The sequence below is a fragment of the Cydia fagiglandana genome, chromosome Z, assembly GCF_963556715.1.
Source record: "Cydia fagiglandana chromosome Z, ilCydFagi1.1, whole genome shotgun sequence".
Taxonomy (NCBI): Eukaryota; Metazoa; Arthropoda; class Insecta; order Lepidoptera; family Tortricidae; genus Cydia; species Cydia fagiglandana.
In genome coordinates, this window is record NC_085959.1 from 9,797,178 (window position 1) to 10,003,459 (window position 206,282).

General features: G+C 37.8%; 3 protein-coding genes across 12 annotated transcripts; 1 reads left to right on the forward strand and 2 right to left on the reverse strand.

Moving 5' to 3' along the window:
* Positions 1–256: 256 nt before the first annotated feature.
* LOC134679449 (syntaxin-7) lies at positions 257–19,256 on the reverse strand. Its single transcript, XM_063538362.1, has 8 exons — positions 19,123–19,256; positions 18,916–19,026; positions 14,955–15,024; positions 14,354–14,504; positions 12,971–13,070; positions 11,800–12,089; positions 7,123–7,278; positions 257–5,386 (listed from the first exon to the last, which is right to left on the reverse strand). The coding sequence occupies exons 2-8, from the start codon at positions 19,019–19,021 to the stop codon at positions 5,300–5,302; spliced, it is 960 nt and encodes a 319-aa protein (XP_063394432.1). The 5' UTR covers positions 19,022–19,026; positions 19,123–19,256; the 3' UTR covers positions 257–5,299.
* An 899-nt stretch (positions 19,257–20,155) lies between these two features.
* On the forward strand, positions 20,156–50,937 carry LOC134678307 (PAN2-PAN3 deadenylation complex subunit PAN3). 7 transcript variants are annotated; one of them, XM_063536805.1, is made up of 17 exons: positions 20,156–20,504; positions 20,748–20,846; positions 21,085–21,204; positions 21,289–21,375; positions 21,888–22,079; positions 23,102–23,186; positions 24,687–24,806; positions 36,596–36,694; positions 37,039–37,275; positions 38,610–38,758; positions 39,067–39,188; positions 39,696–39,798; positions 40,509–40,645; positions 41,464–41,542; positions 43,342–43,457; positions 44,966–45,128; positions 46,106–50,937. In XM_063536805.1, exons 2-17 carry the CDS (start codon positions 20,772–20,774, stop codon positions 46,226–46,228), a joined length of 2,007 nt encoding a protein of 668 aa, XP_063392875.1. In that variant the 5' UTR covers positions 20,156–20,504; positions 20,748–20,771; the 3' UTR covers positions 46,229–50,937. The 7 variants fall into 7 exon arrangements, with proteins under 7 accessions (XP_063392875.1, XP_063392878.1, XP_063392876.1 ...); XM_063536806.1 differs by lacking the exon at positions 20,156–20,504 and adding an exon at positions 20,523–20,644; XM_063536808.1 differs by lacking the exon at positions 21,085–21,204 and having other exon boundaries at positions 20,158–20,504.
* A 20,554-nt stretch (positions 50,938–71,491) lies between these two features.
* Positions 71,492–188,728, reverse strand: LOC134678318 (protein NDRG3). Of its 4 annotated transcripts, XM_063536841.1 has the most exons (10): positions 183,206–183,388; positions 174,591–174,668; positions 144,856–145,049; positions 122,287–122,404; positions 88,910–89,051; positions 87,095–87,241; positions 80,682–80,927; positions 80,140–80,224; positions 76,635–76,721; positions 74,609–74,749 (listed from the first exon to the last, which is right to left on the reverse strand). In XM_063536841.1, the coding sequence occupies exons 1-9, from the start codon at positions 183,385–183,387 to the stop codon at positions 76,651–76,653; spliced, it is 1,263 nt and encodes a 420-aa protein (XP_063392911.1). In that variant the 5' UTR covers position 183,388; the 3' UTR covers positions 74,609–74,749; positions 76,635–76,650. The 4 variants fall into 4 exon arrangements, with proteins under 4 accessions (XP_063392913.1, XP_063392910.1, XP_063392912.1 ...); XM_063536843.1 differs by lacking the exons at positions 76,635–76,721; positions 183,206–183,388 and adding an exon at positions 184,144–184,322 and having other exon boundaries at positions 71,492–74,749; XM_063536840.1 differs by lacking the exon at positions 76,635–76,721 and having other exon boundaries at positions 71,492–74,749.
* Between the last annotated feature and the right edge of the window lie 17,554 nt (positions 188,729–206,282).

Consider the following 206,282-nt stretch of genomic DNA (forward strand, 5'->3'; position numbering starts at 1 on the left):
CACTGCGTATGCTATAAAATCGCTGCAGACTTTTCTTGGTCTAACTATATATTTTCCTATATAGTACCTAGTACTTACGAATACAGTGAAAGTAAAGAAACACTGTTAAAAGTTGAGAATAAGAAGATACTTACGAGTAAATTTCTTTGTTTCTGTTTTTGTCTTTGTTTTTTAGAAATACCTACATTGTTATAATTACCTGTGTGTTTAGTGTTATGTACATAGATAGGTACATGCATAAAATAAAAATTCTGAATCAGTATTCGACGTATATGCATATATTTAAGTAGATGACATAAACAAAACATGGCCAACTACTTCAATTCAATTTCTATAAATCAGTACAATACAGTTCCAAATAATAATCTTAAGAAGTGAAAATAAAGTATAATTTATTAGCTCAACCTCTCGTAAAACTGGGTACATGTACTAATTATGAATTAAAAATGTACAAGTACCCAGACTGACTTCTCAAGCTATTTCATTGCCCGTTTTAACAGTCCTGAAGTTGTCTTCGTTTTTATTAAGCAGCTGATATTCTTACTGCCGAGTGTACATAATAATAAATATAGTACCTATATACTTTAGACCGAAGGGAAAATCAAGTATATAGGTAATATTACCTTTATTCCTTAAGATGTTAAAGAGTTTCTATATACCTTAGACCGAAAGGAAAACCATATTTATAATAATTAATGTAATTTTTGTGACTTTCCACGGCAAATGGTACCTTATGGCGGTTGGCGCTTACGTCGCATAGCGCCGCAATAATATTGGAGTGGCGTTAATAATAGCGTAAGCGCCAACCGCCATAAGGTACATTTACCCGTGGGACGTCACATTTAATGTATTGGTTAGAAAAATGCTGAAAATAATACGATAAAAGGTATTAATAGGTACTTAGTGAAGTACATTCGGCAGTTATTACTATATTTTAGAACTAGTAGTAGAATAAGTACCGTTAAAACTGACAACTTTGCCCTTTCCTCATTTTCTAACCCACTGCGTATCACACTTCAGAATATTAAAAAAAGGCTAAAAATTAAATGGTGATATATTCTAAATCCCTACTTAATTGAGTACAAACGATACAAAATAACTAGGTCACCCAGTCAGGACGTAATGTTATATGAAGAAATGTCTCAATTTTGAAATTTGTGTTTTAGTTCATGTAAACGTTTTTCTAAACTTACTATTATAAGCGCGAATATGCGATGCCACAAGAGTAAGGACGCTAAGCACAAATAATTTCGTACATTGACACGCCATTTCCTATCTCTATCGCACAAGCATAACTAAAATTATATTGCTTTATTGCCGCTTGCGAAATTTTTCGTTCTTATCGTCCTTACTTTAGAACGTTTAAGTGTTTCGCTGCTTTGGCTCAATTAGACGGCTCGCGAACTCGCATACGATTTTAGTTACATTGCGGACCATTGAGGTTACATCAATTCAGTCGACCGATCAAATAACGCAATGTAATGAAACTCGCATGCGAGTTCTCGCACCATCTAATTCCAGAGGTTTTAAAAGTCGTCCCTGTTTGTCACACAGTGCGCGAACCTGGAACTGTCGCGTAGTCTACTACATCCGTGCAAATCGTCAAATCCATGCAAAAATAGAAACACCATTGGTACAAATTCTATACTCGCGTCTTTAGCGATCATTACCGCAACAAGTATTACTTACTTAATGTAGTTTTAATGATTGAAGGTCTTGCAGATAGCGGGGATTGACACCACATTCAATAGATTACTTTAAAAGTCTACCGAAGCGAATTAGAATGGGCCGTTTCTTAGCTTTACATTTTGACATTGTCCCATCGTAGTAGTACAATATACCTTACAAATTAATATGTGATTAACATATATTAAACTAAATAATTAATACAGACACCTTTAGTCCATAAATGTAATTTAGGACCAAATTAAAATAAAATATCAACGCAAACTATAATACAATGACGCATATACAAACTAAGTTATTTTTACATCATTTTATAACATATCCAAGCTTTATTACCATACTATTGTCGATGTAAGATGTATGGAGATATACAGAGCAGTCGACGAAAAGGCGATCTTATATACTAATTGTATTTTATTGCCTGCGTGTTAACTATTATCAATATTTGACCGTAAATTTTTTAGTACAGAAAACATGGTAGGTCAGATGATTTTATTTCTTAAAATAATATGAAATATATGTATGACACGTAATTATAATACAATTTCGAAATAACAGCATAACAGTTCTTAACATATTTTTAATAAAGTAATAAATTGTAAACATATATTTAAGTTACATAATTTTCCTGATTTTACAAATCGTAAAAGACATTTAACAATATAAATATGAAAATAATTAATATTACTGATGCACACACTTATAACGCACTTGTTGTATGTATTCATATTTGACACATTTCGTATATTTAAAGCTCTATAATCTAACATCATATTGCGATACGATATGCGAATTCATAATGAATCCAAGACTTGTTGAAGTCTGCTGCCAGTCTCTTTGTCTATTCTAAAGGACATTGGGCAGATTTATATGTGACTTTCCACGGCAAAAGGTACCTTATGGCGGCTGGCGCTTACATACGTCGCATAGTGCCGCAATAATATTGGAGTAGCGTTAATAATAGCGTAAGCGCCAACCGCCATAAGGTACCTTTACCCGTAGGACGTCACATATGATCGTACGCTATTATTTAATATGAAGTACATATATCTGATTATTGCCTCTGGTCTGTTTTAGTGGCAAATTACACGGTAAGTGCTTATTAACTTAAAACTCTAATTTACTGACCTTTATTAATCTATGCGTAAAAATAAAAGGCTCGCAAATAAAATCATTGTAAGTTTTTTTTACATGTACTGTAGTACAGTGAAACCTGGATAAGTGAGATCTCAAGGGGCGAGCAAATTTGTCTCACTTAAAGAGGTTTTCCACTTACCCAGGCTCCCAGTTAGCCAGGTACAAATAAATTTCTGTCTCATTTACAGAGGGTTCCATTAATAGAGGTGAGAATAGAGTATATTTCAGTTATAGAGGTGGTTAATAGGGTATTTAGTAATTATGTTTAAAAATAAATAAGGTAAAATAATCCTTGTCCCTAAATATTTTTTTAGTCTGTTTAAATATTTCTTTGAATTAATTTTGAATGATTCTCCAAAGGATAGATATTTCAAAATTAAATTAAATTTGAATTTCAATGCGTATTAGAAATTTAATAAATGAAAATTTATTTTTTCGTGTTACTTATCAAAATTTCAGCTTTCGTTTCGATAGTTTTAACTACTTACATAAATTAACTAAATCAAACTTGAAGTTGTTTAGACACAATTAGGCAAATGCGGAATTTGTGGATTGACTAAGAGTTAGTAAGAATACGGAAATTGTTCAATGAAGTCCAAGTTAGAGAGGTCATAGATTGACGTTATCTCAGATACAGAAGTCAATTCCCTATAAAATTCCAAAAAACAATTAGGAAAATGTAATCTTATAAATATAGTCTCAGTAAAAGAGGTAAAATACACTCTCTGTCTCAGTTATAGAGGTAAATGTGACTATAAAATCACAATAACGAATCCCAGTTATAGAGGTTCGTTTTTTCTCAGTAACAGAGGTAATTCAGTGCTAAAGTGTCGGGACCGCACCATGAGTCCCAGCTATAGAGGTTTCTCACTTATCCAGGTCCCACTTAACCAGGTTTCACTGTATTTAGTACGTTATACAAAGAGCATATATTTGCTTCTATTTTTGTATTGTTAATGATTTAAACTCAATAATATATCATTACCTATTTTACAACAATTACCGCAATATTATAATCATGTATGTCGTGTAGAAAAAGGGATCTTATTGTAAGCTCAAAAGGGCACTTTTTATAAAATACAAAACACTTAGGATATTTATCCGGAATGCTTAATGCGATTCTATCGCAGCCATCTTAACAATAAAATACTCAAGGAGATCCACGACATAGCTGTAAAATAATAATAACATTGTAACCCCTTGACCGTTAAAGACGCGTGCGGCTACACCCCAATATCATTCAAACTAGGTTACATAGGATAGGCTAGGTAGGCGTGGCGTCAAAGAGTTAAAAGTAGTAGAATTCTAAGCAACCGTAGCTACGGTTACTGTTGTTTTTTTACATTACAGTAAAATAAATAAATTAGTAGTAGTATATGCAGTGTTTTTGATATAAATAAAAAAACCGGGCAAGTGCGAGTCGGACTCGCGCACGAAGGGTTCCGTACCATAATGTAAAAAAAGGCAAAAAACGGGCACCCATCCAAGTACTGACCCCGCCCGACGTTCCTTAACTTCGGTCAAAAATCACGTTTGTTGTATGGGAGCCCCACTTAAAAATATTTATTTTATTCTGTTTTTAGTATTTGTTGTTATAGCGGCAACAGAAATACATCATCTGTGAAAATTTCAACTGTCTAGCTATCACGGTTCGTCAGATTCAGCCTGGTGACAGACGGACGGACGGACGGACGGACGGACAGCAGAGTCATAGTAATAGGGTCCCGTTTTACCCTTTGGGTACGGAACCCCAAAAAAGCACTTAGTTCATCTTACCCCATGAAGTTTTGCTGGGTAATAATTGAAATGCGTTGTAAATCGTAAGGCATAAGGATAAACAGCCTTATCTAGATGTAATAAATCTAAGCAAATTAAAACATAATACGTTAATATACGGTTTTAACTTTTGTATATTTTACTGATAGAAGTTACAGGATAACATTGGGATAACATTGAAAATCGTCGAGTAGATGACGACAATACCACCGTCAAGTGGGGATTGACCATGGTATAATAATATACTCCGCCTGGTACTCTCTTCCTGTCTTTTCTAGGTCACCTGACTGACACAAGCCTACGTCATCGTGCTGCAGCGCTATATGATAATATGCGATAGCGCTATATATAGCGGCCATGTTATTGTGACGTAGGCTTGTGTTGTGTCACTCTGGGAAGAGAAGACCATGTTTTATTAGACTACGGGATTGACCAATGTGCGACGGGGCACAACTAAATTGCAGTTGGAACAATGTTGCCGGCATTAAAAATATTCCACGTGATTCGGAATTACGGAGATTTTTTTCGTCTTACCCCTATTTTGAACTTATCCCAACACAGCTAGCATTAACTAAAACAGATGCTGCATGATCGTAGACAATGCTCTTTTGAAATAGAGAATGCGTTTTTAAAGAATATTACCACGATAATATAATCTTCCTATTTAAATCATTAACAATATTGGGTTATTAAAAGGACGTTAACGGTTAAATACAATTATTAGAATAATTGAGACGATCACTATGAGGATAATTGCGATATATACTTTCTTCTTTCGCAGCTTATTCTGAAAATAAAAACGTAAAGAATTATTAATATAAAGGTAATGAATACTGACACTAATATTTACCCGGGAATCTAAAAAAAAATGATTGATTTGCATTATCGAGTTTAAATGAGTCATCTATCTGTCTAAGGTAATTTGATAGAAGTCAATACACATATCACCGGTATTCTCGTAGATAAAATTAACTTAATATTAATGAGATAAAATTTTGCTTTTAAAATCCACTTTTTTGAAAGAAGAGACCTGAAACACTCCAATCGAATCCGGTCGACGCTAACGTTTAAAACATCGAGAGTGAATTAGAAATGTGATGCCACCTGAATATTGTGAAGAATGCAAAGTCACGCTGCAAAGTGCGGCAATGATTTAATCACAGATGTTACCTTGTAGTTGGAGGCCTGTCGGAGCTCCGCCGTGGCGGCCTCGACGTTGTGAGCGGTGTATTCGATGCTGGACTCGATGGAGTCCACAACTTGACCTTGGGATATGTGTCACAGATGCTACCTTGTAGTTGGAGGCCTGTCGGAGCTCCGCCGTGGCGGCCTCGACGTTGTGAGCGGTGTATTCGATGCTGGAGTCGATGGAGTCCACAACTTGACCTTGAAATATGTGTCACAGATGCTACCTTGTAGTTGGAGGCCTGTCGGAGCTCCGCCGTGGCGGCCTCGACGTTGTGAGTGGTGTATTCGACGCGGGACTCGATGGAGTCCACATATTGACCTTGAGATATGTGTCACAGATGTTACCTTGTAGTTGGAGGCCTGTCGGAGCTCCACCGTGGCGGACTCGACGTTGTGAGCGGTGTATTCGATGCTGGACTAGATGGAGTCCACAACTTGACCTTGGGATATGTGTCACAGGGGTCTCTATTGTTTCCCAAATAGTTTTAAGTCATAATATATTGTTTGTCCGAATTTTCGTTAGTCATAATTGGTTTTTCTCAGAAACGCGTAACTTTTCAGGATTGTCATAAAACAAACCTAACCTAACCTAACCTATCTACAGCATAACCTTACGAAAATCCTGAAAAGTTAACGGTTTCAGTTTTATGACTAACGATAATATGACAAACAATACATTATGACTTAAAACTTTATGGGAAACAAAGGGACCCCGTGTCACAGATTCTACCTTGTAGTTAGAGGCCTGTTGGAGCTCCGCCGTGGCGGCCTCGACGTTGTGAGTGGTGTATTCGACGCGGGACTCGATGGAGTCCACAAACTGACCTTGAGATATGTGTCACAGATGTTACCTTGTAGTTGGAGGCCTGTCGGAGCTCCACCGTGGCGGCCTCGACGTTATGAGCGGTGTATTCGATGCTGGACTCGATGGAGTCCACAACTTGACCTTGGGATACGTGTCACAGATGCTACCTTGTAGTTGGAGGCCTGTCGGAGCTCCGCCGTGGCGGCCTCGACGTTATGAGCGGTGTATTCGATGCTGGACTCGATGGAGTCCACAACTTGACCTTGGGATATGTGTCACAGATGCTACCTTGTAGTTGGAGGCCTGTCGGAGCTCCGCCGTGGCAGCCTCGACGTTGTGAGTGGTGTATTCGACGCAGGACTCGATGGAGTCCACAAATTGACCTTGAGATATGTGTCACAGATGTTACCTTGTAGTTGGAGGCCTGTCGGAGCTCCGCCGTGGCGGCCTCGACGTTGTGAGCGGTGTATTCGATGCTGGAGTCGATGGAGTCCACAACTTGACCTTGAAATATGTGTCACAGATGTTACCTTGTAGTTGGAGGCCTGTCGGAGCTCCGCCGTGGCGGCCTCGACGTTGTGAGCGGTGTATTCGACGCTGGACTCGATGGAGTCCACAACTTGGCCTTGGTCGTGGATCATGGTGCCCAGTTCCTTGAATATTTGGTTCACGTCTAGAATGTCACTCTGAAAACAGAAATTGTGACTTGATAAGTCATTGTTAATAGAAACGGGTCAAAAAATATATGTGGCTTTCCACAGAAGGGTCCTTATGCTTCAAGTGCACTAAGGTCGCTTTTATCGGAAATTCCAACGGAAATTCTGATAGAAACCCACATATGCTGTTTAGAAATCAAGGCTAAACTTTTTTGTATATCCCGGATCCCGGATACTAAAATGACGGGTGTATTACTAAATAAGTATATTTACATCGTTCAATAAGTATAATTTTAATACTGGTATGTACTGAAATAGGCCGTTGGATGGATCAGGGTAGTATATTTGTCAATAGGAATTTCATTTTAATATTCGGTTCTTAGCCGAGCCTAACACTAACTTTCTAATGTATCCTGTTTTGTTAACTTCATAACAATATCTACATGGAGCTCTAAAAGAGAATTTATTGGAAAATATAGGCTCCAATCAGTTGAAGCCCCAATTTTCGTATGCCTTACGTTGTATGAGGCTACAGACAAAACATCGTCCAGACTGAGCATAGTCGGATACGGTAATTTTACTCCATGTTCGAGTCGAAAGTGTCTTTGTGTAACATCCGTGTCTTTGAATGGACCAATTTCGCTTCGCTCACCTCGACCCCCGCATTTTTGGCATCATCGGTTGCATGAAATAATTGCTCTAAGCTCAGTCTAGAAGATTCCTAGTCTATGTATGAGGGTGAACTCATACAACGAACAATTTTCAAGCTTTAGAAAGAAAATTTTCAATGTATATTTTGTCCTTTTTCTTTAAAAAAAAGACGAAGATTAATACCTAGGTAGATGTATGGTAACACGATTTACAGTACATTAGGGACTACTTTACCGCACTAGTGCGATTATTAGCACAGTACGCAACAATGTAGACATGCGCGAAACAGTGCTTCGAAAAGTGATGCTATATCACATCACTTTTCCGAACACGTAATGGTACACTGAGATATCACATCACTCATCACTCGAAACATGCCCCGAACGTGAAACAGCGCTCGGGCGCGCGCGAGACGGCCACATTACAGCTATCTCTTACAGCGCATACAGCACTCTAGTGATTCTAGGGCGTCTCGGATCCGTATCGGCGATCGATCTATTTATTACGCGTTGCGTTTTGTCACCTTTATGTGAAAGATTTTTTGTTAGTTCTTATAAATTATAAAATAATGTAATTATGTAATATGTATGTAAGTTTCGGAGGTAGATAATTGCCTATGGAGCTTCCCGATATGGCGAGTATTCTATAACAATGCGTACATTTTGCTCGCTTTGGTTCTGTCTCCGTAAAGTGGTTCGTTTATAGCCATTTTTTTTAAATAGGTCAATCAAGTTAAAGTCACCAATAGTCCGTAAAAAAGCGATTGCTCACCAGCACTAATACATTATCAGAATATTGCCATAACGAAACTATTATTTACACTTTTCACAATTTAATTTAACTATATTTGTAATTTAGTTCAATTAGTCTTTATAAACAACTTGAATTTCTACAGTCAGTCTCGATATGCACTAATTCACAATTAAATTAAAGGATAAACAAGTATTAACTCGTACTTAGTTTGCCGCGAACCGCGAAAGTCAAGCAAACTATCAAACATTTCACAACAATAATAATAAACGGTTTTCGTCAAATTCAAAATCGCAAATAAATTACTCCATTTGACCGCGTCCTTCTTGTATTATAAGAAAACATTTTAAGCTCTACGCGGACGCATTAGAGTTTTAAATCTATTGCAGAAAATCATATTCGTAAAACTATTAGTGAGTGACAACTTAAACCGCGGCGATCGGCCGTGCGGACCTATCCGAATGGTTCCGAAGATAGCCGAAAACATCGCAGAGCGAGAGCGAGCGAGCACTGAGTGCGAGTGCGAGCGAGATAACAAAGCAATGATGGCATGGCATGGCGAACAAACATGACACTATCACAAGTGACATTACACATTACGCGCTCCGTGCGTAGACTTGAACTGACCGTTCATATCGGCGAGTCAATGTATTTGGAATTGAATCCATTTCGCGCGCTTCGGCCGGTCGTTGGCGCTCGCGCGCTCGGTGCAGCTCGCGTGATGCGTGATGTTTGAAGTACTGGTTGATTTCGCGGAGAGATACGTAATGCCATATTACGTGTTCGAGAGATATCTCATTTGTGATATTACGAGCATTACTTACACATGTCTACAACAATGACAAAAATTTAAAGGACCATATGTACTGTAAAACATTGTACGATACATGTGCGAATAGGTAATTAGCAACTCGTGTCGAATTTATCGCCACTCGTTGCGAATTTCCTATTTATCGCACTTTTTATCGTAATGTACTATTTTATCATTCATTTGCAGAGTCTGTGCGGAAAGAGAAGAGTCGTGGAGCCTTTAAAATCGCCATGTTTACAAGAATCACGTAGTATTGTAAAAAATGTCTATAACTGTGTTTATGTACATTTGTACAAAGCTCAATTATTTCAATCCGATCTCTATTGATTTACTAACGCTCGTATAGTAATTAAATCACATGCGATAATTGTTTATCGTTGTACGGCCATTATTCCAAATCGGTCTCAGCTCTTATCGCCTTACCCTTGATACCAAATATGTTTTCATTTTTGGCCTTTACAATGTTAGTCATTCAATTAAATCTGTAATCCGATCTACTCTGTAGTACTGTTAAAATGAAACGGTGTGCGAATATAGAACATGACATATCGTTGATAAAAGTGCGGCGTTACCAGGTTTGACAAAATCCGCAAAGTGCACGTGCGAGGCAGCCTGGGCGTGACATCGCCGAGAACATGCAGGAGAGTAGGCTGCGATGGTATGGCCACGTATGAAGGATACCACCAGACTACGTCGGAAAGGACGATGTGTCAAAATTGCCCCAAAACCAACAGAGTTGAGAGTTAGGTCATTAGATAGGTCTTTCTCTGTAATTCATTTCGTTCTAATGGGCACCAAGCCGAATTCCATTGCAGAACTGAGATACAGGTATTTTAGTCAAAATGTCGTCACCCTTATTACCTAGGCAATAGAGTCCACCGCCGGGCGAGCGCGGCAAATCATTCAGTGTGCTCGCCCGGCGGTGCGCGAACATCTACCCTGCAGCAATTATTTTACTTACTTGGTTCCTAATGCCTAGGTAATAAGGGTGACGACATTTTGGCTAAAATGCCAATATCTCAGTTCTGCAATGGAATTCCGCTTGGTGCCCATAGAACGAAATGAAGTACAGAAAAATACCTATCTAATGATCTAACTCTCAACTCTGTTGGTTTTGGGGCAAGGCTCCATACAAAGTTGCCCATGGTCCTTTACCACTACGACTTTCCATCCCCGGTAAAAGAGGCAGAGGTAAACCGAAAACAAGATGGAAGGACGTTGTGCTAAAAGATATGATTGAGTGCAGTGTCCGAGAACGACGTCGAGGATAGGCCGAAGTGGAAGCGAAAGACGGATAGCTGACTAAGCTGACCCATCACCATGTGGGATATATAGCTCGGAAGAGAGACATATCGTTGATAAAAATAATAAATCTATCCTAAAATAAATGTATGTATACCTATCCGTTATCCGACAAATCCATATTATTATTGAGGGTAGATTTCTCCTTTATATAGTTAAAAGAAGTTAAAGTTTAATCTCTTTTAGACATAACTCGTAGAAAAAAAGTCATATGTACTTAAGTTAGTGTGAGGGAGATAAGCAGCAAGTGATATCAAATGGGGATAGCAACTGTCATTATTTATATAGATGGCGCCAGCACAGGTATACCCTGCTTCTGGTGCTAAGAGAATTGGCTTAAGGTAGGATTGACTGAGGAATACTCCTGCCGGCGCGTGTCTGCGCGTGGATTACAGTATACGACTTTAGTCTACACTGTATAAGACAAAGAGAGCGTATATGGGAGAAGTGGAAGTGGGTGTTGGAAGGGGTAGACCTCGGCGGACTTTCTCTGATCAGATCGGGGAAATCCTGAAGAAAGGCCAGGTCAAGAGCACCCTAAACCGGCGAGCGTGTATGAGGAAGGTTATGAATGTGAAGGAAGCGAAAGAGGTATGTCAGGATCGTAACAAGTGGAAATCCGTGGTCTCTGCCTACCCCTCCGGGAAATAGGCGTGATTATATGTATGTATGTATGTATGTATGTATGTATAAGGCTATAAGCGCACCTCAAGCTGCCTGATGTCCCGCTCGCGCTCCTCCAGCTGTTGCAGGTCCTGCTCGGTCTGCATCGTCATCTGCTCCTGCCGGCGCGTGTTCTTGTCGTCCATCTCCACCAGGTGGTTGCTGCGCCCTGGATACAGTATGCTGGAGTCTACACTATATAAGCGCACCTCAAGCTGCCTGATGTCCCGCTCGCGCTCCTCCAGCTGTTGCAGGTCCTGCTCGGTCTGCATCGTCATCTGCTCCTGCCGGCGCGTGTTCTTGTCGTCCATCTCCACCAGGTGGTTGCTGCGCCCTGGATACAGTATGCTGGAGTCTACACTATATAAGCGCACCTCAAGCTGCCTGATGTCCCGCTCGCGCTCCTCCAGCTGTTGCAGGTCCTGCTCGGTCTGCATCGTCATCTGCTCCTGCCGGCGCGTGTTCTTGTCGTCCATCTCCACCAGGTGGTTGCTGCGCCCTGGATACAGTATGCTGGAGTCTACACTATATAAGCGCACCTCAAGCTGCCTGATGTCCCGCTCGCGCTCCTCCAGCTGTTGCAGGTCCTGGTCGGTCTGCATCGTCATCTGCTCCTGCCGGCGCGTGTTCTTGTCGTCCATCTCCACCAGGTCGTTGCTGCGCCCTGGATTACAATAGGCGCACTTTAGAATCTACAGTATATGAAACCTCCGTGGTATCTTTGACTGGCAGGCAGCCCATATGTGGTAGAATAATTCAACCTATGTCAATACCGTAGAACCAGCCAACTATTTTACAAAAACTCCCAACAGGGGTCCAAAACTAAAAGGGTGACAATTTTTACAATGTGGGACGGAGGCAGAACATTTGTATTAATGGATGAAAATACACATATGAACATTGGTATTGAGATTTAGTAAATAATAATGTGTTGCACTTGTGGATCGTAGTTGCACTAACTGGAATACTGTTGGATAGTTTTATAGTAATTGCGATTTTGTCTGTGAAATATTGCGATTATGTATATTGTTGGTATACAATATTTTTGAAATGAAAACTTCTTTAGCGGCGCTGGCCACTTTTTGAGGTGAGGAAAAAATGATAAACTCGAGACAGCGATCACGTGACCGTAACGTTTAGATGGCCACTAATTTAGATAACATTTAAATCAATAAAGAAAAACTCAATGACATTACATGAAAAAGGTTCTGATCTTGTACGGGTTGAAATACGAGGATCACACAGTTACATTCTAACTTTATATCACTCAAATATAATTCAATAAAGCTACATCTTGATGAAACCGCTAATAAAGTGAACTCTAGTACTGGTGAATAAAACTCAAAATATCATGACATGACCAAATATTATATATTTAGATGCATGGTCTGCAAGGTAACTTTTTTGAAACTTTGAGGTCTTGTATTTTTTTATTATTCTCATATATTGTGATAAATTGCTCATTTTCTATCTATTAGATTTAGTTATACAATTCAACATGAGTCAACAACCCTTTTGAAAGTGACCATGTCTTCAGGTACTCACCGGACATGCCAAACGGATCCCCGATGTTGATAGTGGCGCTCTGGGCCTTCACTTTTCGCACATCCTCTTTCGTCTTCGCGGCGGCTGATTTTTGTGTCGCCTACAAATAATTTAATAACCAATAAACAACACTATTTTATAGTGCACACCCTTCTTAAAATATTTCAACAATAAATTAATAAACATGGCAGATGCTGGAATATCCACTGGTCTTGTAAAGGAAAATTGTAACTAATATTGACATGATAAGGAAAAAAATATCATTAGCTATATATCAATAATTTATCCCTAACAGTTACGTACTATATTTGGTCAAATGTTAGGTCAGACTAATGTGATACTGTCAATTCAGAACCTTATTCAAAGTTAACATTAAAATGGTGTAAAATTTAAGAGTTGACATTAAATGAAGTGTCCCCTATAAATAACGACAATATTTTTTAAACTAACTCAACTATTATTTTCATATTGCAGTAGCACAACACAGCATGACGTAACTCTCCATAACTCCTGTTACAAACCGAGAATTATTCCGTTACAGGCGCGCAATGCGATTTATCCACATTTGGTGTGGTTTAGCTTTAAATGGTGATTTCCGAAAACGTTCTCAGCGTCTCCGCGTTGATAAGGAAGTGGGTCGAAACTGGGTAGCTCCATACACGACCATGGACGTGTATGGAGCTACCCACGAACCTGGAAGGCGTTGAGTGTGGCCGTGTACTCGTTGCTGAGCCGCTCCCTGGCCAGCTGGCCCGCGGGTTGCTCACCAGGGCCACGATCATGGACGTGTATGGAGCTACCCACGAACCTGGAAGGCGTTGAGTGTGGCCGTGTACTCGTTGCTGAGCCGCTCCCTGGCCAGCTGGCCCGCGGGTTGCTCACCAGGGCCACGACCATGGACGTGTATGGAGCTACCCACGAACCTGGAAGGCGTTGAGTGTGGCCGTGTACTCGTTGCTGAGCCGCTCCCTGGCCAGCTGGCCCGCGGGTTGCTCACCAGGGCCACGATCATGGACGTGTATGGAGCTACCCACGAACCTGGAAGGCGTTGAGTGTGGCCGTGTACTCGTTGCTGAGCCGCTCCCTGGCCAGCTGGCCCGCGGGTTGCTCACCAGGGCCACGATCATGGACGTGTATGGAGCTACCCACGAACCTGGAAGGCGTTGAGTGTGGCCGTGTACTCGTTGCTGAGCCGCTCCCTGGCCAGCTGGCCCGCGGGTTGCTCACCAGGGCCACGATCATGGACGTGTATGGAGCTACCCACGAACCTGGAAGGCGTTGAGTGTGGCCGTGTACTCGTTGCTGAGCCGCTCCCTGGCCAGCTGGCCCGCGGGTTGCTCACCAGGGCCACGATCATGGACGTGTATGGAGCTACCCACGAACCTGGAAGGCGTTGAGTGTGGCCATGTACTCGTCGCTGAGCCGCTCCCTGGTCAGCTTGCCCGCTGGTTGCTCCACCGGCATCTTCATCAGGTCCATGATCATCGAGGACGTGTCTTTGGCCATCTTTTGGGTGTAATTCTGGATCTGACGCCTAGGACGCACGTAAAGTGAAATATTAAATTGGGAAACTTTTACTATACAATCGTGTATGCACTCTTCACTTTAATTTTTTAATCAAGGTCTGTGTGGTCTGTGTTGTCAGGTGACAACGAAAAATATATAATAAAAATAAAAAATTCAATATGACTCTGGACTTGTGGTAGTAATTTGTGACTTTTGATTGCCATCTGACGATAGTAACATGTCTATTTTAAGCTAAATTTCACCATATTTGTAGCGGCCAGTAACCTTTTGTCTGAATCAATAATTATTTGAAGCATGTGAACAGAACAACTGGCTCAACTGGACTCGGCTGGAAAGAGCTGGAAGTAGCCGCTCAAAATCGTGACAGATGGAGGATTCTTCTGCGAGCCCTATGTCCCTAATGAGGGATAACAGGAATGTATCATCATCATCAAACAGAACAGCTTTAAAAACTTACAGTTGATTGCGCAGCTCCTGGGAGTCTTGAGGAGTCTGCAGCTGGTTGACCATCTTTGACATTGAGGACACTGTAGGAAAACATTACTGATAATTTCGTTGCAGTTATTTATGAAAGCAGGTTCAGGGACTGTTACAAACAAAATTGTACCTTATATCTTTAAAATAAGGTATAATGTGTATTAAATCATATTTATATAGGTTTTGTGTGTATGTTAATATAGAATTTATAGCATATGTTTAATGATTCCTAGCCCGCTATTGTAAAGAAACACACTTTACTTCATGTAAGATGATAGATAAAAATATGTGCTTGAAATTAATTCCTTTATAGTATACATTGTAGAAGCACATTAATTGAATTATTAAACATAATGTTACTTAACTCGCATCAGCACATATTACTGAAGTATTACACAAAATATACAATTGTAGTAATTAATTTATAAAAGTGCATATTTTTCTGCACATTATAAATTGTGATGCATTTTATAATGTATTGGTATTCTAAAAGACGATTTGTATATTGTGATGGTAGGAAAAACAAAATGTCATTAAGTAAGAAATTCTACATGGTTAGCGACAAAAGTAACGCAAACAAGCGGTACAATTCATTTGTACACTGTCCTATTTTTTAAATACCCTTTTTATCCATATTTCTATGGCGAAATCTTGCTGTTTGTCTGTAGCCTTCTCATGGCTAAAATGCTGAACCAATTTTAATGAGATTGAAAGTAGAAAGCTAAAGATATTTTTGGAAATGTACCTTTTAAGGAGAGTGAGTGCAAACAACACAATACATTTTGAATACCATGCGTGCGAACTTTACGAATTCGTTAGACAACTTTAAGGAAACATATTAATTCTGTGTCCCTAGTGAAAAAAGGTACATGTCTCGGGCAGCGCGGTTGTAAAAGGGTATAAGTTCCAAGTAACACCTATGCCCTTTTACTCCTAAGTTGCGTGAGACTTATACCCTTTTTCACTGGGGCCACAGAATTACACTTTATATTGACATTCAAATTCGCAAGAGCAGCAAGAGAAAAGCATTTTAATTGTTCAGTCTTTGTCACATCAATAATGTATTGTGAATACTCTTTGCAATTAGCCATACTGTTATTCAAAAATGTTAATAGCCTTTAGGTAATTATATAGTATTGAGAAATTAAAACACCTATAAATAACCAGGTATGGTTGACCTTGTTATGATGTGCTAAGACATGTCAGACTTGTTTTTATGTTTAAATGTTGAATTAGCAGACTCTTGGATGGCTACCATAAAAAAACTAGATTTGGCGAATCTATGTTTATCTATTTCTTTTGCAATAGTGATCAGATGTGGTTACAGAAACCAATATTCATTGTAGGTCTCCAGAACCCTTAAGACTCATAAGGCCGACCATATAAAAACTTGCCAGGCGAATTTGAAATCTATTCTAAGTGTGGTTGAATTCTAATTACGTTTGTACAGTCGCCATCAGATATATCGGAGCAGCCAAGGTGTTCACAAATATCTGAACACGCCTCTATTGTCAAGGCGTTAGAGTGCGCGTTCAGATATTGTGAACACCTTGGCCGCTCCGATATATCTGATGGCGACTGTAGTAGTCTAATTAGTAATTGGAAGGACCGTGACTACCGTGAGCCTTACGAGCAAAGAAGAGCAATGAATAATGGTTGCCATATATCATCACGCTCTGCGATTGTTGCGCCGTTTAGGGTCCTAGCTAAATTGGTTGTTCAATACTTACGCTATAGAATTTCCAATTTAGCAAGAATCCTAAATGGCATAACAATCCCGTGTGGTGACTGTACATGGGGCTACAAAGGACTCACATTATTTGCAATCTCGCAACAAGCAGCGCAGTCAAACCAAACTAACTTTGCACAGACTTTTCAGTGACCGAGTGTGGAAGTGCCACCACAAACATGACGTTACAACAGCAGCATAGCCACACTTTGTCACGCGAAAGAGAGTCTTTCTACTCTATTGACCAATTGAGTAGTATTTAATTAAGTAGGTACTGATTAAAACATGTGCACCTTTTTTATTATATCCGTAAGATATCATCTCTAATATAAACAGCAATTAAGATACAAGTGCATTGCAATAAATATTACGATTATGATGAGAGAAATATGCCTATGACTATATAATTAGATGAGCCTATCAAATTTGCTTAAATTCCATGCATGATAATAAGATTCGCGTTTTGTTCTAATTTGTTTTTGTTTAGTTGTTTTTTTCGTGTTCGGATTAAATTGAACATATGTACGTGGTTCATTACGATTTATGATAAGCAATACATAATTAGCTCCCACCCAATTAAAACTAATCTCCAATCTATAACATTTGAAATGTAATTTTTAATGACTGTTATTTGTTCATATGTTCAGATTGCAGTTCCGTATATTTCTTAACATCCTAACAACTATAGTAGTATGTATTTTAATGCTATATTCCCACATAGACATGCTCAAAATCAAGTCTTATACCTATAATAAACTTTGTCTTTTTACATGTATGAAGCATAAATATACAGGATGACTTCAAATTGGTAATTAGGAAATTAGCAATAATTAAATACAGCTAAATTTAACAATGGAGTGACTGTAGCATACTATTGCGCATTAACTGAGCCACAATCAAGTGTTATGTATTACCAATTTGAAGTTATCCTGTAGAGCTGTGGCAGCTTAATTCCATTTCTGACCGCAGCTGCACTACTGGTACTGAATGCATCGGTGTTATTGTCAATTTCCATAGTAAAATGAACAGTAATGCAGCTGTTGTTAGAAATGGACTGTGACCTTTATCCTCTAGCCGCCCTGAGCCCTAGAGGCCAAAAAATAGGTTGTCCATTACATTCTAATTTGAATCAAATCAAACTTGCATTTATCTTGGCAAGTTTTGTTGTCTGCGCAGCTAGCAGTTATCCTCTAGCCGCCCAGACGTCAAACTTTGCCAAGCAAAATTAAATTTTATTTTGTCAACACAAAGTTGAAATTAGAATGGAACAGGAGACCTTTTTTTAGGTCTCTGGGCGGCTAGAGGTTATAGAAGGGTAAGATAGGCTTCATGATTTATGTTTATTTCTAAGAGAAATAACGCTAAGAATACACTTATAAGGTATCATCCTATTGACAACATGAAGCCTAGCTGCTAACAATGTACCAGCAAGGAGTAATGTAATTAATACTACTACTTAATGGCACAGCAAACCAAAATGAGTCTTGGCCTCTGGCACAATGTAATGAATAACACATGGGTTTGATTATATTTTCACAGAGAGTTTAAATTCAGACTTTCTTCTTGGGATACCGCCAATTGGCTTATATGGGCATAATTAAACAGTAGACTACTGTACTAAGCATAACTTTGCAATCTCATTCACGGTATGATAAAGTTAAACTATTGATTCATATTTCATAATCAGTTACTGCCCTTATGCTTGTTGTGGTAATAGAAATGGTTTCAGCCCCAAGAGTGGGACTTTGATATAATTATTATTGTAGTAATCTTTGGATGAAGCTTACTAAAAGTATTTAACATGTTTTGGCTGAAATGATTATGGAGTTGATAGACACAACTCATATCATATTGTATGTGTAGTATCTTTTCCAAAGATTTATGATAAGACTAAAGTTGAGTAATATTACAGTACTAAATAATGTATATATGTTTTTCAGGCTTAGCTATTACGCTTGGCTAGAGACAACCCTAAGGTTTACATTTCAATAGGCATCTTTTTCCAAGAACCTTGAACCAGCCTTGTTATTATCTGTAATGGATCAAGGTTACAGTAAATTTCAAGTCATACAGGATTGCTTTGAAATTGTGATGCATTGTTATGAATTCATGAAGCAATCGGCATATGAGTCAAAACAAAGACATATCGCTATCTTTAGCTACGTGGTAGATAATACAAACAAACGATAAAGGCTTGGAAAGTGATACGTACCATTTTGTGATATTTTCTTTATATTACTGGCTATCGTCGACGACAACTGCTGGAAGCTCTCGCCCCTGTCTTCGTAGGTCACGCCGCCTTGATATGAAGCATCCATCCTACCTGCAGCAAACTTAATTTAATAACGAAATGGAACTACGCCGCTTATTGACGCGTATTAATCCTGCAAGGATCACTGTGCGATATGGAATATATCACCAAACTTACTGATTTTAATGAGATGTGATAATCCAATGACGTATACAACACAAATCACAACTTTACTAATTGATAAATTAAAATTAATTATCACGCACTGACACGACCAATCCTTTTTTCGACAAGGAGAACCAATAACAGAGAAATGTACAAAATAAATGTCGGAAACGTTCAAAACATTCCCAACATACCGTACAAAATATTTTTTTAAGCAATTTTACTACGAAAACTGTGATATCCTATAAATCAAAGTTTTACAATATAAAAATAGCTTATTTGCATTTATATTGCTATACGTAAATTTAGTTCTTGTATTAAATTTACGCGTCGTTTTAGACAAATTTCGATATATAATAAGATATCCGAACTAAACCTGTATCTGTCAAACTAGTTTTTTTTTTAATCTATTTTAGTGTTACCCTCTTAATTTTGTGGCACGGCTACAAAGCTCTTGCGTCATGCGTAAGTCTCGCGCAAAGAGTAGTATAATATTGGTCTCGCGCAAGTCTTGCGTCTACGTCTAATACATATGATTTGGGTCTCCGGTTAACGATGTATGTTCCGATGAAGGTGATTTTCTTGCTGTACATACATTGCATACGCGGAAAACAAAATTTTTGTAAAAACTGATGCTGATCGCCGGCTTAGTCAGCTATAATTTATTACCTTAATAAACTCATGAATCTCATCATTTAACTTGCCACTCTGTCTTCCCATTAAATAAAAGCTTGTATTGAAATGAAAATAAAGTGGGCAAGATAGCTTGTAATCAGAATAAACAGAAAATATAAGCTCAGTTAAAATAGTTGCTTTTTTCACGCAGTTAGAATTTTATTATTAAAAAAAGTGTACAATGTATACTCCACAATTTTTATTATTCTCATCAAATTCTCGTCAATTCTCTTGATCCTAGTGAGTATTATATTCATTGATTCTCATGCTCAAACAGTTAATGATTTAAACTTCGCGCTACACTGGAATGTTGACAAAAAAATCGGTTACTTGTCTGTGGTACAGTGCGATCTACATTCTACACATACACAAATATCTCTTTGTGTATGTATGCATTTCACCTCACTCAACTTTGTGTGTAATTTGTCTTCGTGTCGCCCTTACTCCTATTTTTCATTTTGAAACCAATGTTATGTATTAAAAGTTTTGTATAAATCATGATTTAACCGAATAACGAATTTATAGAACGTTTATTTACTGTGACAATGAGCTTAGTATGTAAGATAAATTGCATATTTGCGTGAGGCTTCAGTCGTCACGGAGTTGTAGCAGGGGAAGTTTGGAGAATGTCGGGTGCCAGCTCCCAACTGTGATGTGGTCTTGTTAGAGGGTAGTTATAAGATGATGGAATACTAATCGCCTAGTGTCAGGTAAGAAACCAATCGGGAAAATACGTCAGTAGTTTTCTTTTACCCACTTGTCAATTACCTACCTTTAACTTCAGGGTTCATATCGACTCGCAGCCTGATTGCGATCTATTTCCGCTTGTTTTTGAAATTCCTATTCGCATGTAAATTTTGCCAGTTTAATCTGATGCAGTCGGCATCGAGGCGGCGGCTGCGAGGAGTATACGGACTTGGCTGTTTTTAATTTGAAGTTTTCTTTTCTCCTAGTTTGCCGCGTTGTAACCAGGCGCGATGGATCCCTCTATCTTTTTGCAATATTCTCCCCCAAATGGGCTTCCCCAGGAATCAAAACTAGCAACGTATATGGTAAGTCTAAGTCTAAAATGATATGTTTCTCATTGGATCAACAATCTATGAATAAATTGGGGGTGGAGCGAAACTTACCCATAAAAGGTTTTATTAAACAAGGGCCTTTCGTTCCATTCACTTTGAAACATTCATATTAAGGTTTCTTATCAAAGAATAAAGTTGTAGAAGCCTTCTAAACTAGTAGTCATAAAATATATAGCCTTACCATATTGCATTGATCATTATTTTGTTAAAGACCCTTCAGAATGGACCCGTTCCACAATACACAACACATTACGTACCACATCTGTCTATCTACCCCATTGTTAGAAGAGAGGAGGTTGAAGAGGCGGAGGAATTAGAGAGAGATTTACGGGTATCACATTTTCTTATATTCTGAAGAAAGTGAGGTTCCTGTGTAGGTCAATATGGACATTGATAAACTTGGCCCCGTTTTCAGAACCGTTCTACGTCAACCCCCACAAGATCCCTGAACCAGGCGATGGGCAAGCTGAGCTTGGAGTCTTCCCCTACAGCCATTAAAAAAGTAAGTATATATTAACAGTATAATTCAGGTATTTGGCAAAATAATGCCTGATGATGACATTTTTTTCGTCCAATCCATTGTTTAGTGCCAAATATTTAAATCTCTAATCATTTGTTCATACCTTACGTTTAAATGCAAGAATTGCCACATTTGCTTAACTTTTCACATTATTATAGAGAAACTTTTCCAAGCAATCCGATGCTGCTTCAAAGTTTTATTTATGCATTGCATATATTTCCTCTTGGCAGCAAGTTTTAAAGTTTTGACCTATGTATAGACCGAGCACGCTAAACATTTATTTCTTTATGATATAACAATTTATACCCGAAAGCTGGCGGGATACCGCTCTGGACCGATCAAAGTGGCGTGCTCTTGTGTTGGAGGTTAAGACTCATTTTGGGTCACCGCGCCAACCAAGTAAGGAAATAGTAAGTAAATAAGTTACCCGATATGCCACTAATAGAACACCCAACGTAATCACGACGGCAATAGACTGTCTCAAGTGACTATAGCCCTTCCCACAGGTCCTGATAGGGGAGTTCATGCCTGTGAACTATTTCACGCCATTCCTCCCTGAGTCCCCGGAGAGCTCGCCCCCCTCCACCCTGGCCAATCTCCAGGGGAACCTCCAGGGAAACCTCCAGGGAAATCTCCAGGGAAATATTCCAGGGAATATACAGCAAAATACCCAGCAAGTACATCAGGTGAGGATAAGCTGTTGATGCCTTATTCATGGTTATTGTAATGTTATCCTGTCACGTTGTCCTAGGGACGATACTGGAACACTTTGTTCTTATGGTTGGACAATCGCTGTTAAGCCTCGCAAAATATTTAACTATCTATTGGGAAATTCAACTTTGCAGCACTAGTTAAACATAGTCTTAAGCCTCGCTTAAATTTGCCATTAGAGGTAGATGAAGGTGACTCTCAAGCTCACAGCTTTGGACTTCCAATTGGCCTCAGAGGGCCTACCGCTAACCACGTTCGACGTGTTGCCTCTCTGTCGCACTTGTAAATTCGTACGTAAGTGTGAAAGGGAGGCAACACGTCGAACGTGGTTCGCGGTAGGCCCTCAGGTCTAGGCACTTAAAAGCTCTTCCCACACTTGACGCAACGCGGAATCGGCACAAACCGATAGAAAAAAGCTTTAAGGCTCCGTCACACAGGCGCGCTTTACAGGCGGCGCGTGAGCGGGGCGCGCCGCTTTTACATATAAAACGCTTACGCCCCGTCCGGCAAATGCGCTTGTGTGACGGAACGTTAATGTTCACTCAACAACAGCGAAAAAGACATTCGTTCGGCTCGGCCGACGCCTGAAGATTGAAATTAAAAACGCAAACTTATTTCCCTGTACTGAACAACTGAACATGCTGTATGCAAAATGAACTGTAATTGGGCCCCGACCATTACACTGCCTATAGGCCCCGACATGCTTAATCCGGCCCTGCGTCTGTCCGTTTTTATTGACCTTCACCAAGGAGGAGTATTGGCCGAAGGGTGTCAAGTTCCGGCGGTTCCGCGGCCGGCTCCCTGACACTGCGGGGTTGCGAATTGCATCGCAACCATAATTGTGTTTTTAGTTTTAAGATATATTTTGTAATAATATGTATGCCAGTTTTAACGTATTTCTAAGGTATCTATGGGCCAATAGTTGCCTGAAAATAAATGTTTTCATTTTATTTCATTTTCATTTCATTAGTGTAATCATTTACGCATTGTCCAACAGGAGAATGTCGGCGGCACGACGTATTTTTATTCCACAAACGACAGTATGAACTCGACCGGCGGGCTCAATGCTTCTGCACCTATGGGTAAGATTTACATTTGATGGGTCTAGACAGCCTACCGCAAGCCAAGTTCGACGTGTTGCCTCGGATGTCACACTTACGTACGAATGTACAAGTGCGACAGAGAGGCACGAACACGTCGAACGTGGTTCGTGGTACCCTTAGGTTATCAGCCCCCATTATTGACATTAACAGATAATTTAAGTATTGTATTTCTAAACACTATACTGTACCATAATGATTTATTTATTATATTTGGGGAAATAGTTAAAATTAGCGTGTTTCCTGAATATCTATTGAAGAGAACTTTAACCATAAAATAACTGATTTGCAAGACCGAAGTGATCCCATAAGTGTTCCGTGAACAAAGTTATGTACGGAACACTAAAAAATGGACAAAATGACGTTATGATGAATATTGGTGAATCAGGTGTTAATAGATCTGTTTTTATGACGCGGGTAACCCTGTGAAACTGACTATAAGTAAATACATATATGAGGTACGGATTAGTCGAGCAGGATACATTTGTAAACAGAAACTGCCTCCCCATGTAACTTGAATCATATTCGCCACGATATTGGTTTTATTCTCTATATGTCTATGTTTGGACAACGGATCATTGTGTCGCCTTATGTTAAATCTTACAAATAGTATATACAATATTTTTACATCACTTTATACAAATTGCAATAATTATTGGTCCACATCAAAGGTCGTCAGGTTTATTTACGAAATATCGTGAAATATCGTTTATTGCTTAAAAATTGAAATATATTTTTTTTTCCAATGAATACGTCCATGCTATCCATTCCTTTCAAAGCACGATTCAAAGTCACAGGCGAAAGTAGATTCAAATTCGCAGGAAATAATACTTTATCATTCGCGAGTTATTCATACTATGACCTCTAAGCAAATGTCCATGACAAAGACAAGATAGGATGCTGATATATACGTTTCGAAACTATTTGACTTTCAAAAGTACAAGGCCTATGTGCGTCAATGCAATTTTTGCGTAATGCATTCGGCCGACTGAGGAAAATGCGGTATGGGTTCACTTATCTCAGGCGGTTGGCAGGGACATTCTACGAGAAGTCGCTTAAGAAATACCACCTTGTATGGCAGCTACCTCAATCAGATACGTAAAGGTCGAGAGTATACTGCTAGCCTAGCCTCATTTTACTGATGTCATAAAATATATTTGATCTTCTGTACGCGCCATTTTCAGGTAAAAAGGTAATAGCCCTTATCAAATATTCGCGCTCATTATACATTTAAATTCCCTTGCCGGAACCAGCCGTGGCTCACTCCGCGATTTCGTCGCTTTGCAATAGGTACCACACCAATTTTGGTGGCTAGCCATAAGCCGCGCGTGGCGTTGTCGCCACCTAGCGGCCATATCAGTCCTGATCGTAACAGACGCGTTTTGTTAGAGAGTGAGTCTTCTGTACCTAGTACTATTATTTATTCTGTGCCGGAACTCGAACCCGTGACCTCCAGTTAAAAATATTTTGTCCTTTCTATAGGCCAGCCGGAGCAATGCCTGGGCGTGGTGGGTCCGGGGCCGGCGGTGCCATCCCCGTACGCGACGCAGATGTATGCGGGCACACCTACACACATGGGACCCATAACGCAGACCAAGCCTGGTGAGTTGGTTTTGTCATTTAAGGGGCCCACTGATTAACAGTCCGCCGGACGGTATCGGCCTGTCAGTTGTTCGGAACTGTCAAAATTTTGTTCTGACTGACAGGCCGATACCGTCCGGCGGACTGTTAATCAGTGGGCTCCTTTATATGTATAGCTCAGCGGAAATAATGCCATTGCGTGCTGCGGCCAAAATCTCGTTTGCAGAGGAGTTAGTAGGCCTAGCACAGGAGGGGCGCGACAGTATCTCGCCCACGAGATAGACTACCCGTCTTTTTCTAACTCTATTAATTAAACAGAAACGGGTAGTATATCTCGCGGGCGAGATATTGTCGCGCCAATAATTTGCTAGCCCGGCTGATGTCTGGTCATTGCTTATCTCGTACGTAGGGTGTTGCTGTTAGCCATTTTAGAATTTCTGTGTGTTTGTTTTGATCGTTGTGTGTGTTGTATATGCTTTTAAATTGGTGTTATAGGAGCATTACCATAGTGATATACATATATGCTACAGTGAGCTACGATATAAAGCTTTCTCCTGTCATTTAGTTCTCATAAACATTCTGGTCTCATAGTCATTCTGGTTTTTAAACGAGCAATGGCAGGAATTTAGAAAGAACAGAGATCGTTTGGTATAGGTACCGAATTAAAAATCCGACATAAGTTTTTTGAAACTCTACATATAGTGGGAGATCCCCCATATAGTGGACCTTCACCAATCTGTCTGACGGATGAAACTATGAAAATATGAAAGAAAATATGTTCCAGAACATAAATAAACTAGGCGGGCCCGCGGCTCCGCTCGCGTAAATGAAATAAAGAGTTTGTCTTATGTTTAGTTAAATATCGATATTTAATATTATGTATTCAACCCTGCCAGGGTTCATAACTCTGTGATAGGGACTTCTTATTTGTAACCGTTATTTGGATAACTTAATTCGCATATTTCTCAATAATTGTCATTTGAAAAAAGGCAAGATTGTATTTTTTAAATTATTATTTATTTTTATAAGCTCATATCAGTCCAGTCAGCAAAAACGTTCATTATATTAATTTCCGCCTTAAGATGAATGTGGACGACCACCGCCCATAAATCGCCTTTCCATACAAACGTAGGTAGTCCCCATTTTCCTTTCCGGATATTAATAATACTTACTACGGTGACGCAACGACCCAAAAAGAGTCCTGGCCTCTGACACCAGATCACGCCATGTTTCTCGGTCTTGCAATAGCTCTCGCCAGTCGCTATGGCCGAGGTTGAGCAGGTGCAACGACGTCGTTTCTGCGGTACCGAGGACGTTCAATCGGGTGTCTCTCATTTCGTTGTCCAAAGTACGCTCTCTTCACGGTACGATCCTGTCCCATTCTCTCTGTGTCCGAGCCACGGAAGCTCAGCCGCTTTGGTCTCTTCAATACCCAAATATATTGCCAAATAGTTATATCGGAACACATCCTTATTTCTATGGCAACAAAGTTATATTACGATATATTTGGCTACTTTAGCCGTCACTATCTATTTCATACTGACTGTACATTTGCTTTATGAATGTGTAGTCGCCATTAGATATATATCGTAGCCACCAAGGTCGCTCAAAAATATCTGAACATGCACTTTAATTACATTATACATAATTTACATGGTTCAGATATTTGTGAATACCTCATCCGCTCCGATATATCTGATGGTGACTTTCAGCAAGAAGAAAAATCTTACCTGGTCGAGTCGTCTCGTATTACGCGAGAAAACAGTTCCCGGATTGATTATATCTCTAAAGTCATCCCTTGAACTTCACTTCATATTAACGTATCAACTTTTAATTTTTTGGGCTTTCTCGGCAGCCTGTTCCCCGGACGAATGGCAATGGTTGCTGAAGCCGTAAAAGTCAATCTGAATAACTCGAAAAGAAATTTAAAACAACGAAATGCAAATTATTAGTAATATATTAATACAAATATGATAAGTCATAAATATGACAGAAATCACTCATATACCAAGGTTGACATTGACAGCACTTTTTATTTTACTTCGAGTAAAAAAGGCCGAAATCACTGCATACCAACATAACAAACATAATTTTGGTTATTTGAAGTTCAAAACGAAATCAACCGAGAGTTTCCGAAAATGGACGATAGTCGTAAAATGAAGAATGTTATGAAAATTTCTTTTGCTTATTGTAAATTAAATACGCATCGCAAGCGATAGTTTTTATGATCTAGTTTTATTCTCATATGTAGATAATAGATTTAAACAGTTTTTTCTTAGCATACGTGCGTCGTATTCGAAATACGTGTCAAAAACTTTTTTAGAAATTTGTAAGGCGCCATCTCTCTTCTTCGCTCGTTTTTTATCCCGTTCTGGTTTTCCAATTTTATATATATGATAGGGTTGCCTAAAGAAATATGGTCAAGGCTATTTTTAATAACTTTTTGAAAAAAATTTTTTTTCGCCAAATTTCACCGATTTGTCTGAATGGAAAGTATACAACTTGTACAACATAAATCATCTAGGTTGCCTATCTTTTTCCGGTCACTATTATGTGGTTGCCGTGTTTAAAGAGGTGATTTTATATCGATATTTGCACTCATCTGTCTGACGCTTATTTTATTGCAAATACAATGGTATAGGGTTGCCTGCGAAAATCCGGTCACAGATAAGGGTTGCCAGGCTTTTAATTAAAATAAGAAGGGAAGACTTTTAGCGATAACTCATAAACGGCTGAACTCATCAAGTTTAATTTTATTTTATTTGATTGAGTTTTTTAAGCACTATTTTCATGATATTTTTCATATTTTTTGGACAGATGTTTCAAAAGTTAGAAAGAAAAATCTTTTTTTTTCTTTCTAAACGATTATTTCCGAAATGATTCACTTTATCGAGAAATGTTGTTTAAAGTCCCCTATTAATTTTGAAAGGCCTATCCAACGACACCCCTATTTATTTATGTTCTAACATATTTTCTTTCATATTTTCATAGTTTCATCCGTCAGACAGATCGGTGAAGGTCGACCATAGAAACGGGATCGTGGGATCTTAGACCAATATATACTTTGTCTGTAAAACATGAGATTTATATTACATTTCTTGTATTTTTTTTGCATTTTACAAAGTTCTCGAGTATCCACAAAACGCGATAAGAATACTAAGTCTAATCGTATACATAAGGAATCCAAAGTTCCATTCCAACATTAAATACACGGCCGGTACTAACTGATCATTCATAAATCTTATCACCATGGAATAAGGTTTATAAAACTATATGAACTATGTAAACCATAATGATATATAACCGGCATTGTGCCGTGGCCTTGCACCTGCAGTGTATACAGGTGGAGATTCCCATGCTTTGCATTATTATCTATTCAGATTAAATGCCCGTGTTAAAACTCAATGGTACTGATCGCTTTGCAATATTTTATTATGTACGAGTAGATACTCTAGGAAACATACTTTACTTGATATGTATTTTCAAAAATAGGTCCATTTAAGGCACCCGCATGATGACTAACGAAACTGTTACTGAGATTCCGCCGTCGGTCTGTCTGTCGTCAGGTTTTATCTCTGTAGGTAGACAGTTGACATTTTCACTATTTTTCTATTGCCGCTATCAAAAACCGGTCAAGTCTGAGCCCTAATGTGCTTGAAATGAAGTTACGAGGTTTGCGAGTTAAGCCGATATGTATAACCTGTGAGAGGTGGTCCATGCTCTACTTTTAATCCGTATAGATTGATTCGACAAAGATGGCGTGAATGAAACGGACTAATTTAATAACATCTAACATAGTGTGAATGACCTGCTGCCATGCCATAACAAACCACGACATTTTACGTCTTGGGGCTAATTGTAATTGTTATGAGATGTACTGTGGTCGTAAATAATTATAATGGCATTTCAAACAGTTTTGTGAAGTCGTTTTTTTTCCATCAAAGATTATTTTATCAGTAATTTTATAATTTATACTGTATAATTGGGTTACAAAGCATCCAAGGCGGAGGAATAAACACGCGATTGTAAAAAAACCGGGCAAGTGCGAGTCGGACTCGCGCACGAAGGGTTCCGTACCATAATGCAAAAAAAAAAACAAAAAAAAAAGCAAAAAAAAACGGTCACCCATCCAAGTACTGACCAGTCCCGACGTTGCTTAACTTTGGTCAAAAATCACGTTTGTTGTATGGGAGCCCCATTTAAATCTTTATTTTGTTCTGTTTTTAGTATTTATTGTTATAGCGGCAACAGAAATACATCATCTGTGAAAATTTCAACTGTCTAGCTATCACGGTTCGTGAAATACAGCCTGGTGACAGACGGACGGACGGACAGCGAAGTCTTAGTAATAGGGTCCCGTTTTACCCTTTGGGTACGGAACCCTAAAAAATACGTGCCGTTTTCATGCAGCGTTTGAAATTAACCACGTTTATAGGAGCTATTAACTAGAACGAGGGGAGTGTCATAAACAGCTGTGTGCAATATAATAGCAGTTTTAAAACTAGAGTGACTTGAGCAGTCTTGATAAATAATTTATAATAATAGGTTATAGACAGTTAAAGTTTTATCGTGGGCGGCAATATCACTAGAGCTTCAAGCAGTTCAAGCATGCAAACTAACTGAACAACATTAAGGTGAGGTATGCCCGGGGAAAATTTTCAGATTCTGTCAAATTACCCCATTTCACACACAAGCACGCGTCACGCACACTACCTCACTTTACCGGGACAGGTCAGTGACCCATCCTGTTTTTTTTAAGATGCAAATGAGAGTATTTTGAGTTTCGTCTTAACCACTAGCCTCCTTTGAGGAAGAGAAACTCTAAAAAAGTTCCATTGAAAGAAGGAAGACAAAACAATATATTTTATCTTGCTCTCCTTGTCTGTTCATGTCACATGTGACGTACTTAAATGTAAATTAACTAAATAATCGAATTCATTAGATACTCGAACTAAATAAACCGAATAAATACAGAAGTCGTCAAATGAAAAACGTTATTTAGGTACTACTCTAATCAATAGGGCTTTCGATAAGGCACAAATCAATTCAATGACAATTTCATTAAAATCATATGTGTATTCCGATGATGTTATTATTATATAACTTACCTTAGCTTAGCTTCAGTTTGTATATATTTAGTTATACTACCTAGCTACTAAGAAAAAATTGCATGCTTCTTCAAGTGAAATGTAGGGGAGAGCGGGGACAAAAGTAACTGCGGGTGGAAAGTAACTATTGCTCTGTAGGTTTATCTAATAGACAAAATACCACTCCGCTGCTATTAAGTGATAGACAGTGGTGCCCCCTTCACTCAGTCAGCGCATTCAGTCGAAACGGTCGCCACGTGCTATTAGGTTGTGTGAGAGGACGCAACGTGATTTTTCGAATCTAAAGTACGTTTTTAGACTTTTAGTTATTTGATGTTTATGTTGTATTAAAATTCATACATTTTCTGAATATTTGCATATCCCCTAGAGTGGCATTGTCTGGCTCCCAGTCTCTATGGTGGCGGGGAGCCGGGAGACGGACAGTCATAACAAGCCGTTGAATGGCGGCGCCTCAGATTTAACGGTGGCTTGAGGTTGAGTGGCGCGGCCAATTTAGAAAAATATACGTCTAGTGGCGTGGCCTCCATGGGTGGTCATCGCGAATTTGGCGTATGTTAGAAATATGACCATTTCTTTAAAAATATGCATGAATGATATTAATTATGTATCATTGAATTCAGCATAAAATGGCTTATTTGATTGTATACCAATGAATTTCATTATATTTATGTGAATTATGCTGGACTTGATCAAATCTCATAATACCAATTTTATTTTCTTTCATGTATAAAAATACGTATAATTAGGAAATAAAACAATTGATTGTAGAAAAAGCAGCCTTTATGACAAAACATTACATTTAACACGATTCACACAGTTTATTTCACTTTTTATCACTGCGTATTCCATTTGTATACCTTTGTAAGGACAATGTTTTTAGCAAATAAATTTCTGCTTTCTAAATGTTCGCGGCTCGAGAGTCGGGTTCCGTAACTCAAAAAGAAAAAACGGAACCCTTATAGGATCACTCGTGCGTCTGTCTATCCGTTTGTCACAGCCAATTTGCTCCAAAACTACTGGACCAATTAAGTTGAAATTTGGTATACATATGGAAGTCTGCTACCCAAAGACGGACATGTAATATAAACAAATGAATTTTAAGTATAGGCGGCTATTTTAAGGGGAATATGAGTAAATTAGAAAACCAAGTTTTGCAAACCATATCGTGTTACATAATAAAAGGGCTTATTTTGAGGATCTATATATTTTTTTTATAATTTTATATGAAACAGTTTAAAAGTTATTTAAGAAAATAGGCAAAAAATGACCGTCCCCCCCTCCCTCTTATCTCCGATAAAATTGGGTCTAAAATTTTGAAAAAAAATACACAACCTTCTACCTCTAGATGACAGGAAAACCTATTAGAAATCTAGAGTCCAGCGTGAGTCGGACTTAAGAAAAAAAACGCGGTTGGGCTGTTTTAGGGACACAGCCGCAATTGTTTACGTGAAACTGAAACGTGGTGCGGACAGCTAGTGCGAAGGTCGATGGCCAAGCTCTGCGTTGGGCCGAAGGCCTGAAGCATCCGAGAGAGGTGCACCTCCACGCAAGGTCGAAGCATGAGCTTTAGGAGGTTAGTGCTCAAACAGAACAAATAATTGGTTTAAGTACGAGTAGCTAAGTGAGAAGGCTGAACTGCCGTATATCGCGACCATCGAATTTCGCAAATTGCGGGGATTTTTCTTTTACACCAATGAAACCGTAGGTAATTAGAGTGACAGAGAGAAATGCCAGCAATTTGCGAACTTCGATTGCCGCGGTTATAGCCCTGTTATCTTGAATTAACAGAGATACGCCTAACAATGAAAAAAAATGTAGGCACTATGCTTAACATAATACTTGAACAAAAAAAAATGGGTAACTAACTATCCTAAGATAGCCAGCCGTGTGTGGACGAATTGAATAAATAGTTGAATGTACTTAAGAACTTCGCTTTGCTCGCTCGTTCAAAAATGTGTGCAGTACTGAACCCTTGGGACGCGAGTTCGACTCACACTTGACCGGTTTTTATTTTGATTTGATATGTCATATTATATTAAATTACAGCCCATGCACTGTGTCTTGTTACTTTTGACCCACAACGTGTTACTTTCTGCACGCCAACGGGGTCATTAGTAACAAAAGACGATTTTTTTAAAACAAAATACACAATTATAATGTTAGTCAAGACGTTAATGTACAGAACATGCACTGACGTTATATACGAGTATGACTACATTAAACTCATCAAAATAATAATGGTTAACCAGAAATTAAGGTCAAAGTACATAGTGTTACGTTTCTCCCCGCTCTACCCTACGCATCCAAAATTACTGTCCACCTATGTTCATCACTATATTTTTTGCAAATAAATATATCGTTATCTTTATCAATAAATAAAGTCCTGGCAGGGTGGAAATTTCATTTTGGCAGATTCTTTCTCTCTGCATCTGACTGTACCTACAGCTATTACGGCATTTTTTTGGTAAACTTACGGTTATATGTTCAGACTCTGAATCTCTATAGTTAATATTTAAGATATATGGACATATCGGTATCGGCATATTTAAGATATATGGTCATTGAACTACGTCCAAAGAGAGGTATGGGAATGGGAACTGATGAGAATGACATCTCGCTTTGTGTGGTAGGGCACAGCACAGCGGATGTCATTCCAGATCTAGAGCAGAGCTCAACCTTACAGAAATCTGCAGCCAAATAACACTAGCACTAGACCCTACTCATAGTGTCCTTCCTGCCGGTGAGTATGGTTGCCAGTTATCAACGAGGGGTGCGGAGTGTTAGACTCGGCAACGCGCATGGAGTTGCAGGCATCCAAAGGCTACGAAGATTGCTTATCATCAGACGGGCCGTATGCTTGTTTGTCATCGACGAGGTATAAAATTAAATATGCACAGAATATCATTGAACGAAAAACTTTGTTTTATTTTATAGTAAATTAGTATAACACTCGATACATAGGCAATCACAAACCAGGCACCGCAGTGGTTTTGGGCTGTAAGCCTCGTAGGCCAGTATGTATAATGTATATCTCGGCCTCACAAGCCGCAAAAACTCGCTGAGGCTAGACCATAGCCGTTTATTTATTCTTGATTTCATGAAGGTTTGCAGAACAGCACGTAACCGCATTATACATCTATCTTAGACGGACCTCACAGCAACAAAATAGGTGTACCACTGCACGATTTTCAAGTAGTACACGAAATATTTACATAATGTTCCGTATTAATAGGTAATATTTGAAGATCAAAAGTTCTCTAACATAAATACAAGATCACAACATTGTCATCACAGTTCATTGACGTTGACGTACAAAAGTACGTCAAATAGGTATGCAATATTAATACCAGCATAATGAAAATTAATTCCAATCAATAAGTATGAGTCTTCAAACTTTTTTCATTCTAAGCCGGGTTTCAAGGAGCAAATTACTTAAATGATATTGGAATCGTATTGTTTTAAGATAGTTTACTGCGTTTTTCAACCATTATGCCCCAACAAATCAAATCTAAGATGAGACTCGAGCTCCATGTGATGATAATTATTTACCCTGTTTTTTTAAATACTATTTGTCTACTGGTATACTTTTTCGTATATGTATATGACTTAATGTCGAAATAAATGCCAAAATCAACTGTCATTTTAATTAAATTCGCGATACGTGTGCTTTGATCCGAGCCCAGCGGGCATCTGATCAAAGAAGTTGCGTGCACGGAACCGCTGATATCATATTTTCGAACTTATTTAGTGAATGTGAAATTAAAAAAAAAAGTAATCCTGGTAGTCGTTCAAGCATACAATTGCGCGTACATAGAAGCAGTTTTCATATTTCTATCTTTTGTGCACAAATTGTTACGAATCTTTAAAGTCCGTTTTAGACCTATGTTCGTGATCGTTTTCTATCGAGCAAAAGTCAAAAACTTAGGATTCTAATCACTCCACTCACTAGAAAAAGCCCTCAAGTTTGCTAATTGAATGTATGGCAGCCGTATTGTGATCCAAAAAAGAGCTACGGCTTTTAAAAAACTCCGTTTTCTGAACTCACTGCACCTTAATTAGTACACTCTTAGAAGATCGTCTTATTGAAAAGTTTCATATTTACTGGATGATATGGGTGTAGCTTGTAGCTGTAGTTTCGGTTAAAAATAACGGGCAGGCTACTACATTAAAATAATTGTACACAATAGTGTATTTTCATTGGATTTTTTATTTTTATAAAAATTTCTTCTAGGAAGTAATCAAATCGGTTTTCATGATTATTCTTTCTTCAAAATATCACTAGAATAATAACAAGTGAAGTTCGAATATAATTGATCTAATGTTATGGATATCCCTTCATTTCAATTTTCTCATTGACTGCTATTATGTATATGAAACACCCCTCCATCTAGTCCTATGACCTACGTCAACATAATTTCCATCAACACATTTTTAACTGCACATGCACATGACACTAATGTCTACGCTTTAAATATTTGTAAGAAAATAGGTGGTTTTCACGTTTTTTCTTACATCTACTCGTATCAAGACTAAAGACCTGTCTAAGGTAAACGCTAGTGGCATGAACTAGTTTCATGTTTGCTTCGGGTATTGCTGCATACTGAATAGTGCTGCAGTGTGTCCAAGACGTGGAATAAATAATAACCTGTTAGCATTTACAAGATGGTTGTTTTACTTCGTTTGTACTATCGCGTTTGATGGTTAAATTTTCTACCAAATTTGCAATAAATACGGTTATATCCTTAATCTTATATAAAGACAAAAAAATTTGGCTGTTCCATAAAATTTGGCCGTCCATTTTCTATGGGAGGATAAATATTTTTATTTCCGATTTCGGGGTCAGTCTCATAGTAAAAGTTACTCAGTATAATCCCAAAACCTCCCTGGCAACGGGAATGCAGTTATTTTTTTATCCACCTTGTAGGGAACACCTATTGCACAAACATAATCTCTAGCCGCCCAAGGACTTGTAAAAAGGCCTCCCCTTGCACTGTATTATTAATATTATGAATATTTATTTTGACAAATCAAAATTGCATTTGTCTTGCCAAGTTTTTTTAGAGATAAGTTAAGTAAAAGTCTTTAATTAATTAATGATTGGACAATGATCAAAGCAAAGAGCGGGTTACAAACATTTAACCAACTGATTAACATTAAAATTTAAGTCGCCAGCTGCCATCACATGAAAAACGGTCTTCTATAGTTCGTTTTTTTAGCATTAGAAAAAGACTATGCGATCTTGGTGTGTCTTTTAATTGAAAAACGCTTTTTAAAAATCAGTAACTATTTTGAAAGCTAATTAATGTAAATAATCGTATATGATTCATGATTGTTACATTTCTGATGACACCTAACGACATAACAGCTCTTTAGTATCAGTACTAACATGGGCGTCGCCTGTAGCTGTGGTTTCGACCTATATGTAATAAACATTGATATTGGTTTCGATATCGGAATCATTGTGGCAGTTGGTGCTGGTTTTAATATTAGGGGAATAGAAATGGGTATCGGTACGCAGACTCATGATATTGGAATTTGTATCAACTACATACTACGTTGATATTGGAGTCTGTATTGAGATTAATATTTTTATCACAATCTCCATCTATGTCGTTAATATCGGGGGGTTCACATCGTTGGATGTCGGTATTGGTATTGGTTACGGTACTTACCCATATTGGTCGAGGTACTCGTAATGGTATGGGTGTGTATTGGGAGATCGGGATTATGGATTTTGACCGGATGTAAGGTACTGAAACTCAGATTTCATTTTGTAGGTTTGCGATCATGAACTGTCTAAGCGGAGTGGTAAACTAAATTTATGGAAGCTGGGGCCTCAAGTTCAGTGATTATGTTATAACTTAAAAAAACGATAGTTTTATTAAAATAAGGAACTATAAAAAAAAGGCAATTTGCTTGTAAGTGGCAACCTTCAATTTATTTTTTATTACATATTTGTAATTATACAAATACACTGAGAGTACATCAACTGTCCATTACTCACCTGTGACTTCTCATAAAATGTAGCCACTGAATACCTATTTACGTGGAAATACACTGCGGTTTCGATTTGAACTGTTTAGTGTTTAGCTATGGAACCCTAAAAAACAAAAATAGGGAGCGAAGCGAAGTGACTTGAACTTTTAAAGACTGCATGCATTTGCGAAAGTATTATGCGATAGATGTTATACACGCGAGTTTTGTTTAATTTATTAAGGGCCTCTTTCACAATGGCCAAGTACAGTTCTGAATAAACCTGCCACTTATCTGACGAATAAATTCATCGTTGGTGTTTCACAATATTCAAATAAGCTTAACTGGCAGAATTACGCCTATTAGTTTCATCTGGTAGTTAATTTACTGTGAATTAATTAGCTATCAAATACTTAACTCAGTATTTGTAGAACAGACTCATTTATCTTTAAAACACTATATGAGAAGACGTAAGGGGCACTGATTAACAGTCTGCCGGACGGTATCGGTTTGTCAGTTAGAACAAAATTTTGACAGTTCCGAACAACTGACAGGTCGATCGACAGGTCGCCGGCGGACTGTTAATCAGTGGGCCCCTTAAGTATAAAATGTATGTTCTACTTCGTTGAGATGTATGATGAGATTCGATGTTTAACTCTTCACGGCTAAAATTCGATTAACGTTGATCCTCCGCTTCAATTCGTATAATGCACGATTTCTTGTGTGTAGGGCTCGCGGCGACATTCTACATGCCCGAGACCATTCGCCAGGAGATCTACCAGCGGAACGAAGAGGTGTTCCTGCAAACGGACCTGCGGCAGTTCCCTGGTGAGTTATGAATTCACTCAGGTTTAAGATGTCGGGGTACGACCGCATCTCCGTAAAAAAGTATATATAATATTTCTACAAAATGTATTGTATGCCCCTTCATTTGAGTTTTTGATTCTTATGGGAAATTCCATACAATTTTATAATAGCTTCTATCTCTTGTAATACTTAAAAAAATCGAAATAAGTTTGCGCGCGAAATGAAATAAGCGGTTGCGCTGCCATGTGTCGCAAGCCGTTTTATAAGTGTAGTAGTATGATTTGAGTTTTCCCTTATGAAAACCTTAACAAATCCCGTAGTCTTGTTACATACAGTGTCCTAAACGTTCACGTCATTTCTATCAGATCTACCAGAGAATGTCGAGATGTACTCAGAGCTGACGCCAATCGAGTGCACCCCGCACTCTCTAGCGACATCGTACCGCGCCACGCACCGCCAGAGCGGCGAACACTACGCTCTGCGCCGCCTGCATTCCTACTCGAATGTGGCCACCAAGCGGCTCGAGATGTGGAAGAACATCGACCACCCGAACGTCGTGCGGCTGCATGAGTGCTTCACCACCAAGGCGTTCGGTGATCACTGTAAGTTGACGCTTTAAACTATGAATCTAGCTGTGAGTGTTGAGTGGAGAGATCTACCGTCAGAGCGGCGAACACTATGCCCTGCGCCGTCTGCATTCCTACTCGAATGTGGCCACCAAGCGGCTCGAGATGTGGAAGAACATCGACTACCCGAACGTCGTGCGGCTGCATGAGTGCTTCACCACCAAGGCGTTCGGTGACCACTGTAAGTTGACGCTTTAAAATACTAATCTACCTCTATAAGTGTTGAGTGGAAACATCTACCGTCAGAGCGGCGAACACTACGCTCTACGCCGTCTGCATTCCTACTCGAATGTGGCCACCAAGCGGCTCGAGATGTGGAAGAACATCGACCACCCGATCGTCGTGCGTCTGCATGAGTGCTTCACCACCAAGGCGTTCGGTGACCACTGTAAGTTGACGCTTTAAAATACTAATCTACCTGTGTAAGTGTTGAGTGGAGACATCTACCGTCAGAGCGGCCAACACTACGCTCTACGCCGTCTGCATTCCTACTCGAATGTGGCCACCAAGCGGCTCGAGATGTGGAAGAACATCGACCGCCCGATCGTCATGCGTCTGCATGAGTGCTTCACCACCAAGGCGTTCGGTGACCACTGTAAGTTGGACATATATGCCCCTAAAGGGCCTGTACAATGCAACCACCCGGCGATTCCTTGAATTCCTTTTGATGCGTGCCCAAAAAACCGACAACTTACGGGTTGCAGGCGATGATAAACGGAGACTGGCGGGGACTTCCAAATGTGCCCTCTACACTGTCGTCCCCGCCGTCATCGTATATCATCGCCGATAGTGTAGAGGAGCCATAATTACAACATATATTTATGTATTTTTTTCGCAAAAAATAATTTTTATTAATAAAATTACCACTGCAAAGTGTTGCTTGTTATTTTTGACATTTATCAATAAGCACATTTAGTCTATGCCCAATAGTGGCAACATCGCCATCAAAAAGGCGTTGTACACTAAGTTATGATAAAAAAATGATTTTTTTTTAACGGTCATAACTCAGAAACCAGGCCAATTCTAGAAAAGTTGATAGGAAATTTTCTTTAAATATGATCAGGAATACACTGTTAAAATCTTTCGGGTTATTCCGGCCCGCGGTGTATTTAAAATTGAATTAGAGTCGGACCAAAAAAAAGTCTGCAGCGGATTTGATAGCCCACGCAGTGCAAGTGTCATTTATACGTCATAATTTCATAGAAGTTCGACACTTAAAATAACACTTTCACTGCGTCAATTTATCAAAAATCACGGCTATCAAATCCGCTGCAGACTATTCTTGGTCTGACTATAATGTTGGTTGACAGCAATGGTGTTAGTATACGACTACCACCCGGGCTGCGTGACCGTTATGAACAAGTACCTGTCCGGCGGGAGCTCGGCCCCCGGCGAGGGCAACACCTTCCACGACCCATTCAGCTCGGACCCGGACGCGCCGCGCCCCTACACACACCAGGTACTTATGCTCTGGTTTCCTAGGATAGCGGTGCCGTCATATAGCGGCCGTCTCCATACAATATAATACGGCTAAATATGGCTGTCGTAGTTTTGATCCACTTCCCGGTTTCTGATTGATCTGAAATTTTGCATGCATGTATAAATCGGATGACAATGCAATATTATGGTACCATCGAGCAGATCTGATGATGGAGCCAGTTGGCAGATGGGGCTCGATGAGTATCAGTTGTCTGTCGTAAGAAAAGTACAGTCAGCGATAAAAGCTTGTACCAAAAATGAAATATTTGCCAAAAACTTATTTTGTAGAAAAACGCCATGCTGCGGGCAGTGGCGTGCGGCGCACTGCTCCCAGAGGCGGTGCTCTGGAGCCTGCTAGTGCAGCTGACGGCCGCTCTGCGCGCCATACACACCGCCGGGCTGGCTTGCAGGTACATGGACAACAGCTAAATTGCGAAGTGATTCTGGTATGTGGGTCTCTCTCTATACCTCTCGTGTCGAAAGTTGGTCTATTGATCTATGGACTGGCCTTACGGGCAATAAGAACGGGGCCAGTACAGCGGTGTGCCACCGCTACAACGCGATTGGTTGATGAGTTCACATCACGCGCGCGATTGGTCGCAACTCGTTGCGTTAAACTGCATGATTGGCTCGAATTCGTAAATGACACCGCTGAACTAGAACCATTCTTAGTGCCCGTAAGGCCCGTCCTTAGATATACGTCAATGTGTTGATCCCTATAATATGGAGTAGCTGTCGCGGTAAATGAAGTTGCATACATTAATTTATTTAGAAATGTAACATTTAAGCTAAATATGGTGTAATTATATGTTCAGTATGTAAAAATATGCTTTAACTAGATTAAATTTCGAACTAACTACCTCCCGAACCGTGGTATTCGGGCTGTACCTGGTGACTGGTTGACTGGCTTTTTCCAGAAACCTGGACCCGACGAAGGTGGTGATGAACGGGTGCCGAGTGCGCGTGGCCTGGTGCGGCGTGGCCGACGCGCTGCACACTAACACCAACGACGTGGGACAGGTGGGTCTACAACTTTATACATTGTAGATGTTGCCACTTTCCCGTACTAGTGCGGGAATAAGCACTTTCCGTGCCTATGTAGAAAGTTTAAAGAGCCGTATTATTATCCGTACCTACTGTTGAACTTGTACGATACACGTGCGAATAGCTAATTCGCAACTCGTGTCGATGTCGTGTTTTAATGCGCTCGGTGCGAATTATTATCCGTACAAACTTGTACGATACACTTGCGAATAGGTAACTCGCATCTCGTGTCGATGTCGTGTTTTAATTTATAACCACTCGGGGCAAATTTCCCACTTCCCGCAGTTGTATCTTACATAACTATTTTACTGTGAGGTAAAGTTAATTAGTTTTAGGAGCCGCTTCCGTTAGCGAGACGGGTATATTTGGGTCTATTAACTATTTCTTGTTGTTATTCTGTCCCATCAGCCAGGAGACAATAGTAGCATAGTTCGTTAGAAGAATTGCTGTACCATGTTCTACATACGTGTTTAGTAGATGTCCCATTATGGAAAGGCCCTGTTACCATAAATTTCAAGTTTGGTTCATTTAAATACGAAATAACTAGTATTTAAAGAGTGACCCAGGAGACCGTAACCATGGTAACTGGTGACAAGAAAAAGTTGATTTACCCATTTACCTAAAATACAGGCTGTATTTAAAACTCCGCTCCTGTTTCGTCATAACCTTGTGATATGATTGTCCAGGCGCAGCAAGAAGACCTGACGGCGCTCGGGCGGCTCGCGCTGGCGCTCGCGTGCCGCACGGTGCACTGCGACAACCTGCCCGCCTCCATGGACCTGGTCGCGCGCACCTACTCCGCCGACCTCAAGAACCTCATACTGTATGATCTGATATTTTTGCTCATCTATACCTACCTACCTACGAACATATAGTTGATATCAAACTTTATTCCACCCAGAGGTTAGTCTTTGGATCAGCTGTTTCACTCTTGGTCCTAAGGACAAAAAATGGAACTGGTTTTTAGTTGATACTTCTTTGTTCATTGTGTTCAAAATTACTAAATAGAACATGTCGAATAACTTTTATACGCGAAATATTTTTATTTTAATCTTTGTTTAATTTATATTAAATGTCAGCGTTAGTTAAGAATGTTGAAATATCCAGGCCATGCAACTCTTTGCTGCAGCGAAAACACTGGATTTTATATTCAAATTAAAGTGCAAACATCAAAATTAGCCACTTTTTGCATTAACCCTTTAACCGCCAGAGTCTGATATATAAGACATTACATATCCAGCTCATTTCGCCACAGTCTGATAAATAAGACAAAGATCTGATTTGGTTTTTACAGCACATTTATAACTCCTGTAACTATGCCAACCTTACTCTGCGTGGTACAATTACTGTCGGTGGCGACACGAGCACGCTCGATCAAAAATTGCTGGCGGTTAAAAGGTTAAAATACTGTTAACGCTATAAATTAGGAAAAAAAGAAAAATTCAATTTGACCGTTATAAAAAGACGCAATTTAGCTCAACGCTCAAGGCTGAAACCCACTCATGTTAACACTTTCGGTGCCGGGCGCCCGTGTCCAGTACAAAATGAGCACACATAGGTGTTGTTGGCAGTGAATGTGTTAAGAGTGTGGTGTCGGTCGCGTGCGCGGGTTGACGTTAACGCTGGTTGGATGTGAACTAGGTACTTGCTGTCGACGTCGCCCGCCCGCCGGTCCGTCACGGATCTCATGCCAATGATCGGCGCCAGATTCTACACACAGGTACTCTATGGATTATTAATTATTACACTCGTGGTTAGCTTTATACAATTTCTTTATTGCGATACTAAATTAACGTACGTTACGTCTTATCGGGTTTTGTAAACGCAATCATTTACAAGTACGAGTTTAACCATTTTTTTTATTTTATAGTTTTAATAAGTCTAAAGTACGAACAATCTCCCCATGATCCTTTTTTTACCTTTTAGGTATATTTTAACACACAAAGAAATTTTCTTCACGACTACATTACAATATGATATGTACATACTTTTTTAGCTTTTGCTCTATAATATTTCAACCGTAATGTGAACCAATACGCAGAAATGGCAGTAATTTATTTCATTTGTTTTACGTCCGAATAAATTACCCATGATAACGGGGTTTTTACCAAAATAATATGATTTTATAAAAACGACGCAGCTTATAAACGAGTTGAAACTAGATAACTCTACTTTAGACTAGGGTTGCCATACGTCCCGGTACGCCGGGACATGTCCTGGTTTGAAGCATGATGTCCCGGTGTCCCGGCCCATAAGCAAATTGTCCCGGTTTATAAATCATAGTTATTTAGTAGGGGGCATTGAGACAGACAGACGGCCGGACGGTCAACAAAGTGATCCTATTTGGGCTCCGTTTTTTTCCTTTTGAAGTACGAAATCCTAAAAATCTACCTACTATTATCTCGAAAAATTTCGCGCTCGCTTCGCTCGCGTTTTCATTTAGGTACCTACATTATTTGTGACAGTAAAGTTGAAATTTGGTACACATATATTATGTCAATCTATAACCCGAAGACGGACATGTAACGTAAATAAAATGAATTTTAAACATAGGGGGCACTCATTGGGGGGTAAATGAGACACTTAATAAACAAAGTTTTGCAAACTATATGGTGTTATATATCAAGTGACAGAGCTGTGGGAATCTCAAATATATTTTATTAATAATTTTAAGATTAATAGTTTAGAAGAAATTTAAGTAAATAGACAAAAAATTACCACTTCCCATCTTTATCTCCGAAACTACTAAAATAAAAAATAATACTAAATAGTTCCTTACCTATAGATGACAGAAAAACCTATTAGAAATATGCAGTCAAGCGTGCGTCGGACTTATTACTTAGTTTTTGATCGTCCCTTACGGGTCTTTTTTAAACATTTCACTCACATTTCACATCAAAATATACATTGTTGAAAATTGTGTAATATACTTGGCCGGTTTTCGTTAAATGTCCCGGTCTGAGCCCCCACACTTATGGCAACCCTACTTTAGACCAGGTTAGTGTCAATACACTGCAGCTCGTTGCTGCTCGTTATACTGCAGTACAGACGTACGGAAACGTTCGTATTTGTCATGCTACTTCAATCAACCTAGTACTTTTTGTACCGAGACTGACTGAAATCGCAAGACACGTTCGTACGTTTCCGTGAAAATAAGACGGAAAATAATTATGAACTACATCTGTAGGTACAGCCCAGTTTGTTAAGACTGATCTAATCAATCTCCAAGCCAAAGGAAAGGAAGGGGTGATAGGTGGTATAATAATATACTCCGCCTGGTACTCTTCTGACCACGTGACTGACACAAGCCTACGTCATCATGCGACAGCGCTATATAATAAATATAATACTATGCAATAGCGCTATACATATAAAGTGGCAATTTATGGCTTGGTCACTCTGGGAAGAGAAGACCATGTTTTATTAGACTATGGGGTGATATTACAATTTCACTTGGTACTAGCAAGTGTGAATGAGAAGGCAAGTTAGAGTTATAAACGTGGTAAGCTATCTGCGCAGGTGGAGGCGCTGGAGAGACGAGCGGACGCGTTCGAGGAGCAACTCGCGCGCGAGATCGACAACGGCCGGCTGCTGCGCATACTGATCAAGCTGGGCGTCGTCAACGAGCGGCCCGAGTCAGTGCCTACCCTTTTACATAACCTTTTTTTGTCGATGTGGGAATGCCGTTACGCATCGACCCCCTGGCCCCGAGGTGGGCCCATTATGGGGGGTATGTGGGACTCTCACCTCCCAGCTCTTTTCAATTGTAAAAAGAGGGGCGGAGCCGGCCCACCGGCTTTTCCCACAATATGCCGTTTGGGGAGGCGTCCTGGGATCGCGAAGATTCTACCAGGACGCACCTTTTACCTAACCTTGTTCATATAGATATACATGTAGTGTAGGCCGTAGCGATTAGGCGGCCTGTCAATCGCTCGCTTTGTTCATTCAGCTCAATTCCCTGGAGTTGGAACTGCAGTTTATTGTCCCGGCGGTATAAAACAGAAGGACATCTTTAACTTAAGTCCTTTAGTACGCTCTTTTTGTTCGTATGGCTATTTGTGTTACTTCACAGATTTACAGTTTATACGGTACAGTACTACCGCTGCTATGGTTAAGGTGGTAAAATCCTCCACTTGCAAATGGTATTTGGTTAGAAGACAGTCAAATACCGTGTGATGTACGGTCTGCCCGGCTGCTCCACACCGGCATACTGATGATTTGCACCAGTTCCATTTGTGCCACAAATACTTAAGCACAGTACTTCGCTCTCTTTTAGCATGTCTTTATCTCTAGCGAATGTATTATGCGGTGCGGGATACGTAATACATTTAAGCTAGTTTCCTCCTCCGGAGGTCGCGGGTTCAAATCCTGGCTCGTACCAATGAGTTTTTCGGAATACGAAATATCATTTGATATTTACCAGTAGCTTTTCGGTGAAGGAAAACATAGCGAGGAAACCTGCATACATCTGTGAAGAAATTCAAAGGTGTATGTGAAGTCCTCAATCTGCAATGGGCTAGCGTGGGGACTATAGCCCAAACCCTCGTGCTTGAGAGGAGGCCTGTGCGGTGGGACGTATATAGGCTAAATTATTATTATTTACATTGACAACGCCTTAAGTCTAGTACTAAATTTTTGCATCGGCGAAGCGCCAACTGTGACCGCGAGTGGTCTGTGACTTGTACGAATTGCAGCTGTTCTGTAATTATGATATATGCTACGACTTGATTTCAAGCAATACGGACCGGGCCGCGTAGCCAACATGCCAATCACTTACGCTCCGTAGCGAAAGAAACGCAACTCTCACGCAAAGAGCGTTTCATTGTTGGAGGGCAAGCGATTGTAACCTTGGCTAGGCCAGCTGATACTACTGATGGAAAACCCAACTATAATTTTTTTAAGCATTAGATATAGATGTGTGTTTTAATTGAAGAACACATTTTAAAAATAAGTTACGGGAAATATGTAACAATTATGAATCTAATACGATCATTTATATTCTTCTGCTTTCATATACGTAATAGTTGTTGATTTTTAGAAAGCGTTTTTCAATTAAAAGACATGTCAAAATCGCTTACCTTCTTTCAAGTTCTTTCTAATGCTAAAAAAACGAACTATAACTCTTCACTTGTCTGTCATCCAGACTGAACATGGACCCCGCCTGGTCGGAGACAGGGGACCGGTATATGCTGAAGCTGTTCCGCGACTACCTGTTCCACTCGGTGGGCGCGGACGGCCGGCCGTGGCTGGACTACGCGCACCTGGCGCACTCCCTCAATCAGCTGGACGGAGGCTCCTCCAACCGGGTCAGTACTTGAAACTATAACTATTGACTTGTCTATGATCCAGACTGAACATGGACCCAGCCTGGTCAGAGACCGGGTCAGTACTTGAAACTCGATACATCTCGATATATATCCAAACAGGTAACTAGTGCAAACTGAGGCAACGGACTGAGCTTACTGGAGTAATATGAGCAGACATCGTACATTTTACAGCATTTTTGGTGCAGCGGAGTGGTGTTAACGGAATTGGTATAAATAATTTCAGCCCTAATGATTAATTGAAATTATATATACCAATTCCGTTAACACCACTCTGCTGCACCAAAAATGCTGGAAAATGTACGATCATTGAATATGAGAGAGCTAAAATGAAAACATAATAAATGGGTACCTACATACATAGTACCGTCTCCTCCAGCTAAATGTCAAAGATAGACAGCTTGCAGGATTGAAATAGAATGAAAAAAGCATCCAAACATATTTTTTTAATATATTAAATGTGAATGTTTCTGTCCTACAATAATCCTCATAGACACTTCTTTAGCAACAGAATGGTCAAAGCTTGGCACAAACTCTCAGAGGACGTAGTATCGGCCCAAAGTGTCAATGAGTTTAAGAATAAACTAGATAAGCACAACGCAAACTCTACTCGACACTGAGAACTCAGTTGATGGGTCAGGCATTATCAGTTATTTCAACTGCCTGCCTGCTTCACAAATAATAATATTAATGTCACAAATAATAATATTGACGACCGGTCTGCCCTAGTGGGTAGTGACCCTGCCTATGAAGCCGATGGTCCCGGGTTCGAATCCTGGTAAGGGCATTTATTTGTATTATGATACAGATATTTGTTCCTGAGTCATGGTTGTTTTCTATGTATTTAAGTATTATATATATCGTTGTCTGAGTATCCACAACACAAGCCTTCTTGAGCTTACCGCTTAGTCAATTTGTGTTAAAATGTCCTATAATATAATATGAATGTTTGAATCCAGGTTGAGCTGATGTCCCGAGACGAGCAGAGCGTGCTGGTGGTGTCGTACGCGGAGCTGAAGCACTGCCTGGAGCAGTCGTTCGAGGAGGTGACCCAGGCCTCCAGCTCGCACCTCGCCAACTAACCGCACAGATCTCACTACACTTGGCTAACGTTAGGTGAACATTTTGTTTGGTCGACTCTTCCCGAACAAGGACTGCGACTGTTGAACTATTACCAATACACGCTAGTTCTTCCGAACTGAGTATTAACTATAATTTGTTCATTTAGGGCCACTTGCACCATTCACCGGTTAAACCTGGAGTTACCATGGTACAATTTGACACTGGGTTAACGATTTAGCCGCTTAACCCCGGGTTAGTGGGATGGTGCAAGTGGCGCTTAGATATTTAAAGGAATGTAAGCTAGCATAATCACGTGACACCGATATTATATCATTAGCTGAATGATCGAGTCGACGGGGTTGTGTTAGTTTAGATTTCTTTAAAAATCTTAACAAACAGACGTTAGTTGTTAAGGATCTCTCAGTTTTTTGAAACAAATGGGATAATTAATCTTGTTAGCGATCGATAGATTTACCCGATAGCAGGTTAAAGCTACAAGAAATTACACACGAGTGTATTAATGTAAATAACATGAAGGTGAAAAAACATCTTGTAATAACTAGCTTGCTACTTATGCAACTTTTAAATGGATTTACTTCTGAAATGTGTTACTTGATAAACTCTTTGTTAATTGGTATTTAACTATTTTGTATTGTTTACAAAAGTAGAAACACTGGCTATAGTCTGTATCTTTAGGTATTTAAATAAAAGTAAACAATAGCTTCCGGCCTCAAATGGCTCCTTAAGCCAGTTGAGGGTAGATCAAAACGTTACATGATCAAATGATGTAGGTTAAAGTCAGGTCATTCAGTGAATCCAGAATCCAGGAGGTTTTGTAATTGGTCAGTTAGCCAATAAATGTTATAACTACCCGAATATGTACAAATTGTTTGTTACTTTTATTTAAATAACTAAAGATACAGACTATAGGTACTTTACCGCGCACTGACGGCCAGTTTGTTATATAATTACTCATTAACCATTTGAATGTGTGAACTACAAGTACATTAGTTGAACGCTGCGGACACCTTATGTAGTAAGATTATGTGAATTAGTTGTTAAATACGAATCGAACTGTCGTCAAACTAGCAAATGTTGGGTTCAGTTGAGAACATTTAGAGCTACTTTTTACATAATCGCCTTGGTAATTAATATAATGTCCACGAGACATTTTATATTATCGTCATCGTGACAAGCGAATGTGGCCCATAATTGGAATTTGTTGGCAAGGCAGAATTATTTACCACGCGCTAAAATGTATATTTTACGCCGTTTTATGAGATTGACGAGAGGTAGGGTTATTAGGAGTTGATGCTTTAAAAACAGTACAAATACGGCTGTCGCTCGCGACCTTTGTGTTCACCCTGCTATATGAAATTAACATATTTTTGTAATAAAATGCCACCTCGCTGAAGCTCTGCCAATGTACAGGGATGCGAGGAGTATTTGTTTGTGCAAGTACATATTGCCTCATGTGAAACGTTCAACTATACTGGTATACAAATTATTAATGTACGCTGCAGAAACGTCGTCAGAATTGTAAAAAAATTGCAATTAAACTGAACGTGGGTGGTGGTTTTAAAGTTTTCTTCCGTATATACGAATATATGTTTTAAAGCTGGCAATGTAAAATCTCTGTTGATTGCCAAGAATATATAGCGGTCAGTGAATAATAGACAGTTTTGAACGGTTTCTGTGTCCCTCCCCATTGGCAGACGTCTTTGCGAAGGGTCTAGTAAGAAATTATAATAAATGAGCAACTAGATCATATGATCTACCCCGGATGTATAACGAAATGACAATAAAGTGTCAAACTGGACTACTAGGTTATCTTTGCCGTTACGAGCAACTCTGTCCTCGGCTGATGCATGAGGGTTTGTCCCGCCTCTCGCCGGCATTGATAACTTTGTACAAGCGATATGGTAATAGCACCAACGACACAAAAACACCAGGTGTACTCGTAGTTTTGCCACACCACGTAAGTCGGTTCGTACATAAATTATCACGATATATTGAAGAGCAATGCGAATACTGTGTACTTAATTTCTATGCAAAACGTTTCAGTTTTGATTGCTCTTGATTTTAGACTTTTATAATATCGATTTTGTCAGTTAATGAATGCCCGATGACGGCAATACTTACTGACAGTAGGCTTAGCATCGGAACGTCGCCACAGTATCTAGCCCGCGAGATAGACTAACCATCCCTCTCTTATTAATACGGGTAGAAAATAACGCATAGTCTATTTTGCGCGCGGATTACTTTCGCGGCGCTCCAGTGCTTAGAATACAGGGGTTTTTGGAGTCCTAGCCTTATTTTATTTTAGAATGGACAAAACATACAATTTGGTACACATGATACAATTGTAACAAAGCTGTCTCAGTTGGTGCTGTTACGTAAATTAGTCCAGTTAATATTTCACCCAGATTGAACAGCCGCCTGAACAAACGCAACAAACATTCCATACTAACAACCGAGCAAGAGCGACGCGTTGAGGGGAGTCAGTGTCTTCGCGTCTCGAACGTAAATGTTTACGTTGAACTGAGGTTTTGCGTGAGAAATGAGGGAAAATATAAAAGTTATCAATCGTAGTATAGAAGCGACGCTCCTTAATAATAAGTTATGTTTCAGAACATAATCATGCAATTGCGGATTTGGCAACCCTAATGGGATAAGTGTCGTTTCTATACGGTTGAATTCTTATGTCGGCTCGGGACCGGGGTTTACCACGGACGTAACAGCGGATACGGGAAATTCTGATAGTTCCAATGCGAGGTAAAGCGTGTCATCCCTGAGGTGATAGAAATTTTGCGTTTAAACTCGACCAATGCATGTAAGTATAAGTAACCTACAGTAGGTTACCCAATAAACTTTGCATAATATTTATTATAACATCATAAATAAGTAAATGCAATCATAAGAAAGGAACCTCGCTATCATTGAATCCGAAGTGTACGTCGATACCTGTGGAAACACCCGCAAGGCCCTTCTTAGGTATACTGCGAATAGCATGCTAACGTTAATGATATGCCACGTAGATCTGAATTTGTATTGTACATATTGCTTGGTTGGGCCCAAAATGAATGAACAATAATGTAATAACGAGAACCATTGAATATTTAGCTGTAAGTAACAAAATTCCTTTTTAACATCCACTGCTAGACTAATTTTCATTTCCAAGTAAGCATGGCGGATGTGTGAAACTTAAACTTTTCAAAGACAATACATGTTGAAATAGTAGCAGACGTAATTTTCCAAGGTAACAATGGTATTGACGTACGGCTTAACTCGAAAATTGTTTTATGAACATTACTAACACTAGGTACACTCTCTTACGCAATTTATGATGCACGTTATAGATCAATGTTACGTATTTACCGATGTTCCGATCCTAGTGAATAACGCTGACTGAATTTAGTTACTGTCTTTAAATTCCTTTAATATGCACACTATGCCATCCACGGTAAAAGGCCTTGGAATTGTAAAGTAGGTATGTTACAAAGGAACTAAATGATAAAATAACGTCGCCATCAAAAAGCTTTGTACTTACGATGTTCATAAATCATGATTATTGCTTAAACAGATTGTTGTCTAGATATAACAACGCGTGATTTCATACAAAGCTTTTTGTCAAGTCGACGATTAAATTGTATGTGTACTCTGGGCCCTCCTTTTCTTAGAGTCCCTCTAGAGCGACGGTTAAGGAGAATGGAGCCAAAAGAGCTCTAATGTTGATATAATAATAGCAATAAACTGTTAACTTCAAACCGTTGCCAACAGAGGTACTCTAGCTGATTTTAAAACGATATGTTTCTTGCCACGTTATTTGCGCTTGTTGCCCATCACTGTAAAATCTGTGCCCAAGTTGAAAGACACCTCTAGCACAATGTTTATAGAAGACAAGTTATAATAAACTAATTTATAAGTCGAGGAGTTGTCATCGCTATAAACGCGTCTGTGCTAGAGGGTCGAGTCGATGACGGGCTTAAGGGTGCGTTCGGTTCGCTATTAACTTGAAATATACAAATGTCGTGCATAATTATTTTCCATAGTATTTACAAGGAAACGTACGAACATGTCTTCCTATTTCAGTCAGTCTCGGTACAAAAAGTACTGAGGTTGACTGAAGTAGCAGGACAAATACGAACGTTTCCGAAAAAATACGATGGAAAACAATTATGCTCTACATCTGTAACAAAATGTGCTCAGTTGTCACCGACAAAACCGTCCGGCTAGCAACGGAAACTCACACGTATGAAAGAGAGTTGATCAACGTGCGTGTTCATCGCTGAGCCATGCCCTGTCATTGGCAGCTGAGACGACTGGCCTGAGGTGTAATTTGGTTTAGGAAAATATAGTGTTGTACATAAATGAGATGCTAGGTCTTACACGGTTACAAAAATGTTACGTCCAGTAAATGATTCAATTTATGCAAAATGAAACGTATGTATAAAATAGAGAATTAAATGTACCAATTTTCGTGAGAATATCAATATATATGTTTTGAACCTTTACTGAATACCCATACTGAATACCCATGGTCATAAGTTTCCAGCGTGTCGAACGCACCTCTGTGTATATTTTCGTACCCTACGTCCGTTACAAATTCCGATCTATGTAATGATGGCCAATGTTTCATTGTCTTGAAGTTATGAAACTTAAGAAGGAAATATTTTGAGATAATGATAAGTGTATATTTTTTTCTAACAAATAAAAAGTTTTGAAATTATATATTTGTTTATTTTCTTTGTCCCATTTTCTCTGCAAATTATACAATGAGTAAAAAAAGAAATATTGGGTCTAGGTAAAGTGTAGAATAATGATAATAAAGTACCTACTTTTTAGGGTTCCGTAGCCAAATGGCAAAAAACGGAACCCTTATAGATTCGTCATGTTTGTCCGTCTGTTCGTGTACATACACAGCCACTTTTTTCCGAAACTATAAGAACTATACTGTTGAAACGTGCTAAGTAGATGTATTCTGTGAACCGCATTAAGATTTTCACACAAAAATAGAAAAAAAACAGTAAATTATCGGGGTTCCCCATACTTAGAACTGAAACTCTAAAATTTTTTTTTTCATGAAACCCATACGTGTGGTGTATCTATGGATAGGTCTTTAAACATGATATTGAGGTTTCTAATATCATTTTTTTCTAAACTGAATAGTTTGCGCGAGAGACACTTCCAAAGTGGTAAAATGTGTGCCCCCCCTGTAACTTCTAAAATAAGAGAATGATAAAAGTAAAAAAATATGATGTACATTACCATGCAAACTTCCACCGAAAATTGGTTTGAACGAGATGTATTAAGTCGTTTTTTTTTAAATCTATATATATATATATATATATACATAAATGCAAGTGTCCTGACTGACTGATTCATCAACGCAGAGCCGAAACTACAAAAGATAGAAAGTTGAAATTTGCATACCAGATTACATTTATAAAGTGTACAAGAGATAAGAAGCAATTTTGAGAAATTCAACCCCTAAGGGGGTTAAAAAGGGGATGAAAGTTTGTATGGGGTTCCAGTTTTATTTTAAGCTAGGAATTTGAAACTTCGTAAAAAAATATTTTTAAAATACAAGTAAACTAAATTCAGCGTTTTTGAAAATTCATCCCCTAAGGTGGTGAAAAATGGGTTGAAAGTTTGTATGGATATCAAAATTTTTTTCAAACGCGGGACTTGAATCTTTGTATTTAGAGATATTATTAAAAGACAGGAAAAGTAATTTCAGCGTTTTGTAAAATTCATCCCCTAACAGGGTTAAAAAGGGGTTGAAAGTTTGAATCCACTACAAATTCTTTGAAACTTCTTAGAAAGGCGTAATAGCTGATAAAAAAAAAAGTAATTGCAACGTTTTTGGAAATTCAACCCCTAAGAGGGTTAAAAAGGGGATGACAGTTCGTCTTGGGGCGCAAATTTTATTTTAAGCTAGGAACTTGAAACTTTGCAACAAGGTATTAAATAAAAATACAAGAAAACTCATTTCGGCGTTTCTGAAAATTCATCCCCTAACGTGGTGCAAAAGGAGTTGAAAGTTTGTATGAATATCAAATTTTTTTTTTTTAGCTTTCAAGCTAGGAACTTCAAGCTTGGTAAAAGGGCATTAACATTATATTAAAAGTTTGTATTATAAAGTTTGCATCGATGAAAATTATAGGTAGGTACTCAAGATGTAAAATGTTCAAGATAAGAGTCCACGCGGACGAAGTCGCGGGCAACAGCTAGTACGTCATAAATCGTAAACCGCAATTTTATTATGTTACTTGCTGCTACGGAACCCTTCATAGGCGAGTCCAACTCGCACTTGGCCGCTTTTTAGGGTTCCGTACCCAAAGGGTAAAACGGGACCCTATTACTAAGACTTCGCGGTCCGTCCGTCCGTCCGTCTGTCACCAGGCTGTATCTCACGAACCGTGATAGCTTAGACAGTTGAAATTTTCACAGATGATGTATTTCTGTTGCCGCTATAACAACAAATACTAAAAACAGAATAAAATAAAGATTTAAATAGGGCTTCCATACAACAAACGTGATTTTTGACCAAAGTTAAGCAACGTCGGGAGTGGTCAGTACTTGGATGGGTGACCGTTTTGTTTTTGCTTCTTTTTTTGTTTTTTTTTTGCATTATGGTACGGAACCCTACGTGCGCGAGTCCAACTCGCACTTGCCCGGTTTTTTCTTGTTCGCTACCTTTACTTAAATCCAATAATAGATAATCATTAAATCATGACATTCATGACATATTTTATACCTACTTATCTATTGTTACTGAGCGGAGCTCGGAATTCCCAGAAAAGTATTTCGAGCCCCAGCCCCCGCGGAGATGGAAATAAAGCTTTGTTTCACTTGTTTGTAATGTCAGCCACATAAATTATATTAAAGTTGTAATTTTTTAATTAATTAGGTAAAACTAAAAATCTACACTTAAGGATCTTAATTTGTCACCAAAATTATCCTTACTACACATGTACCTATAGTGCGTCAAGCAAATCTTGTCAGTAGCAATGTAAAGCAAACTAAAGTAGGGCAACACTCAAATAGTAGTATTGCGCTAAGAAAAGCAGCAATGTACAATGTACATCGAACCTAAACTTTTTTTTCCGCTGAGCGCGCCCGTCAATTCAAATTGTCACTCGCGGATTCTCTATTGAAAATGTTTGAAATTGTTATTAATAGGTATGGACGGACAATTTAAAAGCGGTGTGTGATGTTAATAAAAATGATTATCTAATTTGAAGATCTCAAAATAAAATTAGAAGTGGACTATGCCGTTAATCAAGAATGTATGAATAAAATCATTGCTTGAGCAGGTAGATGTCCTACTACTGGATTTTAATATTTTATTAGATTTCTCAGTTGCCACCGTAGGCATCTTAGCTTTGATTAAGCACAATCTTATTTAATATATTGGTATTTAATGGTGACACAGCAGAAATATCTCTTGAAATAGAATCGATTCAGAATGTAAACAAAGATGATGGCTGTCATTCGCGATCCACATTCCACAGATAAAGCACAGATGACACGCGATTTTCGAATTATTCGAACACAGTGTTGCTAACCCGCGATTTTTCAAATTTGCCGCCGTTTGCTACTGACAAGATTTGCTTGACCCAGTATAGTTTCATTACCAAAATACTTGCAAATGTATCTTATATGAAATCTGACTAAATAATAATTGATTACCTACAATGATATTGATAACACAATGCTTATACAAGTGATGTAAACGTTTTTTTTTTCAAAATACCCAAATAAATTTTTTTTTAATAAATAAAAAAAATATTTAAGTATTTAAATTGTAATGAATAGGCTGTTATTTTTTATCAATCACATTCAATTCATTAGGTATCAAATTGTTGTGTTCAAAATACCCCTTTCTACGAAATAATATATAACATTACATGTAAACAGATCAAGTCAAGTACGCTGACTTGAAAGTCTTCAAACTACACACCTGTACGGTTACCATCAGTTTGTCACTGACATAAACGCCGTCGAGAACGTAATTTACTTTCTATACATCTCGCTCGCACTCGCATATTAGTGCAAACGGGATGTACAGAAAGTAAATTACGTTCTCGACGGCGTTTATATCAGTGACAAACTGATGGTAACCGTACTGTTGATCCAGCGAACTCGCACTCAAACATAACGCGGCCGGTATCTTGAAAAAGTTTATTTCAGAACTTGGAAAGAAATCTTTATACGATGTTGTTGGATATATTCTGTAAGTAAACCTAAGAACCAGCGAAATGCTATACATGGAAGTATTCTGTCTGCTCAATTATGACCCAACGCAAACTACCCCGCGATAGGCGGTACTTACAAACTGCTCGATTGGCAATCTCAGTACCACCGAGATGACAGTCAGTGACAAATGGCTAAATTGATTTATAAAAACAACGTTTTTTTGTAATTAAAAATATATTCATGTGTCGTGAAGTGGTGCAAAAGTTATTTTAGTTCATACCAAGGACAGTGGAATCACTTTTCACTTGTAGTAAACAGATAACTTCAGTAGAATTTGGAAAAAACATGATTTGTTTTCAATACTACCGTGCTAAGCTAAAACGTAACAACTGCATACGACTTTCATAACAACATACGACTTTTTAAATTGCAAGGATAATAGGGATGGTGTTATGCTAAATGAAGTAGACTATTTTATTAACTTGTGTTTGGTTTAGGTATTTTCTATATTATTATAAATGTAATTTGTATTTTCCTTTTTTATTTCATGAGATGGAGCTATAACAAAACTACCTAGTTATTTCAAATTAATAATCAAATTTGGTATTGTCATTTTACATTACTTTCCATTCAGATTCCCACAAGATGCTATTCGCAGAGAACTATGAAAAAAAGCTGTCCAATTAGAGAGACATGAAATTGAGTGGATGCCTGGCAAGATATCTAGAATATGTTCTATTCATGAGATATAACCCGTGAGATACCCGGTCTCCTATATGTAGATACATTTTTCCTATCATGCTTTCACTGAATTAATTTAACAAATACACACATTATCTGAAAATGTTGATCATTTGAATCCACCCTCTACTGTCACATATATGTAGGTTCTCTCTCCAGCCATTTCCGTCAGAAGAAAAGAGCGGCAAACATATTAACTCACATTATAGACGGGTCTAACGCGAATTATATTCAATTACCTTGATTTACCGAAGTAAATCAGTTTCGTTTCGTATAATGTGAGTTAATATGTGTTCAAAACGCGAAAGTTTAAAATATTATAAGAGCGGCAAATTTAGAAAATGTAAGCGCGCGAACGGCTATGGTCCTATACAAAATTTTAATTTTGCACCTTATTCTACTGACAAACTTGCTTGACCGGCTATATACATATAAAATATTCTGAACTGAAAGTGGGGATTTATTGTGACTCCGCCTGTTCAAATATTTTTGACCCGATTCGTGTACCCATGTAAATTTTGCAGACTTGTTTGCAAAGCCAGTCCGATTTTTAAGATCAAGTTCGCCGTACATTTACTTTGGCGTACTTGATCTTAGAAAAACGGACAGACTATACCTGAACGTGACTTCGCACTGCCATGCAGATTGATAATAAAATATACAAAATACTTATTATAGCGGAATACATTTATACAACAATGATATATTTACTTATGTTGAGTTAGTCTGTCATGTCATAACAACATTTTAACTAGTTATCTTTTAATCTGCATTAAATTATTATACGTGAATTATTTGACTGGTTCTTCACTGTATGGCATAAACCTATCCCTGTCCAAGTCATATTCTAATCAAATATGAACCGCGAACTCTCAGCGGCCAGTACGCGCGTACAGCAAGAAGGTTATTAGCGGATTAATGTCGCTGATTGGTAGTTATTGACATTATATGCATTTCATCTACACTTAGCTATGTACCATTAGTGTAATAAAGATGACTCTTATTTTGTTTACCAGCTTTGATTACAGGCTCTGTAAACGCGTCGTCTTATTTGAATGTAGGCGTAATTGTGTATGTGTGCTAATTTGGCCCGAGAATTTGAACGGTAATGTTCCTAAAGGCGGTATCCATAGTTATATATGATCGCAGCTAAGAACTATTCTTTATTATGAGTTTATAAAGGTAATACTCAACTACTCATTACTGTATTAAATAGAGCAAAACTAAACTTAGCGTCTAAAAAATCGGATATAATTAAGTTTAGGTACTTAGGAGTACTTAGTTAGAACCTGTAGTAAGTGTTCAAAAGGTAAAAAAAAAACATTCATCCCATTACGCAATATAATAAAGCAAATAATATTTGGTAGATAAAAAGTTTGTTTTTTTTAGCATTAGAAAGAACTTGAAAGAAGGTCTTGAGATGTCTTTAAATAGAAAAAACGCTTTTTAGGATTCCGTACCCAAAGGGTAAAACGGGACCCTATTACTAAGACTTCGCTGTCCCTCCGTCCGTCCGTCTGTCACCAGGCTGTATCTCACGAACCGTGATAGCTAGACAGTTGAAATTTTCACAGATGATGTATTTCTGTTGCCGCTATAACAACAAATACTAAAAACAGAATAAAATAAAGATTTAAATGGGGCTCCCATACAACAAACGTGATTTTTGACCAAAGTTAAGCAACGTCGGGAGGGGTCAGTACTTGGATGGGTGACCGTTTTCTTTTTGCTTTTTTTGTTTTTTTTTTTTTGCATTATGGTACTGTAACTAGCCGTAAGCCCTATCTATAAATATAAAACATTTAAGTAATAAAAAGCCTTAATTATGAAATTGAATTAGACTTTACTCATACTTCAATATAAATATTAAGTTAAAACGTTTGATAACAACGCCATCTGTGGGCAGTGGTGGGAATTAAGTTCATAACAAGTTATGTATTGACCGTCGGAGCGTTATCAACAAGACACCTAACGTTCAAGTAGTTGCGTAAGAAATTCATAGATGGGCTCTAAGATGTGACATCAATCAAAAATAAATCTTACGTGTGAGGCACAAGGGCTACACAGATAATGTGTCGTTACGACTTTTGGTTCTGAGGTATCAAATGTCTCAATTACAGAGCGTGTCTGAACTACTTCGTCGAACCCACAGACCAACCCCTATAGACCGAGCTTATAGGACGACTCGCGGTCACCGCACGTATGGTGTATAGGTCAAATATAAGATTGCTCGCGCGCCACTCCGATCAGTTGCGCCCAAGATTACGACCTGTTAGCAGTGTGCTCGAGTCTCAGAAAATAAATCGTAAACTATAGAATTCATTGGGAAATCATGGGATATTGCAGCATAAAATGGTGTGGCAAGTCATCTAAGACTTCTACTTACAAAACAGATGGAATAACATCCCACTGGAAAGTAAAATTCATTATTTCATTGAATAATGTTTCTTGTCCGCGGGTTCATTTTATACTGGTCACTAAGCAGAGGCGCAGTAGTCCGTCCCTTTTCGTCAACTTGAAAATGCAATGTGCTATTTATTTTATTTTATTTTATTTATTTAGAAATTTAATTCAGGCAACAAGGCCCATATTACAAATACCTTCCCCTTTCGACTAGTGATGTGACGATGATGGTTTCGTCAGTTGCGCAAACTTCGTGCTTCGTCATGCCGTATTGTACCATTTTAGACATAATATGTAGGAAATATGTTTTTAGAATCCTCTAGGCCAGCGGAGCCGCATGTTATAAGATGGACCTGATGATGAAAGACGTGCGAGGGAACTCGGTGTTGGTTTGTAATAGACATATGTTGTATGGGTTTTTTAGAATCCTCTAGGTGAGCAGTTAGGTCTCACGTCACGAGATTGACCTGATGATGAACTTCAAAGAAGTGCGAGGGAACTCGGTGTTGGTTTGTAATAGACATATGTTGTATGGGTTTTTTAGAATCCTCTAGGTGAGCAGTTAGGTCTCACGTCACGAGATTGACCTGATGATGAACTTCAAACAAGTGCGAGGGAACTCGGTGTTGGTTTGTAATAGACATATGTTGTATGGGTTTTTTAGAATCCTCTAGGTGAGCAGTTAGGTCTCATGTCACGAGATTGACCTGATGATGAACTTCAAAGAAGTGTGAGGGAACTCGGTGTTGGTTTGTGATAGACATATGTTGTATGGGTTTTTTAGAATCCTCTAGGTGAGCAGTTAGGTCTCACGTCACGAGATTGACCTGATGATGAACTTCAAACAAGTGCGAGGGAACTCGGTGTTGGTTTGTAATAGACATATGTTGTATGGGTTTTTTAGAATCCTCTAGGTGAGCAGTTAGGTCTCATGTCACGAGATTGACCTGATGATGAACTTCAAAGAAGTGTGAGGGAACTCGGTGTTGGTTTGTGATAGACATATGTTGTATGGGTTTTTTAGAATCCTCTAGGTGAGCAGTTAGGTCTCATGTCACGAGATGGACCTGGTGATGAACTTCAAAGAAGTGCGAGAGAACTCGGAGTTGATTTGTAATAGGCATATGTTATTGGTCCATTTGAATATGTTTTCAATACAATCTTCTATGACCTTAATAAAAGGGACAAAAAAAAATTATGATATTTTGGCGACACTTTTTTTCTCGTATCGAAAGAGATTGCGATTCTGAGTGGAAATAATATAAAATTTCTAAACTTTAAAATTCAAGTTCTGGGTACTTTAAACAGAAATGCCCTAATATGTTAAGTAAAATTTTCAGGTACATTGTTAAATTACTTAATGAAATATTAAATTATTAAATATAATTATTAAGTAAGTTTACTCTAAGTATACTAAATTGGTAACAATTTTACACCAATAAATTTCGGTAGCAGTACCCACTAGCTGTAATGAACATGTCCCATCCCTACGCTTACACGTATCAGCGCGCCATGTTTGAAACGACCAATCGCAACGCCGTGAGCACCCCTCCCGCACCTCACAGTTTGGTGATTTGCGTCGGGAACAAAATGGCCAATATTAGGTTTCTAGAGGCGGTGTTCTGTGGTCGAACCAAAATAATTCTTAATAGTCTGGTTTTATTTTTCATAAAATCGATTTCGACTGGCAAATCATATTACTTTTTGGCAACCGGGTTTTTTAACCTAATTAGACCCCGCTGAATCCGAATTTGCCGGTTGCTCGATCGAAATCTTGACCGGAAGTGAGATATTTGACATTAAAGGTCCCTTTTTTTAGTTTTTCGTAAATAACTCTTAATTAAACGGTGGCGCATAGCAAAAAATGTTCTATAACATAAGTAATCTGCATAAAATTGCCTACAAGAAAGATTTAGTACAACTTTTCGCTAGGATCAATATTCAAAGAGATATTAACGCGGGAAATTTAATTATAATCACTTCTAAGGTACCTTTTTTTAGTTTTTCATAAATAACTCATAAACGGTGGCCCATATCAAAAAATGTTGTTAAACGATAATAATCTACACAAAATTTTGAACAAAACAAATTCAGTACACTTTTCGCAGGGATCAATATTTAAAAAGATAATAAAGAGGGAAAGTTCTAGTATAAGGAATTCTAAGTTTCCTTGTTTTATTTATTCGTTAATAATTTGAAAAGTATGACTCATAGCAAAAAAAATCTTATACATAAATAATAAACATAAAATTTTCTACAAGAAACATGTAGAACACTTTTCGCTAGGATCAATATTTAAAAAGACAAAGCAGCGGGTAAGTTATAAATAATCAATTTTAAAATCCCTGTTTAGTTTTTTGTAAGTAACTCCTAAACGGTGTCCCGTAGCAAAATAGGTTTTTAAGAATAAATTATCTCCATAAAATTTCCTCCAAAAAATATCTGGAACACTTTTCTCTAGGATCAATATTTAAAGCGATATTATAAGAAGAAAGTTAATTACAATCAGTTCACAGGTCACTTTTTTTTAGTTTTTCGTAAATAACTCGTAAACGGTGGCCCGTTGCAAAAGAATATTATTCATAAAGATGAAACATTAAATTGTCCACAAAAAAGGTTCTGTACACTTTTTCGCTACGATCAATATTTAAAGAGGTATTAAAGGGGGTAAGTTAATTGTAATCAATTTCCAGGTCCCTATTCTAAAATCCTGTTGGGGGCGGTTCAAAAACTAAGTAATGTCCGACTCGCGCTTGAATGCATATTTCTCATAGGTTTTCCTGTTGCCTATAGGTAAAGAACTATTTTGTATGTTTTTTTTTTCAAAGTTTTAGACCCAGTAGTTTTGGAGAGCCCCCCCCCCCCCTTTATCTCCGAAACTCCGAAAACTTACAACATAGTTTTTTTTTTAATTAAAAAAACTATTTTGTAAGTTTTGTTAGAAATATGCAGTCAAGCGTGAGTCGGACCAATTACTTAGTTTATGATCCGACCCCTACGGGTAGGCATTCACTCGCGTTTCACATATAAAAAATACATTGTTGAAATTTGGGTAATGTACGGAACCCTTGCAACGCGAGTCCGACTCGCGCTTGGCCGGTTTTTTTAGCATTAGAAAGAACTTGAAAGAAGGTCTTGAGATGTCTTTAAATAGAAAAAACGCTTTTTAGGATTCCGTACCCAAAGGGTAAAACGGGACCCTATTACTAAGACTTCGCTGTCCGTCCGTCCGTCCGTCTGTCACCAGGCTGTATCTCACGAACCGTGATAGCTAGACAGTTGAAAATTTCATAGATGATGTATTTCTGTTGCGGCTATAACAACAAATACTAAAAACAGAATAAAATAAAGATTTAAATGGGGCTCCCATACAACAAACGTGATTTTTGACTAAAGTTAAGCAACGTCGGGAGTGCATGGTCAGTACTTGGATGGGTAACCGTTTCTTTTTTGCTTTTTTTTTTTGGCTTTTTTTTTTGCATTATGGTACGGAACCCTTCGTGCGCGAGTCCGACTCGCACTTCCCCGGTTTTTAAAATCAGTAACTATTACTTATGAAAGCAGAAGAATCGTATTAGATTCATAATTGTTACATATTTGCCGCAACTTATTTTTAAAATGTGGTTTTCAATTAAAATACACATCAAGATTGTTTACCTTATTTCTAATGCTAAATAAATGAACTATACCTACATTAATCAATCTGTAATGCATGTGCATTGCGCATGACGAGATTCCAGGGCGGCTACCGCAAAAACCTAAATTCGCAAATTGCGGGGATCTTTCTCTTTTACTCCAATGAAGGCGTAATTAGAGTGACAGGGAAAAATCCCCGCAATTGACGATTTTCGGTATTGGCGGTAGCCCTACACCTACAGGATTTCTCCCGCCCAGGTACCAACTAGAAAGCTAAATAAACTTTTGACCAGACCCCCATAGTCCTCCAAGGGAAACGGCCGTGGAAAAGTATTTTTTGTTTTAAATATAATTAATTACAATGATTTTTAAAAATGAGTGCTTCAGCTTCTAACGGACTTCAGGCCAATAAAAGTTAGTTTAGAATTAAGTTTATTTTTGCTTGTTTATGTTATCATATAAATTAACATGAATATTTAATAACATCCCCAATTTACTGCCATAATTTTCGTAATGTGACATGTGACCCTGAATTTTTAAATTATAGTTTTGTATTACCTAAGTACCTATACTTACATAGTTTTGTATTACCTAAGTTTTGGCGGGACCTGTTGAATTGGGACGTGAAAGTAAAACTGATCAAGGCCGGGCGGCGGAATAAATTGATGTTTTTTTACAAAACAAAGGCATGTAAAATACTCAAAGACGTTTAAAAATAGTTATTTGTTTTACAAGGGGGCAAAGTTGTTGTTTAACCGCTCGTGCTAATATTGACACTCGAGCAAGCAAAAGATTCCAAAATTGAATCACGAGCGTAGCGAGTGGTTCGTAAAATGGAATTGCGAGGGTTTCAAAGCACGAGGGTTAAACAAAATTTGCCCCCGAGTGAAACACAAAATTTTTCACCACACCAACCCGAAGCAAATGTAAAATATCAAACAAAATCAAATCCAAATGAATGTTATTAAATATTTATCATCCAAAGTCATCATTTAAAAGTCAATTCTACCAGCAAACATAAGAAAACAACTCAAAATTTGCATTTGATTACTTTGCCTCACATGTGAATAAAATGCAACTTTGCTATCAGTTTTTGAAGTGCAAAGTAAGCCTTTCCGAGCCCGTGTGGTGAAAAGACTATTATTAATTTTATATTAAAAACGTAAGTCTAAGCGCAACTAACCAGGGATTAACCGGTTAATAACATGGAGTTACCAGTACAACTTGACACTGGGTTAACGGTTTAACCGGTTAACCCCGGGTTAGCTGGATGGTGCTAGTGGCCCTCAGCGTGCAACACGGCCGTCTTGTATCAAAACAAATGCCGGCGTCTGACATTGACTTGTCAGCATCCGAGGCATTGTTTTGCACGCCGCCCACGCAAAAATATATCTTGAGCAGTTGGCATAGCGTGTATTATTGTTCGGATCGATAATGCCCGGGCCGCACGAGTCACACGACGTCACCTGCCGGGGGTGGAGAGGGAGAAGAAAGTATCTTTTTTGTTTTGTATTAGTCAATTATTAATTAGTCTCGGTATAGTCTAGTATATACGTTATCGGGAATATCGAAACTGTGTTAAATTCGCGAAATTTTAAATCTTCTTTAAGTTCTTCAAACTTGTTGACTCTAGCGAGGTTTGTCCCCGATGTAATTTGTTTTATTTTATTTTATTTCGTCGTATTTGTTGCCAGAAAGTGTGCACCTTCCACGACCAGAAAATTGGAGCAGTGACGTGACGACTGACGACCCAGGCCTCTACATCCGACATGATGAGCTCGCTAAGGTAAGGGATGACTCTCGTTCCTTACATGCTCTACCTAATACTCTAATTTGAATTCTTGAGTATCAGTCACCGATTCACAATTTACAACTATTTTTGACATCCTGACTTTGTCGGAACGCACTTTCACATGCATAAAGAATTAGAACTGTGAGTATCAACTGGTTGGGTATGTAAAGTTCGCTCAAACGTGAGTCATCCTTTACTCCTTAGTCCCAGATGCATTAGTTTAGTTTTTAAATTAAATTTTGGATTAAATACCTTCTTAAGGACCTCTGGGACGAAGGAGGCTAAATATTTTAGGTAACAAATATTTGATATATTTTTTTTGGTTTTTAAACTACCATGCTATTACCTTAAAACCACCATGTTATACCTTTAAATGCCTAAGGCTCACTTGCACCATCGCACTAACCCGGGGTTAAGCGGTTTAACCGTATCAAATTGTACTAGTAACCATGGTAACTCCAGGTTTAACCGGTTAACCCCGGGTTAGTGGAATGGTGCAAGTGGGTCTAAGTGTGTCTTAGGTATGTAAAGGTAGGTTTGAATTTTTAGGTAGGTATATTGGTGTAGGTAAATAAATACCTATATTTTGAGTTTGATGCAAAGCACCATGGAACGGACTAGACCAGGTAAGGCAGGTAAGTGCGGACGTTTCTCAAATTACACTGAAATACGCGACGCTACGCGAGTATTTGGCACTAGTTTATTTTTTTGGTGTAATATGATGTTGTACTAAAAGGTGGTAATTTCCAGGTGTTAGCTTAATTTCATTGTGTTCACCTGTAAGCTACGGTACGTGAGTTGTCCGGTACTTAGTGAAAATGCGTCGTAGAGTCAAAACGATAACGTATCATGATTTTAACTCTTTTGAAGCACTGCGTCGCTACGAAGTGCTACACCATAGCCATGCTATTATTTTGAAGTTAAGCCATGCGAAATAGATGTATCTAGTAAAGTAAGTAATAATACTCGTAATAACTATAAAACAGTCTATTATTAAAGTTAGGTAATATTTTTTTCTCAAAAATGGACGGCAAAGTCGTCTTTGCCGTCTAAAAAACAGGTCGCGAAGCGCGTAGTTTATGGTCAGTCAAAAATTAAAAAGTTAAAAACATTGCAGTCTCGATTTTGGGACTGCAATGTTGCATACAAATTCCATTATTTGTCGAGTTCCAAACTTTTTAAAAGTTGAAATGGCCATATCAAATGAAGGCACAGGTCCATCAAACAGCCAAACAGATGATTAGTACCGCGACTATTTAGTTGTCTCAAATAGGTTGGCGTATTTTCGGCAGAAAAATACACTTCTATTTTTTTATAAAAATAATAAAAAAGCGTTTTTCTGTGAAAATATATACGTAAGAACGTTGCTTTTGTAAAATATTTCTATGATATTTATATTTCTTGCACCATTTTTGAGAAAAGCACTATATATGACTCGGCTGGAAGGCTACTTGCTGGCTTCGGATTCAATTAAACGGACTCCCAAGGTCGTCCGTTTAAAACGAATCCTCAGCCTGCAAGTAGCTACTTCCGAGCCTCGACAATAATGTACTATTGATGGTGTCCATCATATGTTATTATATTATTATGTACCTATAGTACCTACCTGTTACACAGGGGCTGTCCATAAATTATGTCATCGATTTTTGACGATTTTTGACCCCCCCCTACAATCATCCAAAAATCATGCTTCAAATGACCCCATTTCCTCCTACTTCATGCTACCGTCATCCGATGTCCAGACCCCCCCCCTAATTTGAAATGACGTAATTTATGAATAGCCCCATAGTATCGTAATATTTCCAAACCCCTATACCTTAGGTGTACCTACTAATTTGATCTGCACTCTTAAGGATGACTCACGTTAGGCCGGACCTTGTCCGGGCCGGAGCTTCCGGCGCTTACTTGTCTATGACATGACAGACGATCACGTGACGCTTTCCATAGAAAACGATACTCCGGACGCTTTGGCCCGGACACGGCCCGGTCTAACGTGAGTCATCCTTTACCTTGTTTTTTCCACATTTTTTTCCCACAAATGTTGTCAAATAAAATGAAAAATAAGTAGAATACGAATTCCAGAAACCTTGAAAAGTAAAGGTAAGTATTTAGATGAAAAATAAGCACCTTTAAAAATTAAACGTAATATACCTATTCTCATACATGATACATGCGAAAGTACCTATTAAATTATGGCAGTTTGCAAGCGAGTATTGTTATTTTATTGTAGGTATGCATATACCTATATACTATATATTACCTGTATATGTCATTAGTGGTAATTAATTATAATTAACGGACTACTTGTAATATGTATTTTCCTTTTTGAAAATGTGTATATTTGAAAGTATGTACTAAAGGTGTCATCTAGTACTTCCGATACACACAGCTATCCATTATTCACTTTTTACTAAGAACAGCTCAGCGAGTGATTTTCGCATCCCCGTGAGGCAGGCTTGCGGGCCAGGCCCGCGGTAATGTACGAGTACAAACTATAATTATAGATGTAAGATCTAGAGAGGTAAGATCTAAATAAGTTATCGTATTTATTTAGCAAAATTTATGTATGCGACTGCTCGTTTAGAATGTATGTTAAAGTACTGTAGGTAGGTATATTTAAACGGTTCCTTTTGTTTCAGGATTCACGATTAAAGTTAACACCAAGCTTATAATAAACAACGCAATGAATGTAACTACGCCGGTGGAACCGCCGCTTTCGCAAACTCCGGATCTGACTCCCTACATGGATGTGCCATATCCTGAGGATGACTATCAGGATAATATGGCACACGGCTATCCACGTGTGACGCAGTATAGAGTTCCATGTTGCGCGCGCTATATGGCGTGTCCGTATGGGCCCCCACCGCCCCACCCGCCACCCCCGCCGCCGCCGCCACCACCGCCGATGTCGCCGCCGTCGCCCCCGACACCGCCTATTCCACGACCTATGCTGATATGGTACCAGTACCAGCCTGGGGAAACTCCACCTTATCCTCCTTATAGTCCTTAATAAGCCAATTAATAAAGAAATAAAGATTACGAAGTTGGCAAAAGGTTTCTCAGAACTTATTGAAGTTGTATTACTACTAATACGAACGGACGAAACCTACTTATTTATACGAAAAGGATAGAAAGAATTATAGAAACTTGTTCTCATTATGTTGGTGTTGTCTGTCTAACAATAAACCACATCGCATGCATAAAATAAATACCTAAGTATGTATCGGCACAAAACAGATAGGTACAGAAATCAACCTACATACAAAGCGCGCTCGAGCAACGCACACATAGACACTGCTCACGGACACGATATCTTGGACCAGTTGGGACCAGTGCGAGCGCGAGTGCCATCCGCTTGAGACACGCGTCTGTGAACTTTTTTGTGCAATAATGGAGAAACAAAACAAAAAGTTATTATAACTGTACAGTGGACGGTTGTTTAAATTCAACATTAAACGGTGAATTGTCGTTTTTTAAGCTACCAGTGGTTTCAGAGAGAATGCGTATGCGAATTTATTACATTGTACATAGGGCTGCCATCTCTAAATTCGCCGAACCCGGACAAAGACTTAAAACAACCCGGACATTCGGCGTAAATCGCATTTTTTCCCCGGACGTGTATTTATACGGTTTTTACCTACTTTGTACACAATAATGCCGGTAAATCATTAAATTCAATAAGGTGTTTCCTCACATAAAGTGTCCGGGTTTTTCACGGATACTTTTCGAAAACCCCCCTGGACGGCCTCCAAACTAGGACAAATCCGGGGAAACCCGGACGGATGGCAGCCCTAATTGTACATGAGAATGCGAATTTATTACACTTAAAAATATAATAATCGTGTATTTCGCCAATCTCGGAATCATCGCAAGATATTTTCTGTGGCAAATTTGTAATATAACAATGACATTATAATTAAAATTCCTATTTGAGTTATTAATGTTATTATTAATCTATATTTCCATTCTTTCCGTTTCATCCTCAACAATAAATCAAACAACTAAATACGAGATACGATATGATAGATACGAGTGCCACTACCACGATAGTTTTTTGTGCATAAGTCATAGTTCGCAACAATCGCAACCCTAGAGCGACCGCCGAGCGTAGGTATGAAAAGTAAAGTACATACATGTGATTGACTTCTGTACTTATCTATTTTGTGGTATCGGGCTCCAGCTCGCTGCGTAGCATACGGTGTGGTTGGTGCCTGAGCACTTATAAAAATTAATTTATATGAGTAGGTAAATGAAACTAAAAATACTCGAAATAAATGCGTACAAAGTCAATGTCCCGTCCCCTTGCAAACGAATTTATGTAATTATAGAAAATTCTGTCAATTACTATGGCACTAATTTGTGACGCAAACTAATGAGTTTATCTGCTCTGTGTATAGTTACGGTAAAATTGAAACGCTCCTATATATTCATATACCCACACACCACCGCCTTTTTCTGTGTCGCGTACCTACCTAATCATTCATCTTTCATACGCGATAAGGACAGTAAATAAAATAATATTTATATTTGTGATTTGTGTACTTGAAATTAAAAACATTTTTAAATGAATGTACCTACTTAATAGTAAGTATGTGTAATGTATTATTAGGTATTGTAATGTAAGTGCTTATTTTTAAATATTTTTGTTTATAGTATTTAGTTATGTACCTAGTTGTATTATAACTGTATAATAATAATAATAGCTGTTGTAATATATAATAAAGATAAGGTATTATACTTCCGCCTTTAGTGACAATTTGTAGATGATGGCACATTTGGCACGAGGATGGTAAGAGTCGTACGGAACGGCGGTTGGAGAGCGTAGGCGCGGCGCCGGTGCTGTGCCCGGATAAGTTATATCCGGATGTTCGGCACCCGGATATGACCCCAATACAATAATGTTTTGATTAGTAACAAAGAAAAAGCATATAAGTATTTTGATTAGTTTTGTTTAGAGTTGCGCTTTTCTCAAGAACGTGCGCTGTATTGTATGGGAAATGTTCTCGTTCGAAAATATTTCCCATAGGAAACGGAGAACGATCTCGAGAGCGGTGTAACTACGCGTTTGGTAATGTATTTATATTTATTAAAGGTACAGGTCTAGTGAAAAAAGTTTCTACACTGATATGGGAAAGCCTTTCTCACTAGATCTATCTATGGAACCTATCTATGGTACCTCTACTCTCCATAGATCATCAACATTTTAGATATGATATGACTCGATAAAGTGACCTTTAGGCATTAGTGTGTGCAGTGTTAGTTAACGTGCTAGGTAAAATCAAGATATAAACGTTTACCCGCTTAAATTATTAAAAAAAGCATTATTTATAAATACTAAAAAAAACATTGAATAAAGAAGAAATACCGAAGTGGAAAAATGACAGACAATAAATTCGCGACAGAATTACACACACTATATTTAAGTCCTTAACGTCACTTCAGTCAAAGCAAAGATACATTGGTTGAGTTGAGTATGATGTGTAAAATCTAAGACAAATTCGTACTTTGAATTTAACAATTAAATGAGATGGTGCTGTACAGCTACCATTTTGCGGTACTCTGATTGGCAAAAGTTGACGTTTGACAATTCAGTGACCACAAAAAGATATACAGCGCCATCTGTTTTGTTTCAAAGGAACACGTTTTTTTCTTAGACTTTACCTCTCTATACGATCAATTCTCTTTGGTCAGTCACATTGGTAGCTAGGTAAAGGTATTTATTATTTTCAGGCGATGGCATCTTCGGCACTTAATCGTCACACTGCCAAAACACACTAGCAGACTGCGCAGTACCCTTCACATGGACATATGGGCGCCGGCCACTGCCGGAAAAGCAATACTCTAGCATAATTCCAGCCGATCGACTACATAAAAAAACAAAAATACAAAAAAAAGCAAAAAAAAGAAAATACAAAAAAAAACATACATATGGGATACCACGTGATTACAGCAACAAATGCCAGTGAAAACCAACTGGTAATCACTAGATACGTAAATAATCCTAAAATAAATAATAAGTTTATCCAACGTTTGGGCCTTAAATATTTTAATTGTTTTCAGCTTCGCTTCTTACTTCACTTTCAACCTCTTAGTTATCTAGATTGCTATTGCACTATTAGATTAGTTAAGTAAAATATTATTGCTGAACATTTTTTTCATTTCAGATTCGTTTTCACTTGCACATTTTGCGCGAACGTAAATTCCTTATCTAACCTCATGATTTTTGTCACTTCTTGATCCAGAAACCTACCTCGAAATTAGCATTAAAACGTAATATAATATATAGTTTTAGCTTAAGCCTTCTTGTCGCAATAATTGTTAACTGCTATACCTCAAAATATAGATATAAGTACTAGGTATAAAAAAAAACTGCCAAAGCTTCAATTAACCTAAGAGTACAAGTCTAGTTTGTTAATAATCGAAACGCGAGTTAGTAACTAAGTAGTTGATAAAATTTGGTCGGCGCCCGTGTCCCTTGGTCTGGGGACAATGTAGTTGGATGGGTCCCGGAAAGATCTTGGCTTCAACGAAGCAATACATACTACAAATCCTTGATGAAGGAAGCTTTTGTTAACAGAATATCGCATATATGCGGTGAGCAGAACTCAATACAGGTAACTATACTAGGTTTTGTTACCTTTTATGAGTTTTATGACTGACACACTTGACACAGTAGCATTCCGAGTGTATGCCATACATATACAATCTATATACATATGTATAAAACACGGTTAATTATGTGTGTGCGTGGTATTTCACAAATTTATATGCATCTATTTCATATTTCAGTGGTCATGACGCCGGTTTTCCCGTTCGTTACGATCGAGCCATGAATATCCTATGTCCTATGTCCAAGTCTCCTTGAAAGAACAGTGAGTTGAAGTACCTAAGGGCTTCTCTAACTTGACATGTAATATTTAAAATATTGTAAATAAATTACTATGACTATCGTTCTTGCATATTCGAGCGATAAAGAAGAGATAAACAAATTTCGAATTTTAACTTCCGTAAACTCGGGTTACTTTGACCCAATGGAGGGTAACTTTGACCTACATGAAAACCTCATTTAAATGGGTCAAAATAAAAACATAATGGGGCATATTTCCATAATTATAGTGCAATAATACAACCTGGACAGAGAAGGTAAATCTCAATGGCCAAAGTTACCCTCCCGTTCTGAAGTAACCCGACTTTACGGTATTTATCAGTAGCTAGATACTTCAGTGTCATATGTAACTAGATTAAAAAAACAACAGTTATAGGTACATTTAAATAAATAAAAAACTTAATTTTCAGGTCTAATCGTCGCCTGCGTGGAAGGAAATGTTTTTTAAACTAGCAAACATGTCAGCTGAACTGCAGGTGAGGTTACTCGTAAATCTCGTAATGTTAATCACAGGTAAGATGGTTCTAAAGGTACAGATAGCGGCATGAATCTATATTACTTCACTAGTATCTAAAGCAGGTACCTATATTATACATAATATAGCTTAAAAATCAGTTGTGATCGATCGACAATCTAATCCACCTGTCCAATTTCTTTGCCCAATATGTATGTCGGCGGCCGATCGTAAGATCAGGCAGATCGTGATTTTCACGTTTCACGATATGCCTAGGAATTTCACGATATGCCTGATCGGCCGCCGACATGTATATTGCGTCGCACATTTTGCTTTAGGTAATAAGCAAGTGAGACAAAGAAATTGGACAGGTGGAATACCACCCTAACTAGGTTTTTGAGTATTCGTGCTGCTATCTTTAAGTATAAGACAGTATTTAGTAGTTACGTCTCTTTAATCGACGTATTGTGAAAGGTGAAATTATTGGGAACCCTCACCTTTTACAAAACGCATTTTAATTTAAGACTCCAATCCTTACTAACTAATTACATACTTATATGCAGTTTCGTGAAGGATAAGACATTATTTATTGTATTCTACACTAAATTAAATATATTAAGAACGGGTCACTTACGTATTTTAAGTTTAAAATCGCTGGACATGTTTCAATCCGTACCAAGTAGTAGTGTCATTAGGAGCGTGCGTTGATTGGTTGGATGTCCTGATAACACTCCTTGATACTGAGTGAAACATATTGAGCGATCGACTTAAAATACGTGAGTGTTTTGGTATTCTCTTCTGCATATTAAGCAAAATATCTATGGGTCACTAGTTGCCTGAAATAAAGATTCTTCATTTCATAATATTTGTAATCCATATGTTAAATGTACCTACTCCCATTTTATGTTGCCTGTTTTTTGTAGACTAAGTAGTACTTGGTATAATGCAATGTGTCACTACTCTATATCGTATCTCAGTATTGAACTGATGGGGAATTAGTGTTGTAAATACACATTTGTGTTTAAATTGTGTTTTATAATTCCATTCTATAAGAAAAATAAATTTGTGTTTGTAAATTCTGTTATATGTACAATATTGAACGCTTGAAATGTACTTACCTAATAAGAATTACTTATAAGCTACTCTAATTATTAACAATAAAACAGTAATCTCCTTGTAAAATCACTTTTTATTAGAACCATCATAAATTCACACAATTTATAAACACAGTTGTTGACATTTCGTTAAGAGCAAGTGGTTTAAAAATAAATCCTAATAAAAACAGCATACAATTGTGTGAGCTCCAAACAGTTAATTCGCCTTTTAGTTACCTAACAATGAGTATTAGAACTATTTGTTTAAACTATTTAAAGGATTCATAAAGGTGTACTTGTACCTACGTACTACCCGCTCTTTGTCCCAACTACCCTTCCACCCTGTATACAAACGGAGGTGGTTTGATAACAGTTACTTATAATTATGTATCTGACACGCGTATTTGCGGTGGACATAGATAGCTAACAATTAATATTTCAATAGGTAATCAATTCCATATATCCGTTTTATTGCCATGATTTTAAAGATAACTAACTAAAAAAACAACAAAAATGAAAGACAGTTATTTCCAGAGTATCATATTAAATTATTGTCAAAGCTTTACAAGCTGACGACGAATTATCTTTTTGGAGGCTATTCCACTTCGTGGTACCAATAGAGATAACCTCACGAAAGGCTGATTTCTTTAAAAGGTAATCTGCTTATTTAAAAATCTAGAAATCATAAAATTCTTTTATTATCAATTGTAATTTGTATCTCTACAAAGCACATAGTGGAGCGGGTCCCGAGTGGCGGCGCGCGCGCCCTGTTGGTTTGGTACGGGTGCCCGGAAAGTTTCCAAACAATATTGTGGAGAATTTTCGCAATATTGAAAACTTTCCTTTGGCACGTGTGTACCGGGCGGCGCGCGGCGGCACCGCGGCCCGAGCAGGTCCTAGTCAGATCCAGCTACAGATCGAGATCTAACCTAACTACGAAGAGAAACGCCCACCTTAATGCCGCACGAGACTGGCGATTAACTAACTTAAAACATCGTATAACATACCAATTGAGGAGATACAATCCAAGTATATATTATTTTAAAATAGCAAATCTGTTTGAACATTTTGTGTTAAGTTAGTTAAGCGCACCCCTGGCTCAAGCGTGGCGAAGATTCTACGCCGGACAACAACACACTTAAATACTTAACGTAATGATATCAATTGTAATGGAACAAGCAATATCCTCTATATTCAAACACTTAAATTTATACGTATTAAAAGCAGTGAGTGATTTCAATCAAATCTTAATAAAACAGACAACTAAAATATCTTACTCATAACTAATACTGATGAACTTAAACAAAGAAAATATTCCTCAGACAATTTGATCACAACACTTCGATTAATATAAAATAAACGAGTACAAAATATATTTAAAACTTGATTTACATATATATCTAGGCATCATACATAGGCAAAACAATCTTCCAAAACGCTTCCACGTTAAATAATCATTCTCGAAAATCTATCTTGGTCTTAACTTAGCACCCAGCGAGGCTCTAGCGAACCGCCGAAGTTTCCTCTCACTCTAACGACATTACAGCGAAAGAAACAACCGGTATTAATTTACACACACATGAAAAACGTGTTGACTCACGCACACAACAAGAGTTAAGACTATGTCAATGGGTTGTCCCTCTCGCCGTTATGTGATCAAACCAAATACAATTCGTTTCGAGCGGCACAAAACAATCACAAGGAGTGTAAAGTCACTTCCTACCCGAACACTACCTCATAGATGGGGTAAGTACCAGTGGCGGCGCGTCAAACATATCCATAGGCAAGCCGGGGCTACTTTGGCTTACATATTTCCTGTACAACTCTGCTCATACGTCCAAAAACAGGCAAGCCGGTGGAAATCGGCTTTTATGGGCCCGCCGCCACTGGTAAGTACCTACCTACTTATGTATAATTTATACCAGTGGGTAATAAAAATTATTATAAAAATGTACGAGATAAGTGCGCCTCGAACAAGGGTACGAAACCGGTGGGTCGCGGAGCTCTTTTACCATTGTCCCGGAATATTTACATTCCACTGTCCTCACAAGATATGTACACTTACACGATTCTTTGGTTCCGTCGTAAACTATATTATTATGTTAACAATGTTTGTGATGCTACCTAACAAACTTTATTATACCTACCCTTCGCGGTCACTGTTATTCAAATAAATTACGTACACGTGTACTTATACGAGTATACTTAGCCAAATAATGTACGTTTATTACCAATAAAATATAAATAATCATCAAAGAACAACGCTCATAATCACATTCATGCCGTAACTTAATAGTTTTAAAGCTTTTTTGTATTAAAAATAAATATGAAGCGGTTGGAAACGAATTCCGCACAACTACGCCCCTTTCCCAAGGCGCATACACTCAACACGGTATATATGTAAATATACAATTTTCTATTAACCTCTTACGGACCAATGTTACGAATATTGCTGTAGACAAACTTTTTAGACTAGGGGAGAGTATGATATACTTTAACTAAATAACTACACGCCATCTGAGAGATTAGCGTCCATTGCAAAAAAATAAAGAAACAAGGCAAAAATTACACTAGACTAGAGCACAGTTATTATTCTGTTTGTTTTGGTACATAATATAATGCCATGATTTATCAATCTAAGTATATTTTTCATATCATGATCATAATCAATCTAAGTATATTTTTCGACATTTGCGCTTTTGATTACAGTTAAACTGCATCCGCAGCACGGATGTCTAGAACAGCGTAGCTTCTTTGTGATAGGTCCATCGTAGGATTGCACTATTTGTACTTGGTCTTTAAAAATACGTTTCTTTATTTACACGTTAGCAAGTTCGATCGGGCGAATAGAGTTGGGTGTATGCGCTAAGGTCATGTTTAGGCAAAAACCACGCCGGTGCGATTAGCCGAAAAAACTTCTAATAAAAATTTGAAATAATTGTTCAGCAAAGCGTGCCATCACAGCATGGCAACACGTCAACCGCCCACGATCACCGGAGACACCGTGCATCCAGCAGATTTATCGAATGAGATTAGAACATTTTAGGTATTAAAAAGAACGTATACAAACAAAATCTACTGACTCGGTCATTCGGCCAATGAGACAATACCATAGTTTAAAAATTCCAAAGTCCAATTTATCTGAGTAAACTATGGTATTTATAATAGAGAATCGCACCTGCGTGGCATTCGGGTTAGGTGTTTAGCAAACGATGGCCTCCGAGATGGGGTTCTCGGTGATGCGGATGACGGGCGAGTGGCGGCAGGGGCGGCGGCGCTCGGCGTCCGACAGCCGGCGGAACAGCACGATCTTGGTCGGCGAGAGCGGCGCCACTGAAACCCAACGTCATTAATGCCTCGCCCACGGAAATCAGTAACCCCGGCTACACACGTTAACGATAAATCGTAGCGATTAAACTGTGCAGTCCGATTTACGCAGTTTTATCTACCGTGTGTATGACAAATCGTTACGGTAATCGACAACGATTTGTCATACACACTGTAGATAAAACTGCGCAAATCGGACTACACAGTTTAATCGCTACGATTTATAGTTACGTGTGTAGCCGGCATAAGTAATCCCGAGCGAATTTGCTCGACGCCGGCGCTTGTTACTTCGATCATCATAAATTTGTTTATCTCTCATGCATAGTGCTCAGCGCTGGAAGCGTCGGCGTGGAGCGAGTTCACTCTGAGCTTTTTTTTCTGTGGCTCTTGCGATATTTTTTTTGATGTAACACAATTCTGGTTCAGTATGTCATGTAGAAAATTTGTCAAGTTTTACTTGGTTAGATTATTTATTTGTAAAACGTTATTTAAGCATAGACCTCAGATAACGAAACAACTATTTTGTTTTGTAAAAAGCATGGTTCTTGACTTTGACTTCGTGGCTGCTATCGTTTATAATTAATTAAATAACGATTACTTCAAAATATAAAGAGAGTGCTCTCTCTTGATTGTCTTATCATGACCTCTTTATTTTAATAAGGAAACTAGCTAGCATCACCGCATCCATGTTCTACATTCTACATCCAAACCCTTGTGAATCTACATACTTGCTAACATGGAATAAATCACATATTCTACATCAAACATTAATACGGTCTTGCTAGCTAGTCAAATAAATAAAAACAGGTTTAAATAAAACACCCATATTATACATAATATTAACACGGAAATAAAGCATAAGAATCAGGACCCCTATTCGACAAGCGACGTTTGACGTATCGTGTTGATCTCCCGTTGATGTGGGAAAAATCATAAGTTCTCGAATACGTACAATGTCAAAATTTGACATTAACAATCCACAGTTAGGGTGACAAGCAAACCAAACCGAACCACCCTTAGTTTAGAGTTGAGTTTTGGTTGTACCAAATGATATTATCCACCGTTGATGGAATCAACACTCAGTATGCAATAAAATCAACTGTTGATTTGACGTGGATGCGAAATCTGACAGTTGTACTTGTCGAATTTGGCCCCAGTTGTGATCGATCGACGATCTAATCCACCTGTATTCCACCTGTCCAATTTCTTTGTACCATGTGTATGAATCTCACATTTTGCTTAGTGAGAGAGTGAGATGCACTGCAAATTGGACCATGAAATTGACATTGACAAATCAGGTTTTGAAAAGCTCCTTTATTATGTTTATAAAGAATCAATAGAAAATTGCCAACCAGAGCAGCGCTGAGCGAGGATAGGTAAATGAAGTGATTAACAAACACATCCCTCGCTACGAATCCTCGCACATCTCTGGTGGAAACGCAGCCTTAAGAGAAAAGAAAATCCCAGTGGTCATCACATCACACTTTGACCAATATTGTCCCACCTACTAGAATCTATGGGTTAACTAACCATTGGCGTTTGTTCAGTAATCAAGGAAACGTAAAATATTTACAGTTAATATAAAAAAAATAATAAAGTTGGCGTATCATACTAAAAATAACAAATGCTATATATACTATATATAAATTACATATTTATGTAACATATTAAAAGCACTACAGGGATGTAGTCAACATATATTCAACATGCGAAAACAATGATATCATTGATACCATGATGTCCATGATTTTTGAAGCATTTCATGTTATATTTGTAATTGAACGAATGTATGTTGATCTCAACTTGTGCGTGTTACGCTTCTCTAAGTACAAGGGATATCATTATTATCGCAGATTAAAGACAATAAATAAGAAAATCAGGTGTGACTTACTGTTTCTACGCAAGCTCTAGACGGTCACAGCTCCCGGCTGGGATTCTCTATGGCAGGGCGTGCTTATTTTTTGCAGTTGCACAACACCTACCGTGGTGAAAAATAAAAACAAAATAAATAGAATGAGAAATAACACGTGCTGTTGTTATGGCTAGAGAAATCTTGAATGTGTTCGATTTATTTAAGTTTTCTCGCTGCGTGTCTTATTTATTGTTATATCAACCAAAACAGTCAGTCTGCCCGATTCGAATATTGAGATACGTCAAATATTACGGCTAGATACGATATGAATTAGATAATTTCCAGATCAAAAGTGACTTTTTTTTTGAGGAAACGTCACATTTGACACTGGCATATCTAATCCATATCGTAACTAGCCGTAATATTTCGCGTATTCTAAAGTTCGAATCGGGCCGAATATGAGTATTATTTGGAGCAATACAAGCAATTCTTTAGCCACTAACACTTATGCAAGGAATGACTAGGAAAATCGAATTTAATAACATGCTTGCAATGTTTTAATCATCACTAAAATCTTATTGATGTAGATTTTTTGTGGTAAGTATACCTAAATAGATATCGTAGTCATCCTGTCACAAGGTTATGAATAATTACGTGAAATAAAGACTAAGAATAATGTTTCTAATAAAATATTGTATATGGTACTCGATGTAAAAGGGCATGCACTAGACGATAAGTTGATGGTATTTTTTTTTTTGAATAATAACATAATTGTGTTAAAAATACATTTAGACATTTACACGGTCGCCTACAGCTCACAACCAAACCTACTACTAAAGTTTTTAGTTTTTTTTAAACATTGAACTCATTTAGCTATTCACATTTCTATAGACCGCCGTAGCTTTTTATCTACAGGTTAGCGCACACAACACTAATTTTAAGTAAAGGGGGAAGCCAAGCAGTTCCAAAGCTCTCCCTCTAATACATACCGGATTAGGATGGCCGCAAAATGCAATATCCAGGCTCAAACGTAATTAAGAAAACAAAAAAAAAATGGTTCAGAACATATTTTTTAAACAAGTTATACATCCTATACGTATTGACAAGTAAGACTTTTATAAATAGCTTTGATTATATTTTACACACGAGTCAACCAAACAGTAATGAACGAAATAAACGGGTAAAATGAACATTGACAACACTAAATGATTTTTAAAAATTTAATGCTGGACGAAAGCCATAAAATTGATTATCTAACCAAACTATTATCTAACAAAATATCTGAAAATTGTTTACATTCCAAGTATGGGAATAAATTCAATAAACAACGATTAGACGATGACGCGGCCAAACAGATGCAAAAATAGTGTTGACTAGATATTTAGTAATGTAATGTAAATATGTACGTTTTGTTAAGGCATCGGTGTCGTAATGAAAGGTGGCGTTGTGTACCGGTGGTTGCATCTATCGAGCGAGGCGTGGCGTGGTATAGATAATATTATAGTCGTTCAAATGCAAAGCTAGCCGGTGCACATTCGCACTAAACAGCATGACAATGTTCAAGTTATTGTCTGTATGTCGATTATAGTGAATTACACATTAAAAGCACTAAAAGCAGTCATTTCTTTGAAAATTGTTAACCTTAGTGACTATGCTATTATTACATAACAACGAGTAAATGACTAGAATACATTCACATTTGGTACACATTTTAGTAATTATGAATTCGTCATGTTCTAAAATTACACCGAATTACAGTCGCGTGCATAGACTTTATAAATTATATAAAAATATCGCGAGGGGACATCGTATAATATAAATACATATAATTTAGAATTTGGTAGACATTAGAATAGGACGGAAATAGAGACGGAGGGTTGGAAATGAATGAATGAGTGTTGAGGGTGTTAGAATTCGTTATGCACGCGTCCGCGGTGGAGACCCTTAAAAGACCCGTCATTCAGGGCGTGGACAAAACTTTTTGGCAGTATCTGTGGCATAAGTATTTGGCAACAGAGTACGAAATTAACCTTATAAGTTTGTTTGGCATATTCTGTGTTCACAATTATTGTATATAATATTTATATTCCATTGTAAGATATTTTATCCGAATACATGTTATCATAATATTTAATAAAACATGCCATCGACTTATGTAATGGCTTAATATATAGTCAAATATGTTTATATAAATCCAAAATATTTAAATCTTTATTTAATTACTATTTCGATATTTTTTTAGTAGGTATATATCTTGAACCCAGTAGTAATCTAGGTTACGTATAAGAAGTTCCAACTACTGTGACATTGTGTAAATACAATTCAATATTTTAGTTTCTCACATTTCAAACGTCACAATAAATACTAGCACTGGTACTTATTTTGCTTTTCGATAATTAATATCAATAACTATCTATGTAATTACACATAGTGGCTAACCGTAACATTTAATGCGAATATTGTAATTTACTTATCTAAAATAAACCCTTTTGCATAGGGGGCACAATCAGTTGACTCGATAAAAATGCTTTTCTTTATCTTTACGTTACCTACCCACGACCACAGACATCTGAACTTAAAAGACGTGCTAAGTTGAACTATGACTGACAATCAAATCTATAGTTCGTTTTTTTTAGCATTAGAAATAAGGTAAACAATCTTGATGTGTCTTTTAATTGAAAAACACATTTTAAAAATAAGTTACGGCAAATATGTAACAATTATGAATCTAATACGATCATTTATATTCATCTGCTTTCATAAGTAATAGTTATTGATTTTTAAAATGCGTTTTTCAATTAAAAGACATGTCAAGATCGCTTACCTTCTTTGAAGTTCTTTCTAATGCTAAAAAAACGAACTACAGTGCAGCTGTACAAATGCTCTCGACTTTATATGTCTATTATAAAGCACCGACCAATGATATCATTTTTATGTCTCAAAAATGTAGAAAACAAGATGTGAGAGGCTCACCAAATTCATCGATTCACTTTGATGTAGGTAAATAAAATCTTTATAAATGTGTACAAGCTCCTTATTAACAACATGGTAATGAATACTCTATAGGTTTTAATTTAATTTATACCATATTCATTTTTTTTATATTGGTCGATGCTGTAAGTTCAGGGGTCCAATTTGAATTCATCTTCAAAATTTGACAGTTCAGCCGATATACCTATAGTCACCTATCACAAAAGCAGCGATAGTGTAGCCACATGGTATGCCACTTCGCCATTTGCCACTTTTTGAAGTCTAACCTGGCCCCAGATCTCTCTGGGTATAGCCATAAACAAAAGAATATAGTAGGACGCGTAAACTAGTGCAAATTATTGTAGCAGCAATGCGGTAACTAGGTCGTCAAGCGCTTACCTTTGACAACCCTTTAAAGGGCACAATACCATCCATATCTACGGAATATTTTGCACTCCTTTCCGCGATTTAATATACTCCTTTGTCTACGGTCATGACGAAGGTAATCACGCTGATTAGTGTTAGCTCGTTTGTTGTGTTGCGTTGGCGTGGTCACGTCCCGCGGATTACTTACCGTAGCCCTCGCCCTGCAGGAAGAGACGGAAGGCCTCGGAGATCTTGCCCGGCTGCTCTTCGAGAACCATGCCGCAGTCGGATATCTGAAATCAGTCGATGGATTTCTGTGACTACAATGAAATAAATATGAAGCGATTGTCTGATTATGTTTAGCGATTAAAATGTGGTATATATTTTACTGGATTCCATCTAGGATTCAGATATGATAGCATCTTTAAAAGTACTTTTTGGTTGAAGCCTAAAGGAACAACAGATATTCAATTTTTAGCAGCCTTGTCAACGTCGATAGATGCCCAAGTGTGGCATCTGCAGCGGTCATAACATACCTATATCAGGTAGATTTGTTAGGGTGTTAAACATCTCTGTATTGGCTACATGAGTTGACACAACCCCAGTAATGTTTAACAGTGGTCATATCCAGCAGTTGACGGGGTGTAGTCGCCCATTGAACATCACCATATCGTCGCCCATTGAATAGCACGGGCGCCTTGATGGTCTCGGCGTGGATAGATTGTAAGGTGCGACATATAATGGACGTACCTTCATCCAGGTGGAGTTGTTAGGGTGTAGCCGGCCATTGAACGTCACCGTGTCCTCTACATGAGGCGACAAGGCTCCCGTGATGTTCAGCACGGGCGCCTTGATGGTCTCGGCGTCGCGCGAGATGCCCAGGTCTGTGCGGCGTAGGTACGAGTCGATGAACAGCGACAGGTTGGTCGGGTTCACGTTGCGGTTGAAGTGCATGCGGTACATCTGCGTCAGGTCGTGGTTACGCTCTTCGGGGAACTGGAATTTACAAATACAAAGTTTATGGCTTTAAAGTTAAAGGTCATTATCGTGTGATCATACACGCCACAGAACGAGTAAACAGTAGTTACTAGCGTACCTACATGTATCATGGACAGAGCTCGGATAGGGTGAGCTATTTGCCTTATATATGACATAAGACATGTCAAATTATAAGGCAAATAGCTCACCCTATCCGAGCTCTGATCATGGATGAGTTATAAGAAAGAAAAAGCAATGCTTCGCAATAGCTGAACAGGTCAATTCCATAATAGTTCAGAGAATTCGGGTGCAAGATCAGTTTAATTAACCGTTACAGTCCGAGGTCTATGATATAGTTATAGTAAGGTCGTCTACATGTTTAGGCTAAATTAGTCGATATCATTGACCATGACTACTAGTCGCAGATATCGTCTGCCTCTGAGCAGTCCCTACAAAAATTATTCTTGTACTTTAAAAATGTCAAAAAACTCGCTTGTTATATATAAGTAATCATAAGTAACATTCGTCATCAATAGATAAAAAGTAATGATTTTATGCAACACGTTCGCATAGCTGTCCTTATCCACCACTCACCTTAGGGTTCACAATCATAACCACATACCTGACTTACTAATTATTAGTATTCTCAATATTCTCATACAACTAGGGAACAAACCAAATTATTTTAGCCTCTCAATGACTGCATATAGTTGAGAATTTAGGACGGGTACCGCCGTGGCCGGGTGGTCTAGTGGTCAGGACGTTAGGCGCGTAAGCTGAACACGCCGGTTCCATTTCGGCTTCGGCCACCGGAGGGCTTCCTATCTTTATTTTTTGGTGTATGATACCTTTACCAGTTTACTTAATCGGTCCATAAGTTCTAATTAATTTTATAAGTTCGATTAATTATAGCACAATTTAATGAGTATTAAGCTTTCAAATCACGGTTACATTTATTTTATAAAAAGCTTTGTATTACATTTTATCAGTCAAAACCTTTGTGACAGAACTTATGGACCGACTAAGTATAGTATTATTATGTTAAAAACACCAAGTATTCTAAAGATATGTTTTTTTTATAGTTTAATTACTCAATAAACACTGCCGCGTAATAAAAGAGAAAAATAATCGGCACTGTAAATTGTAAAATATGAATGAAAACAATAAAACACGATTTGATACAAAACATAGTAGATAGCCAAATGATTTTCTTTTTACACATACCCATTTAATCATGTGATAATAGTTCAATCGAACTTTTAAATTTAACATCGCCGAATAGTATCGCCAGCAATATCCGGCATGGGAGGCTCCAATCCGGACAGCGGCGGCGTCGGAAATGAACTAGGTATTTCACGATGAACTAGGTATTCCGCTGCAGCTTTGGTTCGCCTAAGCCAGTAAATATCCGTACCTAACTTTTATTTCACAATAATACCATTTTAATAAAAACGTTTTATACGAGTAATTAGAAAATTGAAACCTACTCGGTTAGGGCCACTTGCACCATCCCACAAACCCGGGGCTAAGCGGATAAACCGTTAACCCAGTGTCAAATTATACTGGTATCTATGGTAACCCCAGGTTTAACGGTTAACCCCGGGTTAGTGGGTAGGCCGCAAGTAGTACTGCATCTTTGGTTACGTAAAAACCTCCCGTTGGAGAGTTTATCCGTTCATGAACGTCTGAGCACAGACAGCGATCGGTAGATGTCGCTAGTAGTATTAAACTAACGTCTTAGGGTGGTATTCCATCTGTCCAATATCTTTGTCCAATGTGTATTGCATCTCATATTTTGCTTAATGAGAGAGTGAAACGCAATGACATTGGCCAGGTGGAATACCACCCTTAACCATTACCTTCGGCGCTTTTAACAAATATGTAGTAGAGAATCCCAAGTAAGATCGACCTTGTGTGTACCGGCAGGCGTGTCTCACTCCGCGATTTCGTCGCTTTACTACAGTTAGCTAAAAGTACATCCGTTCGGCCCCAATTTTGGGGTTTGCCATAAGCCGCGCGTGGCGCTGTCGCCACTTAGCGGCCATATCTGTGCTGATCGTAACAGACGCGTTTTGTTAGAGAGTGAGTCTTCTGTACTTAGTACTATTATTTATTCTGTAGTACCGGATTTAAGGCTTCGAGCCGCACTGGTACTATTAGGGACCAGAAAAAGGTAATCTACCTCGCTGTTGCATGTTGTAGGTACATGTTTAAGGCTTTCCATTGGATTTGAGCTCGTAGAGTAATCACATTGGGGTAAAAAATTTTAAAATAAATATTTACCGATGAATATTTTCATGAAAATGTTCAGACATATTTTATTTGACACAATATAATTTTCATCCGGTAACACTACGGCTCACTAGCTTCTTACTTGGGATTTCAGACTAAAATAATTTTTAAGAAAAAAAAACCGACGTCCATGGGGGCCGATGAAAGATTATTGTAGATGGTACACTATGTAGAAAAGGGGGTAAAACCACCCACTTTTCTACTAGCATTTCGCTTCTGTATAATGGCTGGGCCAACGCCGGCCACTCCAAGGGACGCAGCCATGCGGTAGAATGAGATAGCAATATCACTTGCTCCCTCTAACGCATAAATGCGTCCCTTGGAGTGGCCGGCGTTGGCCCATCGTGAAGAGGAGCCATGAGAGTCGTAGTTCTAGCCTAACCTAACCCACTCCTCAGATAGCAGTTCGGTTCTGTGCGGATCGCAGTTCGAACCTAATCAAACCCACTTTTCAAGTAGCATTTCGTTTCTGTAAGGCTCGCAGTTCTAACCTAACCTAATCCTTGTTCGGTTCTGTGAGGATCGCAGTTCAAACCTAACCTAACCCACTTAATGGCGCATGCCGTGCGGTGTACGGGGGTTTAAGCGGGAGGGGCTAGTAAGATTGGCATCATCGTACTTTATACCTACATTAATTTTATGGTAGGTAATCATAGTTGTTTATTTAGTTAAGGTATCATAGTGGTTTTCTGGGTCAAGGTCCGGGTCCGAGTCCGGGTCCGAGTCCGGGTCCGTGTCCGGGTCCGAGACAGGGTCCGAGTCCGGATCCGAGTCCGGGTCCGAGTCCGGTTCCGAGTCCGGGTCCGAATCCGGATCCGAGTCCAGGTCCGGGTCCGAACCGGATCCGGGTCCGAACCGGATCCGGGTATGAGTCCGAGTCCGGGTCCCAGTCCAAGTCAAAATCGAAATTCGTAATCACCAAACGTGTACCATTGAAGAGTCATTGAAGAGTTCTGTTCTGGTCATCATCAGCAGTTCCACTTCATCAAATGCGACAGTTTTTAATGTAAATGCTTGATTTTATGATGAAAATACAAAAAAATGTATACGTATGCCTTTAATATTTGAGGAGTTCCCTCGATTCCTTATGGATCCCATCATCAGAACTCGACCTTGACAAAAATGTGGCTTAAAAACTTAACTTGCTTAACGAACATAACGAAAAGGAAAAATCGCCAAACGTGAACTATGCGTCGTTTAAGAGTTCTGTTCTGATCATCATCAGCAGTTCCACTTCATCAAATGCAACAGTTTTTAATGAAAGTGCTTGATTTCCTGATGTAAATACAAAAATCTCTATACGCATGCCTTTAAGATTTGAGGAGTTCCCTTGATTCCTCATGGATCCCATCATCAGAACTCGAGCTTGACAAAAATGTGGCTTAAAAACTTAACTTGCTTAACAAACATAACGACGAGGACAAATCGCCAACCGTGAACTATGCGTCGTTGAAGAGTTCTGATCTGATCATCATCAGCAGTTCCACTTCATCAAATGCAACAGTTTTTAATGAAAATGCTTGATTTTCTGATGTAAATACAAAAATCTCTATACGCACGCCTTTAAGATTTGAGGAGTTCCCTTGATTCCTCATGGATCCCATCATCAGAACTCGAGCTTGACAAAAATGTGGCTTAAAAACTTAACTTGCTTAACAAACATAACGAAGAGGACAAATCGCCAACCGTGAACTATGCGTCGTTAAAGAGTTCCGTTCTGATCATCATCAGCAGTTCCACTTCATCAAATGTCACTTTTTTAGGTGTATATGCTTGATTTGTTGATAAAAACCCAAAAATCACTATATGTATGCCTTTAAGATTTGAGGAGTTCCCTCGATTCCTCATGGATCCCGTCATCAGAACTGGGTTTTGACAAAAACGGGACCAATCTGTATGCATATACATTCAATCAAAAAAAGAATTTTCAAAATCGATGTAGTAATGACGGAGATATGGAGTAACAAAAAAAAAAAAAAAAAATTAAAAAAAAAAAACATACAACCGAATTGATAACCTCCTTCTTTGAGATTTGGAAGTCGGTTAATGAAGAGGGTTCATAGAAGAAACTCGTAAAGTACTTAAGGCGAAATATACCCAGGCTGCATTGTGGCGATACCTATATCGAGCGACCGTAATTTCGGTTCCAGGCACATTAGCCTGTTTATGAAGGGATAATTTTATGATTCCATGTTTTTTTTTCTAAGGGGCCTACTGATTAACAAACAGTTCGCCGGACGGTATCGACCTGTCACTTGTTCGGAACTGTCAAAATTTTGTTCTAACTGACAGGCCGATACCGTCCGGCGGACTGTTAATCGGTGGGCCCCTTACGTCTTCTCATATAGTGAATAGATAAATTTACATATTCGCTTTGGCACACAAAATGTTATTAGGATTTTGCAATAGCTATGGCTGTTTCATAAAATGTATAACGCTTTAAAGCTAGGCAAACAAATGACAGTTAAATAAATAATTTAAAACAAAATCCAGGAGGCCATAACGTTGACAGATTAGCTTCGTTTTGAATTGAGGTTAAACCACACCGCATTGTTATATTAAATTAGCGGTTAAAAGCAATAACTTCCAGTTGGTAGGTAATAATGGAAATCTGTCAGGTCGAGCTCCCGGGGCGAGACGGGTTGCCGCCGCAAATGAGCCGAACACAAAATTGAAGATAATAAGTTTACTTTGAGTGAAGTACTCGAATTTCTTCACATAAAATCGTATTATCTTGCCCTTGATGGGTGTTGTACATGTACAGGGTTCTGTGTGTGTTTGGGCACGTAACGTGAAGGAATAAAAGTCTCGACAAGGCAGAACGTTAAAAAAATATTTCTCCTCATACATTTTAATCCTCGACCTCCATTGGTTATTCTTATACGTATTAAACGTGCATGTTTGCAATACTTAAATCGTCTAGTCTAAGTCAATAACTGACAAGTAGTAATATCCCTAAAAACCCACTGCGTCAGACATTAGTATTAAGGACAATTTTATTAAACCACTGGGAGCTTACATACGTATTAATGCGAAAAAGGATGTATAGTCATCATTAAAAGTAGCGACTGAAACAACGTATCTTCCGTGCGAGAATAATTCCCTAAAATACGTATTTACTTTTAGTTCCCGTACTAAAGAATCTGTCACAAACTAATTGTATTTACTACATACAGAGACAAAGGACATATAGGTATACATATACAGGGTGATTCCGGGGTCGTGGAGCAAGCGATCAAGGCATGATACACAAGCCCATACTGAACAACTTTTACTATGGGACCAACTCCGAAATCGCGAAAAAAAAAATTGGTAGTTTCATACATTTCGGCCGATCACATGTTGTCGTGTTCTATGGGAAGGCCAGTTTTTTTTCGCGATTTCGGATTTGGTCCCAAAGTAAAGCCAGCGATCAAGGCATAATACAGTGATCGGCCGAAATGTATGAAACTACCAATGTGATCGGCCGAAATGTATGAAACTACCAATTTTTTTTTCGCGATTTCGGAGTTGGTCCCATAGTAAAAGTTGTTCAGTATGGGCTTGTGTATCATGCCTTGATCGCTTGCTCCACGACCCCGGAATCATCCTGTATATTTGTTAAGCTATTAGAGAATAATTAAGTTATAACGAATACTTTTGACTAGCAGTCTGACCCGTCACTTCACATAGTGTAAATAGTGGTTTAGCCTCGTGTCGCCCAATGTACATAAGGATGTACACTCAGTTTCAATGGAATGTCAACCTTAATTAAAACCAAAGTAGGTAGCATTACATTTATCTCGTAAAATTTTCGAACAGTTAAAAATCAACCCAATTGAAAATTCAACAAGATTCTAACTTCCTTGGCTATCATTTTGTATTGCGTGCTGTGCCGAGGTAGCATGGTATACCTTGCCGAAGTGGTGCCACATGAGATAGTCCAGCACGTTCTGCGTCATGCCGCGGGCGCGCAGCGAGCGTGTGTTCATCTTCTGGTAGGCCCACTCGATCCAGCCCGACTGGTTGGAAGTGCAGTTGATCAGAGCCAGCGCGTCCACCTGCAACATACGTCTATAATATGCAACTAATTCCAGATAGTAAAAAATAATGCTGCATGTTCAATATCCACTCGGATGGCCACTGAAGTTACTGCTGTCAATAAAGTTCGGTGGAGAAATTGCCACCCATTATACAAGTGGTAGGTACGTAGACCCACGTTATCATCTGTCACTTTATTCGAGTAACGTTGGGCGAGATACTCATACTCATTTATTCATAAAGCCAATATATTATATAGCCCGTAGCCCAATTAGCATATCACGCGAACTCAATTTAAAACTGCGTATTCTTTCTAAGCACGATTACATAAAGAGACAGGAATTTTCGACGCAATCCACAAAGTAAACATTTTCTCTTTTCGGGAACACGAGATTTTTTATTAAAGTAAGTATGCAAAGTTTTGATACGGTTGGGAAATAATCTTATTACTGACTTTAAAAAAGCGAGTAAGTATCAAACAAAGGATGCCCTACATGCCTTTTCATTCATTCATATTTATTGAAAATAACTTTCATCGTATTGGAAACGGGATTTGCTTCGGAAAGTTTTATTAAAATATAGTTCGGTCTGCAAGTTTTCTTCATGTTTTAGCGTGTTTAGCGACTAGACTCATGAGCATTAGGAATAGGTCGGAAGAAACTCGCTGCAATAAAAAACCGGGCAAGTGCGAGTCGGACTCGCGCACGAAGGGTTCCGTACCATAATGCAAAAAAAGGCAAAAAACAACGGTCACCCATCCAAGTACTGACCCCGCCCGACGTTGTTTAACTTCGGACAAAAATCACGTTTGTTGTATGGGAGCCCCACTTAAATCTTAATTTTATTCTGTTTTTAGTAGGTATTTGTTGTTATAGCGGCAACAGAAATACATCATCTGTGAAAATTTCAACTGTCTAGCTATCACGGTTCGTGTGATACAGCCTGGTGACAGATGGACGGACGGACGGACGGACGGACAGCGAAGTCTTAGTAATAGGGTCCCGTTTTACCCTTTGGGTACGGAACCCTAAAAAATAGTTTGTGTAACAAGCAAGGCATACTTTGTATTAGGGACTCAAGCATTTTAAATAAATAAATATAAATATATAAATATTATTGGGGACATCTTACACAGATCAACCTAGTCCCAAACTAAGCAAAGCTTGTAATATGGGTGCTAGGCGACGATATACATACTTATATAGATAAATACATACTTATGTACATAGAAAACACCCATGACTCAGGAACAAATATTTGTGTTCATCACACAAATAAATGCCCTTACTGGGATTCGAACCCAGGACCATCGGCTTCGCAGGCAGGGTAACTACCCACTAGGCCAGACCGGTCGTCGTTTTAGTAGTTACTACGTACATTCCAAATCAAAATGTATAGCGGACTTTGGGAAAAATCCATACCACTCACTTATTTGTGTTAAAAACACACATAAAACGTATATTTTAGTCGTAAACATAGGCACATTTCGATCCATTGTCCTGAAATTGCCATCGTCCATTTTATGTATGACGACGTCGTTACCCTTTTTCCGAGCACTATATATATATAAACGTCATGGACGCTGCCTAGCGTGAGCCCTTATGTGGCTGGCCAGGCCGAACTTGGTCTTAAATACGCTACGAATACGGTCTCTTCCGAGCACTAATTATGTAACAAAGGAATGGTACCTTCTGCGGGTAGGCCAGAGCGAAGCGCGCGAAGATGTTGGCGCCGGCGCCGACGCCGAAACCGATGAACGACTTGATGCCGAAGTGGCCCAGTACGTAGTTGAGCTGATTGGCCAGCTCGTCCATAGTCGGGTAGATGTAGCTGGAACAAACGATACACAAGTAAAGATCAACACCTTATACAGGATGGCCCAAAAATACGTTGACAACGCCTCACTCACAAACAACAAAGGCTCGCGGGCTTACCTGTCGCGAGTTTAACATTTTTTCCCCATCTAAAGAAGTTTTCACTTCAAAAATCGACTGAATTAACATTTTGACGTGAAACGCAAGGTGAACGTTTTTACCCCATAGAGTGGCTCAAAAACCAGATGTAACGAAAAAGTGTTAAATAAATGGTTTTGATATCAGTATTTAGACGAAAGCAACCAGCGGCCCTAAGCGGCCTTTGCAATAACTTTCCACGACACGTTCAACCAATCTTATTTTTTGTTATTGTCATGTTTTTCGAAAACGGTCAATATTTCATTAAAACTGTCTATTGCAGTATTATTATTTAATTATGAAGCTATAAATTCGGTAAAGTAATTTGTAAGTAATTACCGATAGGACCGGTAGCTAGTATTCGTTCGATACATACATATTATGTAGTTATTTACACAAGCGAGTATGTCCGAAACGAGCCCGACAGCTGAAAACGTACCCGATCGACCAAGTTACATAATACTGCGGCAAATGAACTCAAACTTTATAACCAAATTATGCACGTAGCAACGATTGTCACGGCATGGTTATTATCATCGTTATTATAAACTGATATCAGCAGTAATAGGTAAGTGTGCTGGGTATAGGTAGAGGTCATTAAGGATCAAACATTTATTTACGCCGCCGTGAGGACACAATTTTCCGGTTAATGATTTTTTATGCCTTAAAGAGGCATGGCCAGGCCAGACGGCAACCTACGTAGGTAACCTATATCGAGCGAGTGTTACATAACACTGCGGTACCAACGATTCCGCTGGCTCCATTCCTTCCGACAAGAGCTATTCAAATGCAAGGTAAATACGAGTGCGAGGCGATAGTGATAGTGGACCGAGAATTTGTAAATGCAACCCCATCTTTAAAAGATTTTATATTACTTGGCTGTCATTTGTGGCTGATTTTCATTTAGTTGCAGAGTCGACCCCCATACATTTGACATTGAGATATTGCCTATAGGAGGGTAAAACAGAAAACTGTGTTACGTTCTTTCCTGTAGACATACCCAAGAGTTAAGGGCTATAAAGGTAAATTTTCTTATTTAACTCTTAGCCACGTGAAAAGGTCCTCCTTCTATTTGGAGAACTATGATAAAATCATTACTTACATGCCCATAAGCTGTTAACTATTGCCCAAAGGAGAGAAAAATGTACAGTTCGCGCGAACACACTAGTTTTCTCTCCTGTGGGCAATAAATAGTTAACAGCTTGTGGGCATGTAAGTAATGATTTTATCATAGTTCTCCAAATAAAAGGAGGACCTTTTCACGTGGATAAGGGTTAAATAAGAAAATTAACCTTTATAGCCCTTAACTCTTGTGTATGTCTACAGGAAAGAACGTAACACAGTTTTCTGTTTGACCCAGGAACATATATTATCGTACTGTTGAATTGAACTAGGTAAGGCTTAAAAAACAACACGGACCTTGAAACCTTCAATAATATTCAATAGAAATTGTTCTCGGTAGATTATTTTTAAATAAAAAGCTAGCAACATAACAGTTTTACGTTTTTCAGCTGGAACAGAACTATTATCCTTATAAGTAGAGCGGAAATATTAAATAAGAGATATTATTAACCTCTTGTCTGTGTACGATAAGGATCCTGGCTGAATCCAGTAGAATGGCGTGGCTTTTATTAAAAGTAAAAGATAGCTACGTAATTGGAGGGTGTATGAAGCAAGCATCTAAAAGGCATAAGCGCACGGATGTTTCACGATGGATACACCCCCATTTGATTGGCAGCGGGGTACAGACGGCGCCAGGCCGTCGCGACCGTGTCCTATTAATGCAGTTTATTCACCTACAAAAGATACACTTTGGGTGATGCGTACGTTTCTTGCAAGGGAGTTTTGTACAAGGTGTAATGACACAAACAAGTGGAAAAAGCTATAGCTATATAGGTACCCATAGGAGGGAAATATTTGCAAGTAAAGCGTAGTTTTGCGTCACAGAATTAGAAGACAGCTGTCGTTACTTGCCCTAAAATGTCTAAGTTGCGTCGTGTCGTCGAAAAGTGCTAATAACAACTTGCAATGTAATGCACAGTTGAACATTTAGATATGTCTCTAAATTATTATTACCTAATTAGATAATAGAACTCGAAACTACTACGTCAGCGATTTATACTTGGCAAGTGGCACATTATGGCACCATAAAACGTTAATTTAAACCTTAAATTGTCCTGTATCAAAAATCGTTCAAAGTAAAGACTGTTTTTACATTTAAATAAAACAAAGCCAACGAGCCTGAAAACAGACTACTAACATGAAAGATATTTGAATAGAAATAACTACATAGTTCAATATTTGGCAGCTTTCGCAGTCGTTAAAGTAAAACCTTTCCACATGTAGAATAATTTCTGAAAGTATGTAGAATTGTGCCCCCATTGGTGGGCATCGCCCCCGCCGGCCGATTGCCGTGGCATGCGCCGCGTGCAGTGGTCATTTGTGGCTTCGCCGCCCCGTAATGCGACCATCTGGAGGAATGCAGCGGACGTGACCTATTTTGCGACCATTGCAGAATATCATAAAATATTTATTTAATTTTAACGAAAACAGAAAAAAGTTCGTTTTTAGCGTTGTCCGCGGCCTTTTGCCATAACTCATGGGAGCCTGCGGTCTGCTTGGCAACTAATCGACTGCTATCTGACTTTTCAACCCATACGAGTATTTCATGTTCTAAAAAGTTTAAACCGAGCTCAGTTGGTGGACCAATGTGTTCATCGCTTTCAGTTCAATCATAATCAAATGTGAATGATAATTGTTATCTAGGAAAATAAACAGGATGTGTAAGATCTTGAGAACGCAGTTAATCGCAATTCGTCCTTATGCCGAAATCGTCGGAGCCCTTGGGTAAACCTTCAACTTTGACTCGCGAATTTCGGTCAGGGCTATATCGGTTATCTAAGATTTCCAACTCTGCTGCGCATATATTAAGGTTTAAGAGTGTTCGGCTACTTGCTTTTCCCACTGCACGGCCGTTGGGTACGGCTGAGTGACAGGAAAGGGGGCCCTTTCATACAGTTCAAGTCAACCGACATGAGGAAAACCTTACTTATCGCAATCATTTCTGGAACATTTCTAATGGAAATAACAGATCGCACGTACCTACTATGAATTTATTCATTCTCGATAGGGTTGTTTTCAAAGGACTAGTCTTAATTAGGATTTGTGTGTTAAGGTTTGACGTGGAACGCGAGTAAACCGTCTTTAATAAATAACCCGTAGAAAGGGGTGAATAAAAAATCAGATGTACAGTCGCCATCAGATATTTCGGAGCAGCCAAGGTGTTCACAATACCTGAACACGCACTCTAACGCCCTGACAATAGAGGCGTGTTCAGATATTTGTGAGCACCTTGGCCGCTCCGATATATCTGATGGCGACTGTATCCTAAAAAAAGTTACTAGCTAAAGTATGTAAACTTTTTTTACACTACTCGCTCAACTAAATTCACGGCTAAACCAGTTAAGCGTAAATTATTGATCAAATTGTCGTGTCCCGGCCTTAGCTTTGTTTCGTCTTCAGAAAGGACGGAGTTCGCTCGTCATTCATGTATTATATATAATAGTTGTTGCATATATATAACAACTTATATAACACAGCTACATCGAGATCCCATCCTAATTCACTTGGCACCACTGGTTGTGTTATAAGTATTTGAGGAGACAAGGGGGATCGATGGCGATGAATACGTAAAGCTGACAGCTTGCCGCGCCCGTATTTGTTCTGTAACTTACTACTGTATGCCGAGCAGTGTGGGACACCAGAATCAACATCACTTATAACTATAACTTCATGCTACATTGACACGTTCACCAGAAATTAACCGTTTTCGTGCGCCTTGACGACGCCTGAAAGTACGCGCACTTTACTGTTCATTCAGTTTAGGTTTGCAATAATTACGTCACTTGCCCTGCGTGGGCTATCAAAATCGCGGCAGACTTTACATGGTCTAACTCTACCGTATTAAAGCATAACTTTATTTCGAAAACCGATCATGTGCAAGTCGGACTCGCGTTCCAAGGGTTCCGTACATTACCCAATTTTTAATAATGTAAATGTAACTAAGTATTTTTTTTTATGTGGAACGGGAATGAAACTCACGAGTGATCCTATAAGGGTAACCAAACAACTAAACGAATTGACGGAAATATGATTCAACTGCAAACCCTGACCGCGAGTGTAGAAAAACATGTACAACACGCCCATTAGGCTAAGCCTCTAGGATGCACTCTGTTGAATCCGTAAATCGCTAGCTTTAACATTTACTAACAGCCAGTGAATTTTATGTTCGATAGGACGCTTTCAATTGGGCTCATTCGAAATAAATACGTATTAATATCAGATGACTTTTACACCTTATTTTTAGGAGTAGTATCTTTATTTTTTACCGTTTTCAGGATCTCAAACAGACTACCTCATGTTACACAGTGTATATCTACATTTAAATAGGCGCATAAATGCCAATCCGACGGCCGAAACATTATCCTTAAATCCGGCCGACCGGGGGGCTGTAAAGTCAAAAACGAATCTATATTATTATTCGATAGCGCTTTAAATTGGCATATTTATATATAATAAAATAAACCTTTCTATTGTTAAATTTCCGACGGTGTCTTTCTAAAGGTGCGGCAGATAATATTGAATACAAATCGGTTGATATATATGTTACAGATAGTTTTGATCCGAGATCAAATTGTTTCGAGATAAAGGGCGAAACCATATTCTTTATTCCCAAGAACAAAGAAAAGGGCAGATTGAGCAAATTCACATAGAGTGCGTACGTAATGCTGCGCCACAATAGTTGTGAATCCTGGTAAGGACATTTATTTGTGTGTTTATCTCAGATATTCTATGTATTTCAGTAATATGTAGATCATCGTCTAGTTCCCACAACACAAGCCTTATTGAGCTAACTCCCCAATATCCTCTCTGCTCCCCATACTTTGTCGATTTCTGTAACATTGTCCCAAAATATTTCCTATTGACTTACACGTAGTACATACGTATTATGTACTGATGGTACTTAGCATACCCAGTATCTACGTCAAAAATATAGAACTTTGAATGGTAGTGGTCGAAATGCTGATAAGATATGGCTGTTGTAAAATAATAAGAAAGAGAAAGGTAGTGTATGTAGGGTGAACGGCTCGTTATGGATCATAAATCCCATTCGTCAACATTTATTATCTCGTCCATTAGCGACCCCAATCAAAGCTGCGGGACTGTCGAATCGTGTGCGCGAATCCGGGCTAATTGGGATGAATACCACGACTTTGTCAAATTCTGATTAGTCAATATTTATGAATTACAGGGAATTGTAAGTTCTGAAGTTCGATTTGTTATGTCCGAATGTATTAAATAGGCTCAGGGACAGGAATAATCCTCAAGGTACATAAGTATAAACCGAACCCAGCAAATATTTATTATTCACATACGTATTTTTTATATATATTAAGTATATGTACAAATACAGTGAAACCTGGTTAATTGGCACCTGGATAAATGGAAAATCTCAATAATTGCAACCAAAAGTCCGGTCCCGGTCCCTTGAGACCAAAAGGCATCTATAATTGAAATTTTGGAACCTATAATTGCAATTTAGATTTTAGTGCTTTTCGTAATTTTGCCTCTGTAATCGCGTAATCACACCGCAACTTAAAACCTCTATAATTGACACTGTGCTAAAAAATCCGTTATTTTTGCTCTTGTTTTTACCTCTATTATTGAAACGAGTCTTACTTATTACCTCTGTAATTGAAATAATGTAGTTGTAAACAGCAGAAACAATATTTTAATAGCAATGATCATTTTATTTATATCTCCATCCAGAATTTAATTTATTTATTGGGTATCTATCACAGCCTGTAGTAAGTGAAATAGTTTTGATCAATAAAAAACAAAGTATGCTTTTTACATTCTAATAAAACTTTCTTCTACAATTCAAGGGATTTTTTTAAACCCCAATGATAAGAAAATAAAGTAGTAATTAATGTAGTGTAAAAGTGCAAGTATAGACAGAAGCAATATATAGACCAGAAACCCAGAACGTAAGCGTGTAAATCTACTTTAAAGGGTTACTTGCACCTCCATAAAAGAAATTTGTCAGAACGCAACCTCTATTAATGAAAACCTCTATAATTGACACAACGATTTTTTGAACCTCGTTAATTAACACGACCTGCTTAAATGAAAAACCTGGTTAATTGACAAAAACTGGCAGGTCCCTTGAGATTGCAATTATCCAGGTTCCACTGTATGTTTGTATGAAATTACAGTAACTCAATGCGACGTGAAAATAACATAGGTATAACTAGGTATTAGGTACATATATCCCAACGGCACTTTTAACATAATTTATTCATCGAATTTAAGTTGTCCTTCGCGTGACATGTTTGCAGAGCCTAGGTCTCCATTTTCAAGCACTAACTTATTTATGTTAAGTTAGCGAAACATTGAAATGAGTATTTATTTAGTTTAGCGTGACATCGGTAATTCCAATACGTTGCTTTTAAAAGTAATTAGTTGTTCAGATATCGATTGATCGTATAACTACTTCATACTAATTACTATGCATGAAGTTCCGGTACGGAGCGTAGCATGTTTTGGCAACGAATGCATAATATTGATCCAAGCTAACCCTATTCGGAACGCGACTTTATTTTCATGTTTACTATCCTTCATGAATTTAGTATGAGCGAAAAAGATAGTATAACGTATCGAAGTTTTATAATTACGGTCCTAGCAACAGTGGAGCAAACAAATGAAAACTTTGCGCAGCTTTTTATGGCTAGACAAAATTGTACAATCATTGTCACAAAAAACTCATACGACATAGGTAGGTACCTATAGTTCGTTTTTTTTAGCATTAGAAAGAACTTGCAAGAAGGTAAGCGATCTTGACATGTCTTTTAATTAAAAAACGCTTTATAAAAATATAAAACTATTACTTATGAAAGCAGAAGGATATAATTGATCGTATTAGATTCATAATTGTTACATATTTGCCGTAACTTATTTTTAAAATGTGTTTTTCAATTAAAAGACACATCAAGATTGTTTACCTAATTTCTAATGCTAAAAAAACGAAGTATACGTATATGTCACCTTTACAAATGGCAGCACGCTTAATAGAGACCGATCCCTCATTTCATTGAGCCCCTGAGCAAACACTTCTGGTTTATTCGTTGTTTACCGACAGTTCACTTCGTGGGCCATCACGAGTTATGACCCCAGTTCCATGTTCAGAAACGAAAATTCGATACGTATATCAGTGGCAATGCGTCCTTAGAACGCGATTCCCATCGGTTTGTCTGATATTCAGGCTCTTGGGCCATTTTCTTTAAACTTATGAAGAAAAGGAAGGGCAACTTAGCTATGGCTTGCCTACGAATAATCTAGACGCGCCGCCACTGACGTATATAATAAAATTATATCCTATTCTCACAAATATCGCTGTGCACTAGATAGAGCTATCCAGAATACGTAAAAGTATACTCTAGACACCATTTTCACACGTCAAAATTCATATGTTCATTGAAAATAAGGCTGTTTTATCTAAAACAGCCAAAACTAAGTTCCTCATCTACGTAACCATGGAATTTGTTTTATAAATACTTGCCTATACCTACTAAGTATACTAAATAATTCACGCATTTGCTTGCAATGCTTTTATCGTTAGTGACATATTAATTGCTAGTGTGCCTTGAATTGACACCTTGTGACTGGCAAAATCGTAATAAATGTAGTGTGTTAAATATCATTTTATGATAAATGATAAAGTAATAATTATCGTAAAATACGAGACTACTAGATTTTTTTGGTCGGTTGGTGTTCGCAGGGTTGCTAAGGAGAATTTACATAAGAAACTATTCGGAGTGTAACATTGTCTCGACGGCGAAGTACCATGAACTCCTAACTATGTTTACAAATGAATTGAAATGAGTACCTATTAATGGAAATGTTAGTTAGGAGTTCATGGTACTTCGGCGTCGATATTAAGGATGACTCACGTTAGACCGGGCCGTGTCCGACCCGGAGCTTCCGGCACATCGTTTTCTATGGAAAGCATCACGTGATCGTCTGTCATGTCATAGAAAAGTAAGCGCCGGAAGCTCCGGCCCGGACACGGCCCGGTCTAACGTGAGTCGTCCTTTACAAAGGCAAGGCAACGTTGCCAGATTTCTACCTAATTGTGGCACGTCTCTCGAAAGGTGTGGGCAAACAGCAACTATTTATGTGGCGAAGTTTCACATGCCGTGTATGGGAAAGTTAGTGAGAATAGAAGCATCCTCAAACCACTGATAATTCTGAAGTTTATAGTAGAAATTAGGGACATTTAACTTCACATTAGGTTATGTATAGGGCCGCGACTGGCTTTTTTGACTTAATAAAACAGTTTGTGTGATTTTTTTTGTGTACGTATATTACTTTATATGTATAGTTAAATCGCGTGTAGTGTTGTAAGTGCCAAAGCCTAGGTGTAAAAATTACTACCCTTTGGCTTAATCGATATCGATCTACCTCTTATTAGTAGTCGGGACAAATTCTAGGCTAGTTGAAAACCACTGGCTGGTAAAATAACTTCTTTACTTCCAGCCAGAGGGCAGACTCTCCTTAGAAACTTAATTTGCAGTTAAAAATCTAATGCTGGCCCGGTCTAATTAAGTCCAAAGACGTTTGCGGGGTACCTCACGCTTTTACGCCTTAAGGATAACTTATGCTGAAAGTAGTGTGAGTTACTAGGTGTTACCCAGTCATATTTAAAATTAACTAATTTTGATCGTGTTGTCGTCGACTTTGTCGAACATCGTCTCAGGGATGCGATATTTTGAGAATCGTTCTTCCTTTTATCAAAAATCTGAAATAGACCATTCATCTTGAACTTTTGTAACTTAGGGCTCTTTACCCTAATCCCACAAAAGCATCATATAAGTATTGTTTATGTTTACTCAATCATACATGAGTGATCAAGTTCAAGGCATCCATCCGCCACTGCTGTCAAGCGATTAGACTAATATATTCACAAGATCTGTAGGAGGTATCAGATCGGTGCTAGCGCCGTTAATATTTTGGATTATGTATCTGATGGTGGATTATATCAGTGCGCTCCGCTAACTCACACAGAGCTGGTTGATGGAACCCTTTAATAGCAAGAGCGCTTTTATCCGAAGCTGCATATTTGATAGACTACGGTATGTCACGTCTAATCTTGCTAAAATAAGCTCATACAATACAGCGACGTGCCTGGCATCCCTTTTAACAGGAAAGCTTCCGCCACTGCACTTTATAGACTGAGGAATTTACTAAATAAGTGCCTGGAAATTTCACTGAAACTGCTACTTATGGCCAATATGGCCGCGCTGCTGTCATACGATTTTTCTCGTCGAAAATATAATTTGAAGATGTATACACCTTTTGTCTCGACGAGAATTTCTCAATAGCAGGTAATAAAACGTAAGTACGCCGAGGCGTTGACGTCACGTCCCCTTCATCTAGCTCTAATTGGAGTCTGACCTAGTTCTACCGAACAATGGTAGTGTAGTGTCACATGAGTCTCTGCCCTATTCGAACTTTAAGATACGTCAATTAATAGATCTACAAACGATATGGATTAAATGTGTCAGTGTCTAAAGTGACATTTTTGTTTGAAGAAATGTCACATTTGACACTAACATATCTAATCCATATCGTTTCTAGATCTGACGTATCTTAAAGTTCGAATTGGGCCGTCTATGAATTCGTCATTGGTGTGTTTAACTTTTAGGATTTGTACGTTTAAGTTAGAATGCGGGCTTATACCATCTCGGAGTTTTGTCGTTTTGGGCGCCCACGTACGAGCACGTATAAGTACATCGTTGCAACAATATGACACTGTTTGACATAGTTGTGGATACCTACAATTCTGTATATTCTGTACACAATTTATGAAGAACACTTATGTTTTTATCTAAGTAACAAATCGCTGTATTAGGTACTTATTAATTATTTAATAGATACCTACAGGATATGAATTTATAAGTACCTTCCACTCGATTTACTATCTTAATTCGGTGTGAATTGTGTAAAATAGTTATTTTCAATGGGATGTAAATTAAACATCTGGCTTACGGAAATAGCCTGTAATTAATAATTTAATAATCTCACTGAAAAATATACCGAGAATTTAATTCTATAATTTAATGAGTTCTAAATAATCCAAGGCTAACAAAATCATTGTGGTTAGGTATAATCGTCAATCTTTAAGTTAATATCACTTTACTTACCTATAGAATTAAGGACATATGTATGTGTATTGAAAAGAACATAAATAAAAAAGAAACTTTCTCTAAAGAAAGGATAACTAAGGACCTCCATTTCAAACTCAACTTAAGCTCCTTACGTTAACTACATTTTGAACCAAACGAAATTGGTACGGAAAATGCTTTTTCTACAAAACTTGTTACTTGATAACAATTCTTTGCCATTTATTCTACTGAAGGAAACTTCGACTATGTTTTGCATATTAGATATATTACTTTAACACATCAGTTTTGTAGTGTGTTAAACTGATATTTTTTTTAAACTTGGTACACTATGCTGTACTCTAAAATTATTTTAGTTCGTTAATTTTCTTTAAGTCGAACAACACGAATGTAGACAAAGATTGTCTGGGTTCCCATTCTTATACATATCAATAAATTTTATTTTAGATGTCCTGATTCTTTCTGCCGAAGCAGCCAATTCTTTCGCTTCCAAATCTGTCATTAGCTTTCAACCAAACGGTCCTTCCTTTAGCAAAATTACAGATAATTTCGCGGGAACCCTCCGGGGGCCAGTCGTGCAGGCATATTAAAAAAGAGTAACGGAGGTGAGGCGGCATAATTCAAATGGTATTACAGCCTGAGCGTCGTTAAAAAATCAATACACGCCGTCGCCAACTTTTTACAGAATCCCGAGATTCGGTAACTTTCTTGTAATATTCGCGGGCGTTTAGGGACCTAGGATCCTGCTGCCCTTGGCTGTAGAAACATTTATTTTACGTTCCTCGGGTATATTATTGTCTTTTTGTGTAGGTAAAAGTAGTATCACAAAAGTAGTTTGGAGACGACGAATTTCACAATCCCTACTTCCCTATTAGTCTCCAGTATCCCTACTACTAATATGCAATTAATTTAATATTATAAATGCAAAAGTAACCCTATTTGTCTGTTACCTCTTCACATTAAGCCACTGAAACGATATAGATGACATTTGGTAGAGTTTGTGCGGAAAGAGAAGAGTCGTTGAAATTATGGGGCCCAATACATTCCACGGCTCTCCTCTTTTCGCACAGACTCTATGTGGAAAACAGGATAGTTTTAATCAAATCATCAACATCAGTCGAAGTTGCGCACAGAAGCTAGTAATAAAGCGGTAAATCTGTTCGCCCGACTGTTATCTATTCAAGATTAAGATAACATTTGGTAGGGAATAGTTTTAGGCCAATCGGGGAAGGAAGGGAAGGACATCGATTTTCTGACGGACGAATGATAAAGACAGACGAATGATACAGACAGACGAATGATAAAAACAGACGAATGATATTTAACGGAATCATTAGATTCGTAAATAATATTTGAATTGAATTTTTAAAATAAAACTTATTACCTACTTATTCTAAAAAAAGATTGTATCTAATACTTTTTTATATGTACATGTATAGGTATAAAATTTAGACAATTTTTGGATATAACTCACTAATGTTGTTGTAAGCTATGGAAACATCAAAATCGCGAAATAAAACCAGGAAAGAAATTTTAGATGCCAAAAGAAGAGCTAACCGAATACGTCATGAAAAAATAAAAATAGATTCGAAACTAGGTGCACTGAGAAAAGAACAACAAAAAGAAAGAGAGAGAAGCGTGTCGTATCTATAAAAGATAAAAGTACAGATTTCATTTTGACTACTACTTTATCACACGGCTACATAAATAGTAGGTTTAAAAAATATTTATCATTCTTTCTGTCTTCAAAATCGATTAAGAATTCGGCATTGAAAATCGTAGGGTACAACACTATATCTTACTTTTGACAGACGAATGAGAAATCAACCTTGAACGCGTCTCGACAAGTTTGGATTGTTTTATTTTCGTTGCTGGTTTTCAATGCTTGCCAAGTCTGGCGCGTCAAATTAAAGCCGCAATGGAAAAGTAGCATTAGACACAGAGTCGCCTGCTACTGTTTATATGAAATTAATACTGAGCATCAAAATTAATTGATTTTTAAATAATAACAGATATTTTAGGGCAAATAGTACTTACCGATGAAAGGAAATGTCTTGATTCATAGCTCCTACATTTTTGGTGGTGTTTGAACAGTTTATTATCGAGCAAGGGGCCATTTTGTTATCACATCCGAACGTCACACACGGAAAGCGGTCGAGAGCGGACTGAGCATCACGGCAAGCAAAGACGATTTATAATCGTCTTTTCGGCACGCGAGGTACATACACTTTTTCCGTCTACTCGATATAGGTCTGTGCGTCCCATGGAGTGGCCGGCGATGGCCCATCGTGTAGAGAAGCCATCACATTGGATGCAGATCCGCACGCCGCTCCGGTCGAAGCCGTCTCGCGCCGCAAGGAAGAAGGAAAGGGAAGTTTAACGGGAACAGTGGCTCGGTAGGAAAGCCGGGTACAGTGCTCACTCAACTCATTTCCAACACGAGAGAGGCGTTATTTGGGCGACTGAGCCACTGTTCGAGCTGAGCCACTGTTTCCGCCTTGGCGCTATGCTAATTAGTGTACTTTCTTTTGTGAGGTATCCAAAAAAAGCAAGTTGGGTAGCACTATGCTTATCGCGCCCTTAACTATCTTCTATACTTTCTATAGGATATGAGAGTGATAAACACATTACAAAAACGTTTTTCTCTCGTCTGGAGAAAATTAAATTGGAGTGGCCGGCGTTGGCCCATCATGTAGAGGAGCCATAACGAATTTCGTGATGTTGACTCACTGGGTTAAGTAGATATCCTTTGAGAAACATAAAAAAAACAGAAGTCGAAACTAGACTACACAAATTAAATGATAATTAATCATAGATCTTTGTTAGCGGTATGCGGGTCAATTATGAAAATTAATTTGAACATGCAGAAGTGGCAGTAGAAAAAGTTGTAAAAAGAAAGTTCGAGCAATCAAAAGCATCTGGACCGCCGCAGATTATAAAATGTTACGGGACAGGGTTGGAAATGAGGTCCAGCACGCTTCGAGAAAAATGTTTATGCGCTAAGCCAAAACCAATTATAATGTAGGTATTTCAGACCGTGAAAATTAATAGCGGTCCAAAACACAGACTACGGGAACTTTGAAATCATGATTACAAAAAGCCCATTTCATTTAAATAATTAACAATATCTCGACGCATAAGCTTTTAAAAGATTATAAGTTTAATCAGTATTTTTAAACCAAATTTTTATTTGTTGCTATAAGAGTTTGGCAAATATTGTAATCAACATATTAGGTACACCAAATTTTGCTTGGAACTGAAAGTTTTTCAACGCGGGTATGGTAACATTGGTGAAAGTGATTTAAGCGCGATACTGAAACTCGTGAATTTCAGTGGTAGGTAAACATGGACGCATCATCATCATCACCGTCATGGTAAGACTACTGAAATTAGTAAATGTTAGGCATTGCAAAAAATGTTACCGGTATGGCATATACCGTGTGACGTGAGCTTAACAACCTGCAGGTTTAAAGTGACATTCCATTTCCAACTGCAGCTGCAATACTGTTCATTTTACTATGGAAATTGACAATTACAGCGACGCGTTTCCATAGTAAAATGAACAGTATTGCAGCTGCAGTTGGAAATGGAATGTCACTCTTAAAGTGACATTCCATTTCCAACTGCAGCTAGGGTTGCCAACCGTACTATATTATATAGTATTGTACTATATTTTGGCTCTCTGTACTATATATTTTTGGAAAAATATATAGTACGCTAAAATACTATATTTTCGATTAAGAGCCAACAGGAATGGTCATTTCTCCATACAAACGGACTCGACTGTTTCCTCTGTGGGTTTTGATGCTAGAGCAATGATTTTTTCAAAACAGATTAATTTTGTCAATATCTGTGTCAGACCGTTTTGCTTTTTTTGATATTTTTGTTTTTTAAGGCGCTAGAGACCTTCAAAAATGGCCAAAATGACTCATTGACTATGCCGCAATGAGAGGAGTAGTATTCAAAACTGATATCAATGAGCCAAAAAAGCAAAACGGTCCGACACAGATAATTTCATAATCATTTAGATTTCCAAATTTGGTTACGATTAGTTAAGTTTTGGAGGAGGAAACAGTCGAGTACGAAACCTCGATTTTTGAGATTTTTATGCAGGATTTTTCGCCTTGTCCTTATCGCACTAGTTTTAGGAGCCCCTTCCGTTGGCGAGACGGGTATATTTACCTAAAATATTTAAAACTCAGCTCCTGTTTCGTCTTAAACGTAAATTACACCCATGTTTAGTATTTTATCTAAAAGTACTATATTTTATTGAAATGTACTATATTTTTGATGCCTTTTTCTGGAAAATACTATATTCCACCAAAAAAAAGTATGGAAATTGACAATGACAGCGACGCGTTTCCATAGTAAAATGAACAGTATTGCAGCTGCAGTTGGAAATGGAATGTCACTCTTATACGACAACGGTTTCACTCACTTGAATTTTTAGTCACTATTGGCGACATGTTTCGGGCCCGTCAATAGCGATTGAAAATTCAAGTGAGTGAAACCTTTGTCGTATAAACATTTTAAAATATGTCTCACGAAAGTTTAATATCGATTAACCTGCAGGTTGTTGACAAATGCTTATTGTCATGCCGGCTGTGTATAATTTAGTGTTCTTTGTGTTAAAGCCTTTAACTTAAAGGTTAAAGTAAGGTCAAATTAATACATTATATTCATTATATTTATTTATGTTGTCTGAGTACCCACAACACAAGCCTTATTGAGCTTACCGTGGGGCTTAGTCAATTTGTGTAAAAATGTCCTATAATATTTTATTTATATTATAACGCATGTGGAAAGTTAGACACTCCTTTAACATCTCGTCGCTGTAGGTGCCACGTTGAATGCTAATTGACTTCTTTGGTTAATACTTTAACTCAAACTGTTACGATATACTGTAACAACTTCTACTAAATACTGTGTTAGAAAACACTAAAAGGTTATTTTCGATAAATGTGGCGGGCATGCTGTTCGAAATAGGTCGAAGGTGGACATATCTAGAATATAACAGATTTTGTAACAAAGTGATAAATTGACGTACCGACCCTCATACCTGTTCCTCGAGTTTTCCAGAAATCAGTAGTTTAATCACTACACCTTAAACAACAAAGTCCCCCGCCGCGTCTGTGTGTTTGTAAGTTCGCGTTAAACTCAAAAACTACTGAACGGATTTTCATGCGGTTTTCACCAATCAATAGAGTGATTCTTGAGGAAGGTTTAAGTGTATAATTTGTTAATCCATGCGAAGTCGGGGCGGGTCGCTAATTATTTATAAACGGAAAGCAACGCTTGTCTCATTTCTGTAACAACTGGAAAGTGATAACATAACTGCAGGTAATAGTAGGCCCATTGGGTTCTTTTGTTGTTTCTAATTTGCATTTAGCGTGTCTCGCGTTAAGCGAGGGGGCGAGGTGGAAGGGCTGGTAAAGGCAATATGTTGTACAGAAGTTCCAGTTTAAAAAAGAGACTGAATACCTACCATAATTCTGTATTCTTTCCATATCATTTTAACACTCTGATTTAACGGTATATTTGAAATATTTGACACGACTTTATATTTATTAAAATCAGCATTGAAAAATCTGCCTGCGATCAGTAGGTATATAGAACTAAATAAACAATATTGTGCGATATATCACCGTAGAAAGTAAGATATCTCCTTCTTTACGCAAACCCTTTAAGGATGACAGAGCTCACTTGGAAAAAAAAAAGATGAATGGCCTCATTTGTAACCCAGTCACTTACGATATATCATAGTTGCGACCGGAGTCCTAATAAAGCGTTTACCAATTCGAGATATTTCCGTTTTACTGTCACATTAGACTAAATTTTTATTCTTTTTAAGTCTTATGTCGTCGTTTATATTTAATATAATATTATAGTACTTTACTGCCTTAGGGCGGGATTAAGGACAATACGTGCCCTTGTCAAAAATTTAACGGGGCATATGTACTTAATATATGTGTTGTACAATACACGTGAGAAAAGGCAATTTACAACTCGTGTCGATTTAAAACACTCCCTTCGGTCGTATTTCAATTTATCGCCACTCGTTGCGAATCTCCTACTTTTCGCGCTTGTATCGTAATGTACTATTGCCTATCTGTTTTAGAACTCTTTGAGAAAAGAAAAATAGACTTTCTGCCCGGACTCATTTGGTGCGCTTGAAATATTGAAATGTCAATGGGCCTACCGCGGCCTGACTTGCCTTTCCCTTTTACTTCAATAAAGAATCGAACATGGTAAGCTCAGCATTGGCATTTCTTACTTATGCAGCTATCGCACTGTTGTCAGTATTCAGAATGCTGGATAGATTAACCTGTGCAAGTTACAATATGGTTGTTTGTAGCATTATTACCTGTTTGAATTGCTATTAACCTTTTGGCCGCCGGACCTAGTCCGCAAAGACGCTCACTCACACGCCAGAGCAAATTTTAAGTAAACAACTAATAAAAAGTTTAGGGATTGCAAATAGTGATATCGATATTTACAATATTATGGTAAAAATCTTTTTAATTTAGCTTTGTTCTTATCCTGTTTTAATTTCATTCCAAATTGCCAAAATTAAACATATGTTTTACACCCGAAAATGTTTAAAATATAGGGATTTAACATAAAAAACAACCACTAAACAATGTCGATTCAAGACGTGATATCGCCGCACTAGGCTGTACGAGAAGTCTTTTATACAAGACAACGGCGCCCATGGACTGCCCGCAGTGCAGACCGACAAGGACTGTTTCCGCGCGGATCAATTAATAATAGTCTCTAGGTCAACGGCGTAAGCGCTTGTCGGTACGTAAACTTTATTGGCGTAACGTTAAAGCTGCGCATCATGTGTCGATAAAGTCAATATACCGGAACTGTTTTAGTGAAAATTACACGTGGGTTGAATTTTTAATGAGTGAAGATATTATTCCGGAATTAGAATCTATCATTATAATTTCAGTTTGGTTTACATTAATATATAGGTAAACTCTTATCAAAAAAACGTTCAACGACTTGTTATAAAAAAATTACACATTAACTTCAATGTTATAACAATAAAAGTAAAGTCTGATAAACAGGTATGTCCCTGTCCCTGTACCACACTTGTGCGAAGCGGTCGCTGCGGTGTATCCCTTCCCACTAAGCTATAAAATAACATCAATTATTATTTTTATTTATCTCTTCTGCAATTAAATAGTCCACAATCTACAATGGCAAATTTACTTGTCTGACTCTACTTTATAGAGCTAAAGAAGCTACCTGAACTTTAAATATAGTTATGCCTATCTGACTCTCGTTCTACGTATTCTAGTAAGTAGTTACCTACTATTCGTTGAAAAAAATTGGCGATTAACAAGTGTTCAAATACTTAGATAAAAACATATTTCTGACTTTATATTTACTTTAAAAATTCCCATATCGAGTTAACATTCCCATCCCTAGCTGTCTTTTATACAAGACAACGGCGACGAGGAACATGAAAAATGTTGAAAATTGGAGCAATTTTTTTAAATGCCTTATTATAAAAGAAGGGATTTATATAGCGGCTTAAAAAGCAAATAAATGAAAAAACAAAGACCTTAAATATGAACACGAGTGTAAATGAAATTGCAATTGTTATTATTTTCACATTAACTCAGTGGTTGAATTTGTGTCTTGTATACAAGACGACGGCGCCAGCGTATCGTTCTATCGTTGTCTTCTATACCGGACAACGGCGGTCAAAGGGTTAAAACGAGGTCGTATAAATACGGAACTATTGTCTGGGGACAAACAATGTACCAACCAGTATTGCACCAATAATAATTTTAGTGGAAAAGCGGGTAATATTATATTACCCATACTGAGTACCATTCCCGTGTTACCTAAGCTAAACTCAGTAAGCAAGTACGAGTTACGACTAGTTATTACTCGTATACCTATTACTACTCATATAAGTTTCTCGTTAACGTGTGCCTTATATAATATATTTACTTATTTAGTAAGGTGAAAATACCACAAGAAACTACAATTTACGCTGAGAGAAAAGGATAACAAAAACACACTTAGAATTACAAAAATAAACTTAATCCGGGGACAAGGAGAGTCAACTAATAGGAACAAATTGACTTTTGCAATTTCTATTAGTTCTTGCAATTTCTATTATCTGTTTGTTGAAATTAGATTTAGAATTACTGAACTGTTTGTAGAAATAAATAAACTTTACAGAAATAGTGAAACGTCTATAATTATTACTAAACTTCATTTTTTCCCCCAGTACAGAACTGTTTTTTAATTCCTGGTTTAGTTTACTAATGATTTTTCTCTCAGTGTAGTTCTCTACGTTTTATGATACATAAAATATTACAATAAAACTAATCAAAACCTGGTTAAAACTGCAATATCGGGTCATATAATGAACGCATTGGAACGCAATAAGTCGTCAGGCTACAGGCTACCGGAATTACCGGCGGTATTGCACTCGACTGGGCCATTCTTTGCAGCTCTATTGAAAATAGCTTCATGCATATTCTGGCCACACAACTAAAAACATTATATTATTAGCAAGAAGTTATAGTATGAACATTTTCCACCTAAAACGGTTATAACTTTTTATATCTATTTAATGATTTATTTTCCAGGTGACCCTAACAATTTAACGACTTTTGTCATGGATAATGAATTAATTTAGATTTATGTTAATTTTACCTTATTTCCAATTTTGCACTACAGGTATTTTAAGCCATCGGCTTAGAAATAAGTCGGCGTCGCATAGCCAGCGGTATCTAATATCCGTGTTTATACGATCCGTGTAATGTTTGGAAAAATGTCTAAACACCTTATCTAATCTATGTATTTAATTCCTTTAAACGAGCAATTCTTGTTTTTTAGGGTTCCGTATCTCAAAAGGAAAAAACGGAACCCTTATACGATCACTCGTGCGTCTGTCTGTCCGTCCGTCTGTCACAGCCTATTTTTTCGGAAACTACTGGACTAATTAAGTTGAAATTTGGTACACATATGTAAATTAGTGACCCATGTTTTTTTTTATAATTAAAATATATATTTAAATTTTTTTTTAAAATAAGCCGAAGGTAAACAAGTAGCTGATCTGACCTTTTTGACGACCAGCTTACTTCTCTGAGGTCAATGTTTTAAGCAAATTGATCTTAATACAGCATCAACCTTGAGGGCAAAAAGTAAGGCCTACCCTCAATTTAGCTAAACTGTGGATTACTTGTGTTGCGCGTTACTTAGGAAACTCGCATTATATTTAATCCCGCTACGAGACGGCCAACAAAGCTCCCCAAGTTTTTAGATTTGTCATTCTTCTAGGGCGCGGTACACAAAGTAATAAGATATTATGTAATAAAATACACATCGCCTGGTTTATTGTTCATTTGTATTTTGATATTTTGGTAGTATATTTTTGTAGGTACTAAGAGACATCTTTTGCACATGCTCTTAAAGTTAGTCGCATATCAATCAATTTATCAGGTCAGCACGGCGCCCTACGGCCAACCAAGGTAGAGTATGCACGAGTAATATCCGAATCAACTTAATTGACTCCGGGAATTCCGGGATAGCGAGAAGGATGGCTGCTGCACCTTGATTCTGCTGCGGATGTTGTTTCGATCCATACCACAAAACAGATAGGTACAGAAGTCAATCACATGTATGTACTTCACTTCTCATACCTACGCTCGGCGGTCGCTCTAGGGTTGTTAACTATAGCTTATGCACAAAAAACTGTCGTGGTAGTGGCACTCGTATCAGCTCCTATCTAGTTGTTTGATTTATTGTTGAGGATATGGAATGGGAAAAATGGAAATATAAATTAATAATAACTAAAATATTTTAATTGTAATGTCATTGTTAAACTGGTAGTTTAAAAAACCGTTTAATGTTGGATTTAAACAATCATCTACTGAACAGTTATAATAACTTTTTTTTTGTTTCTCCATTATTGCACAAAAAAGTTCACAGACGCGTGTCGCAAGCGGATGGCACTCGCGCTCGCAGTGGTCCCAACCGGTCCGAGATATCGTGTCCGTGAGCAGTGTCTATGTGTGCGTTGTTCGAGCGCACTTTGTATGTAGATTGATTTCTGTACCTATCTGTTTTGTGTCCATACTGTTCTAACTTAGAGTTGGTCAACGGGCTCCGTAAGCCTTTCAGAGATTGCATATACTCAAGAAAATTCGACCCATTCCGCCGTGACTCGAGTGGCCGAGTGGTTGAGACATCTGCCGTGAATGCAGAGGACGCTGAAGAAGCTTTGGTTTTCCAATCAAGCGTGATTTGGGTAAGTACTTGTGATACTTATTTATATATTTAGTATTGTATTTATGTATGCTAGTATATATGTTTTATGTATGTTATTCTATAAACGTTAGTTTACATTTTTTTTAATAAACCCCGTACTTATATCCCCTAACTTTGTCTATTTGATTAAAGTTTTCCACTAATCTACTCGAAGGTTAGCTGGAAGAGATCCCTTATAGGGATAAGTTCGCCTTTGTACCTACTTCAATTACTGCATTTTGTTTGGAAACCTGTGTTGTCTACAATAAAGTAATTACTTACTACTACTACCACTACTACTACGCTGGTTCCTTTTCAACTCTGGGCACTGGACTGGGCACATTTTTCAGTTTATGGTTTTTCTAAATTTCTCATTAGCACGAGTGATACTAAAGAAAATAAAATGATATATGTAGTGGTAGGTACCGTACCTGTAATGTAGACGGTGTATCGTTATCCGCCGGCTAGACGCGGTAAAGACGCGTCTGGCTCGTTACGGCGCTTCCTTTATGGGACTGTTAAACTCGGAACTGGCCGGGATTCGTATTGTTCATGGCATTACTATTGAGAGCGCGGGCTTTTATTTATTTACTATATACTTGTGCAAGACAGGGCACGGAATCGTTTTTTTTTTAAACCCATAATAGCCCAATAGTTTTTAATATTGTATACTTACTCTTAAGTTAAGTCTTAACGTAGGACTGAATTATGTAGATATTTAGGTAACAACTTCGATTTATTAGATTGTCCCATTAAAAATGAAATAATATACCAAAGAACGAAAATGAGCGTAATACTTAATACCGACGTTTTTTGTATGAAGAAAAAAACCGGTTGGTGCAAAAGCAATGCTCAACTTACAAAAAAAAAAGAGTAAATTGGTTAATTTTAGCCGGTTAAATTAAATTGTAAACTCGTTTAGTTGACAGAAGGTATTTAAACACTACATTAACAAATCTATGTACATACGTCTCCAGAATATGCGTATGTCATTGGGCTACAAAGATGCTGGCAAAAAATATTCAAGAAACACTATTTTATAGTCTTTATTTGACTGTCTTATACTAAAATCGGCTATTAAAAAGTCCCGTTAAAGTTACTTAGTAAGAAATGCGCATTGGGTTAGTGTTGGGAGTACAGCCCAATCGTATTTGTGAAAAAGGCCCAGTAAAGGATGGCTCACGTTAGACCGTGTCCAGGCCGGAGCTTCCGGAGCATCGTTTTCTATAAGCATAAGCTATAAAGCATCACGTGATCACCTGTCATGTCATAGAAAAGTTAGCGCCGGAAGCTCCGGTCCGGTGTAGCGTGAGTCATCCTTAAAGGGACGTACCTATATAACGGTGATGATGAGCCAGTCAGGGTCACTCACTACACATATACCCATCGTCATCGTAGAACTCCTACCTACGCCGCTGTTAGTAACTGCCTTAGGAGACGACACGTATTTCGACGACGAACTTTCTTTTGAACTAGTTACAACTGCTACGACAAGCATAAGTTCCGCGGCAAGGAATAATCCAGGGATTCTAATGAATATAAGTATGTGTGTATAAGGATGTGAAAGTCAAGTGCAAAATACTAACATACTACAGGATTAGGTATTACTGTTAAAAGCATCAAACATTGTAAGTTTTCGCAAGGAAATATAACTAAAGTAAGTAAAGCTTGATAAGATGAAGCAATCTTCATCTTATCTTCACTCAATAAAGCAAGCAATCTTCTCGCAATAGAGAAGAAGAACTAGAAAGCTTGATAAAGTAAGTAAATCTCCTTTAGCCTTATGGTCAGAAGTCTGATGTGCAGCCGGTGCTATGCCATAGGCTTTGTACATATTTCTAAAAAAAAAGAATACATCAAGTTATATTTTTCCAAATATGTAAAGACAAAGTCCATCTGTTTTGGAGATGTTCATATAAGAATCGAACATGCCCACTATACAGGGTGTTTGGTACATCGTTTGCCAAATTAAAACGGCAGATAGGTTGAGTCATTTGCTATCTACTCATGCCTAGAAAAACAAAATTGGCCATGGTTTTTTTTACTACTACGCAAGTAAAAATTAGATATTTACGAAAAACTCTCATAGAAGTGAATTTGTTTTTGCACCAAATTAAAAATTCTAGGCCTGGGAAGATAGCAAATGACTCAACCTATCTGCCGTTTTAATTTAGCAAACGATGTACCAAACACCCTGTATATGCCCAGTCAGTCAAATGAGTATCCACATAGCAGTTACCCTATTCGGGCGCCAAGTCCGTACACCATGGCAGATTTGTTTCCTTAGCAAACTGGTTAGAATGGTTAGATCACACTTAGTGCTAGTAAACACTCTTCTACGTGGCAATTACAAACACTTTAATGCTCTCTCTTAAACCCGCCCCAGTTTCGCGTTAAGCTTTTAGTGTTCTAGCAATCATTTATTATTCGCTATACAATACTATCGCTGTTGTACAGTCAACAACAGAGCTATGAATACAGGCAAAGTGCCAAAAATATGTATACACGACCTTAATGTACAGGCAATACAGTACTGTATACATATTTTTGACACTTTGCCTGTATTCATAGCTCTGTTGTTGACTGTACATGTATTTATAGTTGATTTTGATAAAGTTAACTACTACTCTACTAATACTTTGCTAGTAGAGCAAATAATTCAAATCTCTCACTTGTAAAACGTAATTACGTACCTACTGTCTAATGTTCCAATACTTCAGTATTGTACGAGTAAGTACTTAAGTACCTACTCAATCAATAAACCGATTTAATGTGCCAGATGATTTGTAGCGAATTTTGTATAAAGTTTTTTTTACGTATAGAAAACGATATGCAATAGTCTATACGTAATTACAGTCAAGTGTAAAAATATGGGTGCTCTCATCTACTCAAAAATATGTCCCATAACTCTTATCAGTGGCGTAGCTAGCATGGGTGGCACCCGGTGCGGAAATTGTGGGTGTCACCCCAAAATTCAACCAAAATTGTAAAATTGTAAGAGTAATTGTATTTTTTGTTAAATAGCTCAGGATTTACTCCATCGCTTTCATTTTACGAATTTTTATAGGTGGCACTACTGATGTTTACGGTCGGGTGTTACCCCTAAATGGGTGACTGTACAATGGAATGGAAATGGTCTTTACGTTACTTATTATTTCATCAGGAGGGCTATGATGGTTATGTCACCATATCATTAATCATTTAATGCATGATATGACGACTATCTGATAAATGATATAATTCGGTAAAAAGTCGCGAGGATAACGTATAAGTGGCTAATGATAGCGTGATATGTTTTGAGGTTTATAAAAATCAATTTTAAACTCGATGACTTAAGGTGTATATTAAAGAAAAGATGGTTAAATCACATTCTACCACTTATCCACATATGTCATTGAGAGTTAAAACTTATCGATGATATGAGCTTTTGAAAAATCAATTCTAAACAAGTTTAATTAAAGCGTATTTTAATTAATAGTTCGCGAGGATAACGTATATGTGACTAATGATAGCGTGACATGTTGTGAGGTTTTGAAAAATCATATTTATACTCGATGACTTAAGGTGTATTTTAAAGAAAAGATGGTTAAACCACATTCTACCACATATCTATATGTCATTGACAGTTAAATTTATCCATAGTATGAGCTTTTGAAAAATCAATTCTAAACAAGTTTACTTAAAGCGTATTTTAATGAATAGTTGGCTAAATGACATGCCGCACACACCCTTATGCACATGTGGCATTGATAGTTAAAAATTATTGGATGGTTTAAGATTTTGAAATATAGATTCTAATTGAGTTTATATAAGGTTTTTTTTAAAGTGAATCTCTTATTCCATCGCCTCAAATTTAACCGTCTTTATCATGTCGCAAAATCTACTTTATTTCTAGTACTTAGAATTCACAGTCTTTGAAATAAGCGAATACATTATCGGACTAAAGTAGACTCGGCTACAATACTTAATTTAATTCACGATTGCTGATATTTGCTTGTAATGTCATACAAAATTTTAAGGACAGTAGTCGACCTTATTAACCTAAAATACGGTAATCTGTCAAAATCAAATAAATAATTCTGCCGTGCTTATTAAGAGCAGTAACTCATTTTGAAATCTCTTTCAATTGTAGAACATAAGTATTATACAAGTAAAAAGTATCCAATTGAATGACACTTCAAAATGAGTTAGAGTCGGACCAAGAAAAGTGTGCAGCGGATTTGATAGCCCACGCAGTGCAAGTGTTATTTATACGTCATAATTTCATAGAAGTTTGACGTTTAAAATAACACTTGCACTGCGTGGGCTATCAAATCCGCTGCAGTCTTTTCTTGGTCTGACTCTATTGCTCTTATTATAAGCACGGCCGAATTGTACAATCACACACACTGTTAACTGCACATCGGTAGACTTTATGCCTTTTGAAATAAGGTCCACCGATGTACCTACGGGATGGAAGTTTGTATGGGCAATCAATAACCGCTGAACCGATTTAAATGAAATTTGGTATGGTGATAGTTTGAGTTGTGAGGAAGGATATAGAATAGTTTTTATCCCCGAAATCATCCCTTAAGGGTGTAAACAAGGGGTGGAAATTTGTATAGGGGTTCAATAATTTCTTGAAATGGGACTTACCTTTTATCATTTAAAAGTTCGTAAGAGATCTGAAAGTTTTATCATTTAAAAGTTCGTAAGAGATAAGAATGTTTATGTATTTGTGACCAATTTTATTAGCCATACCTACCTTTAAGGGTGAAAAAGAGATGACATGGGGGTGGAAGTTTGTATGGAGAATAAATAAAAAGCAACTTTTAACTTCTCCAACTTCTTTATCTTCCTAGCCTTCTTCAACTTCTCCAACATCTTCATCTTGTTGATTTTCAACTTAAACTTCTCCAACTTATTTAACTTCTTCAACTTCAAATTCTCCAACTTTTTCAAGTTTTTCAACTTCGACTTCTCCAACTTCTTCAACTTCAACTTCTCTAACCTCTTCAACTTCAACTATTCCTACTTCTTCTCCATGGTTTTCCAGTCCAGTTCCTCTCAGGTCTCCATGGTCCAGTTCCTCTTTGGTAACTACCGTCAGCCAGTAGATGCAGTGATGTTAGAACCTAAAACAAAGAGTTGTAAGTTGGTATGTCGTTATTAAATAAGGTGACAATAATGATTTGAGGAATAGTATCTTTACTTTAAAATGTGCCGGCAATCCATCGCCATGTTGAGGCTTGAGGTCAGCGTCGAGTTTGGCACACAAATAGAGTGCCAATTCTTTGCGCACTCTATATATGTGCCGAAACTCCTCGCTGGGCATATCAAATGGGTTGCATGTAGCCCTTAATGGCCCGTCGTTGGAGTTCTCTATGCTATTTTTCTTCGATAGCAGCAGCTGCCAAGAAGAAATGATATTATTATCTTGCCATCCCTACAAATAATGTACGTATTGATAATGTTATATGTAAATTCAAATTTAATTCAAAGTTCAAATTGTATATATTATATTTAAGAAAAAAAACAGATACTTACCTACTGATATTTTAACTTCAAGAAATTGCATTTTACCACTTATATACCACAAGAGCACTTATGACTTATGAGTAAAGTGCAAAAAATATGTACATAGTTAAGCACCTGTAATTAGTCCAAAGTTAATTGATTCCATTGTGTTACCACAGTTAAGCCATTTCTATTTAAGTTAGATGCATGAAAGTGTGTTAGCGAATGCTATAGACTTATATGTGTACGATTTAAGTACAATAAAATACAAACAATACAATTTACATAGTTAATTTTCGTAACACAAATGAATCAATTAAGTTAAGACTAATCACAGCTTCTTAACTGCGCTTATCGTGACCCAGTGAGCACTACGATAAATTAATCAAAGGCTAGCCGTCAAAAATCGACTATATGTCTAATTATCCAACAATCGTAGCCATTTACCGTGTATTGTTGTCCAAGTGGACAAAACGGTATGAATGTTATAAAACTGTATAAATCTAAACAAATGGCATTTATATCATTTAACTTATCCACTTATCCACTAAGTTTAAGGTGGAAATGTAGACAAATGACATATTATCCAACGACCATGTTATGCAGTTAATCATTTAACGACTATCGCTGTCAAAAGTGGAAAAGACGACAAATCAATAAAAACTGGATAAAATGTCAGTTTTATCATCATTTATACAGCCATATCATTTATCCAGTCGACCATCATAGCCTTACAGGTTTCCGTTAAAAATGCATTTCTGACACATTTTGTTTATTCATTTAGGAATTCCATGGATAAATGACTGAATCAATTATTATACGGTATCTTTGTTATGGCTCTCGCTAATAGACTCGTTTTAATTGATTGACCGCGCTCAATTAAGATTTTGACAGGTTTTTCCGATACCTCATCGAGCGCACCGCATTTCGGGAACGAGTACTCGTTTTTTACCGACTGTCATCGACATTTTAATCAATACTCTATATTTAAGCAACTGGAATTTTTATCTTAACTAGGTCAAACTTACAAAAAAAATTCAGCCTGTTTCAGAACAATAATTTCGAGCGTAGTAGGGTATTTTACATACTTTATTTCTAATAGGTGCAGAAATATCCATTGCATGTGACCGTGATCATTCGAGATAAGTACCTAGTTATTATTTATTAATTTGTTACATGCGTAAAAATGTAGGTATGCAATGTATTTAAATGTATGTATTTATTCCAAGCAATAAAGCATTAGTGTAATATACATTGTTCGTACATTTTCCAGCATTTTTGGTGCAGCGGAGTGGTGTTAACGGAATTGGTATAATTGCAACCCTAATGATTAATTAGCGTTAATTACGTTAATATTAACCTTAATTTACCCATTTCAGTTGAAATTATCTATACCGATTCCGTTAACACCACTCTGCTGCACCAAAAATGCTGGAAAATGTACGATGTCTGGTAATATATTACACGCAGATCAATCCAAATCTAATACTTACGTAACAATACTTTGTACACATACGTATACATACGTACATATTATAGTACATATGTACAATAATATGAGTGTGTTGGGACATGCAGATCCGAGAACATAAATGAAACGCCGCACATTCCGCGTTGTAGAGATATGAATCACGGAGCAGTACCAACTGAATGTCTATTAGACTACGCCTGAATCCCGAGGAAGGGATCTGATTGATCTAATTGTTCTGTGCTACAAGGAAAATAAAACAGTGAGGTTTTCCAAGACTATATTATTTAAATTCAACGAATAAATGCAGTGAGGTGACACTTTCGACACTTTCAAATTAAAATTTGCCTGACGGTTCCGCTCAGGATGGCAGCCCTTTTCGGGCTGTCATCAGAATCAGCCAGGAATCAATCCATTAACGCAGCTGTTCGGATCATTCAAATAGTCACAGTATCGGACCCAAATACACCCAAGCATAGACTATTTCAATACTTGACATTCCATCTAACGCAGCCGTCTTAAGCGCCGGTCTGCGACAAGGTACTTAAAACGTAAAACGATTCCACGAATGTTGTTAACATAATATAGCGTATAAACACGTACGTCTACTCCTACTGTTGTTTGGATATGTTTCATCTTCATTTATCTATTACGTGACATGACAGAATGGGGTCTGAAGTCATCTGTGAAATGACGGAGATTCCCGGTAGGGGCCCAGCATGATACGCCTATTACTGGGATGGTTTAGATAGCTTTCATTATACGAATTACTGTGTGAGGAGAATATATAAAGTGTGTTGTGTCCTGTACCTACTCTCAAGGGACCGCTTTGTTTCCTATTGTAAGTGAAAGTAGATGATCTGTTTGATGATCGGCTGGTCATCTGTATTACATATTTTATTGGTTAGACCATGTTTAGACAGTTGATTTTTTGGAAAAGGTTAGATAAAGACATATTTTTATGAAAGGAAATATCGTAAGTTGTCAAGTTTAACTTGTTAGAGATAGAAAGACGGATAAAAACTAAATAAAAGCCTGTATATAAGATACTTGCGCCAGCGATCTCTTGTCAATTCATCATAACCTTTCTTTGTTATCGCGTTGTGGTAGGGAACATTTTTCCAGTCTTTTAGAAATGGGACCTGAAACCTAGATCGAGACGGAAATGAGCGCTGTTCGCTCCGAGAAACCGGCGCATTGCAGCCGGCATTGTTTGCGAAAAGAAAATATTTGCCGCTGAACAATACGTCCTTAATTGTAGTAAATAATGTTTCAAATTAAACAAATTATAATTGTCAAAGTTGACTAAGGGTACTTAAAAATGTTTTGAATTTATAGTAGTGAGTGATAAGACCATTCTTTAATTACCGTTGAGTGAAAGTGGGCAAAGTTTAGGACCCACATTCCTCGCAAAATAATCCATTTGCTGGGATAATAATGTTTCTATGTAACACAATTTATCAACTCTATTATTTGTACAATTCAAATGTTCAGAATGGATCAGCCCGTCAGTTCGGCAGTCCACGCGGGACTGAACGGATTGATAATACAATTTCATTCTCATGATGAACGAAAGTCCGCTATATAACGGCGTTGTCAAACTGTAAATTTCAATACATGTGGGCATATAATGTATCTGAATAATGTAGGTGTTTCCATATTTTAAGGCATGCAGGGTTTCTAAACAACTTTTAAGATGACGCTACAAAACGTTAACGTAATATTTACACAATTTGTATTCTTATTTTTTTAAGCGTTAGGTGATGTTAGTAGCCTGCGAGACTGTAATAACATTCAATCCCTAAACCTGGAATAGATAAAGAAAACTACCAACGTGTTATGGCTCCTCTACACGATGGGCCAACGCCGGCCATTCCAAGGGACGCATTTATGTGTTAGAGGGAGCAAGTGATATTGCTATCTCATTTTACTGCAGGGCTGCGTCCCTTGGAGTGGCCGGTGCTGGCCCATCGTGTAGAGGAGCCATTAGGTACATTGATGGAAGTTGAGTATTTATTCATCGTTTATCCATACAAGTAAAAGAGTTATGTTATGGATATCGAAAAAGAGTAAAAAGAATTGATAAAGTTAAGCTTACTTAGTAATCGGCCATTCTGAAGCTTTCTAAAGGAATTAGGTGTCGTTAAAAATTATAATAAAGACTCGGATTTTAGAGAAAGTAAATTATTTTACATAAGTACTGTTAAAATATTTTGAAAATACACAAAATAAAATAGATTGTCGTTAATATATAAACGTAAGAAAACTACACTATGAAATAGCGTGTTAGATAGCTTTTGAAAACACCATAGTTTTGTCTCATGTCGATTGTCTAAAATAATCACAAAATTATAGCTAGCCGGGCTATATTATAACAGAGCCAAAGGTACCTGGCTAAAGTTCGTCAGCTCTTTGGTAGTACCTAATACGAAAGGCATCTTAGCTCCGGAAAATGAGAACGAATCTGGGACACTTCCCGTTCGCTTAGTACGCGGGTCGAATCCCTAATGACCAAATATATCTTTGTATAATAATCATTACGGTGACATTTTTGTGGCACGTAACCTACTACTTACATACATACTTGAAGAATATTTTGGATTCAAGCGACACTTAATTTATCGTATCGTCCTAATAATGGTAAATATATATTCAGTTTGTATGTTTAAGTGGTAAGTGGAATTATATTCTTTGTCTAAAAGACTTAAAGTTCCTAAGAGATATAAAGTCAACTTAAGTCGTATCGTATTACGTGTGGATGAAACATCAAGTGAATAGTCACGTAGTAGGCAAGTACCTCTTAAAAGCGCTGAGCTAGTTTTATTGCACGATATCCTATTTAGTTGAAAGCTGTTTTAATAAAAAAATAACATAACCCAACACGTTAATCACACGTTGGGCTCCAAAGCAATAGCTGCCGGTGAACCTGACGGCCCTGGGATTGAACCCAGGGTAATGGCTCCTCTACACGATGGGCCAACGCCGGCCACTCCAAGGGACGCATTTATGCGTTAGAGGTAGACGGAGCAAATGATATTGCTATCTCATTCTACCGCATGGCTGCGTCCCTTGGAGTGGCCGGCGCTAGCCCATCGTATAGAGAAGCCATAATATAATTATGCGCGTGGGTAGAGATTGGAACAAGCGGGTCAAGGTACGATATTCTTCGTGCTTAGCGTCCTTACTTTAACCCTTAAATGCATAGTGATGCAGATAAACACATACAAATTCTATTTGTTAATGTATATTATTTAAATAGTAAAACTAATACATTTTTGAATTATTTACATATAAATTTACCCAGTATTTTAATTTATTAAAAATTACATTTGTTTAAAGTCGAACTGTCGGAAAACTTGGAAAAAACCTGGAAGTTGGTGATTTTTCATATGTGATTTTGGGCAGATTTTTCGGGGTTTGTAATTATTTTATATTTACAAACTTTATCATAGAATGTCACAAATAGTGTACCTTTCTGATGGCAGTAAGATTTTTCCTATACCCCTTACCAAAAGTTATATATTTACAAAAATATGTTTTATCCTATGCAAATTCTAACACTGATTTCGCAGTAAAAATCGATGTTATAGTTTTTTTTACACGTTTTCATAGAATCGGCAAATAATTATGTCATACAGTATATATTAATTTCGGGCAAAAAGAAAATATCATGCATTTAAGGGTTAACCTTTTCGACGCCGTGTCAAACACAAAAGCTGCCACTCGGACGCCACGTCACCGAAGTGTCAAATCTGAAATTGAACTTTATGCATATGCAGCATTTATACACGCAGGTCTGTGTTGCTCTGTGGTCTGTGACCGATTAATCCGTCTTTGGCGTTGGACCTGCGGTGCGGATATATCGGTCATTGGCGTCCAAAAGGTTAAGGAAGGATGTACGTTTATTTGTACGACGAGCAAAAACTTGTTGCCCAGGGGTAGATGTTTGGCATGTATAGGTTTACCATAGTTGGCTGTTGGTAAAGTAAATATACGGGGTTTTCTAGTAGTCTTAGGTATGGTACTAACTAGTGTACCTAGTTTAGAATATCTCCAAATTCATTTTTAGGGTTCCGTACCCAAAGGGTAAAACGGGACCTTATTACTAAGACTCCGCTGTGCGTCCGTCCGTCCGTCTGTCACCAGGCTGTATCTGTATCTGTTAGCGAACCGTGATAGCTAGACAGTCGAAATTTTCACAGATGATGTTTTTCTGTTGCCGCTATAACAACAAATACTAAAAAGTACGGAACCCTCGGTGGGCGAGTCCGACTCGCACTTGTCCGGTTTTTATTTAAAATATATGTTGATGTTGTTCCCGCTAGGTAGAAACGTAATTTAATTTTAATTTACTTAGTTTATAAGTCTAATCACATTAACCCTTTCCCGAGAAGCGCAAGCACGTCACGTGTCCTCGTAAAACTCCTTGCACCGTATTTTAACAAACGTATTACCCCGCTTTAAACTTGCTAGGTACATTCCTGAAAGAGGATTAAAGACCTTAATTAAATTATCATCCAGTGCCAGTAATCCTCACACGTGAAACATAAAAGTCGCTCGAACCCCGTAAGAACGCTTCGCTTCCATCTAAAGGTACTTAATTGAATTAAGAGTATATATGGGTAAACAGCCAGCAGTCAAGAATACTGAAGAGGTGGTCGAAGCGACATCTATTTCAGTATATAATTGGCTGTATGTCTCTACTTTTAACTAACACAAAAAAATTGTCGGAGACATGCAATGCATGTACATAAAATTAGATATGGATACATATAACATTGATTCGGTCAAATTTGTTTTTTGAAAAACAAATTATAGCTAGCATTCATGCGTGTAGTATGATACCTTTGGGTATTGTGCTTTACGCACACAAGTGTCCCATCCCCTCCCCCTGACGCAACCTCCCCTTTTAGCATGCAATATGTCCCGGTTGAGAGATTTTTTTATCGTTCACGCGCGCGACTCCTTATATCTAGCGCGACTTCAAGTATGGACTCGCGCGCGAGAACGCAACTTATGCTAGACCGCCAGTTTTGGTACCAACAAGTTAAGTTTTTAGTTTTATCGACATCTAGCATCGCGTAGCGGAATTATCAGTACTGCTACATGATAATAAATGTAGCAGTACTGATAATTCCGCTACTCGATGCTTGATGTCGACTAAGAAAATAATAGTCCTTTTTGGTACCAAAACCACTACCACCAGTTTTGACATTGACAGATACACTCGCGTCTAAGTAACTTACTTTATATGCGTCTCGCTCGTACTCGCATATTAGTGCAAGAGAGATGTAAAAAAGTAATTTACGTTGACGCGAGCGTATCTGTCAATGTCAAAACTGGTAGTAGTACTTAACTGATGTATGGAGTGAGCAATCTATGTATTTTTAGTGTTCCGTACAAAACTTTGTTTACGGAACACTTATGGGATCACTTCGGTCTTGTTTTCTCTAAGTATGTCCTGCCGGCGTATTATGGATAGCTTTATCCATCTTTAAACACGTGATAAAATAACTGTCACTTTTTAACACCGTGGGATAGAAAGTGACGGATACCGTTTTATCACGCTGTCACGTAGACAAGAACGACCATCATATCCGTGCTGGTAAAGGGTCAAATAAAGTACTCACTCTTCCGGCAAGCTGTGCGCGCCCTCCTCCTGCCCCGGCGCGTTGATGTGGTACACGCAGAAGTTCTCGAGCAGGGCGCGCATGTCCACGAAGTTGAAGAACGGCTGGAAGCAGATGTCTGCAACAAGAGACCTCGCTGTAACACCAGTTAATACAAGAAACACTACCACCAGTTTTGACATCGACAGGTACGCTCGCGTCTAAGTAACTTACTTTCTATGCATCTTGCTCGTACTCGCATATTAGTGACTGGTGGTAGCCTGGTAGCCGTAAAGTTGCACATTGTGTTGTCAAACTATTGGACTTTGGTATAGACCAACACATCAACGTTGTCGCAGTAACTGGCATGCCTCGACAGGTTGAATGTGTCTTATTCAAAGTACATATTACTTAAGTTAAAGTTGTACTGTTTTAAACTAAAAATATCTGTGTTACCTCTTCACGCTTAAACCGTTGAACCGATTTAGATGAAATTTGGTGCCTATGGATAGTTGGAAGCCGTGGGAAGGACGTAAGATAGTTTTTATCAATCATAATTAATCATCATGATTTCTGGTAGTAGACGAAGTCGCGGGCAGAATTACATACTTATATATTGGTGACACATAGAATTTAATTTAGAATGATAAGCTTAACCAATCCTTAAGTTAATAATTATTATTTTATGCTGAAACATTCTTATATAATAATCATTAATATCATTTTTATTTATTTGACATTTGAAACATTATTTTATAATAAGGTGAGCATGTTATCAGAGTTGAACTAATGCGTGGCTTGAAAGCTTAGACCGATTAGAGTATAATTATAGCTTGAAACTCCCTATTGCAGCTGCAGGGCATATAAATCTGCATTAATTAATGCATGGCCGTCATAACCGCAACTCTGCCGCTATAAGGCTTTTTACACCGTAAGTACCAGCCTGTGGTGGTTCTGATCGTTTGCGTGTGTTGATCGCTGGTGTCGTAACGCGTTAAAGTTTACCTACTTTGAAATTGTTTTGCATTTATACGGTTTAGGGCCACCCCACGCTCGCGTCTCCCGAACGTTGCCGTCTACTCTACGGCTGCTAGTTGACGCAATGTTGACGCAACTGCGCAACGTCGCCATTTTCCATACATGACTCAACACAAACAAAAAAAATCTAGTTGTATAAAAATCACTTAGTTTATACTGCTCTAATGAGTGATGCATATAGTCAGACCGTAAAAAGTCTGCAGCGATTTTGACAGCCCACGCAGTGCAAGTGTCATTTTAAACGTCAAACTTCTATGAAATTATGACGTATACATAACACTTACACTGCGTGGGCTATCAAATTCGCTGCATTGTTTGGTGCGACTATAGTAAGAACTCCAAACATTATCTTCGTAATAACTTAAGATTAAACAAAAATGATAAAAGTTGGGGAATATACTCGTAGAGCGAATGACACAGAATTGCGAGTAGACGCTAGTTAGTTAAAAAGTCCTCAGTCATCGAATACCTGCACTCGATAAAAAACTGCATTAAAGCCGTGCCTAGTACCTACCTAGGTACCTACATAAAGTTCGAGTATAACTTTTTAATCGCCTTTGAGAACTTGGCCTTAGAGCTTATTTGCAGTTGAAACTTGTACAACTTGTATTAGTCCTATGCAAAGTGAGTTACTTTCTCAGAAGTGCCTTTGATGCAGATAAAGTTAAGCACAAGAGGCAGCTCAATTGTACCCTGGATTGTTCTTCAGAATATTGAAAAAGTAATAAGGGGTCAGACAAAAACTGGGCCAAAAGTAACACTTGTAGGGAAACCTCATAATGTTACTCTTGCCCCATTTGACCTTACAATAAGTTTTAAATACACGAATTTCATTGTGAATTTAGCCGACTGCAATATCAATTACACATAGGGTACCTAAGTTTAACTATACACACGTTTAACTATATGTACACACGTATAGTTCTGTTAAACTTACTCCCCAAAGTACTTATTGTAAAAAAATAAATCACCAACAACACGTTTGGTACTCGCATTAAAGTGGAAATCCATGTATTAAAGCATTCAGGTGAAAGCAACGAAACAAATGCGAAACGAAATGTCACAGGGTTCTGCACTAATGGCACTAACAGACGACTTTACGTACGTATCTGAAAAGATGTAAGTGCAATTATGTAAACAGTAACATTCGCGAATATGTATTTGCTAAGCGAATAGCAACCTTAGACTGCTGAAGTTAACGTGATTTTTCAATTGACAATCGATTTTAATCATCTAATATTTTACCATCAGTTACTATAATTTTCACCACACCAGCTCTGAAAGGCTTACTTTGCACTTCAAAAACTGATAGCAAAGTTGCATTTTATTCACATGTGAAAGCAAAGTAATCAAATGCAAATTTACAGTTGTTTTCTTATGTTTGCTGGATGATAAATATTTAATAACAATCATTTGGATTTGATATTGTTTGATATTTTACATTTAATATTAGCTTCGGATTAGGGAATGCAAATCGGTTGTTTTCGGTTATTTTTTGTATGGAAATAATCGGTTATTAACCGAAACCGGGGTTATTTCCATACAAATAACCGATTTGCATTCCCTACTTCGGATTGGTGTGGTGAAAAATTTTGTGTTTCACTCGGGGGCAAATTTTGTTTAGCCTCGTGCTTTGAAACCCTCGCAACGCTCTAGACTCCGTTTTTCGAACCAATATAATTTTGGAATATTTCGCTTGCTCGGGTATCAATACCACGAGCGGTTAAACAACAACTTTGCCCCTTGTAAAACAAATAACTATTGTTTTACAAGGGGGCAAAGTTTCACTTAGACAGAAATTACAAACCAATATCATTAAGATCAGGTTTACGTATATAGTTCAAATGCTGCCGCAGTGTTGACAGTGGGTATTGGGTAGTGGGTTATTCGTTTAGTTTATTTCACTGACGTTAGCTTTAATAAATCGACCTATAAGTTCATAAGCTTTAATTATAGTAATTAGGCACGAGGTAAGTAATGCCATTTCCATTCAATTGCGCCGTGCCGCCCGCTTCCGTAGCTGGAGGAGAAGGCGCGAACGCGTTTCCGTCACCGGCACAAATTATGGCTTTCCTCTTAAAAGCAATATTCTGCCCCCACGTATAACACCTTGGAATTTGTTGTTCGAGAATACGGTAAACAATAGGGAGTATTACTGCAATGTTCTGCCGAATTTGTTTAACTCATACATTCTTTAAGTTCTCAGTATGACATTGATGCACCAAGGCGGTTTGCTTACAGGGGGCCTACCGCGGAACGCAAAAATCGAAATTTCTTTATCTGCCTCGTGTTAGCAAAAGTGATAGAGAAGCAGAAACCGAACTTTCGATTATCGTGTTTCACGGTAGCCATGTGATTGAGCTAGTGACGCATGATGTGTCATTGTTGATGTCAATGAGGTTTGTTTAATGTATGTGCTAATGGTGCCACCTACGCCGCTTTGCCTAATATTCCCTATTGAATGAGTTTTCAAATAGGTGTTACATGTGGCGGGGCAATAGGCACTAGGCAGTAGGTACTATATTTAAGACTGCAAGAAAAACGTTTTTTCTAACCATAACGATATCGATACTTACATTACGCCATGATTTTAGGCAGTGTTTTAATGGAAAAAAAGTCATATTTAAAGCAAGGTGTGATCACTGATCACACCTGTAGGGCTAAGATGGTCGACTCTTTACCATTTGTCACCATTCCTGTCACGTTCTAACAAATATATAAGTGCGAAAGTGACGCATGGCTTGACAAGTGATAAAAATGCGACCATGATTCCGCTACTGAACGCATCTTATTCTAGTCTTTCACTGCAACGAGTTAACATGGCGTTAAATATTATTTAATAGAGTCTGTGCGGAAAGAGAAGAGTCGTGGCAGAAACGGGAACTAACATTATAAATTTTATATGGCAATCAAACCTTTGACACCTCTCTTGTAAAAAGTAAACAAACTTCTGTCATTGTCATTGTATATTTTTATTAACAAAAACCGCAAGTTTAATGTTTAAAATATTTTCAAAACACGATAAAACCGTACATAAAACCACAAGGAAAATTATATTTAACATTGTTCGGTTTTGTCAGACTTACAAAAAGTCGCGGAACGTGTTTCCGCTATTCGCGGGTATTGATGTTGTATTTAATATTAAATAATTACCTATTTAATAAGCCCCCTAAGTAACTTGTCTCCGGTACATAATCGGTAAGTATATTCATTCAAAATATATTAATTTTCATAAATATGCAGGTCATTCATGATCTTTAAAATAACTGACAAATAGTCTTGATACTTGCCATTTTATGCATATTTATATGTAATTTCTTTTGCAGGATTGTGTAAAAGTACCTACGGTATCTCGAATAAAAGACCGCTAAGTAGGTGATATGCAAGAATTCGTAATCTACGTGCCGGATTCAAGCATATCCAGTTCAGATGAAGATAGTTCTATGAGTGTCCCTGGTTGTTCTGAAGCTAGCTCATACATAAGTGACATTGAATATTTTAATTCAGACTTCGATTACAAAGAATAAAACTTTTTCTAATAAAATATTTCTTTATTTGTAAGTTCGTTTCCTAGGTTCTGAATAAAACTTTTCTAATAAAATATTTCTTTATTTGTAGGTTCTGTTAGTTACGAAATTATATTTCATATTTAGGAGTGACTTTTCGGCGAAGTAAAATATCGTGAGATGAGAGAACCGGACATATCCCAATAAGGCCTGTACTGTGCAAATGTACACATACATTACAAGTCAAGTTTACAGTGGGTGAAATATATCCCAGATAAAATTACAGTTCTATTGCCCAATTACTACCAGATCTACCCGGTTTTAATAACTGTTGGACTGCACAGATTAGGCAGTACATAAATGAGACTCTATCTTGTTTGGTACTAAAATTACAGTTGTATTTGGCAGATTCTTAACTAGTTTTAGCAGTTTTGTCAATCGCACTGTCACTTTTTGGTATCTGAGACATAAAAACAAGTGTGTTTTAATAAGAAAACTAGTGCCTGCGCTAAATCAGAGGATTGAGTTGACGAGCCGACACCACCACCAGATTCCCTTTAGTAAGCCGTGGTAAAAAACCGGAACAAAAGGGATTCAAGTATCATGACCTTTAGTGTCGTACTATAATCACGTGACTAGTGTTGTCAGCATAGCAAAAATCATAAAATAGCACTGGCGCGCCCTCAAATCCCACGACTCTTCTCTTTCCGCACAGACTCTATTATATTTATAGCAAGAATATTTCCTAGAAACGCAAAGACAATGTCTTGTAAACTACGATATGCGCTTTACACAGTAACTAACCTGAAAAGATAAGGAAAATTTTACTTTTAGTATATTTTTTTAAGTTGTAATTTTTCCTAGAGATGAGATCGTAATAATGAATGTCATTGTCATTATTTTTTAAATCGTAGTCTTACTGAAGTTACTAATGGTGGTGAAATTCGTAATAACCCTCCATTTCATTTCTAAACCATAATTGCGCCATCCAGCGTTGGCCACTACCTAGGAGTTAACCGTTAACACAGGGTTAAATTGTACTGGTAACTCCGGGTTTAACCGGTTAGCCCCGATATAGTCCCTAACCCTGGATGGCGCAAGTGGCTCACACGTTCACTCTTACACTACATACGCGACTTCCCAAAAACATTATAAATAATATTAAACCTGATATTATCTCGCATATTAGTAACTAGCCACTTACGAACAAGGGTTTCCACAAAAGCACAATACAGAATACACATTATCATTACAATGCGGTCGTTATCTCTTGTCGCTGTAAGAAATCTAGGGCGCTAGCTCTGTTGCATGTGAATAGCTCTTTTCATCAGTTTCATGCTCGCAGATAGGACCGACGGGACAAATCTTGAATACCTTTTATGTGCGACCTAGCTTGTAAGGTGCGAACTGAGGTCTATGTCTATGGCTTATTCAAGAATGTGCCATTTTTAAAACTAGCTTCTACCCGCGATTTGGTCTGGATGCCACTTCTGCGGGCCTCAAAGTATCTCTATACCTCATCTAAATCGATTGAGTGGTATAAGCGTGAAGAGGTAACAGACAAACAGTTCCTTTCACCACAGAATAAATAATAGTACTAAGTACAGAAGACTCACTCTCTAACAAAACGCGTTTGTTACGATCAGCCGGCGTATTATGGATAGCTTTATCCATCTTTATCCACGTGATAAAATAACTGTCACTGTTTAACACCGTGGGATATAAAGTGACGGACACCGTTTTATCATGCTGTCACGTAGATAAGAACGACCATCATATCCGTACAGCACAGATATGGCCGCTAGGTGGCGACAGCGCCACGCGCAAACCCCAAAATTGGGGCCGAACGGATGTACTTTTAGCCACCTGTTAGCAAAGCGACGAAATCGCGGAGTGAGACACGGCTGCTTTCACATTTATAATATGTACTAGGTCAAGTATTCATATAACCGACGATCCATTTCTAAGAGCATTACGATGTTAACTTTATACTAATATTTATATATTCCTATTGTTGTTAGTATTAAGTCTTGAATGAGATCTAAGTATTAAATGATTTATTTATTTATACACAGACGGATGATGTGTAGTTGACTAACTTCGTCAGTGCAGAGATACAAGCTTATCCCCAAAATATTTACTTAAAAAACGGTTGCTCGCTCTAAAATAAATTTTATTTTATTGTTTATAATCATGAATAATAACTTTGCCGCCTGATGTTATTATTGAATGGGGAAGCATTTTATAATTATATTTAATCTCTTTAGCCAGCTTCAAATAAAGAGCACTCGAAAGAGGAAAATTAAACGCGCGGAACGCTGACTGAATTTTCAAATGCTTAAGAAATCTACTTCGCTTCACAATTGAAGCACTTTATCTTTACAATAATAATCGGGGATTTTCAATTAAACATTTAATATTAATGTACAGTTATATGCGGAAATAACACTAATTACAAGTACTTACAGTGGAACCTCGATAGGACGAATATCAAGGGAAACGCCGAAAAGTTCGTGATGACGAGGTTTCGTCTTATAAATACATAATGAATAAATAATATTAAATTAATTATTTATTATTTATAAGACGAAAAAATCGTCTAACGAGGTTTCGCCTTATAGAGTATTAAAATAATATAAAAGGATACTAAATAAAAGCGGTTTTGAAAAATATTGTTAGTTTTTACTTTATTTAATATGATTGGAAAACATTTTGATACTTCTAGAAAATGAAACCTTCTCAAAGCTTGCGTCTCGAGGCATTAAACCATAAAGGGTACTTATAGAAATATACGTAGCGTTTCTTATCTGTAAGAGGCTTATAGATGACTGAACCTATGGTATTCAATTTACTGCAGCTAGTGCATTATAGTTCCTGTGCTGTGGCATTACGTTGTCAAACATGCCAGGGAGGATGAAAGCTTGTGCCAATGCGCTTAGCTGTTATACCACAAAATGATGTTCATGTTACGTTTGCATAAATTGACATGTTTTCAAAAACGACCGATCTGTTTGATAATGATAATTTTGATGGTAGGTACATCATTATTAGCGACCTATTTATTAACCGACTTCCAAATCTCAAAGAAGGAGGTTATCAATTCGGTTGTAAGTTTTTTTTTTTTTTTTTTTAATGTTTGTTACTCCATATCTCCGTCATTACTAGATCGATTTTGAAAATTCTTTTTTTGATTGAATGTATATGCATACAGATTGGTCCCGTTTTTATCAAAACCCAGTTCTGATGATGGGATCCATGAGGAATCGAGGGAACTCCTCAAATCTTAAAGGCATACATATAGTGATTTTTGGGTTTTTATCAACAAATCAAGCATATACACCCAAAAAGTGACATTTGATGAAGTGGAACTGCTGATGATGATCAGAACGGAACTCTTTAACGACGCATAGTTCACGGTTGGCGATTTGTCCTCTTCGTTATGTTTGTTAAGCAAGTTAAGTTTTTAAGCCACATTTTTGTCAAGCTCGAGTTCTGATGATGGGATCCATGAGGAATCAAGGGAACTCCTCAAATCTTAAAGGCATGCGTATAGAGATTTTTGTATTTACATCAGAAAATCAAGCATTTTCATTAAAAACTGTTGCATTTGATGAAGTGGAACTGCTGATGATGATCAGAACAGAACTCTTCAACGACGCATAGTTCACGGTTGGCGATTTGTCCTCGTCGTTATGTTTGTTAAGCAAGTTTTTAAGCCACATTTTTGTCAAGCTCGAGTTCTGATGATGGGATCCATGAGGAATCAAGGGAACTCCTCAAATCTTAAAGGCATGCGTATAGAGATTTTTGTATTTACATTAGAAAATCAAGCATTTTCATTAAAAACTGTTGCATTTGATGAAGTGGAACTGCTGATGATGATCAGAACAGAACTCTTAAACGACGCATAGTTCACGTTTGGCGATTTTTCCTTTTCGTTATGTTCGTTAAGCAAGTTAAGTTTTTAAGCCACATTTTTGTCAAGCTCGAGTTCTGATGATGGGATCCATAAGGAATCGAGGGAACTCCTCAAATATTAAAGGCATACGTATAGATTTTTTTGTATTTTCATCATAAAATCAAGCATTTACATTAAAAACTGTCGCATTTGATGAAGTGGTACTGCTGATGATGACCAGAACAGAACTCTTCAATGACGCATGGTACACGTTTGGTGATCACGAATTTCGATTTTGACTTGGACTGGGACCCGGACTCGGACTCATACCCGGATCCGGTTCGGACCTGGATCCGGTTTGGACCCGGACCTGGACTCGGACCCGGATTCGGACTCGGAACCGGACTCGGACCCGGACTCGGACCCGGACTCGGACCCGGACTCGGACCCGGACTCGGACCCGGACTCGGACCCGGACCTTGATCCAGAAAACCACTATGATACCTTAACTAAATAAACAACTATGATTACCTACCATAAAATTAATGTAGGTATAAAGTACGATGATGCCAATCTTACTAGCCCCTCCCGCTTAAACCCCCGTACACCGCACGGCATGCGCCATTAAGTGGGTTAGGTTAGGTTGGAACTGCGATCCTCACAGAACCGAACAAGGATTAGGTTAGGTTAGAACTGCGAGCCTTACAGAAACGAAATGCTACTTGAAAAGTGGGTTTGATTAGGTTCGAACTGCGATCCGCACAGAACCGAACTGCTATCTGAGGAGTGGGTTAGGTTAGGCTAGAACTACGACCCTCATGGCTCCTCTTCACGATGGGCCAACGCCGGCCACTCCAAGGGACGCATTTATGCGTTAGAGGGAGCAAGTGATATTGCTATCTCATTCTACCGCATGGCTGCGTCCCTTGGAGTGGCCGGCGTTGGCCCATCCTGTAGAGGAGCCATTATACAGAAGCGAAATGCTAGTAGAAAAGTGGGTGGTTTTACCTCCTTTTCTAGATAGTGTACCATCTACAGTAATCTTTCATCGGCCCCCATGGAAGTCGGTTTTTTTTTCTTAAAAATTATATTAGAACGATGAAGAAAAGTATTCTTCTGATTTCATTAAATCAACACAATTTAAGCACATCCTGCTGACTGTAGCTATATAAATAATTGGTCCGTTACTAAAGCGGAATTTAGATTTAACAAAATATTGATAGTCTCTGACATATTATGATAATCTGAATGCCTCTTTAACGATAGATTTTTGCACATTTACCTACTACTTTGCTAGCCCTGGGTTATGCATATGCACACCTAAGGCGTAGCTCTTGAGACACTCGACGTAGCACTCGTAGCTCTCCGGCTAACCAAGCGCGAGTGAGCGACATTCAACGAGGACAATCATAACACGAAATACATACTTCCTTAGAGGTACATTTTTAGTTCTGCTATTTTTCGTGTCTATTGTTTAGTTACAAATCTATTCCTCAATCATTTGATTTATTATCATAGTATATCCAAAATCGATTGATTTCTGGACTAGCTACACATTTCTTATGTTTCACTACGTTTCTACAAATTGCCGCCCAGCAATGATGGGCCTCATTCGTTATATATGCCGTGTCCGTGTAGTATGAAAATATGGACGCATGCAAGTTGATACTCTTGCCACGGCGTGCAGTCAATCATCAATCATCGCTCTTACCTCTTTGAACATTGGCAACTTTATGTTTTCACGCTCACGTTACAAGTAATTTATGCGCAACCACGGCGTAGCTGTGGAGGCACGTGGCGTAGTCATCGTAGCACTCCGGGCAATCCAGAGCGAATGGCAATCAGCCGGGACAATTGTAGCATAAAACAAATACACTATTATGCTCCTAATATGTATGCTGTGATGGTCATAAGATATAAGTGTGTAAATATTATACGGGATCGAGACAGCTGTCCACGCCATGTTAGACGGTAGACGGTCCGTTGGTTTTGGTTGATATAACCAGCCGTCCAGTCACAACCAGTCGTTCGTCAGACTACATGTTGTATGCGGGCGCACAGAATTGATAAACTTTCCCGCTTTAAATATATTTTTTTACATTACATTTTTGGAGATAATTTTTGCTACTTATGGGTTTCGTATTCAATATTTTTATTGATTTTTTAAAGGTTGAATTGTCCCAATAGAAATAAATTAATCACAAATTCACCAAGTTGGTTTAGATTGCATGAGTAAAATAAAATACAAAAAAATAACAATAGAAACCGCTTGGTTCGATCGCGGTTATATTTCTCACCTATGCATATTTTTTTCAAATGTCTTTTAAAAATATTTTCTATAATAATCTCTGCCTCTATTGTTAACTTTTTAGTGGTGTCATCAGCTTAGATCTCTGTAGAATATCTTACTTGATATCTAACGTTGTGGTTTAACTGCTTGTAACTTTAGATTAGATTAGTTCAAAAGTGATTGCTCCACGCTGGAAATAGTTACAGCAATAGCTGGAGTCAGTTTGGATAACTTTAAATGCCAATACATTGAACTGGCTTAGAATTGGACCATTATTATCGAATCTTCTTACACCTGACTGACGACGGAGTGCAATATATTGTGACTTTCTTAGGTATGAAGTACGACATTCTCGGTTGTCCTTATCGATTTTTAAGGTTCCGTACTTCAAAAAGAAAACGGAACCCGTTCTTCTGTATGTCCGTCTCTCACTGCCTATTTTCTCGGCAACTAACTACTGGGCCAATTAAGTTGATATTTGGTACACACATGTAAATTAGTGACCCAAAGACGGACATGTAACGTAAATAATGAATTTTAAACATGGGGGGCCACTTAAAAAATAAAGTTTTTCAAACTTTTATTGCGTTATATTATATATCAAATGAAAGAGCTTATTTTGAGAATTTCAAATATATTTTTTATATAATTTTAAAATGTCAGATGTTATTTAAGATAATAACCAAAAAAATGCCCATTCCCCCGCTATCAAAATCGTAGCACACTTGTCTCGGTCGCACTCTACCCATATTTTTTTTAATGCAAGGTACAGTATGTATTTTGTTGCCGACCTACTCAATTGCACAGTGTATTTACAGCAAGTGCAATATATTTTCCGGTTGTAAACATTGGTTCTCACTTTATCGGGCTCACTTCACCGCGGAGGGCAAGAAATACAAACTAAGAAAGATATTTCTACCTCGTATAGTTCGGTCTAAGAATAGAGTGGTTCCCAGACAGCGCGCAAACAATAGATATGTATGAGTATATACTCGTACCATAGTCAGACAATGATGGAAGTTTAGTTATGTAGCTGTCACGATGATTTCTCATTTAGGTAGCCATCGACTGTGATGTATATTTATGTAAACTTTATTGCACAAAACACAAAAACAATGTACAAATGGCGGACTTCCTAATGGCATTCTCTACCAGTCAACAATTGGGCTTAACAGAGACATCTAAAAATGGTGCAAGGAGATAAGTGAAAAGGTATTCACTAGAACTATCGTAAAGAGTTGGAAACTTGTTAATCTACATTACATATAGAACACACAAATAAAAATACTAGAATATATATAATTTCTAGCGTTTCTATACATATTTTATAATTTATATTATTAATCTATTTTGAAAATCGGCACTACTTTGAAAAAGACTCGTATCTCACACTGCCACTCAAAATTGAAAGACTCTGTATGCAACCCATACACATAGATAAGTACCTACATTTTTCATTTGATTGACAAAAAAGATAAGGTACGTATTTTTCTTAAGTAATGCCGAAATCTATTATTTTGATTACAAGTCATAGCTCTTTTTACTTAGGATGGCATAGTATCATCATATCATATAACATTTGTAATTGCCATACGTTTTTGACTCACGGTTAGTAAGCTAGACGGGAAGGTAAAATACTCCAAAAAGCAGTTAATCCTCAAAGATGTAAGTAAAAGTATGGAGAAATATAGAGATCCCATCAAAAACATAAATGTAAAAAAGGAGAGCCAAGTTCAATACAAAAATTATGCTTGGCTGTGGGGTTCGCCGCAAAAAGAATGGAGATCTAAATGAGTGCCAAGTTATATACAAAATCCAAATATGTATTTATAGGAACAAAATAACATTATAAACAAGTATTAAACTTTATTTCTTTGTTTGCGGCGAACCTCACAGCCAAGCATAATTTTTGTATTGAACTTGGCTCTCCTTTTTTACATTTATGTTTTTGATGGGAAATCAATACTTTTTGTAAAGAAAACTAGGCAGGTATTGAGTTTTTTTTTTCTTGTGTTTCAGCTGCATGTTTTTTACTTCTGTTCTTTGTATTAATTATGTGGTGCCGCGCGCCGCCAACGACACACCGATGGCCGGCCGGTTGTTTAGCGCGTATTACAGGTTTTTTGTATGGGGACCCTCCCTATTTTTTAACTTTTTATTATTTTTAGATTTTTCCTACGCTTACACACAATTACCGAGCTGGATTCCAAATTTCATCCCTCTAGGTCATCTGGAAGTAGGTTAGGTTTAGGTACTATGTATATGTCAGTCACAATAAAAAAGAAAGTTGTATGGGGACCCCCCCTATTTATTAACTTTTTTTTGTTTTTAGAGTTTTTCCTACGCTTACACACAATAACCGAGCTGGATTCCAAATTTCATCTTTCTAGGTCATCTGAAAGTAAGTTAGGTTTAGGTACTTATATGTCAGTCACAATAAAAAATGTTTTTTTTTGTATGGGGACCCCCCCTATTTTATAACTTTTTTTTTATTTTTAAATTTTTTCCTACGCTTTCACACAATAACTGAGCTGGATTCCAAATTTCATCCATCTAGGTCATCTGGAAATAGGTTAGGTTTAGGTACTATAAGTCTGTCAGTCAGTCTTAAAATTTACGACTTTTTGACCTTCATATCTTTATAACCGTTTGAGCTAGCTTCATGAAATTTGGGCTTCTAGATGTCCTTATGGATATAATTAAACACACGTAGTTTTATGTGTTTACGTTAAAGATGTTTTGAGTTATAGAAGGGTCAAAAGTGGCACCAAGTGGTTCGTGTAATATTACACTTGGCGCTCGCTAGCCAGTTCCTTTGCTTAAACTTGGCTTGACACGCTGCCGCGTGTCTAGATAAGGGTCCCGTTTCTCCACTTTGGCTACAGAAAAGTAATAATAAAAGTGTTCGTAAATAAGTCACATTGGCTTGAAGACGGTCATAATACACCTTAGCGAGAAAATATTACATTTTCTATTCATGAGCAGGACAACGCATTAGCATAAGAGCGGTTTACCAAACATCTTTTTATTGGGCTTAGGTATATTGCTACTTCACACAAACTTAATAATTCACTCTATATTTGGAGCATTCCATGAAATTGTCTACCGTTGTCCCGTACAAACGCGAAGTTTCTGAAGATTTAAAGGTATAAGAGTTTCCTTTTCTATGACAAATGGTCAAAAATATGCACAGAAAAATAATCGCCTGCTTTATTATGCCGAGAAAAAAGTCGCAACATATCAAATAAAATGCGTTTGTACGGGACAGCCCGTGGAATGCTCCATTTAGTCGTGTGACTCTCTTAAGTAATAGGTTCACGGATGGCCTGTGTCGGCGCAGGTACCTATATCTTAGTTTATTAGTATTAGTTACTTTGAGCACATAAAGTTTCAGGAAGTACTCGAATAAGCATTATTTACGACTATGAAGAATACCGCCAACTATCTGGTAATCAGACACTGTTGCTGTGTACAGGCTTGTAAAGAACTTCAGTGACGTAGTTAATGCGTTAACGGTCCTTTATAAGCTATAGGGTTAACCCTTTACCAGGATAAGCAATATATATTCGTATTTCCCACATAAGGCACTTCAAACATGTATTCTATTTTCGATGTGTAAGACTGCCATTTGATTGTCATTTTTGAAATGTATGCCTGGTAAAGGGTTAACAAATGCAGATCCCTTACCATACTCGTATCACCCTTTCAATAAGAGTGCTTTGATTAGTTAAACAGTTTACAACACCGTGCACCGTAAGGTTGTGCGAGAAGAGGGAAAGCTATAAAGCCTATAAAACTTTAGGGCAACCAAAAGAAGTTCAGCACCTCAATATGTTGTTATTGCATACAGTAAAATAAGAAATCAATCAAACACACACGACTTAGGGTTTAATGTTTGAACTACTTAGGCCTACTCGCACCATCCCAATAACCCGGGGTTAAGCGGTTAAACCGTTAAGCTAGTGTCAAATTGTACTGGTAACCATGGTAACTCCAGGTTTAACCGGTTAACCTCGGGTTAGTAGAATGGCGGAAGTGGGCCTTATACATATATGCCGAAATGCATATTTCCTAAGAGATAACTTCATGTTAAGTACGTTCACTGCAGTGTCGAATAATAAAAGTGACATCGCTCCAGTAGTATACTATTGTTAAATGCCAAAAGCTAAATTCGCAAGTCTTTCAGCGATGACGTCACGGCCGAGTTACGTAAACATCTGTTCGACCGCGTTTTCAGCTACTGTGGAAGTTTCAGAGGGACCAAAAGAAAGGTTACATCGATATACATCACTGATTAATATTTATACTCTGTCGAAGACAGGAAAAAGATAAATTATTAAGGGCCACTTGCACCATTCACTAACCCGGGGTTAACCGTTTAAACTTAGAATTACCATGGTCACCAGTACAATTTGACACTGGGTTAAAGGCTTAACCGGTAAACCACGGATTAGTGGAATGGTGCAAGCGGGCCTAACGGAGACAAAATGTAGGTCATAGAACTATTTGTACATTTGGACTAGCACAGATTTTAAAATAAAATAAAAGTTATCACGCCTGTAGTTAATAGTTATACTTTAACCAGAATAAAAACCGGGAAAGTGCGAGTCGGACTCGCGCACGAAGGGTTCCGTACCATAAAGCAAAAAAAAAAGGCAAAAAGAAAACGGTCACCCATCCAAGTACTGACCACTCCCGACGTTGCTTAACTTTGGTCAAAAATCACGTTTGTTGTATGGGAGCCCCATTTAAATCTTTATTTTATTCTGTTTTTAGTATTTGTTGTTATAGCGGCAACAGAAATACATCATCTGTGAAAATTTCAACTGTCTAGCTATCACGGTTCGTGAGATACAGCCTGGTGACAGACAGACGGACGGACGGACGGACGGACAGCGAAGTCTTAGTAATAGGGTCCCGTTTTACCCTTTGGGTACGGAACCCTAAAAATTAAACTTTGAGTACCTATATGTACAGGAGAAATGTGAATATAATTGTTTTGTACCTACGAACCAGGGTCACCCTGAAATCTGATGATTAGATGTTGCGTTTTCTATGAGCCATAATTTTTCGGAGAATATCATCAAAATGTTATCTCGCAGATTAAGGGGTAAGGCAACGACTTCCCGTGACCGCTTCGTCATATGAACGTACCATTTTCTAACTTTTCTAAATATATGGAACTTATTTTTCGCTTCTAACTCCTATTTTTTGATTACATATATATGTAATCAAAAGATCTAAAAAAATAAACGAAAGGAGCTATGAGTAATACAATATCCAGAGTAGAAAATGAGGACTACGCTTGTATGGAAAAGCGGACGTCCACTATGGTGAAATGTTTAAATAACACCCTGTATACTTATTTGATGATTGGCTAGGTAAGCTAGCTATACCACGAGTACAACAACCCAGTAATATTGTACCCAGTGAATCACCTGTCGCGGCAGGCAGCGCCTATTAAGTGCATGAGGAAATCGCGTGCAAACTTTCGATAATTCTTTTAAAACGGTTCCACATGGAACTGAGAAATACGTCGGTTGTTCGTCGTGGTTTTAGGTATTTCTGATAGTTATTCTTTTGTTTCCATTATACGCTCTCCTACTTTCCAACATTTTAGAGGAGTGAGCCTGGTCACCTACTCTTGGTTTAAAACTTTAAATAATAAGTACATTCAGTAATACATTCTTGGTTTGAGGCCTACATTCGTTAAAGTGTAATTGTGGATGTGATAAGGGACTAGTGATTTGTAATTGTATTATTTGTTTGTACCTGATTGTTATTTATATGTACCTGTTTGGAATATGTTAATGTTAAGTTTCATGGCGCATTGGATCTGTCTGTAAGGTCATGTAAACATTTTATAAATAAAATAAATAAATAAATTCAGTCTGGTCCGATCACTAATTTCCATCAAGATAATTTTACTTCGTGCCCCACATTATCAGTCCACGGATCACCCATTCATTAACAAATATCCCATACATTTAACGATTAACTAGGTTATTTACTACAGTAAATTACTCTTTGTCTATTCAAATAATCATTTCAGCATAAATATTTAATGAACATGTGTAATTTGAAACACCTACACTGAAATTATCTTTGTTTGCCGAAACAGAACTTACCGCCACCGTCACATACATATGTACAGTCGGCAGCAATTCAGCTTATTAACGAGTCAGATCTACGCACGCTCTTACAATCTTAACAATAAAGTTGTGTGTTGACACCTTCTCGATGGAAGTGGAAGTACTTTTATTAAAAAGTATTTCCTATATACGAAGAGTTCGTCTAAGCGATTAATGCTATGATTATGATTAATGGTTACTTATGAGGGAAATGCATTTCGGATTTAAAATGATAGGTAACTTTAATACGTGTATTGCGTTGAAACTGAACTTACGTGTATCGTGACAGTATTGCAGGGTGCATTGGTTACCTTATTGTAAAAAAAAATGACGTGTTACTTCTTTAAAAACCCGTAGAGGGCTCGGATCAAAAACCAGATATAACGTAAAGTGTTATGGCGCCGTGGTTATTTACGAGGGTTGCACTGAAAATGTCGGGAATAGAGAAATCTGTCGCATCTAGACAGTCAATCTTTATTTTAATGCATACTTAAACTCAAACTGACCACGCATATAAATTTTCTTTTGAAAGTAATCATTCTGTAATGCACACGGCTCATAATCCCAAAGTCCTTTTTGTATGGCGATTTTGGGGCCTTAGTGGTTTTGTATGAAATTCGTGGAGTAGCCAACGGAATTGAAGTTTTTTTTAAATGTATATATATATAAAAGATTTTTTTACTGTTGTCATATGAATATTTAGGAATGTCGAAATCTGCCGATATGCAACTTTTTTGGCAGTCTTTTTAATTAACAGCACAAATGCGATTTTAATTTTTGACGTCGCTTTGGAATGACATGCTTCTTTAAGATCACCCATGGGATAAAATGAAAGTGACTTTCATATTTATTTTTAACTGCAAACGAGCGTACGATGAACTCTAGTTCATAAAAAAATAACAGAAGCCCATTGTAACTTTTATTTATTCGCTGAGGGTATATTGAAAACCGTTTAAAAATATGATCCGAAAAATCACTTGGCCAAAAATTCAAATAATGTTCGACATACAATTTTCAAATTGCCAGTAATTCTTAAATACAAATGACAACCAAATGGAATATACCTTAAAAGTTTTATAAAGAGTTACATTTTTATAAATTATATGCCTCTTTCTATTATGTTATTTCTAAGTGTCCCATTCCCGAATATTTCAGTGCGACCCTCGTATATCTATGTAACTATTTTTATTATGATTAAAGGTGACATTCGGGTGATTAGGACGGCAACAGTATGCCGTATCAGTATGGAAAATCTGGTTCAATCATTACTGTTGCATGCCTTGAAAGACGTGGGTGATGTCACTGTCAACTTCCCTGAAAAAACAGACAGCTGCAGTCGCCATCAGAACGTTACCTTTAACGTAAAATATAATTACTCGTATGTATCAATGTATTCTGTATGTTATCCTGCAGGTATATACGTGTTCTTTTCTTTACTCGGCACACACTTTTGTAAGAACCTTGGGCGTGGCCAATGGGCCGTACTAAAAGGTTTCCCAATATTTTGGGACTCGTTCGTAATACACGGTCAACTTTTCTCATCATAATACTCGACTCTTGTCAACTCGGCAACCGTATGACGCCGGCGCTTAATTTAATTAATGAACCTTACAAGTTCTGCCATTCAAGCTATTATTTTCATTTCTTGATTAATAATTAATTTATTAACATACACATTTTAACACATCTCCAATAGCCTCGTAAGTCCCCGCGTACTTGTACAAGTACAAATTAAATTCGAGTTTTGTACTCTTATAGAAATAAAAGAAAGTTCCAAATTTAAAAGCGCAAAAATTGACTTGGGGTCTTACGAGGATAAAATAACTAATACGGAACCCTAAAAATTATAAACTTAAATCTAAAAATAAATAATGCTTATCTTAAAATAAAATACTAAAAACTACGAATATCCCCCTGCGGGATGGTGCCGTAGATGCTGGCAGAGTATCCTCGCTGTATAACAAGATTTAGCAATACTTACTCCCTTATTCATAATAAAAAAATTTATTGGGGTATAATTCTTCATTAAGGTATAATTCTTGTATAAATTATATTATGTTTTATGAACTTTAAATATATCTATTATCACTGTGGTCAAGCCAAATTAACGACAAAATATTCGTATCTTTCCGTAAAAAATAGTTCTTCGTTCAAAGAGAAATCTAAATTGAATATTGTCTTGATTGCGACACCAGGTTCAAGCGAGCTCATAGCAAGGGAAGCCATATTATCTTTGACCTTTGAAAGGTAAGACAGTCATAGATTACTTGTTATGTTATTAATAAACTGAAATAAATACCATATACTAAGATAATTTTTAAGAAAAAAAAACCGACTTCCATGGGGGCCGATGAAAGATTACTCTAGATGGTACACTATGTAGAAAAGGAGGTAAAACCACCCACTTTTCTACTAGCATTTCGCTTCTGTATAATGTCCGGATCCCAGACCGGATCCGAGTCCGGTTCCGAGTCAGGATCCGACTCCGGGTCCGAATCTGGATCCGTGTCCAGGTCCGGGTCCGGGTATGAGTCCGAGTCCGGGTCCTAGTCCAAGTCAAAATCGAAATTCGTTATCACCAGACGTGTACCATGCGTCGTTGAAGAGTTCTGTTCTGGTCACCATCAGCAGTTCCACTTCATCAAATGCGACAGTTTTTAATGTAAATGCTTGATTTTATGATGAAAATACAGAAAATTCCGTATACGTATGCCTTTAAGATTTGAGGAGTTCCCTCGATTCCTTATGGATCCCATCATCAGAACTCGAGCTTGACAAACGTGTGGCTTAAAAACTTAACTTGCTTAACGAACATAACGAAGAGGAAAAATCGCCAAACGTGAACTATGCGTCGTTGAAGAGTTCTGTTCTGATCATCATCAGCAATTCCACTTCATGAAATGCGACAGTTTTTAATGAAAATGCTTGATTTTCTGATGTAAATACAAAAATCTCTATACGCATGCCTTTAATATTTGAGGAGTTCCCTTGATTCCTCATGGATCCCATCATCAGAACTCGAGCTTGACAAAAATGTGGCTTAAAAACTTAACTTGCTTAACAAACATAACGAAGAGGACAAATCGCCAACCGTGAACTATGCGTCGTTGAAGAGTTCCGTTCTGATCATCATCAGCAGTTCCACTTCATCAAATGTCACTTTTTTGGATGTATATGCTTGATTCGTTGATAAAAAACCAAAAATCACTATGTGTATGCCTTTAAGATTTGAGGAGTTCCCTCGATTCCTCATGGATCCCATCATCAGAACTGGGTTTTGACAAAAACGGGACCAATTTGTATGCATATACATTCAATCAAAAAAAGAATTTTCAAAATCGGTCCAGTAATGACGGAGTTATGGAGTAACAAACATAAAAAAAATAAAAATAAAAAAAATAAAAAAAAAATAAAAAAAAACATACAACCGAATTGATAACCTCCTTCTTTGAGATTTGGAAGTCGGTTAAAAAAGTGACCAAGGCCCCCAGTGCCCCAGGCTGGAGTCGAACCAGCGTCCTCTGCTATCGCGGCAGGTGCCTGTGGTGGTATGTTATTATGTTGTTATTTATTAATGTAACGTGAGCGCTTTGCTTCTACTTTCCTTATGCGCACTGCCAAGGAATGGAATTCCTTGCCGGCGTCTATATTTCCATGTTCTTATAACCCGGCAACCTTCAAATCAAGAGTGAACAGGCACCTTCTGGGCGAGCTCGCTCCATCGTAGGCCACGTCTACGCCTCGGCTAGTCTGTGGCCATGAGTAAGCCCATTCATAATTTAAAAAAAAATGTTATATTAGGAACGATTGAAAATTATTCCACTGTTATAAATTATTATGAATAATGATGTACGACTAACGACTAATCGCAATTTCTATGAGCAAATATGACACTTTAAACTCTTTAGGGCCACTTGCACCATTCACTAGGGGTTAACCGGTTAAACTTAGAATTACCATGGTTACCAGTACAATTTGACACTGGGTTAAAGGCTTAACGGTTAACCTCGGGTTAGTGGAATGGTGCAAGCGGGCCTTAAAGTATCATGCACGATCGTCTCAAGCAAACAGACAAACAGCTATCATATCAATGTAATGCTAGTAGTCTACAGCCAGTCAGCCACCCCATACATTGATGTAAGTACATATACCCCATTTTCCATCCGAGTCGACTCAGACGGTTTGTTATATCACATCTCGATTTAATCATGTACATGGAATCAGATTTCCCTGGACGTCGCGTCTCGCAATTGGCGACAGAAACACGTGGTTCACAAAATATAGACGACTTTGTGACTCGGAAGATCTAGGAGTATATTGCATCGCATGCTATTACATTTTTGCAGCTGTGGTCTGTCATGGTTTTTACAGCATGCGATATTTCAACAGGGCGATATCACGAGACATGACCAAAAGAACTAATCAGGTATATTGTGGTTTTTTGTAGTTCCCGAACTTTAAAATATTTATGTTTTACGTTCATGTGATTGCTTTCTTTAAGTAGATCTACATTGTGTCTACATTGTGGTAACCTGTCTACCTCTACATTGTGTCACGTCAAAAGTGTCCAACTATAGGGAGGGATAGCTAGGTCTCAATTTTATTTAGTTCCGTCACATTCGCGTGAAGGAATGCAGCCCCGGAAATGTAACCCAGGACACCGACGCCTCGAGCTCCCGAATGTTAGGAAATATCTTAAATTCATCCGCGTGCCGCTTGTGGCGATTTTGTGTTGGAATGTTAATTAAAACTTGCTATTTTAATAAATAGCCTTGATTGCAATTAAAAAAAACGTATAATAAAGAACCTATTAAAATGCTAAAGTTTTTATTGGTTTGTTGCAGTTTGTTTTTGCGACTACTGGTGTTCGACGCGGTACCAGTATTATTATACATATATGTCACCTTGAAACTTAATTAATTGTCAATAGAGGTGACAGCAAGGTGTCATCTATTAGGCATTAGCATGTCGAGCACTAGTATGTTTACCTTATGAAGGTTCGTATGTTTTAAAGCGTTTGGTAAATTATGTTATGAAGACGAGATTGGACGGCTGTTTCTTCATACCCCATTTCGTTCGGTGCACATTAAAACTATATAAAATATTGTCACGCAATTCGATGTATTTTAACCACAAGTATTACTACTTCGTTTGATTATTTTTGATTTATTTACCTACTAACGTAAAGTGGGCTAGCACGAAGAATTTAAGATTTAATACTTTGTAACTACCTGTGAGTTCCTGAAATTGGCTGTTATAATTTTGTTGTCTATTGTAAGTTTAAAGCTTTTAGTTTTCCTTAACATAAATAGATAAATGAACTTTTCGATGATTCGACCTTTCTATTCGGTTTTTTATTGACCATGCGTTTCGGTATAGCCTGCTGCGCCGAAGCAGCCAGCGCTCGGATAACCTTGATGTTATTTAATTTCGATGCGTTGTAAACTGTTGTGGTGTCTCCTCTAGCTGTGACTGCAAATGTCGTGCCATAATAATCTAACATCTAACAGATGGCGTTAGGGAGCTAGAACGCAATTAGTATGAGACCTATATCGCACTTACGGAGTTATAATGTCAGTTGATATATACATATATAACTTCCGACCAACTCTCAGTGGACTTCGGCCCCCAGGCATAACACCCGCCTGGAGAGAGTACTCTCTATTGCCTCTCTCTACCTTCTACACTGTAATGTTATAATGTAGGTATACTAGGCCAAGTACTCACAGTTTAGGCCAAGGTCGTGGTAGGTGAAGATGGCGGGTTTGTTGCGGTCGCCCTGCACGGCCACGAGGATGTCCCCGCGGTCGGTGCGCACGCGGACCTCGGTGCAGCCCGCCTCCCCGAAGCAGCGGCCGGACGGGAACTGGAGCTGGATATTCTTCAACTCGATGTCGTCCATGCTGTCCATCGGCGCCACGCTGTGGGAGATACTTTAGTTAGGCTGGTTTTAGTGTCACGCGGACCGTCCGTGCGGATCGCTTGTAACGCTCCCTGAACTTAAGCTATTAAGTTCAGGGAGCGTTACAGAGTAAAGCTGATGGGTCCGCGCGCAAGACCATCCGCGTGGACAGCTTTCTCATGCAAGTTGGCGGTGCGGAGCGATCCGCACGGACGGTCCGCGTGACACCCAGCCTTACATTCTTAAAGGGGCCCACTGATTATCAGGTCGCCGGACGACATCAGCCTGTCAGTTGTTCGGAACTGTCACCTTTTGCGTTTGACTGACAGGCACAAGCACATATCGTCCGGCGTACTGGTACCTAATCTGTGGGCCACTTAACGTTATCATATCAATATCACCCAGTAGATTTTATTACTTAATTATACCTATGAGTAGCTATTTGCGAGTTTGAACTTTGACATCTATTTTTTTATACTGATAGTACGCGGTCACCGTAGCCTATAACTGTTTATAAGTAGGTATATCAATTTTTCAGGGACAAAATGTTTTAAGTATCATTAAAGATAGTCCCACGAGCCGCTACCTAAGTGTAATTAATCTATTTACTTACATGTAGGTAGGTATAGTAACACACACGAGCTACGGGTTATTGACCCGTGAATTCTAATTAGTAGTTTTCCTTGCTCCAAATCATCAAGTCCACTACGAACCACCCTAGTTCCTCGAAACATTGCTCATTGATAAATGATCATATTAATTTGACATTATTAGGCGTTTCGAAGTGAAGCTCGCTGGTATTAACTAATACATATATTGTAAAGTAAATCATATTTAGTTTTATTGAAGTTTTAGAATTGATAACTTGACCGATATCATATTGTGACATATGGAGGTAATCTCCTTACAATAGTTTTAACGTATTTTTGTTGTATGTATATAAAAACGCAAACTAGATGTAGGGAGGGAAATTTTGTTTTTATATAGCTTAATGGGTAATAGTACGAAAGCATAAATGTTTCGTCTCCACCAGAAGAACAGAAGTGATGAAATCGACAGAACATTAATAGGTGCAAAGGGTCCTACTTAAGTGCTGTCACACTTCAACCATCATTTAACGACTGACGTCTAGTTCACGCGTCTGTGACACTACAGGGTGCAGGGCTATGACCTGTGACCGATTCGCTCTATATGCTAATGCATCTGCCAAGTTATTTTATTTCACACTTTGTATCTGATACACGTTGCAGTAGACCCGGGGACTTGGCGAGTTTTTATTGCGGAACTACATACAATTTACCAATAGTGAGCCGATGTGTAAACTCTGCAGCATTGACAGAAGGTCGACCATTCGTATTTCGAGCAACATGTGAAACTTATGTTGTTGGACGCAAAGTAATCCGGTCCGTTCTGTTTAGTTTTGTACATTGCTGTATCTAAAACCGAGGGTTATAAAGGGAAGGGTCATCGTTCAATTGCCTTGAAAACCCTACACAGTTAAGTGTAATAAACAAAAACAGCTTAAAAAAAGACAATAGGTTGATGAATTAAGGTTGCAACTCAATTTTCCAAAGTATCTTCAGCAGGTAAGCAACAAAGGGCGCTATAAAGATTGGAGGGACAAACGCAGAGGACGATGTCTTTTTACTATAGCTGGGGCAAAAACGCTTCATATTTTAAATAAAGCTATTCCTGAGCTTGTCAAACTAAACTACTCATTTGTAATTTCCCTTTATTACGGAGAAAGGAATGAACACAAACAATGCTGCTTGATGTTTTAAATAATTATCAAACGCATAATTACGCAGTTACCAAAACTAGTAGTGGAAACGCACTTATTTTTTGGTCATCCTGTATAAATGTCACTAGAAACGAGCATTAGAAATTTGACCATGGGATCAATTTTTTCAATTCGAGTAGTGAGGATTTTGAAAATATTACGAGACACTTCATGCTAAAGTATGAAGTGTCTTTTTCTCTCTGTTGTGAAATTTCAAATACAGTCTAGAGGCTAAATGTGTAACTGAAATTCTAAAAAGATAATCAAATGTCGATGAAACTCGGGACTGGTTCAGCGGAAGGGCTCAAGGAAGTAAAGAACCGGCGGGTTAAAAGCGATATCACGTCACGATAGAGGATCCAACTTCCGCTCTTCACAATCAGATACAGAGACCCTGAAGTAATTATGCTGGTACCTACTTATTAGGTCTTTGCTTTAAATTTGCCTTTAAATAAGAGGAAATTTTAATCTGATTTCAATATTAGCTGTCGCCGAAAGGTGCATTGGAGTAGGGTTAAGTCCCCCAGTGGCGGACACGGCTTATTCAAAATAATAAAATAAATATTTGAAAAAACATATTATTTACAATTTATTTTAGTCACTTTAAAATCAAAATAAAGTAACACAAATGCAACTTCTACTTAAACTAATAAATCTATTGCAACTTTAACAAAAATATATCAACGAATGCCATTCTTAATTTCTGAAGTGAATTGCTTTGCACTTTAAAATATTATCGTTTCAGATAAAATGGATCAGTTACAATTCAATTACTCCCAGCGCTCTCAAGACAGAAGCAAGAGATTGAATATTTAAGTCGCATTAATTAATCGTACTTCTAGATAGATCCGGGTAAGTAAATTTCCTAATGGAGACAATAATTAATATATAGACGGTCAAGCAAATCTTGTCAGTAAAAAAAGGCGCGAAATTCAAATTTTCTATGAGACGATCTCCCTTCGCGCCTACATTTTTCAAATTTGCCGCCTTTTTCTACTGACAAGATCTGCTTGACCAAGTATAAGTCGATACGATTTTCTAATATAATGTAAAAAAGAAGAAAAATTATGTTGTTCTCCTTTAATGTCATTAGCTTGGAGATTTTTATTGGATCCTTCAAAAAAAGTTGTACTCATATCTTTAGCTTTGTTTTCTTAACACCTCTTCTAATCAAGTAGCCCAACATAAGTATTTAATTAAATAAAAAAGTATAAGGGTTCCTAGTTGACTACGGGACCCTAAAAAGGACCAATACAGTGTCCAGTTTTTCATGGCGAAATCCCACATGACCGAGGCGGGGATTAATCCCACCTAGTCATCTCAAATAACCTTATAATGTCATACACTAACAAAATCAACATTGCAACGCAACCTATCTCAATTTTCTTCGGTCCACAGTATACAATTACCTACTTTAAGCCTATTATAATTAGTTTTAAGTACATATGTTTGCCTTAAGGCCGCCGGAAGACACTGGATGCGGGTCGCTTCCAACCGGTACGAATGGAGGTCCAATGGGGAGGCCTATGTTCAGCAGTGGACGTCTTATGGCTGAGATGATGAGTGATGACATATGTTTGGAACCCATAACTTGCATGTCTGGTTGAATTGTCAATGTAAAGTTGGTTAAATAAATAAAATAAAACATTTATTTTGTGAATTTCGGCTGCGCATTTCCACTGGTGACTATTGACTGTCGGATGGAATCGCACGAACAAATTACAAGATCATGGTCCGTTACAAGCAGCTAGCTCAAAGGCACTTGTCTGAGCACTCGCTAGCACGCCGATAAGCGGGTTAGAAGTTAGAAGCTCAGCGGGGAAGCCGAAGCAAAGGTATAAACGTCACGACATACCCGGACTTATGAAATACTGGTTATACTCGGGTTACACCGAGTATTTTTGGGGAAAAAATAGACAATAATGCGGCGATTTGAACGTACATTTCGATATCTAATCGATGTGAATTAGTTATCATTGTCGCGACACGCACGAGCGAATTAAAACAAAATAACTTTTTATTTTTATATACATATTTTATTAATCATAATATTCAAGAAAATTTCAATCACTTGCAGATGGTTCAGAAGGTATCTACACAGTTCATTTTATAAGGGCCGCTTGCACCAGCGGTTAGCCACTAACTAACCCGGGGTTAAACGGTTAAAACCGGAGTTACCAGTACAATTTAACTCAGAGTTAACGATTAACCCCGGGTTAGTGGCTAACCCTGGCTTACGCAAGTGGCCCTAAGTTAGAGATTATGTTTTAGATACAAGGTTGACATCTAAAGCTGTTCAAAAACTTCAAAGATCTTTCCGCTTGTCTGATCCGGTGCATCGAGTTCAAAACGTAATCGGTTTCAACAGCAATCTTGAGGTGAATGGCAGGATTCCAACATCTGCTAAAAAAGGCATTTTCTTAAGTAAAACGAGCCAATTAGTTCCGCTGAAGCGGTTTCGGGTGAGTGTTATTTCTTTAAGGAAAATTTAAAAGGGAAACCATTCGTAAGGAAACATGATCCCGGGGTCAGTTGTGTTGATCAAAGCTTATCAGTAGATATACAGATCAGATTAGGAAAGTTGACAGGTTGTTTGGTAGTTTACAAACCTACTCGTATCATATAATAAAAATGGGATAATACGAAATAAGTATTAGCCCTTTTCTCTTCCTGATTAGACACTATAAAGATGGAAAGTTTAAAGGCAACTAAACTAGCTCCCAATGCCATTAGTGTTTTCTTCAAATGCAACTATTGTGTCTAACATCTTTCCTAAACTAATTAAGCCTCTCAATTAAGTCTCATGCTTTTAAAATAAACAAAAGTTTTTTTAAGTTTTAATTTTGTATATTAATATCTAAAGTAAAGTTACATTTTTTTTTAAACCATAAACATACTTAAAAACAAACTTAGAAAAGTAACCTAAAATTAAAACTACCTACAAAACTAAAACTAATACCTAAAAAAAAAATACATATATATAACATGATGTGGGTGATCTAGCCGAATATGTATATGTATATTAGGCTAGATCACCCAGGTCCGAACATTTTTTTAAGTTTAAATGTAAAAAAAGCAAAAAATCATTGACGGGAACATTAAGGGAGCCGCTCAAATGCTATTTTCCAGCGACGTTGTTGCTCCAGACTGCCCTGACACCGTCGCAGCATTAGCGTCAAAGCATCCACTTCCAGCAGCATCCCTCCGCCTGCCTGAACCCCCGAAGCCTGATGCACCACACCTGGTTGCTAATAAGAAAGATGTGCTGGCCGCAGTTATGTCTTTCAAAAACGGCTCCGCCGGTGGCCTTGATGGCCTCTCGCCACAACACCTAAAAGATTTGCTATGCGGTGCCACCGGTGACGCCGGCGAGCGTCTATTGGACAGTATCACCCAACTAATAAATCTCATGCTGTCTGGTAAAGTCTGCAGCGAGGTCTTAGGAATCTTATATGGAGCAAATCTCTGCGCCCTTAAAAAAAAAGACGGTGGCATAAGGCCTATCGCTGTGGGCTTTACCTTTCGGCGTATTTGTTCTAAAATCTGCTGCAAACATATTTTTCCATCCCTCACCAAAAAATTTCAACCTTGCCAACTTGGTTTCGGCAGCAAAGGCGGCTGCGAGGCTGCTGTTCACGCAGCGCGCGCCTTTGTCGATGACGACTCGTGCGAGGTGCTGCTGAAAGTGGACGTGAAAAACGCCTTCAACTCCGTCGATAGAGGCGCCCTACTGACACAAATCCAAGATGCCACACCTCTTATCTACAAATACCTGTGGCAATGTTACCATCAATCCACAAACCTCCTCTTCAAAACCCATCGCTTGGCATCAGCAGTGGGATGTCAGCAGGGCGATCCACTTGGACCTGCTATATTCAGCCTTGCCATCCACCCCATAATTTCCAACTTAAATTCAAAATTCAATTCGTGGTACCTGGACGACGGAACAATAGGTGGTGATTGGAGGTCTGTTCTAGATGATTTGAGAAGCCTAACCGACTCTTTCAGTACGATAGGATTAGAATTAAACTTTACAAAATGTGAACTGTATATAAATAATCATCTCCCCACCACCGACCTACATAACATTATTTCGAATTTCAACACTTTAGCTCCTAATATCAAAATCGTAGATAAAACCTCTTTAAGACTCCTTGGTGCCCCAATCTTCCCAGAATCCATAGAACCTATCATTAGCGAACATCTAAATACTCACAAAGCTTATTCGGACCGCCTTCTAAAAATTAGTGCACACATGGCGTTAGTAATCATTAAATTTTGTCTTTTCGTGCCCAAATCTACATACATACTTAGATGCAGCCCCGTCTGGAAATACCCTCATCTCATCGAACCCCTAGATTCCGTCCTTAAAGTTACACTTTCATCAATCCTCAACGTCAACCTGGACAACCGCGCCTGGACCCAGGCCTCTTTGCCAATTCGTCATGGCGGCCTGGGCATCCGGCAAGTTGTCAGCGTCGCCCTCCCAGCTTTTTTGTCCTCTTTCCACAGCACGCAAGATCTCGCCAATAAAATTTTTTGCCCTCCTTCCGACAATATCTGCATCCAAATACAGAACGAGGCCAAAATTGCTTGGACGCAAGCCTGCCCGGAAAATCCAATCCCAGCCTTCGTTCAGTCACAAAAACTTTGGGACGAGCCCCTCTGCAGAGCCACCCTAAAGGCACTTATTGATAATACTCAAAGTTCTGCAGAGCGCGCTCGTCTCCTAGCCGTATCGGAGCCAGAGTCAGGGCTCTGGCTTCATGCATTGCCATCCCCCAACATAGGCACCCTCCTAGAAAAAACGACCCTCACACTCGCTACCAGTCTGCGATTGGGGGTCAAAACCAATGAGCCCCACCGCTGCCGCTGTGGCTCCAATGTTGACGAGCTGGGCCACCACGGCTTATCCTGCCAGAGAAGCGCGGGCCGCATCTCTCGCCATGCCTCCCTGAATGATGTCATCCGGAGGGCGCTTGCTTCCGTTAGCGTGCCGGCCATACTTGAGCCGAACGGTATCGCACGTGACGACGGCAAGCGGCCCGACGGAATGACACTTATTCCGTGGAGGCTGGGGAGGACGCTTGTGTGGGACGCCACCTGCGTTGACACGCTGGCGCCGTCCCACCTACAGGCGACCTCCGTCAGGGCGGGAGCTGCGGCTACAACCGCAGAACAGAACAAGCGGCGCAAATATGCTGTCCTCGGTGAGGGATATATATTTGCGCCATTTGGCGTAGAGACTCTGGGACCGTGGGGGCCTAGCGCAAAAGCCTTATTTAAGGAAATGTCCCAGCGTCTCATCGACACCACAGGTGACCAGAGGGCTGGCAGCTACCTCGGCCAGAGAATAAGCCTGGCCATCCAAAAAGGAAACGCTGCCAGCCTCCTGGGCACCATAACAAACGAAGGCGACCTGGGGAGCATTTTTTATTTATAAGTTCTGTTAAATTTTAGTTTTAATTTTAATGTTGTTTTTATTATCACTTTATTTGTTATTGGTAAATAAAATTTTACAATGTAAATATCTAAAGTAGAAGTTACATAATATACCTCACTGAGAAGGATCAAAGCGCGCTAAGTCATAGAGATTGCCATTATTACAGTACGCTGCAACTTCAATTTGCTGGGACGGGTAATACCGGTATGTCTGGATTGGTCTCCAACACCAAAGACTGCCAATCTGACCCGGGCCTTTATCGTTCGCCGCTAAACCCCTCACGTTAATTGGAGTGCGAATTTTAATTCCGGTTTGAAACCCGCCTACGTAGCGTTTCACGCATGTGTACACTTAAAACGAATTCGAAAAAACGAGAAAGCGTAGGTAAATGATAGCACATACCCTACCTATAGCAACAATAAATTCTATATTGAAGCTACTGAAAAGCATAAGTACAGCTATAAGGAAAGGAAAGTAGTGTTGGACACCGTTATTTTATTTATAAGATGGCAGGGGCCATATTCCTTGTGGCGGCTCAGTAGTGGTGACTTGACCACACTTGTTTGCTTTGAATGAATTTCTAAAATAGGAGCTAAAGTAAACAAGTAACAAAACTCTTATGAAAATACGGCATACATACACACATTTACATAATTTAGTAGGGTGGTTACTGTCCAAAAAGAGCAGGCCCGACATACGTAATATAGGCTGGCGGTGACTTCCTACTACCATGTAAAACTGTATTTTTCATGAGAAACGATCAGGATAAGCGCCTGCAATGAATCTCACGAAATATTTATTATTACGCTTTAACATGGAACTTTATTGAGGTGATATTCGGAGTTATCGTACCTATAAAAGAACGTAATAAAGGCGGTAAGGTATCAAAGCATGGTGTATATTAAGCTTAACACGGGATTTATCTTTACCGCTTATAAGAGCTACTATTTTCTTGGCGGTAAGCTATATCGTATAAAAACTAAAAGATGTTCATAAGCAAGTTACGAGTAACACAATCTTTTACTAAAACCGAAAAGAAACTGCCTGCGTCAGATTCGAACATACGAGTATAGTTCAAATTTATAAAGGGCCAAGTGGCGAATAATACGTAGTCCAATATACCTCGGACTGTTTCGGTTTTTACAAGGTCACATACTTGAAAAAGCTGTAATATGCAGAGCTGTATTGGATTTTAACACTTGAGTGACCCGTTTACATCCCACATTTCATGTAGTCGCCTTGCCACTGTCACAAGTGTCACATATTATTGCTAAACCAAGTAGAAAAGAAACATAAATACGTAACACAAACAGAGTAAAATTATAGCTATCTTTTTCGCATATGGGTTTATGAAAACTCAAGGGAGGTTATTATGGAGGATATACCCGGGAGGGTGCAGCAAAAAATACCCGGTCGCGGAAAATTCCAGAGGAATGAAATCTTAGAGCATTTAGTAACTGCCGATTTTTGCGGAGGAGGGGACGTCAAATGCACTGCTATTTCTACATGATTTGAACGTAACGTACAAATAGCCATGTCAAGTTTTTCGGCAGAGGGGTAAGCTCTTAAAAGCGATTCCAGTTATTAAATGCTTGAAGAATGAAATATAAAACTACCATCAAAACCGTGGCGGGAAGCCCGGGGTGAAACTGATACATGTACAAATATGTACAAAGAGAATTAACGCTGCGGGCGAAACAATCTGACTTTCGATTAAGCATGCCTGAGGGCATACAGCGACAAACCAAAATTTTTAATTTATCTGCCTGTCTATTGATCTTGTATATTGGTTCGTGTGATAGAGAGGCGAATAACCAAATTTTGATTTTCGCGATAGGTGTTATGAATAAAAAAGGCGAGTATAATACAGTTCACGTTTGAAACGATCAGAACAAACATTAAATGCGGTGGCATAATCAAATAACCTGCAACTCTTAAAGTGTCACGTTACAGTCGCCCCGTGATCAAATAGAACACTAAATTTACCAATCCATTCTTCTTCAAAAGAGCGTCTTAATTGATAGAAGACTGGCTATTCATTGAAACAATTTTCTTGGCTTCGGATCTCATCTTACATCATGCAAGTATAACTTCATAGATAAGGTACTTAACACAAAGTATGCCAATCTGGCCCATTTGAAGACGAATCACGTAATGCATTAGCCTCTCATTGTGGCTATAAGTCAAATGAATAACCAAACATTAATTATTCTTGCACGGTAAACTTCGTTTTACCCGGAGCAAGACGACGTATAAAATTACCACGTTGTGAAGTGTTCTTCTTTCTTACCCCGTCTTACCTTAATTAAGTTTTTAAATTAAGTTCATAAAGTGATTTGTCTTTATTTGGCCGGAATCCTTAAAGCCAAATATGTCAAGCGTGGCGATTATGGCATACACCCCCCAAAGGGGGAGGCGTATGTTCAGCAGTGGACGTCTTATGGCTGAGATGATGATGATGAAGAGCATGAACGAAATCAGTCATAAAGATTCGTTTGTTAATTTGTTTGTCTGACTAAAGAAGCTCTCATATTTAAATAAATTGCTCTATAGCTTATTCAACGTTTCCGTTATCCAGTTAATTTAATTAGTTGTACGTATTAATTGGATTATAGCGAAGGCTCGCGATGTCTCCGATGGGTCCTGTCTAAATGGCTCGGTAAAAAGACATTATGTGACATTGAATTACGTACGTTTTACGCCATACAGGGTGTGCCTTAGCTTTCCTTGCAACTGGGTCGCAACGTTCGATCATAATCCAGACGATAATATATCGGCTTCATACACATAAGAGGGCAAGAAAAGAATTTGCTTTCTCTGGAAAGATAAATAAAATAAATGATGCGTAAACAATTGAAAGTTCATTGAGATGTACCTATACCGTGTCAAGTTCACTAATTACAATACCTACCAGACATTGTTAGCATATTGCGAGTTAATTTCAATACAGATGTAGTGGATAATTGTTTTCCTTCGTATTTTCTCGGAAACTTTCGTATTTGTCATGCTACTTCAGTCAACCTCAGTACTTTTTGTAGCGAGACTGATTGAAATAGCAATACACGTTCGTACGTTTCCACGAAAATAAGATGGAAAATAATTAATTAATTATGCACTACATTTGTACATTCATGTCAATATCTTCGTCTTGAAAAAAAAGGTTAATTTACAAAGGTTAGAATCCCTTAGTAGGTATAGATAGACATTACACCTACCAATGGTAGATTCTGCTCATCCGTCATATCGTCTTTAACAAAAATGTAAACAATTTTAAACATGATTATAAATTGAGAAGCTTAAAATACATGATCCACTGCCACAGCAGGAAATGCTACCTATTCGACTAACCGATGCTTAAACGGCAGGCTGAAATCTGGTCATAAGTAGCCTCTGAAATACAAATATGGTTGCACTAAACAAAGTCTGCAGTAAGTGTTATGTATACGTCATAATTTCATAGAAGTTTGACGTTTAAAATGACACTTGTACTGCGTGGGCTATCAAAATCGCTGCAGACTTTTTACGGTCTGACTATAAGGTCCTGGGTAAGGAAAATAACGCTACGTCTTACGTAGGCGAACAACGCGCGAACGCGGCGCGGCGCGGCGCGGCGAAAGCGGCCGCCGCCGCGCCGCGCCTCCTGACATTCGCGTGCAAATCGCGCCGCACCGCGTTCGCAACGAGATCGCTTACGTAGGACACTTCTATGGGCATCAAAGGATTGATTTCGCCGCGCCGCGCCGCGCCGCGTTCGCGCGTTGTTCGCCTACGTAAGACGTAGCGTAAGGGAGCATCCATATATTAATTACATCACACGAATTTCTAGGTTTTTTGACATCTTCCCCTCCCCCCTTCTTATTGTCACACATGGCCACATTTGGCAAATCCCTTCCCCCTTGGTGTGACGTCACATTTTTTCAACGAAATTGGCAAATTGAATTAAGTAGGTTGTACCTAAATTTTTAATATTTTATCATAATATTTTAGAAAAAAGAAATAATAGTAATTTTATAACACAAAAGTAATAGGGAAAGAAAATTCACCGAATAAAAATTATTATCGTTCCATAAACTTGCTATTTAACTATAACTAATTTAAATAAGTTAGAGTGACGTCACAATGTTTGTGACTCCCCCCCTCCGCCCTGTCCCAAGTCACAACTGGTCACATGGTCAATGACCCCATCTCCCCCTAAACGTGTGATGTAATTAATGGATGACCTTACTACGTTTTACAAACTCTATTTTAACAAAAAATGAAGAAACTTGAAGATAAACCTATACAAATGAGCAGCGGACGTCACTCGTCGACACCCCGGGTAGATACCGCGCTCAACGCACGGACGTCACAAACATAAAACCGATCAGGCGATGCTATTTGCCAACGTCTACTAAATGCACTTTCTCGACGTGTTTTCGCTCTTCGCGGGTGAAATGCCAAAAAATTGTTATTGCATCACACTAGAATAGGAAGAAGCTTATACAATAGTATCAAATAGTCTTCATTTATTCACGTGGAATAATCATATAGAATTAATTACAAGCCGGTCTGTTAGTATGTACGAACTTGTCAGGGTTGTTCCCACCCCTTAAAGAAAGTGAAATGGAAACATAAGTTATAGTTGTCAAATCAATGGCAACTACAGGAGTACACGGTTAGTACGAAATAATGATTATGACCAGCTACGGACTGTTTGAAGGCTTGGCTGCATGAAGACTTTTTTATATAAACTAATTTTAGTTTACTGCCTTCTACTTAAAAGTGCAATAATTAGACGAGAAATCCGACACCAGCGTCTATTATTAACATAACAAATTGCTCTCCCGGAACCCGACACGGCCAAACATGCATTTAATTGCTAAGTAAAAACTAAAACACAAACGATTTGGAAATAAGGTCGAGTCGGAAAGCGGCTCGAGTAGGTACGAGCTCTGCACGATCGACCGGGCGTCTTGGCTATGGGCCAACTAGAGGCTGGGGCAACTTCGGCACTTTCAATTTGGAAACGAATGTACCAAGCACGTCCTAGTACTCAGATCTTTGGGATCCCAAGGTTTAGGACGCTTACGCAATGAGCGTAATCTTAGGTTACATAAAAAGGGTTTGTCATAACCATGGAACGTTCGTAACCCAGGTTTATGTCCACATAAGGTTTTGGCGGCCTTGACGTTGAGTGGTGGCTAAAATTAAGCGTCACGAAGGGGGTAACGTTCATTGTACGTGAATTAATTTATTAGGCCTATTTTAAGTATTCAAAGTATTCACATAATCCGTCTTTGAGAGTGAAAATAAATGAGGACACAGCCAGCCAGCAGAAGGTACAGTATCTGAACAATCTAATCTGGCATTAAAGTTTTATATGATGATCAGGTAACGGATAGGCGTCGTATTCTAGTTACAAGCATGTCTACGGCACACCGGCTATTGTAAAATCCGGCTTTTGTGAGTTTCTTAGATCAAAATTCGTTTATCCCTGTCACTCATCTAAAATACAGATGATCTTCGAATTTCAATAGGCGTTAGTCGCCCCATCAGTCTTACGATCATATAAACAAACGATAAATGTATACACCGTGTTTTTTTTGTTTTCCGTTAATTTCAAGGGTGCATTCCTGAGCTTAAATCAAGTAACTTTCTCAAAGACACCGATATTCTAATTAACTCCATTTCGGAGATAAGCAATATTTTTTTTTTCCTATAAGGCCTCTACAAGCGTGTACACTTGCCTTAGGGCCGGTTTACATATTGATTAGTGTTTAGAATGAGTTCATACATTTGCTACTCAACTTAAGTACAATCTCGGTCGATCGATGTTCGAAATGACATTGATATGTCACAGATTTCAATTGTTTGGTTGAGTTAAATGTAATGCCCGTGTTACAACAACGCTATATGCTACATTTAATTACTTTTTAAAATAATTTTTTCGTTTAAAAAATGCAAAAAAAAAATTTTTTTTTGAAAATTAACTATGCCATTTAGTTCTCTTAAACGTTCTTTAATCATACGCCGAAGTTAACGGAATTCAATAAAAACACGGTGTATATTTGTACGAATAACTTTTAATTCGTTAAAATTGCTATTTAATTGCCTTCACTTTTATGAATATGTAAACTAACTACTACCATAATGGAAAATTGTTACCCTGGAATACTTCCAACTGCACGAACACCCGTTTTCATCGCAATTTAACGAAACGCAGACGTCATAGGTCAAAATATACGTTCATGAATAAAACTGTGAAAAAACCTTCGTAGACGCCGCCATTACCATAATTAAATTCCGCATACACATATTCGTATTCTCATGAGGGCACATGTGCTCGGAGCCCTTCGACACGTGTTTCCCAGAAGTTAACACAAGTCACTATCGACATTAACATAGGTATACTTACCCGTATATTTACTGTTTATAAATATATACCTTCATTAAATGTTGACCACAACTGTGTTGTTTGCATGGCGTGTGATGGATGGCGTTATGCTTTTATAAAATAATTTGAAAGAGACAGTCATTATCGAGCTGTCATGTAGACAAGTGCGACCATCACATGCGATTTAGGTGGGACGCTTGTACTGGCAGACGCCATTAAGAGTTACTGTATAAAATCAGTTCAATTGTTATAGAGTTGACAAAAGAATAAGTTTTTAGTAAAATTAAATTTTTGATACAATGCTTCTGTCGCTGACTGTACTTTTCTTCGGTCGAAAAGTGCTCGAGTGGAGACCACGGACTAGCAAGCGCAGCGTAGGACGTCCACCCACAAGATGGACAGACGACCTTGTCAAGGCCGCCGGAAGACGCTGGATACGGGTCGCTTCCAACCGGTACGAATGGAGGTACAAGGGGGAAGCCTATGTTCAGCAGTGGACGTCTTATGGCTGAGATGATGATGATGATGATGATGATGTACTTTTCTTACGACAGACAACTAATACTCATGGAGACAATTCTAAAAACCCCTAACACAATTAGGTTGCGTTGTTTCATCACAGAGTTCCTATGGCCACCTCCTGTCTCCATCATCAGATCAGCTCGATGGTACCATAATATTGCATTGTCATCCGATTTATACATGTATGCAAAATTTCAGCTCAATCGGAAACCGGGAAGTGGATCAAATTTAACTTGCATGATTTGATTACAGACAACGGGACAGGTGAAACTAAATAAAAGCTTGTAATAATAAAATTATGGGTTAGTTTTGGCTCCCTTGGGGATGGATATGTTCTTAAAGTTATTGTTTTCTTAAACAAAGCCAGAGGGCATACGCCGCTTATACCATTGTTTTGGTAGAAAATTAATTATCTTAATTTACACGTGAAACAGTGCTCTCAGATAAATTACATTGTACTACGGATAACATTTCATTAAGTCGGATATAAAACGAATACATGTGATATTTTAGACGTAACTACCTATCCAAAGTGTCAATACTTCGTCATATTTAGTTATCAATGCGGCGCTGACGAGGACATAAGCAACATCGACGGACTTATGCGTTACCGACCTTTGAAAACCCTGACTTGCTTCTTGAAAAACCCCATGTCGTAGCGCAAAGGAAATATTTCAGGAGAAAACTAATTCCACATTCTGCATGTTCACACATTCAATTTTGTTCATGCAGTATCAATGTAAGTACGAGTATATCGATTTAATGCTCGTATTTAGGTATGCACTACTTATACATGGTGATTTCGGGGTCGTGGAGCAAGAGAGATACAGAATCCAAAGTTGAGCCTAATGATGTTGTTAATTATTGTTTACCAATAATGGTGATTATTTCCAGATGACTAGTAGGAAAAGAACATTTTTGCATACAATTTGGTGACCCTACTCAATGTGATGTCTTGTCGCTTTCCATACAGCGTATGTCAAAAGTCATAGGGTGACCATAATTACTTAGAATAACATTGAAAAATAAGAATAATTAAAGTAATTATCTTTTAATTAAATACTACCATATGTGGATCATTTACAGAGTCATAAAAAGTGGTTCTGGATCACGACCCAGAAATCACCCTGTATATCTCGCGGTAGGATACGGCCACTGGGATGACGTTTCGCACATTAAATTAGTCATATACCAAATACATTTTATAGACGATAAACTGCCCTCGATAATCTGGATACCGATATTACCCATTCACGACCAGACGCCGCGGTTATTGGCCAATAGATATTTTCGGTAGAGCTGGCCAATAATTTCGTCTAGACGAGAGAACTGAGTCAGAATCGGAGCGAGCACCTACTTGCTATCTACAGCTGTATAGTTTGGCGCAAGTTAGTATCGTGAAGGAAATTTGAAAATAAAATTTGACTATGACCGCCAGGGTGGGAAGTAATTCCACAGATGTGGCAAACGCCATAACGTCTACAGACCTTCATCCTAACTGAACAACTATGTAGGTAACCAATTTTATTATATATCTATGTCAATTTTTGCTGCTTAAATGACCAATATCGGTAAGTTAATTAGAAGATGCTATGTTTATTTCGAGGAACCATTATAATACTACTATTTTGAGGAACCAATATAGATACTACTAGTATATTTTTATAGATAATAAGTATTGTTTGCCTCCAAATAATTTTTCTCTCAAAAATGTCTCAACAAAAGTTTAATATGGATTCTTGACAATCATTATGACTGCTTTAAATGTTCAATCTCCACCTTTTGTAGGAGACAGTTTGAGTATTGATATTCATATTGAAATAGATACCTATTACCTAACCAATTAGAATAGACAGTCCGATCACCTCCTCAAATTATATTAGGTGATAATACTGACATTAATGGATATGTCGTGAACAATTTAATCAGTAATTAGGTTATAATTTGCATACGGACTACTATAACTATAACCGAGCTAAGTAATTAAGCGCACTTTGTAATGAATAATGATCCAAGTTTACTGATATTATCAACCAATTAGGTATAGAGTATAATTAGGCTGTGGTATTTACATGGTTCAGACACAACTATGAAACGTAGATTATGAATACTTAGGTAAAACGACACAGACCTTTTACCAATAATAATGAGAGATATTCCTAGCAACTAGCAATGTAGAAATTGCAGAAATGTTCTCGGAGAATTCAGAGAAATTACATGAAAGAAACTTAGAAAGTTCTCTGTGAGAATGTTCCCATGAGAACTCTAACGTTTTGTGTAATATATAATATTACACGCCACATAACAGTAAAGCGTTATTGTTTATTAAATTTGAGTTTCAGAGAATATTCTTCATAGAAGTTTCGCAACTTTAAGAAACTTCTCCTCGGTGCATTGCTAGGTGTTCCCGTTCAATGACGCAATTCATGATTTAAAAATAACTTAGAAACTCAAAATTATACCTAATGATCTGTCAAAATGTGCAAACACACTTTTTCCCCAAAACATACGTATTAAATAGGCACGTCATCGCAAACAAAGAGCGGGCTATGAAAGAAAGAAAGAATTGTAATTCTTATTTATTCCTTTTGAAGCATTCCTCAAGGTTCTCGTTGCTACGTGCTTATTTTCCGATGTACCCAATAAAGGCAATACGGCAAAAGAGTGAATGTAAAATGAAGTTCAAGACATACATATGCCGTTACCGATTGCCGCGTTTAGGTCTGTACGGATATGTAACGTGTCGGCTTATACCAGATGGCGTTACTAGAGCCACAGAATAAATAATAGTACTAGGTAGAGAAGACTCACTCTCTAACAAAACGCGTCTGTTACGATCAGCACAGATATGGCCGCTAGGTGGCGACTGCGCCACGCGCGGCTTATGACAAACCCCAAAATTGGGGTCGAACGGATGTACTTTTAGCTACCTGTAGCAAAGCGACGAAATCGCGGAGTGAGACACGCCTGCTAGAGCGGATTATTTTCGCGACAAGGTTTACAACATGCGAATTACTTTAAATGAAAACCGTTTCGCGGTTTTGTTATTTAATTCGCATTTCGGGTTCATTTTATAATATTTATTTTCGCTTGTGTTCACATATGCACAAGAAGCCGATTTACTTGTTAAAATGTTCACATGCAAACTGATAGTAAGAAGGCCGCGGCAGTAGTGTCGCAACCGTAATGCAGCTGCAGTTGACAATTATCACCTTAAAATCTTGAATTATCCATAATTTTATAGGGTACCGTTTCTTCCGCTATTCCTATTTCGCGATCGCGATCGATCAAGACGACGATCAGTCTCGATCGAACTATCGATAATTAAATTAATTAAATAATAAATAAATGTTAGGGGACATCGTACACCTAGCCCCAAACTAAGCAAAGCTAAAAAAACAAACTATAAGAGAGCTTCATTCGCCTTCAAGATTGACCCGTTCAGTTCAATTCCAGATGCTCAAGCATCTTTTTAAATTAGATAATTTTTAAGAAAAAAAAACCGACTTCTATGGGGCCCGGTGAAAGATTATGGTAGATGGTGCACTATGTAGAAAAGGAGGTAAAAACAGTACTTTCTAGTAGCATTTCGTGTCCGTAAGGGTCGTAGTTCTAGCCTAACCTAACCCACTTCTCTGATAGCAGTTCGGTTCTGTGAGTATCGCAGTTCGAGCCTAATCAAACCCATTTTTCTAGTAGCATTTCGTTTCTGTAAGGCTCGCAGTTCTAACCAAACCTAACCCACTTTTGTTCGGTTCTGTGAGGATCGCAGTTCAAACCTAACCTAACCCACTTAACGGCGCATGCGGTGCGGTGTACGGTTTGAGCGGGAGGGGTTTGGCATCATCATACTTTATACCTACATTTTATGGTAGGTAATCATAGCGGTTTATTTAGTTTAGGTATCATAGGGGTTTTCCGGGTCAAGGTCCGGGTCTTTGAGTCAGAGTCCGGGTCCGAGTCCCAGTCCAAGTCCGGGTCCGAGTCCGGGTCCGAGTCCGGGTCCGAGTCCGGGTCCGAGTCCGGGTCCGAGTCCGGGTCCGAGTCCGAGTCCGAGTCCGGGTCCGAACCGGATCCGGGTATGAGTCCGGGTCCCAGTCCAAGTCAAAATCGAAATTCGAAATCACCAAACATGTACTATGCGTCGTTGAAGAGTTCTGTTCTGATCATCATCAGCTGTTCCACTTCATCAAATGCGACAGTTTTTAATGTAAATGCTTGATTTTATGATGAAAATACAAAAAATTCTATACGTATGCCTTTAAGATTTGAGGAGTTCCCTCGATTCCTTATAGATCCCATCATCAGAACTCGAGCTTGACAGAAATGTGGCTTAAAAACTAAACTTGCTTAACAAACATAACGAAGAGGACAAATCGCCAAACGTGAACTATGCGTCGTTGAAGAGTTCCGTTCTGATCATCATCAGCAGTTCCACTTCATCAAATGCGACAGTTTTTAATGAAAATGCTTGATTTTCTGATGAAAATACAAAAATCTCTATACGCATGCCTTTAAAATTTGAGGAGTTCCCTCGATTTCTCATGGATCCCATCATCAGAACTCAAGCTTGATAAAATTGTGGCTTAAAAACTTAACTTGCTTAACAAACATAACGAAGAGGACAAATCGCCAAAGGTGAACTATGCGTCGTTGAAGAGTTCCGTTCTGATCATCATCAGCAGTTCCACTTCATCAAATGTCACGTTTTTGAATGTATATGCTTGATTTGTTGATAAAAACACAAAAATCACCATATGTATGCCTTTAAGATTTGAGGAGTTCCGTCGATTCCTCATGGATCCCATCATCAGAACTGGATTTTGACAAAAACGGGACCAATCTGTATGCATATACATACAATCAAAAAAATAATTTTCAAAATCGGTCCAGTAATGACGGAGATATGGAGTAACAAACATAAAAAAAAAAAATAATAAAAAAAAAACATACAACCGAATTGATAACCTCCTCCTTTGGGATTTGGAAGTCGGTTAAAAATAGGGAGCAATGTGCGCAGCGCGGATTTAGAGATAGGGACAATAAAATTGCCGTCTATTCTTCTTTTAATTAAAGTGTATATTCAGATTCAAGCCCTTATTGTCTTTAACGGACTGGTTTGTGCCAGATAAATCTGCCAGAGGCTAATTCCATGACAGAAATTCCGTTTTTTCCTTTTGATGTACGGAACCATAAAAATGACGCGAGTATTTAATCTGCAAATATTTTCACGGACATTCAGTGTGTTCTTGTTCTTATGTAATAATCTGTCTGTAACATCATCGACACAGTCTGTCCACTTGTAAGCCTAAAATCAAAGAGATAAGGTACTATATTGGTCACAAATTGTTGCTGTTAGTATGTCAGTACGTCGGTACGAGTAGCATTCCAATCTCTTACTCGAGTGGAGCAGAACAGCTCATGGGGACCAGAATATGTGCGCTCTACAGTACGAATAGTTGATAGATCTAGAAATATAGGTACACGGGTCCGGATAGCACAATAACATCGCAATAGTAAGTGGTTAGTAGTAGGTATGGAGTTGTGTACTACGCTAACGCGATTAGCGGCCTAGTGCCAATAACGACGCAGCACGATTCATTTCATATTGAACTAGTTGCGGTAAAATTTGACAAACGCTTGTTCTTGCAAAATATGGTAAAAGCAATTTGAATATACATTTCTTTGGGAGGAACGCATTCGCTCACGCGTAATAATTGTACAGTAAGTAATACACTTCGTCTCCGTCATCAGTATTATATTTTCGTCTGATACGAATAGGACCATGTATGTCAATATTACATTTACTATAAGGTGGTGGTACTAAGGACTGTTCAGTTTACTAAGCGGACACTCTTACACCTCTTTTAATCGGCGAATTTAAAATCAATTGACGTACAGCTCATAACAATATAATTAACAATCCCTTATTTATCAATTGCTACATATTTGTTCCCATAATAGTCAAATATTTTTCCCGAAGGACCGAACAAATTTGGAACATAGCAAGTTAGTTCTGCAATAAGGATGCACAGGCTAGTATTCACTGCGAAAAATCGTAAATATGTACAAATTTTCCAAGTTAAACGTGAATAAAATTATTAAAACATTTGCAGGGCATCATATGCTTGAAGATTTTACAAAATCCCGGCACAGAAGCGGCCCGGCCAATCCAGAAACAAAAGTATTGTCATGCGGCTGTTAAAATCAATAAATTACTTATCGGTTCGCGAAATTCCTAAGACAGCAGGCGTTAGAGTAGGCACAGATTAAAAAATAAGAAGTATGTACAATAAATGGACCCATAGAAAGAAAAAAATGGACAAAAGAATTACAGAGCAGCGAAAGCAATCGAACAAAAGAAGCGTCAAACTGTACTACATTTTACATTAAGATAAATTTCGTAGCATTTTAATGGACAACGGAAAATGCGTAAAATGTTGCTGTAGTACGTTACCAATGGCCCTGATGCTACCATGCCGTTGTAGAAGATCATATATTCGACGAGGAGAGTAACATCAAAATTGACCAATTCATGAAGAAAGTCCTTGTCTGGCAGGCAATTGGTTCCTGTGGCCTTAAAAAGTTTGTTCTATTTTGCGACATGAACTTTGGTTGCGACATTTACAGAAAATAATGCATCTAATAACGAGTACTTTCCGTCTATCAGACGCATAATGTCACCTCTTCATTTCGGCCTGATTTGGCAAGTGCCCACTATGCTGGTCAGAAAGTGAAGCTACTGAATTTGAAAAACATTGATTTCGTTCAAAAACAAGTCAACTCATCTAATTGCCCGGAGCTCCACTCCATCGAGTGGCACTAGACCAATGTGAAGATGCACTTAAAAAAGGGTAGATGAGAAGCTAAAACATTGAAAGAATTCAAACGAATGTTGTTTACAACTTGTCAAAAAGTGTCAAAAATTTATGTGCAGGCACTTGAACGGCGCAACCGTGTAAAAGTACGAAAATCTTACCGATGTTATTATATTATACTATATTTACATTAAAATGTTTTGCGTTGGTTTCCGTTTTTATTATATTTATCTAAATAAAGCGATTCCAGAATTAGAAAAATGTAATTTATACTTTTTTGTGTGTCCGCTTAATAAAATGAACAGTCCTTATTGGTCGACATGCTAATGCCCAATAGATGACACCCTGCTGTCACCTCTATTGACAATGACTTAAGTTTCAAGATGACATGTACTGGGACCGCGTCGAGCACCCGTACCACCACCTTAGGGGCTGTCCATAAATTACGTCATCGATTTTTGACGATTTTTGACCCCCCCCCCCCCCTATAATCGTCCAAAAATCATGCTTCAAATGACCCCATTTCCTCCTACTTCATGCTACCGTCATCCGATGCCCAGACCCCCCCCCTAAATTGAAATTACGTAATTTATGAATAGCCCCTTAGGCCCACTTGCACCATTCCATTAATCCGGGGTTAACCGGTTTAACTTGGTGTTACCATGGTTACCAGTACAATTTGACACTAGGGCAACGGTTTAACCGCGTAACCCAGGGTTAGTGGGAGGGTGCAAGTGGGCCTTAGTATGTATAAGTAGATTATTTAATTTAACATTTTATTAACCAGTAACATATCGAAAACTCCTTCGAATGTGCACCAGTACGGTATTCCCGCAATTCAAATAGTATTCGTTGACTGTTGAAAGAAGTACAGCCAACGATAAAAGCTTGTAGGTACATATTTAAAATAATGTTGACGAAAAACTTATTCAATGTCGGTTGTTAAGCGTCGTGAAGTTGTAGTATGAACTTGAACAATGTTTCGCGTGTAATCGAGTACGATTTTTTTAATAATAGTGTTTGCCATAGCAGCCAAAATATATGTATAATACATATATGCATTGTAAGCTTACTTTTCTTACCATAGAAGTAAGAATGTGTTCCGATATATTTGGCGGTGACTGTAGGTAAAAACACCGTCAAAAGTCCCGAATATGAAACATTTTTAAGTACGCGGACATTCGAAGTACCTATACAGTCCACATTAAGCGTAAACTTTTGTCTTGTTAAGATATTCGGTGTATTCGATGCGATGCAGCTCAACAGTGTGTACGCAGCCTAATAGACCGTTATTATGCCAAACGAGCGATCGCATTAAGCTACTCTATTATACTCTAAACTGCTTATAAATTCTTACTCTATAATAACTGCAATTTAACGTTTTTTCCCACACAACAACCGTCCAATAGATATTCATTTCCATTCCAATGGATACCCTAGTCGGATTGTGAAGAGATAGTCGGTACGAGGCAGAGTCGTGATTGAAATGAACGATTCTGCACTTAAAGTTATACCTTAACGGGAGTGTGTAGAGTTGAAGATGAATAAAACGTGTAATGCAATACCTTGTAAAAGAGTTAGGACGGTGTAACCTGATAGTTATGCCAGGGCTGCCCTGTTATTAGATACATGCTGGTAACTATAGAAGGAATTCTAACAACGGTTGTTTGATATAAATAAATAAATATGTACCTAATAATTAAATATTAGAGGGACATCTTACACAGAGCAACTTAGCCCCAAATTAAGCAAAGCGTGTACTAAGGGTGCTAGGCGACGATGTTCATACTTGTATAGATAAATATATACTTATATACATAGAAAACACCCATGACTCTGGAACAAATATTTGTGATCATCACACAAATAAATGCACTTACCGGGATTCGAAGTGTTACTACCCACTAGGCCAGACCGGTCGTCAATTAAAACTACTAAATACAAAATACTTCAGTTTAAATAGAAAATCGCCCACATGTGTGCTAAAATTCACCTAAATAGGTTCATTAGGTACCTTTTGCGTGATTAATTAACAAGCATCCAATCAATACAATATTTACATTGATCCGAGTAATATTACGGCGAAATGTAGATCTATAACGTAAACCGTTACTAAGATTAAACATGTATTCTTTTCCACTTAAGTCCCGAAGTATCCGTGTTATTACTACTAATATTAGGCCCCTGTTCAGTCTAGTTTTTACGCCGAATAATCCAAAAATACAATGTCTAGTCTTACTCGTAGTCTTTAATGTGGAGGTTACCTTTAGAATTATACCTTAATATTGAAGGTTTTAAGTTTCCCTTGAGATTCATATTATATCCACCGTAGTATGATGATTTATATCAGTTCAATTTTGAACAACAACAGCAAACAAAACAGTCTAAAGCCAAACCTCTGTCGAAGCATTTTAGATGAATGATTAATTTAGTTACAACAAAAGTTTTAGATCAACCTACTTCGTTTATGGTTCTATTCACTCCAAACTATTCATCCGTGGTAATCTCTGTTTATAACTCCCAGATACTAAAATAGACAGGAAGATTTATTAAACTCACGAAGAACGTGGCCAGTTTCGTATAATTTCTATAAATAAATATATAAAAGATTGCGAATAAATAAGAAACTGTTGATTGTTACCCTTCATGACCTTTTACAAAAACTGGGAAGCCATAATATATATTGAACAATACATTGTATATGACATTACATTACTTAGAAGTAATGCCATTACATGATTACTAGTGGTTGTATCTAGTGGTAGTGTCTAATATAGTATTACGTATTAGGCACGATGTGCCAAAACCATGTTCAGCTTCAAAGGAATGAGTTAATGACCGACATGTCGTTAGTTGCACCTCGCTTTATAATAAAAAATATTTAAAACTTTGTTTGTAAAAATGAACGAAAGCCGTTTTAATAATATGATCCAATTTACATGTTAAACTCAACTCAAACCTAGGTGCCAGGTACCTATGCTTATTGCCTGACCGTCCATGGAACTTATACCTAGGTTCTAAGGTTCAAGAATACCTAGTTAACATTGTGGACGATCGAACACATATATGAGGCGAGCAGATCTGGCTTCGAAGCTTCGAGCAACATCGGCTTCCGACACATCGGAAGAAGTAATTGTTGGCCACAAATCAAATTATTTCATGAAATATTGTTTGATTTCTTTTGATTTTTTGTGTTGTTGGCCACTAATAGACTGTCACTTTTTTTCTTACAAGCTTTTATTTACTTTCACCTGACCGTAGTCTGTCTGTCTGTCAGTATGTCAGTCTGTAATCAAATCTTGCAAATTAAATTTGATCCACTTCCCGGTTTCCGATAGAGCTGAAATTTTGCATGCATGTATGTATAAATCGGATGACAATGCAATATTATGGTACCATCGAGCTGATCTGATGATGGAGACAGGCGGTGGCCATAGGAACTCTGTGATGAAACGGCGCAACCTAATTGTGTTAGGGGTTTTTAGAATTGTCTCGATGAGTATTAGTTGTCTGTCGTAAGAAAAGTACAGTCAGCGATAAAAGCTTGTACCATAAATGAAATTTTTGACAAAAACTTATTTAGCGAAAACGTAAAATAAATTATTTCAATTCAGCTCCTCCATGTGACCGCACGGACACATGACATTTAAAATTATTGAATTTAAAACTTGTTGGTGAAATAAGACGTTAAGGAGGAAAAAGCCCCACCTCATGCTTTCCTAAGTCACAATGTTACCTATATATTGTAAATGTGAGCGTAATGACTCTTCGTGTTAACGGAAATCGACACGTCGTGTTTAGTTAGTATTCTTAAAGGGTAGTTCGAGTCAGCAACTGTATACGAATTACTTGTCCGGTTTGGACAGCTAGGCACGTACTGGCTACACGAGCTTGATAGGTAGACACACATACACTTCAGGTGACAGGTAGGCACCCTTAAAAGCTAGGCGTCAAGTGTAAACAATATTTCAGTAAGCTCATTTCCGGATTTGATTCGGTTAAATTATGTTCTAATGTATGCGCAAGAAAAACTAATTATAGTCAGCATTCTATGACTGTAGTATGATACCTTTGGGTATGGTGCTTTACGCACACTAGCGTCCCTCCCCCTCCCCCTGACGCAACCCCCCCTTTTAGCATGAAATATGTCCCAGTTTACGGGTTTTTTTTATTTTTGTGAAAAGTATTAGCCATAACATGAATATGGTGAGTCTTATCAAAAAAATTAATATAACCTTTTTTGTTTAGAATTTAATAGGGATCATTTCTTTCATTGACACTTTTTTCCTATATTGTATACTTTCCCCAAAAAACAAAAAAACTCCCAATCGGGACATATTTATGCTAAAAGGGGGGGGGGGGTTGCGTCAGGGGGAGGGGACGGGACGGTAGCCTGCGTAAAGCACCATACCCAAAGGTATCATACTACATTCATAGAATGCTGGCTATAATTAGTTTTTCAAAAAACACAATTTGACCGAATTAATTGATAAGTATAAGTAGTTAGAATCGCTACATATTTACTTGTTGGGCCAGCAATTTACGGCTAGTTGTCATTGTCAGGTGACAATAGGTCACAATAGTGAAATAAGGGCCAGGGTGCAATATACCTACCTATCGAATTAAATTCAAATTTTATTCAAAATCAAAGCACGTGAAGAGTAATAAATATTTCCGTCCTTTATATAAACTCTTTTCCGGATCCAAATCCGGTTCCCACTACCTCCCTTATAATTTGATTTTAGATTTTAAAAAGCCAAGGAAGAGCATACATTCATGGATGGTTTTACTCTAACATTGCACGCAGTTTCCAACCACTCTAACCAGTTGACCACATTGCCAATTTGAAAAGAAACGATGTCACTGCAGAGCCTACGTGCGTTCACATGAAAAGGTTAATACCCTCACACACGTGCCGACACGCGATCACGTGAGTTTCACAGAAATAGGTAGAACACTCACATCTAGTACAACATTAACATTTATACTAGGAATTCTGTTGGTAATGTTGAAATAGCAATAATATAAGCAAGAATTTTAAAAAACTAAACCGTTTGATTAAAACCAAAACATTACTTTGCTAATCCGCGAAAGGTTTACACTTACTTACTTAGTTAAGTATTTATATTTGCGGTGGGAGGGTGAAAACATTAATTGCATGTAAAAATACGTAAGTTAGTATAACGGTTTATCACTGATTGGCTAGCCTATATAGCACGTTAACTTTTCACGGATTAGCAAAGTAATATTTTGGTTTTAATTAGAATGGATTTCGTAAGTACCTAACGCCTGATTCTATTCACTATTTTAAACCGTTTAGCTACATTGTCTTGAGTATAAAATTAGGTTGTTTCCGGAAGTTTGTTGAAAATATATGGGCACTCGTATCGCGAGGGCAAAAACAACGATTTTAGCGGATTCGTTTTAGTAAGTAATGATGCTGATCTGACGCTACATTAAGCGCCCGACCACAAACATACGAAAAGATACGATTACAGTATACTCATACTTTACTAAATAAATTAAACATGATTAGATGGCAGCAGTCGACTCATTATGCTCAACAGTATTTATACAAAATATTAAATTAAATGGTAAGGTCAGTTAAATACAAACCGGAAATAGGCTATCAAAAACATATGATAAATTATGTCATGTATTAGAAAGCGAAAGTACGTATGTCAAAAAAACATAAATAACAATAAAACATGGAAATACAGTGAAACAGCTTTTGTCTGTTTCGCGTACCGCCTCTTAAAAGTAGGCTTTTCTACATTACCTACTCACAGTAGTCATTTAGTCATTATTTTTGGCCTATTTCTGTCATTCAAAGCGATATAATGTCTCTCATATTTTAAATTATAAATGTATTAACCGTCGCAATCTATATTCAGACATAAAACAGAACACCAACGACACAATTTCCTTGTAACGTCGTTCTTTAAATACGGACTGCCCTATAACAGACCAGACAGTTTCTAATAATTAATTCACGGTATCGACTTGGCGTTTGACTGACGTTGTATACCTACCGGCTTTAATTACAATGCATATTATCAAATGGAAATCCATCATACGTTTAGCGGTTTACGCGGGTTAGCCGGGGCAGTGGCAAACCAAAACAGTGATAATGGGACGACCTCGGCGCTTTTTGGAAGCATGACCAACCGTGATGAGTGGTGGAAAAAGGGGATGGTTTTGCGAGGCAGTGGGACACAAAAATTATGGCTCCTCTACACGATGGGCCAACGCCGGCCACTCCAAGGGACGCATTTATGCGTTAGAGGGCGCAAGTGATATTGCTCTCTCATTTTACCGCATGACTGCGTCCCTTGGAGTGGCCGGCGGTGGCCCATCGTGTAGAGGAGTAATTAAAGTAAAAATTTTACGAGTTACCTGTTTAGCCATTCAAAATCAGAGAACTCTAAAAACGGCACTTCAATTCCATAAGAAACGCACATGTGCTATTACGAAGTTAAATTCACGATACATTAAATTCTCGAACCCGGTGTTACTCATAGCTCGATGAACGCTATATTTGGCTGAACCGGGGGGAACTTTTTAAATAATTGTTTAACGTTGGGGGTGGCATAAAGGATAACTCACGTTAAACCGGGCCGTCTCCGGGCCGGAGCTTCCGGAGCTTACTTTTCTATGACATGACAGGCGATCACGTGATGCTTTCCATAGAAAACGATGCGCCGGAAGCTCCGGCCTGGACACGGCCCGGTCTAACGTGAGTCATCCTTAACCTGTAACTATTTGATTGCGGCTATTAGTAGCGGAACTAATAACACGTTTGAGCCGAGTTTGGAGTTAAATAAAACAGAAATAATCATTGTATTGTATGTATAAATAGCGGTTGTTGATTAATACAATCGTGAAGTAAACAGTAATTAATAGGATTAGAATTACGATTAGTAATAGAATTTTGGACGAAAATACGACCGGCTACACTACGCTATATAATTTTAGAAATATTTCATGATGTACTCATAATTTGAATTATGATTTATGTAATCTACTTTATCAGTGTCTCCCTAATAATACTCATAAAAATACCTTCCAAACAAAGTTGGGATCGATCACTAGTAAATAGGAAAAGCATCGATAATTGAGTTTATCGATGAAGGAACTCCCTACATTTAATTTCGCACCCAAAATTCCGATGTTTGGCTTTAAAGCCAAAAGTCCGATGTTTGGCTTTAAATAAATAACTAAATCTGTATCCCCACTTGACGGTAAGAGTTAGATGGTACCACACGGTACTGTAATTCTGCCACATCACACATATATATATTAAAATGTATTATTAGGGACGGTACACAAATTGACTAAGTCGTACGGCAAGCTAAAGAAAGCTCGTGTTGTGGGTTCTCAGTCGACGACATATATAATATACAAATACTTACGAGTAAATAAATACATAGAAAACATCCATGACTCAGGAACAAATCTGAGCTCATCGCACTCATAAATGCCCTTACCGGGATTTAAAACTGCTTGTGCAGTCTTTCTCATATACATAATCAATCATAGGCTTCCAATATTTATTTACCTACGACATATTTAGTAACGAAATACAATAAAAAACAATTATTCGTAAGGTAAGTAGGCAAGTCGAATCGAAAGCGTTAGAAAACTTGTAATGTTGGTCTGAGGGTGTTGAGTCTGGCGTTTTCCCGGTCGGACGCCACAAGTGCGAACATTTAAATAAGTAACGAAGCCACAACGACGTGGAATACTTTCTTGCAAAAACAGAACATGTATACATTTCACTTTGTTATACTAACGCTCGTTCGTGTCACTATTTTAATGTATTGCGTATGACTTACATACTGCATCATGCTCCTACGAACTACTCGGTATTTATCGGGGCAATCAATATTACGCAGCACATGACAAATTAAAATAGGCACCAGGAGGCGAATTCTGATTGAAATAGAGTGTGAATTTGATCTAGATTTTTTTCATCAACCAGTAACGTGTCAGTATTTTGACATTGACATATCCTAACCACAACAAATCCAGATCAAATTAATAACCTGTTTTTATAATCAGATTACGCCTCCCGTCCCCATTCAGTGCTCATGACACAATGCAGCGCTTCAGTACTAACGAACCATTTTCCGCTACATTTACCCTCTACGCGCTACGGCGTAGCACATGTGTATACAGTACCACGAAAAAGTTATGCGCTGCGGTAATAGTTGTTACACGAATATAATTTCATTAAAGGATGACTCACGTTAGACCGGGCCGGGTCCGGTTCCGGTCTAACGTGAGTCATTCTTAACTCGGAGGCCACGAAAAACGCTCTGAACGCATCCAATTGACACTAGGCGTCTGGCGCTCGACATTACAAGCGTCAGCGAGAATTCAATTCTTGTAGAACTTTTTTTTACCGAGACATTTTAATCAATGATAGGAAAAAAATAACTTAGGCCCACTTGCACCATTCCATGCGGTTAAACTGTTAACCTAGTGTCAAATTGTATGGCTAACCATGGCAACTCCTGGTTTAACCGGCTTACCCCGTGTTAGTGGAATGGTGCAAGTGGGCCTTAGATGCATAACTCTCTTCGCGATATTGTAACACAATTCGATAAGGCCTTTGTACTTACCCGAGCAGGGCGGCTTCTTCAGCATTGGTGGTGGGCATTTTCTCTTCCTTGCTTTCTTCCTTCGTGAGGATATTCACTCTGAAATAGTGCATTGTACGATAGCTTACTCGATGTATGGATGAGGTGATTCCAATCTAATCTACGTTCATTACTTACGCAACTTGAAATTGTAACATTGTCAGACTGATAATTCGTTAGTTCTTTCTACTGCTGTTTTATAACAACAAAATATTAATAAGATTTATCTTTTGTGTTCATTAGAGCAGCAAAATGTGATATTTCGGTTCCTTTTATCGAGTGAACGTAATACATACCTCTTAATCGTAACAAGCTTTTTTTTTATAATTTATCTAGATGTTACGTAAGTTGTGAACAAGACTTGATGATAGCGGGACGATCATACCGACACTTTTTATTGCATACAACTGCTTTGACGAAAAGGCAAATTAAAAAACGTGGATGTCTTTAGCATAGATCAATCCCAATTTATAGAATAGCTAAGGTCCCACAATCACCAAGCCGCAATAATTAATAATCAATTATGTACTTCAACCAATATTATTCAACATTACATTGCGTAAACCGAATGTATATGCCAGAATTAGAAAGGTTAGCGAGTAAGTAAAATTGCGATTCCAAAATAGAAGTAAAGTTTTAATTTTCGTATATACATATAACTATGCTCGTATATTTATCTTCGATATTTTAAGCAGGTAAAAAAAGGTAAGAGGTTCAGATCTACTCTCCTGGCCGATAGAACCTGCAGGTACCTGTTAAACGTATTATTCAATACGAATCCCAATAATAGCAACTTGCTAACCTTACTGATGTAGTAATTTGATGACGAACTATTGTATGGTAAAGTAAGTAAATTAAATAATTTGCATGAAAATTACCAAACTAATGCGTTTTCGAAACAGACGTACGAGAACAAAGGGCCTGCTCACAGAATTCAAAGGTAGATAAGTTTGTAAACTACATTATAGGTACTATTTGACGCTTGACTATTATAGCTTGCGGTGTCGAAAGATATACAAGTATGAAAACAAATGAATGTATGGCGCTCGACGCTGCCAACGTCAGCGTGAAACTGATTTACTCGGAATGCCTTCAACACTGCAATGTCTTTTAGTTGCCTTCAACACTGCTATGTCTTTTAGTTGCCTTCAACACTGCAATGTCTTTTAGTTGCCTTCAACACTGCAATGTCTTTTAGTTGCCTTCAACACTGCTATGTCTTTTAGTTGCCTTCAACACTGCAATGTCTTTTAGTTGCCTTCAACACTGCAATGTCTTTTAGTTACCTTCAACACTGCAATGTCTTTTAGTTGCCTTCAACACTGCAATATCTTTTAGTTGCCTTCAACACTGCAATATCTTTTAGTTGCCTTCAATACTGCAATGTCTTTTAGTTGCCTTCAACACTGCAATGTCTTTTAGTTGCCTTCAATACTGCAATGTCTTTTAGTTGCCTTCAACACTGCAATGTCTTTTAGTTGCCTTCAACACTGCAATGTCTTTTAGTTACCTTCAACACTGCAATGTCTTTTAGTTGCCTTCAATACTGCAATGTCTTTTAGTTGCCTTCAACACTGCAATGTCTTTTAGTTGCCTTCAACACTGCAATGTCTTTTAGTTGCCTTCAACACTGCAATATCTTTTAGTTGCCTTCAACACTGCAATATCTTTTAGTTGCCTTCAATACTGCAATGTCTTTTAGTTGCCTTCAACACTGCAATGTCTTTTAGTTGCCTTCAATACTGCAATGTCTTTTAGTTGCCTTCAACACTGCAATGTCTTTTAGTTGCCTTCAACACTGCAATGTCTTTTAGTTACCTTCAACACTGCAATATCTTTTAGTTGCCTTCAACACTGCAATGTTGCAATCCTTCAAAACAACACATCAAAACAATAGATACAGTGTTAAACCGAATGTCTGCGGATGAAATATTATGATTCCTTGCACAACGAAGCGTGCCAAAATATTCTTGATGCTTTTATAACCCAAAGGCAAGTAAAAGACATTCCGAGTTTAAACTTATTATTGGTACCGAGTTGATAATTATTATCATCCATTATTATATTACTTAGTTACATAAGAAATCTATGAGCAAGGTCGCTTGTTCAACCTTGGAGGTTTAGCGCTCATTGCATACACGTACAGAATGGTTATAGTATTTGTACAAGCTTCAAAAATAGGCAAAGGTATAAATGATATCACTGGAGAAATGTAAATGTGCTTCCGGTCCGGCCCGTCTTTATAAAGCTTAGCCTTGAAAAGTCCAAGTTATTTTTAGAACGGTTTAGCTGCCTAGCCCTGCGTAGGGACATAAATAACGGACAATAATCATTACAGTAGTAAATGTGCTGTTCTATTTTACAGTTTCAGGTCTTTGAAGCTAAATAACTTTGATTCAGGAAATAACGTATACTTGCAAGACTGACACACACGCTAACGTCTACGTAACTTACTTGCTATGCATCTCGCTCGTACTGACATAGGGGCTGTCCATAAATTACGTCATCGATTTTTGACGATTTTCGACCCCCCCCCCCACCCCTATAATCATCCAAAAATCATGCTTCAAATGACCCCATTTCCTTCTTCTTCATGCTACCGTCATCCGATGTCCAGACCCCCCCCCCCTAATTTGAAATGACGTAATTTATGAATAGCCCCATAGTAGTGCGAGCGAGATATATAGAAAGTAAACTATGTATAGACGTTAGCGTATATGTCAGTGTCGACACTGTCAATGACTCGTGGTACGGGTACTGGTATCAAGACATAACTTTCAGTGATGTGTCAGATAAGTGTCAGACATACGGGCCGTTTTTCGAAGTCAAAAATGTATTGTGAGCTTCGCCTATACAGGGTCATTTTTGGACCCTTAGCCATATTGCGCGAGGTGATTAGGTAGGTCATACTGAACAACTTCTTCTATGGGACCAACACCGAAATCCCAAAAAAAATTTGGCCTTCCCATACAAAACGTCGACATCCCCTCGATCAAAATGTATGAAACGGGCAAACAATTTTTTCGGAGTTAGTCCGATAGGAATAGTTGTTCGGTATGACCTACCTAATCACCTCGCACAATATGGCTAGTGGTTAAAAAATGACCCTGTATTCGCGACTCTGGCCCCGATACATTATCCGATGGAGACTTATGGATTACTGTGCAGTGTGCAATCATGTTATACCCTTGACATTACGAGTACTCGCCTTTAGTTCGCATAATCAATAAATCGAATAAACGCTATACGACCAAGTTCATGAAAAGCAGACGGTATCATTAATAATGAAATTTCTTTGTGTTTTACTCAATTATTCAGTATTTTAACCACTATAACGGCTGAGTATTGTGAATTTGAAGGCCAAGTTTATTTTATGTTAGTGAATAAATAGTCATATTCATATACAGTACAAAATGTACACAAATTAAGCAACTTGTTATTATTCATTTCAGTACTTTAGCGGCATCATAGACATTGAAATGACAGAATGCAGAATCATTAAAGTATAGAATGAATGTAAATGAACGTAAATGAAAAACGTTGTACCCGCAAATTTGACAGCTGAAGTAGATGACACCATAGGTTTTGTGGCACCTGGATTGTCGAACACTAAAAGCGAGATTCCACCAGTGTGCGGCACAAAAATGTAAGTAAAAACCAGGAATATGTGATCACGCGCCATGTTGCGGAATTTTACTGGAACGAATTTTTTTATACTATATGTAACTGTCACTCTATACATGAGAATAACAGCGCCCTCTTGACAATGATCATACCGCGTGTGGTCTGTAACACGAGCAAATAATTAAAACATAGATTGTACTCCTCAAACGGTGACACTTTTGTTCAACAACTTTTAAAAATTGTGAAGTATTTAGACTCCCTATTTTTCATACAAAATAAATATTATCTTCAATGGACGCCATCGCCACGCTATATTATTGTGATTGACGTTGCTTGTCACGCCTTAAATTAAACAAAATTCGCAATACATTGCGTCTTAGAATAAACATTAAAGTGTATTAAAAATCAAACCACAAGTTATTTTTAAAAGTCGCTGAACAAATGTTGGTCAGTATGGGGAGTACAGCCTACAGTTTAATTTTTTGCTCGTATTACAGGCCACACCCGGTATATTACTGGTCAGGCTTTACAGTAAAATGCTTGTGCCGCACACTGGTGGTATCACGACTTAACCTTTGACAGTCGAGTTACCATTTCTCTGGCTCATGTTACAAGGTCGACTTAATGTCACTATGACAATGTTCTAATTTCAGTTCTATAAAAGAGAACATAGAACCCTGTAATATTGGGCCAGCGAGTCGTTAGACGGATCCGTAAGCGTCGTCTACTTTGTTTATTGTACAGTCAACAACAGAGCTATGAATACAGGCAAAGTGTCTAAAATATGTATACAGTACTTTATTGCCTGTACATTAAGGTCGTGTATACATATTTTTGGCACTTTGCCTGTATTCATAGCTCTGTTGTTGACTGTACACCGTAGATATTTACGTAGCATTTGACGTCAAACTCAATATGTGAATCATTTAATTGGTTTAAAAAATAAACGCAATTTTATGCGTAAAAATATTATACATGAAAAATTTGGCTTCCGTTTGCCTTTGCTTTTGCAGTTACATAATACACACGAAGATTCTAGTAATATTTGAATGAAACATTAAGAAACACACCTATCCACACTGTGCTCTAGTAAGTAGGTATTAGGTACATATGAAACTTTAAATTCCATATGTTTGAAAGAGAATCAAAGCCTTATCGATTGGCCCATAGGTTCCGTACCCAAAGGGTAAAACGGGACCCTATTACTAAGACTTCGCTGTCCGTCCGTCTGTCCGTCTGTCTGTCACCAGGCTGTATCTCACGAACCGTGATAGCTAGACAGTTGAAATTTTCACAGATGATATATTTCTGTTGCCGCTATAACAACAAATACTAAAAACAGAATAAAATAAAGATTTACATGGGGCTCCCATACAACAAACGTGATTTTTGACCAAAGTTAAGCAACGTCGGGAGTGGTCAGTACTTAGATGGGTGACCGTTTTTTTTTTCTTTTTTTTTGTTTTTTTTTGCATTATGGTACGGAACCCTTCGTGCGCGAGTCCGACTCGCACTTGCCCGGTTTTTTAATTTAAGCAGAATGCAGTACAATAATATATGTAAATCTCCTTTAATATGTCATAACAAATATAGATAAAACTTGTTATTACTGGAGTCAGTTACGGATCGCTGCCATATATGACCCAAAAATGTTTTATTAAGCTATGAGCTTCATCACATATGATCTCTGAGTAATTCTAAGCATTTCTAGCCTCGGAGGCGATAAGAAGCGTGCGTCTAGTCGAGGAGGGCGGGGTACAAAGATGGCCGCCACCCGTCATCATTCAAAAAAATCTGTTCTGGTCTTGGTGGCTACTAGGGCAAGTTTGGTATCATTTTCGTATAAACTGAAGACGTAGAATTCATTGCTGATATTTGTTTTTTTCAGTTTCATAGTAATTTTGCAAGAAAAACGTAAAAAGTAAAAAATTTGGGATGGAGGTTTTTGCTTTGAGAGCTAATAACTTTTGTATAGTGGCCAAAAGTGTCATACAAAAAATACTATAATAAAGCGCAATTCATGCAGCTTCTAAACATATAAATGTTTAGTAATATCCTACTGCAAAAAGATGGTGAAAAAATTATTAAATGACCGCAGCGCGGGTAGTTGGACTCTCGCTAGGCGGCATTTATCTTACAAAATGGTCGAGTACGAGTATCTACGTAGGTAACTATGCTTATTTTGCTAGATTTTATGATGACGAATAAAATGCTTTCTGTATATTTAATGTCCGCAGTTTCCAGTACACAGACATAATTCTGGTATAGGTTAAAAAAATAGACACAGGTATCCCCATGTCTAAAGAGGAGGGCGGCTCGCTTAACAAATAAGATCATGTACAACCGCAATTTCAGGTTGGGTTAGGTTAGGTTCGTTAATTACCTTTTATCCCTCAGAGCAGAAAATAGAAGCCCCGCCTCGCGGGGCTTCGTTGGTTTGTCACCAAGTCATACTTGCATAACCTATATTAGTATGAAAATAGTTATTTGTACAACAAGAGATCAAAGTTTGATATTTCTTCGAGTGCTTATTTTGAGTCCCGTGCAAGCGAAAGATTCTATAATAGATTCACGAGCGTAGCGAGTGAATCTAATTTAGAATCTTGAGCGTAGTAAGGGATTCAAAAGCGCACGAGATGTAAATAACTTTGATCTCGTGTAGTACACAAAATTTTTCACCCTAAGCAGTGAGAACATACCTAGCTAGGGACAGAGATAATAGAACCCAAGTATATCGAACTTGTATTAGACCCCGCATGTTGAAATGACATTTGACTATAAAGGTCACTTGAATGACATTTTGTCTCACTTAGTGAGCAAAATGCGGTTTTGCTCACGCATTTTGTCTCACACAGTGAGCAAAATCGCATTTTGCTCACTGTTTTTAAGAAGCAAAGTACCCTTGTTCGAGCTGCTGAGGTGAAAATATACATAGCTGTTATGATTTCTAAATGTAAGCTCTCCGCGTAATAGTTATTTGTTTTACAAGGGGGCAAAGTTGTTGTTTAACCGCTCGTGCTAATATTGATACCCGATCAAGCGAAAGATTTCAAAATTGAACCACGAGCGTAGTGAGTGGTTCGAAAGATGGAATCTTGAGCGTTGTAAGGGTTTCAAAGAACGAGGGTTAAACAAAATTTGCCGCCGAGTGAAACACAGAATTTTTCACCACACCAACCTGAAGCAAATATTAAATGTAAAATATCAAACAAAATCAAATCCAAATGAATTTTATGTGCAGGTTGAAGTTATTTATTAAAACAACAAGTAAGTACCTATAAAATTACTTAAAGTGAGTTATAGCATGAAAATTATCGTGAAAATAAATATTTTGCCTCTTCCTAAGTAGTACAATTTCTCTCATAAATAGTGTTTTAATATTATCAGCAAAAATAAGAGCGCTATTTTATTAGAATAATTTCATTTATAATAGTTATTTCTCGGACCCAATTTTGGACCCGGGTATATCCTTAAACTACGTTCAAAAGAGAGGTATGGGCACTGTAAATGTCATCTCGCTTTGTGTGGTAGGGCACAGCACAGCGAATGTCATTCCAGATCTATCCGAGCAGAGCCCAACTGGGGAAGTACGTACTTACCTCCACCTTACAGAAAACACCGGTCAAATAGCACTAGGCCCCACTCAAATCGTTGCAAGTGCATTAAAATTAAAGTGCATAAAATTATGTCTGTATGATGAATTATGTCTGGATGAAAGTATTTTATTCGTCATCATAAAATCTAGCAAAGTAAGCATACCTACGTAGATACTCGTACTCGATCATTTTGTAAGATAAACGACGGTCCGCAAGATAAACGAAAGTCCAACTACCTGCGCTGCGGTCATTTAATAATTTTTTCACCATCTTTTTGCAGTAGGATATTACTCAACGTGTATATATTTAGAATCTGCATGAATTACGCTTTATTATAGTATTTTTTATATGATATTTTTGGCTACTATACAAAAGTTATTAGCTCTCAAAGCAAATATCTCCATCCTAAATTTTCATCTTTTTACGTTTTTCTTGTAAAATTACTATGAAGCTGAAAAAAAACAAATATCAGCAATGAATTCTACGTCTTCGGTTTATACGAAAATGATACCAAACTTGCCCTAGTAGCCACCAGGACCAGAACAGATTTTTTTGAATGATGACGGGTGGCGGCCATCTTTGTACCCCCCCTCCCCTTATGGCCTCCCAGGCTTGAAATGCTTAGAATTACTCAAAGATCATATGTGATGAAGCTCATAGCTTAATAAAAAATTTTTGGGTCAACTTCATAACTGACTCCGCTATATTCCAAATCAGTTTTATCTTTGGCCTATTGTAGTTTGTATTGCATGTATAAAAAGAACTGTCATTATTAGTGATACCGTCTAGATACAAGAATACCTATAGTATGGTAGTATCCCCAAACTGGTGTGAAGACTAGTATTGGTTAAGACTCAAGTCTTTTGGGTCCTCTGCTTTAAGACTGTACTCGATTTTTCAGATTTATAATTAAGTCAAAACCCGAGTTCTTTTCAACTCATCAGGGACCCAAGTTTGTAAGAGACTTGAACTGTTTTCAGAGAACTCTTTTTTTACAAAAATATTTAAGATAAATTGTCTTGTCTCCGTGTCCTCTTTAATGCTTGTAGTATTTAGATACAATTTACAAAAGGCTTGAGTGCTTTTCACTTGCGCATAAACAAGATTCTACTCAGGGCTTAAAATATTAGGAAATTTTTTTGCACAGTCTCATAAAAGTGAGTTGAGTTTTTCAAATTTAGACTCAAAAGACTCAATATCCTACCAACACTAGTGATGACTGGCGCCATACCCTATCATTCGCACTTGCATGTATGAATATGACCCCAGGCACGAGCATGGTTTGCAGACACTACGACTTATGATGTAAACGGATGAAGCAGTGCCCATGCATGTAAGGAAGCCTGCCATGCATCATGCATGTAGCTACATACTCACTCCGCTTCTTCATTATTATCAAACTGACTGAATAATATCTCATTAAAATTTAATCTCTTCTTGGCCTTAGACATCTTTAGGACTTTCTTTATTCTACCGTCCTTAATGTTAGGCACGGTGGTGCCTTTGTAGACTGGGTCCAGTGACGAGTATGAACCCTCGCTCAGCAGACCGCGAGGCATGCTACATACACCCAAAAAAAACATAAGCCTTAAAATGGTGAAGCAAAGAAAAAACATGCTAAGGCTAAGCCCATGCCGGGTGTGCTGGTGCCTAGTTAGTAAGGAAATTGGATTTTAAAATTATAATGTTTAACTTGCAAGTCCTCAGTCAAATAATTTGTACATATTCACAATGACAGATTTTTTATTTGAAAATTGAATATGAAAAGGATAGGACTTACAAGTCTCAGATGCAGTTAACATTACCCAAAGGATTAGGCGTGTAAGTGAACTTTTTAGTTAAACCAAAAAAATTATAAGTGTACCATGCCCACTGGCTAGTATTAGGGTCGGTTGCACCAAACCGTATGTCACCATTCCCTATAAAGCTCTTTAAAGTGTTTGCTAAATTTTATTGTATGTAAACTTTCATAATGACTGCTGAGTGACGGGATCAGTCTGCTGTATGTGGTGGGTGCAACTGGCCTTTAGAATGGCATGGTGCAATTTTCCAGAGTATGCCTTATTATAAAACTGGACAGTTAATCATCTGTTAGTAAAGTTATAAAACAACACAAATGACATTCAAACATCAATTCCCAGTACCAATCACTTAACAAACAGGCCTTAAACATAAGGATTAAAATAACAAGAAAACATTTGCATTAACATACTTTCGCTTAAACTTTGCCACAGAAACCAAATAGGTTAGTCTTAACATGTGAAACAGCTGACGTGCGGAATTTCTTGAATTTAAATTTCGAATTTAGCTCTTACCTGGAAGTGTTGGGACGTCGGTGTTCTTGAAGGCTGGAAAGTTGTTTTGCCGCCGCCGGGGTTCGGGCCGCGCTCTAGTCAATCTGCACTGCCTCCGATCAGCGCTAACGACTAAATAGTACCTGCCTGAGTGTACTTCTGTTCATGAAACTGCGGTTGATGGCTCACTTCGCGGCGTACTGAAAGCGCATGCGTGCTTTATTACGTCAATTTTTCAATCTAGAACCCGGGAAGTGGTTACTTAAAACGTAAATGGCAAGTTGTATGACGATAACATACGTTAAATTGAGAATTTCGTAATCTATGTACTGCTGCGCTAAGTTTAACGCACGTTTTTAATACATACTTTATTCGTTAAGTGTTTTATGGGTAACTATTATCACTGTAATAGCATCGCAAGAAGTAAATGCTAGAGAAAGGCAGAGCGGATCAATGTAAATCAAATACTCACGATAGACAACACCCGGTCCCACTTTAATTACAATAAACAACAGCAAAACACTCTGTAAGTCGCTACAAAACAAATAACGATCTATTTTCAGATCAATTCAAAACTTTTCTTTCGGAACCATAAACAGTAGAGTAAAATAGTAAGCGATTGAGTGATTTGACAGCAACATTAGATGCAATAGAGAAAGTAGAATAATAAAAAAATGTAATCAAGGAATTCATTCTCCTATTTTAAATATTTTTGCAAATATTCAAAACTTTATTTTAGATTTTATATTATTTCTTTTATTTTTATTTCAAGGAGTCCTCATTTTGTTTCATATCGCCATCTTGTGATTTTATTCATATCCACTATGCTGCAAAAAGGGTGATCGTTAGCAAAAAATGCAACAGATGGCTCTGCTTGTTGCGGCATAAGCTTCTGCAATAGGAGAAAGAGACTTAATATTATTACGCAATAAGGATAGAGGACGCTACTGATATTATTTGAAACAAATTAATTTCTAAACGTTATTACTTATTTGCTTATTATTAAGTAATGGGTAAGTACCTACTCTGTGGGTAGTATGCATCTTGCGCGACTTCAAGTATGGACTACCTACCTTGCTACTTACTGTTGGCAGTGTTGGCTGCTAGCGCGGCAGATTTGCGCGTGATGCGTATAGCGTGCTAATCAAACAAAGGTATGCAGAACGAAATCGAGTTAATGAGGACAAAATTCGTGAGTGAATTATACTTGCGCATTAGAAATATAATATTTAAAACGAAAAACCGGCCAGAAGCATGTCGAGACATGCTCAGTGTAGGGTTCCGTAGTTTTCCGTCCGTCACAATAGTCTACCTTGAACGGGGGCTACGAGTATTACTAGTATTAGTGGGTATTATATCATGCACTAGGGAGTGTAGTACCTTCGCAGCACGAACTCGACTTTTTATTAATAGGTCAGGAAATGAATGCTCAAAAAACGTTGTAGAGGGAAATGCTAGGAACACAATTTTTGACTCCGTAACTTTGTTTAGACTAGTTAGGAGGTGAACATATCAAAAGTCCCCGGCTGTAGCCCCGGTGCTGCGGGGTAGAGGGGGGTAAGAAGGTCGAATTTTTCGGTTTTTCATTGATATCTTGGAAACTTTGCATCTTAGCGACATGACTACTAAGACAAACCGAAAGCTCATAAAATTAGTTACAAGTTTTATCTAGTCAAGTTTTTCGATATCTTGAATAGTTTTTGAGATAGACGCTCTTGAAAGTTTATTTAGGGATTTTAATGTTATCTTGATATCTACATCAGTGATGCTGTTAGGCCATGTTTGGCATCATTTTCGTATAAATCGGGGGTGCTGAATTCATTTATGGTATCACATTGACACTATTCCGAAGTAAAACCAAAATTAAAAAAATATATATTTTTGAAAATCCCTCTTCACGCTTAAACCGCTGAACCAATTTCGTTGAAATTTGGTACAGAAATAGTTTCAGTCTCGACACAGCACATAGGATAGTTTTTATAACCAAAAGCATCTTTTGAGGATGTGAAAAGTGGGGTGGAAGTTTGTATGGGGAGTCAGTAACCGCTGAACCGGTTTAGGTGAAATTTAGGATGGTATACATCTGTGATTTAGATGAAAATGATACCTAACATGACTTCAAACCTTACCTTAAGTAGTATGAACCTCAGGAATTCAGTTTCGTCGATGAAGTTTAATTCCCCCCATACTCCATTTCAAAACTTTAAAGGATTATTATTGAGATAAAAAGTATCTTATGTCCTGTCTTGGGACTCGAAATATCTGTATACCAAATTACAATTAAATCGGTTGAGCGGTTTAAGCGTGAAGAGGAATTTAAAAAAAAAGGTATTTGTTTAAAGTTTATATGTTTTTTCTTAGGAATGGTGTCAATGTGATACCAAAAATGAATTCAGCATCCCCGATTTATACGAAAATGATACCAAACACGGCCTAGCAGCTTCACTAATGTAGATATCAAGATAAAATTGAAAGCCCTAAATAAACTTTCAAGAGCGGATATCTCAAAAACTATTCAAGATATCGAAAAACTTGACTGAATAAAACTTGTAACAATTTTTATCAGCTTTTGGTTTGTCTCAGTAGTCAAGTCGCTAAGACGCATAGTTTCCAAGATATTAGTGAAAAACCGAAAAATGAGACCTTCTTTCCCCCCTCTCCCCCCCAGCACCGGGGCTACGGCCGGGGACTTTTGATATGTTCACCTCCTAACTAATCCAAACAAAGTTACGGAGTCAAAAATTGTGTTCCTAGCATTTCCCTCTATAACTTCTTATTTCTTGGCCTATAAGAAGAAAAGGCTTTTTGCGATAACTTGAAAAACCCCTATTCGTTTAAAACGACCTTTTCAACGGCGCACCACACAAAAAACATAATTTCATCCCATTTTACCCTAATCTTGTTTTCTACTTTTCATTTTTAGGTTTATACTAGCGATCCTCCCCAGCTTCCAGCGGCGGATTTGCAGTCTTTGCCGCCCTAGACCCCAGGCTCGTAGCCGCCCCTTTTCAGCACCCAATATTAACTACATTTTGAGTTATTACTTGTTATCATCAGCGAATTTTTTTTTTTTCTATTTGCCGCCCTTAAATCTCTTGCCGCCCTAGGCCCGGGCCTACTGGGCCTTAGGGCAAATCCGCCACTGCCAGCTTCGCACGGGTTAGGCATAAAACCTTTAAAAATTATACACCTAACTCAAGAATTACTCTATTGATAGGTCAGTAGTTTTTGAGTTTAAACCGAACACACAACACAAACAGACCGACGCGGCGGGGGACTTTGTTTTATAAGGTGTACTGCCGGCCTAGCCAAGGTTACAATCGCTATAGCTTCAACAACGAAAAGCATTATGTCTCTCTATCACTCTTCCATATTAGCGCGACAGTGACAATTGCGATCGCTACGGAACGTAAGCGATTGGCATCTTGGCTACGCGGCCTGAAGTCCAAGCTAATTTGCAGCTTTCTATTAGCACTAATGATCACGGGGCAAAGCCACGGACGCACAGATAGACAGACGGACATGGCGCAACTATCAGGGTTCCCTTAGACCTTAGAGGCTTAGACACTTTAGACAGACTCTACATATCAAGCTTTCAATAGCATAACCGAATGCAAGATTTGACTTTTCGACATTCCTAAAACTGAACATTATAATTCAGCTCTGACTAAGTGGGTAGACGAAAAAGCATCAATTTTTAAAAGTCATTAATACCTAATTATGCAGCGTATTATCGCGACCACTCTTTGGTTTTAGATCCTTATTAATAAATTGTTCTCAATTCACGTAGCGCTAAAATCAATCAATTCATTATAAATCACTTTTAATTATACGTCGAGATAGTCATTCGTACTCATAAGTAAAACTGAATCTACAATTTGTATTTCGTACCTATATAAAAATTATGCTTAAATAAGAGTCATAGTTGTATTGGTTCATTGGACCTAAGAGGAGGGAAATGAAAATACCCAAATAAAAGAGAATGTAACACACGGGTCACGGACAGAGCCGCAAGAATAATTTTATTATTAATTGTCAATAACGCAATAAGTACCAAGACATGCTAGGTACACGCACAGTGCAGAAACAACACTTTTTTAAATTTGCTTTGGAGTTAAAATTGTACTCGTACACCTCGGTCGGTACAGACGTGCAGTCTGTACCGACCTGCGTCGGCTATAGTCGCAATCTTTGCATCTCCTCCACAGTAGTAAGAGGTTTTTAACTTTAGGTATTGTTGGCTAAAGGTAACCAATGCGTAATTAATGTCCTCGAAATGGAGTTACGAGATTTGCTTTTGTCATCTTTGGAGTATCGTCTAGGCATTATGGTATGTGTGATGTCTTTCGATATCCACCTTATAATGTATCCGTCATTAGCCTGGGAAAATACTTACAATCCATAGATGGGTACGACGGCACCCCCACTACAATTATCCCCACAAGCACCTTTCCCCCCACTAGTATAAAACGCCACACAGTTCGGCACATGTTCAACCTTTGCATCCCCAATGACCGGCAACGGCTCATCGACGACGAAACTCATATTGTCCATGGTTTAAAAAAAATGCGGTCGAATTTGGAATCTAAATCCGACAGCAGCCGTCGGCGAAGCTGTTCTGAAATGGACTGAGTTGAGAATAAAATCGAGGAGTGGTATTTTATTGTTATGCTTAGGTACATTGATTAGGGCAGCGAAGCGGAAAAATGCATTTGTTCATTTTATACTGAAGGAGAATAGCCTTAATGCGAAATTGTACCTACCTACTTAAACATATTACGCACAAATTTACCATTATAGGTACATGTACGGTCAGCAGCAAAAGTTGCTAAGCGGGCGAGGTGTTCAAATTTACCTTGACACGCTCTTATTCTCTCAACAATAAAGTCGCATCAAGATCGTTTTGAACACCCGGCCCGCTTAGCAACTTCTGCTGCTGACTGTACTGATCAGGTACCTACATGGTGTGTATGATTTTTTCTTAGAAACCATAGGTACCTAGGCAGTTTAAATAGTATTGACATGATACATAATGATAAATGTCACTTATTTGTGTATTCCTACATTTGGGTGTGGACGTTAGGTATCCTATCCAGCAAATAATAAAAATAACTACAACATCCTTTATATAATTTCCAAGCATTAGATGTTTTCCAATCTGCATCGATCCTTCATCTTTCAATGGCTGAATACTTCTATCTTTCCTAGAATAAACGGAAAATAAAAAAGTCATTATTTTTACTTTATAGAAGCACTAAGAGCTTGGCCGGAGATAAAATAGTAAGTACCTACCTACCATTGGATTATTTAATAAGTTTATAGGAATTCCGTCTTAATGAGTCAACAGCTTTCACAGATTTTCTACCAAATATAGTACCTATGATAAATTACTGATAATACTGATATATTAATCAATATTTTTGTGCTACTCGTATTCGAAATGAAAATGAGAGTGTTTATCTCGAAAGGCACCACGTCAACCTTTGATTAACAAACTTAATTAAAGGGGGGGGGGGTGTCTGGAGATCGGATGATGGTAGCATGACGTAGGAGGAAACGGGGTCATACGAAGCATGATTTTTGGATGATTTTAGGAGGGGGACAAAATCGTCAAAAATAGATGACGTAATTTATGGACAGCCCCTTAGCTACCTTTAACTGCATCTCTCAAGTTCTCGCTTTAGTATTCCCGATACTATGAGCCGTAAGGCATAACTATATTAGAGACGTTTGCTACTTGTATTGTTGACGCTCCGAATCTCAATTCATACCACTGTACCGTCAGCAAGTGGCTCGATTTCTATCCCGTTACAGCCTTAGTTTTGGGCATAAGCGGGGAAAAATTGAATTTTTTACTCATTACTTAAGTACGTAAACCTGCCAGGACTCTCTACATTTCTTAGTTAGTGTTTCGCTACTGCAAGGTAGAGTTAGAAAGTAGGTACTGTGGATGTAAAAGCTTTAAAATTAAACTGGCTTATAATAAAAGGTTTTTTTAAATCAATTATTTTTTTACGTTATCTACATATTTAGCCTGGCTCGATAATATCAAACAAATTTGCATTAATTCTGTGTAATCTCGCACTTTTTTTAGAACAATCATGATTTAAAGTATGATCCAGTATCTATTCATATTTGATTAAAAATTGTTTTTGGCAAAAATATTACGCTATTATAAAACTTATAAATTAAATATTTTTTTAACATTCTTATCCAGGCTAAGTTTCATGGCTCCTCTACACAATGGGCCAACGCCGGCCACAAGAGACGCAGCCTTGCGGTAGAATGAGGTAGCAATGTCACTTGCTCCCTCTAACGCATAAATGCATCTCTTGGAGTGGCCGGCGTTGGCCCATCGTGTAGAGGAGCCATCAAAGTAGTGAACGTACTTACACTCATTATCTTATTAGACATTGTTTCGTTGTAATATTTAAAAGACATAAAGTGGGATGCATTATACCATGCCAGAAGCATTATATTATTTCCATGTGATGCATTTTAAACGGCCTTTTATAAGTACCTACATTAAATTTATTTATGTATAGTCCCACCTCCTCGGTCTTTCTATCTTGAACATTATGAGCTCTGTTACTTATCTCGTGATATTGCAAAATAGGTACACTAGATGCATCAGGCTACATGACAGTTAAATTATATGTTTCAGTGACTCCACGTAAAAAAAAAAGTCACCGACCTATTGATTGAATGTTAAATTAATTCCTATATCCTTGCTCAAATACTAGGTAAAAGTTTCGTTTTTTTACAAGCTTTTATTTAGTTTCACCTGTCCCGTTGTCTGTAATCAAATCTTGCAAGTTAAATTTGATCCACTTCCAGGTTTCCGATTAAGCTGAAATTTTGCATGCATGTATAAATTGGATGACAATGCCATATTATGGTACCATCGAGCTGATCTGATGATGGAGACAGAAAAACTTATTTTAAATAAAAATTACTAAATATCTTTACATCCGCATCCACATCCGCGTATGTGAGCCTTTAAATATCCGCATCCGCATCCGCGGAAGTCAAAAAATCTGCATCTGTAACATCCTTGGGTCTAAGGTAGGTAAGTATAACAACTTAATTATTTTTACCCGACGACGGCAACGCAAAAGGAGGGTTATTTTTTTTTCATCTATTAGTTAATGTACTGGATGTACCTAATAATTTTACATGGTTCCTTCTACAGAATACTTAGATGTGCTATCTAGCGTACAAAATGAATAAATCCTTAAAGGGGACGTCTACCTATTCCTAGATTTTAATATTGAAGAATGCTAAAAGGACTATAGCTCTTAAGTATATTGCTTTCTTAATCTAGCCTGCTAGATTATAAGAACTAGGTACTTAGGTAGGTGGCGTAGGTGCATTAGAAAATTTAAGAGACAAAAAAAAGGTTGATTGTCTTTTATTTTGGGTCATCCAGACGGGACTGATTGAATCGGTCGATTTGATCAGAAATGAAATTGGCGTCAATCTCCAATTTTATATTTATGGTGATATAAGAGCCCTCTAAATTGAAAATATGCCCCAGAACGAAAATACTGGCCTTACAAGTTGGTATTCTTGCGTCCGCACCTCATTTTATCGGTAATATCGGTCATTATATCGGCGATTGAATTCGGTGAGCCAAATTGGTATTTGCCTCCGCACCTCCAGTTCGATCGGCCAATTGAATCAGATTGGCGAAAAATTTACTAAGCTGGATAAGAAACACACTTCACGTTAAATGCAATTTATCGTTACTACCGTTTGCTAAACATATACATAATTAACACCGTGGGTCAAACACATTTCAGAAAAAGATATCTACTAGTGTGGATTGTGGACAATAACAATATTTATATACGATAAGATCCGCGTACATAATACGTTTTTTTTTTATTTCAGTCTCAAGTACTTATTGAAAAAAGTATACCGTCTGTAAGAGTGCAGCGTGAAAATGAGCTTTTGATTCTATTAACTTTACGATGTCTACAGGAAAGACGCGACCGAGTTAAGCATACCTACAACAAACTGTATACTCGTAGTAAGCTGCACAGAAATTAACCTCCCTCCATAGAAATTGTTTTGCAGGGGGGTCAGTTATCTCTTCAGCTTTACATGACCCTCCTATTTATATCACATTTTCGTATAATTAGCTTCCTATAACCTGTTAGCGCGTTGTCTAATGCACGAAATAAATGCAGTCTGCGAGACGTCTGCTGTCTATAATTTCCTACTATTGTATAGGTAATGATCCAAATGAGTTAAGTACTAAGTTCTAAATCGGTTTCCTTAGTCTGTCTGACCGCAGGTCAGTGGCGAGAAATGCCACGACCAATATATGTAATGCTCAGCATTGTCTGACAAGCAAAATTGGACGTAATTTAGCGAAAAGGATCTATCCTCAAAAATATGACATTCAATTTAATGACTTTTCTTTTTGATAGAAAGTTCAATTCCTGCTGACGGACTTTTGTGGATTGATTATATACTTTTCCTAGCGTTAGGCAGGCTTCTTTCTCATTTGTTTTGGTTAAAGTTTACAGAAGAGTTTTTCTTCTCTGATGTTGACTTGGACGGACTTCAATGGATTTCAATGACGTATTTTGGTATGCATATCAAAGTCACCTGGGAACTTATAGGGTCATTGCTCATTGCGCCAGTTCACCGTCCAGTGCCTGTTTCCGTCCACTTGGCATAGTTAACATTGGCACAAATAATTGTTTATAATTTTAATATAGGTACAGTCACCTGCAATAATATATTACACTACGAAGGCCGCAATAATATCTGACACGATCTTATTTGTAGAGCCATAAGAAGGTGTCACATATTTTTGCGGTCTTCGAAGAGTAACATATTATTGCATGTGACTGTAGCCCTAAATATACATATATTGAAATGCTATGCAATTCTTAAAATTATACACAATTCTTTGTGGCAACTACTATTATAAATAGAACATATTTATGAATAACTAGCTGTTGCCCGCGACTTCGTCCGCGTGGAAATTTATCTTCAACATTTTACATCTTTAGTACCTATAATTTTCATATCCAAGCAATGTTGAAATTAAGTACTTTTCTTTTTTAGCAAGTGGTATGAAGTTTTAAGTCAAGTGGATTTTGATGTTGGTTGCTGAAATTACTTTTCTTGTATTCTCATAATAGGTACCTATGCCCTTATACAAAGATTCAAGTTCCGCATTCCGCACTCACAAAATATCTGATCTCCATACAAACTTTCAACCCCTTTCTCACCACCTTGGGGGATGATTTTCAAAAATGCTTGAATTAGTTTTCATGTTTTTTAATTTATTACCTTTTTTTCCAAAAAGTTGAAGTTCCTAGCTTAAAATTAAATTTACACCCCAAGACGAATTTCCCCTTTTTCGCCCCCTTAGGGATTGAATTTCCAAAAACGTTGCAATTACTTTTTTTTGTAATCGGCTATTATGTCTTTCTAAGAAGTTTCAAAGCATTTGTAATGGATTCAAACTTTGAACCCCATTTTAACCCTGTTAGGGGATGAATTTTACAAATCGCTGAAATCACTTTTATTGTCTTCTAATAATATACCCAAATACAAAGATTCACATCCCGCGCTCGAAAAAATGCATGATATCCATACAAACTTTCAACCCCTTTTTCACCACCTTAGGGGATGAATTTTCAAAAACGCTGAAATTAGTTTTCTTGTATTTTAATTTAAAACGTTTTTACAAAGTTTCAAGTTCCTTGCCTAAAATAAAATTTGCACCCGCAGACGAACTTCCATCCCCTTTTTAACCCCCTTAGGGATTGAAATTCCAAAAACGTTGCAATAACTTTTTTTTGCAATCGGCTATTATGCCTTTCTAAAACGTTTCAAAACCATTTGTGATGGATTCAAACTTTCAACTCCTTTTTAACCCTGTTAGGGGATGAATTTTACAAAACGCTGAAATGACTTTTCCTGTCTTCTAATAATATCCCTAAATACAAAGATTCAAGTCCCACACTCTAAAAAATGTTTGATATCCATACAAACTTTCAACCCCTTTTTCACCACCTTAGGGGTTGAATTTTCAAAAACGCTGAAATTAGTTTTCTTGTATTTTAATAATATATCTTTTAACGAAGTTTCAAATTCGTAGCTCAAAAGAAAACTTGAACCCCATACAAACTTTCATCCCCTTTTTAACCCTGTTAGGGGATGAATTTTACAAAACGCTGAAATTTTATTGTCTTCTAATAATATCCCCAAATACAAAGATTCAAGTCCCGCGCTCGAAAAATTTTTTGATATCCATACAAACTTTCAACCCCTTTTTCACCACCTTGGGGGATGAATTTTCTAAAACGCTGAAATTAGTTTTCTTGTATTTGAATTTGATACTTTTTTACAAAGTTTCAAGTTCCTAGCTTAAAATAAAATTTGCACCCGAAGACGAACTTTCATCCCCTTTTTAACCCCCTTAGGGGTTGAATTTCCAAAAAACGTTGCAACCACTTTTTTTGTAATCGGCTATTACGCCTTTCTACGAAGTTTCAAAGCATTTGTAATGGATTAAAATTTTCAACCCCTTTTTAACCCTGTTAGGGGATGAATTTTACAAAACGCTGAAATTACTTTTCCTGTCTTCTAATAATATCCCTAAATACAAAGATTCAAGTCCACCACTTAAAAATTTTTTTGATATCCATACAAACTTTCAACCCCTTTTTCACTACCTTAGGGGATGAATTTTCAAAAACGCTGAAATTATTTTTCTTGTATTATAATAATATATCTTTTTACGAAGTTTCAAATTCCTAGCTTAAAAGAAAACTTTAACCCCATACAAACTTTCATCCCCTTTTTAACCCTCTTAGGGGTTGAATTTCTCAAAATCGCTTCTTATCTCTTGTACACTTTATAAATGCAATCTGGTGTGCAAATTTCAACTTTCTGGCTTTTGTAGTTTCGGCTCTGCGTTGATGAATCAGTCAGTCGGGACACTTGCATTTATATATATAGATAAAATAAATATATTTATAGTTAAATCTAACACAAACGAGATTTTTTGCCGTTTTTTGCGTAATGGCACGGAACCGTTCGTGCGCGAGTCCGACTCGTCCTTTTTTATTCAGTTCAGTTTTCTGTGAAACCATACATATAAGTTTTTAATCCAATACCTAGGTATATGAATCTGATGGAGTGCATTGATGCACAAAATCACTTAAGCAGAGTTTTACTTACCTACCTACTTACTTATATCAGTTTCATCACCATCGCTACCACTGACCATAAGCCAAACCAATGCGAAGTGCTTATAATCTATCTATCTATCTATATATATAAATGCAAGTGTCCTGACTGACTGATTCATCAACGCAGAGCCGAAACTACAAAAGCCAGAGAGTTGAAATTTGCACCCCAGATTGCATTTATAAAGTGTACAAGAGATAAGAAGCGATTTTAGGCAATTTAACCCCTAAGGGGGTTAAAAAGGGGATGAAAGTTTGTATGGGGTTAAAGTTTTCTTTTAAGCTAGGAATTTGAAACTTGGTAAAAAGATATATTATTAAAATACAAGAAAACTCATTTCAGCGTTTTTGAAAATTCATCCCCTAAGGTGGTGAAAAGGGGGTTGAAAGTTTGTATGGATATCAAAAAAAAATTCAAGTGGTGGACTTGAATCTTTGTATTTAGGGATATTATTAGAAGACAGGAAAAGTAATTTCAGCGTTTTGTAAAATTCATCCCCTAACAGGGTTAAAAAGGGGTTGAAAATTTTAATCCATTACAAATGCTTTGAAACTTCGTAGAAAGGCATAATAGCCGATCACAAAAAAAGTGATTGCAACATTTTTTAGAAATTCAACCCCTAAGGGGGTTAAAAAGGGGATGAAAGTTCGTCTTCGGATGCAAATTTTATTTTAAGCTAGGAACTTGAAACTTTGTAAAAAAGTATCAAATTCAAATACAAGAAAACTAATTTCAGCGTTTTAGAAAATTCATCCCCCAAGGTGGTGAAAAAGGGGTTGAAAGTTTGTATGGATATCAAAAAATTTTACGAGCGCGGGACTTGAATCTTTGTATTTGGGGATATTATTAGAAGACAATAAAAGTAATTTCAGCGTTTTGTAAAATTCATCCCCTAACAGGGTTAAAAAGGGGATGAAAGTTTGTATGGGGTTAAAGTTTTCTTTTGAGCTACGAATTTGAAACTTCGTTTAAAGATATATTATTAAAATACAAGAAAACTAATTTCAGCGTTTTTGAAAATTCAACCCCTAAGGTGGTGAAAAAGGGGTTGAAAAATTGTATGGATATCAAACATTTATTCGAGTGTGGGACTTGAATCTTTGTATTTAGGGATATTATTAGAAGACAGGAAAAGTCATTTCAGCGTTTTGTAAAATTCATCCCCTAACAGGGTTAAAAAGGGGTTGAAAGTTTGAATCCATTACAAATGATTTTGAAACTTCTTAGAAAGGCATAATAGCCGATTACAAAGAAAAGTAATTGCAACGTTTTTGGAATTTCAACCCCTAAGGGGGTTAAAAAGGGGATGGAAGTTCGTCTGTGGGTGCAAATTTTATTTTAAGCAAGGAACTTGTAACTTTGTAAAAACGTTTTAAATTAAAATACAAGAAAACTTATTTCAGCGTGTTTGAAAATTCATCCCCTAAGGTGGTGAAAAAGGGGTTGAAAGTTTGTATGGATATCAAACATTTTTTCAAGCGCGGGACTTGAATCTTTGTATTTGGGGATACTATTAGAAGACAATAAAAGTAATTTCAGCGTTTTGTAAAATTCATCCCCTAACAGGGTTAAAATGGGTTTCAAAGTTTAAATCCATTACAAATGCTTTGAAAATTCTCAGAAAGGCATAATAGCCGATTACAAAAAAAAAGTAATTGCAACGTTCTTGGAAATTCAACCCCTAAGGGGGCTAAAAAGGGGATGAAAATTCGTCTTCGGGTGTAAATTTAATTTTAAGCTAGGAACTTTAACTTTTTGGAAAAAAAGGTAATAAATTAAAAAACATGAAAACTAATTCAAGCATTTTTGAAAATCATCCCCCAAGATGGTGAGAAAGGGGTTGAACTTGAATCTTTGTATAAGGCATAGGTACCTATTATGACAATACAAGAAAAGTAATTTCAGCAACCAACATCAAAATCCACTTGACTTAAAACTTCATACAACTTGCTAAAAAAGAAAAGTACTTAATTTCAACATTGCTTGGATATGAAAATTATAGGTCTAAATGTTGAAGATAAGATTCCACGCGGACGAAGTCGCGGGCAACAGCTAGTATAATGTATAAATATAGCAAAGAAGGGATGCAGGCTCGCAATCGACTTGTTTTTGCAGACAGTAGCCGAGATAGTAGGTACATGCATACATTCGTATTTCGCGTAGTATTTCGCTTGCTTGTTGCCCTTGCAGGAAGGGCGGGCAAAGTGATTGAAGTTCGGCCTAAACTCACCAATAGAGGTGGCTCAAGTAAAAAGATGCAGGTACTTATATTAAACCACTTGGACTGAACTTCATGTAAGATTCATTTTCATTCAGAAGGTACTTAACTTATTGTATGTACCTAGTTATATTGTCGGTTTTCAAGAAGGTGTTTACAACCAAACAATTGAGTACCATTTAGATATCGACTATTTACTGAAAATGCTTGAAATTGTTTATAAGATATTTTAACTCAGCCACCTGTAGTTTCACATGTGGTTTGTAATATCACCATTATGAGATTCATCAATAATTCAATATTCATTCAATAGATTTGAGATAAAACAGCAAAATTCTACAAATTGCTAATTTGGCAGGTCATTTCATACTATCAGTATGTAAAAAGGAAACGAAGTATACATATCTACCATGAGATGTCGTCGCTAATTAACTCATTTTGCAGTAAGTATGGCAAGCTTCCACAGTCATTAGTACTAGCATACTAGGTATCTTATGCACCGTCAAAACGTTAATGCTTGTATTTGCCAATAATTTGTGTCGCCATAAGCGTGACCTTAAAACAGCGATGCTGGCATGATAGTAATTTCAAAGATATCTTTCATATCAGTATGTATTTGGGTAGATAAGTTATATAAATTCTGGCAGTGATATACAAGACTGAAGGATATCTAGTCCACAGCCATCAAAACAGGCCGCTCTACAAGTATTTCATCAGTTCATTACTTGAACCACTGGGCTCGCGGCGTAGCACTTTCTTCCGAGGTAAAACGGTGTTTCGTCCATTTCATAAATTTGTTTCATAAATTTCTGCCCTGTTTCCTTACTGGAATAGTACCTAAATAAATACTTAGCATTTTTCTTATTAATCGTATGAATTTGAAATATAATATAAGTATTTAATTGTCATGGTTCGGAAAGTTAAGTCATTGGATTAGAACTGATAAAAAATATTCTTAAATCCTGTCTTGATCAAAAAGTTATAGCTCTAAGTAGGTACCTACTACCTATAATAACCAGGTAGGTACTAGGTACCTAATAAACGGAAAGAATGTAACTTTTATTCCTCTAAGTGGGTACAACTGAGTTCACAAACATCTTAACAAACCACCGTTCCAAAAATATATTTGTCTCCAAGACACTGACAAAAAGGTAGGGTAATTTTTTTTTAACATTGGCTTGTATAGGTATTTGTGAACTCGACCGTAGAAATTAAATCGTTTGGATTTGACGTGCTCGGAAAAAGTTGCGGTGAGTGTCGTATGTCGAATAGTATTGCTCTAAAAATTGTTAAATAAAAAATGCTTGGCATCGGTGCATTTGGATCTGACACTGACCAATAGAATAACTCTGTTCGGAATCGTAATTCTCAACGTTTAGACTGGATCATCAAAAATCATTATGGCACGATCGATAACAGCGATCGGCGAAGAAGGCTAAAGGTGATCGATAAGAATAATCGTATATAATACATATATATACATATATATATACCTCTATATATTGTCTTATCGAAGCAAACTAGCAACGATATTGATGTCGTTGCTAGTTTATATCGTCATTGTAAACCATGGCCATCTGTCATTTGACACAAATCCAATTTAATTTTCTCCAGACGAGAGAAATTTTCTTTTTTGTAATGTGTTTATCACTATCATATCCTCCATATCCTATAGAAGATAGTTGAGGGCGCGATAAGCATAGTGCTACCCAACTTGCTTTTTTTGTACACCTCACAAAAAAGAGTAGACTAATTAGCATAGGGCCAAGGCGGAAACAGTGGCTCAGCTCGAACAGTGGCTCTGTCGCCCAAATATCGCCTCTCTCGTGTTGGAAATGGGTTGAGTGAGCCATTGTACCCGGCTTTCCTACCGAGCCACTGTTCCCGTTAAACTTCACTTTCCTTCTTCCTTGCGGTGCGAGACGAAGCGCACACCGGAGCGGCGTGCGGATCTGCATCCAATGTGATGGCTCCTCTACACGATGGGCCAGCGCCGGCCACTCCAAGGGACGCATTTATGCGTTAGAGGGAGCAAGTGATCTATCTCATTCTACCGCATGGCTGCGGCCCTTGGAGTGGCCGGCGCTGGCCCATGGTGTAGAGGAGCCATGAAGAATTTGTCCTGTACTGAAGGTAAGTACTGGCTGGCATGTCTGTTGCTGCTGAACGTTATGTAATCCGTGACGCGAGCACAAATAAATATGAATCGTATGTGTAAACTAACTAAACTAGAACTCTATCAAACTCTCTAGCTCTCCTGAGGTAGATATTTGTCATAAATAAGTTTTCTTTTGCACCGTGCCCCTAACTAGCATCCGAGCCGACGTCAAAGGGAGGGCTTGATTTAAAACGTAAAGAGGTACGTGGCAAACTCATTTCAACTTAGGAAGAGTCCGTTAATACCTGTGGTTGAAATATACTGAAAGTTAATTCATATCAGGTAAGTTAATAAGTGAAAAAAATAAAAGTAAAATATCTCATTTAGACAAAAAAAAATAATAGCCATAATAAATACTAGGATTATTGCAAATATGGGGCAACTATGTACTTACTCCAAACATACAAAAAGTTAAAAACGGGACCCTATTACTAAGATTCCGCTGTCCGTCTGTCTGTCACCAGGCTGTATATAGGTATTTAATGAACCGTGATAGCTAGGCAGTTGAAATTTTCACAGATGATGTTTTCTTTCTTCTTTATTTATTTATGTATTATGATGAACTAAGGGGATCAGCTCCCTCGCTATATCACGTTGCCAAACAAGTAACAACCCTTATATCGCTCCAAAAATGTACCTATATACCCGACGGTAATGACGATGACTATCTTGTACAGCGGCGCACCAGAAAAATAATATAAATTACATATACAGTGATGTAATAACCTAAAAACATGGCAGGTTTGCTTCGCCGATGCTGTGTCAGTTCGGCGGAACATTAGCGCTCCCCAGACTCGCCCCGTAGCAACCTTCATCTAATTACTCTTTAGCTACGAGAACAACCCTAACTTATCAACCTCGTATGATAAAACTCAAATCGGTACAAATATAAGTTTTAACGGAAGGTATTGGGAATTATATTCGCCTGTAAGCGGAATCATGGTTGCGATATTATGTGAGAATAAGAAGTAAACGAGGTTTTATAAATCTTTTGAAGCGAATGTCACTTGCAAGGTGGAATTTGAGTAATAAAAGCGTAGAGAAACCCAGAAATACGAACCTGCGAATATTATAAATGTCTTCTTATCATGCTACGAATTCTGATAAATTTATTAGGTAGGTAAGGTCACTGAGGTACTCTAAGTAGATATGTATAAGTACCTACAAAGGAAAGCATAATTCTCTTTGGTATTACATACTTACATTCGGTCATCAGGAAATTATTTCTTATTTAGTCCACACGACACTGAAATAAGTTGTGAATGTCACCATATTAATACAATATGAAAAACAACCGAAAAACTTTAAAATCCAGGGCATTCCATAACCAGCTAAGCTTTTAAGACGTTCAAGTTCAGTAGATACTCCAAGGTGCTGCCTGCGACTTGCACATAGGGTTGCCAGATGGTCGGGATTTGGCGGGATTCTCCCGATTTTTAGCATGTGTTCCCGATTCCCGACAAAGTGTAAACTGTACCGAAAAACGGCTTCAGGTTATAAAACAATAATTTCAAGTTCCGAACTGTCGTCGAGCGAGCGAGCTGACATAGTGCCAATAATGTAAAATATCGTTGTTTTTAATACAATTAGTACTTTAATTTGAATGTATTTTTTTCCCGACTTAAGTCCCAAAATCCCGAAAAATTGATATTGTTTCCCGATAATAGCGCCTTCCAATCTGGCAACCCTACTTGCACAACCTACTTCTAAACAATTTACGATTCCATAAAAGTTGTTATAAGTGAGAGAGGCGTTAGTGCCTGTAATTTCATGGACCAGCTTTTAGAGTAGGCGGGAGCGGCGGGACTGACGGCGGGGAGCGGAAGCGTGCCGGAAATCACACTTATTTGTTGGGATGAGTAGGTACCTATAATAAAATTGAATAGCGTTTATAATTTAAGTGCTTTATTATGTTATATTTAGTTGTATGCCGTAATTAAGTTAAAAATAATACTACGTTGACCATTTAAATGTTCTTTCAGGTGCGGACTCAATGGAGCATTATTAAAACCAAACGTGGTAATGTGTAGGTTAGGTAACCTACCCAATTATTATGAGTAGGTATTATAATATCTACGTTTACACTTGCATGACGAAACTAAATATCGACATCACAATATTTTTTTTTGCTTTCTTAATAAGGTTTTAGGCACTTTAACTTACACTTACTTTAAATAACAAACCGTACCTACTAAATGATACGAAGACTGCTGAATTTATTGTTTAGTAGGACTACAAAATGCGCTTAATGTATACCTAACCATTAACTATTGCTTTGTCAATGTCAGGGTTCAAGTTCAACCAGAGTCGGTTTCAAATTATACAAATACTAAATAGGTAGTGGAATAAATGGTGGAATATTTACAAAGTTTCGTGATTAATGATTATAGATCTAGTATACGACTTGAATTTTTCAAAGTTTACTAAATGCGTTTCATTGGATACAAGATCCGCACGGCGCACCGGTGAGCAATCGGGACATCGATATAGGTATAATATACATACATGCTTGCCTATGCACATGCATGTCTCGCTCACACACCGGAGCGGCGTGCGGATCTGCATCAGTGTGATAACCTGAGGCATACCACGAAAACCGAAATTCGAAAATTGCGGGGATCCTACTCTTTTACTCGAACGCGAACTTAGATTTTCGCGGTTGTAGCCCTGAACTTTTATTTTACATTACATTTCCGCGCGCAGTACGCCGCACCCGTCCCGACGCCAGCGCCAGCTGCAAGGACACAACGAAGGCTCCTCTATTATTCAAATATTAGTCTTCTGGCGCGGCTTTATTTTACACCAAGCTTCCGTCACCACCTCTGCCGGCGTTTCGACAACTTTTTATTACACCAAGGCCCCCGTAAGCTTCATCGGTCGTGGTTGCGAATGATCGTAACTTTTTAAATGTTACGCAAAGTTTTGCGCGGGTAAAGCATTGGTAACAAAATATGTATAACATATGACTAATTGAACAACTGAAAAGACCTGCGCCAACTTAAACGATTTTTTCGAACGTTTATTAAATAAACAATTTTTTGCTCATTTCTTTAAAACTTTGAATTTTTTCTTGAGAAACTATTTTAACAAAACAAATTCCTGCATACTCTACCGTTGATAACGACATGTCATGTAAATTCAGAAACGACAACGACATATACTCGTAATGTGTCAATCGCGGTTTGTTAATACCGTAAACCGGGGTTACTTTGATCAATTGCAAATTTGCGTCATAAACACAAACGTCAGTGGCAGCAGAGTTGATGTATTAACATTCATAAATAAATTAATTTAACTAAACGACCAATTGAATGATGCCACTAACCACTAACATCGAATTTGCACTATAACCACATAATAAATAATAGTACTAATAGGTGCAGAAGACTCACTCTCTAACAAAACGCTTATGTTACGATCGGACAGATATGGCCGCTAGGTGGCGACAGTGCCACGCGCGGCTTATTATATGGCTTTCCCCAGAATTGGGGTGGAACGGATGTACTTTTAGCTGCCTGTAGCAAAGCGACGAAATCGCGGAGTGAGCCTCGCCTGGCACTACTTACTTCGATTTTTTTTTAATGTGGTTGTTATTTTTGCCTTTTATGCGTAGGGGTTATTTAAATTTTGGCTTCATGAAAACAATGTGAAAAGCTCTAATATGAAAATATATCACGTCATAATGCAGAAATCGAATGGGTCGAGCTACGCTATAATAACAACTGTAAGCGCCGGTTACCGGATACTGCACTCAGTCAGGCTCTCGCGAATACTATGCCTACTGACAGTGAAACAGGTGCAAATCTATTTACCAACAAGGAGTTAAAATTATATAAAAAAATTGGAACGAAGGTGTGAAACAGAAAAGTAAAATGGTACTTGGAAATTTTTACTCGTCTCGATTGTGAGAGAGACAAAGACATATTAGGTACCTACGTATCATAAACAATAAAATGCGTTAGGTACATGTGTATAATGTATAATTTGATATTTTTCTGGCAGGACCGACGATGTGCCTGACATACCTACCTAATGAGAAATAAGGAGGTACGGTCAAGGAATTTAATTTCATTACCATTTCATACCTTGTCATTGTCACATTACAGTCTTAGATTAATGTCACAGTGACAATAGTACGAAGTATGAGGTCCCTAGCGACTTTCATATTGATTAATTCTCATATCATAAATTCATACATTATTATAAATTCTTTGTCTGTACATACCTACATAATATTGGTACCTACTCGTACTTAATAGGTACTATTCAGAAGTCGTGCAACTATAATCGTGATAAAGGGTTTAAATGGTTAAATAAGTAATTTGAAAACATTTTTATTATAAAAAATAATGTGTTATATAGGGGCGTCAGTTTACCGTCCGGTGTTAGTTTCCGTCCACTTGACGGATTAGCAAATAATACATTTCGTTTATAATTTGCTACTTGCGAAATATAATTTTTATGTAGGTAGATAAATTGTTTAGACATTAAGGATGCAATAAGTCCAAATTTGAGCAGCAATGAAGGTTTATATTCAAATTTCGTCTAGTGGACGAAAACTAGAATCGAACGAAAACTAGCGCAATGATCCTATTTAGTTCGGTTAGGTATTAAGTCTTACTTTTTATTTAGGCATTAATGAAAAACTCAAAATAGATATACCTACATAATAAATAAAATAAAAATAATCCCGCTCGTATTTTCCTATTCCCGGCGACATGCATTCTGGGTATTACCATAGCTAGGTACCGGCTTTATCCATCAATAAAGAAGATTAAATTCTCTACACAAAGGGTTTTAAAATATTTTTCAAGAACTCAACTGGATTTGACATCAGATTTATTATGAAACTAATATGGGACATGAACCATAAAATCGTCATTAAATATTTGATTCCATAAGGAATTATGTATATTGTATATTTTGTTTATTAATAGGTATTTATTATACCGGGTTTGGCCTGTAACATGAGCAAATAATTAAATAAAAATTATGAATTATTTAGACTCTCTATTTTTCATACAAAATAAATATTATCTTCAATGGACTACATCGCCACGCCATATCATTGTGATTGACGTTGCTTGTCACGCCTTAAACAAAACAAAATTCGCAATACATTGCGTCTTAGAATAAACTTTAAAGTGTATTAAAAATCAAACCACAAGTTATTTTTAAAAGTCGCTGAACAAATGTTAGTCAGTATGAGGAGTCCAGCCTACAGTTTAATTTTTTGCTCATATTACAGGCCACACCCGGTATAGTGATGATGTTAAAACTTATGAGCTATGAGTACCTACTTATGAGTAGGTACCTATTGATTGTACCAAATAGCCCCATATATTTTATGTAGCCCCATACAACTTAGGGACGTGGCCCGTTTCTTAATGTGGGGCCTAGGAACAGCTTGGCCTAGGTAGCAAATTGATACGCACTACACTATAAGGTAAACGTACTGGTACTCAACGCGGTCCCACTACATGTCATCTTAAACCATTGACCATTGAAACTTAAATCATTGTCAATAAAGGTGACAGCAAGGTGTCATCTATTGGGAATTGGCATGTCGAGCACACGTTTACCTTGCCTAATATAAAACGGATGCTAGATGCTCCCTTAAAACCTTTCAAGGCAAAGCAACGCATGACAAGTAAGTATGTTTCTAAAAGTATAGAAATTTCAAGGTTCAGATTGTCATACATATTAATTCCGTTGCATTGCATACAGTCATTATAGCATAGCCAACTTCGCCCCCAGGGAAAATTTTGCCCAAAACGGCAATTTTAAACAAATTCGTTAATGTAGAAAAATTTTAAATACTTATTTATAGCCACCCTACTATTTTTAGTAGAAAATAGATTATATTTGTGACAAAACTATATACTTACCAAACATGTGCAAAACTTGACTTGGGAATTTTCAGCGAGTTGTCAAATAAGTATAGGGTATATTTTGGTGGGCAAAAAATTGTGGAAACATGAAAGCAAGTAATAAAAAATTGAGAACCCTTTGACAAATATTTCCGGGTTTCAGTTATAAAACATGAAGCATAGATTATGTCTATTGAGGTTAATCTAAAAAGGCCTAAAGAAACAAAAGTTTTGGGGGTGGCAATGTAATCCGGTAATTTACAGACCTATGGATAGTATGGATGTCAACATTGCCCACCACCAAAAATGGCTTAGGGTTGTCACTTTTGACTAAATTATCCAACTTCGCAAGTAAAAGAAGGTTATGTTTGTATTACACTAAAGTAAGTTTATAAATATATATGTACTGTATTTATATAATTGGTCTTATTATCCTTTATTTAGATGTTTTATCCCTTTAACGCGTGAAAAATACAGCAAAACTCATATTTTTTGCCATTAAACTATTGAAACAGATTTTCTCTAAAGTGCCAGCCCTAGCCTTTGTATAATGCTTAGGTGAATCTTGTATGGAAATGGCTAAAAACGGGTAGGCAACATTTGCCCACCCAATTTATTAAAAAGTTTTTACACTTAACGCTAAGTTATTAACAGGGAATGGTAGGATTGCCCAAAACCTTTAAGTGATCCTTACACA

Excerpts from the sequence above, each read along its gene's own strand:
- LOC134678307 (XM_063536805.1), top strand. The coding sequence starts at position 20,772 with ATGGATCCCTCTATCTTTTTGCAATATTCTCCCCCAAATGGGCTTCCC. Across the intron at positions 38,759-39,066 it reads CGCGCCCCTACACACACCAG|AAAAACGCCATGCTGCGGGC; the intron begins GTACTTATGCTC and ends CTTATTTTGTAG. Across the intron at positions 39,189-39,695 it reads ACCGCCGGGCTGGCTTGCAG|AAACCTGGACCCGACGAAGG; the intron begins GTACATGGACAA and ends GGCTTTTTCCAG.
- LOC134679449 (XM_063538362.1), bottom strand. The coding sequence starts at position 19,021 with ATGGATGCTTCATATCAAGGCGGCGTGACCTACGAAGACAGGGGCGAG. Across the intron at positions 7,279-11,799 it reads GGGACATCAGGCAGCTTGAG|AGTGACATTCTAGACGTGAA; the intron begins GTGCGCTTATAT and ends TTCTGTTTTCAG. Across the intron at positions 5,387-7,122 it reads GACAGGCCTCCAACTACAAG|AATAAGCTGCGAAAGAAGAA; the intron begins GTAACATCTGTG and ends TTTTATTTTCAG.
- LOC134678318 (XM_063536840.1), bottom strand. The coding sequence starts at position 183,387 with ATGCCTCGCGGTCTGCTGAGCGAGGGTTCATACTCGTCACTGGACCCA. Across the intron at positions 87,242-88,909 it reads CTCTGGCCTACCCGCAGAAG|GTGGACGCGCTGGCTCTGAT; the intron begins GTACCATTCCTT and ends CGTATGTTGCAG. Across the intron at positions 80,225-80,681 it reads ACAACTCCACCTGGATGAAG|ATATCCGACTGCGGCATGGT; the intron begins GTACGTCCATTA and ends GACTGATTTCAG.